This window comes from Tursiops truncatus, chromosome 6 (assembly GCF_011762595.2).
Source record: "Tursiops truncatus isolate mTurTru1 chromosome 6, mTurTru1.mat.Y, whole genome shotgun sequence".
Lineage (NCBI taxonomy): Eukaryota > Metazoa > Chordata > Mammalia > Artiodactyla > Delphinidae > Tursiops > Tursiops truncatus.
In genome coordinates this window covers 37,474,402-37,762,759 of record NC_047039.1, presented here as the reverse complement: position 1 = coordinate 37,762,759, position 288,358 = coordinate 37,474,402, and the positions used below count along the sequence as shown (strand labels likewise).

The window sequence follows — 288,358 nt, the reverse complement described above, 5'->3', positions numbered from 1 at the left end:
GTAGGGAGGATGAATGAGCAGGGGCTTCAGCAAAGTCAGGGGAGTGGAAAGTTATAAACAAGCGGGAAGGGGTTTGGTGAATATAATTAGGCCATCTGGGTTTGCTGACTGTAATGTGCAAGGCAGGTCCCTATGCTCCCATGGAGACTGGGAGAGAGGGGCCCTGTCTTTCTTGATGATGCTATTTCAAAGGAATGGCTGCCAGGTCCTTGAGAAAGATATTCCTGGGTTGTAGGAGATCCATATGCATCTCAAAGGGACAGAAGAAAAATTTATAACTGTAAAGTTTATTTTTTTAACTATTTATATTTCTAATGTAGCTTTTGATAAAATCCATCAGCAATAATTTAGTAAAGAAAGAATCTCTTTGGATTCAGGACATGTTCAAGTAGACATTCCATGATGCTCATCAAATTAAGTGCAAATTCTTGAATATTTTAATTACCAAAATAGTGCAAGAGTTATGGCATAAATCTGGTGAGAAATACTCTAACTTAATTTGTATTAAAGTCATCAAGTTATAAGAAAACATAATTTTTAAAGAAATACTTTTTCATAACAATCTTTTCAGAGACTTTTGATAGTCTATAGAAAAATTATAATTCTTTCTCTTTTGTTTATGTATCGATAGTTTAAATCAGTGGTTCTCGATGAGGAGTGATATTGTCTCCCTCTTCCCTCTCCCCACCCCAGGAGATGTTTGGTCCTGTCCTAGGAGACATTTTGTCATGACTGGAAAGTTGCTACTGACAACTTTAGTAGCCAGGCACGCTACTAAACATCTTACAAGGCACAAGACAGCCCCCACAACAAACAATTATCTGGTCCAAATATCAATACTGCAGTGGGACTATCATTCAATAAAGTCTTGAAACTTCATGTTAAAGTTTCACCACTAGCACTGAGTAAATAATTCCACACCTTTACACATAGAGCTGAATTTGAAGATCATTAAGTATAAAGAAAAAACTTGAGATGGATTAGCTAAAAGGGAACACTGAGATTAACAGCAGAATTCTCATCAGAAAACACAGATACCAGAGAAAATAATCAAAATTTACACAAAAACAAAAATTAGAAACTGGTTAACCTAAAATTCTATGTCTAGAAAAAATAAAACACTTCAGATATAAAATTGTTAAGAGAGGTCACCACTCACAATACCTCACTGAAAAAGTTAACAGAGAATAAGGTAAGAAGAGTAAACTCAGAGGGATTTTAGAAACAATGCCAAGGAAAGAAACTGATAAATAGGTAGATAAGATGAAACATAATTGATTATAAAATTAATAAACTATAACTGATGTTTGTGTTAAAATTGGAAAATGGAATCCTAAAATAAATTAATAGGACATGTTCACACCAAAATTAAAACATTTGATTTGTATTATTTTCAAAAGATTTAATACATTTAAATAGTTATAAAAGTATTGATTTAGATATGTTTGTTACATTTTTAAAATAGTACTTTTCAAATTAAACATGGCAGATTAAATGCATACATTTATTGCTGCTGTCTCACAAAATCACATGAAAAGTAGAAGTAAAAAGGTAAAAGGGGATGAATCCATAGGAACGAACTAAATGAAAAAAAGAAAAGACGATAGCCATATTTTGGAATCTATAAAATATATTAAAAAGCTGTAAACTTAAATAACAATTCTGAAAAAGCCTAGTAGGGAATAGTGGCACCAATTAGTAGGACTCTGCATGCTTTAGAACACTAGAAGTATTCAAGAACTGGAAGCACTGTATATTTTTAAAAATGAGGCTCCATTGTAGCTGAAACTAAGATTGACTGTACATTTTGATGAGAAATGTCTATTTTCCCATATTTTCTTGCAATCCTCAGAATAACAGAATAAAGTTTTGGTCTCCTGAGAAATTGCACAATTTCTAACTAGAGAAATTGCACAATTGTGGACACCATGTCTAGCCTGAGAGATCAGGGGTGAGGTTCTGCATTTAACATTAGGGCAACGGTCATTTTTCCCCAACTGCTTTTGAAAATACTGTCAGGAAACTTATTAGCACCTAAATCTCAACACAAGCCTACTGAAGATATAAGATTACTGAAGATATATTATTAGAAGATTCCTCTCAGTGGAAATTGATCTGCCTAAATGAAAACACCTGACACTAGGGTTTGATCAAATCAAATAAAATAAAAAAACCTAATTCACTAACAGTGAGGCTTACCATCCACCCCCAAACAAAGTATATATACATACAAATTTTATGTTTGTTCTTCAATCTTAAAATTAAGCCAGAGTTTAAAACTGCCAAATATTTATAAAAATCTATGAATGAAAGACCAGACTATAAGAATAAATGGATAAAAGTAATTCAAGATTTAAAAAACATGCAAAGGGTAGAATACATTTTAAAACAAAAATTAATATCTTCAGTGGAAGTATTTTCATACATAAATATATAATAAAATAAAAAACAGAGTAAAAAGAACTGTTGGAAATTAAGAATATGATGACAAAATGTAATTTCATAGACATTTTAAAAACTGTGTTTCCAGAAACTCCCAGAAAAAAAAAAAAAAACTATAAAATAGTAAAGAAAAGTATTAAAAAAAAAAAAAAACCAGTCCAGGAGGGTCAATATACAAATAATAGTAGTTTTGTGGTTTACAGGGAAAGAATGATAAAAGACTTAAATTATTAACATCATGCCCTATTCATTATATGATATTAACCTAAAGATGTGATATAAATATAATGAGAGGGTGGAAAGAAAGTAAATATTTACAAAGGGTGGTAGCAGGTTGAAAAAAAGCCAAATCCTCATCTTCTGAATTAAAACAAGATGTGACAGACTTTGTATTCACTTAAAACATCAAGAAGTATCACTGAAAAGAACTGGACGCTTCCTTCACTAAAGTATAATGAAACTTGAAAGTTAGCAAAAACTGAAAACTCTTATGATATTTAAAGTATCATAAAATAAAGTAAATGAAACAAGTTGTATATATTTTCCTATAAATACCATGGGAATATTCAATGAATAAAATAGTATAATCTCTTAAATAGTTTCATTTGTCCAATAATAGATATAAAAACACCCCAAATCAGTTTAATAATGAAACAATTTGTAATTAAACTTAAAGGCACTTCGGCAGGTTGATGATGAAAATTCCATGCAAAATGCCAGATTTCTCAAAACCTAGGAAATAAGAGAGACTGTCTGCATGTTTTTCTTAGTAGAGAAAAATATTTCCTGAACAATCACCGAGAAAACTCTCCTATCTTATTGGTTATAATTAAATTACATGCTGTAATGATATAAAAGGATTTGAGGCTGATCAAAAATTTAAAAAAATATGGCACCAGAGGGCAGATAGCAGAAGCAAGAAGAACTACAATCCTGCAGCCTGTGGGGAAAAAAAACACATTCACAGAAAGATAGACAAGATAAAAAGGCAGAGGGCTATGTACCAGATGAAGGAACAAGATAAAACCCAGAAAAACAAGGAAAAGAAATGGAGATAGGCAATCATCCAGAAAAACAATTCAGGATAATGACAGTGAAGACGATCCAGGACCTCAGAAAAACAATGGAGGCAAAGATCGAGAAGATGCAAAAAATGTTTAACAAATATCTAGAAGAATTAAAGAACAACAAACAGAGATGAACAATACAATAACCGAAATAAAAAATACACTAGAAGGAATCAACAGCAGAAACACTGAGGCAGAAGAATGGAAAAGTGACCTGGAAGACAGAGTGGTGGAATTCACTGCTGTGGAACAGAATAAAGAAAAAGAGAATGAAAAGAAATGAAGACAGCCTAAGAGACCTCTGGGACATTAAATGCAACAACATTCACATTATAGGGGAGGGGTCCCAGAAGGAGAAGAGACAGAGAAAGGACCAGAGAAAATATTTGAAGAGATTATAGTCAAAAACTTCCCTAATATGGGAAAGGAAATAGCCACCCAAGTCCAGGAAGTGCAGAGACTCCCATACAGGATAAACCCAAGGAGAAACACACCAAGACACATAGTAATCAAACTGGCAAAAAATTAAAGACAAAGAAAAATTCTTGAAAGCAGCAAGGGAAAAAACGACTAATAACATAAAAGGGAACTCCAATAAGCTTAACAGCTGATTTCTCAGCAGAAACTCTACAAGCCAGAAGGGAGTGGCATGATATACTTAAAGTGATGAAAGGGAAGAACCAACAACCAAGATTACTCCACCCAAGAAGTAACTCATTCAGATTCAATGGAGAAATCAAAAGCTTTATGGACACGCAAAAGCTAAGAGAATTCAGCACCATCAAACCAGCTCTACAACAAATGCTAAATGAACTTCTCTAAGTGGGAAGCACAAGAGAAGGGAAGGACGTACAAAAACAAACCCCCCAAAATTAAGAAAATGGTCATAGGAACACACATATAGATAATTACCTTATGTGAATGGATTATGTGCTCCAACCAAAAGACACAGGCTTGCTGAATGGATACAAAAACAAGACCCATATAGATGCTGTCTACAAGAGACCCACTTCAGACCAAGGTACACATACAGACTGAAAGTGAGGGAATGGAAAAAGATATTCCATGCAAATGGAAATCAAAAGAAGGCTGGACTAGAAATACTCATATCAGGTAAAATAGAATTTAAAATAAAGAATGTTATAAGAAACAAGGAAGGACACTACATAATGATCAAGGGATGAACCAAGAAGAAAATATAACAATTATAAATATATATGCACCCAACATAGGAGAACCTCAATACATAAGGCAACTGCTAACAGCTATAAAAGAGGAAATTGACAGTAACAAAATAATAGTAGGGGACTTAACATCTCACTTACACCATTGGACATATCATCCAAACAGAAAATTAATAAGGAAACACAAGCTTTAAATGACACAGTAGAACAGATAGATTTAATTGATATTTATAGGACATTCTATCCAAAAACAGCAGATTACACTTTCGTCTCAAGTGCACATGGAACATTCTCCAGGATAGATCACATCTTGGGTCACAAATCAAGCCTCAGTAAATTTAAGAAAATTGAAATCATATCAAGCATCTTTTCTGACCAAAACGCTATGAGATTAGAAATCAATTACAGGGGAAAAAACGTAAAAACCACAAACACATGGAGGCCAAACAATACATTACTAAATAACCAAGAGATCACTGAAGAAATCAAAGAGGAAATCAAAAAACACCTAGTGACAAATGACAATGAAAACACAACAATCCAAAACCTATGGGATGCAGCAAAAGCAGTTCTAAGAGGGAAGTTTATAGCTATACAAGCTTACCTCAAGAAACAAGAAAAATCTCAAATAAACAATCTAAACTTACACCTAAAGGAACTAGAGAAAAAAGAACAAACAAAATCCAAACTTAGCAGAAGGAAAGAAATAAAAAAAAGATCAAAGCAGAAATAAATGAAATAGAAACAAAGAAAACAATAGCAAAGATCAATAAAACTAAAAGCTGGTTCTTTGAGAAGATAAACAGAATTGATAAACCATTAGCCAGACTCATCAAGAAAGAGAGGAAGAGGACTCAAGTCAACAAAATTAGAAACGAAAAAGGAGAATTTACAACAGACACTGAAGAAATACAAAGCATCCTAAGAGATTACTACAAGTAACTCTATGCCAATAACATGGACAACCTGGAAGAAATGGACAAATTCTTAGAAAGGTATAATCTTCCAAGACTGAACCAGAAAGAAATAGAAAATATGAACAGACCAATCAAAAGTAATGAAATTGAAACTGTGATTAAAAACCTTCCAACAAACAAAAGTCCAGGATCAGATGGCTTCAAGGGGAATTCTATCAAGCATTTAGAGAAAAGCTAACACCTATCCTCAAACTCTTCCAAAAATTGCAGAGGAAGGAAAACTCCCAAACTTATTCTATGAGGCCACCATCACCCTGATACCAAAACCAGACAAAGATACTACAAAAAAAGAAAATTACAGACCAATATCACTGATGAATATAGTTGCAAAAATCTTCAACAAAATACTAGCAAACAGAATCCAACAACACATTAAAAGGATCATACTCCACGATCAAGTGGGATTTATCCCAGAGATGCAAGGATTCTTCAATATATGCAAATCAATCAGTGTGATACACCATATTAACAAATTGAAAAATAAAAACCATATGATCATCTCAATAGATGCAGAAAAAGCTTTTGACAAAATTCAACACCAATTTTTGATAAAAGCTCTGCAGAAAGTGGACACAGAGGGAACCTACTTCAACATAATAAAGGCCATATATGACAAACCCAGAGCAAACATCATTCTCAATGGTGAAAAATTGAAAGCATTTCCTCTAAGATCAGGAACAAGACAAGGATGTCCACTCTCACCACTATTATTCAACATAGTTTTGGAAGTTTTAGCCACAGCAATCAGAGAAGAAAAGGAAATAAAAGGAATCCAAATCAGAAAAGAAGAAGTAAAACTCTCACTGTTTGCAGATGACATGATACTATACATAGAGAATCCTAAAGATGCCACCAGAAAACTACTAGAGCTAATCAATGAATTTGCTACAGCAGCAGGATACAAAATTAATGCACAGGAATCTCTTGCATTCCTATACACTAATGATGAAAAAGCTGAAAGAGAAATTAAGGAAACACTCCCATTTACCATTGAAACAAAAAGAATAAAATACCTAGGAATAAACTTACCTAGGGAGACAAAAGACCTGTATGCAGAAAACTATAAGACACTGATGAAAGAAATTAAAGATGATACAAACAGATGGAGAGATAAACCATGTTCTTAGATTGGGAGAATCAATATTGTGAAAATGACTATACTACCCAAAGCAATCTACAGATTCAATGCAATACTTACCAAATTATGGCATTTTTTACAGAAGTAGAACAAAAAAATCTTAAAATTTGTATGGAGACACAAAAGACTGAATAGCCAAAGCAGTCTTGAGGGAAAAAAACAGAGCTCAACAAATCACACTCCCTGACTTCAGACTGTACTACAAAGCTATAGTAATCAAGAAAATATGGTACTGACACAAAAACAGAAATACAGATCAATGGAATAGGATAGAAAGCCCAGAGATAAATCCACGCACCTATGGTCAACTAATCTATGACAAAGGAGGCAAGGATATACAATGGAGAAAAGACAGTCTCTTCAATAAGTGGTGCTGGGAAAACGGGACAGCTACATGGAAAAGAATGAAATCAGAACACTCCCTAACACCATACACAAAAATAAACTCAAAATGGATTAGAGATCTAAATGTAAGACTGGGCACTATAAAACTCTTAGAGGAAAACATAGGAAGAACACTCTGACATAAATCACAGTGAGATCTTTTTTAATCCACCTCCTAGAGTAATGGAAATAAAAACAAAAATAAACAAATGGGACCTAATGAAACTTCAAAGCTTTTGCACAGCAAAGGAAACCATAAACAAGATGAAAATACAACCCTCAGAATAGGAGAAAATATTTGCAAAGGAATCATCAAAGGATTAATCTTCAAAATTTATAAACAGCTCATGCAGCTCAATAATTAATAAACAACCCAATCCAAAAATAGGCAGAAGACCTAAATAGACATTTCTCCAAAGAAGACATACAGATGGCCAAGAAGCACATGAAAAACTGCTCAACATCTCTAATTATTAGAGAAATGCAAATCAAAACTACAATGAGGTATCACCTCACACCGGTTAGAATGGGCATCATCAGAAAATCTACAAACAAATGCTGGAGAGGGTGTGGAGAAAAGGGAACCCTCTTGCACTGTTGGTGGGAATGTAAATTGATACAGCCACTATGGAGAACAGTATGGAGTTTCCTTAAAGAATTAAAAATAGAATTCCCATATGAGCCAGCAATCCCACTACTGGGTATGTTCCCAGTGAAAAACATAATTCAAAGAGACACATGCACCCTAACATTCATTGCAGCACTATTTACAATAGCCAGGTCATGGAAGCAACCTAAATACCCATCAACAGATGACTGGATAAAAAAGATGTGGTACATATATACAGTGGAATATTACTCCACCATAAAAGGGAAAGAAATTGGGTCATTTGTAGAGATATGGATGCATCTAGAGACTGTCATACAGAGTGAAGTAAGTCAGAAAGAGAAAAACAAATATTGTATATTAACGCAGATTATGTATAACCTAGAAAATGGTACAGATGAACCAGTTTGCAGGGCAGAAATTGAGACAGAGAAGTAGAGAGCAAATGTATGGACACCAAGGGGGGAAAGCAGCAGGAGATGGGGCTTGTGGTGTGATGAATTGGGAGACTGGGATTGACATGTATACACTGATGTGTATAAAATGGATGACTAATAAGAAAATAAATAAATATTAAAAAAAAATTTTTTTAATATGATCTTGAAGGGACAGTAGCACACAATGAGACTAAGTTCAGCAGTGCATTAACAGGTTTACTTATGGGGCAAGTCCTTCACAGCATGAGACACTCCAAAAGATAAAGCATTTAAAACCCACCAAAACAAAGGTGTATGAGTACATATATATGAGTAAAAATAGTCATATAGATACATACATATATATCTATATCATAAATATGTATGGAGTATGCAAACTTCAGGAAAGTGTTACCAAGAGACTGGAGGAGAGTAGGCTGTCAAGGAGGAGAAAAGGTGGACCTCAGTTGTATGTACTGCATTTATTTAAACAGATTTTCTAAATCTGAAAAAAAGACATAGAAAAATGTTAAGATATGTTAAATATCATCTGTACATAATGGAAGTTTGATCTTCTATGTATTTTTATCTATGGTTAAAATAAGTGATAGAAAGTGGAGAAATATGAACTACATGCCTGTAAATTAAAATGTTTAGAGGATTCAAAAAAGAACACAGGGAAAACATTATATAAAATAACACCACTACATAAAGACAGCCAGAATACTAGTCTTTTATACCCAAATTTTTGAAAATTCTGAAGTAATGATTATTTGTTGCTCCAGATGAGTACATGACTTATAATCATTAAGATGATTCCAACTGACTAATTAAAAGAATCTAAATGAAACAATCCCATTGGAATATAAATTGGTACAGCCAATGTGGAAAAGAGTATACAGTCCTCAAAAAGTTAAAAACAAAACTACCATATGATATAGCAATTTTGAACCAAAGGAAATGAAATCAGTACCTCAAAATGATATCTGCACTCCCATGTTCACTGCTGCAATATTCACAATAGCCAATAAAAGAAAACGATGTAAGTGTCTGGCAACAGATGAATGGATAGCAAATGTGTATGTGTATATATATATTACCTAGCCTTAAATGAACAGATCTTGCCATTGCAGCAAAATGGATGGACCTGCAAGACATTATGCTAAATAAAATAAACCAAACAGAAAGAAAAAGATGGAATGATCTCACTTATAATGTGGGATCTAAGAAGTTGAATACAGAGAAGCAGATAATAGAACAGTGCTCAGGGGTAGATAGGTGGGAGAAATGAGGAGATATTGGTCAAAGGACACAAAGTTGTTACATAGGATGAATAAAGCTAGAGTTCGAATGTACAGTATGACAACTATAAATTAGACCAAATGGACCTAACAAACATAAATAGATATGTCTACCCAACAGCAGAAGAATAAACATTCTTTTCAATTGCACACAGAATATTCTCTAGGATAGATCATACTATCAGCCACAAAACAAACTTTAACAAATTTAAAAAGGTTTAAAATCATACCAAGCAACTTTTACAACCACAATGAGTATGAAACTAAAAATCAACAACAAGAGGAAAGCTGGAAAAGTTACAAATGTGGAAACTAAACAACACAATTCTGAACAACCAACTGGTCAAAAAAGAAATCAAAGGGATTTTCAAAAAACAATCTCCAAACAAATGAAAACGGAAACACAACATAACAAAACGTACGGTATGCTTCAAAAGCAGTACTCAGAGGGAAGTTTATACTGATAAATGCATATATTAAGAAAAAAAAGATCTCAAATAAATAACTGAACTTTCCATCTGAGGGAATTACAAAGAGGAACAAAGTAAGCCCAAGGTTAGGAAGGAGGGAAGGAAATAACAAAGGTCAAGATGGAAAAAATGAAATAGACACCAGACAAACAACAGAAGAAAAATAGCAAAGAATTGCTTTTTTGGAAAGATACACACAATGCCAAACCTTTATCTAGACAAAGGAAAAAAAAGAGAGAAAGAAAATAAAATCAGAAATGAAAGAGGAGATATTACAACTGATATCACAGAAAAACACAGGATCATAAGTGGATACTATGAACAATAATATGAATGATTTGGATAACCTAGAAGAAATGGATAAATTCCCAGAAACATACAACTTATTGAGACTGAATCATAAAGAACGAATAAAGAATAAGGTGAATGAATCAGTAATGGAAAATCTCCAAAACAGAAAAATCCAGGACCAGATGGTTTCACTGGTGAATTCTACCAAATATTTAAAGAAGATTAACACCAATCCTTTTCAAATTCTTCCAAAAAAGAAGAGGTGGGAACACTTCCGAACCCAATCTACCAGGCCAGCATTACTCTAATACCAAAGGCACATAAGGACACTACAAGAAAATATCCCTGATATATACAGATGCAAAAATACTTGACAAAATATTAGCAAACCAACTTAAACAGAATGTTAGAAGGATCATACACCATGATCATATGTGATTTATCTCTTGGATGAAAGGATGATTCAACACAAGCATGCTACTAAACGTTATACTATATGAATAGAATAAAAGATAAAAATCATTTAGTCATCTCAGTAGAGAAAAAAATTATTTTAAAAATACAATAACTTTTCATGACAAGAATCCTCAGCAAATTGGGAACAGAAGTAACAAACTTCAACACAGTGAAGGTCATACACAACAAACCCACAGTAAACATCATACTCAATGGTGAAAGTCTGAAATCTTTTGCTCTAAGTAGAACAAGACCAGAGTGCCCATATTCAACATAGTGCTGGAAATTCTAGCTAAAGCAATTAGGCAAGATAAAGAAATAATAGGCATGCAAATCATAAAGAAAGAAGTAAAACTGCCTTTTTTTGTAGATGATATGATTTGCTATACAGAAAATCCTAAAGATTCAACCAAAAAACTGTTGAAATTAATCAGTAAATCCAGAAAAGTTGTGGCTATAAAAACCAACATAGAGAAATCAGTTGCACTCCTATACACTATCAATGAAATATCTGAAAAAGAAATAAAACAATCCCATTCACAATAGCATTACAAAATAAAAGTATTAAAATAGCAACATAACAGCATTAAAAACAATAAAGGAATAAATTTAACCAAGGAAATGAATAATCTGTACAGTGATAACTATAAAACTTTGATGAAAAAAGTTGAAGAAGACACAAACAAATTGAAAGACATCCTATGTTCATGGATCAGAAGAATTAATATTGTGAAATGTACATACTACATAAAGTCATCTATAGATTCAATGTAATCCCCATCAAAATTCCAATGGCATTTTTTTCACATAAATAGAAAAAAAAAAATCCTAAATTTGTATGGAAACACAAAGGACTCTAGATAACCAAAGCAATCCTGAGAAAAAAGAACAAAGCTGTAGGTATCATACGTTCTGATTTCAAAACATATTACAAATCTATAGTAATTAAAACAGTATGGTAGTGGCATAAAAATAGAAACATAGACCAACAGAACAAAAGAGAAAGCCCAGAAATAAACCCCTCTATATGCAGTCAATCAATATTTGACAAGGGAGCCAAGAATACTCCATGGAGAAAGGAGAATCTCTTCAATACATGGTACTGGGAAAAATTGATAACCACATACAGAAAAGTGAAATTGGACTCCTATTTCACACTACTCAGAAAAATCAAATTGAAATGGATTAAAGACTTAAACATAAGATGTGAAGCTCCTAGAAGAAAACATAAGGAAAAAGCTCCTTGTTATGGGTCTTGGCAATGATTTTCTGGATATGACACCAAAAGCACAACCAACAAAAACAAAAATAAATAAATGGAACTGCATCAAACTCAAAAGCTCTGCATAGCCAAAGAAACAATCAACAAAATGATAAGGCAAGATGCAGAATGGGAAAAAAATATTTGCAATCCATAAAGTGGATAAAGGGTTAATTTCCAAAATATGTAAAGAACTCATAAAACTCAATAATAATAAAAAAAAATCAAACAATCCGATTTAAAACAAAATGGGCAGGGGAACTGAATAGACATTTTTCCAAAGAAGACAAGAAAATGGCCAACAGGTAAATGAAAAGATTCTCAACACCACTAATCATCAGGGAAATGCAAATCAAACTACAATGACATATGGTAACACATATATATGGAATCTAAAAAAAAAAAAAAATGGTTCTGACGAACCTAGGGGCAGGACAGGAATAAAGACACAGACATAGAGAATAGACTTGAGGACATGGGGAGGCCGAAGGGTAAGCTGGGATGAAGTGATAGAGTGGAATGGACATATATACACTACCAAATGTAAAATAGATAGCCAGTGGGAAGCAGCCACACAGCACAGGGAGATCAGCTCGGTGCTTTGTGACCACCTAGAGGGGTGGGAGGGAGACACAAGAGAGAGGAGATATGGGGAGATATATATATATATACAGCTGATTAACTTTGTTATAGAGCAGAAACTAGCACACCATTGTAAAGTAATTATACTCCAATAAAGATGTTAAAAAAAAACACACACAATGAGATATCACCTCACACCTGTTAGAATGGCTATCAAAAAAAACCAAGAGATAATATTTGGCAAAGATGTGGAGAAAAGGGAACCCTTGTGCACTGCTTGAGGGAATGTAAAGCGGTTCAGTCACATGGAAGACAGTATGGAGGCTACTAAAAAAACTACAGATAGATCTACCATATGACCCAGAAATCCCATTTCTGGGTATATATCCAAAGGAAATGAAAACAGAATATTAAAGAGATATCTGCACTTCATGTTTACTGCAGCATTATTCAATATAACCAAGATACGGACACAACCTAACTGTCCATCAATGGATGAGTAAATAAAGAAGATGTGGTATATTCAACACAATAGAATATTATTCAGCCATGAGAAAGACGGAAATCCTGCCACTGACAACAACACTGATGGACCTTGAGGCTATTATGCTAAGTGAGATAAGTTACACAAAAAAAGACAAATATTGTATGTTATCACTTATACGTGGAATCTAAAAAATCTGAACTCGCAGAAACAGAGAGTAGTATGGTAGTTACCAGTGGCTGAGGAATGGCAGAATTGGAAAAATGTTGGCCAAAGGGTACACACTTGCAATTATAAGATGAATAAATTCTAGAGATCTACTGATTAGCATTATGGTTATACTTAACATTACAGCATTACATAGTTTAAAGTTGATAAGAGACTAGATCTTAAATATTCTCATCACCAAGAATAAATAATAAGTATGTGACATGCTGGAGGTGTTAGCCAATGCTATGGTGGTCATCATATTACAATATATGAATGTATGAAATCAACAGGTTGTACACCTTAAAATTATACAATGTTTTATGTCAATTATATCCCCAAAATAAACCATAAGAAATATAAACATAAACTTTAAAAAACAATTTAATGAATATTAACTGAGTGTTTAATATAAACCATTAAGCCAGACATTATATATATATTATCTCATTCAAGCCTTAACAATTTCTGTGAACTGGATACAGTCATTTCCAGAGTTATAGATACTTTAGCTGAAAAAGTTTAAAAGACATGGACTCTACCACAAGGCTAATTACTATCAAGGCTGTATATAAGGCAATTTAACTATAAGGCATATGTGTGTGGGGGTGTGTATTTTAATGTTACATCCTTCATATTGTATTATCTAGAAAATAACTATAGTATCTGGAACTTGGGAAATTTCTTATGAATATCTCAATTTCCTCAAAACAAAAGTTTCATTAAAAAAAAAAACCCAAAAACTGAAACTGTCCTTTTATTCAATAAGAACTGGTTATTTGAAAGACTCCTAGAATGGCTGTGTGAAGAATGTGACAAGTCTCTTCTCCCCAAAACAGCAGTGTATTTTGACAAAACTGTCATGAAAAACCATTTAAATCATCTTTGCTAAAGACACGAAGCAAATTGAGAAGTATTCATTCAAGAAAATCTACTCCATCCTGGTGAAAAGTGTTGCTGCCATTTTAGTCAGGTAAAATTCCCATCTCAGTTCACTCCACCCCAGCTCCATGGTCCTGCCTAAGGGGCTGACATTATTCAGAGATGACCATGGAAAATCAGTGCCCAAGAATGTCATGAAAAAAATAAAGATCTCAGGGGCAAATAAAACATTTGACGAAATCTAGTACTGATTTATGAAAAAATTCTCAATAAACTAGAAATTAAAATATGAAATATAAGGTACAAAATATGGAAAAGCTAGAGCTAATATCATATTTAGTGGTGAGAGACTAAATATCTTATGCTTAAGATGAGGAAAAAGGCAAGAATGTTCACCCCCGCCACTTTTTTAGCAGCCATGGCTCATGGGCCCAGCCTCTCCGCGGCATGTGGGATCCTCCCGGACCGGGGCACAAGCCCACATCCCCTGCATCGGCAGGCGGACCACCAATCACTGCACCACCAGGGAAGCCCCACCCTTGCCACTTTTATTCAACATTGTACTGGAGGACCTAGGCAGTGCAATAAGTTAAGGTAAATAAATAAATGGAAAATTAACTGGAAGAGAATAAAAACTACCTTTATTCCCAGATTACATGATTTTATTGAAGAGTAGAAGGACAGCTGTTTAATTCATTATAATCCATTCTATGGTGGTGGCGCAAGGCTTCTGATCATAAACATTTTTCCAGAGGAAATAACTCCTGAGCTTCATATTAAACTATGAATAATATTTACCCAGGTCAAGAGGCTTTTGAAAGAGAAATCATTCAAAAAAAGAGGAAACTGAGAATATGGTACGAGAAACCCCAAGCTCCTCAATTTTGCCAAAGTGAACAGTGTAAGGTAAGAGTGATTAAAAAAAAAAAAAAAACAATAGAAGCAAAAAAAGAAAAGAAAAAAAGAATAGTTTTTATATCTAAACTGTAGTTGATGGAAATGAAATCCATTTGGTGTCATTTGCATCTGAAAACCATTCACTCAGGCTTTGGAGGATAGATTTGACAGTGGTGTGACTGACAACAGAAAAACAATTCAGGTGGGTGACACAGAACTCGACAAGCAATGGTGGGGACTTGAATCATGACCTTAGTAAGAGATATGGAGAGGAGGTGATATTTCTTCAGACACATAGAGTGTAAAGGCAGCTGAGCTTTATTATTAATTGGTTTGGATGGGTGAAAAAATCAAAAGAACTTAATAGAGATTCTGATGTTTTAATCTTGGGTAACAAGGAGAAAACACTGGTTTAGAAAAGGATGGAGCAAGATGATACATTCCATTTCAGATACTTTCAGCTTAAAATGCCTGTCAATCAAAGTATAAATGTATAATAAGAGATTTGGACATACTGTTCCAAAGATCTTTATAAATTTATGAAGAATGATGTTGGAAATAAAATTATAAAGAGGTAAACAGCAAAACATGGTAACTGATGAAATGAAATGAGGTGTAAGAAGAACAGAACCTAACATAAAATACTAAGGAGTAATTATATATAAGGGCAAGCAATAGTGCATAAAGAGGGGCCAATGCATAAGAAGCACTAGGAAGAAGGAGGGTAGACTGAAGGGGAGAAAGCTGAAGGAGGAGCAAGAAAAGCCTAAGGAGAAGAAAAAATGTTTAGATACATGTAAGGGGAAACAGAATATAGAATTTTAAGAAGATGGGAATGGTAAACAATCCCACATGGTGAAGCACAAGTGAGACTCATTCCATATGACATTAACAAATTTACTGCCCAATTTAGTAAGGAGCATTTAAGTAGAATGATGAGAGAAGAACCTATGTGACAGTCAGTTTTAAAACAGTTTGAGAATAGAGAAAGAGGAAATACTGAGAATAAGCCACCAGCACAACTGGTTTAATTTAATAATCAGCAACCTATAGCTAATAATCAGCAATGGACAATCCAAGGAGCAGCCACTCAGCAGATAATCAAGAGATGTCACAGCCGGCTGTGATATGTTTGTTCCTTAAGAACCACTTACTCTTGTGATCACTGCCACTGTTATGTTGTTGCTATCAATGGTGGAAAAAGGAGCATTGTAGGAAGTGAAATAAGGGGTCCGCAAATAGAAAAATATTTCAAATGTCACATAGATATTATTTAATATTAAGAACTGTATAAATCAATTACAAGTGACAATCTAATATGTTTTTAAAATATTTCTGGTCTCTTTTAAATTATTTTACTATAAATGTTTGTTTTAGTCACAGATATTAAATCCTAAATAAATGAGGCGTGCTTCAATTTGTGCTCCATTTTTATATGAAAAATATGTGAATGAGAAAATTAGATTCTAAGAAAAATTTACTCAGAACTGCTAAACATGGTCTTAACTGAGAAGATAGACTGCTTACCTCTCATTGAATTTGATATGATTTTAAACCCACAAAGAAATTATTTGGGGGAGCTTTGAGGCATTTTGTTTCTCTTATATTTTGTTAGTTCTGTATGTTCTTTGAGTGTTTGAGCTTTGACAAATATAAACACAAAATCCACAAAAAGTATGATTTTTAGATAAAGATAAGGTATCTAACTTGAAATTTTCTTATGTAAAAATGAATATTTTTTCTAATTCAAATATGTACATAAATATGTATGTGTTAGCATGACAAAATATCCTCTTTGCAAAGAAAGCAACTGTTTGATAGCAATTATTTAAAGCAGTCTAAATTATGGAACAGAGTTTTCTTTAATCTGTTTATGAATAAAATAAATAAGTTAACTAATTTAAATTATAATTGTAGTGAAATTTGGGTTATTAAAATTCTGTTAATGATATGTTGGTTAACTTTGGATGAAATACTTACTGCATAAAATGTTGTTATTTCTTTTTGTGTATTGACATGTGAAGGAGTGGAATAAAAAACATAAAAATTGCTACCAAAATGAAGTTCCCTAGTCATGTTCCCATATGGTATAATTTTTTTATAAAACAAAAATAATAATAATTGCATCAGTCCCACCCAAAATGAACTAATCACAGTGATTCCCCAAAGAAAAAAGAAAATTCATCGAAAGCAGATTAGCTGCATGTCCTTCACATTGTTTTTTAGTGTACTAGAGAATATATTATGATATTTTGAATTTTCCAGAAAACTCTTTTCAGTCTAAAATCTACATTATTTTGTAAACTTTTATGCCAGGAAATAGTTAAGAATTATCATTAGATGGAAAGAGGACAAATATAAAAATATTATAAGGATTTCTGAGAGGTGACAAAAGAATACTGGTTTTTCTTTTATTTAATCAGTGATGGCTCCCCACTGAACATACCAAAGATCAAAAAGGAGTAAAACCACCCAACAACAGTGCAGTATGTGCTCTGCAGGTTATTTTCTTATTAGAAAATCTTAGAAAATGTCTCCTTTTTTTGTATGTCTGAACTATTATACCTGTATTTAATAGATTAGAATAATTATTTTTCCACAGATTTGCTAGGTCACAATGCAAGGATTCCTGAACTAGGAAGGGACCTGTAATTGTAGTAGGCCAGTTAAGGATTATTTAGTTTTTAAACTTGTGCAAACTTCACTGCATATCACAAAACTCTACTTTGCATAATGTGTATGGCATTTCCTCAGATCTCAATATGTTTAGCCATGCCCTTGGAATGGTCATGTTGTGACAGCTGGAAGGTAATTAGTTGGGGGACAGAATAAGTTGCTGCAACAAAGAAATCACAGAAAACACTGGCCAAAAATTAAGGAGATATTTATTTTTTCCATAAATAGTAATCCAAAGGTAGGAAGGGATTCCAAGGCTAGTAGCATAACTCTGCCATTCTCAACATGTGCTTCTATCCCTGCATCCAAGACACTGTTCCTTTTATTGCAATGTTCAGTCAAATGGAAGAAGAAAAGGGAAAAATGTAGGAGAAGGAGGAAGATTCATTTTCAAGTTATGTTTAAAGCAACTTATACCAAAATAATGTGTATAGTCCAGCACAATTTCAAAATTAATTTTCTTTTTTCCCTTCCAAAAACTATGATCCATTCCTCAGAGAAGCTGCAGTTTTTAAGCTGAAGTTGGAAGAGAAGAGGGGAAAGTATTTCTCTGCTTGCTGATTAGTCTGTCCTTGTTGCTTCAAACTCTTCCTCCCATCCTTGCTAGCATCATTCTTTAAAGTGCCTTAAAGGAATCTGAGCTTCAAGACCAAATTCAAGTTTAGAATTATTGAACTCCTCTGCAATTTTGCATAGGAATATGGTAGTATGTATAGAGCAGATTCCAGGTTCCCTACTTTTCCCAGATCAGGCTCATTACACAGAATTCAATGCCTCTCTTCCTATCTGTGAAAGTAACTATTCCTTACTCATTCCTCAGGTACAGATGCTGCACTCATTAGCCCCTCTCTGGTCTACTCTCTGATAAAAATGGCACAGCGGAAAGTGGGCTACACAAGCCTTAAAAACAGGCTGGGAGCCTTTACGGCAGGGTTTCTAATGGTTTGCCCAGAGACTGGTCTAGAAGGCAGGGCAAGTCCCTTTGACCCCAGACTCCCTTGTTTCAGAGGAAAACCAGAGAGGGGCCCTCACAACACATGGAGCCACCGCAGGACCCCTTCCATTTGTCTAGGGTTACGGCTGATACTATGGGAATATAAAGAAGATACACCTAACCAGATGGAAAAGGGGTGGACAGAACACTGCAGAGAGGCAGGCGCATGGGCTTGGTTTTCAAAGGTTAATAAACTGGGGGTCATACATCTCTTTACTGAAAAGCCGTAACTGCTCAGGATCCATATTCCTGTCTCAGTGGCAATTAGTCTTCCAGCCATAACCTACTTCTCTTCAAGAATATTGTTTTGAAATACCTAAATAACTGAGTGTTCAAAGTTTTTCTTTTTCAGTCATTCTTATTTCTGCAGCTGCTTTTTTTTTTTCTTAGTTTTAACTTTACCTTCTATTCAAATTTAACTTTAATTTGATTCCACTTTTCTTCTTAACATCAGTACCTCCTTTCTAACTTTTCTACCCATGTGCTTTCCCATGGGGTCAGTTTTCCTTTTAAAGATCTCCATTAACCTTCATTAACACGTGGTAATAAGTGTTAATTAACAACAATTTGAAATAAGGAACAAAAGAAATATGAAAAGAGGGAACAGAGGCAGTAGATTAGGTTTTCTCCAATTCCTATGATAATCTCTAACCACTGATAATCATCAGTGTGGATACTACATGCCAAGACAATAGTTTCTCAAATTAATGAGTACACTCTACTAAAACACTTTAATAATAATATTAAAAGCAAAATCGCAAATGTCTTTCTTACCACTTTATATTATTTATATGTTTTTGAGTGTCTCAATAGACAGTAAAGACCTTAGTGTCAGATACTGCATCTTATTTCCCTTTAAGCTTAACAAAGTGCCTGGTACATGGTACACAGACCAGGCTAATGAGTTGATTTTAAGCATGTGTTTTTTCAATTTATGTTTTCCCTCCCTTGTCAACAAAATAAAGCAGCAGCAAATATATAAGCACTAGCTTTAATAAAAGGATAATCAAAAAGCAAATGCATTTTCTTTTGAACCCTACAATAAGCATTCTGAAAACTGTTGCAAAACAAATCTTAAAAGCTACATAATATTTCAATTGTTAGAACCATTTGCTTAAGAAGTATAGGGAAAACTATGAAAATCCCAGCCTTCAAAAAGGAGTGCATAAGTAGCTGAAAGGAGTGGAAGAAAAAAAGGGCTTTCAAAATTCACAAGAAGATAAGTTAAGAGTATTCTGAACCACTCGATGTTACCTAGGAACAGAGATTATAAGTAGCTAACCCTAAAGGGACAGAGGAAGACCTGCCCAGGCATTGCAAGATGACTTAGATCTGAGCAGGGTCTAACAAAGAAAGAACAGAACCATGGACAGGCATGTAGATCACCCCTCACACCATGCTACGTTGTAGGCCTCCTGGCAACCCACATGTCACCTTGTAGAATGAAAATGAATTGTAGAGAGATGTGAATGCTGACTTATTTAATAGGGACACAGGAGACAGTGAGTATAAACTAGACATGCCTGAGTTTACCATGAACTAGCAAAATTATTGCATGAGCCAAGTTAGTTTCAGTCACAGGAAATCAGGATTATATATGTTCAGACATGAAATTTATGTTTCTTATAATTTCTCGGCTACTATAAAGACAATAATGTTTGAATGATTGGATAGTTTCTTACAAACTTAGGTTTGACTCAGGGTTGGATCTACTGTACCTAGTACAATCTCCCACACTTCTCATTTTGACTCACTCTTTTGTGAACCCATGCTTCCGCCTTCTTTGCCAACATCTAATTTACATTAGATCAATTAGATAAAATGGTTAAAGCTCTTTTATCTATTTGTCAACCTGTTGTTATGATTTCTTCCTAGTTTTCCTTGAACTTGTGCATCAGTAAGACACATTCAATTGCAAGCAATAGAAGCCTAATCAAGAGGCATAATTGATATAGATATTATTTATGAAGATATTACTTAGGAAGAGGTCTGAAGGTTGTCTCTGACTTCATCACTTAATAATACTACCAAGAAACTAGGCTTTCCAGATTTCGACTAGACCATAATAGCTGTTGATTTTTTTAGTCATTAAGATTTTCGACTCATGATCACAAGATAGCTGTTTTAACTCCAGGCAACTTATCATTTACTAGGCAGAAATGAAGGAAAAGGAATGGTGCCAGTGAAGAATTCTCTAGCATCTGTCTCTGTTAGAGTTTGGCAAAGGCTATCCCCAAACTTTCCTATTAAATTTCCCTTTAGGTTTCATTGGCCATAAGTAGGTCGAATAATGATCCCTATCCCTCAGGGGTGTGAAGAAAAAAATATCTTTCCTGAAGACTGCTACATAAGTATTGAACAAAATCAGGGTTCAATGAGCTTAGACAGCAAGGAAGTATGTTTTCCTCTTATTTGTGATGAACTCTAAAGATTATATCTCGTTTTCCCAGCAGAAAGTTATATCTATTTTTTTCATTCTAAAAGTCTGCAAATTGAAATAGTATTCCAAATGAACTTGTACAATATCTTTTGTGTTTATACATGCTGTGAAATGTTTCTTATCTTTTCGGAATTCAACATGTTAGCCTAAGGAAAAGGACCATATGAAGCAAATTGGAATACGATTATTTCCTTCCCAAACTGCCACCATTTGGTCAGAAGTAAATCCTACCAGATCATACCACTTATGAAGACAATACCTCTGGTTTCTAAAGGTACATTAAAGCTTTAACATTCAAATGCATATGAAATACATGATTCAGATGGTTGCCTACAATTTCAATGAATTCTGTCATCTGAAAAATTTTCATTGACAACACTAAAGAAACCCTAATTTTCTTTAGCAGTAAGAAAGCCTCTTAAATTCTGGAAAAAATAATTTTCCATTTTGGCTTCAAACATCAAGATAAGAATTATTTTTGTTTCACTGTCTTGAAAAAACAGTGCATTGAAATTATCTAATAAAACATATGCAGGATATGTTGTCAATTTTAATGTGTTAAAAACTTAGATTGCACATGTTCATTAAATGTCATATTGTAAAAATAATACAATAAAATGTTACCATTTATATGTGTATTGAGAATATAGATAACATACCACCTTTACTTTTATTAAAATTAATGACCTTTTACCAAGTTTTGCTGAAAAAGCAAGAAAGATAATCAGACACTGAGCGGTCCAAAGACAAGTACCTTACCACTTCGTAATTTTTTTCTAAAATTAGCCCATATCCAAATATTTGTGGGGAAAAGATGAAGAAACTTAGATTATAGCATGGAAAACTTACATAGTCAGTGACTCATTTATCGCTGTACGATTTTTAAAGAGAACGATCTTAAATGGATCATTGTATTCTTACAGAAGATTAATTCAGAGTCTGAATCATTATAATGATTGGTGTGTTGTAAAGCTCAAATGCTGAAGTCTAGAATTCAAAGTTAATTAATGTCTGGTCCCTCAAAGTTTTTCATTTATTTTCTTTATGTTTACAGTTTCCATGCTCTAGTGAAACTACATCAGTTACAGCACTTTATTCTTATGCTTATATGTTTCATATCTACATGTTTAGGTTTGGTCCCAGATCCTTAAACAATTTCCTTAGTTCACAAACACTATTTTGCAGGAGGCTTTATAAAGTTCACAAAATATTACTAGCTTCCACATACCACTTTCATCACAAATCATCTTAAACTTTTTCTACCTTCTTCAGTTCTTACTTGCCATCTTTCAGTCTCTCTATACTTTCTAGCAATCCCGGGAACTTTGGCTCATCCCCAAGATTAAGCAAGCACTAAGGTGCAGAACACCCACCCCCGCTTAACACCTCACTCCAAGAATGAACCAACCACTGGGAGAAACATTTCCTGTTAAAGCATACTGCTTTGGCCATCACCTGTCCCTCTCCCGCACAAAGTTCCTGTAAGCCCTATTTTCCTTTCTCTATAAAAGAAAAGCCTTCCCCTGTTTGCTTTTTGAGACACTTGTAGATCCTGAGATCAGTAATACCCTTTTTGAGTACAGTTTCTTTACCTATGTCTGGGTTTGTTTTTAAATGAAACCAGTGAGCTTGGAAGACGACCTGTACCTCAAATGTTGATTGCAGCCTTTTAAGACACTGATCAGAGGATTTAGCTAAGCTGTGCTTGGTGTCCTGACACACAGAAATATGAGATAATGTTTTAAGCCACTAAGTTTGTAGTAATTTGTCACTCAGCAATAGAAAACCAATAAATATAGAAATGTACAACATGAACTTGACTCCCAGTATAGATCACAACTTAAGGTTGCTTTTCTTTAAATAGAAAAACTTCCTTAAGCACTTAATATATTCCATGTAATTGTTTTCTTCTGTATTTCCCTTGATGTTAACGAGAAAAAAAACTTTACTCTCAATTTACTATAGTTAATATAATGGTCTATACTCATTTAAATAAAATTTTACATTAAAAACCTTAAAATATTAATTATAACATTTAAAATAAACTCTTCCAGGAGATGCCTAGAGAGTGGTGTTATTTCATGATCAAAGCATTTCCCACTTACATATATCAGAAAATATGACAATATGTATTTAACATCGGTATTACACACATTATTTGGAAATAGAGATTTTCCTGTAGTGCATTACATCTACAAATGAAAAAAAAAACTGTTCTGTTGGTTGACCAATAAATTCAGTTAAGGTCAATATTAACAGAATGATTTCCATTTCATTTTCATTAGAGCCGTTTCTGGCAGATTGTAAAATAGGGATAGAACTCAGTAGTAAGGATAATGATTATTCTAAGATGGGAGGACTTAGTGTAACGATGATTTTGACATTCAGTAAATATTTTTGTGAGAGAATAAAGCTAAATTTTGGAGATATAGTTTTGACCTGGTAATAAGCAGATACTTATTTTTACCAGTTGTACAATGGTTCTGTTAGATCATTCCTATAGTGATTTATGGAAGTTTGTTTAACCTTACCCAGATGTATCTACAGAGATTTTTTTGAATTATGAATTTAGAAAAAGATATGTCCAATAATTGACCATGCTGGGTAATATTTGGATCAGAAGCCATTTTTACAGATATTCTGTAACTTGCTGAACTAATACAGACTGCTGAGTTCCCTTGGTCCTTTGCAGGAGGTATTTAGGACATTTGAGGGAATAACCAGTCACCTACTGGGACATAGCCAAGTTCTTCACACTAGCAGAGTGTACCTCAGAGGAAGCACAATACACTCAAATTGTAATAATAATGATTATTTTCAACTGCATCTCAAGAAAGAGAAAACTGAGAATGTGAATGTTTCATCACGTTCTTCTATGTTTACTCCAAGAATTTAAGGATAATAAAGGGCATGTTATTTTGTTAAGGCAGCAAATACCCAATACTCTATCCCAGTGCTGTGGATTAAATTTGCAGATTAAGAATAAGGAAACTGTTACTGGTGCTACAAGACATAAAAATTAAAGCTGACACAAAAAGGGTTATAAACTTATATAACCACAAATAGAGTTAAAACATGCCCAGCATAAAAGTTTTAAAAAGAGATATATATTTTCAATTTTTTTTAGAAACAAATATGTTTAATAAATTGTAAATGGTGCATAAACTTCAACCAAATATCTGGCAACTTAGCCTCACAGGACACACAAAAAGGAGAGCTAAAATTTTGCAATTAATTCATATTTGGAAATTCTTTATATAAAAGAAGACTTTTTCCAGAAATATCATAAGAAAAAATTAAAAGGACAGCTGCTATCATAACAGTGTGTTCTTTCTCAAGTCATCAGAAATAAATAAATTTAGGCAAATTAATGATGTAGAATCTGTCACTGATGAAAGAAATAAGATTCACTACATAAAAACTTATTCTGAGAATTTTCTAATTCATCGTGGTATCAAGTGTTAATTTACATGTAGAAATACTAGTGTGTCCGTCCCATAGTATCAAAGCTGGCTCTCATTTTGAGACAATATACTCCTCCTCCTCCTCCTCCTACTACTACTACAAATAACAGATATTTTTAAATGTGTATCAGGTTATATTATAGGCACTTTAAATACACTTCCTTTTTAATCTTCAAAACAACCTTATGAGGTACGTACTGTTATTATTCCTGTTTCACAAATAGGGTAACTTAGGCGCAGAGAGATTAATATTAATTCACCTAAGATTCGCAACCAGGTATGAGTCTTCACCTATTCTTTCTATCTACTCTCACAAAAGTCAGCTAAGACTAGGCACAGTGTTACAAACTAAGGAAATTGTTCTCTGATGCTTCCTTTCCTTCCTGCTCCCTCACTAGGATCCATTACATACTATGTCAGGCTCCATGCAACATCAGAGGCCAACCATGCAACATTAAAACAGAATGGGATTTGAAAGACATTTTTATTTTTATTAAAACTCACTCATTGCGGGCTTCCCTGGTGGCGCAGTGGTTGAGAGTCCGCCTGCCAATGCAGGGGACATGGGTTCGTGCCCCGGTGCGGGAAGGTCCCATGTGCCGCGGAGTGGCTGGGCCCGTGAGCCATGGCTGCTGAGCCTGCGCGTCCGGAGCCTGTGCTCCACAACGGGAGAGACCACAACAGCGAGAGGCCTGTGTACCGTAAAAAACAAAACAAAACAAAACAAAAAAACTCACTCATTGCAGTACATTTCTCAGAGAATATGTAGTTTAAGCTTTCTTTCTATAATTATGAGAGCGGCCTGTTTTTAAAGTCATTTCTGACTACCAACAATATATTGGCAAGTTATTAGGAGAGAGGATATGAGAGCTAGGCTACTTCTAAAGCTGCACATGATGGCAGTGCTGATAAAACAGCTGCCCATTGCCTCTTCCTCTTGCTCTATGGCCACCTCTCTCCCTCCTCTAACCTCAAATGCCCAGATACCACAGATGACGGTCAGGCTGCTGTGGTATGATCAGGGTTCCTAGACATAGGTCCCAGAATTTCTGCTGCTTCAAGATCCAGGATAGAAAAAAATTGTTGCACAAAGCTATGGCCTCACTGGTATAGATCTGTGAAAGCCATTGTGAGAAAGGTTACTGAAATGATGAAATACCCGAGGATGGCCATGTTTTAAAGCGGCTTCTTTTTCAGGTGACACTTGCAGATGCCCTCAAAGCTACTTTATTTGGTCACCTAATTGCTAGATTTTAAACACACTCTGCCTTTATAATCCATATCAATTTATTTATGAATTTTGCATGTGCAGTAATTATATACACTAAAATCTTACAAACAAATGTAACTTAAGATGAAATAAAAATTATGATTTATTCCAGAACCCCTACACATTTATGCCAAAATGTGCCCACAATACACATAGAAGACTACCACTCCAGAAGTCTCAGGGGTCTCTCTTTTTCTCATAAACTCATGTTTAAGCTCTTTTGCTTTATTCTGGTACTGCTTATTTCCTTTCTGCTCTATCCTAAATGGATTCTCTCTCTTTACAGGCACTTTGGAACATCCATGTGATTTTACCTTCAGTTTCATGTTATTTATGGGATTATTTTAGATTCATATTTTGCTTCATATGGACCTACTAGAGAGGGCTCAGGACTCTGAAGTCATAAACATGATACTGTCAAAACATATATGTATGAAAATAATGTAGATGTAAAGTTGGTAATGGTTCATTCATTCTCTGACTGCTTCCATAAATATTTGAGGCCTACTATGAGCCAGACATTCTAGTTAATGAGGGTCAGCAGTGTAAAAAAGAAAAAGAAAAATCTGTATTGTTAAAGAGCCTGCATCCTTTTGGGGAGAGAGAGAAGATAAATAGATAAACATACACACACAAAAATATACAATATGCAAAGTGGCAGTAAGTTGTATGAAAGAAGAGACAGTTTTGTACAGTTGCTTAGGGCACAAACTCTGGACAAACTGCCAGGTTTTGAAACCTGGGGCCCCCTTCCTTCACTTACTAGCTGTATGACATGCATGACATTGGACTCATTTCTAAGCCTCTGTGTATTTCTGTTTCCTAGTTTGTAAATCACAGATAATAATAACCCAATTATAGAGCATATTAAATAAATTAATACATGCAAAACACTTAGAACAGAACTTTGAGTGTTAGTGATACTGCAATATGTGTCAGCTACAGTTATAAAGAAAGGGAGTATGAAGCATAAAGGAGAATAGTGGGAAGCTTTGGGAAACGCTATTTTATATAAAATGGTCATAGAAAATTCTTAGTATATATAATGAGGGCATACTGTACTTGATCACAAATATCTATACTGACATTTTCTATATGTAGGGTTATGCTAGCTTCCCAGATATCTAAAATAGTAGGAATTTCTCCTCCTTTTAGTCTTAAAATTTGATTCCCAGATTGAAAAATAAAATGTGGATTCATTCTATTTATATGTAATTGGAGAACTAACCACATGTAAAAAAGGCAAAGCTACATAATCATTTAGGATGTACAGAAGTTATAATTGTTGCCTTTTGTGTTAATGGATAAAATATATGCATTAAATTGCCACTCAGAATAACAATACATATTTATATTATTTAATACTTAAGATAAACGTGAAGATTATTTATTGCTTTTTAAAAACATGAAGCATCTTAATAAACTCTTACTATTGGAGAAAGGAGAAATTATATAGATCTTCCCTCAAAGAAATTTATCATCTGCAGATAGCATCTATCATCTATCAAATAACATGGAAACAGACATATATTAATAAAGCACAATGGACAGGGTTAGGGAAAATATAAGTAAAGAAAGCGAGCTGATTTTGAAAATGCACAAAATAAGAGCATTGGTGTTTGGCTGTGAATCAGACTTAAACCTATCCCAGCATCAAAGTGTATGCTATGAAATTCTTCCCAGATTTGTGTCACTGAGGTATGTCTCATTCCAATAGTAAGTTCAATACATATATGAAGAGCCTTTAGAATCTGACGCTCAAGCTGTACGTTTTTCCATCTACAACAATCACAAAATTGGAAGTGGCATTAGTCTGTACCTAGCACCCTTCTTCTTTTGTTCTCCTAATATCACTAAAACTCTTCCACAGACATTGAACAGGAACACTAAGTGAGGCTTAATTACTTCTGCCCAAAATAATACTCACTTTCTTCTTTTCCCGCATGAGAAAGACTAACCAAACTGTCACTCAGCATTACCTTACTTTTGGGTATGCGATGTCTTCAGAGTTTTTTACATTGAAACCAGGTCACTATCACAAGCCATGAAAAATGACCAATTTTAATTTAACAAAGGAACTGCACTGTGTTGGACTGAACAATATATAAATATTTTCAGAAACCCATGATTTTGCTCCAGTTACACAAATAATTTTTCAAAATTATATATATATATATATATATATATATATATATATATATATATATATATATATATATATAAACTTTTAAACATTTGATGTTAAAAAAAAAATCCAGTCAGGGCTTCCCTGGTGGCGCAGTGGTTGAGAGTCCGCCTGCAGATGTAGGGGACACGGGTTCGTGCCCCAGTCCGGGAGGATCCCACATGCCGCGGAGCGGCTGGGCCCGTGGGCCATGGCCGCTGAGCCTGCGCGTCCGGAGTCTGTGCTCCACAACGGGAGAGGCCACGGCAGAGAGAGGCCCGCGTACCGCAAAAAAAAAAAAAAAAAAAAAATATATATATATATATATATATATCCAGTCATATAATCAAAAAAAAAAAATTAGAAGGTTAGCAATCATCACTGTCATAATGTGTGAAACTTCTGTTTTATTACAAGCCGCCTTACCTAAATTAGTAAGCAGGAATCCGGATTTCAGGACTCTCAGTTCGAGTCCCCTTTCCGCCATTCCAATTCAGGCTGATAACGTTTCTTCCCAAACATGGCGAGGAAAAGCAAAACAAAACACCGCTTTTTGTTGGTTTCTCGGAGCCAAACAGCCTATTTGTGGTCTCTTTGAACCACAAACCAGCCAAATTGGGACGCTAGGCCCTGCAGCGATGTGAAGCGCGGGCAGGACGGAACCAACTGTCTCTGGGCCGCGCAGGGCGAGCTGGGTAATTCATCAGGCAAGTCTGCGGGACGGAGCACCGCCCAGGTGTGGCTCCAGCGAAAGCGGCGAGCTTATTGAAGGCAGCTGCTGAGATGGCTGTTCCAGAAATAACCTGCTAAGAGATGACAGAGACCCAGGTGGAAGAATTCGAGATGAAGGAAGACAAGCCTGTTGTATGTTGTATGACCTCCAGGACTCCAGCAACATCTCCAGCTTGCTACTGAGTGTAAGAATATCTCCTCAGCAGATGTACACAATCGATCAGGACCAGTTACTGTAATTTGAGTATTTGGCCAAGCATGTGGTGCTTCTGAGGAACAATAAATACCATGCAAATATTTTTGAGCAATTAGATGTCATAGCAAGGGAAATGGGGAGAAAAAATTCAGTTTGCTGTTAACAAGGCATCAAAAAGGAAAGATTCTGTGTCTGTCTGAAAAAACTGATGCCTAAAAAACCACACTGATAATCTCTTGAACTAGCTAGAGGAATTGAAAACTTTTGGCCAAGGGAGAAGGAAAGAGGAGAAATATGACCACCATAAATCAGTGCACAACTTCTCATGTCTGACAAAGTTATCATGACCTCTGGGGAAACAAAAAATGAAAACAACCACACACCACACAGCAAGTAAATCCTCCTCTTTACTCCTTATAGAAGATGAAAAAACATCTATGGGAATGTGGTATCTGCAAAGATCGTCATGAAGTGTTTGAATATTAAATAGAAAATTTGGACAAAAGTCACTACCATGAAAAGCAAAAAGAAAAAAAGATTTTCTGAGTCAAGAATATTTGGGTCAATAAGATGGCTGAGTTCCAGAAAAAAACTTGTTCACTTCCTGAGAGTGGATGAGAGTATAATAAAGACAGCAAAAGCAAGAAGGCCAAACACAACAGCAACGGCCTGAAAATTGGGTATATTTTAGATGTAATCAAATATGGAATCACCAAAACAGATTCTGATAAATCCTGCTAGTGATGTAACATGGCTCTATTTAGTATACTCAAGCTGACTTTTGTGTCTAACAGTACTTACTTGGCTTGCTAAATAAAGGTAAGTATACCATCAGAAGGACCTATTGATACCACAAGGTGAAATACATTAAACCAAATCATCATCATGGCAGTGTTTCCAAGAGGACAAATGCAGCAGGAAAGCTAATGCATATAAAGGAACACCATAGAAATCTGATAACTTCAACAGCATTATATCTTAAAATTATCTCAAAAATATCCAAAATTGGTTAATTCAGAACTTTCTGGATGATTAAATTAAAATTATCTAAGGAGAAAAGCAGGGTTATCCCAGCAATATGTGACTATCCTAAAATAACGCCAAATTTTTATTTGTCAAGTAATCAAACATGATCAATAAAAAGTTCACTTTGTTTTAAGAATAACAGTAGGCATATGTGCTGAAACATTAATTATAATAGCTAACACTACACAAATAGCCAATGCTTGCTCAATCACTCTGTGTTCAGGCCTTGTACAAGTTCTTTACATGCACAATCTCATTGAATACTTACAATAACCCTAAAAGAAACTATAAGGAACAAAATAATGATATTATAAATTTGTTATATGATCTGGGATTGCAAAAGTAGCAATTCAAATGCTTTCAGAGGCCATACAATGAACATATAAAGAACTGAAGATATGAAGATAGAGGGGATGAGGTGGATAACTAAATGAAGTTGACACATTCAAATTCATTTGTTTTAACAAATTCTGGAATAATTAAAATATCTCTCATATCCACTCAGTTTTGACTCTTTAGACAGAAAAATTGCAATTCCTCAAATAGGTCAGAATGTGGACCACTTCAGAGCATCTTAAAATAGTTGTTCTTAACGTTAAAGCAGTTCATCTTAAATTATTCAATTTATTAGTATAAAGTGTAATGTGGGCTATCATATGAAGGGAAGACTATTTTTACTGGAGAATGTTTCTCAAATATTTTAAAAATAATTATTTCATATTATGTATCATGGATATCTCTGTTTAACCACTATTTAAACTGTAAGATCCTTAAGAGCAAAGTAACATTTTTGTCTGTGTATCTCTTTCATTACTTACTAGTATGGTTTTCACTTAGGATAGCTGTGATTTCCAAGAAAAGTTTTGGAAAATGGGAGGGGCGTTTTTAGTTATCATGATCACTGGACATACTTAGTGACTGTAACTGGGTGAGGACAATGTTGCTAGATTGTAGCTATGTAATCAAGAGCTGTTCTATATCCTCTGTGAAGTTCCAGTGTCCAGCCAGAAAGTCATTTAGGTTAAAAAAACAAAACAAAACAACAACAACAAAAACAGCCTCTAATTTTTGGAGGCAAAACATAAATCTGCTACATTTTGACATAATGTAAACTGAACTTTCAAAAATGTATTTATTGTGTAATTTAAGGGGATGTTGAATTTGTTTTATTGTAAACTTACTAGAGATGGTTGTTCTAGCTTAAGGTCTACAACCTTAAGTAAATCTGCGAAGTCCCTTTTGACATGTAACATAACATATTCATAGCTTCCAGGGATTACTGCATGGACATCTTTGATGGGCCATTCTGCTACCGTAGTTGACTAGGCCCTCAGATTGTTAGCTGATCTTAAACTCAGGCTTTTTTTTCTAATTTACTCTCTGCTTTCTTAACTATTCTCTGCCACACAAAGTCCAGGGCTGAGTGTTTGCAGCTAAGAACTGGGCAAATGTGCTGGAATTCCCCTTAGCAAAATCTTAACATGTCTTGTTCTTCCTTAAATGTGTAACCTACTATTTCTGTTATGGTCAATGCCTTTAACATCTTTACAATTACTCTCTGTTTTTTCCAAGAAGTAAAAATGAGAAGATAACTTGTATGCTGATATTCCATGAATAACCCTCAAAATTATTTTTGCCTTTCAGAATCCTATGTCACATATAAACAAATTTTAGAGGCAAAATTTATTTTATTTATTAGAGATAATATTTTTTCAAAGAAAGCCTGATGTTCACATAAGGAAAAAAAAAAAAGGTCTTGGATCTGAAATACCACTAAAGCAAGATAGTTATATTTTCTGTCAATGAAGTAAATGTAAAAATAACACAGAGCTATAGATATAAATTTTACCCTAATAAGTAATTATTCCAGAGAAATGTTGAGTATTTTCAATAGGGATCTTCATTTAATATTCATTTGTGCAGTAAAATTATTATAATGAACAATGCAAAGCAATGAAACACTGTAAATGAAGTTAGATTTTTTAAAAGCTTAAAGAAATAAATTCTTTTTGAGTGTTTAAATATGATTTATATTCCATGCAAATTATGTTTTCACTATTTCAACATACTCTGTTAGCCATAGAACTTATTTCAAACTGGCAATATACCAATATCATTTTAGGTCCATTAGATGTCTTAATTTTTCAAAGATCAAGAAAGCCTACATTTTTTAAAACTTTTGTATTTTCATTTGTATTTCACCATAAATTTTAAGTTTTAAGAGGTATAGTTTTTATCTGAATGAAATACATAGCATAGGGAGATCAGCTTGGTACTCTGTGACGACCTAGAGGGGTGGGATAGGGATGGTGGGAGAGAGCTCAAGAGGGAAGGGATATGGGGATATATGTATGCATATGACTGATTCACTTTTTTGTACAACAGAAACTAACACAGTATTGTGAAGCAATTATACTCCAATAAAGATCTATTTAAAAAAGTAACATTTTTTGGTCCCCTGCTATGAGCCAAGCCATGAGCTAGATGCTTTCTAGGAACAATTACTATTAATCATCACAACCCTGTAAGGCAGATAATTTGTAACTATTATTTTATTAACTGGAAAATTTTGGCTGATAAAGATAATAGAAGTCCAAGGTTTTGAAGCTGATAAATAGAAGACGCAGGTCTGTTTGAAACCAACAACGGTGTTCTTCATCTGTAAGCAATACTATCTCAAAGTATAAATCTGCCTATCTGTAAGAATGTAGAGAAAACTGTGATGTACTGACTTAAAATGTAACCAACTAAAAATGTAATCAGAAGAGTCAGGTATGATTCCAAGAAAGCCCCGTGGCCCCACTGGTAAAGCTCAGTAGGAGTGGAGAGGGTTGCCCTGTGATGGTCATGAGTATGACTACCACCAGTTCATTGTCATCACTGGATTCTGCTGTTGATAATCCTTGGAATTCTTGGAGCCATCCGGAATCAACCATATCGATTAACATAATTTCAGGTCATTATGTGATAGAAGGGAACTGCGGTTACTTACTGAAAAACAACTCCTGCAACTTTTTTAAGTCTTTACTTTTGAACAGTTATGTTATTTTTGTGGGAAAGAAGTTTTATTTATTTTTTCCTTCTAAAAGTCTATCATGTGGCTATACATATCAAACAGCTGGCATATTTTAACCTATTCCTATGTATAGTTTGTGTGTAGAGGATACATGTGTCATGTGAACAAAATGAACTGTATAAATAGCACTGTTCCATCTACTATAACAGTGAACTCCAAAGCTGAAGTGAACTTTAACAAGGTAATCTTTCCAAAAAGGAAAGCAGAATATCCAGATTCTATCTTTTATTAGTATTAGAATGTAGATTTATGAGGAAGCCGAAAGGGAAAAGAAAGATGCAAGTTTTCCTTATTTATTTTGTGGACAGTATATTTTTCTTCTTTGAAAAGTTGGTTATGCTTTATATGTTGCCTTTCCAACATAATAATGGTTTTGATCCAGGTCAGATGAAGCATGGTTCTAGAAAATGCCAAAAGGTAATAGATGACAAAAACAACTTATTTTATTCTTTTGTTAGATTATAAAATATTTACACTCAAATTCATTCATACATTATAAGTGTTTGAAGTTAGTATAGATGTACTGCATGTGTATTTTCTATTATTATTTAAAATAAAAGAACCTGTAGTCATAACCCTGGCTCCAACCTGCTTTTTTTTCACTGCAATAACTGTCTTTGATTTGAAGCCAAAACAATCCCTTGTAAATTTTATGGTCAATTAAACTTCCCAAACATGCATTTTTTTTTATTTCTTTTTTTAATTTTTTTTTTTGCGGTACGCGGGCCTCTCACTGCTGTGGCCTCTCCCGTTGTGGAGCAGAGGCTCCGGACACGTAGGCTCAGCGGCCATGGCTCACAGGCCCAGCCGCTCCGCGGCATGTGGGATCCTCCCGGACCAGGACATGAACATGTGTCCCCTGAATCGGCAGGCGGACTCTCAACCACTGTGCCACCAGGGAAGCCCCCAAACATGCATTTTTAAACTTCTAACATTAATATATTAATAACATCAATGTTATTTCTCTTCTCATCTCCCCAGAACTCCTGTTGTGAATTTCCATTGAGAGGTCCTGAATTGACCTTAAAATCAGCCTTCTACAAGTAATTTTGTATTTGCCCTCTCACTAACTCCAAACCTTGATTCTTAAAGTTCTGTTAATTGAACCACCATTCTCCAATTCACCCATACTAAAAAGGTGTTATTGGCATTGATTAGTCCATAACTTTTTCTCCTGATAGCTAACTAGCCAATAGATCTTGCTGACTGAGTTTTCCTTCAACATACCACTTGAAGTCATCTCATTCTTTCTATTTCCTCTGCCACGACCAACATTCATATCATTCATCTCTCATTCTGCATACAACCCTAAACTCACTGTCCTTTTAGAAAACACACACACACATCTCTCTCTCTCTCTCTCTCTCTCTCTCTATTTATCTATAAAATAACTAGATTTGAACAATAATTCTATTAGGGCCTTAAGTATCATTTAATAGCTATAACTTTTGGAAAATTACTTAAATCCATGAAACTAATTTTTCTCAGCTAGTGACAATAATAATACCTAACTCAAAAATCTAATATGAAGATTAAATATTTTTATAAATGCATGTCTTATGGAAATATGACCATAATTGGAAATATTATTTCTTCACCCTTTTATTTTTTTTAGTCTTTCCTTTCTTTAATCAGCCAATCATTCATTTAGTAATTCACTTATTTATTTGTTCAACAAATAATCATTTGTTTGGGAGGCGTTGAGCTAGGTCCTAGAAGAATAGATTTATTTCTTGTGAATTTAGAGTTATACTATTAAGTCCTATTCCTCACAACAGATTAAAGACATTTCAATTCCAGAGCCTGCAAGCATATAATTACTTTTTCTCCCTCTCTGACTTGGTCTCTTGCCTTAAGGAACTTACACACACTAGAGTAACAGATGTATCTGTTAACACTATAATGTTTAAAATACTATTACAGAAGTATTTACAATATTTTTCAGTACCTACAAAATATCTAAGTCAGGCTAAAAGTTAGGTAAAGACTTCTAAAGAGGTGACACTGGAGCTGATATTTAACAGGTAAGTATAAATTAGCTAAACAAGTAAACGGTAGGTGGAAGAAGACAGATAAAAGTATATATAAGGATGCAGATATAGGAAACAGTATGGCACATTCAAGCCCTTAGTTATTGCATGAGGTTACAACTATTTACTGATATCACTAGAGTCTAATTATGAAGATGGTATACATCATTTTTAGTATATATGCAGGAGAGAGTGTTATTTTACTTCGAGATGAATATACACTAAGTATGAATATATACTGTAAGCATTTTTTAAGAAAGCAGTTTGCCATAGTTTGTATTCCTGGGAAACAGTCTCTGAGACAGTGATTTTCCTGAAAGAAGTTTACTTAGAATGCTCTGGACAATAAGACCTATGAGGATACGAGAGAAGTGACCAGTTGTTGAGTGTGAGCTCTCCTTGGGGAGAGGATTTACTTTGGGTGAGGCTGTGAAGGTCAACTCTAGGATAAGGAGTCAGTTGTGAAGCATATACACCTATCTTTTTAGCTGGGAGACATGCATGCCTCTGTCCTTAGGTGGGATCTGTGTGGAAAACTACAGCCTCTACAAGATTCTACCCATTTCCCATTTAGGATTCACTTGCTACATATAATAAAGTCACCCATCTGGGAACAACTCCTCCAGGATCCATATTGCTCTCTTTTTCTGGGTAAATTTAGAAAAGGAAGACTTTGAGGATTAATTAGGGTTCCTACCCCTGCATCTGGTCTTGACATCTCAATCGATACCAGTCGTCTCCCTTCATTATTCTAGATTGTCTTCATTATAAATTCCCTTCACCTACGTCAGTACCTATGCTAGACTACATAAGACTGGGTGACTTTATTTCTGCTGTGACTCAGATGCAGACACAGATCCTCAGGACTGTCATCTTGCCCTTCTAAGTTTATAACTCCTATACTTGTCCATCTAATGTCCATTTGGATAAGTAAGTAACAAAACCCACCCCCACGGATCATCTTGGTACCAAACATGTTATTCCTTGCTTACATTGTATAACAGCATCCATACCATTCCCATTCCTTTCTGTGACTGCTTTTCTCTCACCACAAGAAACCTGTCACGACCATGATTAAATTAAATGGAACACTTCAGGGTCCCCTGGTGAAAGTGTTCCTTGTCTCCTCCATTTCTCAGTCCTCAATCCCCCACTCATGTTTCCTAGGATCACTTCCTAACAAACTACCTGGATGCAACCACATATGTATGTCTCTGCTTTGGTAGTAGTGGTGGAGAGAGGCATCATGGCTAAGAAAATGTTTAAATATGAAATTCATAAATTACTTAGGATGCATCCTAGACCAATATTTGCAATACAGAAAGATTACCAAAATAATATATGGCCAATAAAGCATGAATGTACATCTAAGATTGTATAATGTCTTCTGTATCCACAGTTTAACTGTACATTATATAATGTATAATATATATAATATATATTGTACAGAAAATTTTCTCTTCCACATTAAAATTTCACATATTTAAATCTTTACAACAGAAATTTATTGAAATATTCAGAAATTACTGTGCTTAGAGGAATAAAATTAAAGCAGGCATTTTAATCCCATGGCACTGTTACTAAACTGTTTCATAGAAAAAGGAATGACACTGACTATAGAGTCTTGAAGGAAAAGTTTTGAAACCAGGATGGGGTAATATTTATAGAAGACAAAAAGCTGGTGACTGCAGAAGATAGCAAAGTTATAAACTACAGGGAGATGCTATGGTATATAACCTCTGTCAAATAGCATATTTGGTATACTTTTGTGACTTTTCTATTCTTGTTTTTTCATAATTTTTTCTCTAGTGTTCAAGGCATACTGTTAACTGTATCTCCAAACTTCAAACAACATAATCTTAAAAGAGCACATTTATGAAAAACCCCCAAAGGCAATTTAGATAACTAGATTTAGTGAAAAGTTGAAAATTGGTTGTGATTTCATGAGGGTGCATTTTCTTGTACTCTATAATCAGCAGTCAATTACTTTAGGACAAACTCTGGGGCTTCTGTCTCTGTTGCATATGAAAGGCTATTATTATACTTATTTTAAAGTCTGGTTTTCTTTAGGCCTGTAGGATGTTTTTTAAAGTCCTAAAGGAAATCATTGGCACATCTTAAAAACTGCATTATTATTGCTATTATTGTTTGTGTTTTAGAGCACTTTAAGGCTTGTAAAGCATATTTGTGTTAAATATTGGACCTCACAATGATTTCAAAACATATAAGTAAATAATATTAACTTCATTTAGAGGTAAAACAACTAGTGTTTCAGATAGGTTTGGAGAAAAGCCAAGTTTTGAATTTCTAAGTTTTCATATTTTTAAGTTTTTAGTTTTCTACGTTTTCAAAGATAAACAAATAGAAGAATGCTTGGAAAGAGGAGCGGTTCTCTGTAAGGCGAAATCAATACAAGTTACAATCCAGACAACTTATCAACAACTTTGAAATGTATGTAGTCTCTTACTTACCTCTCCCTCAGTTAGAGATAAAATTGGAAGTCAACACAGATGGCAAAGTTAGGCTCTTAGCAGTACATTGGTACTGCTTACCAGTGTAAGCACTAGATAATCATTCAGGTCCACGGGGAGATATAGTTATCCTATAATTACGACTCTCTCAGTCACCATTAAAGGGTGCTTTCCTCAAACAGATTTTAGAAATGTGAAAGCCTTGCCTATTATGACTCAATGGAGCAAAATTTTCAGCATGGACTTTTCATATACTTGTTTTTAATAAAAAGTTATATACTCTAATTTTTTTTTAGAAATAATATATTGCAAGCCTAGAAATTTTTCATTTGAGGCCCAAAAGAGACAAAAGATATCATGGCGTCATATTAGATTTAGTTTCAGCAATCAATAGCAAGAGAATTTTTCACCAATATGCATGAAACAAAAGATAGGGGAATCATTAGACTAGATTAATTCAGTGTTCATGTTTGGGATACAGCCTACTGAAACAAACTGCAACCTCTTTAACAAGGTATTGCTTTTTAAAGTGAGAACAATGTATAGTCATGTTAATCCCATAAAAAATTAGGATATAAGGAGGAAAGGGTATCTGCACTCAATTTATAGTTAAAAATAACATTTTTATTCTATCATATGCATATGCCATTTTTACTTTTTATATAATTCCTAAAACTATTACTCCAAAAGTGACTGTTATAAAGACTAGGAAACGTAAATCATTATCATTTGTTATTTAGTCCAGGGCCTGGTGATTGGAGTTACGTTAATAGTTAAATTACTTAGCTTTCCTAAACCTTATATCCCTCCCTGCCCCACCCCCAGGGGGTAATTATAGTAACATACTTTACTTACAGATTTTGTCTATATGAGAAAAATGATTTTAAAACATGTTTTCAAAATGATTCGCAATGTGAAAATAAGATATCTTTTCCATTTTTAATATGAAGAGCCCTAATGTGGTTGTTTAACTAGGTATGATCCTTTGATCCACAATTTATGTTATACCTTAGGAATAATGGATCTCTTCATTGAAAAAAAATACTTAAGTGTTTGAATGTGTTTACTTACATCTATCACTTAACCCTTGATTTCAATTAAAAAATACTAATTTTGATATTTTTCTTTCATGATAACAGTTACTTTGTCCCTCCCTCAAGTTGTGTTATGTCAGCTGCATTTATATTAAGTCATTATGCAGAATTGCTGAAGAACAGTAACACTGACTTTAATCCTATATTAGCTATCTTTCCCCTCATTTTTGAGTAGTCAGTTACAATGGGCTAAGAACTACCAAGCTAAAATAAACGTGTTCATAATATGACCACAGAATGTACTACCCATCTAATTCTCCTTGAATGTAAGGGGTATAAAGTTCAGAAAAAAAATAAATGTAGCTATGATGATGTGGCACTAGGGTTATATAGGTTTTTATTATAGGAGCTTTGTGATCTCCTAGCTAAGTGAGTTTTGACAAGTCACATTATCTCTCTAGATCCTTTTTTTCCCCATGTAATCAAATCTGTGCCTTTCTGTCTTGAAAGAACTTTTTCTGTGAAGATATTCTTGCCCATCTTGCTCTTACATTTGATAGCTTTTCTATCCAGATAAAAGATTTTGTCCCCCAAAATAACTACATCATATATTGCTACACTTTTGATGATGTAAGTTTTAGAAAAGAAAATCTAAATGGAAATATAATGTATCATTAGGAAATATTAAAGGAAAAATAACTTGTACTTCTTTATCACTTTAATTATTTGCCAAATATGAAGTCATGAAATACTAAAAAATTGGGTACTTAATTTATAATAAGAATAATCTTTTCTTTAACATAAATTTTATGTTAAATCTTTCCTGTGTGGTAAATAAAACTGAGTGGCAACTACCCCAAACTAAAAAATATAATGTGAAGAAATAGCTAAAAATACAAGCCCAGCAGTTCCATTTTTTAAAGTTTTAAAATATATTTCTTATTCCTGATAAGGTGCTGAGGTGAACATACACATATAAAATTTACTAAAAGTAGAATGATTATATGTCTACAAAAAAAGGCATAGGGGCTTCCCTGGTGGCACAGTGGTTGAGAGTCCGCCTGTCGATGTGGGGGACACAGGTTCGTGCCCTGGTCCGGGAGGATCCCACATGCCATGGAGCGGTTGAGCCCGTGAGCCATGGCCGCTGAGCCTGCACGTCCGGAGCCTGTGCTCCACAGTGGGAGAGGCCACAACAGTGAGAGGCCCGCGTACCGCAAAAAAAAAAAAAAAAAAAAAAAAAAAGGCATAAACATTTCTGAACTGGGAGCACTAGAAGAAAAGGAGAGGATAATACAAAAGTACTCTTTTGGAAACTGCATGGTGGAATGGATCTATAACTGAGTTAAAACACCCACTTAAGCAAAAAACTAAGCAGCACAGGAGGAATAGAGAATAAATCCTACTTACACAAATTACTTCCTTAAAACCTCAGTAGTTCCAAAAATAAAAGTTGGGGGGGTGGGACACAAACAGATTAGCAATGAAATAATTCAAGACAACTTTACAATATTAAAAGTAAAAAGTTACCAGACAGAAAGGACCTACCTTGTGCTCAAAGCATTGATTAAACAGAACCTCAGAGAGAAGTATGTTGGACTTTCTCGGGGAAAATAGAGAGAAAGAGTATATATAGAAGGAGTTGTGAATGATTTTAACTTTGGAATTCTCATTGATAACATTGGAAGCTAGGGGTCATTGGAACAATGCCTTCAAGTTCTGCAGAAGCATGTCTTCTAACCAGAATCTAGAGCTCTAAACTTAAATATCCCAGCAAGTCTCAGGGTTAAAGACATTATCAAATATTCAAGTTCTGGAAAATTGACTGCCCACATATGGCCTCTCTTACAAAGCAAATGGAAGTTAGTATCAATCGAAATAACAAAGAAAACAAGATTGATAAGTACAAAATGTAGAAACCCAAGTTCAACACAGGAGACAAGCAAAAGAATATCCCCAAGATGATGGTAAGTGCATATCACATATCCTGTAAATCAGACATACAGATTAAGAACACCAATTTGGAGCAGGTAGAGATGCATAACGTGGGAAGAAACCAAATATGTATGCTGTCATCATACACACCTCTGACTTGGTGGAATTAAAGAACTAACTTCAGTGTTCTAAACATTACTCTGTTATTTGTGATTCATGACTTTTTTTTCCATGACCAGCAATAAACATGAGTAAGTCCAGAAAAAAAAAAAAATAATGCCTAGAATTTCAAACCAAATCACTGTTATTCTATATGTAAATTTTATGTTTCTTCCTTAAAATTTATGTCAATTATAGCGTAAGCACTTTAGTTGTAACATCCAGAGAATAATAACAATGGGTTTTTTATTTATAGCAGACTAAAAACCCTTCAACTTATTTATTGAGATATTCAGGATCCATCTAATATTTTCATGAACAATAAAAATATACCTAGAAATACATTTTGTTTGGATATTTCAAGAGTAAACTAGTGAGATATGGTCACTGAAAGCTCCTTAATGCACAATGAAATAATAAAAATATTAAAGGAGCTTCAGTGTAATCAATAATACCATGAAGACACTGCATTTTAAACACTGGCAACCACAATGTGTGTAATAGTGTGCTGTATCATGTTGTTAAAACATGTATCAATAGTTTTTTTTTTTTTTGCGGTACGCAGGCCTCTCACTGCTGTGGCCTCTCCCGTTGCGGAGCACAGGTTCCGGACGCGCAGGCCCAGCGGCCATGGCTCACGGGCCCAGCTGCTCCGCGGCATGTGGGATCTTCCCAGACCGGGGCACGAATCCGTGTCTCCTGCATCAGCAGGCGGACTCTCAACCACTGCGCCACCAGCGAAGCCCCAGTTTTTGTTTTTTTTAAGCTCTATTTAAATTAACAAGAAATTAAATATTTTTAGCATCAAATTTTTTCTTTGATGTACGTACTTTCTTCCTTTCAGTCCTCACATATAGGTTGATTGACTAATTTCATGCAGACATGATGGGGAAAAAATCTGAATTATATACTAGTATCTAGAAGTAAAGCTGATTAATTCCATTAAACTGAGTTATTACAAAAGTTAGATCCAACTAGGTTTTTTTTTCTTTTTTGTTGTTTTGTTGTTTACATAGATCTTTAAATTTAGCTATAAATCTAAGCAGTTAGGGAAATACATATGATCCTAACTTCTTCATTGTCATTAGTGCTTGGAAAAATAAAGGAATGTTTATAGAGGTATTTTTAATAAACAGAACTCCAAATTGTTTTCTTCCAGTATAAAAAACTAGGTGTGTAGCAGAAATTAATATGATGTGACGAATCTAGTTTCATTTCTTGGAATCTGCCATTTTCAGTTAGAATGATATTTTTTACATTTGCCGGAATAGGACTGCATGAAAAAATTTAAGTCTGTGGGGCAATTCTGTGAGTTCAGCTTTGAACAACTCAATTGGAGGAGTCTGTGGATTGTAAATATATCCATTAAGCAACTGGATTCTAGGTTGGTGCTCATGAGAGAGATATGAATTAGGAAGTAGATAAGCCATAAACAGGTAAGTCCATTAAATAACCCAAAGGGAGTATATCGATTAATTCTGAACTTGGACTAAAATAGAATCCCAAGACACACCAATATTTAAGCTGTGGTTGACAAAAAAACACATTAGCATCCAGATAAGTAGAACACGACCCACAATAAAATAGCATTATAGAAGCCAGAAGAATGTGTTTTGAGGGTAGAAGAACAACAATATCAAGCACTTAAGAGAAAACTTTGATAGCCTTGGTGACACTAATATAGAAAAATAATGGGCATGGAAAATAAGTTTTAGTCCATGTTGATAAATAAATAGAGGCAGTAAATACAGATAACTATAAGCATGCCAGGAAACCACCTGTGACTGAGATTTAGTCTAAATCTGTAATTCCAGAATTGAAGGCTTCTCTAAAGACCTCAGCAAAGAGCCTGAGCTTCCCATAAATTTGTCATAGTCCTGGAGGTGATTTGGGGGAAAAGGCAGTAGAATCATAAAGAACCGAATCTGTGTTACAAATTCCAAAATGTTTCTGATAATAGATGGTATTTATATGGTAGTTACTTTGTTCCAGGCACTCTTTTACATGCTGAACACTAAGATGTATATCTGTGATAGTTACTATATGAGGTAATCAGTAGTTTAACCATTATCCCACATTTTACATTTGAAGAAACTGAGGGGTAGAAATGTTAATAACTTGCGCTAGGCCTCAAAAGAAATGAACACTGGAGCCAGCACTTGGTCCTAGCCTGTTTGATCCAGAAATTCGGACCCTATCCACTGTGTTCACAGCCACTTTTTTGCTTCCTTGTAACAAACCATACTTACCAGTTGACTGAAAGAATGAAATCATGGTGGATGGGGTTTAGAAAAGAAAAAACTATGGCTTGCTTTAGACATTAACATCAATAGTCCCGGATAGACCTTTCTTTTTTCTGCCTTTCCTTCTCTCAAGTATTTCTAACAGTCAAATGTAATCAAGCCAGTTACATAAATAATCATCTTCAGCTTTCCCAAATGACAAAAACTTGTGCTTAATTTGTAAATGCTATGATCATCAAATGACAGTTTACTACATACTCACCAGCTCAAATTATAGAAATTGATTTTTTAAATTGCTGTATAATAGAAAATGCATCTAAACATTAGGAGTTTTGATTTGTGAGAACAGAAAAAAAATTGAGCTTGTCTAAAAGTAGAGAATGAATATTAAAAATAACAGAATAATATGACTTCCCAAAGCTTATGTTCAGTTTAATTTATACAATAAATGATTTAAGAAAAACAATTAATAGGCTATAATTTAAAAATCTGCAAAGTTGAGAGTAGAACATAATGGTTCATTAGATTCACTTAGCATTATAAAATTAAAAATAGAGTAATCAGGAAATTATAATTTGACAGATAAATAGGATAGATGGATGGATGGGTGGATACATATATAAATAGACATTTCAATAAAGATAAATAGATAAAGACATTGAAACAAGAGCAACAGATATTTATTATTACTATATTTCAGTATTCATTTTCTAGGCTTCCATAGCAAAGTACTTCAAACTAAGTGGCTTAAACAATGGAAAGATTATGTCTAATATAACTTTGAGAGGCTGGAAGTCTGAGACCAAAGTGTGAATGTGCATCTGTTTGAAAAGAGTTTAATAAAAACAAAATTCTGCATAATGGTTATTTCTGGGAAGAGATAAGGAGATGAAATAAAAATAAAGTCATGTATAATATAACAAGTTTCTAGTAAGAGCTTAGTTATTAGGTGATACAGCCATTTAAAATATCATCCTTCAGGTGTAGCATAGTATTTTTAAAATTATACTCAGGAACCTCGATCCCTGAGTTAAAACCCTAGTGTTTATGCTAAGTAGTTATGTTGATACATTCTCATAAAATTTAGTAATCTCTCTAAATTGGGCTCTTTCCTAAAAATGTGAATATAGTAACATCTTCCTTCTGCATTATTTTAAGGATTTAATGAAAAAGTATTTGTGAAACACTTGGAATTGTGCATCATATATTGTAAGCACTGTAGGAATAGTTGTCAAATAAAAACATATTATTATTTAAATAAAATAAGATAAATGATATGAAAAGGTCATTTACCAAGAATTATAATTAATTCAATTATTTGTGACTGAGTTCCACAGTATGAGAAGGAATGTGGTGAGGGAAAATAGAAGGAAATATTTTAACATTTATACAGTCTATATACTTTTAGATAGAAATGCACAATTTAAGATTTGGTGGGGGGGGGGTCTGTAAAACTGTCAGTTGTTTCCTACAATTTATTTTAACTAGAAAGGTGTAAGCTGTTCACAGCAGGGAAGATGCCTCATTTTTCTGTTGACCCTCCCTCAGATAGTCCTCTGAAATCTCTTCTGCCTGAGGAAAATTTAATCACCACATGCTCTGATTACGTCTTAAATCCCAGTATTTGTTTGAATAAGTTATTCAATAGAAGACCAGGAATGGAGCCCTCGGCAGTGAAAGGTGAGGGACTAAATGGATCATTCTCTACCTATCACCAAGAGCACATAGAACGTATGGGGTAGGAAATACTGCTCATTTTATGCACCTGAGACATTCTATCATGTTCCTAACAGACACCATTTCCACACCTCACTCTCACCCTTCTACAGTTGAACTCTATACGGGTGTGTGTGGGGAGGGCTGGGGGATGGGGTTCCTGTCTTATAGACAAACTTGTCCCTTTGTTTATACCTCTTCCTGGGTCATGATTTGCCTACATATATGATTTGGTTTTTGGTTCATCAGCACTTAGCAATCTAATTTTAAACTCATTTATAGGCTTGGAATTTTCAGGCTTGGAACAGCAAACGGGCACTGATAGGAAGGAATTGAGGATACTGATGAGAAAATGGTCTAAATGATCAAGCAGATAGTTTTAAGGATAGCAAGGCATATTACAACCCTAGTGAAAAGTTGAAGTTCTTAGGGGTATGAAGTCTCTAAAGAATCAAAGAGCAATGAGAATAGAAAAAGGAAAGGGGTGACAAGACAGATTGCTATAATCAAAGATTGGGATTTTGACTTTTAATATAAAATATTCTTTCTTTAATTATTCATTAGTTATTTGATTATTATCTAATGATATATGTTAAGATGTTCTGGACAAAGTCTTGAACATAAAATACAAAAATCTTTGATTTCTGAAATTTAAAATCTATTAGAGGGAGATAGAAATAAACAAAATAACATTTTTAGACTATATTATTGGAGAAAAACAAAGCAGTGATGAATATAGGGTGTATCAGAAAAGGTTAGTAATTTTAAATAGGGTGGTTAGGAAAGGCTTCACTGAAGACAACTTGGAGTAAAATATCTGAAGGATTTTATGTGAGGGAATGAACTAAGCAGATATACTGGGAAAGAACATTCCAGAGAGAGTGAACAGCAAGTGCAAAACTGAGGTCAGAAGGTATGCCTGGCAAGTATGAGAAACAGCAAACTGGCCTCTCTATCAGCTGTAAATTTTTAAAAATATACTTTAAGAGCTCTATGTTGTTTCACTATTATTTTGGGAAAGAGAATGACAAACAGATCATAATTTTAAAATATATTAAAAGCTTTTTTTCTAAAAATAAAATAGTTTTAATTTGTCCCAAGATTATCTGTTTGACATGTTTTTTTTAATAAATGAGCCCTGGTTATGAGCCTTTGGTCAAATAACAGGCTGAGAGTGAAGCAGTCTCCCTCCCTCTTGTGACATCAGACAGAGTAGCAGAAGAAAGCCACACGGACACCTGAAGGAAATTGCAGACAAAAAATAACATAGAGTTTTTAAAATATCCTTTTTCCTATTTTAATTCTGACTTGGACCAATATGCAAATTTAAGTGCCTCTGGGGACCCTATAGCACCCCTCCCCTCTGCCCATTCCTGGTCACCAACTTTTACACAGACTGAGACTCTGACCTCCTTGGGATATCTTATTTCAGGTTCAATGTAAGTGCATGTGTAGGTATAATTGTTCTAGAGGTAAACACTATTTCTTTTCATAACTCCTAACCTATCATCTATGTGACCATTTAAATTCAAATATTCTTGGCACTCCAGACCTTTATACATAAGCTATTTTTCTGTATGTCTGGGGCCATGATGATAAAAACCAATTAGGAACATTAATTATGTCTGCCATTTCATTCTTCACTCATCACACACACTTCTTACATCCCAGGTTCCAAAGAATCCTTGTCCTTATGATCTAGCAAACAGAAGATGCAATGGAAGATATTCTCTGTTCATTTCCTAGATATCGGAATATAACCTATCTCTAATCGCCCCTACTAGGAAAGGTATTAAAAAGCCAGGTATAAAGGAGACAGGCAGAAGACACCCACTCAGGCAGGTCAGGCAGAAGATGACCCTAACCATCTTGCCTTGAATAGGGACTTAGTCTTTTATCATCTTTTTTCTTAAGGGTTTGTGATTCAGTAAAAATGGTACGCAGAGATAGGATAACTACAAGATTAATAGATACATCTTTACCTCTAATAGAAGTCCCCTTTATCTTTCAAATCAATGTAACAGCAGGAGATAAATAAAGCAGGTGTGCTTAACACACACACACACACACACACACACACACACACACACATCTTTGAAAAGGTAGTCCTGAACAAAAGTTTGTACAAGGACTATAGCACTACATTAAGAATTGCCTCTCAACAGTGTGCAGTCAAAACATAACTGTTGAGTATGTGTGAAATAGACAAAGCAATCTTGTGAAAGGGTTAAATAATTAAACTTTACATGATAATAAATGACTTGTGCATTTTTATAAACTAATTCAGTTTAGCTAATGCATCTTGAATTAATAACCAATATTAAAGAGTAGGTCATATTTGACTCCAGTTGTTTGATTTGCATACAGAATTGTGAAGAGTTGAGAATACATAATTGAAAATTTTGCCATAATAATTTAAAATGTTAAATTTTTAAACAAGTATGCAGAGTTAGATAATATTAGGCTTGGGCACTTGAAATCTAAAAATGAGCTTACCAAAATTATGTATATGTCACAAATTAACATTAAATTAATAAATGTTTTTAACAAAAATACAAAAATAAAATGAAATTTTAAACCCTTGAGTATGTGATAGTATTATATACAACCTACAAGACAAGACATGTTAACTAATAATCCTCAACATAATATAGAAAGTACTATTTTAAAACTATAAGCAAATGCACATGTGTATGGAAGAAGAACACAGCTCTTGTTCCTTAAGTTCTTACTGCTCTTTCCTTAAGTTATAAGTGCGATCCAATTATTTGTCTTTGTATGATCTCTTAAATATGACTACCAATATATATACTGGTATATATTTTATGTGATATATATACTATATATATATACCGTATATACTATATCATAGAATTACTTGGCACACAGTGTTTTCCCCAAGTACACATTTATCTATCTATCTAGCAATCAAATCTTTTGCCAAATAAGGATTGGTTACAGGAGCACAGAATTACATGTGATTTTTAAATTATGATAACATTATTGGATAGTATAAATAAAATATACATATATAAAAATATCTAAATTCAAATACTGCATATGAAATAAGCTTTGCCTGATTTACACAAAAATATAAAGGCAGAGTGTGTTCAGTTATACTACCAATCACATATATGAAGTAAGGATTAAGGAGAAAAAAAAGGTCCATGATTTAGAAAAACTGTGTTTTAAAGGAGAAAATATTTCTGAAGAAAAGGTCCACATTTAATACTTTTCATATAAAGTGATACTTTACAAACCAAAAAAAAGACCCTATACTTTCTTTGTTTTTGCCATAAAAGGGACCCAGCTTTTTGACAACTTCTGACTATCTGGTAAAGCCCACTACATTCCTGCCTTCAGCTCCCTAAGATTTCTATGTTAGATTCAGAATATTCTAGGCATGTTTTCAGAAAATAAAATGCATTTTTATTAGGAGTCTTCTTTTCAAATACAAAATACTCAACATTTTATGTATAAGCCAAGAAATGATAAGGTAATTTTTTGAGAATTTTCTCCTATAGATTGTTACCCTGACTATATTCTCTCAAATCAATTACTTTTCTTCCTGGACTCCCATTTCCTAATTTTCAGAAACAAAAATAGAACTTTAGAGAATTTTAACTGTTAATAAAGTTTTTCTTTTTAGTGCCTTGACACCACTGAGTTGAGTAAACTACAAAGCATAATGCATGTTTAAGCTCCTGGAACCTCCAGTGGTTTAAAAATAGCAGTGAATATAAACACAAACCTTAACCTAAAATAATTTTAACTCTTTTCTCTAGAATACAGAATTGTTTCTACTGGAAAAGTAGGTTCACAATTTTAACGCATCCTTTACTTGAATGTAAATCCCACTGTTTATTAATAGCAATATTTTTATTTACTATCTCCACAAAGACAATATTTCAGAAAAGAAGAGCAATTATACAGAATGACAACTATGGACACAAAAATCAATGTCACTTCTGAAAATGTACCATCCACATGACAGAAACTTTTAGAAATCTCTATAAGATATTGTGACACTAATGCCAAGTTAAAGATAGAATTAATCAAAGACATAACTAGAGAAACAGAGTTTTCAAATATTGGCATGCAAAAAACATGTAAATAAAATATTAGTACATAATCAGACCCAAAGCAGAACCAGTGTTTCCCTCAGATGCACTCATTCTTTTCGCCCCAGAGTTTTCTATTTGGATTATATCAAACGACATGACCTCTGGCTTCCTTATTATTTTGTAAGGTCTTTTTACTCACACAAAGACCTTATTTTCCAGGTAAAGTTACTAAATCTCAGCAATGTTAAATAACTTAAGGAATAGTCACAATGTTAATAGTTGATGAATGTTAAACTTTTATCTAATTTTTGTTATATTTTAGCATTATTTCTTAAGCTTCACTATATGTCAGAATAGCCTAGTGAGTATTTAAGCACAGGGATTCCCCATGTCTACCCTGTAGATTTGCCTGCAGGGCAATCAGATTGAATCAGAATATCAGAGTGTTTGATACTTCATAACACATCTTGAGAGACATAGTGTTTAGGACGTATACAGAAATACAGTGAAGTGAAAAAAGTCTGAAAATTAATAATCCAAGCATACAACTTATGATATTAGAAGACAGGCAACATTAGAAGAGAACAGTAGGAAGGAAATTACGATAAAAGAACAAAATAATGAGCTGGATGCCTAAGGAGCAGCAGAACAAAAATTTTTTTAAATGTTGTTCTTGGAACTTCCCTGGTTGGCACAGTGGATGAGAATCCGCCTGCCAATGCAGGGGACACGGATTCGATCCCTGGCCCGGGAAGATCCCACATGCCACAGAGCAACTAAGCCCATGCACCACAACTACTGAGCCTGTGCTCTAGAGCCCGAGAGCCACAACTACTGAGCCCACGCGCCTAGGGCCCGTGTTCCACAAGAGAAGCCACCACAATGAGAAGCCTGTGTACCGCAACAAAGTGTAGCCCCCGACTGCCGCAACTAAAGAAAGCCAACCCAACGCAGCCAAAAATAAATAAATTAATTTTTTAAAAATATTCTTTTCTGGAAAAATTACCAAATTACCAAGACTACCATAGCATTGATTTTATAGAATAATGAGCTTACTAAATATAAGGGAAAGTAATGGATATATTCTGGTAAAATTCTTGAAAATTTTCTGAATTTAAACTAGAAATCTATAATTATAATAATTCTATAATCGAGAAACATAATACTTCTATAATTAACTATATTTAGGTAAAGAATTACAAGAGACAGGTGAGAAGAGAATGATGATAAATGGTTGGATATATTTATACTTTAGAAACATGGTAGGGGACAATCTACTAGTGAAAGAGATTGTGATACAGAATTAGGGGAAGAATTAGAAAGGTGCAGTATTATGGAAGAAAAGTTGACCAAAATTTCAAGCAAGCTGGATTTTCAACATGGGCAAAGAGTGTAGAGTGAGCAAGAAAGAATAAAGGTAGAGTTTCAAGAATTTTTTTTTTTAATTAGAAATTAGTAAACATTCCTCAGGGAAAATGCAAATTATTTGGTTTTCCACATGGTGCTTTTAAAAATCCATTTTACTAGTTATTCATGTGTAATTTTCCATAAACAATGTTAATATTGTCCCAAATGTGCATTTATTTTATTGTCAGAGGAAAGAGGAAAGAAATATAGCTTTTGTTTAATTGGAATAACAGAGAGCTCAGACCAAAATAACTGATCTTAAGGATTAACTGAATTTGTATATTAATGTTCATTTTTCATAGTGAACACTACATAAAACTATTAAAGGTAAGAAAGAATTCTTTGCCTTGATTTTTCATAATGTAGTTTATTACTTTTTGTATTCTAATATCTTAGAAATGATGAAAAAGTAACCCTGAAGTGAAATATTTAGGTCATATGTGAATACTTTTTTTCCTAAAACCGCTCATCCTGCTTAGTATATTCACATGTTAATTTTCAATCAACACTTGTAATGATTCATCATGGAATCCCATAGTCATAGAAATGTATTGCTATGTCCCACAGCAATAGTGAAATTCTAAAACTAATTTTTCTCTCTTTTCTCTTGGGTAGAAATATTCTATTTGTAAAAATGCAGTTGTCAACAATCATATTCAACTTGAATTGATACGTTGCTAAACCTTAAAATGGAAAATCGGAAAGTTAAAGTATAAACTTGAAGGAGTATAATTCCTTATGAAATACACACATAAAAATTTTTTCTAAGAAACTTGAATTCCATTATTGAGTTTCCTGTGATACGCCTGCTATTTAATGTGGCTGATGCTTTTTTTTTGTTTGATTAATTTTGAAGGCAAGAGTAAAAGCAAAATTGGTTGTCATACCATTGTACTACATTTAAATTCTTCATATGACCGCACTGATGCTTTGGAGTCATTGTTAAAAATATTGTGCTCAGACTGCTAGTCTAAACATCTGAGTATGTTATGCTTATGAAACAAAAGTACACTATGGGGGTACTCTGTACATTATCTTAGTCTCAAGAACTTATGAAGTTTATTGTTATCCTAGTTTTATAAATGAACAAACTGAAAGTTAAAGTGTATTAGATTGTCAAAAACACACACTAGTAAATGGTCAAAACACACTTTGAAATCAGGTCTTGACATCAGAATTCAGTTCCTTCTGGTGCATGTTGCTGAACCACAAATTGTTTTCTGTATTTGTTGTACAAAGGCATGTACTAAACAGCAAGCTCACAGTTCTTAACTACTTTTCTCTGAAATCAATGAAGTCAGTACACAAGGAAGATAAGTCTCATTTTGAGTAACACCCTAATTTGCAAAGTTCTGGCACAATCATTGTTATTAATTAACTCTGCAAGTTTTGGTTTTCTAGCCCATTTTACAGGTGAGATTGCTTGGATAGAGATTTCAGCTGAATACTTCAAGTTTCACAGCTCGTAATTTCTATATAATGTGGACTTGGAGACATAGTGTCTCCCCACCCCCCAAAAAGAGACAAATAAAAGAAGCCCTCCTTCCGTAACTCAATCTCTGCCACCATCTCCCACCAAAAAAAAAAAAAGAAAGAAAGAAAAAAAAACCTCTGAAATGACCAAAAGAATATAAATGTACATAGAAAAAAAAAAAAAAAAAACTTGCATTCATTTAGGAAACTAAGAGTGTCACAAATTTTGAGGAAGGTCTTCATTTAACGGGATCAAATGAAAGGAAATCATTGTAAGCCAATTCTTACATTTGCTTCTGAGAAAGAAGTCTAGTGACTTGTCATGGGGAGTCATATAAAGACTATTATTTAACTGGCATTGCCATACACAATGGGAGCATTAACATTGAACTTTTCAAACGTAAATGTTTACTGGTGATTTTCTTTAACATATGATATCTTAGAACAAGATAGTATGATTAAGACCTCCAGTAATTCTCAGAATAGCTTTTATTAATGTATGCTTTAGTGTTATCTTTCCCTTATAATAGCTCCCTCTGTCCTCTTATAGACAGGGGTAGGGTAGATAGAGTGACTTGAGTCTAAGGTTATTGAGATGTTTCAGAGGAAAAGGAAGGAGAGGAAAGATAATGACCCACTATCTTCTTTCTCCTCTACTCCCACCCACCACCATATCCCACCCATCTAGCCTCGAGTATTTTCCTAAGTGCATAACTGAATGGAAACTACCTAGAGGGTTCCAGTGACTAACCGTGAACACTATTCTATAGTAGACCATCATTAATATGTAATTCACCATCCTCAAACTGCAGGTGAGAGCTGAGGATTACTAAATGGCTATGCTTTCATCTGCATATCGACCAGGATTAGATGTTACTTGGTATCCCCAATTCTCAGTACAGTATCTTACACCAAGTAGTTACACAATGTGCAATTATTGAATTAATGCTGAATGTTAGGTCTTTCTCTGTAAATTAGGTTAAAATGTTTGCAGACAAAATCTTTAAAGTGGTTGAGAAAATGCATTGTTAAATTTAAAACTAACACTTCTTTACCAAAAAAACACACAAAACTTTGTAATATTCTAAAATCACTACTGTCTGTTCTGTTAAACATCTTTACTCAAGTCCAGATGTAGGGGTTTAAACACTTGAACTTAATAAAAGTAAATGTTTCACATACTTATTTATATTCTGAATGGCCTTTGCCCTTTCCATATTAGTGAAGCAGGCAGATTCTATTGCCTTTGCCCTGATATATCTGTAAAAGGGAACATGCTTCTTTTACAACGTCCAGGGAAGGATCTGCTTAAACAAGAAACTTGAATTAAGCACTAAAGGAGTAACACAACTTTATTGTTATAATAGATATAGGGAAGCCTGCATACATAGTTCTATTATTTTTGTATTTTTACTAAGAATCAAGACAGTTCCTATTTAGTGGGCTTCTATATAGAGTGTGTTCTTTCCCAAATCTAAGGGATGTAGGGTAGAAACACATAGATCTGGAGCGTGATGACTGTATTTCATAACTACATTGACTACATTCCTCAAATAGGTAGAAACTTACCATTTGTGAACCTAAATGTTCTCTAAATTCTTCCAAGGCAAGGCAGTGAGATCCATTACTTTTTATTATGCCTAGTCATCTTTCAATGCATTAGAACATTACCTCACGCATTTCCGGCCTCCTTCTATCTCTAAGATTGATTATGGCTGACATCTCAGCAGTGAAAACATTTTGCAAATGACTTCTTAGCCTGGAGAGCCCAACCAGAATGTTGTTCACTTCACTGCCTGCCTACCTTGTCTCCCACCTAGCCATTGAAGCATTTACAAGAACACTTTTATTAAATTTGTTCCAACATGTGTTCAATTAGATGAAATCTTCTTAAATACTGCATTAGATGTGAATTGGGAAAATGTTAAATTGACTCTGTATTTGTTAAGTGTATTCTCAAAAGTAGATGAAGCTATATTATATCACTGAATTCAAGCAATAAAGTAAACAGAAGAAAAAGATGTTCTTCTAGTCTGGTTATGTCTATACATTAAGTTTTATTTTCTAGATATATTAGAATCCATTAAATAAATGTAATGTAAATCAGTAGCCCTGGATGAAATGTCATACTTCATTTTCAATGTATTAATTTTATGGGAGAGTAGAAAAATATGCTCTCCCATCTAATATAAAGAATGATATGGGGGAAAGAACTAAGAGTCAGCTTAGTGACATTATTTAGTCTCCTTATTTGATAAATGGGAAACTAAATAGTTACTACTTGTTTTGTTACATGAAGAATGTATTTAGTATCAATGCTTTATTCCTTGGAAAACAGAGTGGAAATTTCAAATAACATTATACAGATTATATTAATACTACATACTGCAGATCAAATACATTTCCTTTTCTTAATATTAGATATCATTTAATTACAAGTGTCCCTTAGAAGTTATTTAATATAAGTAGTAAAAATCTGGAATTTCTGACAGATTAAAATAAAAATGATCTAAAACAGGGTGCCTGGTAAATGCACAATGTTTATATTGGAGGGCGGCAAATTGCCCATGATTGACTGATTGATTGATTTTGTTTAGTAGACTAATACTTGCACTCTTTTAATCTCACTGTGTATATGGATGCATCTAAATAATATACGGTGCTAGATGGAGCCATCTCTGTACATTTTTGCGGGCGGGGGTGTTCAAGTAAAAGACTTTTAATTAAGGGTTTAGAATTGAAGAGCTCTGTACTTTTTAATAAGACACATTTCAACATTATTATCCCTTGCCACTCCAATATTAGATGTTTACTTGTATATTTGTTCATCTTTGAGGATCTTAATCGCTGATCTATAAGCCAAAATTGAAATTATAGCTGCATGTTTGTGGATTTTTTAAAATTATGTGCAAAGTTTGATTATGCATTTTGAAGGGAGAATGTTAGAGCTTCCATGAGACTCTTTAGAGGTCTGTGACTCTAACATAAAGGATCACTTTTCTAAGTATTTTGTGAGTGATATTGTCTTGAATCATTTGGAATGTATTATAAATACTTTAATGTCATATATTACTTTATTCCATATATTTAAAGCATTTTTTCCTTTGTGCTTTTGTTAATTTGGCTTATCTTTATTCCAACTTACTGTAAACTAATTTTGAAACAGTTTGTATAAGACAATACTGAATATGATGAATCCAGAGCAATGACAGAACAAGGGTTTAAAGAAGAGAAATAACAAGCATCTTATCATACATTAAAGTGGTCTTAAGTTCAGCTCTCAGGTTCCTACTAAACTAAAGTGAAAAAAGTATCATCAATTACAGAAATCAAGATAAAATCATTGTAACTTAGCTTAGGGAATTATTTTCTATGATTTTTCCTAAGCATAAAACAATTAAATTACAAGGATTCTCATCTTCAGCTCTCCCTTGCTCTATGTAACTTGTTCCACTCCAATCTGTATTGTAAGAAAGAATCCCGGTTAAGAACAGCAAGCCAAACTTTTTCAGGATGGTAAGGAGGGAGAGAGAGATTACTCTGCTCATGAAAGGGTGAGAGATTGTAAAAGTTAGGAAGGAGAATGTTGGCACTTGAGAGGAGTTTGAGGAGAGAGACGTGCATAAGGAGAAGAGCTGCAGTTATAATGAGAAAAATATAGAACAATGAGAAAGACCCTTTTAAAGCTTTTCCTCTGTACTTTGCAATGCCACCTTCAGAAGAAAACTAGCTTCTGGAGAACCCTTAGGGCTTTTGGAGTTAGACTTTGGGGTGAAGTGTGTTAAATTATTAAATAAAGCCTTTAGACTGAGGTGGCTCTAATGCCATGGCAGCCTTTGTAAGCAAACCAAAATCTAAGCATGTAAATGCCTCAAGAGAATAAAGTCAAAATCTAAAGTCAACCAATAACAGACAGACAAGCAGGCTTTAAGCTACAGCCAATCAATAATTTCCTTTGTCTTTTCTCTGTAGAAGCGTCTTCTGGAGCTCCTATAGGTAGAGCCTTCCTAACCACTTCCGATTTGGCACTACCTTCTTCCAATCGATTGTTTTCTCAAAGTCTTAAAATTTTTAGTATACCTCAGTTTATGTTTAACAAATAGTTGGCTACATCAAATTGCCTTAAACAAAGATTTGGGTTTACAGGAAAAGAATACTTGGGTTAAATGAAAATTGCTATTAATCTAAAATGTTATGTTAGCCTGTCCAACTTTTTTTCCACTAGCTCCTTGATCCTACTTTGAAGGGAAAAGTCAGTGTTTCCTCCATTTAAATATATGCCCTTGGGAAATTTTAATAAAATGGGCAATGAATGGGTAGCAGAAGATGTCAGAGGCCAGCAAATGACATGTCAGATAATAAAACATTGGATATTCTAAAACTGCTTGCATAAAGATCTTGCTTATTTCGCACCTGTATTAGCAGATGTATATTTCTTCTTTGTATGCGCTAGCACATATTCAAAGTAGATGGTTTTAATCTTTTTTAAGTCATTTTTTGTGTTAAATGAAATAATGAGTAAACTAAAAAAAGCATTTTGACCATTTTCTTATATTTCCTTTCAGTATTTTTTCTGTGTCTAGTTTGTAATATTTCTAGCTGCATGTTTGTATCCTTAAAATGTAACATATGCAGCTTAAGTAATTACAAATCTTAATTAGTATAAGACAAATTGTGTATTATTTTATTCCATTGTCAAATGCTGGCCTAAGCTGTTATTTTGTTGATTGGATCTTAGCTTGATATAAGAACAACTAATTGTACTACTTATTTTATTGAGTGTGCAATTGCTTAATTATCCTTTCATTCTTAGTTCAGCTAATATATGTTTTGGAGAAATTGAAAATATTAACATTAAGAGGAACGTATTTTTTAATAACGGCAGCAAGTCCCCTGAAATTAACAGTATGAATAGTTAGCGATTTATTCTATTGGCAAAGTAGAAATTTAAATATTGTTCTTCTCAGATAACCTTTTATATATCAACAGCATATGCTTTATAATCATCTTACAAAAATCTTGTCAGTAAATATGAATAAAGATTTTTTATATAACTATGACTCTGCAAAAATACCCAGCATTTATAAAGCCGTTCACATTTTAATTTAGAACATTTTCTTCCCTTTTTAAATTTTTAAACATAAAGGAACAGAAACACATGAAATGACAAAATCTTATGTGTTATGTCCTTTGCCCACCTTATATCAGCAATGTAACAATCTGAACATTTCTGTTCATTGTTTTTCCTTATTTATTGATAGAAGACACAGACTTCTTGCTATAAATGGATGAGTCACTATCCCCTGGTTTTTCCAACATTTATCCTTTTGTTCTAAAATTATATATAAACTTGAATTGAAAAAGTAATTCAGGCAATCATATAATTTTACATTTTAGAGCACAAAATTCAGCACTTTTATTTTCACTTAATGTCTACAGTAGTTCCAGTTTGGAAGTAATGAATATTTTGTAACTATCGATATAACATGGAGAATTAGATTGTGAAATAAGCCTTACAAGAACCAGATATAAAATTAAGATCAAGCTTTACTAATACAAAGACAAGTATTTTACAGTCACATACAAAACAGAAAGTAGTCTAGGACCACCAATACATATCCCTATATCTTCCCTTGCAGCTTAGGATGTGCTCTGGCTCAGATTCAAATATGAGATTTCTAAGGTTGTTATTGCTTATCAAAAAAGTATTATTTTGATCATGAAAATCTCCATTTTTATATGAAGTTATATACCTAACTTGAAGTTATATACCTTACTTGATATTTTGTCATGTGCCACAAAGCCATAGATTCACGTTTATTTACCCTAAGCAATCCAGACAAACTAGGTACACACTGCCAAGGCATTCCATAAATAAGGCGAGTTTGCCAGGGATCTGTCATTAGCATATTTATAGGTCATTTAACAGGATCTTTTTTTCCTTTACTTCCTAGAAAGTCTATCCCAAAGAAGATGATAGATTGAAGGTCTTCTGCTAAACTTTTCCTTTATAAAGACCTATTTACTTGTCTGGCACTTAATGGATCATAATTCTAGATTAATTCTCAAAATATTCTGATATAATTTGGGTTTGCTTTAATTATCTTAGTTATTTTTTAAATTAGCAAATCGAGGCTCAGGGATATTTAGAGATTCATTCAAGGACAGAACTGGGATTGAGATACTGAACTCAGGTACACAGGATTGAGTAAATTTTCAAACATTTAAAAATATCTTAGATGAAATTAAATTCAGGAAAAATGTGCATTCTAGAGGACTAAATAATGTTTAGGTCTTGGTTTTCTGGACATCTGACATATCTTCTCTAGGTGGCTCAAAAACAAGAAGAGAAAAATAATAGACATAGATATGGGAAATGAGGAAAATGGAGAAATCAAGGAATACGCAGAAATTCCTATTTTAATAATTCAGTAATTACATATATTGTAGAATTAGAAATAGTTTATAGCTTTTACTAATTAGCTTTAGCTTCCTGAACTTTTGAAAACATAATATTACTAAATTTATTGAAAGTTATGTTTTATTTTAACATAAAATTATATTTTTATTGAAATCTTTTGAAATACATAATTTCTAGTTAATAGTTTTATCTTTATTATGTTTATTTATATTATTATTATTCTCAAATAATTTTAATTTCAGTTAAATATATTAATCTCATATTCCTATAGTAGATAGTTTCAAATGAATTCATTATGCAAGTGTTATATAACCAGTGCTTAAATCTCAGTTTCTTTATAAAATAACATTAAACTTCATCCTTACTGATTTGGATAAATATTAACAGGAAATCAATGGGAAACATTTTTTTTATACCTTCTGAAAATAAACTCACAATACTTTCCCAAGGTCATGTGCATACATTATGCCTAATGCCAATCAGTAATTTCCCTAATACACCAAACATTAAGCAACAATCCTGGCATCATATGGAATGTTTGCACTCTGTGGGTCCAGAACAGGAAGAGAAGATTTCTTTCATTTTTTCTGAATTCCTTTAAAATCATAAATATATAACCAACAAAATTATGAAGAAATAATATTAAACCACATTCTGAACTTCATGAAAATAGTTGTATTTGGTTAGTTTGTTTCCTGAAAATTCTGTTTTATAATTTCATGGTAGATAGTATTATCATTTATACTTATTCTCTTCCTTCCCTTGGAGAGAATTTTAGATTCTATCTGAAAGGACAAAAGACTTGACAACATGAATTGCCTTAGCTATGGAATATGAAGGGAAATGACATGTCTCACCTCTCAGTACAACTCTCAAGAGCTGCTATTTTCTCTCTTCAGTTTAGGTCCCAGATTGAAGATGTGGAACAACACCATGGCCAAATCTTAATAGATATGTAGCTTGATGAAATCTTTATTATTTTAAGTCACTGAGGTTTTTTTGTTTCTTTTATTACAATACAACCTAAGCTACTATAAATTACAGTCATGTTTATATATTCTATCCTCTCAACTTTTCCTGCATGGGTCCAGGATTCTCCAATTCCCCACTTAAGTGATTTATCCATGAATACTAACTTTGATAGAGGACATAATAAGGAACCTCCCATGTTAAGGTTGATGGAACTCTACTAATGGTGATGGAACTCTACTAATGGTGATGGTGCCATGTCTACTGAACAGTAGAAATCTCTACCAAACAATTTCCAATTCCAATATCATAAGTGTTAGTCATTAACTGACAATTTCAGGTTTGCTACCTGAATCTGATTCTCACATCCCTGATAACTTATCTGTTCTATATTTGGAAAGCTCTGCTGTGCATTTGAAACTTGAAGTAGAAGCAGGAAGATGAGGCTAAAGAGATAGCATCAAAATGCTCCCTTTATGTGAATGTCAAGGGTAGGGTCTGAAGGCAAGAACCAGGCTGAGGAGTTATACTGGTGTAGTCAGCAATGAAAAAAGTCAAGAGGGAAATATAAAACAAAATAGAGAACAGTGCAAAACGCAAGAGAGATGTTGATAAACTCCAAATATTCAAAGGCAGAATCAGAATGAGATTGGGAGTCAAGGAAAGACTTCAGAGTAGAAACAAAGATAGTGTAGGGATAAGAATAGTCCCAGGAGAGACAGAAATGCTTAGTGCAAATGACAGAACCAGCATGGTAGATTTCATAATATGCCCCTAGTGGTTGTGAAGCTAGTAAAGGGCAGGCATCAGAGTTAGATCATGAACTATCTTGTGGCCAAGCAATGGAATCTGCACTTTATTTGGAAGGCAAGTGGGGGCTCTTGAAGGATTTTTAGCTAGGGAGTGACATGATCAACTCTGTGTTGTATAAAGGTCACTCTGGCAGCTGTGCGGAGCCTGTAACTGAGAATGGTAATAAACTTGGAGAACAGAATTTAGACTTTCCTGGAGTAATTAAATTAAACCTTCTTTAATGAACAAGAACACTATTACCCAACATCCAGATCAATATATAAAACTTAATCAATAAAAGCACAAGAATTTCCTCTCCAGAAATCAAATCAACAGGCCTGTTAATATAAGCTATTTTATTGTGTATTTAAAACCAGTGATGCATATAATAAACATGTTCTATCTTTGTCTTACCCTAACTCCAGCTCTGATTTATATGTTACTTCAGACTGGTTACAAAATTAATATTATGAGAGGTGATTTAAGTACTTGTAAGGAACTTGTTCCACAGATGTTCAAGCCCCTTAGAGTACATATATATCTTCATCCTAAGCTAAAATTATTAAGGACTTCAATATGGTAAGGACTCTAAAACCTTCATGGATAGACCATTCCTTCTTGAATCTTACCAAGCTCTTGAACTCTTTCTTATATTAACAGAAACATGGCCTTTTTTTCCCTTTTACCCATTTTTTCAGAACTTGTGCTAGGGTTCAAAATACACTACTTTAGAAAGGAATCTGCTGTTGATTCCTTGAAAGCAGATGAAATATTTATTTTCCTTTCAAATAATACCTGTTTTTCAATAGCCCTTATCTGTACATTTAAATATTTCAGCAATAATTATCAGTCATTATGCATAGTGCTAACAGAGGGAAGACTAAATTAGGTTGCAAAAAGTATTTATTTCTGGTCTGCATGGCTGACAAATAGTAAAATTTTCTTAAGGAACTTTGCAGTAGAGAAGCAAAGCTCCATGCAGAGCTGAATTGTAGGTCCATACAATTGTAGGTCCATCTCCTTGTAGATCCACACAAGGGATGTCACTGAGCTCACCATTTTAAATTTTCCATTCAAAAATGTGCTGTAAAATACATCTTACAACAAACAAATCTTAACTAGACATTTATTATATTCATCTCTCCTCTAAACATTTAAGGAAATGTGATATTGTGACATGTCCCACTTGGACAAGAAGCTGGTATAATCCAGTAGGATTAGGAATAGGAATATAGATCCTACAACCCAAGGTTAATATTTTACTTTTTTTTTCACTCTTTATTATTATTACTTTTTTTTCTAAACAAAACAACAATGAAAAAAGGTTTAGCTTCATTCAAAAGAATGACTCAGTTTTTCTTAGGCCTAACTAATCTGCATACAAAGTAAACCTAGGTTGAAAGAACATGAGAAGAACCTGGCATTACGAACTAAGATGAAATATTATATATGGATACAATAATTTTACTTCATTTTTATTTTATTCCATCATTAGCAACTGCCTTACATGCCTTGAAAAGAAGAATTGACCTCATGCTCAAAGCTAAGAATTAGAATTACAACCATACCTTTTTCATAGAATCAATATGAGGATTTGTTAGGGGCGTTGTTTAAGACGCTGTTGAGTCCTTGACTGAATGTGGTATTAAATAAGGCCACAGCTTGCTAATTCTAATTGCCTCTGGCAGGTTAAGCAGTAATTGTCCACTTTGAAAAACTCCTTAAAAGGTTCACATTTACCAAACTCAATTTACTTTTCGATGGAAATCTGAAGTAAATTGAAACTATCTCATTTTAAAATCCAATTTGAGTAGTTTTGCTTCGTTTTCCCAAAAAGAGCTTCCAATATATTATTCCATCTCGTGATAAAAGTGATGGGAGGGTAATAAAACAATTGAAACTTAATGAAAAACTATGAGAAACTTCTCTGAGCAATAGAATATTTTGTTTCTGAAAGTGTTCTTTTAATTTAATGATTAACATGAATGAATAAACACTTAAAAGTAAAGATTTACCATTTTAGGCATCAATTAAACTGAGTTTCATTAATAATAAAGTAACAAAATATTCATCCATTTTACTTTTGGATATGGAATTCCAAATAACTCTATGCTATTTTACAAAACAATTTTGAATGGAAAAAATTAAAATTGTGAACTTGGTGATATCCCTTGTATGGATCTAATTAGAAAAAATAAATAATAAATTTAATACTAAATTTCAGGATCTAAGATGGAATATGCTGAAAGTTTCTTCTTGATGTTGCCTCGTGGTATTTCAAGGGCCCTGGTTCAAACACTTTACTTTTGGTTGGTAGCTAATCACCTTCAGTTTTTTGTTGCCTATCTTTGATGTATTAAATCTACACAGTAAGTGCCACTAAATTCCACTGTATTTAAAATTACTGCTTTTTACTTTAGCTTTAAAAAGTCTGTCAGTGATGGGCTTCCCTGGTGGCGCAGTGGTTAAGAGTCCGCCTACCGATGCAGGCGACATGGGTTTGTGCCCTGATCCGGGAAGATCCCACATGCCGTGGAGTGGCTGGGCCCGTGAGCCATGGCCGTTGAGCCTGCGCGTCCGGAGCCTGTGCTCCACAACGGGAGAGGCCACAACAGTGAGAGGCCCAGTCTGTCAGTGCATTCTTTGCACGGGAATCCTTTCATAGTCTACTACCTTATTTATTTATTTATTTATTTTTAATGCATTGTTACAGCATAAAGGCTTTCAGGACTGCATGTTTCACCCATAACATGGTCCTCATTATCATTCATTTAGAAAGTGATCCAACACAAATCCACAAAATCCCATTTTAGAGTTTGCTTACCCAGACCATGTCTGATACCACTTGTATGTCTCAGCTCCCTGAGAAAAAGATGAAGATTCACAGGCAGGAGGTATACTGGGGAGTGCCTCAGGCCTATGAGGAAGGGACAGAAAGGATACAGGGCAAAGGTAGGTACTGGACTGTGATGCAGGTTTAACAAAGACCTCATCTGATCTTGTTCATAACTGTCCCTCCTCAGTGCGGGGAGCTTAGCCCTTTTACTCCACACTGTGGCCACTCAGTTGATATGGACTGCTCTCTAGGGGGTTTGTATACTGGAAAGTGGTCTCTCTATTGGACAGTTTCAAAATAATTTGGCTAAGCCTGTCAAAGCAACATTTCTAGCAGCTCAGTATCTCAGGACTGATGGTGGAATGCCAGTGATGTACTATATCACCTGCTATACACCATTTAAGCTTTCTTTAAAAGAATGGGGAAATTATACAAAACAGAGTAGTAAAAGAGGGCTAGGACGGCTCTAAACTTCCAGAAAGCATTCATAATTATCTCTTAATTGTTGTGAAAGTAATAGCATCACTTTTCCATAGTAGTCTCTTTCAAGCAAAAATGATAAAATAAAATCTGTTAAATACAGCCATATTTAGGGTGACCAATTAAGAGGACTAGGCTTTCCATATTGCCCACTATTTAGGGATAAAATTTCTGAACTCAATCTGTCCAGTCTGAAAATTGTGGAAGTCCTTGACTTTCTGTGGTGTGGGATAACCAGGGAAGGCCAAGAGAAAACAATTAAGAATACCTTACTTACAGAATTATACTTTTTTGTTGCACTGTAGCTTATTGTAACTAAATACCTATCTTCTAAAATTAAGAAAGCCCCATTGTTTCTTTTTCATTTTTTTTTTTTTTTTTTTTTTGCCTAGAACTAATATTTTATTGTATCAAGTCTAGTGCTTCTTCCATGTTTCACTGCTTTTGAAATTCCTAGGAAATCTTCCTGTATCCTCATAACTCTGAATCCAGGGAGACCTCAAAAGGAATCTGACTGTTTTTCATGGTACTGGTTACGGTTTCCAGCTGGATAACACTCCAGGGCTTTTCCCTGATAGAGAAGTCATCTTATCAGGACCCAGGAGGAGATTAGGATATCTCACCCCTTCTCCACTGTAACTTCATCTTTGTACCACCAGGTTGTGAGGTCTGCCACTCAAGGTGCTGAAGTGAATTGTGCTTTCTGGAGCTCTTCTCTAAATTATTTCCTTTCTGGATAAATTTGCTTAAATAAGTCCTGTCTGAAAAGTACCTCCTTCCCATTAGCCTTCTTTAGTCCCTTTCCTCACCTTACCTTTGTCTTCCAGACCTTATCTCTTTGTATTTTAAGCACAATGAACACTGTTGTTCATTGAATCTGCATGAGAAAACTGGGGACTGATGTATCACTTATGCAAACATATGCCACTGTTGCAGCCTGTAATATAGCAGGATATACACATTTTCATTTCTGTTACTCTGCATATTTCCCTTGAAGCCAGCCGGAAAGCTATGCTGCCTTTCAATATATGATAGACCTGGATTCTATTTCAGGTGCATAAAAATAAGAAATATTCTCCCAAGATCTGTTTCTATCATTAGTGGGCCACACTCTAAAAGGGAGATGACACTTGATATCCACCCCGTGCAAACATCAGCAGTATTTATTTTTCAGGAGCAAACACCCTAGCTAGGCAAAGTGGTTACATCTAGATACCAAGGCTGTGGAAAGAACATTTATCTAGTAGATTACATACTAAAACTCCTTTTTCTAGGCTTCTTACTTCCTCTCTAGAAATTTTTTTCATGTATATATATATATATATATATATATACACACACACACACATATATGCATATACACATACACATATACATATACACATATATATATACACATACACACTTTTTTAAGATTTTTCAATATAGGTTATTATAAAATATTGAATATATTTCCCTATGCGTATACCTATTTTCAAATTATTCCAAAAGATTTAAGAGGGAACACTTGCAAATACCTTCTATGAAGTCACCATCACCTCAATACCAAAACCAGATGAAGATACCACATAAAAAGCAAATTATAGGCCAATATCTCTGATGAATATAGATGCAAAAATCCTCAACAAAGTATTAGCAAATGGAATCCAACAATACATAAAAATGATCATACATCACGATCAAGTAAGCTTCATTCCAGTGTTGCAAGGATGGTTCAACATAGGCAAATAAATGTGATAGGCCACATTAACAAAAGACAAAAACCACATGATCATCTCAATAGACACAAAAAAAGCATTTGATAAAATTCAATATCCATTCATGATAAAAATTCTCACCAAAGAGGTATAGAAGGAATATATCTCAACATAATAAAAGTCATTTATGACAAACCCACAGCCAACAGAATACTCAATGGTGAAAAGCTGAAAGCCTTCCTGCTAAATTTAGGAACAAAAATGAGGATTACACTCTCACCACTTCTATTTAATATAATATTGTATGTCCTAGCCACAGCAATCAGAGAAGAAATAAAATTATCCAAATTGGAATGGAAGACGTAAAACTGTCACTGTTTGCAGATGACATGACACTCTGTATAGAGAACCCATTGTTTCTTTTTTCATTTATTTCTGCTCTGATCTTTATGATTTCCTTCCTTCTACTAACTTTGGGTTTTGTTTGTTCTTCTTTCTCCAGTTCCTTTAGGCGTAAGGTTAGATTGTTTATTTGAGATTCTTCTTGTTTCTTGAGGTAGGCTTTTACTGCTATAAACTTCCCTCTTAGAACTGCTTTTGCTGCATCCCATAGGTTTTGGATCATCGTGTTTTCATTGTAATTTGTCTCTAGGTATTCTTTTTTTTTTTTTTTTTTTTTTTTTTACGCGGGCCTCTCACTGTTGTGGAGCACAGGATCCGGACGCGCAGGCTCAGTGGCCATGGCTCATGGGTCCAGCCACTCCGCGGCATGTGGGATCTTCCCGTACGGGGGCACAAACCCGTGTCCCCTGCATCGGCAGGCGGACTCTCAATCACTGTGCCACCAGGGAAGCCCTGTCTCTAGGCATTTTTTGATTTCTTCTTTGATTTCCTCAGTGATCTCTTGGTTATTTAGTAATGTATCGTTTAGCCTCTATGTGTTTGTGTTTTTTATGTTTTCTTCCCTGCAATTGATTTCTAACCTCAAAGTGATGTGGTCAGAAAAGATGCTTGATATGATTTCAATTTTCTTAAATTTACTGAGGCTTGATTTGTGACCCAAGATGTGATCTATCCTGGAGAATATTCCGTGTGCACTTGAGAAGAAAGTGTAATCTGCTGTTTTTGGATGGAATGTCCTATAAATATGAATTAAATCTATCTGGTCTACTGTGTCATTTAAAGCTTGTGTTTCCTTATCAATTTTCTGTTTGGATGATCTGTCCATTGGTGTAAGTGAGGTGTTAAAGTCCCCCACTATTATGGTGTCAGTGTCGATTTCCTTTTATGGCTGTTAACAGTTGCCTTATGTATTGAGGTGCTCCTGTGTTGGGTGCATATATATTTACAATTATTATATCTTCTTCTTGGATTGATCCCTTGATCATTATGTAGTGTCCTCCCTTGTCTCTTGTAACATTCTTTATTTTAAACTCTATTTTATCTGATATGAGTATTGCTATTCTAGCTGTTTTTTGATTTCCATTTGCATGGAATATCTTTCTCCATCCCCTCACTCTCAGTCTGTATGTGTCCCTAGGTCTGAAGTGGGTCTCTTGTAGACAGCATATATACAGATCTTGTTTTTGTATCCATTCAGCGAGCCTGTGTCTTTTGGTTGGAGCATTTAATCCATTCATGTTTAAGGTAATTATCGATATGTATGTTCCTATGACAATTTTCTTAATTGTTATGGGTTTGTTTTTGTAGGTCCTTTTCTTCTCTTGTGTTTCCCACTTAGAGAAGTTCCTTTAGCATTTGTTGTAGAGCTGGTTTGGTGGTGCTCAATTCTCTTAGTTTTTTTTTTTTTCTTTCTCTTAGCTTTTGCTTGTCTGTAAAGCTTTCGATTTCTCCGTTGAATCTGAATGAGATCCTTGTCGGGCAGAATAATCTTGGTTGTAGGTTCTTCCCTTTCAGCACTTTAAATATATCATGCCACTCCCTTCTGGCTTGTAGAGTTTCTGCTGAGAAATAACCTTATGGGAGTTCCCTTGTATGTTATTTGTCATTTTTCCCTTGTTGCTTTCAATATTTTTTCTTTGTCTTTAATTTTTGTCAATTTGATTAATATGTGTCTCAGCATGTTTCTCTTTGGGTTTATCCTACCTCAGACTCCCTGCACTTCCTGGACTTGTGTGGCTATTTCCTTTCCCATGTTAGGGAAGTTTTTGACTATAATGTCTTCAAATATTTTCCCAGGTCCTTTCTCTCTCTCTTCTCCTTCTGGGACCCCTATAATGTGAATGTTGTTATGTTTAATGTTGTCCCAGAGGTCTCTTAGGCTGTCTTCATTTCTTTTCATTCTTTTTTCTTTATTCTGTTCCACAGCAGCGAATTCCACCTTTCTGTCTTATAGGTCACTTATCCGTTCTTCTGCCTCAGTTATTCTGCTATTGATTCCTTCTAGTGTATTTTTCATTTCAGTTATTGCATTGTTAATCTCTGTTTGTTTGTTCTTTAATTCTTCTAGGTGTTTGTTCTTTAATTCTTCTAGGTCTTTGTTAAACATTTCTTGCATCTCGTTGATCTTTGCCTCCATTCTTTTTCCGAAGTCCTGTATCATCTTCACTATCATTATTCTGAATTCTTTTTCTGGAAGGTTGCCTATCTCAACTCCATTTAGTTGTTTTCCTGGGGTTTTATCTTGTTCCTTAATCTGGTACATAGCCCTCTGCCTTTTCATCTTGTCTATCCTTCTGTGAATGTGTTTTTTTCCCCCACAGGCTGCAGGATTGTAGTTCTTGCTTCTGCTGTCTGCCCTCTGGTGGATGTGGCTATTTCCCCACTGTTTCTTTTATTCACAGTAACTATAAGGTCTAGGAAAGTGGAATTAGTCTTTGAAAAGTGTTTAGGGGACACCTTTGGCAAGATTCAAAGAGATAGCTATCTACTCAGATGCAGGACAGAAAAAGCTAAAGATTGGAATAGCAGATGTCCATAAAGCATTCAGTTCTAAATCCTGCCAAGTCTACTATTACTAAGTTAGAGCTCACATTAGTTCATTCACTCTGCCAATCTCTGTCTTTTTATTGATGCATTTAGACCATTTTCATTTAAGGTAATTATTAATATGTTTGTGCTTAAGTCTACCCTTTTATTATTTTTCTTCTGTTTGTTTCCTTTGGTAATTTTTCCCCCGGTTTCTCTTTTTGCTTTCTTCTTACTTTAACTCTCCCCTCTGCCTTGTATTTGGTCTTGATTTATTTATAGACTTTTCTGAGTATATCTCTGTGTATGGTTTTGTATACTTTCTCTGGGTATATTATATGTATATATATCTTATGCAGTCTCCTGCTGTCAACAGATTACCACTTCAAGTGAAGTGTAGAAATGACACTTCCATTTAGGTCCCTTTATCTTCCTCACTTTTAAATACCATTGTTTTGAGTATCCAATGATGCTTCTGCTTTTGTTTTAGTCATAAAATATAATCTGTAAAATTTATGAGGAAAAAGAACAGTCTATTGTTAGTACAAATATCCCTTGTTCTTTCCAATGTTTATTCTTCCTTTCTGATGCTACAAGATTCTTTCTCTCTTCATTTCATATTTGCTAGAAGAACTCTCTTCAGCCATTTTTTTTCTTTCTTCTTTTTTGCCGTATGCAGGCCTCTCACTGTTGTGGCCTCTCCCGTTGCGGAGCACAGGCTCTGGACGCGCAGGCTCAGCGGCCATGGCTCACAGGCCCAGCCGCTCTGTGGCATGTGGGATCTTCCCGGACCAGGGCATGAACCCGTGTCCCCTGCATCGGCAGGCGGACTCTCAACCACTGTGCCACCAGGGAAGCCTTCTTCAGACAATTTTTAAGGACAGTTCTACTAGTGATAGATTCTTTTTATTTTCCTTTGCCTGAGAATGTCTTTATTTCTTCTTTATTTTTCAAAGATGGTTTTAGTAGATATAGAATTCACAATTGACAGTTCTTTTCCTGTAGAGCTTCCTTCTGGCTTCCATGGTTTCAGATGAGAAATCAACAGTTATGTGAATTGCTATTGCCCTATAAGCAATACATTGTTTCTCCTTAACTGCTTTCAAGACTTTTTCCTTGTCTTTAGTTTTCAAAACTGTAATTATGATGTATCTTGGCATGGATTTCTTTGGGTTTATCCTCTTTAGAATTCACTTAGCTTCTTAAATCTATATACTTTTGTCTTTTGCCAAATGTGGGAAGCTTTTAGTCATTATTTCTTTCAATACTCTTTTAGCCTCACTCTCTTTCTCCTTTCCTCTGGGACTCTGATGATATAAATGTTGGATCTTTGTTGCTCCACAGGTCCCTGAAGTTCTGTTTTTTGTTCTTTAAATTTCTGTTAGTATATTTTTTAGTTTCCATAATTTCCATTTGCTTCTTTTTAAATCAGAATTTGAGAATGTGCATTTTATTTTTTTGAGATCTTTATTTAATCTTTAAAACAATTTTTTAATTGAAGTATAATTTACAATGTTGTGTGAGTTTTAGTTGTACAGCAAAGTGATTCAGTTCTCTCTCTCTCTATATATATATTCAGTTATCTCTCTCTCTCTCTCTCTCTCTCTCTCTCTCTCTCTCTCTCTCTATATATATATATATATATATATATATATTCTTTTTCAGCTTCTTTTCTATTACAGGTTATTACAAGATATTTAGTATGGTTCCCTGTCCTTGTTGTTTATCTGTTTTACATAGAGTAATGTGTATATGTTAATCCCAAACTCCTAATTTATCTACCATTTGCTTCTTTTATATTTGTTTGCTCAGATGGTCTATTTTTCTCATGTGTTTCAAGACAATTTGTAATTCATTGCTGAAAAATTTCTATGAGGTCTTCTTCAAAATTCTGTCAGATAATTCCATCATATGATTCATCTTAGTGTTTGCATGACTGTCTTATATGCAAGCTGTGATTTTCTTGGTTCTTGGCATAATGGATGATTTTTTATGTATACTGGACATTTTTTTCTCTTATGTTAGAGGAGACTCGGCTCCTGTTTAAATCTTTTATTTTAAGAGGAAGTCACCCCGTTTAAATTTAGCAGACAGGTCTTGGCCTACTTTTGTGTGCTGTGGTTCCAATGACCCATTTAATTTTCAGAGTTTTTGCAATGTTCCTTTCGTCTTCTTGGTATCTGATGATGCTGGGGATCCCACTTATATTATACTGAAAACAGTAACTATATGATAAGGTCGTTTCCTCATGGGGGCCTCTTATGTAAAATAAAAGATACCTCTCAGTTTTATGTAACAGAGTTTGCTGTACAAAAATGCTCTATAAAGACTTTCCACATGTCATCCTCATAGAAACCCAGAAAGGTGGAAGAATGAGTCCAAGTGCCTGCCACTTAAAGAAATGCAGCAAACTTTTGCTTCAAAGTTTAAGGCAATATTCAGAATTCTTTCAGATGCAATTTTCTTCAATCTCAGCCTTCCAATGTCCCCAGGTCTATCTCTGGAGCTTGTCCAAAGACATGATTAGTTATTGTCAATGCCTAATAATAGTAGGTCCAACTGTCTTTCCTCATCTCGGTGACAAGTGAAAACTAAACTGCAACTAAATTCACAGCAATATAAATTAAGCATCCCTGCTAACTGGGAGGAAAAAACAAAAAAACCCAAAAAACAGAAAGCCACCTTGTGGCCCTAGGGAAGTCTGTGCATCAAATGATAGAAGACAGAGGATTAGAGGACATCTGTGTCTGGGTCAAAAAGAGATATTGCTGTGCCCAAGCTATGGTTTGGCTTAAAATGTTTGCTATTTGCATATCATGCTTATTAATGCTGCAAATGAAAAAGCACACTTGCTAATCCTAAACTAAGATTAGACTACTGTGATGTTTGAGAATGGGTCAGAAAATTTAGAGTGTGAACAGGGCTTAGATCTTGAAATTTGGTATTTAACTTCTACATTCAGCTTCTCCTGCCACCAGCTGGCATGCAGTAGGTAGTCCTTTACATATCCCAACCAAGTGAGGGAATAAAATTCAACTAGACTTCATTGAATCATCACCTGCATATGACAAGGAAATACAGAGACAGGTTTCTTGAACACCATCTTTAGGTAACATTGGCAAATAAGAGGGTAAAGGGAGAGGATCATATTCCACTTGGAAGCCTAGGTAGTAACATAAATGTCCACCTGCCTGATGTAGTTTATAGACTGCCTCTGCCAATGGGATGGTCAAGGTAACCTTGGACTTTATTCCAGTTCAGTAGTTTCTGGCTCTTCAGCAAAACAGAAGATGAGTCAGGGCTCACACTTAAGAAGGCTGAGCCAACAATTCTGTGGCTTATCCTGAAATCTCTCCGGAGAAACACCACCTGTCTATGTCTGCCTGACACTGGAACCTTGTTATGTCTCTGCCTCCTTTCCATATCACATGCATTTGACGTTTTCCGCAAAGTCATGGCAGGATTCCGTCTGCGCTAAGCTGTGATACATGCACAACTACCTTATAACAATTGGTCTGGATTGCTTTTTAAAAATAGTTCCCAGTGCCTATGCCAACATTCAGGTCAAACTGGCAATATTTCTTGATATTCCTGTAATGTGAGGTGACTTCTCTGGAGCCAATATTTCTAAAACGTTCCCAAGTTCCTCTAGTCCTCTCATATCCTCAGGGATATGAGCCATAAGGCTTAGAAGCCAGGGCACTAAGGCTGTAGCCTGCTGGCCAGCAGCCTGAGATTGTGCACACTGCCAGCTAGCTTACTCAAGGCCAGCTGGCAGAGAAAGATGTGGGGACAGATGCATCTTATAAATGGACATCTGTAGAAAGGCTGCACTCCAGGCCTTCCAGGCTGGCATGGAATCAAAGGGACCATTCTTCTTCCTCGATGATGGGAAGTAAAACCTAACCAAAGATGCAATACCCAGTTGGCAGAGAAAAAGAAAGAACACACCAAAGGCTGAGATATTAAATGGATTGACGTTGCAATCTGTCAACCCTGTGAGTTTAAGAGGAAAAGAATCCTATTAGAATCATGTTTGTTTGTTTTTTTTGCCCCATCCTTCATCTAGGATCAAAACAATAGTGAACTGCAGAGAGAAAAATCAATTTTATTGTTTTGTGTAGTTCCCCAAAGAGCAGACATTATTTGGGTGTTTTTACATACATTGCATGTGTGGGTATATATGTGTTAGTGTATATAAATAAATATGTGCATAGCAATAAATACATATGAATACATATAGACACATATGTACACACATACATATATACATATGCATACATATATATGTGTGTGTATGCATAGAGAGAGAGTATATATGTATAAAATTTCATACAGAAAATCTCAGTTTGTTTAAATTCTTAAGTTTTAACCATGTCTGGGCAATAACTGGTGAATGGCTTTGTGGGTTGGAATTCTCAGAAGTCTTTCTCCAGAAGAGATTGCTTATATTCCTATGGGAGATTAGTGTTAGTAGAGAAAATTGTCCAGAAGACAATGAGGCTCCATAGAAAAGCCCTAGTGCCGTGTTTCCACAGACATTGACTCTATCAATATGCTTAGACACACACACACACATACAGAACATTCTGGGATAAAATAACTATGCAATGTAATGGATGAAACAAAGACATTCTGATTTCCTCTCACAGCATTTCACAAAGGTTTTTATAAGCACACGTGTGTGTGTTTGTATAAAGAATGCCCATGATTAGGCTATAGTATGCCATATCCCAGCTAACTGATCTGATGGATAGTATGTCACAGGACAACATTTAGGAAATGCTGTCCTGATCAATAGAAGATGGAGTGTGTCTTAACATGGCAGGGATTTTTAAGAATTAAATGTGTTTTTTGACTCAGTCCTGTAAGAACTCGTGTCTGAGTACAGGTTACAGGAGGAAGAAGCAATGAGGGGAAAGCAGGAGAACATACTGAGTTGTTCATAGAACTGTGTGACGATGGGGCATAAGCGATGCTATAAAACTCTGATTGCAGGGTTCCCTGGTGGCGCAGTGGTTAAGAATCTGCCTGCCAATGCAGGAGACACTGGTTCGAGCCCTGGTCTGGGAAGATCCCACATGCTGTGGAGCAACTAACCCCGCGCACCACAACTACTGGGCCTGTGCTCTAGAGCCCATGAGCTATAACTACTGAGCCGGTGTGCCGCAACTAATGAAGCCCTCTCGCCTAGAGCCCGTGCTCCACAAGAAGAGAAGCCACCAAAATGAGAAGCCCATGCACTGCAACGAACAGTAGCCCCCGCTCGCTGCAACTAGAGAAAGCCCGTATGCAGCAACAAAGACCCAACACAGCCAAAAATAGAAGTAAATATGAATAAATAAATAAAAACTCTGTTTGGACCAATGTTGCTAGGTTTTTAGTGCTTCCCTGCAGAGCTCCACTTCAGGACAGCAATGACTCCAGAGAACATTATCTCCTTAGCACCTAGGAAGGTCCTGCACAGCAGTGGAATGTCTAGTGAAAGCTGGCAGCAAACAACAGTACTGATGTCTGTGCCCACCAAAAACTGAGATACCCAGGACCATGCAGTTAGAACCAGGTGTACTGATTCTTGGTAGACCTCTTGGTCTTCAGAAAGAGTCTTGGTGCATTGAAGAAAGAAAGAGCAAGGGCAGCTAGCCATTGTGATGGTGCCTAAGAAGACATGGTCCCTAGTATGATGCACCAGTGCTCTGCAAAGCAGTTAGAAGTCTTCTCTTTGACCTCTGGAGTGGTGAACCTTCCTGGATGAGGTTAGTGATACCTGGGGATGTAACGCTATCTAGCTGCAGGGTCAACAACCATAGGAGGTGGTGCTGCCTGTCAAAACAGCCCATTCAGGAGCAGCAACAACAGTCCATAGCTGGATGTTCCCCTCTCTTTTTTTGGCGTCAGCTGGATGGCTTGCGGGATCTTAGTTCCCCGACCAGGGATTGAACACGGGCCATGGCAGTGAAAGTGCCCAGTTTTAACCACTGGATCATCAGAGAATTCCCACAGTGGATGTTTCAAGCACAATCAGGCATTAGTGCCCAGGAGAGTGTGTCTTGTCTAAATAGATCCACAGTTATATCTGTGGTAGGATAACAGTTGCCACCTGTGTGCCCTCTGAACTATTTTTTGCCTGGCAGTGGGATGGACTCTAACTTTGCAAATAGTTCTATAGTTTTATACATCAAACTCTAAGGAATTATTTTTTCTCCAGTGAAATTTTATTTCTTACAATGTAATTTTAATAACATGACTTGATATGGAAATTGTTAATATAACAAAAGGTTATAAAATATATCTGGGATGTTATTCTAGAAAATAGATTAAAATAAAAGTCTGAAAAACTTAAAAATCAATGTAGATAAAGTTGATATTGATAGAATTCTGTCTGAAAGATGATCATTTATTATGTATGTAAAGTGGGCTATTGCTTCAGAGAAGGAATATTTGACCATAACATAGCATAGGAAAGCCTTCTTATTTAAAAAAAAAATTGTGAAGATTTTCAAGAGCTTCACTGTTTGTCTACACTGGAATATATTAGGGAGAGGAAAGCAGGCATGTGTTCATGTACATTTCAGTCATTAATTTAGAGCTTACTCTGTCTGAAGCTCTCTGCTTATCCCTGGGGAGAAAAAGTTGAACAATATATAGTCCACACATGCCAGAACCTCAGAGAACAGCAGAGCTGTCAAACTGGGAGAGGGTGCATAAGCAAGCCACTATGATGTGTTTTGATAGTTTCCATGGTAGATATATGTACAGACTACTCTGAGAATACAGAGGAAGGAAACACTATTATTGCCAAGGGTACTAAGAAACATTTCAGAGAAAGGTGATGTTAATGCTGACTCCTGAAGGGTAATTAGAAATCTTGCCAGCAGAATGTGAATGTAAAGTAGGCCAAGCAGTGGGAACACTGCTTAATGGGCATAATTCGTCAAAGGGCACAAGACACTCAGAGAATCCTAAATAGATAAATATGACCAGAACACAGACTATGTCTAAAAGGGATAGAGGGAGGGGGAGTTACCATGAAACTATAGTAAATGAGAAGTAGGGCAAAATTAAATTTATACTTAAATGTAAGCAGAGAAACTGATTGGAGAATTACTGTAAAATACCGTGTCAGAAAAAATAAAGGGCTTAGGGACTTCCCTGGTGGTGCAGTGGTTAAGAATCTGCCTGCCAATGCAAGGGACACAGGTTCGATCCCTGGTCCAAGAAGACCTCACATGCCGTGGAGCAACTAAGCCCATGCGCCACTACTGAGCCTACACTCCAGAGCCCGCGAGCCACAACTACCAAGCCCATGTGCCACAACTACTGAAGCCCGCGAACCTAGAGCCCGTGATCCACAACAAGAGAAGCCCCCACTTGCCACAACTAGAGAAAGCCCATGTGCAGCAACGAAGACCCAATCAGCCAAAGATAAATAAAGAAAATAAATAAATTTATACATAAAAAAAGAAATGATAAAGGGCTGAAATAAGATAGTAGAGATCTGTGAAGGGCACAGAATCTAGATATACAGATGATGTAGAATATGTAGATGATATGACATTTGAAAGATAAATATAAGTTCTGTTTTGGACATGCTAAGTTTGATATTTGTTAATTCAATGCCTTTGTTTGTACTGTCAATTAAGCATGTGTTGGATGGTAACTAGATTTACTGTGATCATTTCACAATGTATACAAATGCTGAATCATTATGGTTTACAACGGAAAATCATTACAATAAAAGAATATAAAAAAGAAGATGAATAAAATAAAAAATCAGTTTCCAGGAAAACAATGAAGGTGTTCAAATCAGGAGTTGAAATCTGTAATCCAGGAGGGTTGTGATTATGAGACAAGTAGATTTTGAAATCAATCAAATGCGTACATATACACAGTCATTGAAGACACAGGGAGAGATGAGACTGTCCAGGAGAAAGTGGGAAGTGCGAATGAGTGTTATGGGCTCAAGTATGATCCTTCCTCCTGCTTTTTAAATTTACCTCCTTCCCAGTTGTGTTTGGACAATCCTGTCCTTCTTTGCATGGCCCTGGGTTTGCCTATGCAGTGATGGGTTTAGGATTCAGCATGTGATTAATTTCTAATCGGTGGCAATGGAGAAGAATCCATGCATGTTTGGGCAGGACAGGAAGGATTGGTGTTGCTTATTGGAAAGCTTCCTTTGCTACTAAAAGAGATAGAAAGGAAGAGATGAAAACTAAATAAGACATTTTCAATTCTTCCCAAGAAATGTTACATAAGTTTATTTCAGGAATATACATTTATAATAACTAGTAGTTTCAACATTTCCTTTTATTAAATGATTATATGTATATGTACCGGGACTATTTACATCAGTGGCAGAGATGAATGATCCATAACTCATGCATGTATTCAGAAAAGAATGCTCTCTGAGTAGAAGCAGGGTTGGATTTTTACAGGATGAGGAGAAGAGAGGGGTACTTATTGTGGTGATATAGCTCAGGTAGCAGTTTTCATCTTTAACTGCTAGGAACCTTGTGGTTGAAATGTTTGCAGATTTGTGTATTTTTCCAGTTTTTCATGCCTCTTACTTGGTATCTCTGACACAGTCCCATCCTGCTAATTGACAGAATAATCCTTTCAAGAGCTTTTAAAAAAATGTTTATCTATTTATTTCTGACAAGCCTTATGGTTCATCAAAGTTCAGAAGCAGTGAGGGGGGATTTCAAAAATAAAGGAGGTGGGGAAGATAAATTTTTTAAAAAAGGAAAAAGTAGCAAGGATTCAAGGCAAGGGGACCTAGAGACCCACTATCACGTCTGTTTTATACTCTTGCAGTTTGATACCAAATCTCTTTTCTCTGATGCTTCTCTGCCACACTGCTCTGATATTAGCCTTTGACTTCTAGAATCTGCAGTGTGAATTGAGAAGCAGTAACAAATAACTACCTGAGAGAGAAGGCTTAAGCTTTAGAGATGAGATGACATAGGGTTTAAAGCTATAGAGAAAAGTGGCAGTTCATCACTTAGATAAAGTGGAAGCAGAGGTACCTCAACCAGCATGGTATCTTGAAGAAAAAGTCCTGAAATTACAAGCATAAGGACATCAAGTTGAATGACAGAAAATGAGGTCAGAAATATTACTTGGAACCACTGAAATAGAATGTGACAGAAATGAAGGCTGGAAGCATGCTTGGGAATTAATAATTTTCTGATCACAGTCAGATTTAGTATGTGACTTAAACTCCATTGCCCTAGGCAGGCAGTGAAGGGTCAATAAAAACTTTGAAGTGATTCATTCCAGGGGTAATTTGAAACCAGGTGCAAAGTTGAGCTAGAGATATCAGAGGGAAGAGAAATAGCACATGGGAGTAACCTTCAGTGAGGGGTTTACTCAGATAAATTCTTCTGATGCATGAAAAGCAGCTCAAAGTCATGATAAAGCACATGGAGTCCTGTGCTCTGAAAAGATTCTGAAGCCAGATTGGCTGGGTTCCATTCTTAGCATTGGCATTTATTAGCGAGCTAAAGTTAGGTAAGTTATTTAAATGTAGGAAAATCACATACCTATTTCATAAAGTTGTTATAAAGGTTCACTGATCTAATTAAATTTAATTAATAATTTAATTTAATAATTAAAATCCTTAAAATAATAATTAAGAATTCTTAAAATACTGTCAGACAATTAATACTGTCTCTTATTAGTTTATCAAAGTGATCATACTGACCTGAAAGCAGTGATTCCCAAAGTGTAATTCCCTGACCAGGAGCATCAGCATCCACCTGGGAACTGTTGGAAATGGGAGTATTTGGATCCTATTCAGAGCTATGGAATCAAAAACTGCAGGGTGGAGAGGACAGCAATCTGAGGTTTAACACGCCCTCTTGGTGATTTAGTAAACCAAATGCTTGAGACCCACTGCCTTAGAGCACCTTAAAGTTCCAAGAGGACTTACACCTAGGGGAAGTAGAATCATTTTTAAGCAGGTTTCAAGCAAGAGTGTGACAATATGACTAATTATGTCATTTTATGGCCATAATATTGGCCATATGGAAATACATAAAAAGATGTATGTCCTTCACTGTCTAGTGATTTGTGGCTTTGAGTTAAGCAGTGCCCATGACAGATATCCTATTTTTGAAATGCAAATGGTTCTGGAGTAAATAACATTGTCAGGCAAACTGTAAGACAGATCCAACTTAACACTTAACAAGAATATTATAATTTACAAAGTGATTTCTCGTAATAACTTTAAGATTTACACAGGGGAAACGTTATTATTACTCTATTTTTATAATGAGAAAACTCACAGAAATTTAAAATGATTTGACAAGAATTATTTCCATGTCTGCAGACTCTAAATCTCATGTTTATTTTATTTTTATTTATTTAATAAAAATAATCTAGCACTTACAATGTACAGCTAACATTTGTTCTTAATAATTATTGATACATTTTTCTACTACTCCTCTAAATTCTTAGTATTACTTGGGTATTCAGCTTTCCCTCCTTGCAAGAGAACAACTGAGGTTCTGGGGATGGAAGATAAGAAACCTGGGTTCAATTAATTTAAACAGAGATTAATTATGTACTTCATACTAAACACTGAGTATACAACGACTACTGGACATAGTGTTTTCCCTCAGAGAGCCTATATATTGATACAAGATTTTACAGTGTAATGGTAAATGTTAGGGAATTGAGTAGAAAACATTACTGGAGGTAACAGCTATTACTAACTTTATTATGTTCCCTTGATGTTGCCATAGACAATGTTTGGATACCTTCCACCAATTAATGTTATGGTTCATTGCATTAAGCTGACCACTGGACCTAGGGTATTTGGTTAACATATCAAGAATGTGTGACTTTATAGATAAAACATCTCCTTTTAATCCCTTCTGAGTTCCCTACATCCAAAGTTTACTGGAACTCTAATTTTAGTTTGTTTCAGTAACTTTAGGTGCTATAATTGGGTAGATTTCATGTTTTGGGGGGGGCATTGAAGACCTTGATTCTTTAAAGGCCAGCTTTTCTTATAGCTACTGCCTTATTTCCTCTTACAAGTCTCACATGCATGCAGGTGACTGCGAGGGATAAAAGTTGTCAGGTTCTGGTTTTGATTTTGTATATTATTCTTCTATTGCTATTTAGATGGTTAATAGATGTTATTCTATTAGATGCCATGCTATTTAGACATTCAACTTTCATGTTGACTAGTTGTATTTATTTGTTATTTTTTGTCACATCTCACATTAGATGTTTCTGTACCATGACTGTCATCTGCCAGTGTTCAACCTAATCATCCAAACTGCTCAAGTGACTGAGTTAATCATTTGATCAAAAAAAAATATTAAGTATATCAGGTGCATAGAAAACTAAAGAACTGATAAGCAATTCCACTCATATGGCAGATTGAACTGACAAAAAGAATAAGAATCCCTCTCATTTCAAACACAGTAGACTTCTGCACCAAAACTCCATGTGCCTAGAAATTGGAATTATCTCCTCTAAAGCCTGAAGGGAGAAATAATTATAGACCTACAGTTCTATACCAGTTGTCATTCAAGGCTGAAGAAAAAAATAAAAACATTTTTAGACTAACAAAAACAGTTTTCTACTCAGAGATCCTTGCTAAAGGAGCTAATAACAAATATTCACAGAGGGAAAGAAACAAGTGAGGAAGAAGCCATTACAAGAACCAGTGGTGGATAACAAAACTGGCAAATATTGGGGACCCTAAATTAATATTGGCTGTAACAATGTATGACTAGTGTCTGAGATATGCTGCTAATAAAATGATGTGAAGGAATGTGATCAGATTTAAAGTATTCTAAGGTCCTTACATAAATTGAGTAAGATGAGAGCAATTTGATTAAAATATTCAGGTTAAAAATTATAAACATAACCACTTGTAAATGAGAAATAAGTCAAATGACTTCCAAACCAGTATAATAAAAGAGGAAAAGGGAACATTGTCAAATAGAACCCTGAAAAGATTAAAATAAATATTAAATGTTTATTTAATATCAAATGTTAAAATAAATAAATAAAGGTAGCAAGGAAAGTAGATGGTAACTATTATTATTTATGTATATATCTTTATGTATTAAATATACAAAGTTGGGCTTGCAAGACTCCTACAATGTCTGAGGGTTATGTTGGGGTTGATAGGAGGGGAGTAAATTTAGGGAGGGAAACGGTGTTATTTAGATTTCGTCTGCAATATTTAGAATATGTATTTAAATAATATTTGAAAAAATAAAATATCAATATTCATTAATTTGGGGCAATCAATACTCTGTAATTCATTAAATAATTCTCTATACTTTTCTAAATTTTTAATTTTTAATGCTATCAAACCTGTGGTACTCTTTTTTTTACCAAATAATATTGTTAAGTTTATATATGACAAAACAGTCATATGGTTAGGTCTAAATTTGAACCCTACATAAATTTGTTTTAAATAATTCTAGTTCAAATTATATTGAGGTTGGCCAAAAAGTTCATTCAGGTTTTTCTTAACATCTTACGAAAAAACAGAGGAACTTTTTGGCCAACCCAGTAATATTATTTTCTGATAATAACAACAAGACATTTCCCTGGATCTGGCAAAGGACCAGAGCTATCAATGGCTACATTCTAACCTCAGAATCCCTGAAGTGTAGGCATAGATCTACGCTCCTGGGAAAAAAGTCTACTTGCCTAATTATGTATGAATGTTCTTATTTTGTGCTTAAGAAAAAAAATAGTCTTGAAAGAAGATTTTCTCCCTGTTTTGCTAATTATTGTTTAGCATACTAGGTGTCACTATGCTGGAAGTTTGAACCAGGTGGACATTTTTATTTTAGGAGGATATACTTCCAAGATGGTGCATCTTGACTATTCAAGATTTATAGTGAATCAGCACTATAACCGCCTTTCCCCTCAAAATGAAAATTAAACAAATGCTGAGTGGAATAGCGAGAAAAAAATGAAAGGGGATAGATTGAGATAGAAAATAATTAGCACTTGTTATAAATAATGTGACCATATAATTTATCACACAGTGTAAACCACATTTGAAAATAAAAGAAAGTACTTACTGATAAGATTAGAAGAAAACAGGCATAAACTGAATCTCTGCAAACCCCAAAGATAAAGGGTTTTCTTACTTCTCACATTTTCTAGATGGTGCCACTTCAATAAAGTTAAAAGAGGAGAGGGTAGGTTATGTTTTAACCAAAGACAGGAACTCCAGGAAATTTTAAAATTAGAACAATATAAATTGTTGGTATGGAAGTACTTCCAGTTATTTTATTTTATGCATTATTGACCATAGGAGTTAAAGAGATTCACAGTAGAAGGGTTAATCTAACAGTCGAACAGCTTATATTTCATAATGTTTAACTTGGTAATTTCCAATATTACTGTAGGTAAAATGCAACTGGAATAAGAGAGCATTTATTTGTTGTGCTTGATTATTTAATCCTTTTATGCATGCCAGACTCAATTTCAAGAAATGATTTGAAGCCACTTTCAATAACTTCATATCTATAAATAGAAAAATATAAACTTAAGTGTCTAGGACATGTAAAGGTAGAATAGGAGCCAGAATTGGGGTAGGAGGAGGGGCATTCATACAGATTTAGAATATAAGGGTTGGTGGTATTTTTATATTTGAATCTCAAATTTAAAATGGTCTCACTGAAGAAAAATGTTTATATGTATATACACACATGTATGTATGTATGTATATATGTGTATGTGTGTGTTTGGTGTGCATAGATCATAGATATACATTATTTTCCTCAGGGCTATATAATGGGTATATACACATACACACATATATACATACATACACAGAAACATACATACACACTAGCATACACTTATTCACACACATGCACATTGTTTAAGAGAAATAAAACTTTATGTAGACTGATTTCTAAAATAGGTTTTTTAAATGAAAGATTCCATTTAGAGGAACTGAAAGGTTCTCTGTTTCTGTTTTTGTTTTTTCCTAAAGCCGTTTCATATACTATTGATCATACATGTGAACATTTATTCATTCATTCATTCATCCAGGTATCAGGTGTTCACCATCTACTCGCAGATTGGAAGCAATATGCTAAGTACTTAGATGCAGTAGTGAGCAAATTAGACATGCTTTTATATTTATGGAGTTAGTCTTATTTGGAAAACTAATTATATAATCACATAGATACAATATAATAAAATTAAAGCATATATTTATATCCACATAGATCTATGTCTACATATCTCTGTATATCTAGGTCTATCTCTCTCTCTCTCCTTTTCTATCTATCTGTCTGGCTCTCTCTTTCTCTGTTTCGCTATACTTATATATAGATATATTTTGATAGCTATAGATATAGATCTATATCTATCTATCTATTTATCTATCTACCTACCTACCTAAATATCAGCATGTTGCCACAGACCTGTGGGAGTGTGTGTATGTATAGAAATACAGATGTATACCTACATATACCTATATCTATATTTATGATCTTGTTAAATCCACATCACATTTTTCAAGAAGCAGGGACTCTTCACAAAAAATTAGCAAACAGATATTCAGGTATACGGTATGTCTTTTCATCATAGAATATGAAATCAAAATAACAGCAGATGTTGAAATCAGTGCTAAAATGGAAACCAATGATAAATTGTTCCTTATTTTACTGTAACCCACTTTATGTTTTCACTTTTGTTTGTCATTCACCCTTGACCAGATGTGTTACTCCCTGTAACATAATGCACACTCCGAAAGCAAAGACTCTATTCTCCTAGTAGTTCTAAATATTGTTCACAAGTAACTATTAGATACCTAAGCATATGCATCAGTTAAATTGAAACCAATGATTGTTAGTCAAGTTGACTGAATGAAAAACAACCCTTAACAATTCACTACAGGAAACATGGAGCTCATATACTGTTCACTGGGAAAAACAGAAAGTCCAAGCCATGGCCATTTCATTCAAGTGTAAGCCAATAATACATAGATCTCCTTTAAGTCAGCCAACTTTCAATGTAAGTATAAAAATCCAATAAGTAATTAGACAGGGAAATTAATACAAAGCAGGGAGACAATGAAAGAAAAGGGTATTAGAATTCAAAAAATGCTGTTTATAACTCAGTCATTTTTTCCCAGCTGTTTCTGTGTGTTAACCTCTATTTTTTAACATTTCTGAATAAGCAAAATGATGGTTTTCTCTTGCTTTGCAACTTGATATTTTGGTTGTTGCTGTCACCATTGCATAGCCAGACTATGACAACCAAGATATTTACTTATTCTGAAAGCTAATCACATTAATATTCTCTATCTCATTGCTCAGTGCCTCCTAAGGACAAACATGCCATAAAACATTAACTATAAATCAAATTTAAGCGTACTGCAGGGGTAATGGAGATTGTAAAAATGTCATGCTTTGGCAGTGGTTGAGTGGAGAATGACCCATTATCATATTAAAGTGATAAAAATCTATGTGGTAGGGCTTCCCTGGTGGCACAGTGGTTGAGAGTCCGCCTGCCGATTCAGGGGACACGGGTTCATGCCCCGGTCCGGGAAGATCTCACATGCCGCGCGGAGCGGCTGGGCCAGTGAGCCATGGCCACTGAGCCTGCACGTCCGGAGCCTGTGCTCCACAACGGGAGAGGCCACAACAGTGAGAGGCCCGCATACAGAAAAAAAAAACAAACAATGTGGTAAAACACATAAACATTGTAACATTTCTGCTTCTGAGTAACCCAGCAAATTTTAGATCAAAGTTTAGTGTCAGATTGAGTCCCAATAATTTAAAAGATAATTGAAACTTCAAAGAAATTGGGGAATTTAAAAGTATTTCTTTTCTTCTGCATGATATTTAAATTTATGAAAGCCAAATAACCTATATTAATGTGTAATACATTTAAGGGGACATGTTTGTGATAAAATTTTTCCACAATCTGTAAATTGCTGTACAAAAAACAAGGACCAGAGGAAATATTGTTGAGTTACCTTCAGAACAAAGTAGCATCCAGAATGAACCACTTTCACATTTAAAAAAACATACAGTTGTCCATGCAACATACTGACATATGGTTCAGTCAACACATGTTAGTTTCTAGTTGAATTGGAGGCTCATAAAGAAATGAGAACTATTAATTACAGTTAGAAATTTTTTTCAGAACTTAAAAAAATCACAAATGTTACTACAGACCAGCAGTGAATACTAACAAATTTCTCCCATCAATATAAAAGAGCTTTATAGGTGCTCCCAAAACAAATAGATAAAAAACAAACAGCTACAACTTTTTCAGCCTCAAGTAATTTCATCCAATAATGAGATATTGCATCATTCATCATTGTCCAATTAGTTGGCTCATTTGGTCAACCAAATTAAAGCAGTTACATTGCTGACCTCACAAGCTTTAAGTAGAAAACAATTCTGTTGAAAGCATCTAATTGCATGGCATACATACACCCCGTTATGAAATCAATATGAAATTAGAATATGGGTACAGAGAAACAGGGAAAATAATAGCTTTCTTTCCCAAATATCTAATTAATTAAAAATTACAGCTTATTGTTAAATAGACAAAATAAGGAATGCACTTCCTCAATAAATAGAGATTTGATTTTGTGCTCTAACTAAAGGTAAGAAGAAGACTATTAGAGCAAAAATGATTCACATATGACCTTACCCAAATATTACCTTTCAGATGAAGAGCCGAACTAAACGATGCATTAACTACACACATGAATTTTGAAATACAGAGAAACTCCTGTTTGCCTTTTATACAGGGGTGGGCATGAATAAAATAACCTCTTTATAGCAATTACTGAAGTTGTAATATATTACTTTTTTTTTGGTTGAATACTTCAGAAATGGCTTGGTTTTCAAATCATTCAAACCTGGCCAAAAGAAGCATTAAATGAAGAATAAGCTATTTACTTTTTTGAACCAAATTTAATCAGAGTGGGCAAATACTAGATGATGCATGACTGTTGATGAGCAGTTACATGATACCTTTTATTAATTTAAGCTTCTCCATATTGGGACACAATTCTCTATTGTTTTCTTGCATTTATGCATATCTTACAAGCAGAGGCACTGACAACTTCCATTTCACATTGTCTTTTCAAGAACTTTTGAATAGTGAAAACCTGGATGATAGAAATAGTGTTACTTTCCAGACCAAAGGGCTCATATTTCCCTCCAGGGTAAAGATCAGGCAGTGTTATCAAAGCCTATTATCAAATGTCTGTCAGCTGCATTAGGTTCTTTAGCTGTGACACAAATCTATTGTGTGCACAGTACCTACATACTTTCATCCGAGTCTCCACTATGGGACTGAGGAGACATGAAGAGCCACCATGAACATGAGGCTCATGCTGCTTGCTGTGCAGTGAGAAATAAAAATCTTTGTCTCTGACCCAGGAATTCACGTCTCTTGTCAGTATCTTATGAAACTGTCAAGGTAACATGTTATCTTGTAAGTAAAGTAAAATCTCAGACCCTCTGAGGTTCTTGAAAGTGCCCATATATAAATTCCTGAAATATGCAGTGGTTGTCAGATGATGGTAAACTAGAAAACTGGGCCGAAACCCACCCAATATAACAACAAATATGGAAAAAAAAAAAAAGTGCAAATAAGTGGTTATAATGTATACAAAGCCTGCTGCAGTTTACAATCTAAATATGAAGTTTTGAAATTTAGTAAAAAACAAATGGACATGTCATAGTAAAAATAAAAATTGCTTCAGTTGAATGACAAACTGATTGAGATCTACGTAATTACATGAATTACTACTTCAGAGCCAGAATTCAATGGAGCAAGTCATCTTAAGAATGGTCCTATTTTGGAATGCATATTAAAAACAAACAAACAAAATACAGTGCTTTTGTTTTAGCCTTTTTTGATGTGTAAAAGTATAAACTGCATATGTTAAGGCAGAAACTGTCATTAAATAATTGGCAGAAATATCCCCAGTACGTATGGGCTAGGAAATAATTGATAGTTTACTTTTCTCTTAATGAAGAGAAAACACCCTAACCTGTACTTTAGTGATTATCAAGAGGGACTGTTGCAAAGAATTGTGACTCAGTCTGGCTCTACCATTTTCTGTCTTTGACAGTTTGTTGAAGAAATTTGATCTCTTGTTATGGGCTGAATCGTCCTCCCCAACCTCCCCGGGCAATTTACATGCTGAAATCCTAACCTCCACCAGCTCAGAATGTGACTATATTTGGAAATAAAGTCTTTAAAAAGGTAAAATGAGGTCCTTAGGGTGGATCCTGATCCAACGTGAGTGGAGTCCTTATAAGAAGAGATTAGGACATGGATATGCACACAGGGAAAGACCATGTGAAGACACAAAGGTGGTGGTCACCTATAAACCAAAAGACTGAGTACTCAAGAAAGCAACCCTGTTTACACTTTGATCTCAGACTTCTAGCCTCTTGAACTGTGAGGAAAATAAATTCTCTTAAGTCCCCCAGTCTGTGGTACTTTGTTATGGCACAACTAACAAATGAATACACCTCCCTTATACCTTAATTCTGGCACTACAGATAAAGAAATAATACTATATATCTTTTAATATTTCTGGGAAATTTAAATAAGGCAATATAGTTCAAGCATCTACTATATCTCTAATTAATAGAAAAATGAATGCTCAATGACATCTCAGAACCCTCCTCTAAGAATTTAAACAGCATTGTATACTCAAGGAGAAAATCCTGAAGATGAGTAGCATGTGCCCTGCTGACAATATAGTCAAGGGAAACATAAATGTATGTGTGGAATGAATAAAGATATTGTATATATCTGACATTGTCATTTAGACCACAAAGGAGAAGAAACATAAATGTATGTGTGGAATGAATAAAGATATTGTATATATCTGACATTGTCATTTAGACCACAAAGGAGAAGAAGGACATTTTGGGTATAATACCAGCAGAGAAAGCATGGGTGTTGATGGGTATTCTGAAGTTTCAAGGGTAAAATATTTAGAACTATAAAAGAAAGTCAGGATTATAAGAGAATTTTTGAATACAGACTGATGAATGTGATGTCTACACAGTTCAAATATGATATGTAAGTAACTAAATGAATATTTATTAAGCCATTCAAAGTAATTGCCCAGAATTCTATAAAGAGGTATGGGCAACTTACAAAAATTGGGAATTTAATATTTACAGAGAGGGGTTTATTAAAGTTCTAAGAAGATCAGGTTGTCAGAGGAAGGGAGTTTAAAAAACAAAATCCTTGTCGTTTACAAATAGAATTGGGTGATGTGAGGACACAGCAGTAGTCGCACAAATAATAAGGCTTAATGAAATATGACACAGTATAAGACAATACAGTATTAAACTCTAAAGAAAGAAGAGAATTCTCAAGAATTTCTAAGCTGCTGAAGTAGAACTGTAGTTCTCAGAATGTAGAGCAAGGGTCTCCAACCCCCCATCTTCAGCAGCCTGTTAAGAACCAGCCCGCAAAGCAGGAGGTGAGCAGTGGGTGAGTACACAAAGCTTCACCTGCCGCTCGCTCCCCATTGCTCTCCAATGCTCGCATTACTGCCTGAACCATCCTCCCGCCCCCCCATCGCTCACATTACCGCCTCTACCATCACTCAGTCTCCCCCCCCACCATCCATGGAAAAATTGTCTTCCATGAAACCGGTCCCTGATGTCAAAAAGGTTGGGGAGTGCTGATGTAAAGTATTAGAGAAACATCTCAAGATTACAGTCTGCACCCCTGTGATAGAAAAAATTTTGTCATTGTTTTCTTGGTTTGCTTTTCCATCTCCCACTCAATTAATAGGAGGAAAGATACTGATGTCATGAAGAGCTCTGTTTTGCTGAGCACCTCATTGGGTTTATACACACAAACCTGAAAGTAGTGGATTTCCCAACGAAAATCCAATCCCAGTGAAATTCCTGGTGTCCCTTGATATCAAAGCTTCAAGGGAGTGGAAAGAGTTCTTACATAAAATACATAAAATGGGGGAAAATTCCAAACACCTGGAAAGCGAAAGGAGGTAAATGAAAAGAAGGCATAAGGAGCAAAGTGAAATCCAAAGAAGGCTGAACAGTTATCAGTACCTCTACTTAATCCCCCAAATTACAAATAAATTAGACTAAAACTCACACAGTGGTTTTCACACAAACATCTCTAAAGGGACTGACTGCACCGTGTGGTGAATTCTGAAAATAAAGAAGACCTCAGGATACAAGGATGCAGGCATCATCCCCATAGAAAAATGAACACCAGAAATCCCAAAAATGCAAAGAGAGGGTTACACATTTACAGGCTGTGGAATTAGATGGCATTTGGACCAATCTTTCTTTGATTTTACAAAGGGATGCCAAGGTACAACTTCCTGATAGCTAAAGTAGAATTGAAAGTGAGGTGGAAGGCAATAGGGTAAGATGGCTGAAGTGGTATCCCAGGGATGGATGTTTATGCTTTAAATACTAATATTTGAAAACATGTTTAAATTTCCATAGCTGATTTTTGTTGTTGATGGTGGGGGAAAGGTAGGAGAAGGATGGTTTTGCTATGTATATTGAAATTTATTGCTAGAATGCTAGCTATTCTGAAAAAAAAAAAATAAAAGTGCTGCTTAGCTCAAAATAATATTCTCTTTAAGCACCATGAGACTCCATTCTTCCAAATCCAAGAAACAGATTAGGTCATAATTCTATACAAAATTATTCTTTATCCATGCTACAATTTGCATGCATTTGAATTTTCAGCAAAAGTGTTTCTTTCCAAAAAGCACTAAATGCATAGCTATGAGAAAAAATAGAACAGATTTATTGGCAAGAACTACTAAGTAAAGGACTCTTAATTTTAAATGCACTTATATATTTGCAAAGGTAATTCACACATTCTATTATCATGAACAAAGAAAGCTGTGGAAGAACAAGAAAAGTAACTTTCTTGTAGAAGAGGATACTCTGATCCCTGGTATGATTAGGACAATATTAGCCATGTCTTCCTTTGGTGACCAATCTGGAATTTTTCAAAATTTAATGACATTAATTTTTGGACCACTGATAATTCACCTTCTTAGGTATCCCTCCTATCTTTGAATATTCTCCAGCACATTAATTTAATCTAGTCTTATTCATGTGCATTAACTAATATTTATACATACACAAATACAAAACACATGCCTAAATCTTAATGTACAACCAGTAACAGGATTTCATCTTTTCTTTGTTGGCTTTCAAATTTAGGATAAAGCTGCTTATTAGCTACATTTTTATACACTGCTTTTGCGTTATTCTTCCAGAAACCAGTATGAATGTAAAATAGCTTTCCCTTGTCATTGCTCAGGATCTGTACAGGAAGTGCATTTTGCATACAAGTCACTGTAGTATTTTTAAACTATGTCTGAAAATGGAGTTTGACTCACAGGATGGATGGAATAGTAGGACAGATTAACTGCCATATAAATTGATACTCTATAAAATAAAAATTATTTCTATTAAAATTTTCAAATATTGAATTGAACAAAAAACTAAGAAATAATGATTACTTTCCTTGTCAATATCCCTTCAATATATACAAGTTAAAAAGAAATGGCAGAAACTATAAGATTAATTAATTGATTAAACAAATTTATTTTTGTGCTCTAAGTTCTAATTTCTATGTTAGTTAAAACATGAAGTAATAGTTTTCATGTTTTTTATGTTTCTACTGCAGATAATGACAGAAAAGTAAAGGATTAATTATAGTTTAGTGGAATAAATAATACTGAAAATAATTTGCATGGGGCTGATTACTATATTGGGAAATGTTTATATGGAGCAAAACCATGAGTGTGAAATGATACTTATAGCCATAAATACATTTTAAAATTAATTATTTTGAGATACATATTGGAAAAATTTTCCCTCAAACTTTTACCATATTGAAATCATTACTGCCTGTCACGTCTGATATAATGCAAATATTAGAATTAAAAAGTAAGAATCTGGCCTCCATACCTAGTCCTGCCAGTCAGTATCCATTATGTTGCTCTCAGGAAGATGGTTTCTTCATTTAAAAAAAATGAGATGGAGAGGGCAGACAGCAGAAGCAAGAAGAACTACAATCCTATAGCCTGTGGAACAAAAACCACACTCACAGAAAGATAGACAAGATGAAAATGCAGAGGGCTACATACCAGATGAGAGGAACAAGATAAAACTCCAGAAAAACAACTAAATGAAGTGGAGATAGGCAATCTTCCAGAAAAAGAATTCAGAATAATGATAGTGAACATGATCCAGGACCTCAGGAAAAGGATGGAGGCAAAGATTGAAAAGATGCAAGAAATGTTTAACAAAGACCCAGAAGAATTAAGCAACAAACAAAGAGAGATTAACAATACAATAACTGAAATGAAAACTACACTAGAAGGAATCAATAGCAGAATAACTGAGGCAGAAGAATGGATAAGTGACCTTGAAGACAAAATGGTGGAATTCACTGCTGCAGAACAGAATAAAGAAAAAAGAATGAAAAGAAATGAAGACAGCCTAAGAGACCTCTGGGACAACATTAAACGCAATAACATTAGCATAATAGGGGTCCCAGAAGGAGAAGAGAGAGAGAAAGGACCAGAGAAAATATTTGAAGAGATTATAATTGAAAACTTCTTCAACATGGGAAAGGAAATAGCCACCCAAGTCCAGGAAGTGCAGAGAGTCCCATACAGGATAAACCCAAGGAGAACCATGCTGAGACACACAGTAATCAAATTGGCAAAAATTAAAGACAAAGAAAAATTCCTGAAAGCAGCAAGGGAAACATGACAAATAACATACAAGGGAACTCCCATAAGGTTAACAGCTGATTTCTCAGCAGAAACTTTACAAGCCAGAAGGGAGTGGCATGATATACTTAAAGTGATGAAAGGGAAGAACTTACAACCAAGATTACTCTACTCAGCAAGGATCTCATTCAGATTCGATGGAGAAATCAAAAGCTTTACAGACAAGCAAAAGCTAAGAGAATTCAGCAGCAACAAACCAGCTCTGCAACGAATGCTAAAGGAACTTCTCTAAGTGGGAAGCACAAGAGAAGAAAAGGTCCTACAAAAACAAACACAAAACAATTAAGAAAATGGTCATAGGAACATACATATCAATAATTACCTTAAATGTGAATGGATTAAATGCTCCAACCAAAAGACACAGGCTCGCTGAATGGATACAAAAACAAGATCTGTATATATGCTGTCTACACGAAACCCACTTCAGACCTAGGGACACATAGAGACTGAAAGTGAGGGGATGGAAAAAGATATTCCATGCAAATGGAAATCAAAAGAAGGCTGGACTAGCAATACTCATATCAGGTAAAATAGAATTTAAAATAAAGAACGTTACAACAGACAAGGAAGGACACTACATAATGATCAAGGGATCAATCCAAGAAGAAGATATAACAATTATAAATATACATGCACACAACATAGAACCACCTCAATACATAAGGCAACTGCTAACAGCTCTAAAAGAGGAAACTGACAGTAACACAATAATAGTGGGGGACTTTAACACCTCACTTACATCAATGGACATATCATCCAAAATGAAAATAAGTAAGGAAACAGAAGCTTTAAATGACACAATAGACCTGATAGATTTAATTCATATTTATAGGACAATCCATCCAAAAACAGCAGCATACACTTTCTTCTCAAGTGCTCACAGAACATTCTCCAGGATAGATCACATCTTGGGTCACAAATCAAGCCTCAGTAAATTTAAGAAAATTGAAATCATATCAAGTACCTTTTCTGACCACAACTCTGTGAGATTAGAAATTAATTACAGGGGAAAAAAAGTAAAAAACACAAACACATGGAAGCTAAACACTACATTACTAAATAACCAAGCGATCACTGAAGAAATCAAAGAGGAAATCAAAAAATACCTAGAGACAAATGGCAATGAAAACATGATGATCCAAAACCTATGGGATGCAGTAAAAGCAGTTTTAAGAGTGAAGTTTACAGCTATACAAGGCTACCTCAAGAAACTAGAAAATTCTCAAATAAACAATCTAACGTTACACCTAAAGGAACTAGAGAAAGAAGAACAAACAAAACCCAAAGTTAGCAGAAGGAAAGAAATCATAAAGATCAGAGCAGAAATAAGTGAAATAGAAACAAAGAAAGCAATAGCAAGATCAATAAAACTAAAAGCTGGTTCTTTGAGAAGATAAACAAAATTGATAAACCATTAACAAGACTCCTCAAGAAAAAGAGGGAGATGACTCAAATCAATAAAATTAGAAATGAAAAAGAAGTTACAACAGACACTGCAGATATACAAAGCATCCTAAGAGACTACTACAAGCAACTCTATGCCAATAAAATGGACAACCTGGAAGAAATGGACAAATTCTTAGGAAGGTATAATCTTCCAAGATGGAACCAGGAAGAAATAGAAAATATGAACAGACCAATCACAAATAATGAAATTGAAACTGTGATTAAAAATCTTCCAACGAGCAAAAGTCCAGGACCAGACGGCTTCACAGGTAAATTCTATCAAACATTTAGAGAAGAGCTAACACCCATCCTTCTTATACTCTTCAAAATATTATGGAAGAAGGAACATTCCCAAACTCATTCTCTGAGGCCACCATCACCCTGATACCAAAATCAGAAAAAGATATGACAAAAAAAAAATTACAGACCAATAACATTGATGAATATAGATGTAACAATCCTCAACAAAACCTCAACACCAGCAAACAGAATCCAACAACATATTAAAAGGATCATACACCATGATCAAGTAGGATTTATCCCAGGGATGCAAGGATTCTTTAATATATGCAAATCAATCAATGTGATACACCATATTTACAAATTGAAGAATAAAAACCATATGATCATCTCAATAGATGCAGAAAAAGTTTTTGACAAAACTCAACACCTATTTATGATAAAAAATCTCCAGAAAGTGTGCATAGAGGGAATATTCCTCAACATAATAATGGCCATATATGACAAACCCACAGGAAACATCATTCTCAATGGTGAAAAACTGAAAGCATTTCCTTTAAGATCAGGAACAAGACAAGGATGTCCACTCCCACCACTATTATTCAACATAGTTTTGGAAGTCTTAGCCATGGCCATCAGAGAAGAAAAAGAAATAAAATGAATACAGATTGGAAAAGAAGAAGTAAAACTCTCACTGTTTGCAGATGACATGATACTATACATAGAGAATCCTAGAAATGCCACCAGAATACTACTAGAGCTGATCAATGAATTTGTTAAAGTTGCAGGATACAAAATTAATGTATAGAAATCTCTTGCATTCCTATACACTAATGATGAAAAATCTGAAAGAGAAATTAAGGAAACACTCCCATTTACCATTGAAACAAAAAGAATAAAATACCTAGGAATAAACCTACCTAGGGAGACAAAAGACCTGTATGCAGAAAACTATAAGACACTGATGAAAGAAATTAAAGATGATACCAACAGATGGAGAGATATACCATGTTCTTGGATTGGAAGAATCAATATTGTGAAAATGACTATACTACCCAAAGCAATCTACATATTGAATGCAATCCTTATCAATTTACCAATGGCAGTTTTTACAGAACTAGAACAAAAAATCTTAAAATTTGTATGGAGACACAAAAGACCCTGAATAGCCAAAGCAGTCTTGAAGGAAAATAACGGAGCTGGAGGAATCAGACTCCCTGACTTCAGACTATACTACCAAGCTACAGTAATCAAGACAATATGGTACTGGCACAAAAACAGAAACATAGATCAATGGAACAAGATAGAAAGCCCAGAGATAAACCCACGCACCTATGGTCAACTAATTTATTACAAAGGAGGCAAGGATATACAATGGAGAAAAGACAGTCTCTTCAATAAGTGATGCTGGGACATATATACACTACCAAACGTAAGGTAGATAGCTATTGGGAAGCAGCCGCATAGCACAGGGAGATCAGCTCCGTGCTTTGTGACCGCCTGGAGGGGTGGGATAGGGAGGGTGGGAGGGAGGGAGACGCAAGCGGGAAGAGATATGGGAATATATGTATATATATAACTGATTCATTTTGTTGTGAAGCTGAAACTAACATACCATTGTAAAGCAATTACACTCCAATAAAGATGTTAAAAAAAAAAAAGTGATGCTGGGAAAACTGTACAGCTACATGTAAAAGAATGAAATTAGAACACTCCCTAACACCATACACAAAAATAAACTCAAAATGGATTAGAGAACTAAATGTAAGACCAAACACTATAAAACTCTTAGAGGAAAATATAGGAAGAACACTCTTTGACATAAATCACAGCAAGATCTTCTTTGATCCACCTCCTAGAGTAATGGAAATAAAAACAGAAGTAAACAAACGGGACCTAATGAAACTTAAAAGCTTTTGCACAGCAAAGGAAACCCTAAACAAGACGAAAAGACAACCCTCAGAATAGGAGAACATATTTGCAAATGAATCAATGGACAAAGGATTAATCTCCAAAATATATAAACAGCTCATGCACCTCAATATTAAAAAAAAAAAAAAAAAAATCCAAAAATGGGCAGAAGACCTAAATAGACATTTCTCCCAAGAAGACATAGAGATGGCCAAGAAGCACATGAAAAGCTGTGCAACATCACTAATTATTAGAGAAATGCAAATCAAAACTACAGTGAGGTATAAACTCACACCAGTTAGAATGGGCATCATCAGAAAATCTACAAACAACAAATGCCCGAGAGGGTGTGGAGAAAAGGGAACCCTCTTGCACTGTTTTGGGAATGTAAATTGATACAGCCACTATGGAGAACAGTATGGAGGTTCCTTAAAAAACTAAAAATAGAATTACCATATGATCCAGCAATCCCACTACTGGGCATATACCCAGAGAAAACCGTAATTCAAAAAGACACATGCACCGCAATGTTCATTGAAGCACTATTTACAATAGCCAGGTCATGGAAGCAACCTAAATGCCCATCGACAGATGACTGAATAAAGAAGATGTGGTACATATATACAGTGGAATATTACTCAGCCATAAAAAGAATGAAATTGGGTCGTTTGTAGAGACGTGAATGGATCTAGAGACGGTCATGCCGAGTGAAGTAAGTCAGAAAGAGAAAAACAAATATCATATGTTAACACATATATGTGGAATCTAGAAAAATGGTACAGGTGAAACTGTTTGCAAGGCAGAAATAGAGACACAGATGTACAGAACATACGTATGGACACTAAGGGGGAAAGTGGGGTGGTGGTGGTGGTGGGATGAATTGGGAGATTGGGATTGACATATATACATTAATATGTATACAATAGATAACTGATAGTGTGCTGTATAAATAATAAATAAATAAAATAAAATTCATTAAACAGGAGAACAGAATGCACAGAAGTGGAAATGCAATAAAGATTATAACTCTCATTGGAGGCCGTAAAATCTTAAATGAAAGTTGAAGAAACGAGTATAGAAATTTTAGAAGGTAAACTTAATTAATTACCTTAGAATCATTGCAATAAAAAAGAGACAAAAAAGGGACGGTTTGCAGGGCAGAAATTGATAAACAGATGTAGAGAACAAACGTATGGACACCAAAGAGGGAAAGCGGCGGGGTGATGGGGATGGTGGTGTGCTGAATTGGGCGATTGGGATTGACATGTATACACTGATGTGTATAAAATTGATGACTAATAAGAACCTGCTGTATAAAAAACATAAAATTAAATTAAAAATTGTTTTTTAAAAATGGGCTCACTGAAATTGATCAATGTCTCAGGAGCCTTAGGATTGCCCAGAGATTCCCAAGTCCCCAGAGAAAAATTAATTTCTACCCTTGCTTTAATAAGAGCAAATCTGCTTTGATCTAGCTTCTGTAATGCCTGGAAAATATTTCACTTGGAAATAACAGTTCCATTGGTTAAATTAATTTTAAAAGCGATAAATGATATCTATGTCCTTGCTGATCTAAACAGAATGAGATTCTAACAAATTGCACAATGAATTTCTATGACAATCAGGCTAAAAAAATTCCGATTAGGTAAATTTAATTTTTAATTAAAACTTAACCTAATATCAAAAAATAATATCCCTAATCAAATCAAGGACATTTGATATACTTTTATTGTTGTATCTATTTATTTGCATATCCAAATTGGGAAAGCTGAATGAGCAAGTAAATGAGTTAGTGGATCACACATATATTATTTGTTAGATAAGATTATGATTCACTCTGCCTTTGTTATAAGTGTAAGAACATGGATTTTTTTTTTTTTTTTGCGGTACGCGGGCCTCTCACCACTGTGGCCTCTCCCACTGCAGAGCACAGGCTCTGGACGCGCAGGCTCAGCGGCCACGGCTCACAGGCCCAGCCACTCCGCGGCATGCGGGATCCTCCCAGACTGGGGAACGAACCGTGTTGCCTGCATCGGCAGGCGGACTCTCAACCACTGCGCCACCAGGGGAGCCCGAACATGGATATTTTTATTCTAAGTGTTTACTGTAAAAAATATATGTATCAAATGCAATCCAACATTTAAAATCTTAGGGGGCAAGTCCCTGAAACTGCAGGGTTTATTACCCACTATGTGGCATTATGGCATCTAGAATACTAAGGCACCTCTGCTTAATTCCAGTCAATAAGCATGATGTTATTGCTGTATTACATTAATGGGATATTACGATGTTTCTCAGGATATTTAGGTGGTCTAGATCTTTTGTGACTATGTTAAGGCAGAGGGAAAGCGATCCCTAGTTCAAAACCATGAATAAATACTGTTGTCCTTTCAGCACAATGGAAACTGATTCTGACTCTCTCTCCTAACTAGAAAGCAATACATTTGTCATATCAATGGCCACTTAACATACACCTGAGGTCTTATTAATCTGTTTGAGCAACAATACTGTGTTCTGTAGGATAACTCTGATGTGGATTGTCATTGGCTGAATAGTTGCCCTCCTGGATCCTTCTGGTTTCTGCAGAAGTCAGGCTTGTTCACTAAATGTAAATATGATAAGGACAATCATCCTTACATCATTCAGATCTTTAAAGGTGGTACTTACGCCCATCATCTCCATTTTCTTCCACTCTGAGATGCAATATTACTTTTATTTACTATGCTGGCAGGTGAGAGGAATAGATTCAGAGGTTTCCATTTGGCCTCCTCACTATGAGAGATCTTCTACAGCATGCCAAAGACCCAATGTGAGGATTATTCATTTGGGGCCTAAGGAAATTACAAGTGGGTGGGTCATTGAACCAGTGAAGTTTATCTGGAACTCCATTTATTACTTGGCCCCTGTGTGCTCCTACTCTAACAGGGTGTGGGATTGATGTTTCATGTCTCTAATGGTCAATATCAACTCAGATCCATTGTGCAACAGTCTTGAAATGTCCTGGTGTTTCCCTGTCCAAACAATAAATTCAACAAAATAAACGGCTGTAGATTTCTCTGGGGCAGAGCTGGAATAATCGTTACGAGATATACTTGCTGAAGTGTTGTGGGGCCATTCCTCTTGGGAACTGGCTACCTTTTCAGTCAATGAATTCCATATCTGAATATTGGCTCAGGCTAAGGAATTGAAAAAGGGATTGTGACATTATTATGGCAATTGCCCTAAACTTTTTGCTCCTAAATGTATGCTTTCTACTACTTGCAGATGTTAAGCAGCATCTTCATTTGCTTCACATGTTTTGCCCTAGAAACAGACTACCATGTTCTATTAACCATCTCCAGAACTCTCTGCAGGTGCAGGCCCATGGCAGCACCTGCAACCTTGTCATTGCTGATAAATGTGTCACTGTGGCTTCTGGCAGTTAAGGGCTGCCATTTGGCCTCTGTTACTTTGGGGAGCTGTCAGCCCCGTTGCTATTAACAAGCCAAGCTTTGTGACTACCTCCCCTACCAGCAATCCTATTTTAAAAAGAACCAATACCAGATTTAGTGAGGCTGTCCTCCCTTACATCAGTGCATTCTCAGACTGGATCAGGTTATGGGAACTGCCTGAACCATCCTTGAAAATTTTCTGCAAATAAAAACTTTTCTAAAATAAAATGCTTATTAAATATTAAAAATCTATGGACAGTTGTTGAGCAGAATCAAAGTATTTATATTTAAAATGTATCTATTTATATATCACCTGAAAATATTTTACATGAGATGGAATATTTCTAAAGGGCAATTATGTATTTGGGTTATTTTATCGTAATTAAGCATTTGTGATATCTTGTAAGTAGAAAGATAGGGAATTTCCAGCTTGGAGAACTTGTGCAAAATGAGAAACATAAGCTCAAAATTCCCTCCTGTTAAATTGATCTTGATATTTCCTTTCCCTTTTATTCTTTTAAAAATATACTCTATTAGAAAACAAAGTTTGTAAATTCACTATTGAAATTATTGAAATTTTAAAGACACAGAAGTCAGGAAGTTCTAAATTAAATTGTCTTATCACCAAATTAAATGTTGCTGAATTTCCAATTACTTCATTTTAAGGACATTAGGGCTGGTTATAGCCTTGAAATTGCTTGGAATAATCAACCTTTTGCTGAATCACTTGTTAAGATACAAAAAAAATGAGCTTTCTTCAGTCCACATTATGTGCATAATTGGTGGCATGTTTACGGTTTCTGAAGATATGATGCTCTAAGGAGAATGTTCAATGTCGAGAATGTTGGTAGAGTGAAGAATTTAAGAATACTTAATAATATTTGGTGAAAACTTTGAAAATCTGTATTGCCTAAGAATATGATTTGCATGGATTTTCTATACTTGGTGACCTTGTAAATTGGTGAGACGATATGAAAAATTACTATAGCTTCAGTTCAATGTCTTGTAAAATAATTCACTAAAACATTGATGAAGTTCTATTTTTAGCTTTTTAAGGAACCTCCATACTGTTCTCCATAGTGGTTGTATCAATTTACATTCCCATCAAGAGTGCAGGAGGGTTGCCTTTTCACCACACCCTTTCCAGCATTTATTGTTTCTAGATATTTTGATAATGTCCATTCTGACTGGCACGAGGTGATACCCCATTGTAGTTTTGATTTGCATTTCTCTAATAATTAGTGATGTTGTGCATCTTTTCACGTGCCTCTTGGCCATCTGTATGTCTTCCTTGGTGAAATGTCTATTTAGGTCTCCTGCCCATTTTTTAACTGGATTGTTTGTTTTATTGATATTGAGCTCCATGAACTGTTTTTATATTTTGGAAATTAATACTTTGTCTGTTGCTTCCTTTGCAAATATTTTCTCCCATTCTGAGGGTTGTCTTTTTGTTTTGTTTATGGTTTCCTTTGCTGTGCAAAAACTTTTAGGTTTCATTAAGTCCCATTTGTTTATTTTTGTTTTTATTTCCATTACTCTAGGAGGTAAGTCAAAAAAGATCTTGCTGTGGTTTATGTCAAAGAGTGTTTTTCCTATGTTTTCCTCTAAGAGTTTTATATACCCTGAGAAAACCATAATTCAAAACGAGACATGTTTTGTTCATTGTTCATTGCAGCACTATTTACAAGAGCCAGGACATGGAACCGACCTAAATGTCCACTGACAGATGAATGGATAAAAAAGATGTGGCACATATATACAATGGAATATTACCCAGCCATAAAAAGAAATGAAATTGAGTTATTTGTAGTGAGTTGGATGGACCTAGAGTCTGTCATACAGATTGAAGTAAGTCAGAAAGAGAAAAACAAATACCATATGCTAATGCATATATATGGAATTAAAAAAAAAATGGTACTGATGAACCTAGTTGCAGGGCAGGAATAAAGAGGTAGACATAGAGAATGGACTTGAGGACATGGGGTGAGAGGGCAAAGTTGGGGCGAAGTGAGAGTAGCATCGACATTATACACACTATCGAATATAAAACTGTTGGCTGGTGGGAAACAGCAGCATAGCACAGGGAGATCCGCTCAGTGCTTTGCAATGACCTAGAGGGGTGCGATAGGGAGGATGGGAGGGAGGCTCAAGAGGGAGGGGATACGAGGACATGTATATACATATGGCTGATTCGCTTTGTTGTGCAACAGAAACTAACACAGTATTGTGAAGTAATTATACTCCAATAAAGATCTATTTTTAAAAATTGATGAAAACAAAAGGATTTACTTTGGTAATTCTATTCAGCTTAATGTTTGCTCTACATGCTTTTTTATTTTAAAAAGTATGTAAAAAGTTTAGATCATGTATGTTATGCACATATACTCAACTTTTCTAACATATATATTCTCATATTAATTATTTTATCAAAAAAAACTTTCACTGAGTGCTCACTGTAGACTGTTCATTAAGTGTATTTTGGGGCATAAATAAACAACATATCTTGTTAATCTTGAGTGACTCTCAGTGTACTGGAGAAAAGAGAAATACAGACAAGCACCTCAGGTCACTAGTTTTCATGCTTAGCTAAAAACTACACCTTGAGGGATAAAATAAACTATTCTAAGAAATCCAGGAAAACTGTAGAGGAAGGGTAGAGTAAGTGTAATAGATGGAGAATACAGTAGGACAAAACATTTGATGCACCTGATTTTCCTGACCCAGAAGTCTGGACTTCCTATCTATAGGAAATGGAAGACTTGAAAAATGTGTACAGTGCAACAACATAAATTTTAAGAAGTTAACTCTAGTAGTTGTGTAGATAATAAATTATTATATCAAACATTAAAGACAAAAAAGATAATGGTGCTTATTGCAATAAGCCAGGTGAACAATACAGCAATCTTAAATGTAGACAATAATTTTATAAAAGGAAAAAGAAAGAACAGAGGGAAAAGAATATCTTGAAGGATATTTGGGCAGTAAACTGGAGAAGATATCATTGTAGAAAGAGAACATGACTGACTAAAATGACCACTTTGGACACGGAGCACCCCACACTAGTCAGACATAGCTGTTATGTCAACTGTGTTCAATCTTTTCTCATAGTTTATTGGCATGTGTGTGTTTCTTAAAGTCATTTTGGTAGCAATATGTATGGTGGTTCTCAACATTGATTATATAATTTGTTTAAATTCAGCAAATCAAATTTTAGTTTGACTTTGTTTTACTTACAAATGGTATATAGATTTTTTAATATTTTAATTAATTTAGCTAGCAAAAATGAAAATTCCATTTATCAAGGTAGACCAGACTATAACATTTGATATAATGTGCTGAACAAAATTTACATATTTTTTTAATTTTTAAAATTAAGTATATCATATGTGTTTTCCTAATGAATAACAAGTAGAAAAAATTCAGCTGATGTCTTAATAGAGGAAATTGTCAACAATAACTTCCTTGTTATGTAAAAAAGCAAAAGTGCCTATCATGTAAAACGTAACCAAGTTTTGCTAACTCAGTAATGGAACACACACACAATTTATCCAGGCAAGTTGAGAAGAAAATCACATGTTTACTTCTATAGGATATGTGGAAAAATGCAAGAGTTTTAGACAATCATCATCACATGCAGTTGTATGCATAATTTTGAAGAGGCTTTTCATGGGTTCCTGAATTACCACATTGATACGCTGAAAAGTACCATTTTGATTTGGGTGTGTTTATTAGGTGAACCAATGGTTTGGATTGTGCTTATTGATAAATGTACGCATATTGTAATCCAGTATGGAAGTGTAATGTAGTAAAACATTTCTAGGTAAAGTTTCAGGAGACATGAATTTGAACGCTGGTTTTTAATTAATATCTGTGTGACCCAGGTAAGTCACTTAATTTTTGTGAGACGGTTATTTTAGAAAGTTGAAAATCCCTTAAGGAATTTGATAATGGAGACTAGGAAAGACAGTCTGTATTATTACTGGACAGAACTGAATACATATATTATATAAAATAACAGCACAGTTATTTGTGCTTCATGTAAGAAACAATTTCTCAGTGATTACTATGGACAGAGCAATATTGAAGTTATTGGTGACTCAGCAAAGAAATAAGACAAAGTTCATGTTTATATGGTCCACATATTCTAATGGGAAGCTTAACTGGACTTTGTTTTAAAATATCTTTTAAAATTTCTCCACACATTTCATTATCTGCAGTTCATTAAGCATGTGCAAAATTACCCTAGATAATAAATATTCTTGGATTTTGTAGTTCTTAGTTCTAGCATATTTTTACTGTTGACTAGTACTCAAAAGTTTTTCAGCCCTGGGGACAACTCCCAAACTGTTCAGTTTACAGGTTCCCAGTAGTACTTTGTGGAACTATACGATGTTTCTCCCTAGGCATTATACCTTAGAATTCAGTAAAATTCTCAAGGGGAACCTATAGATTTCTGGCCTTGTTGTCTGTATACCTCTTTCTTCTTTAGTACTCTTTCCTGAAAATCCAGCTAACTTAGCCTTTCCAAACTCCAAACTCTATATTTCTTCAATTCAATGAAATTGCCTTGTTCTGTTTGGTTTCTCTCTCCTGTGTTGAAATCTGGAAAATGTCTCTAGGGAGAAATTAGGAGACCCTTGGCCTTCTAGTGTCCAATATTTGAAAATATATTTTCTCTCCAATTTTCTAGCTGTTTAGACAAGGAGGTCAAACCTAATATCCCAGGATGAATAATCTAATAGTTTATTCATCCTGGTCAGACACAGTTCTTTACCTCTTTTTCAAGATTATCTATTTGATTATTTTTATACAATTAAATTTTCCTTTGAGCTGATCAGTATATTCATTTAGTTTGTCCATTTTTATATGGTTTGATTGAACATATTGAGTATAGTTATTTTAAAGTCTTTGTCTACTAAATATAACCTCTGAGTTACTACTTGTGAGTCTGCTTCCATTGTTTATGTTTCCTCTTACTTACCAGCAATAGTTTCTTGCCTCTAGACATGTTAGGTTGTATGGTGAAGTTTGTACATTGAAGACCCCTGATCAACTGCCAAGGAGGCCTGGAGATAGTAAGAAATTAATAATCTCAAAATAGTTAGGCATTGAGTTTTGTTGTGTTTGCTTGCTGTTTTAGGGAGACTAATGAACTTCTGACTCACACCTTTTTCTAGTTTGTAATTTTTCCCAGGTTTTAATTAAAAGTTTACAGGTTTATCTCTCTTCAGCCCTAAAAGCTGTGAGAAATGTAATTTTGCCTTTCAAAATTCTCCAGACACCTCACCCTGCAGTTTGAAAATCTCACAAATTTGTTGAGTGAAAAAACGGCTATGTGCTTGAAGCAGGGCTGGTGTTTTCTTATCTGAACCTCAGGAGACTGCAGGAGATTTTATTCTGCCTTTTCTCTACATTTGGCCTAGGTTTCCAGCTTCCCTTGCAGACCCTTATTCAGCAAATGGCTTGTGAGGAAATCAGTTAGTCTTAAATTGCCATATTTCTATAATTTATGTTTGAGTCCCTTGAAACCACTAGAATATTTGCTAGGTTCTCTTAACCCCATCAGTATTAAACAGTTCATTTGGGGAAAAACGTTACAAATATCCTGTTCTCAGTTCTCCAAGCAATCAGGAAAGCAGAAGCCCAAGATCTCCTCAAAAGATTGCAGGAGGGTTGCTTACCTCCAAGTGTTTCTGTGACTTTGTATTGGGGTCCTAGGGATGCTTTAATTTGATACCGGCTTCATAATGTTATTACAGATACACAAACATTATTATACATGCATATGTATATACATAATCACATATATGTATATACACTTATATAAAAATAGTACACACATATATACGTTACACACATATCTATACACATATATCTATAGTATATATAAAATATAAATATATATTTTATATTTATACAAAATCCAGTGTTTTGTTTGATACTTATTTTACTTGGGATAGTTTTCAAATTATCTAATTACCCCTATAACTAGAAAGAGCAATTCATTTTTATTTAATTTTCATTATTTATCTGGTCTATACCATTATTATAAACTATACAAATTTAAATACAGAATTGAATAAATTGTAGACATTTGTAGTTGTTATACATTTGACACATGTCTTATTTCAGAGCTTATACTCTTTTTTTTTTTGGACCCGCAGGCTCAGCGGCCATGGCCCACGGGCCCAGGCGCTCTGCGGCACGCGGGATCCTCCCGGACCGGGGCACGAACCCGTGCCCCCTGCATCGGCAGGCGGACTCCCAACCACTGCGCCACCAGGGAAGCCCTCAGAGCTTATACTCTTAACCACCATACTACACTGGCTTGAATGAATAAACTCCATACATTTAGCCATTTTTATTGCAGTGCTTTTAAATGATGTACTTATTTCTTTTTTTTTTTAATTGATGTACTTATTTCTAAAGTATAAGATACTATCTACTATGCCACATATTCGAATAACGTTCAAAGAAAACTTCCTCAGACATTTTACGCCAAAAGAGTACAGCATGGGACCTTAGCTCCAGCCCAGCTTTTAACACTTTTCAAAAGTCATGTTTTATTATTAATATAATTCTTTGTGCACTTACTATCTTTAATAAAATTTGAATTTAAATGTATATTAGAAGTCACCCTACAGTTGAAACATTAAAAATAAAATATTTATTTTATTATCGAATTTCAGGTATTATTTAATTATTTTATTTGTTAAAGCATCATTTCCCAAGAGGTAAAATTGTGACTCTGATAAAAATATAAAATAGGAACATAACAAAAATAGTATTACATGCACTAAATCAGTGGTTCCCAACCTTTCTGGCACCACGGACCAGTTCTGTGGAACTTTTCCACAGACCAGGAGTGGGGGGGGGGATGATTTCGGGATGATTCAGGCACATTAAATTTATTGTGCATTTTATTTCTATTATTATTACATTGTAACATATAATGAAATAATTATACAACTCACCATAATGCAGAATCAGTGCGATCCCTGAGCTTGTTTTCACTTGCCACTCACTGATAGGGTTTTGACAGGAGTCTGCAAGCAACTGATTTATTATGGTCTCTGTGCAGTCAGACCTCTGCTAATGATCATCTGTATTTGCAGCCGCTCCACAGTGCTAGCATCACCACCTCAGCTCCACCTCAAATCTTCAGGCATTAGATTCTCATAAGGAGCGCACAACCTAGATCCCTCGCACGCGCAGTTCACAGTAGGGTTTGAGCTCCTATGAGAATCTAATGCCGCCACTGATCTGACAGGAGGCGGAGAGCCGCTATAAATACAGATGAAGCTTCGTTCACTCACTTGCCGCTCACCTCCTGCTGTGCGGCCCAGTTCCTAACAGGCCACAGACCGGTATGGGGTGGCGGGGGGTGGGGGGCGGGGGCGTTGGGGACCCCTGCACTAAATGATGAGGCTCCCAGGAACATGTTAAAATCATTCCAAGGAACACTTAAGCATTAGCTGTTTATAGCCAATGTCGAAATAAGATTTGGGGGTTAGTTATAAATATGGCTGTGACCAACAGGACAAGAAGCCATGATCTTTGGAGGTTATCTGTCCCTTTGGATAGAAATACTTTTCTTCTATTCCAGACAAAAATCTTCATCTTTTTTACTGCTACTACACATACAAATGCCCCTCAATAGTAAGACAAGCCCAGCATGCACTGAAAAAAAATCCTAGTAACATCTCTTGCCTATATTTATACGTGTTTTTTAGTTTATAAATTATATATTTTGTTGTATCTTATATATGTTTTCACTTACGTATAGCAAAATGTATGTTAAATGTATTTCTTGAGGACATTTTATAGCTTTATTTATGTATAATTAACATATACCACTAACACTGCACGTATGTGAAGTGTACAAGATGAAAATTGCAATATGTATAAACTCATTAAATAGTCATTCGAACAAGATAATGAACACATCCATCACTTCAAAAGCTTCCTAGTTCCCCTTTGTAATCCTCTCTCATTCATCTGCATATGTATATCTAGTTGTTTCAGCATCATTTGTTCAAAATATTATCCTTATGCCATGGATTGCCTTTGAATCTTTGTTGAAAATCAGTGTCTGTGTATATATTTCTGATCTATTCTGCTCCTTCAGTCTGTTTTCTATCTTTACACTGTACTACACTATGATTGCTACAACTTTATAGAAAGTCTTAAAACCAGGTGGTGTGAGTTCACTAAATTTGATCTCTTTGAAAGTGATTTGGCATTCTAGATTCTAGGTCCTTTGCATTTCTATGTGAATTTTAGGATCAGCTTGTTAATATCTTTTAAAAAACAATTAGGATTTTGATTGATATCGCTATAGATTGATTTTGGAATATTAGGTATCTTGAGTCTCATGACCTGTGAACTCCATATATTTAAGTCATTTTAGTTTCTCTCAGCAATATTTTGTAGTTTTTAATGTACAGATATTTCCCATCTTTTTCAGATTTATCCCTTATACCACACATTTTGATACAATTGTAAATGTTATTTATTGTTGTTTTAATTATTTATCTTATTGTTCATTGCCAAGTAGTTTTAAATGACAATTTAATTGGATGATATAACTGAGCCGCAAAAATAACTATTTTTTTCTTCTAAGTTTAGTAGGCTGACTCTGCTATTATATGCTGTTATAATTGCCCTCAATAACAGTTTGCTCTCAAGGGTAATATATCTAAGTAAAAGTCATGTTTCAGTTTATTTGACAACATTATAAAATTTTCAAATTGCATATACTTTTAGAAAACTAGAATAATAAAGGAATAGAAATATCAGCTCACAGACAGATATACAACTACATATGAAAATTATCTATATACTGCTTTAAACACTTTTTAATTCTATGTTGCTATTCTTTCTGTCCTCCTCTTGAAATTCTCTTACAGTGATTATTGACTTTTGTTTCAATTCCTCTTTTTTTTTTTCTATAACCTACTTTCTAATATTTTACTAATGTGTTCTTTTTATTTTAATACACTCTTAAAATGTTGTGTAATTCACCTTGTATTAAAACTATAAACATATCAAAAAGAAATTAAAGTTGAGACTTGTACAGATGTTTGTGCACTCATGTTCACAGTCAAAGGGTTGAAGCAACTCAAGTGTCTATTGACAGATAAATAAAGAAAATGTGCCATGTGTTATAAGCATACAATGGAATATTATGCTCCCTTAAAAAGAAAAAATTTTGACATATGCTACAATGTGGGTGGAATTTGATGACATTATGCTAAGTGAAATAAACCAGTCACAAAAGGACAAATATTGTATCATTTCACTTACCTGAGTCACTTAGTGTAATCAAATTCAAAGAGAACGAAAGTAGAATGGTGGTTACCAGGAGCTGGGGGAAAGGGAAAATTAGGAGTTAGTGTTTAACGGAGACAGAGTTTTAGTTGGAGAATAAAAAAGTTTTGGAGCTGGATGGTGGTGATGGTTGCACAACAATGTGAATATACTTAATGCTACAGAACTGTACACTTAAAAATGGTTAAAGAAGTGCATTTTATATTATGTATATTTAACCAGATTAAAAATGCAAAGTCAGCATAGAAATAGAATGTATTTTATAGAGTTTAGTGATGCTATTTTACATCCTTGCATATACTTACAATTTCAAGAGCCCTAATTTCAGATAAGGTCATCCAAGACTTCCCAATGTAGAGTAAAAGAAAGCTAAAAACAATCCCCATCGTCAATCAGATTTGTTAGGAAAAAACTATAAAATTAGCTAATTTTGTTTATCATTATTACTGTATTCTTATTTCTACTAATAAAAGTACGCAAAAGCACCACTTAGTAAATCAACATTGCATTGTTATATAGCCCATATATGTAAAACGTTAAAGAAAATAAAACAAAAAAGAATAGGATTTAATTCAAATAATGCTGCCTAGACTTCCTTATCTTATAGCAGTTGTTTCTTCTAATAGTAATTCAGTACTTCGAATAAATCATCTAACCTCTGTTTATATTTGTATTTAATGAGATACTATAGAAACTTGATTTAATGACAGACTATCACGAGATCAAGAAGCTTCTTCTGGGGGCTATTTCTTTTTAAGTTTTTTCTAAACTACCCTAGAGGCAAATGGTACTCCATACATCATATAATTTACTTTTAGAAGATTAAAAAACATATGTTGGGCATGAAATGTTAGCTACAGTATTAGCTAAATAAATTAAACATGGAATAAAGGTTTGCTCTTAAAAAAATATTTACAAGAAAATCTTGATATTTGTTTTCCTCACGCGAAACATTCTAATAAAGAATTCCCTTTTGAGGGAAAATAGAGAAACGCTGAAGGGCCTTAAGCATCTTCTGCAAAGCTATAACCTTCACAGCTTCTCTTCAAATGGATCTGTGTGTGGTCAGGCTCCCAGGGTTCCCATGGATATAGGTGGCTGAGATTCCTGACTGCATATCAGAGGTTCTCAGTGGAACCCTTCCCCGTTCTAGTGCCTGTATACAAGCATACGCTGCAGTTAGCTATCTTAACCCCAAATTGGAATAACAAAAGATGTCATCCTAAGTGATGCAGTTCCTCTGGGTATCTGGTTTAATTAATTCTCAGATTGATGCATTTGCTGAGCTCTAAAAATATTCCATACTTATAGAATTCTAAAGAACCTAGAAATATAAAAAAGAAAGAGAGGCCAAGAGAGGAAAAGTGAGAGAGAGAGGAGAAAATGCATGGCACTTTTGTTATTGTAGCTAAGCATCAGAATTATTTTTTGTTAATCTAATTAAAATTAGAGATATTATTTAACATTAGTATATTCAACACAAATTTAGAATCATGAAAAAGAAATTTAATTTGATGAAATGTTTGAGTTGACGTGAATTCCCAATATTTCATTTTAAATAAAGCATTAGAAGGTGAAGCATATGATATAGAAAATTTTATCCCACGTTGAGCACAATTTCAGAGTTGTATTAAGTTAAGCTCAGCATCTGAGAGGCCTTCTAACACTTATGATGGCTTGTTAAGTACATTTGGCAAGAATCGATTTTCCTAGCATCATATGTCCAGCATGGTGAGAATTTCAGAATTCCAACATTTCCTGTACGATTTGGGCAAATAATTTATATCTCTAAGACTCGATATTCTTATCTGTAAAATAGGAATAATAATAGTACCTAGTTTTTCACTTCCTACAGTGTGATGTATATCACACCAATTACAGCGTTTGGCATATAGTAATTTCTCAATGAATATTTACCATTGTTTTTAGCACAAGCAGGAGAATTGGGTTATAATGATGATGATGCTGTTACTCTCCTCATGCTAGATTGTGGGTGAAAACAAGTTATGTAAAACATTTAAGTTCCTCTAGAAGAAGGTGTTTCTAAGTTAGGGTACTATTTTCAGATTAAAATATTTTATACTCAGGTCAAAAAATATTGTGCATGAGTATTCTAATATCAGAATTCATAAATGAGCTTGAGCAAAAAGGATGGGGAAATGATATAAGGCCTTGCTGCTACATAAGAGAGATTTGTTGGAAGTCTTACAGCTTTACTGGTATTTGCAAGGGTTAGAAATTCTAAGAAAGAACCTAAAGGCAGGATTGACCCTGATGAGTATGTGAGGAAAATGGAGTCCACCATTGTTCAAAACAGACCAATCAGTCAAAGTAATATTTAAGGAAATGTTTTTAAGAAAGAGAACATGAAATTAGGAAGATGGAGGATGTAATTATTATAATAATCTAGGCACAAGATGATAAGCCTTAAGAATGGTGTTTTGTTGAATGGGGACAATAGTTTGAAGAGCCATTTCTTATTAAGTCTAGACAGGATTTTACATTTTGAATCAGTGGCATATGGTGGTAAGAAGGTTAATATTCTAAATACACTGGCACTTTTATTCTCAATCAAAACACTTTATTCACATAACTCATAACTATCTGCACTTGATTTTGTGCTGACATGCCAAACTGGAACTTAAGAAAAATAACTTAATGTCAGAATTGCAAGAGGCTTAAATTGAAAACAATGATCCAATTCAACTCATCATTACTGAAATAAGAAAAATCAAGACACAAAATATACAATTACATGAACATTTGCTTCTCTCCTAGGAACTGAAAATTGTTAAGTTGCTGGGCGAGGGACAGAAAAGTATCTGGTACCATGAACCCAGGCAAAAGCCCACTGTTCAGAGGAACAGGTAGGAGCAGACACATCAGCCTTCAGAGAAACTCAAGAAAACATGTCACTCTCTCTTCCTCTGGCCTTGGTCCAGGCAAAGGAATGCTGCTTCTGGGAGGTGTGGAAGCAAAATACTTCTGTACCATCAGAGGGCTGGAATATTTGGGGGCCAAGGATCCTGAGCTAATGAATGCAGAGATGACTACTTCTGTGGAAGGTGGATAAACCTTAGCCAGTGGTCTCAGGCAAAGATACAGGACTCCTAATGAAAGAAAAGTAAAATCTTTTGCCCCTATGTGTGGGGTAGGGCACTTGCAATGCTACAAAGCAGAGGCTTGTTACCACTGAGGATAGAGGAGGGGCAAGAAATTATTTCTTACAAAGTCCTAATATAGATTAAAGGCATAGGTTAGCTCCCACAGGCATGAGAGTTAGGAAGTGCTGGGAATGCACTCCCGTCTGAATTTGACACTGAGTGCCACGAGTTATCCTTCTGCCTCCAATATGAATTTCGTGCCTGGTTATAAGCCATGGTGTTCTATGGCTAGAAGAGTAGCAAGAACGTGAAGAGATCCTCTCTGTGACACAGGTGTACAGAGATTGCTAAAAGCTAAGGGTGCAACAAGAGTAATGACATATACCCTCCAGAGCTTCAGGCCCCACAATGGGTACAAGACAACAGCAGCCTACTGCTGGGTGAATTTTAATGACAGCTCACTGAATACTACAATGACCACAGCAAAGACAAACCCAAGTCAAGGATTAAATACAGTAACTCAACCCTTGCCCTCACCCACACTGGCAGCATGACAACAATAACAACAACAATGAAACAAAAATAATAATGATGAAAATGAAGACTCTGGGCATAAATGATAATCTGTGACTTACTATTTTTTATACCTGATGCTTTGCATTCCTTTAGAAATTAGAAGACTCATTTAAAAGCAAGTCAAAACAAATACTGTCAACAGATAAATCAACAGAATTGGAGATAACCTAGCTGTTGGAACTCACATGCCAATACTTTAAAATAATAATTATTAAAATGTCACATGAGCTAATGAAAATAACAGACAATATGCATGGGAAAACAGGGAATTGCCGACAGAATTTGAAAAAAAAAAATAGGTCCAAAGGAAATGCTAGAAATCGATGAAAATATGATGGCAGAGATGAAGAATTACATCTGCAAATTCATTAAAAAACTAGTCAGAACAGAAGAAAAAAATCAGTAAATTTTATAATAAGCCAATCCAGTTTATTGAAGCTGAAACTTAAAGGAAAAAAGCAAGACAAAACAAAACAAACAAACAAAAAACCCCAGAAAAAGAAGTGAGTGCTAAAATAGACTAAAATACATTTTGTTGAAATCCCGAAGGAGAAAACACAGAATGGGGCAGAAAAAAATTTGAAGAGATGACTGAGAATTTTCAACATTATTGAAAGTAAACAAATTATATATACAATAAATTCAGAGAGGCCCCATGAAGGATTAATATGGAAATTAAACACACCAAGAATAATGATAGTTAAACTGCTAAAAACCAAAGATTAAAAAATATCTTGAATTTAGCCACAGCCAAAAGGGGATGTCATCTAGAAGTAAACAAAATCAAAATAACCTGTTTATCAGCAAATACACAAGTCAGAGCCAATGATGTAAAATCTTAAAAGAAGTGAAAGAAAAAAGTCAACCCAGAATTCTCTACCCATTGAGTATGTAGCTCAAAAATAACAATGAAATGAAGACATTTCAGACTTTAAATGCTGCAAGAGTTCATTGCCAACAGGTTTGCACTAAAATAAATATTAAAGGAATTCTTAAGGCAAATGGAATATGGAAACAAATGGAAATTGAATCTGAATAAAGAAATCAAGAGCACAAGAAAGGATAAAAAGCCCAATTCCTTTTCATTATTCTAAAGATAATTTATTGCCTAAGTAAAAATAGTAACTCTATATTGTAGAGTTTGAGAGAATATGCATGATAAAAATAGTAGAGCATATGAAAGAGAAGAAATAGAAATTATACTTGAAAGGCTTTTATAGTATATAGGAGTTGGAATAATATGAATTTTAGGTCACTGCAATAAGTTAAAATATATACTGAAATATCTAGAGAAACAACAAAAATTTTTTTAAAGTGGTATACATAGTATTATTTCTAGAGAATTTCTAGTTTTTATCTTTTAAAGTAGTTGTTTGCTTTTATATATGCAGTAAGATGATTTCTTAAATATCAATATTTTGAGAATTCATGATGATGACAAATTAATCTCTTTTCATCTAAATAATGTTTTAATAATAAATATAAAAATAATTATTTAAAAACCCTATCCCATCAGCAGGGACAATATGTTAGAAGTAATCATTTTAGTATGGATTGTATTAAAGTTTTCTGCTATTTCCTTAGGTCATTTCAGTTAACTTCAGTCTTGCACATAATGTAGATCTGGGGCCACATAACAATCATATAAAGGAGTGGCCAATATGGGCACTCTGAGGAGAGCTCTCAAACTAAAGAGTTCCTGAGAATGTGTGCCTTTAGTTAAATCCTGCTACAGTCTTCAAAAAGTGACACATTATTTTTTTCTCTGAAGATGAATTCCATAGGATTTGTAAAAAGACCTTGTATTTTGATCTCTTTTTCCTTTGTAACATTCATGAATGTTTGAAACAAAGGCAGATGATTCAGTAGGTTCAAAATCTAAAATATTTTTCTGAGTGTCTGCATGTGTGTTGTCCTGCTCAATTTTTTTGCCAGTATATTTTATTTTTAGTTCACATCACACCAAATTTCTTTACTTTTTAGCTTCCTGGTCAAAAACTTCCCTAGAATTTTTATCACACTGAATCTCTCAGCATCATGATCAGTTACTTCAACCCTTAAGGATTTTTCCTGAATTATTCATCCTTCAAAAGCACAGCATGATCTAGATGTTGTATTAGTCTAGGTTCTCCAGGGTAACAGAACCTATATATATATATAGTGTATATATATGTGTACATATATATGCACATATACACACATATATATATAGTGTATATATATGTGTATATATATACATATATACCTATATATATACACTATATATATAGTGTATATATGTGTATATACATATATACACATATACACACTATATGTGTATATATGTATATACACATATACACACTATATATATAGTGTGTATATATGTATATATATATACACATATACACACATATATATATAGTGTATATATGTGTATATATATACACATATACATATATATACCTATATATATACCTATATTTATAGTGTATATATATGTGTACATATATATACACATATACACACACATATATATATAGTGTATATATATGTGTATATATATATACACACACACATATATATACATACACATATATATATATATAAATTAATTATAGAAATGGCTCACATAATTATGGAGGCCAGGAAGTTCCATGATCTCCTGTCTGTAAGCTAGAAGAAGTTCCATGATCTCCTGTCTGTAAGCTAGAAGTTATACCACCAGGTAAGCTGGTGGTATAACTCAGTCTGAGTTGAAGGCTTGAGAATCTGGGGAGCTGATGGTGAAAGTCCCAATTTGAGTCCAGAAGACTTAAGAATGAGGAGTGCAGATGTCCGAGGGCAAGAGAAAAACTCAAGTAGAGAACAGCTTCTCATTTCTTCTGCCTTTTTGTTCTATTCAGACCCTCAAGGGATTTGATAATGCCCACCTTCATTAATGTGGTTAATTTGACCAGTAGACTCAGTCTACTGGTCAAATGCTCAACTCTTCCAGAAAAACCTGCACAGACATACCCAGAAAGAATGTTTACCAATTACTTGAGCATTTCTTAGCCCAGTCAAGTTGACATATAAAACTGATCATCATAGATGTGTATGTGAATGTAAAATTAAGTAAAGTTCTGGCTAGAATATTAGTTCACTCTGTAAATTACTTTTCTATTATAGGGGTCACTTTTAAAGATTATTGGAATTAATTGATTGTTTTAAAAGTGGGAAATTATTAGCCCTAAAAAAGGCATTACTTTGTTCACACCTAACAAATTTTAAAAACAAGACTTGAAAAGATCAAACTTTTTCTAAGTAACTTAAGTGCCTTATAGAACAGAGCTCAAGAATATTTATGGGTAAAAAAATATCTAACACTCAACAAGGTGAAATTCACCATGTCAGAAATCCAGTAAGACATTTACCAGATTTATAATGAACAAGAAGAATATGGCCCATAATGAGAAAAAATCTATCCATCAAAACCAACTCTGTAGTAGCACAGGTTTTAGAAATATCAAACTAGGTCTGTTATGTCATTAGAACAGATATTACAACTGTATTCCAGTTTTCAAACTGCTAGAATGAAGAAAGACAAAACGTATTAAGTAGAGAATATATATTATTAAATATATTAATTATTATTATATAAATATAGTAAATTATATATTTAAAAAGACAATCAAACTTCTACAGATGAAAAACACAATGTTTGGGATGACAAATAAAATGATGGGAAACAGCAGATTAGACATTGAAGAAGAAAATATTTGGGATCTTTAGTACCTAGCAAGAAAAACAATCAGAAATGAAACAATGACAGAAGAAAGACCCTCCCCTCAGGGAAATAGAAAAAAGAAAAATCCAATTAACTGTAGTAAAACTTTAAGTTGCAAAATATACAAGTAACTGAATTCTTTGAGAAAATATAGATGAGAGAGAGAAGAAAAACTCTAACCATAAGACATATGAATAATGCTACACGAAAAGACATCAAAATCAAATTGCTCAAAACCAGTAACAGAGAGACAATCTTAAAGGCAGCCAGAGAAAAATGGCACAGAATGTACAGAAGAACAAAGATAAAGATGAGAGTAGGTTTCCTGCTAGAAACAATAGAAATGTAAAGAAAATGCAGCAACATCTATAAAATAAAGAAAAATATACATGTCAATTTAGTATTCTATACACAATAAAAATTTAGTTTTTGAATGAAGGCAAAATGAAGACTATTTCAGGTATAAAAAAATCATTACCATTAAAAGAAATATTGAAAAAGTTCTCATGTAGTTGAAAATGACACCAGATGATTGTATGGATATGAGCAAGAAAACAAATAGCACAAGACATGGTAAATATATAATTGTTTTTATTATAATTTAAATGTCTTTAAAATATAATTATTTCAAAAAAATAAAAACTATATATGTAGAAATAAAGTGTATGGCCACAACAACACAAAGGTTATGAGGAGAGAAAGGGAAATATACTGTTATAATGTTTTTATATGTGGAATGGTTTACTATCACTTAAGGTTAAACTGAGGTAAGTTGTATTCTGTAAACCCTAAAGCAACAACAAATTTTTTTTTAAGTTATTAGCTAATAAGCCAACAAAGGTGGTAAAATTGAATCATAAGAGTACTCAACAAAAAAGAAATCAGAAGTAAAGTAAAATGGGAACAGAGAACTTACAGGACAGATAGAAAGCAAATAGTAAACTGGTAGAATTAATCCTAATCGTATCAAACACCACGTTAAAGGTAAATGATCTAAGTGTCCCAATTAAAAGGCAGAGATTGTCAGATTGGATAAAAAAGCAAGAACTGACTATATACTGCCTACAAGAAAGCCACATCAAGTCGAAAAACTAAATTAGGTCACATGTAAAAATATGGAAAATATGCCATGTTAACTGTAGTCACAAGAGAACTGAGTAGCTATATTAATATCAAGGTAAATTTCAGATCAAAGAACACTGCCAGGGATAAAAGTTATCTCATAATATTTAAGGGGTTAATTCAGCAAATAGACAAAGTGATCCTAAGCATTTATGCATTCAATAAAAATCTTCAAAATGTATGTAGAAAAATGAATAGTCCTTTCACAAATGCTGCTGGAACAACAGAATATTGCAAAACAAATAAATTTCAATCCAGACATCACATTATATACACAAAAAGACTCAAAGTGGGCAATACACCTCAATATAAAATTTTAAAGTTTAAAATGCCTGTGAGAAAACATAGGATACAATTTTGTGACCTTGGAGTTAGGCAAATATTTCTTAGATTTGATATCAAAAGCACAATCCATAAAACACAACTGATAAATTGAAGTTCATCAAAGTTAGTAGCTTCTGCTCTTTGAAAGAAAATGTAAGAAAATAAAAAGTCAAGCCACAGACTGGAGAAATATTTGCAAATCATATATATGATAAAGTACTTATGTATCAAGGATGTATAAAGAACTCTCAAAATATAGTAAGAAAATGAACAATCTAATAAAATAGGTAAAGATATATGGATGGCAAGTACATACAGGGCAAGATGCTTAATATCATTAGTCATTTAGAGAAATGCAAATTAAAACCACAATGAAGGGCTTCCCTGGTGGCGCAGTGGTTGACAGCCCGCCTGCTGATGCAGGGGACACGGGTTCGTGCCCCGGTCTGGGAGGATCCGACGTGCCGCAGAGCGGCTGGGCCCGTGGGCCATGGCCGCTGGGCCTGCGCGTCCGGAGCCTGTGCTCCACAGCGGGAGAGGCCGCAGCGGTGAGAGGCCGGCGAACACCAAAAAAAAAAAAAAAAAAAAAAAAAAAAGCCCACAATGAAATATCAGTATACCCACTCCAAAATCCAAATATATATATATATAAATATAAATATATATATATATATATATATATATATATATATATATATATGGACCAGATCAAATGTCAGTGAAGATGCAGAAGGATAGGGACTCTTATACACTGCTGGTGTGAATGTAAAATCTGCAAACACTTCAGAAAATGGTTTGTTAGTTTATTTTTTAATTAAACACATCCCTACCATTTATTAATCCACTCCATTAGTGGAATGGAGGCATGTAATCATATGTCCGTCCATTCAAAGGCTTATACATAAATGTGCACAGCAGTTTTATTTATAATAAGCAAGAACTGGAAACAATCTGTATGTCCACTGACAGATAAATATGCTCTTGATAGGCACACTGTGGTATATGTATATAATGGAATAGTACTCAGCATTAAGAATAGAAATAATGATACATGTACAGACATAGCTTAATCTCAAAATAATTATGCTGGATGATCAAAACCAGTAAAAAAAAATATATATATATATATATATTTTATGATTCTGTTTATATGGAAATGTAAACTCATATACGGTGACTAAATGTGGATCAGTAGTTGCCTGAGGATGGGGTGGGGATGGGCAGAAGAAAGGGAACAGAAAGGGAATGAGAAAACTAATAATATGTCAAAGACTTGTTCATGAATTTTTTATATCTGCTTTATGAATCAAATAATAATACATGGTACTGATAGTAATTATATAGAATATTGCCATATTTGCATGTAACTATAACTAACCCTGATTTTACACTAACTGGACATCTTAAGTCAACTATGACTTTGTGAATGAGGGCGGCATTGTGAAATTAAAAAATTGGACTAATAAGAAATAATGTAGAGGGCTTTTGATAAAAGAAATAATGGCACTTATTTTTTCCTTATTACCTGAACTATTGTAAAATCTCTTCTATTCTTTACAATTACCTCTGTTTGGAAATCAAATTTTAAAGATGCTGTTTAAAACGATATAAATGCACTAACAGAAACTGTTTTGCAAAAGAAATAATGGGCATTGTTGCTATTTCCTCTAACTATTGAGATATCATTTCTATACATTTAAAATGAGCTGTGATAGAGAATTGAACTGTTTTCAACTACATTTTTTTAAAATAAAATATATTATTTCTTAAGTAGGTCTTAAAATATGATGTACCTATTTTAAAGTCTATATGCCAAATTGAAATAAACTATTCTTTAAAAGCAGTTAATCATATGGTTCCTAATTTCCTCTTAAAGAATTTAATATTATCAAGTTGTAGTTAGTACAGTTAACTGCTGAGAAACATTATCAATCCTTTAGTGCATATATGTGGAATTTAGAAAAATGGTACAGGTGAACCTATTTGCAAAGCAGATATAGAGACACAGATGTAGACAACAAATGTATGGACACCAAGGTGGGAGGCGGGGTGGGATGGATTGGAGATTCGGACTGACGCATGTACACTACTATGTACGAAGTAGATGGCTGATGAGTGCCTGTTGTATAGCACAGGAAAAAAAAAAACAGAAGGTACAGTCTGCTTTCAGGACATATATTGTTAACCTTAAATATGCATTCCAATATACATTAGGTGCAGACAAATACTGTTTGATTCCATTTATACGAGTACCTAGAATAGTCAAATTCATAGAGTTTAAAAGTACATTGGTAGATGCCAGGGGCCGGGGGTGGGGGTGGGGAAGGGTAATGGGGATTTAGTGTTTAAAGGGGACAGCGTTTCAGTTTAGGAAGGTGAAAAATTTGGGAGATGGATGATGTCACCAGCTCACCATGAGTTGCACAACAATGTGAATGTACTTAGTGCCACTGAAGTGTACAGTTAAATATGGTTAAAACAGTATATTTTACATTATGTGACTTTTACCACAGAACAAAACATTAAAAAAAAAAACGACGACTTTACAAACCATATATACTGCAGTCCAATTTGTATCACTGGCTTTAAACCTCAGATAATTGATATTCCATGTTGTCAGCAAGCCTATTTCACAAAATTATATTGTTATGCTTTGGATCTAGTCTCAGTTTTCCAAAAACCTGCATAGTTCAGAAAATACCTCATATTCTCTTCCCGGGTCATCTCTTTCATGTCCCTCTCCACCCTTGTCACTATCTGCACTGAGCAAACTGCCTAGGAACTCCCATTACCTTTATTTTTTTTTAATTTTTATTTTGCGGTACGTGGGCCTCTCACTATTGTGGCCTCTCCCGTTGCGGAGCACAGGCTCCGGACACGCAGGCTCAGTGGCCATGGCTCACGAGCCCAGCAGCTCCGCGGCATGTGGGATCTTCCCGGACCGGGGCACAAACCCGTGTCCCCTGCATCGGCAGGTGGACTCTCAACCACTGCGCCACCAGGGAAGCCCTCCCATTACCTTTAAAATGTGAAAACAAAATTGACTGAGGGAGGCAAGCCAGGGAAAGTCTGCTTTGATTGACCTATGATTGTGGTCAACAGCAGTCACCATGGAGCATAGCTTTCTGTATTCTGATAAAATTCTGAAAAAAAAATTGCAAGAACTCCTTCTTCCTGGAAATAAAAAAACTTCCTAATAACTTAAGAAATTAGTTCATTTTAAAAAATTGCTATTAAATATGTTAAAATAATATGGATGTAAGTGAAAAATGTTATCAGATAATCAGAAAACAGAGCCGATATATATATATTCACAATTCTCTCTCAATTTAGGAGATTGGAATTGACATATATACACTAATATGTAGAAAATAGATAACTAATAAGAACCTGCTATATAAAAAATAACTAAATTAAATTTAAAAAATAAAAGTAATATTTAATATAAAATCTGTAAGTGAACTGCAATTATGCATATTAAGCTTGAATTTTATATTCTTATTTATGTATAAGTAGAAGAGATGCTAATTTAGAAAAAGCACTTCCACTCTGGTTAATTCTATAGATTAGGGAAAATGAGTGAAGTTAGTGTTAGTGAGGAAGAAATTTTTTTCTACCCTTTTATTCTGCCTAGAATTAAATTGACATGAGACACATTAAGAGGAGAAAATCAAACCAAATTTTAATAACATGCATACACGGGAGAGACCCAGGAAAACTGCATAACTTGCCCAAATGGTGGAAACCCTCACCTTAAAAACCATTGTCAGCTAAAGACAAAAGAAGGTATTGGGAGTGGTGGTTTGGGACTTCAAAGGGGAGGAAGGCAATTGGCATGGAGATAGAAAAACAAATTTAGATAAATAAATGTTTGCTGAGCCATGCAGAGTCAATGGGACACAGAATGGACTCTGATCTCTAGGCCCCTTCCCCCACTACATCTAACTCATATTCTTTGCGGATTATCTCTGGCGACAGCTCCATTCCAGGAATAGGCCCTCATTCTGAAATTTTCTTATGCGATTAGATGGAAGGTGTAAGCTTCTTCCTAAATCTTTAGGACCTTGATTGCTTTCAGCTCAAAATAATCCTCATGTCAAAGAGACATTTGGGGGTAAGGAGTTTCCCTCCCCTACAACCAGTCTATTTCTGCACCTCAGGTACATGAGAACGAAGGAATGTGTTTAATTATGCTTGGATGAAACTGAAATGTAGGAGTTCCATGAACGGCATACAATGGATTTGACAACTAAGAGATGAGATTCATCATTAAAACCAGACTTGGGAGGAACTATCTGACTACATTACATCCTTTAATCCCTGAACATCTGGGCATTCATGAGTTCAATCCCAAAGAACCAACTAGGGGTATGCACTTATTCTTTACAGGAAGCTAAGGTTTTTCTGTCCACTGTTTCAGCTGACAAGTTCCTTTCTCCTTAATGAATGTAAGAGTTTTGTTCTTGATGTGACAATGCTCTCCAGGGGTTAGCAATTCAGAAATAAAACATTTTGACTTTAAAAACAGTTCTACAAGAGTTCTGGGAGTAGAGAAAGCACTAGAGGCAAAGTGAAGCCACTGAGGGAAAAAGCTTAGCTGCTCTTCGAGGAGAAGCCCCAACTACTCCAATATTGGGGAGAATGCCGACTTATCACTTTACATCATCAGTTCAGTACCCCTGAGAGAGTACTAGTAAAACTTTGGGAATAAGTATTACTATTTTTGGCAGCTCTTCTAATATTTAGCATCCGCTGACTCTTAAAATGTATGTATGGCAATTACATTTCTTCAAGAAACTACTGACTTCTGTACTTAATACTCACCACTTATTTCAGAAAAAATGCAATTGAAAGTAGGAAAATAGGTTCCTGTCACCTTGGGAGATGACTTCTGAGGGCAGGAAAATGGGAGGACACCCAAGTCTTTGAACATTCTGGATGGTGTAATGGACCATGACAGTCTTTCTCAAACTTACAAACAAAGACCTTTGTTATTTTCACATTATCTGAAGGCTTTTTCCCTTAGAAATCCCAGGAGCCTCTCCATAGTAGCACTTCACTAATCATATAGAAAGCATGGGCATATAGGGAGAATAAATTCAGATATTAAATCTGAAGTAAATTCTCATTGAGGCACTTAGGAAAGACAAGCAGTTTGTGGAGAATTCCCAAAACACTACAACTGAGAGCAAATATGACTCTTACTCTGAATGCTTTGGAGACTAACAATGATCAGAATATTTTTTCTTCTATGCTCTCCCAGCTGCAAAAAGAAAATACAATTCTCAATATAGATCCCTTAAGTTTATATGTATTAAATAGCACAAACGAAAAGGAAGGAAATATATTACTGTTGTGATGTATTGTTGTGTGAACACAATAAAAAAAAGAGTCAAGCCCTAGATAAAAAGAAAAAATGTGTTATGTTTACTGGGGGTGGGTTTTGCAAATTTAATGTTGACAAATATTTCAATAAAATTCCCTCTAATTTCTAGACTCTTGTTAATATGAGTTCAAAGACTCATTTAATAAATGAGTAATACTAGTGAAAAAGAAAAAAAATGGATACCTTGAAAAAGAATTTGAATGAGATGGAATTTAATATTAAACCAACTATACATATTTATTCTCATTGTTTAAGGATATGGATTTTAGCTACAGTATGAGAGATTTACTCTGAATTAAGAATATAACCCTCTATACAAGTATCAAATCATTGTATTGTAACCTAAAATATGTCATATGTCAATTACATCTCAGTCTAAAAAATTTAAATGTATCCCTAAAATAAGGGTTGTCTAAAATAGCTTACTAGGATTTTATGTAGAGAAGTGTAGTAATAGGATGATGGCCTTTAAAACAACAATAAATTCTAAACTTATTAAGAAATAATTAACACAGAATGTTATTTGATGTGGCAAAGAGTGTAATGCGATGGCAATATGAAGTAATAAACAATATATGCATTTTTCTCTAGCTACATTCCTTTCATCTGGTGATTTTTTTTTTTTTTTTCCTTTTTGGGCCATTTGGCATGAAGGCTTCTTTGCCCCAAAGGTCAGTAGCCAAAAAAGAATCAGAAAAAAAAATAAGCATCAAATATTAGACTTAGTTTAAAAAATAATTTCTTAACTATAAATATATTAAAGAGAAAAATTACGTCCTTTGTCCTGATTTCCTTCCTTTCAGCTAAGAAATAGCATATTCTTCTGGGCTATTGGGGAAATAAAAATCAAAAGCAGAGAAACAACAGACTTCATGGTATCAGAATTTTAGAAGAATGAATTTTCTCTCCCCCTGAGAATTAGGTTCTCTGGGAATAGTGATAGGACTCTCAAAGAAGTGGTGTCCACAGTAGACCTACACTTCAATCTCATGTGGACACATGGGAGATGGAACCTTACTATAATTATTGTTTGAGCCAGTCCAGCTTTCATTCAGCAGAACAAGGAATGATACACTGATGGTGTCAGAGGCAAAGAGGGTCAAAGACAACACTATTATTTTTTCCTGCAGACCTAGATTAGCAAAGGAGTTAGAACTAACATTATATACTCCAAGGATGTAAATTCATAAGAGAAAATTAGAATATATCATCATATGAATGGATAAAGAAGATGATACACACACACGCGTGGACACACACACACATACACACACACACAGTGGAAGACTAGTCAGGCATAAAAAAGTATGAAATTTTGGCATATGCAGCAGCATGGATGGACTTGGAGGGCATTACGCTAAGTGAAATATCAGACAGAGAAAGACAAACACTGTGTGATATCACTTATATGCGGAATCTAAAAAATACAACAAACTAGTGAATATAACAACAAAGGAGCAGACCCAGAGATATAGAAAACAAATTAGTGGTTACTAGTGGGGAGAGGGAAGAGGCAATATAGGGGTAGGGGAGTAAGAGATACAAACTATTAGGTATAAAGTAAGCTACAAGGATATACTGTACAATATGGGAATATAGTAAATATCCTCTAATAACTATAAATGAAATATAACCTGTAAAATTGTAAATCACTATATTATATACCTGTAACTTATCTTATAACTCAACCATACTTGAATAAATAGAAAAATATTATCATAGTGAAAGCAGATACAATGGAGTATGGTAGACTATAAATTAAAGGACCAATTAGGAACGCAAATACCAGTGTGGAGGGATAGCCATACTTGAGCATGATCTTATCCAGCCATGTGCCCACAATGCCACAATGTCACCCAAGCACCTGGAATTTAGAGACCTCCTTAAGTCAAAAACTGGGTAATAGGAATTCGAAATAGACTGAGTTTACTAAGAAAATTTTAAATCGACTAAGAAATCCTGATGTTATTGAATTTATCATTATATAATGAGTTAAAGTACTCTATTTTTGGACAAAATACAGGTTTGAAACTTTTAAAAAGATAAAAGCTCTATTTCTACATAACTGAATTTATGACACAAGAAATCCATCAGCAAAGTATAATGATAACAACACATTAAATAATGTAACTAATATTTACAGAATGTGCCAACTTCTAAAGAATTCATTTATATGCTTTTTGAAATAAACCACAAGTATCATGATTACATCCATTTTATATAGATGAGAAAACATTCTCAGAGAGGTAAAATATGTAATTATCCCAGACTACTAAGTAGACAGAGAAACAAGGTTTTGAGCTCAGGTAGTTTGACTTGAGACTGGATTCCTAAGCACCATGTTTTGTACTATTATAGATGAAGTGATATATTATGAACTAAAAATTAAGATAAAATAACAAGTGTAATTTGTAATACAGATGTAAATTATGTGGTGTTACTCTATTACATATAGGCATTTATAATAAACCACAATATATTGAAACCTTGTTCAAGTTGTTTATATTTTTAATATACCTGGAGCCTTAGAAATAGAAGACAAGGTATCTTCTCCTGAACACTCAGGGCCCTTGTTTATTCTCAGTATTTTTTTTTTTCCTATAGTTTCATGAGATCAGGACCTTGAAATCACCTGGGTGTGGATGAGTGATTGGGATGAGAAAGCCATGGATGAATACTAGCTTGCTTGTTCATTTGTGTTTTCAGATCAAAAAACTGTTGAATAATAATTTTATTTCCTGAGATAAAAAACTGTGAAAAGTGTTAGCTTTGGGTAGAAGATATAGCTTCCCATTTTAGGAATTTAGCATTTGAGGTATCATTGATATATGTAAGCAGAATCATCCAGTCACAAATTAATGCAAAATTTCAAGTTCAGGAGAGCAAGGCACAGAGTTGAGAATAGATAAGGCAGTTCAGAGAAAAATACACAGAGTGTGTAAGGCTGAGGGGGTTAGGACAAAGTCCTCAGGAATAGGAATACTGGAGGAGTGGGCACATGAGGATAAGCTGTTAAAAGAGACTTAGAAGTGGAAAGCACAGAAGGGAAGCTAGGAGAGAATGAAGACCCTGAAGTCAAGAAGTGAGAGAGTTTCAAAGACAGAGTATGCTGTTTTGTACACAAATCCTGAGAATTTGATTACAATAAGTATAGTGTGTTGCAATTACTGACATGTAGATCAATGGTGATTTTGTGAGACTAACTTCAGCTGATTCAGGAGTACAAAAGAGAGAATTGAATATATGGGCTATTGAGTAGGAGATGGAGAAATAGATACAGAAATTTAGACAAAATCTATTATATTTTAAAAATACCAAATGAATGGTTTCGGTGTATTTTCCCAATTCTGAAATTTTGAGCACTGACCATCAGATCACAAATTCATTTCCCAATGCTCCGTGTGATCTCTGTTCTTCCTACTATTTGAAAAGAGGGTGAGGGTACCATATTTATAAAATTGTGTTCCAGATTTCCTTCAGGCTTAGTTAAGAAAATGACAAACATGGAATCTGACAGAGGATTGATTATTTGGTGAGTCGTAGAAGCAATCTTTTGCTAGAGGTGAAGATGGTAGTAAATTAATATCATTGGAGGCTTCCGGGAAGATGGTGGAAGAGTAAGATGCGGAGATCACCTTCCTCCCCACAGATACACCAGAAATACATCTACACATGGAACAACTCCTACAGAACACCTACTGAATGCTGGCAAAAGACCTCAGACCTCCCAAAATGCAAGAAACCCTCCATTGACCTGGGTACGGCAAAAGAAAAAAGAATAAACACAGACAAAAGGATAGGGACGGGACCTGCACCAGTGGGAGGGAGCTGTGAAGGAGGGAGGGTTTCCACACACTAGAAAGCCCCTTCGCGGGCGGAGACTGTGGGTGGTGAAGGGGGAAAGCTTCGGAGCCACGGAGGAGAGCACAGCCACAGGAGTGAGGAGGGCAAAGCAGAGAGATTCCCACACAGAGGATCAGGGCCAACCGGCACTCACCAGCCCGAGAGGCTTGTCTGCTCCCCCGCCAGGGCAGGCGGGACTGGGAGTTGAGGCTCGGGCTTCGGTCGGAGCACCAGGAGAGGACTGGGGTTTGCGGCGTGAACACAGCCTGCAGGGGGTTAGTGCGCCACGGCTAGCCGGGAGGGAGTCCAGGGAAAAGTCTGGACCTGCCGAAGAGGCAAGAGACTTCTTCTTACCTCTTTGTTTCCTAGTGCGTGAGGAGACGGGATTAAGAGCGCTACTTAAAGGCTTCAGAGACGGGCGCGAGACGCGGCTAAAAGCACGGACCCCAGAGACGGGCATGAGGCGCTAAGGCTGCTGCTGCCGCCACCAAGAAGCCTGTGTGCGAGCACAGGTCACTATCCACACCCCGCTTCCGGGGAGCCTGTGCAGCCCGCCAGTGCCAGGGTCCCGGGATCCAGGGACAACTCCTCCGGGAGAACGCACGGAGCGCCTCAGGCTGCTGCAACGTCACGACGGCCTCTGCCGCCGCAGGCTCGCCCTGCACTCCGTGCCCCTCCCCCCATCCAGCCTGAGTGAGCCAGAGCTCCCGAATCAGCGGCTCCTTTAACCCCGTCCTGTCTGAGAGAAGAACAGACACCCTCTGGTGACCTACACGCAGAGACGGGGCCAAATCCAAAGCTGAGCCGCTGTGAGCTGTGAGAAAAAAGAAGAAAAAGGGAAATCTGTACCAGCAGCCTCAAAAGCAGCGGATTAAAGCTCCACAATCAACTTGATATACCCTGCATCTGTGGACTACATGAATAGACAACCAATCATCCCAAATTAAGGAGGTGGACTTTGAGAGCAAGATTTATAATTTTTTCCTCTTTTTGTGAGTGTGTATGTGTATGCTTCTGTGTGAGATTTTGTCTGTATAGCTTTGCTTCCACCATTTGTCCTAGGGTTCTATCTGTCCGTTTTATTTTTTTTTTTCTCTTAGTAATTATTTTTTTATTTTAATAACTTTATTATATTTTATCTTACTTTATTTTATTTTACTTTATCTCCTTTCTTTTTTTCCTTCCTTGCCTCCTTCCTTCCTTCCTCCCTTCATTCTTTCATTCATTCTTTCTTTCTTTCTTTCTTTCATCCTTCCTTCCTTCCTTTCTATCTTTCTACTTCTACTAATTCTTTCTTTCTACTTTTTCTCCCTTTTATTCTGAGCCGTGTGGATGAAAGGCTCTTGGTGCTCCAGCCAGGAGTCAGGGCTCTGCCTCTGAGGTAGGAGAGCCAACTTCAGGACACTGGTCCACAAGAGACCTCCCAGCTCCACATAATATCAAATGGCAGAAATCTCCCAGAGATCTCCATCTCAACTCCAGCACCCAGCTTCACTCAACGACCAGCAAGCTACAGTGCTGGACATCCTATGCCAAACAACTAGCAAGACAGGAACACAACCCCCCCATTAGCAGAAAGGCTGCCTAAAATCATAATATGTCCAGAGACACCCCAAAACACACCACCAGACGTGGACCTGCCCACCAGAAAGACAAGATCCAGCCTCATCCACCAGAACACAGGCACTAGTCCCCTCCACCAGGAAGCCTACACAACACACTGAACCAGCCTTACCCCCTGGGGACAGACACCAAAAACAATGGGAACTACGAACCTGCAGCCTGCAAAAAGGAGACAACAAACACAGTAAGATAAGCAAAATGAGAAGACAGAAAAACACACAGAAGATGAAGGAGCAAGATAAAAACCCACCAGACCTAACAAATGAAGAGGAAATAGGCAGTCTACCTGAAAAAGAATTCAGAATAATGATTGTAAAGATGATCCAAAATCTTGGAAACAGAATAGACAAAATGCAAGAAACATTTAACAAGGAACTAGAAGAACTAAAGATGAAACAAACAACGATAAACACAATAAATGAAATTAAAAATACTCTAGATAGAATCAATAGCAGAATAACTGAAGCAGAAGAACGGATAAGTGATCTGGAAGATAAAATAGTGGAAATAACTACTGCAGGGCAGAATAAAGACAAAAGAATGAAAAGAACTGAGGACAGTCTCAGAGACCTCTGGGATAACATCAAACGCACCAACATTCGAATTATAGGGGTTCCAGAAGAAGAAGAGAAAAAGAAAGGGACTGAGAAAATATTTGAAGAGATTATAGTTGAAAACTTCCCTAATATAGGAAAGGAAATAGTTAATCAAGTCCAGGAAGCACAGGTAGTCCCATACAGGATAAATCCAAGGAGAAATATGCCAAGACACATATTAATCGAGTTGTCAAAAATTAAATACAAAGAAAACATATTAAAAGCAGGAAGGGAAAAACAACAAATAACACACAAGGGAATCCCCATAAGGTTAACAGCTGATCTTTCAGCAGAAACTCTGCAAGCCAGAAGGGACTGGCAGGACATATTTAAAGTGACGAAGAAGAAAAACCTGCAACCAAGATTACTCTACCCAGCAAGGATCTCATTCAGATTTGATGGAGAAATTAAAAACCTTACAGACAAGCAAAAGCTGAGAGAGTTCAGCACCACAAAACCAGCTTTACAACAAATGCTAAAGGAACTTCTCTAGGCAAGAAACACAAGAGAAGGAAAAGACCTACAATAATGAACCCAAAACAATTAAGAAAATGGGAATAGGAACATACATATTGATAATTACCTTAAATGTAAATGGACTAAATGCTCCCACCAAAAGACACAGGTTGGTTGAATGGATAAAAAAACAAGACCCATATATCTGCTGTCTACAAGAGACCCACTTCAGACCTAGAGACACATACAGACTGAAAGTAAGGGGATGGAAAAAGATATTTCATACAAATGGAAACCAAAAGAATGCTGGAATAGCAATTCTCATATCAGACAAAATAGACTTTAAATAAAGACTATTAGAAGAGACAAAGAAGGACACTACATAATGATAAAGGGATTGATCCAAGAAAAAGATATAACAATTTTAAATATTTATGCACGCAACATAGGAGCACCTCAATGCATAAGGCAAATACTATAAAAGGGGAAATCAAATACCATAAAAGGGGAAATCAAATACCATAAAAAATGCCATAAAGGGGAAATCAACAGTAACACATTCATAGTAGGGGACTTTAACACCCCACTTTCACCAATGGACAGATCATCCAAAATGAAAATAAATAAGGAAACACAAGCTTTAAATGATACATTAAACAAGATGGACTTAATTGATATTTATAGGACATTCTATCCAAAAACAACAGAATACACACTTTTCTCAAGTGCTCATGGAACATTCTCCAGGATAGATCATATCTTGGGTCACAAATCAAGCCTTGGTAAATTTAAGAAGATTGAAATAGTATCAAGTATCTTTTCCGACCACAACGCTATGAGACTAGATATCAATTACAGGAAAAGATCTGTAAAAAATACAAACACATGGAGGCTAAACAATACACAACTTAGTAACGAACTGATCACTGAAGAAATCAAAGAGGAAATAAAAAAAATACCTAGAAACAAATGACAATGGAGACACGACGACCCAAATCTACGGGATGCAGCAAAAGCAGTTCTAAGAGGGCAGTTTATAGCAATACAATCCTACCTTAAGAAACAGGAAACATCTCGAATAAACAACCTAACCTTACACCTAAAGCAATTAGAGAAAGAAGAACAAAAATACCCCAAAGTTAGCAGAAGGAAAGAAATAATAAAAATCAGATCAGAAATAAATGAAAAAGAAATGAAGGAAATGATAGCAAAGCTCAATAAAACTAAAAGCTGGTTCTTTGAGAAGATAAACAGAATTGATAAATCATTAGCCAGACTCATCAAGAAAAAAAGGGAGAAGACTCAAATCAATAGAATTAGAAATGAAAAAGGAGAAGTAACAACTGACACCGCAGAAATACAAAAGATCATGAGAGATTACTACAATCAACTCTATGCCAAAAAGATGGACAACCTGGAAGAAATGGACAAATTCTAAGAAATGCACAACCTGCGAAGACTGAATCAGGAAGAAATAGAAAATATGAACAGACCAATCACAAGCACTGAAATTCAAACTGTGATTAAAAATCTTCCAACAAACAAGAGCCCAGGAACAGATGACTTCACAGGCGAATTCTATCAAACATTTAGAGAAGAGTTAACACCTATCCTTCTCAAACTCTTCCAAAGTATAGCAGAGGGAGGAACACTCCCAAACTCATTCTATGAGGCCGCCATCACCCTGATACCAAAACCAGACAAGGATGTCACAAAGAAAGAAAACTAAAAGCCAATATCACTAATGAACATAGATGCAAAAATTCTCAACAAAATACTAGCAAACAGAATCCAACAGCACATTAAATAGATCATACACCATGATTAAGTGCGGTTTATTCCAGGAATGCAAGGATTCTTCAATATAAGCAAATGAATCAACGTGATACACCATATTAACAAATTGAAGGAGAAAAACCATATGATCATCCAAATAGATGCAGAGAAAGCTTTCGACAAAATTCAACACCCATTTATGATAAAAACCCTGCAGAAAGTAGGCATAGAGGGAACTTTCCTCGACATGATAAAGGCCATATATGACAAACCCACAGCCAACATCATCGTCAATGGTGAAAAACTGAAAGCATTTCACTAAGATCAGGAACAAGACAAGGTTGCCCACTCTCACCACTCTTATTCAACATAGTTTTGGAAGTTTTAGCCACTGCAATCAGAGAAGAAAGGGAAATAAAAGGAATCCAAATCAGAAAAGAAGAAGTAAAGCTGTCACTGTTTGCAGATGACATGCTACTATACATAGAGAATCCTAAAGATGCTACCAGAAAACTACTAGAGTTAATCAGTGAATTTGGTAAAGTAGCAGGACACAAAATTAATGCACAGAAATCTCTGGCATTCCTATATACTAATGATGAAAAATCTGAACGCGAAATCAAGAAAACACTCCCATTTACCATTGCAACAAAAAGAATAAAATATCTAGGAATAAACCTACCTAAGGAGACAAAAGACCTGTATGCAGAAAAGTATAAGACACTGATGAAAGAAATTAAAGATGATAAAAATAGATGGAGAGATATACCATGTTCTTGGTTTGGAAGAATCAGCATTGCCAAAATGACTCTACTACCCAAAGCAATCTACAGATTCACTGCAATCCCTGTGAAACCACCACTGGCATTTTTCACAGAACTAGGACAAAAACTTTCACAATTTGTATGGAAACACAAAAGACCCCGAATAGCCAAATCAATCTTGAGAACGAAAAACGGAGCTGGAGGAATCAGGCTCCCTGACTTCAGACTATACTACAAAGCTACAGTAATCAAGACAGTATGGTACTAGCAATAAAACAGAAATATAGATCAATGAAACAGCATAGAAAGCCCAGAGATAAACCCACGCACATATGGTCACCTTATCTTTGATAAAGGAGGCAGGAATATACAGTGGAGAAAGGACAGCCTCTTCAATAAGTGGTGCTGGGAAAACTGGACAGGTACATGTAAAAGTATGAGATTAGAACTCTCCCTAACACCATACACAAAAATAAACTCAAAATGGATTAAAGACCTAAATGTAAGGCCAGAAACTATCAAACTCTTAGAGGAAAACATAGGGAGAACAATCTATGACATAAATCACAGAAAGATCCTTTTTGACCCACCTCCTAGAGAAATGGAAATAAAAACAAAAATAAACAAATGGGACCTAATGAAACTTCAAAGCTTTTGCACAGCAAAGGAAACCATAAACAAGACCAAAAGACAACCCTCAGAATGGGAGAAAATATTTCCAAATGAAGCAACTGACAAAGGATTAATCTCCAAAATTTATAAGCAGCTCATGAAGCTCAATAACAAAAAAACAAAAAACCCAATCCAAAAATGGGCAGAAGACCTAAATAGACATTTCTCCAAAGAAGATATACAGACTGCCAACAAACACATGAAAGAATGCTCAACATCATTAATCATTAGAGAAATGCAAATGAAAACTACAATGAGATATCATCTCACGCCAGTCACAACGGCCATGATCTAAAAATCTAGAAACAATAAATGCTGGAGAGGGTGTGGAGAAAAGGGAACCCTCTTGCACTGCTGGTGGGAATGTAAATTGATACAACCACTGTGGAGAACAGTATGGAGGTTCCTTAAAAAACTACAAACAGAACTACCATATGACCCAGCAATCCCACTACTGGGCATATACCCTGAGAAAACCATAATTCAAAAAGAGTCATGTACCAAAATGTTCATTGCAGCTCTATTTACAATAGCCCGGAGATGGAAACAACCTAAGTGTCCATCATCAGATGAATGGATAAAGAAGATGTGGCACATATATACAATGGAATATTACTGAACCATGAAAAGAAACGAAATTGAGCTATTTGTAATGAGGTGGATAGACCTAGAGTCTGTCATACAGAGTGAAGTAAGTCAGAAAGAAATACCGTATGCTAACACATATATATGTAATTTAAGAAAAAAAAAATGTCATGAAGAACCTAGGGGTAAGACAGGAATAAAGACACAGACCTACTAGAGAATGGAGTTGAGGATATGGGGAGGGTGAAGGGTAAGCTGTGACAAAGTGAGAGAGAGGCATGGACATATATATATACACTAACAAACGTAAGGTAGATCGCTAGTGGGAAGCAGCCGCAGAGCACAGGGAGATCAGCTCCGTGCTTTGTGACCACCTGGAGGGGTTGATAGGGAGGGTGGGAGGGAGGGAGACGCAAGAGGGAAGAGATATGGGAACATATGTATATGCATAACTGATTCACTTTGTTATAAAGCAGAAACTAACACACCATTGTAAAGCAATTATACTCCAATAAAGATGTAAAAAAAAAATATATATATATATAAAAAGAAAGAAAAGAAAACAGAAATAAAACTATCTCTATTTGCAAATGAAAACAATAAATCAATAACATAAATTAATATCATTAATAAAGAAAAATATTTCTGACTTTTAAAAATTAAAACTGCCATATCTTTAAAAGTTTCGAAGTCTGCATAGCATACTATAGTTTGATTAGTATGCAGGAGTGATATTAAATAGATTTTTAACAATTACATTTCATCTTCTAAGCTTTATGCCCTTCAACCATAAGTATCTTGGATTGCCTTTGAAGACTTCTAGAAGTTCTTAAAATTTTGCGGGGGGAATTAAAATAGAAATAAATTCTGGCATACAACAGTTCTTGGTATATGATGACATTTACCATAGGAAAAAATACATATAATGCAAAATAAAACTCAATAGATATCTCTGATCTTAATTTCCATTTTTCAATTTTCTTACTTTTATAATTCCTTGAGAAACCAATCACATTCAATCTGCACATTATAGGGATCTTTCTTTCCACCTCCATCCTTCAAAAGCCACTAGATGTATAAGATGCCCATATTTATGAATTTTTTAAAAAAATACAGCTTCTTTAAGTGTTAATTTGCTTATAAATACTTAATTTTAACTCAAATTTCATCTGTTTCTCTAAGTAATATTACCGCTAGAAATAGCAATGAATTCAGTTAAAAATAGGAATGGTAACACATTTTATAAAAAATTTCCCTGTTTTCTTTTTAACCTTTCTAGGTATTTGTTTCTGGCATTTTAGGATTTGGTGAACTTGAAACACTTTTTGTTTTCTCCCCGAAAGAGTTTGAGAACAGATGTTGAGGAGGTTGAAAATTACACCAGCCCTGGAATGTTTGTTTCTTCCACAGAATATATTTTGGGTGTTTGCCGACTTCAAAGCATACTACAGTTAGGCTTCACAGTTTCACCTTGTTGAACTCTAAGATTCATTTTCACAAGTTCTCATTTCTTTGTTCTAAACCGATTCATACTGTAAGAGTATCTTGGCCAATTTGAGAAGTATAGCAAACTTTCTTTTTTCTGTATGCTCTACATTCTCCCCATCATACTATTTCTAGCACTTTGCTTTTTCATGGGAAATATGTCTTTCCCTTTTCCAATTGATTCTGTCTTTTCTATCAAGCATCAGTCCACCTCCCCCTAACCAACTCCACCCAGAATCTTGACTCCAGACTTGCTGTTTATATTACTTCCTATGTCTGGTATAATGACTGGTCCTGGGGACGGTGCCTGACTCAGGGAGGACCAAACACAGCCTTCTGATTTTTCACTGGGATTTGTCTATATTTCTTGAAAGAAAAATTCTTTTTTTCCTACTCTCCCAACTGTAAATGCTAGCTGGAATTGTATACAGTTGGGACATTTGGTAGAATGTCCCTTGAATTTGGGGGGAAAAAATTGCTCAGTTAGGAACAAGTGACAATAAACCAGTCCAGAGTAAAGCAGTCCAGAAATATCAGATAAAAGAGAAAGAGCCTCAGTGAAATCATTTGAGCTCCTTATTATTGAGTCATTGGTCATCAAAATCAGTTTGGTATACAAAAACTGATTTTATTCCTTCAGCAGACTTGAGATGTATTTAACTTGCAAATAGAAGATTCTACACTAAATTAGAACACAAAAGTCCCATATTTCTAAGCTGAACCATTCTACTTTGTGCATCTCACTATTAGAATAATATCTATTTGCTGTATTTTATATATACCCTCTTTTTACCTTATCTCTCCATTCTATTATTTTGAGGATATATTCAGGCATTTATATCTTTGTGTACAGGAGCAGTGACAGACATACTTTTGATTTCAGAAAAATGTTGTCTGAGTATTTTTTGGTTCTCATTATTTTGATTATAAATTATCCCAAGGACCATTATTTTTTCATTGTTAGAACTTTAATTTTTCTAATGAAAAACTTCTATAGGCAACATGTCTTTTGCTTGATTCTGCACTTCAATTTACATTTTAAATACATTTTTTTAAAACTATACATATTGAAAATCTGTATCATATACCCAGGCCCAAATCTCTCTTGATATAAATCTGTTGTCTTTATTTTTCATATATTTTAATTGTGAACTATATATAAAAGAAATTTTTGTCAATATATTGTATTTTAACATGCCAGAGCTTACTTATCTCTAGGCAAAGAATTACCTCATAATGATTCCTTATATTGGGCTTTCAATCTAATCACAATCCTTTTAAGTGATCATCATTCCTGTAGAAAACTAATAAAATACAAAGTAAATATTTCAATTTTATTTATTTCTGTAACTCAGAATATAAACTATAGTCCGTAACATCAATGTATAAAAATAAAAGTTATTTACTTATCTTTGAAAATTAATGGACACATAATCAGAAAAGCACTTATTTTTGTGAAGATCCTCTATAAAATGTAAACCCTAACTAAAAAAATGGACTTACACCGTATCTAGTTAAATTCAATATCCATGTTTTAGGGGAAAAATAGAATGCAAAATTTTAAGAAACCTTTACCAGTTAAAATCTTTCAATGCTTTAAAGTAAGTATAAACAATGTAATCTATTATATATGACCTTAAAAGAAAGAATATTTGTGTGCTAACATCAGGTTTGCCATGACTTATGGCCCAAATGATTTCATCAAAGCCCTGTGTTGTTGCTGTTTTGTTAGCAACTGTGCCAGTTAGGTTCAATTTTTTTGTGTTAAAATATCAACCGCTTCTCTGCCCCTCCATTTCTTCTTCTTGGTTGCCTATCTATGAAGAAATCACATGGCCTGGAGATATCAGGTTACTTGGGTTTGACTCAAGTGCTCTAATTTTACGAACTGTGGTAGAAATCTAATCTAACAGAAAAGGATGTTCTGAGAAGAGGACTTAGGATACTTTTCCAGATGAATATCAGGTCCTAATAACCCAAAGGAAAGTGAACATACAGAACAGGCCTAAACTATGGATATCTAATACAAAAGAGAATGAGAAGCTTCTGGTTAAATACAGGCATCTCTGCTGTCTTTACTTCTGTTAATGGATTGCTTACACAAAAAACCTTGTCTCAGGGCTGCCTTTAGGGAAGTCTAGAAAAAACCACATATTATGTTTTGCTGACATACAGTCCCTGGTGAAAAATACTACTGTTTTGTTAACTCACTCCCAGTCCCTAAAGCAGGGCATATTTAGGCAACCTTTCCCAAATTTACTTGTCAGTTACTAAGAGCACTTACATATGCGGCATCATTGCATACAGACATTCCTTTGCCTGAAAAATTCTTAACAGTGAAATCATAGTACTAGATCAGATAAAATAGGGAGGTGTGTAAATTTCAAGAGATGGTATATTTTAAGGACTTATTTTAAAAGAAACTGGCTTTATCTTAAAAGTTCCTCCATATATTTACATATGCCTTTATATATCCTTTATAAACAAATTTATGCTTACGGCCCTCAAATTATCCCAGTTTTTATCTATTTCAGAGTGTTGATATAATTGACTAGATTATTTAAACTAGACCTCTGAAATAAAAGATATTCATATGTCTCAATTTTAGAGGAAAAAAAAGACATTCTCCCAAACAGAAGCATGCAAAATCTTTATCCAGCCATACTAAAATCACTCCCACTTGCTGTTAATATCTCACAGGTTTTATAAGGTCAGCGAAAAGATATCATTCCACAGTAAACTTTGATGGCCAAAAGTATGTACATTACTTAATACCTATTAAGCATACATTTCTTATGAAAGACAACACATATTTTGCTCAGAAATTTCTTTAAACCAATATATAACACATAATGTTTTACACATTTATAATTAGATATCAAATCCATCAGTTGCAACACATCTATTGCTATTTTTCAACCTGAAAACCTGGACTTTTATCACTACTCTTCCTTCTTCTTGGTCCAGTTTCTCATCCAAAATAAAATAACCTAACAATGAAATATCTTAGTATCCTTTTCACGAAACTGTCTCAAGTGCATTTACCAGTTTTAAACAAACAACATTTAAACTTTCTATGTTTATCATTTTAAATTGTGTCTCAAAATAAAACCCATACTTTTACAAGAAAAAAAGTTAATTTTGCACTACCACTGGGGCTAGCTAGGAGTTGAACAAAGATGTTATTAATGGATGTGCTTCTACTCTTCTTTTCCTCAGTGCTAGTGTAAGAATTGGAAATCTAGTAAATTTGGCAATATTATAATTGCAAAACCTCTCCTTTTCATGAGCTAGGCAGTCAATCCAGAGTGTAACTTCTAAGCTAGTTAACATAAAACAGAGAAGTAAATATTATGAAGTAGTATTTACAAAAAAAAAAAAAAATCATGATTCAAGTTAAAAAGAATACATACTTTTTTGATCTATATAATATATATATACTCACATGTATATTATACAAATGAAACATGAATATTCATGAGTATATTATATTTAGTTACACAGAAGTAAAGTGATCAAAATACATATATGACTTAAATTCTTTGAAAATAACTTTATTTGGGTAATATTGTTATATAAATGCTATGTAATTGCTGACAAAAATGAAAATCTCATTTCCTGTATTCAAATTAATTATATATTGAATATATTCAATATATGTATTGAAAACTTGAATCACGAATGGATTAGGAAAGAAGGCAGAAACTATTCAAAGTATTTTATTATAAGGAAATTGAATAAAAATGATGTTTTATGTGATAGAAGGAATTAAAAGGGAACCCAGAGTTTTGCAACAGCAATAAGTGCCTATCATCTTTAGAGCTGGAGGAAGAGCAGAAGTTGCTAGAACACAAAAGCAAGGCCATATGATGAGGATTGGGGCCATGGTATGAGTGACTGGCTATGGCCTGATATGCCACAGTGAGTAGAGACAGGTAAGAGAGGACTTAGGTTTTTTCTCTCCCCTTGCCCTCTTATATTTGCAAATGCCTTCTATTAGCCTATCCAGCAATCTGAGCGCACTGGAGACTGGAAGGAAATGTTATGTGTGATAGAAAGCAGAGCAGGAGAAGGTTAGGTGTATAGCAAACAAGGATAATAAATGTCTATTCTAGGGGAAAAATAAAGAATGATAAGCCACTTCCAGATATCAGGAAAAGTTTGGGAATTGTCCAAAACAATGACTAAAGGCCACTCTGAAGTGTTTTAAGGCCCAAATAATTCACACTCCTTTCTGTAGTAATTTACTACCTAGCGGATTTTGTTAGGAGACGGCATTCTGTGGGTGTGGGGAGCACCAAACTGTATCACAAATCTTGACTGAAAGCTCAATTCTCAAAGTATTCCTATTTTGAAAACAGAATTCACTATGACCAGATTCTTTCCAATTAAAACAATATTTTTCTACTTTTTTCTTAAGGTAGAATAAAAAATTTCTCCTATCCATTTCTATATGTTACAGTGCAATACACACATTATTCTGTTGATTTAAAGGGTAGGTTGAGAAGGGAAGAATTATACAGTATCTGCTTCATCAATACATTTTGATAAATTTTAGAAAATAAATTAACCTTATGACAACACAATAAATCTAAGTAGAAAATTGGCAGGGCAAATGCTCAATAAATATTTCAGTGTAGATGAATTGATAAATTACAAGCTCCAGAGTGATTAAGTCAAACAAAACAGAAAAAGAATCCTTGACTGGGAAAGCAGGTATTACTGTTATAGGATTTTTTTTTCTTTCTCTCTTCCTCTTCTTTTTTAATCTCTTAGGTATAAAACAGCGATATTGAAAATCCTCAAGATAATTTATTTAAATTGAATCTTGGTAAGCTAAAAATGAATTTTTCACATACTATCAGTATGAAGCAACCTGGAGAGGGAAATATTAGAACTTATACACAATATTATTCTCTGGCTCATCACAAAAGATTTTCCAGAAGCTAAAATAAGGAGTAGCTGTGAAACATTTATCAAATCAAAAAGGAATACATTAAAATTTAAATATTTAATATTATTTTTCTAAATAAAATATGTAGATAAAGTTCAACTTACCAATTACATTTCTGTGGTGTAGTATATTATTTCATTGACCATATTATTAATTCATAAAGCTCTTTTCAAACTTTCTTTGTCAGATAGGTTTTTATTATAGCCTGAAGCTCTTTAATGTTCATTGTCCAGAATGATATTCATATATAATGGAAGGACTTACCAATCATGTTGTTTGAAAAACTAAACCCCTACGCAAAGGCAGTTTCTTCTGTAGATGATGGCACAGCACACAGTATTTAAGCTAATGAGGGTATTATCATCATTTTAACATGAAATACTGCTAGCAATTTCCTGTTCAGAAACATCTGATGAATTTGCACATATTTAGTCAATATATATGAAGGTAGAGGAGTCTATCAAAAATCCTGTCACTTGGTAGGGGAGAATAAAATAAAGAGGGAATCAGACATACATTATATACCCTCAAGAAATTTATGTTTCAACACTGTGTTTTAAACTAAGGAGCCAATTACATATCAATAAAACTTATGTATAAATGAATTCTTTATAGGCTTTACTAGGTGGTAAAACTTTTTGTCACAATAGAAATAGTGTATATATCTGTGTTGACCAATAAGGTAGCTACTAGTTATATGTGGCTATTGAGCACTTGAAATGTGGTTTGTGAAACTCAGCAACTGAATTTTTAATTTTATTTAATGTTAAATCATTTAAACTTAAACTTAAGTAGCCACATGTGGCTAGTGGTTACTATATTGAAAAGTTCAGTTCTAAGAAATAGCATGATATCAGGAGATGTATGAGTTGTCCAAAGGTATATATCCAAAAGGCATATACCACTTAATACAGGACTAGCAAATATAAAAGCACTCTTACAGGCACAGTTATGACAGATATTGCCAGAACATTATAGCACTCTGTCTCTTGGTTTCTACTGCCTCAGAAATCTTTTTTTAATAAGGTGCTCAACACAGTTATGAACAATTAATTGGTACTGGCACAACACATAAAACAAATTTTCCATTTCTAATATGATGCTTTCTAAAATGAAATGTGTGTCACAGTAGAAGTAAGGTAGTGATGTTGATTCTTAGAAACATTGAGAAACTACTTGAAATGGTATGTCTCTGACTCAAAAAAGGGAACTTATTCTTAGGCTAGAGAAAGCAAATACAGAGCTAAGATAATCAGAGAAAGTAATAACAACTGAGTATGTGAAAAAAATAGAAGTTATGATGGGTTAGTAATATTATATGTTGGTTTTCTTAGGAGGGAAAAAATGTAAAAATGATAACTAGATGACTCTATAAGGAAACAGAATTATTTGAAAACTATCCTTAACTACACATAATTTTCAGTATGTATATTTAAAGATACTGTAAAAATAGTTACTAAGAAGAGAGAGAGGGCATTCTTATTCCAGGAGCTATTAGAGAATTTGTAGCAGACTTATAAACAACTAGAAAATTGGACAAATTATATAAAAAAATAAAATTCATCCATTTTTAGATATTGGACAGCAGGCAATGCAGATTCTAAAATGGGAAACAAGTAAGGTGGGCTGTCTGCCTGGAGGTACTTTCTGGACCAAGGTGCAAGGTGGGCCCCTCACCCATGTAGAGCACAACATTCCCATTCTAAACAGACAAAAACCAGAGTTTGGCAAGGAGATTTTATGTATATTTTTATTATATGTGTATCACAAAACTGGGCAAAGAATGCCTAAGAGGTAATGAAATATTACTGAAATGTTTAAAATAGTACATAACAGTTTACCCAGAGCTGAGAGCAGACCAAGTTCTGACCATCCAGAGTGGATAGAACTTAAGAATACCTGGGAATTAAGTAGATACCACAGAAAAGTCACATCTTAAGTAATGGGCAAAACTAGCCTTAAAGTAAAGGATATTATATACTCAATCCATAAAAAAACTTTTAAGTGACCCAGAAAAATATGAAGGGGAGGCTGGAGCAAACTTGTGACTAGAAATTAAAAGTACCACATATGTTAACAAAAAGCTATGAAGCACAGACTATCAAAGTTAAAAATATATATTGTATTTGCAATAGCATTCTGAAATGAATATAATTTCTTTATACAAAACATTTCATTTTGTAAAATAAAAATATGCAGTATCTGTATGTTAAAACTACAAATATTAATAAAAAGTCAAAGAAGATATAAACAGTGTTCATGGATTAAATATTAAGATGTCAATTCTCTGTTCTTTGATTTATGGATTCAATAAAATCTCAATCAAAATAACAGCAAGTGTGTGTGTGTGTGTGTGTGTGTGTGTGTGTATGTGTGTGTGTGTGTGTGTGATATCAATCATTTGATTTTAAAACTTATATGAAAAAGGGCTTCCCTGGTGGCGCAGTGACTGGGAGTCTGCCTGCCAATGCAGGGGACATGGGTTCGTGCCCTGGTCCGGGAAGATCCCACATGCCGCAGAGCGGCTGAGCCCGTGAGCCATGGCCGCTGAGCCTGCACGTCTGGAGCCTGTGCTCCACAACCGGAGAGGCCACAACAGTGAGAGGCCTGTGTACCAAAAAAAAAAAAAAAAAAAAGTTATATGAAAAAGAAAAGCAACTAGAATAGCCAAGATAATTCTGAGAAAGAAAATATAATGTCTGAGAGCTTATACTACCTGATTTCAAGACTTCCTCTAAAGCTACAGTAATCAAGGAGGTATGGTATTCACAAAAGGGGAGACACTTCGATCAATGGAACAGAACAGAGAGGGAAGAAATAAACTCGCCCACAAACGTCAACTGATTTTTTATAAAGATGCAAAGGCAATGCACTGAAGAAATAATTGTCTTTTCAACAGATGGTACTGAAACAATTGGATTTCCACATGTCAAAATAATGACCCATGACACATACCTCACAGTTTACACAAAAATGAACTCAAAATGAATCACAGACCTAAATGTAAAATATAAAATTATAAAATATCTTGAAGAACCCATGAAAGAAAATATATGTGACCTGAGGTTTTGTGAAGATAAATTGGGCATTACTAAAATTTTAAAACTTTGCTTTGTGAAACTCACTGTTAATAGATAAAAGATAAGCCAGAAACTGGTGACAATATTTGTAAATCACATGTCTGACAATGGAATTGTATCTAGAATATTTAAATAACTCTTAAAGTGGAACAATAAATATAAACAAACAAAAGTTGGACAAAAGATCTGAAGAGACATTTCACCAAAGAATGTATACAGATGCAAGTAAACATACTAAATGTTGCTCAACATCTTTTGCCTTTAGAGAAATCCGATTAAAACAATGAGATACTACTACACATAGAATAGAATGCGTAATATTAAAATAACAAGCAACGCCATGTTTTAGCAAGAATGCAGAGCAACTGAACTGCCAATTATCACTGGTGTAAATAAAAAAAAATAATATAGCTATTTTGGGAAACAGTCTGGCAGTTTCTTATAAAGTTAACCATGCACTTGCTTTATGAATCAGCAATCCAGCACTTAAGTATTTACTCCAGAGAACAAAAAATATATAAATATATGTCCACACAAATCTGTATATGAATATTTGTAGAGCTTAATTTATAATTGGTCAAATGTATAAACAGCTGAAATCTGCATTAATTGGGGAATGGATAACCATAACATGGTATATCCATAAAGTGGAATAGCACACATTATTATATATAGGAATGCACTACTGACATATTCAGGATGAATCCCAGAAGCACAATGCTATGTGGATAAAACTCTACTCAAAAGGTTGTATAGTCTAAGATTTAATATATCTGACATTCTGGAAAAGTAGACAATAGGGATAGAAAGTATTGATAGATTAGTCATAAGTTGTTGGGAGAGGGAGATGGAATTAACTTCCAGGGGCTTGAAGGAATGTTTTGATGTGATGGATAGAATCTTTATCTTGATTATGGTGGTGATCATATGACTGTATACATTTGTCAAAACTCAGTGAATGTTACTGTTGGTGATTATACTTCCATAAACCTGACAAAAAATGGAGTGAAAATAAATAAAATGAAGTTACCATGTGTTGCCAAGGTGTTGAACTGAATTACTAATACACTGCTAGTGGGAATGTAAATTAGATTATCTGCTTGGTACTGTCATTTCTTAGTATCTATGAAAGTTGAACACAAGCATACCTATGGACCAGCAACTCTATGAGTAGGTATATAATCAACAGAAGGTCATACGTATGTGTAAAAAAAGTGCACAAGTGAACCCACAATAGTACTATTCCCAAGAGCCTTAAATTGGAAGATACTGAAATATTTATTAGAAATAGAAAGGAGCTTCTGGGTTTGGGGTAATGTTTCTTGATCTGGGTGCTGTCTGATGTACGCTTTTGCTTTAGAAAATTCAACAAAATGAATTACAGGCAGTTCATGAATTCAACTACCTTGTACGTTCTTTATAGATTCTTATATTTTCATCTGTGTTTTCCTAAGAGCTAACACAGTCCTTGGTACATAATGGATGCACAATCCATTTTTTTTTCATGAAAGTGCATTTAGTTTTTTTAATTTAATTTTATTTATTTTTAAAATACATAATGGATGTACAATCCTTTTTTTTTTTTTTTTTTTTTTTTTTTTTGCCGTACATGGGCCTCTCACTATTGTGGCCTCTCCCGTTGCGGAGCACAGGCTCCGGACGCGCAGGCTCAGCGGCCATGGCTCACGGGCCCAGCCGCTCCGCGGCATGTGGGATCTTCCCGGACCAGGGCACGAACCTGTGTCCCCTGCATCGGCAGGCGGACTCTCAACCACTGCGCTACCAGGGAAGCCCCAATCCATTTTTATTTTCATGAAAGTGCATTTTTTTAAAATTTAATTTTATTTATTTTTAACACAGTTCTTCTTAGTAATCTATTTTATACATATTAGTGTATATAGGTCAATCCCAATCTCTCATTTCATCCCACCACCACCACCCCCGGCTTTCCCCCCTTGGTGTCCATACGTTTGTTCTCTACATCTGTATCTCTATTTCTGCTTTGCAAACTGGTTCATCTGTACCATTTTTCACAATACATTTTTGAATAGTGAATTGACAACTGGATGAAAGGGAAAAAAGGGAGGAAGGAAGCAAGGAAGAAAAGAAGGGAGGAAGGGAGAGAGGAAGGGAAGGAGGAAGGAAGGAAGGGAGGGAAGAAGGAAGGGAGGGAGGGAGGAAGGAAGGAAGGAAAGAGGAAGGAAGGAAGGGAGGAAGGGAGGGAGGGAGGGAGGAAGGAAGCAAGGAAGGCAGGAAGGGAGGGAGAAAGGAAGAGAGGGAGGAAGGAAGGAAAGAGGAAGGAAGGGAGGAAGGGAGGGAGGGAGGGAGGAAGGAAGGAAGGAAGAAAGGAAGGGAGGGAGGGAGGAAGGAAGGAAGGAAGGAAGGAAGGAAGGGAGGGAGGAAGGCAGGGAGGGAGGGAAGAAGGGAGAGAGGAAGAGAGGGAGGAAGGAAAGGAAGCAGGAAGGAGGGAAAAAAGAGAGAAGGATGTCCAGATAAAATTATCCTGTCAGAGCATTTTAAAATTTTAGTTTAAAAGCATATTCAAAATAAAATATTGAATTAAATAAAAAGTTTTCTGGCCTAGAGTATGCTCAGAATCAATTCTAGAGCATAACATTACTTTTCTAAAATTGAAGTGAATTACATTATTATAAATATAAATATTTGTATATATTGCTGAAAATCTGAACTAGCTGGTAAAATGTTTTGTATGTATCTAAATTTCCTTGGACCTTTAGTTGTTTATGTTATTGCTTGCCTTTTGCAAGTACTTCATTCAAAAATTATATCCAGGTACGAAAATTTAATCTACTATACCATTTTCTCTATATAAAAAATGCTATTTTTGCATAGCTAATCATTTTGAATACCTACTGTGCTTCGTCCCCCTCAGATGAATGCAGTGAATTTTCTGTTCTGTGGGCAGTCCCAGTAAATAACACTGGTAATGCAAAATTAGCTTTTATGGAAATTAAGATAGCTGATTGAATTTGAAGCTGCCCAGCATTGATTCTGTTCCACTCACAAAGGCAGGAATGGAAGTGAAAGTTGTTGTGTAATATTTTTAAACACAAGTGAAAGCACTATATTTTTGTGAGCATCACTGTCCAAAAGTAAAAGGAGTACTACTAATTTCTGCCATATAATTTGAATGTTTCCATTAAATGATATTATACAGTATTTCTCCGTGGTTCTTTGGGTCCTCTTCTGTTAAAATAATTGTGACAGGTTAGAAAATCTATACAGCTTACAAACCAAGAATAACAGTCCTCAAATCAAAAAATCTTTCATTTGCCTTAATAATTCTTACTTTTTTTAGTCTTTTCAAGAATAAATCTCTATTTTCTATTTAGTCATTTTATATGACTGCAGAGATAACACGTCACTTTATTTCATCTATTTTGAAGAGATGGAAAAAATTAATTAAAAAGACAATATTTTAGTTAATTAACTAGCTAATAAATTTAATGAATAAACTTTTTTACTAACTAGTCTTCCCTTCTCAAATGGTTATTTTCCATGAAAATAAGTGATATAATATGAGAGGTAAAAGTAATGAGTTAGCCAAACTTGTATTTTTACTATGTGTTTTCCTATTAGCCTGCAATGTCATTTTATATGTAAGGAATTATTTGTCATGTTGATTTTATTAACTATGATGTAATGTCAGATTTCTGTAAAACTCACTTTCATTTCTTCCTTCAATTTTTAAGACTGGAGGTTCAGAAACCATTTATCTTTTCAGCTTTTCCACTTATTAAAAGTAATATTATACTTAATATTTAAATTTCAAATTCTGAAGTTTTTATATTTTAAATAATATAATTTTGTAACATGAATGATCATATAAAATGTATAAGCTATTTATTATAATGTTTTAACATGACCTCTATATTTAATCAAGAATTATTGCCTATAAGTACTGCAAATAACCTTTAACTACTCATGTTCTTGTCATAATTAACTTCTCTAATTTCCCTTTTGATGCTTCAAAAGAATTGATAAACTTCTCACATGACAATTCCGAGAGTAATGGAGGACTAATTTTATGTGCTTATGGAAAAATTGGAAATACTGTATATTCTACAGAAAGGGAAACTTGCATGAGAAATTTTTATATGGACAATACTATCCTGATGTATTAAGCTAATTCATAATTATTATATTATGATAATTATGTAATTAAATATTGTGCTAATTATATATTATTTAGTTATAATTAAATTTATTATTCTAATTACATAATTGCATTATACCTTTGAAATACTTAAAACCATGGCATTCATATTTGTTTATGTACTAGAATATCACTTGAGTCCTAAATCATACAAAAATATTTTCATTTATAACTAAGAAAACATGTTTGCTTTTTTAAGTTAATTTAAAATTTATTTTTTTATACAGCAGTTCTTATTAGCTAACTATTTTATACATATTAGTGTATATATGTCAGTCTCAATCTCCCAATTCATCCCACCACCACCACTGCCACCCACCACTTTCTCCCCTTGGTGTCCATACATTTGTTCTCTACATCTGTGTCTCTATTTCTGCCTTGCAAACTGGTTCATCTGTGTTATTTTTCTAGATTCCACATATATGCATTAATATACAATATCTGTTTTTCTCTTTCTGTGTTACTTCACTCTGTATGATAGTCACTAGGTCCATCCACGTCTCTACAAATGACCCAATTTCGTTCCTTTCTATGACTGAGTAATATTCCATTGTATATATATACCACATTTCTTTATCCATTTTTCTGTTGATGGGCATTTAGGTTACTTCCATGACCCAGCTATTGTAAATAGTGCTGCAATGAACATTGGGGTGCATGTGTCTTTTTGAAGTATGGTTTTCTCTGGGTATATGCCCAGAAAACATGTGTTTGGATTTTAGATACAGTTGTCCTTTGGTATCCACGGGGGTTGGTTCTAGGACCCCTGGGGACAGCAAACTCCAAGGATGCTCAAGTCTTTTACAGTACATGATATAGTATTTGTGTATAACCTACACACATCTCCCATATATTTTAAACTATCTCTAGATACTTATAACACCTAATATAAATGCTGTGTAAATAGTTACCATCTCACAAATTCAAGTCTTGCCTTTTGAAATTTTCTGGATTTTTTTTTTCATTCAAATATTTTTGATTTGCAATTGATTGAATCCGTAATAGGACAGGCTGACTATACATATGATGATGGTCCCTGAATATCCAAGTTTTCTCTCATATTTCCTAATGCCCTTGCAGTACAGCCATATGATTATTTCCAGTCAATGGTCAGTGAAAAGAAGTGTTATTTGTCACATCTGGGTCAATGCATTTAAGACCCTTTGTCTTTCTCTTGCTCTGCCCTGGTGACCTGAAACCACATGCTCCCTAAGATGTAGCTACGGGCAGTGTACATCAGTGACTGGTGGAGAAGCCCAGCCTTAGGACATGCTGACCTGCATAAGAAATAAGCAAAGAATGTAATGCTTTCAGGGGTAAAACTACAAAGAATTTATGTGTATTATTGTTGTAGTATAACCTAACCTGAATGATATAAACAAAAATTAAAAATCAGTGACCTCCTTTACACACACACACACACACACAGACATTTTTGCTTTAGTCCTTCTGATACTCTATCAATAAACTTCTGCAATATTCATGTGGAACTAGGAAAAATGGAATCCAATGGTTAATGTTATAAGCTCTTCCACTGGCTTTTTTTTAACCCCAGATTATGTTTCCTAAATTACTGGGATTTGGGATTGGGGATATAATATTATTATGTACATCATTGCTTTTTCTGTAATTTGAATAAATGAAAGACATTTTTATCAACCTAACTGAAATTAGTCATTATTTACTATTAGTAAATTAGTATTATTTATAGCCTACAGAAAGCAATTGAAATTCAGCACTAAAAAGGTTAAGAAGATGTATTATTGTTAAGAAGATGTTAATGTATTGCATTAACAATAAAGAAGAGAGTTAGATTTGGAGCTCATCAATGTTTTTCTACTTTAACTCTCAGCCTTGCATTTCTGGGCTAACTTATTTTTTCTCTAACTGCTAATAGACTCCCTCCCAATTGAGAGGAGTGAGGAGATTAGGGCCACAGTAGCTACAAGCATCTATTAAATTGTGGTTAAAGGTAGATCGAATTGTGTAACTGAAACTGCCATGAAACACAAATGTGTGACCGCTCTTAGAAAATGGTTGATTAAAAACATCACGTGTGGGGCGTGACCTTCAAGATGGCAGAAGAGTAAGACATGGAGATCACCTTCCTCACCACAAATACATCAAAAATACATCTACATGTGGAACAGCTCCTACATAAAACCTACTGAATGCTGGCAGAAGACCTCAGACTTCCCCAAAGGCAAGAAACTCCCCACATACCTGGGTAGGGCAAAAGAAAAAAGAAAAAACAGAGACGAAAGAATAGGGATGGGACCTGCACCAGTGTGAGGGAGCTATGAAGGAGGAAATGGTTCCACACACTAGGAAGCCCCTTCACTGGTGGAAAAGTGGGGTGGGTGGGGGGAAGCTACAGAGCCATGGAGGAGAACACAGCAACAGGGGTGCAGAGGGCAAAGTGGAGAGATTCCCACACAGAGGATTTGTGCCAACCAGCACTCACCAGCCTGAGAGGCTTGTCTGCTCACCCACCGGGGCAGGCGGGGCTGGGAACTGAGGCTTGGGCTTTGGAGGTCAGATCCCAGGGAGAGAACTGGGGTTGGCTGTGTGAACACAGCTGGAAGGGGGCTAGTGCGCCACAGCTAGCCGGGAGGGAGTCTGGGAAAATGTCTGGACAGGCCAAAGAGGCAAGAGACCATTGTTTTGGGGTGTGTGAGAAGAGGAGATTCAGAGCACTGCCTAAACGAGCTCCAGAGACAGGCAGGAGCTTCAGGTATCAGGGCAGACACGAGAGAGGGGCATGAAACACTAAGGCTGCTGCTACAGTCACCAAGAAGCCTGTGTGCAAGCACAGGTCACTATGCACACCTCCTGTCACGGGAGACTGTGCAGCCTGCCACTGCCAGGCCAGAGTCCTGTGATCCAGGGACAACTTCTCTGGGAGAACACACGGCATGCCTCAGGCTGTTGCAATGTCACACTGGCCTCTGCTGCCACAGGCTCACCCTGCATTCCGTACCCCTCCCTTCACACAACCTGAGTGAGCCAGAGCCTCTAAATCAGCTGCTCCTTTAACCCCCTCCTGTCTGGGCGAAGAACAGACACCAGAGAGTGACCTACATGCAGAGGCAGGGACAAATCCAAAGCTGAGCTATGCAAACAAAGGAGAGAAAGTGAAATTTCTCCATGAAGCCTCAGGAGCAGCAGTTTAAATCTCCACAATCAACTTGATGTACCCTGCATCTGTACAATACCTGAATAGACAACGAATTATCCCAAAATTGAGGTGGTGGACTGTGGGAGCAACTATAGACATGGGGTTTGCTATATGTGACTGACAAGTTTCTGATGTTTATGTTTATCTTAGTATAGTATTTTAGCGCTGTTATCATTGGTGGATTTGTTTATTGGTTTGGTTGCTTTTTTAAAATTACTTTATTTATATTAATATTTTTTTTATTTTAATAACTTTTAAAATTTTATTTATTTAATTTTTCTTTCTTTCTTTCTTTTTCTCATTTTTATTCTGAGCCATGTGGCTGACAGTGTCTTGGTGCTCCACCCAGGTGTCAGGCCTCAGTGTCTGATGTGGGAAGGTCGAGTATAGGACATTGGACAACCAGAGACTTCCTGACCCCACGTAATATTAATCGGCAAAAGCTCTCCCAGAGATCTCCATCTCAATGCTAAGACCCAGTTCCACTCAACAACCAGCAAGCTCCAGGGCTGGAAACCCCATGCAAAAAATTAGCAGGACAGGAGAACAACACTACCCATTGGCAGAGAGCCTGCCTAAAATCATAATAAGGTCACAGACACCTCAAAACACACAACCGGACACAGTCCTGCCCACCAGCAAGACAAGATCCAGCCTCTTCCACCAGAATACAGGCACCACTCACCTCCACCAGGGAGCCAACACAACCCACTGAACCAACCTTACCCACTGGGGGAAGACAACATAAACAACAGGAACAACGAACCTGCAGCCTGCGAAAAGGAGACCCCAAACACAGTAAGTTAAAATGAGAAGATAGAGAAATATGCAGAAGATTAAGGAGCAAAGTAAAAACCCACCAAACCAAACAAATGAAGAGGAAAGAGGCACTCTACCTGAAAAATAATTCAGAGTAATGATAGTAAAGATGATCCAAAATCTTGGTAACAGAATGGAGAAAATACAAGAAATGTTTAACAAGGACCTGGAAGAACTAAAGACAAAACAAACAATGATGAACAACACAATAAATGAAATTAAAAATTCTCTAGAAGGAATCAATAGCAGAATAACTGAGGCAGAAGAACGGATAGGTGATCTGGAAGATAAAATACTGGAAATAACTACCACAGAGCAGAATAAAGAAAAAATAATAAAAAGAATTGAGGACACTCTCAGAGACCTCTGGGACAACATTAAATGTACCAACATTCTAATTTTAGGACTCCCAGAAGAAGAAGAGAAAAAAAAGGGACTGAGAAAATATCTGAAGAGATTATAGATGAAAACTTCCATAATATGGGAAAAGAAATAGTCAATTAAGTCCAGGAAGCACAGAGTCCCATACAGGATAAATCAATGGAGAAACATGCCAAGACACATATTAATCAAACAATCAAAATTAAATACAAAGAAAAAACATTAGAAGCAGCAAGAGAAAAGGAACAAATAACATACAATGGGATCCCCATAAGGTTGTCCCCAAAGGTCAGTCACAGCTGACCTTTCAGCAGAAACTCTGCAAGCCAAAAGGGTGTGACAGGACATATTTAAAGTGATGAAAGGGAAAAACCTACAACCAAGATTATTCTACTCAGCAAGGATCTCATTCAGATTTGATGGAGAAACAAACATTTACAGAAAAGCAAAAGCTAAGAGAATTTAGCAGCACCAAACCAGCTTTACAACAAATGCTAAAGGAACTTCTCCTGGCAGAAAACACAAGAGAAGGAAAGCACCTACAAAAAAAGGCCTGCAAAATTAAGAAAATGGTAATAGGAACATACATATCAATAATTACCTTAAATGTAAATGGATTAAATGCTCCAACCAAAAGACATAGACTGGCTGATTGGAAACAAAAACAAAACCCATATATATGCTATCTACAAGAGATCCACTTCAGATCTAGGGACACAAACAGACTGAAAGTGAGGGAATGGAAAAAAATATTCCATGCAAATGGAAATCAAAAGAAAGCTGGAATAGCAATTCTCATATCAGACAAAATAGACTTTAAAATAAAGACGATTACAAGAGACAAAGAAGGACACTACATAAAGATCAGGGGGTCAATGCAAGAGAAGATATAAAAATTGTAAATATTTATGCATCCAACATAGGAGCACCTCAAATCATAAGGCAAATGCTAACAGCCATAAAAGGGGAAACCAACAGTAACACAATACTAGGGGATTTTAACACCCCACTTTCACCAATGGACAGATCATCCAAAATGAAAATAAATAAGGAAACACAAGCTTTAAATGACACATTAGAAAAGATGGACTTAATTGATATTTATAGGATATTCCATCCAAAAACAACAGAATACACTTTCTTCTCATGAGCTCATGGTACACTTTCCAGGACAGATCATATCTTGGGTCACAAATCAAGCCTTGGTAAATTTAAGAAAATTGAAACCATATCAAGTATCTTTTCCAACCACAATGCTATGAGACTAGATATGAATCACAGGAAAAAAAACTGTAAAATATACAAACACATGAAGACTAAACAATACACTACTAAATAACCAAGAGATCACTGGAGAAATCAAAGGGGAAATAAAAAACTACCTAGAAACAAAGGACAATGAATAAACAATGACTGAAAACCTATAGGAGTGGCTTCCCTGGTGGCGCAGTGGTTGAGGGTCCGCCTGCCGATGCAGGGGGCGCGGGTTCGTGCCCCGGTCTGGGAGGGTCCCACATGCCGCGGAGCGGCTGGGCCCGTGGGCCATGGCCACTGGGCCTGTGTGTCTGGAGCCTGTACTCCACGGCGGGAGAGGCCGCAGAGGTGAGAGGCCCATGTACTGCAAAAACAAAAACAAAAACAAAAACAAAACAAAACAAAAAAACCTATGGGATTGATCAAAAGCAGTTCTGAGAGGAAATTTCATAGCAATACAATCCTACCTCAAGAAACAAGAAAAATCTCAAATAAACAACCTAACATTACACCTAAAGCAACTAGATTAAGAAGAAGAACAACAACAACAACAAAAAACCAACGTTAGCAGAAGGAAAGAAATCATAAAGATCACATCAGAAATAAATGAAAAGAAGTGAAAGAAACGATTGCAAAGATAAACAAAACTAAAATCTGGTTCTTTGAGAAGATAAACAAAATTGATAAACCATTAGGCAGAGTCATCAAGAAAAGAAGGGAGAACACTCAAATCAAGAGGATTAGAAATGAAAAAGGAGAAGTAACAACTGACACTGCAGAAATACAAAGGATCATGAAAGATTACTAGAGGCAATATATGCCAATAAAATGTACAACTCTGAAGAAATGGACAAATTCTTAGAAAAGCATAACCTTCCAAGACTGAAGCAGGAAGAAACAGAAAATATCAACAAACCAATCACAAGCACTGAAATTGAAACTGTGATTAAAAATCTCCCAACAAACAAAAGCCCAGGACAATATGGCTTCACAGGTGTATTTCATCAAACATTTAGAGAAGAGCTAACACATATCCTTCTCAAACTCTTCCAAAATATAGCAGAGGGAGGAACACTCCCAAACTCATTCTACGAGGCCACCATCACACTGACACCAAAACCAGACAAGGATATCACAAAATAAGAAAACTACAGACCAATATCACTGATGAACATAGATGCAACAATCCTCAACAAAATACTAGCAAGCAGAATCCAACAGCACATTAAAAGGATTATACACCATAATCAAGTGGCGTTTATCCCAGGAATGCAAGGATTCTGCAATAGAAGCAAATCAATCAATGTGATACACCTCATTAACAAATTGAAGGAGAAAAAACATATGATCATCTCAATAGATGCAGAAAAAGTTTCAACAAAATTCAACACCCATTTATGATAAACACCCTCCAGAAAGTAGGCATAGAGGGAACTTACCCCAACATAATAAAGGTCATATATGACAAACCCACAGCCAACATCGTTCTCAATGGTGAAAAAACGAAACCATTTCCACTAATATCAGGAACAAGACAAGGCTGCCTACTCAACATAGATTTGGAAGTTTTAGCCATGGCAATCAGAGATAAAAAAGAAATAAAATGAATTCAAATCAGAAAAGAAGAAGTAAAACTGTCACTGTTTGCAGATGACATGATACTATACATAGAGAATCCTAAAGATGCTACCAGAAATCTACTAGAGCTAATCAATGGATTTGGTAACATAGCAGGATACAAAATTAATGCACAGAAATCTCTTGCATTCCTATACACTAATTATGAAAAATCTGAAAGAGAAATTAAGGAAACACTCCCATTCACCATTGCCTAAAAAATTAATAAAATAACTAGGGATAAACCTACCTAAGGAGACAAAAGGCCTGTATGCAGAAAAGTATAAGACACTGATGAAAGAAATTAAAGATGATACCAACAGAGGGAGAGATATACCATGTTCTTGGATTGGAATAATCAACATATGAAAATGACTGTACTATCCAGCGCAATCTACAGATTCAATGCAATCCCTAACAAAGTACCAATGGCATTTTTCACAGAACTAGAACAAAAAAATTCACAATTTGTATGGAAACACAAAAGACCCCGAATAGCCAAACAATCTTGAGAAAGAAAAATGGAGCTGGAGGAATCAGGCTCCCTGACTTCAGACTATACTACAAAGCTACAGTAATCAAGACAGTATGGTACTGGCACAAAAACAGAAATATACCTCAGTGGAACAGGATAGAAACCCAGAGATAAACCCACACACCTATGGTCACCTTATCTTTGATAAACAAGGCAAGAATATACAAGGGTGAAAAGACAGCCTCTTCAATAAGTGATGCTGGGTAAACTGGACAGTTACATGTAAAAGAATGAAATTAGAACACTCCCTAACGCCATACACAAAAATAAACTCAAAATGGATTAAAGACCTAAATGTAAGTCCAGACATTATAAAACTCTAAGAGGAAAACATAGGCAGAACACTTTATGACATACATCACAGCAAGATCCTTTTTGGCCCATCTCCTAGAGAAATGGAAATAAAAACAAAAATAAACAAATGGGACCTAATGAAACCTAAAACTTTTGCACAGCAAAGGAAACCATAAACAAGACAAAAAGAGAACCCTCAGAATAGGGGAATATATTTGCAAACAAAGCAACTGACAAAGGATTAATCTTCAATATATACAGGCAGCTCATGCCGCTCAATATCAAAAAAACAGACAACCCAATCCAAAAATGGGCAGAAGATCTAAATAGACATTTCTCCAGAGAAGATATACAGATTGCCAACAAACACATGAAAGGATGCTCAACATCATTAATCATTAGAGAAATGCAAATCAAAACTACAATGAGGTATCCCCTCATACCCGTCAGAATGGCCATTATCAAAAAATCTATAAACAATAAGTGTTGGAGTGAGTATGGAGAAAAGGGAATCCTCTTGTACTGTTGGTGGGAATGTAGACTGATACAGCCACTATGGAGAACAGTATGGAGGTTCCTTAAAAAACTAAAAATAGAAATACCATATGACCCAGCAATCCCACTACTCGGCATATACCCTGAGAAAACCATAATTCAAAGAGTCATGTACCCCAATGTTCATTGCAGCTCTATTTACAATAGCCAGGACAGGGAAGCAGCCTAAGTGTCCATCAACAGATGAATGGATAAAGAAGATGTGGCACATATATACAATGGAATATTACTCAGCCTTGAAAAGAAATGATACTGAGTTATTTGTAGTGAGGTGGATGGACCTTGAGTCTGTCATACAGACTGAAGTAAGTCAGATAATGAAAAACAATACCATATGCTAACACATGTAGATTGAGTCTAAAAAAAAAAAAAAAGTTCTGATGAACCCAGGGTCAGGACAGGAATAAAGATACAGGCATATAGAATGGACTTGAGGACACAGGGAGGGGGAAGGGTAAGCTGGGACAAAGTGAGAGAGTGGCATGGACATATGTACAGTGCCAAATGTAAAACAGATAGCTATTTGGAAGATGCTGCATAGCACAGGGAGATCAGCTCAGTGCTTTGTGAAGACTTAGAGGGGTGGGATAGGGAGGGTTGGAAGGAGATGCAAGATGAGGGAATATGGGGATATATGTATACATATAGCTGATTTACTTTGTTATACTGCAGAAACTATCAGAACATTGTAAAGCAATTTTACTCCAATAAAGATGTTAAAAAAAAAAACCCTACACGTTACCTTTACCTCTATGTAAACCTATATTTCAGATTGTAGTGAGGCTCACTGTACAATGTTAGAAGTCATTTATTCGTTTTTTTCATCCCATACAAGCTTTGCAAGCTGATGACACATAGTAGGTTCCCAGTTCACATCTACTGGCTGATTATAATTTGAGTTCATTGTTAACGAGTCATTGAACTCCAAAATATACATGGCATAGCCCTAGTTTGTGTATTGTTTTTAAGTGGAGAATAAACACATTAAATTTAAAAAATAAATCACGTGTTTTTTTATACAAATGTTTTCTAAATGAATCCTGTAATTAATATACCTAAAGTGTTTCTCCTTTTCAAACTTTTCTCTTACTAATATACTAAAGCCAAAATGTCAGAGATCTTATAGGGAAATATTTGGTACTAATGCAAATATAAAGTCCAAATTTCTTCATTGATATGCAAGCATGCTGCTTAAAAAAGGAACAAAAACAGCTTCTCTGTTACTTATGAATGTATTAACATTATTACCATACACTTATTGCTCTATTTTTTCAAAAGGGCAGCTTTAAAAGAGAGGTAATTTTGTTATTAGTGTATTCAATTTTTTATTTATATGTCCTTTTATCCTATGTCTTCTAGTTTCTACTTCAAAAACTTGTTTTAAAATCTCAAGGCCAGGTTGACCACACAATATACATTTGTAGAGAATGCTAAACCTTGGATTTATATCTCAAAAATAAATTTATACACAAATTTCATATAAATTATGAGGCATATGTTGAGGTTCATATCTTTTGCATATGGACATCCAGCTTTTCCCAAAAATTTATTGAAAAGACAATCCTTTCTTCATGGAACTGAACTTGAACCATTGTCAAAAATCAGTTGTCTATATTTGTGTAGATCTATTTTTGAGCTTTTAATTCTATTTTATTAATATTTTCATCCTTTGCCAATACCATAGTATTGATTACTGTAACATTAAGATAATCTTGAAATCAATATATATGCTTTATATTCAGAACCTCTTGCGTATTCTTGTTAGTACTTTGCTTTTTCATATAATTTTGAATTAGCTTGTCAATATCTATAAAAATAATTTCTAGCTTTTGATTGGGAATGCCTGAATCAATAGATCAAATTGGAGAGAATTAGTATCTTTGCAATATTGAGTTCTACAGTGAATATGTATACATGACACTTAGAATTACATAAGTACTTGCCTTACAGCTTCATTTTTTTACCACGGATCTAGAGCCTAAATATCTAGAGTTGGTCTTTGGCTAAAGGATAACCTTTGAGACTTCTTTATAAAAAGTAAAGCTTAATGCATAGTGTGTAAGTACTTTCTTTTAGCCTTTCTACATAACTAATTATGCTGACTATGTATGAATGGTTTTAAGGTTTTTCCTTTCCAATTAATATCTACTTCTAAAGAAAACTGATGATCTAGAAGCAACCTAAATGTCCATTGACAGATGAATGGATAAAGATGTGGTATATTTATACAATAGAATATTACTCAGCCATAAAAAGAATGAAATAATGCCATTTGTAGCAACATGGATGGACCTAGAGATTATCATATTAAGTTAAGCCAGACAAAGACAGATGTCCTATGATATCACTTATATGTGGAATATAAAAAAAAGAATGATACAAATGAACTCATTTACAAAATAGAAATAGACCCACAGACATAGAAAACAAACTTATGGTTACCAAAGGGGAAAGTTTAGAGGGGTGGAGAAATTAGGAGTTTCAGATTAACATATACACACTATTATATATAAAATAGATAACCAACAAGGACCTATTGTATAGTACAGGGAATTATAATCAATATTTTTAATAACTTGTAAGGGAAAAGAATATGAAAAAGAATATATATATATATATATATAATAAACTATACTTTGATTTAAAAAGAATTATATATACATTAAATATTTTTTTAAAATTAAAATAATCTATAATCTTAAAAAAAGGAAACTGATGATGAATACATAATTTTCACAAAATGTGTGTCAAAATTCATCATCAACCACTGGTGCAGTGTATCTTGTCATGATGAAAAGCATAAATCACAAATCTGTTCATGAACTATTAGCATTTATTTAAAAAGAGATTAATCAATTTTCATATTGACCAGGTATTCACAATTGACCAAAGTTAAGTCAGATTTCTCTCATGTCCCCAGGTCCCTGAACTTTAGGTCACCCCCAAGCCTGAGCAGGTGCTCAAGTAAGGAGAGCGCCCTCTTATGAGCTTATCCCCAGAACCCACTGACCATAGCAAGACACATTTCCTGTCAAATCATGCTGATTATGCATTCGGCTTACTCTCTCTTCTTTGCTCAATTTCCCTTATCCCTGATCTATGAAAAAAGCATTTTTCAGTTTGATTTTTAGACACTTGCAGTTCCTGAGACAGGACCGGTCATCCTATTCACTAGGCTTTCTGTATGAAGTCTCAGCTTATCTGGATTTCTTTTTATTTGACAAAGTAGCTGAACTGATGACAAACATATATACATCCAGTGGTGCATTACTATATCACTCTCTCAGATAGGACTTTTCAAAAAATGAGAGTTTTAAACTGATTATACTCATTTTTTATTTCATGGTTGATCATAATAAACATACTAAGAAGTTTTGCCCCTTTTTGTGTTCCAGTTCCATTGAAAGCAGAACTTCACAAAAAATCTAATGACTCTACTTTTATGTCATCATAATTAGAAACTTACAAAGAGTATCAGTTAATTTCATTATTTTTTAAAAATTCAAAACATGGATATAACTGGAGGGTTTGCAGGTTTATTTTTTCCTTTCAGTCAAAGATATGTCTATTTTAATGGCTAGTTCAAATTCAGTTAAATGTTTAATATGAAGAGAAAGTAATTTGCAGTACTAATATACATATAAGACTTAGTAGAAATCAATGTTGTGGTAAATAAAGATCATAATTAAGAAGCATGAATGAATCAAAACAAGAAGAAATATTCCACTACATGAAATAGAAACTGTAGTTGTCAAATTTCACATATACACACACTTAAAAAAGCAAGGTCAGCTGACTTTTCCTGTAGAGAGCTTTGAAGACCATTTGGTCTCAGTGACAACACTCAGCTCTGCTGTTGTAGAGTGAATACAGCCATAGATAATACATAAATAAATGAGTATGTTTATATATCAATAAAAATTGATTAAGGTATGCTGAAATTTGAACCTTACATAAAGGCATACCTCAGAGATTTTGTGGTTCAGTTCCAGAACACTGCAATAAATTAAAAATCTCAATAAAGCGAGTTACACAATGTTTTTCCCAGTGCCTAGAAAACCTTGCTTACACCATACTGTAGCCTATTAAATGTACAATAGAGTTATGTCTAAAAAAATGCAGAAACCTTAATTAAAATATACTTTATTCCTTAAAAATGCTAACCATCATCTGAGCCTTCAATACATCATCAGCTTTTTACTGGTAGAGGGTCATGTTGACGGCTGCTGTCTGATCAGGATGGTGGTGGTTGAAGGCTGGGTGGTCGTGGCCATTTCTTAACATAAGATGACAATGCAGTTTGTCACAGCAGCTAGCTCTTCCTTTCACAATTTCTCTGTAGCGTGCTGTGCTGTTTGATAGCGTTTTACCCAGGGTAGAATTACTTTCAAATTGGAGTCCGTCTTCTCAAACCCTGCTGATGCTTTATCAACTAAGTTTATGTAATATTATAAGTCCTTTGTTGTAATTTCAACAATCTTTACAGCATCTTCACCAGGAATAGATTGCATCGCAAGAAACCACTCTCTTTGCTCCTTCATAAGGAGCAACTTCTCCTTCCTTAAAGTTTTTTTTTCGTTAGATTGCAGCAATTCAGTCACGTGTTTAGGCTTCACTTCCGATTCTAGTTCTCTTGCTATTTCCACCACATCTACAGTTACTTCCTCCACTGAAGTCTTGGACCCCTCAAAGTCATCCATGAATCACAAATATTCTTAATGGCATCTAAAACGATAAATCCTTTCCAGAATGTTTTCAACTGACTTTACCCAGATCCATCAGCGAAATCACTATCCATGGCAGCCATAGCCTTATCTATTTCTTAAATAATGGGACTTGAAAGTCAGAATTACTCTTTGAACCATGGACTGCAGAATGGATGTTGTGTTAGGAGGCATGAAAAGAACGTTACTTTCTTTGTACATCTCCATCAGAGCTTTTTAGTGACCAGGTACACTGACAGTGAGCAGTCACCTTTTGAAAGGAATCTTTTCTTCTGAACAGTAGGTCTCAACAGTGGGCTTAAAATATTTAGTAAGCCACGTTGTAAACAGATGTGCTATCATCAGGGTTTGTTGTTCCACTTATAGAGCACAGGCAGAGTAGATTCAGCATCATTCTTAAGGGCCCTAGGATAGTAAGGGAGCACTGGCTTCAACTTAAAGTCACCAGCTACATTAGCCCCTAATGAGAGTCAGCCTGTCCTTTGAAGCTTTGAAGCCAGGCATTGTCTTCTTCTTTCTAGCTATGAAAGTCCTAGATGCCATCTTCTTCCAATAGAGGGCTGCTTTATCTACTTTGAAAATCTGTTGTTTAGTGTAGCCACCTTCATTAACTATCTTAGTTAGATGTTCTGGATAACTTGCTGTAGCTTCTACATCAGTACTTGCTGCTTCACCTTGCACTTTTATGTTCTGGAGACGGCTTCTTCCCTTAAACCTCATGAACCAGTCTCTGCTAGCTTCAAACATTTCTTCTGCAGCTTCCTCACCTCTCTCAGCCTTCACAGAATTGAAGGGAGTTAACTGCTCTGGACTAGGCTTTGGCTTAAGGGAATGTTGTGTTTGGTTTAATCTTCTATCCAGACCCCTGAAACGTTCTCCACATCAGCCATAAGGCTGTTTTGCTTTCTTATCATTCCTGTGTTCACTGAATTAGTACTTTAAATTTTCTTCAAGAACTTTTCATTTGCATTCACAACTTGGCTAACTGTGGGGCAAGAGGCATAGCTTGTGGCCTCTCTCAGCTTTGGACATGCCTTCCTTACTAAGCTTAATCATTTCTAGCTTTTGATTTAAAGTGAGAAATGTGCAACACTTCCTTTCACTTGTGCACTCAGAGATACCTGTGGGGTTATTAATTGGCCTAATTTCAATACTGTTGTGTCTCGGGGAATGAGAGGCCCTAGAGAGGGAGAGAGATTGGGGGACAGCCGATCGGTGGAGCAGTCAGAACACACACAACATTTATTAACTTCACTATTTTACATGGGCGTGGTTCATGACACCCCACATTAATTACAATAGTAACATCAAAGATCACTGATCACAGATCACCATAGTGAATATAATAATAATAAAAACTTTTGAAATCCTGTAAGAATTACCAAAACATGACAGAGAGAGAGGAAGTGAGCAAATGCTGTTGAAAATAAATAGCACTGATAAGACTTGCTCGAAACAGCATTGCCACAGCCTTCAATTTATAAAAGACACAGTATCTGGGAAGTGCAATAAAGTGAAGTGCAATAAAATGTGGGATGGCTGTACAAAATTTCTATGGTTAAGCTGATATTAAAAGTATTTTAAGAAACAAATCACACAGCAATATGTACTATCTCTTTTTTCTATTTGTCTTCAAATGGATTTGAAAAATGTCTGAGCCTCTAAAGGATTACTGTATAAATCAGTGTCCTGCGATTAGGGTGGATGAAAAATATACGGGATGCACAGTTAAGTTTCAATTTCATATAAAAAATCAAATAAATGTTAGTTTATTACAAATGAATCAAATATTGCATAGGTCATAATTAGAGTAAAATTTGAAATTAACTGTCTTTTTTCCCTCCTAAATCCAGCAACGTTACGTAAAAGAGTATTCAACTTTTGATGTAATTGTGTTCTCTATATTTTTGGTGAATCTTGTTCACAATCAATTGCAAATTTCTCAAAGTATTGAATGGATAGATGGTAAAAAATTTTTCAGACTTCGAAGCTTTTAGTAAATTACCATTATTGTAAACAAAGCTGGCAAATAGGAGATCATTAAAATGTATCCCTATAATAGCAAATTGGAAACTGAAAACAAGTAAAATATGAGAGTTCAGATACAGAAAACATTTAATTTTAACACATAAAATTGAACTTGGGAAGAGTGTTTTAATGAAGTTTCTATTTTTAGTTGAAAATATAAATTCTGTATTGAAATGGAATGAAATTGAGAGAACCTATGACTTTGTAACATCTAATTTTGGTATACAACTAAAATAATTATAAATACATATAACTTATGTGATGAGTTTTGACTTACAACAAATATGTATCATCAAGAGAAATGCTCACAGACATAGAAAACAAACTTATGGTTACCAAAGGGGAAAGGAGGAAAGGGATAAATTAGGAGTATGGGATTGACATAAACACACTGCTACATATAAAACAGATAACCAACAAGGACCTACTGTATAGCACAAGGATCTATACTCAATATCTTGTAATAACCTATAATAGAAAAGATTCTGAAAAAATAAGACATATATATACATATATTTGCACACCTGAATCACTTTGCTGTAACCTGAACCTAACACAACATTGCAAATCAATTACACTTCAATAAAAAAATTTAAAGATTTTAAAAACAGAGAAATGCTCAACATAGAGGCAAAACTCAGTAACTGTTTGATTATTTAGGCTAAAATATTTATACACTTCAATACAAAAATTGGAATTGAGAATTCCTCCATATAGTAGAATTTGTTCTGAATCTATCAGTACCTGAAAATTTGACAGAAAAAGAGAGAAAGTATTTTCTCAAAATGATAATGTTCCACAAAAAAAAGGTAATTGAAACTATCAATAATTTTAAATGTATTAACCAGACAAAGAAACTTTGAAAAACATTGTGGATAAGGCTATGGAAACACTAACATTAGAAGACTATATATATAGAGAAAGGAAAGTAAATTTTTTTTCTGATAATGTCAATGCACAATTCTGAGATGATTTTAGAAACAGATATGACTAAGAAGCTGAAAACAAATGCATGATTATATATGAAGAATATTCATTCTATTTATGTGATTTTTAATATTCAGAAAAGTAATATTACTAAGTTACTAATATTTGTTTTATTTTACAACCAATTTTTATGTTGGAAATAGTTTTTGAAAATGATTATTTTTCCTAATAGAATCAATTCATTGGTATGTAAATAAAGCTTTGAAAATTAAAATAATTGTAATTATTTTAGTGTTTCTTATATTTTTAAAAAAGCCTTACTTTGAACAGTAAATCAAATGGCCACTCCAACCTTTTCATACATTCAAACCCCATTTTATCTTCATCTCTTCTGTGATGACAGCTTTGATCAGAATGGACCAACTCCTTCTAGGTGCTACTCTGTCCAGAATGTGTACCATGTATTTTATTTATCTAAATGCCAGTCTCTTCCACTAGATTCTTGAGAACTGAGGACATATCTTATTCATATCTTTATTTCTAGCTTCTAAAATAACACATGCAGTATTTTTTAGTATATGTTTATTGAGTTGTACTTGAGCCAGAGTTCTAAAAATACAATTATTAGGCCTTGTATTTTCAGTGTAAATTTAACTTCTGTTTAAGTTGCAACTTTGGGGTTACACATCTTTGGTTTCAGTGCCATATCAAGTATACACTATTAAAGATATCTTACATATAATTTTTTTGCATTTTTCTACATAGAAAATTAAAACCTGGCATTGTCAGAAATGGTTAAATACCTTGAAATAGGTGGCACAGCTCTCCTCAGCCTCAGGCAATAGCAAATACCAGGTGATTTTTCTTTTCCCTTTTTTTTTTAAGGTTATCATTTCAAGGAATGGAGAAGCCCCTACTGTCAGCCTGTCAGCATAATATATTACATTTATTTATTTACTGAAATTTCACCTACTTGAAAAATATATTTGTCTACTTATTATTATAAAGATCCTATTTTAGGACTTCCCTAGTGGTGCTGTGGTTAAGAATCCACCTGCCAACGCAGGGGACATGGGTTCGAGCTCTGGTCCGGGAAGATCCCACATGTCGTGGAGCAGCTAAGCTCCTGTATTACAGCTACTGAGCCTGCGCTCTAGATCCCGTCAGCCACAACTACTGAGCCCGCGTGCCAAAACTACTGAAGCCCGAGCACCTAGAGCCCATGCTCCGCAACAAGAGAAGCCACCACAATGAGAAGCCACACCACAACGAAGAGTAGGCCCCGCTCACTGCAACTAGAGAAAGCCCACGTGCAGTAACACAGCCAAAAGATAAATAAATTAATTAATTTTTAAAAAATCCTATTTTAAAACTAAGCATGTGTTTGTATTGGCAATATGTGTGGTGAGGTGGATGCAAGTAAAAAGAAGTATTGATAATACCTTGCTTATTTTCTTTCTACTAGTGCCTTTCTTATGTGGTTTCACATTTTCTTCTGTCATTCAGAGGTACACACAGACTTTGAGGAGTTATGGTTGATATTGTGTGAAATTAATCTTTAGTTCCAACCTTAGTTTTTATGACTGACTTATACCTGATGGAGAAGTTCAGCTGTTAACCATCATTTGGTGACATGGAGTCATGATGTTATGTAGGCATATATACTGCTACAGGAGAAAGAAAATCTTAAAATAAATCAACAAATTAAATTAAACATCTAGTAAATCTAAATATGAAAACTTTAATTAGATCATAGGTTTAGGAGAACAAAAAATTTTACGCATTAATACATGCATTGTAAATCTATTATTTCCCTGTTTACATAGCTTTCTAAAAATTAATAATTCTAATATATGCCAATTTTAATGGAAGGATGTAAAAGAGAGTAATACCAATGGGGAGATCTATTTACACTCAATTAAAAAGCATTTATTTAGCAGCATTTGCAGAAATACATCAGAGCTTAATTACACAAAGGTAATAACTATACATAATAATAGCATTCATTGAACTTATGTGCAAGAAATTATATTACATTACAATACACTGCATTTGGTATTTTATTTAAATTCAAACAAAAATGTAAATAGATAATACTTTTATTCTCATTTTGTAGATGAGAAACTGAGGCATAAAAAGTAGTTCTTGTATTTTAATTTTGGATGCTGGGGCTTGATTCTAGTTTTTCTATCAAAATGTATGTAATACTTCATTGCTTCAAGATAAGAAGCTAAAATCTTAATTGGATATATTGAGATTAATTGGCTGTATACTGCAGGAATCCAAATTCTCTTGATTTATCCTACATGTTATAGGCTAAATTGTTTTTTTCTTTAAAGTAGTGGTTTTTTCCCCTGCTCACTTTTAATTATGTACCTGATTTCATGTCCTATTACAACTTCAGTTTTTTCCTACCTATATATAGCAAAACTTTTGCATCCCATCAGACTTCTGCTACCTTATCAGCTAAAGTGGACTTTAAAGTACACAAAATTTAGTCCCAAGTTTCTTCTCCTCCCTGTCTAAAACAGTCAGTCATTCCTTCAAATCTTATAACAAAAACAGGTCATACAGAATCTCTAGGGCTGGATACTTGTGGAAAGATATCAGATGCTTCATTATACTGTCAGGTCTAGAGGGAAAAGCCTTTGTCTGTCATAATTAGTTCTCTTCTGCCCTATGTATATATGACCCTAAGGATATAATAAATAATATTAACAATTTCATCTCTGGATTCTAAGGGGATTTTCTCCTCGAAATTATACTTGGAAATAAATATATGCCATTTCAGAGAGAAATATATTTACTCTATTACATGTAATTGAAAAAACTACATCAATTTAACTGTTATTAGTACAATGGGCAATAATGACAATTAAAATGTGTTTCAATTTTATTTCAAAGCTAATCCACAAAATATTTTTAGATGAGAAAGAAAAAGTCTTTGAAACACTGTATGTTTGGGGGCAATAAGCATAGCAAAACTTAATACACATGTAAATTATGGGTTTTATAAATAAATAACTATTTTAATTTTTATGGAACTGTAGTTCTGTCTAGGTAAATACTTGGGTAAATATACTTTGCTCCCATTAGGGATTAACTCAATGTATAAATGTGTGCATTGACTGTATATATATATAAAATCAGTAAGGACCTACTATATAGCACAGGGAACTCTACTCAATACTCTGTAATAACCTATATGGAAAAAGAATCTGAAAAAGAATAGAGATATATATATATATATATATTTATGTAAAACTGAATTATTTTTCTATACACCTGAAATTAACACAATATTGTAAATCGACTATACTCCAATATAAAATTAAAATTAAAATAAATACATAAAATAAAACAAAACAAAAAATTATTCTCCAATGAAAAATTGTTATTTCTTTTTTCTCTTTTACAAACCAAAAATAAAATAAAATAACACAAAACAGAAAAAAATGTTTTATTCCTGTCTATGTGTTTCATAGGGGTGTAAAGATTAATATAACTTTGGAAGAGATATACAGTATGGATACAGGATATGCAAAAATAATGATAGCACTGCATGCTCATAGAAAATTCAATAGTTTTCCTAAAATTGATCTAATCTTCTGGAAGAAAATATATATTTTTTGAATCAAATAAATCATGTTACATTAATCATCCCCATCACCACCAGCAACAAAAAAAAACCAGCAGATTTTATGCCTAGATACAATTTACATATATATTAGCAAATCTAATTGGCAGTCTTCAGGTGCTCAGAGATCTGATATGCAAAACTAATGAATTAAGTAAGATAGCCTCTTTTATTCCTTAACAGAACTTTGCTTGTGTTATTCAATATTACAAATTAGGCTTCCAACAATAGCAGTTATATTATTATTACCTTTCAGCTAGTTCCTTATAGGAAAAAATATGTTCCATTAGTAAGTCAATACAAATAACGACTAACTAAAGAATTGTTACTATTAATGATTTGAGGTGAAGGTCAAGACTCAAAAGGTCTTATGTGGAAATTTATAGAGTGACAGACATTATGATAAGAATTTTGTGTGCATTCCCTCAGTTATTCCATCTTATTTAACTATGAGGGACATATTATTGTTATGACTATTTTAAGGGTGGACATACCTAGATTTAGGGTGCTCTGTCTGCATGGTGTGTAAAAAGAATAGACAAGATTCAAGCTCTTTAATACAACAGCATCCACTCTTCACACCCATTAATTAACAGAGTGTAAAACCTAATATATTTCTGTGAGGGAAATTTGGAAAATATAGTTCTCCAAATAAGAATATATTACATGTTATGCTTTTTTCAACACATTCAGATAGTGAGGTGAAACTCTTAAATCCTCAGCTGACAAAACTAATCTATTTCTAGTAGAGAAACAGACTCAAATGTGGATTCAAAATCAGTGATTGTTGTACCACTATGCTTGGAGATTGAATAGTATTGACGACTATACCTCCCTCAAAACAAACAAACATACAGATGACAACAAAAAAAAACAAAACTGGGTTTACTTTTTACATTTATCTGTTATTCATTTCTCCCTGCATTCATTTTAGTTAATAAATCTTAAATTGACAACTGAGAGTTATATTCTATAATTCAATGAGCTCACTAATATTTAACTCTCAATAGTCTTTTGTCTTAGTGTTTCATGTTTCTGATTTAGATGAAATGGTACTATATAAGAAAGTAGCAATATGAAGGCAGGGACTTTGTCTTGTTCACAATGTATCTCTAGAGCCTCTTCAGGTAAGTTTCACCCTGTAATACTCAATAGTATTTGTTTAATGAAAGAATTATAATAACAGTCTACTTCTAATATAGTTACTCAGAATTTAACATATAGGTCAGGTATACATTATTTTAGTATTTCAGACATATTTGGATTTTTAAAAAGGAAAGATTTTATTTTAAATAATTAAAAGAAATTCAAAGGATTATCTTTAAATAATTAGATTTCCTAATTATTCTATTTAATTTTATTTACTTGATTTGGTACAATTTTAAAATAAAAAGAAAACATCTATTTTGAAATTGAATTTCACTTATACATGCACTGAAAGTTTATATATATACATTTTAGCAGTAAAATATTTTAATTTTATTAATAACCTTGATTATACATACTTTTGAAAAACATTATCTTTTTAGAATAGAAAGATTTACAAAAAAATTGCAAAGGTAGTATAGAGAGTTCTCATATATATCCCACTCAAGTTCCCTATTGTTAGTATCTTATATTAGTATGATACATTAGCTACAATTAATGATATAGTATTGATTCATTATTATTAATTGAAGTCCACACTTGATTTATTTTAGTGTGTGCCGAATGTCTCTTTTTCTGTTTCAGGAATTTTTAGGTGCTGCCCTTTAAATGCATTGTTAATACACTTTTATTTTGGAATGATTTTAGATTTATAGAAAACTTACAATGATAATGCAGAGAGATCCTTTGTATTCCTCAACTAGTTTCCCTAGTGTTAGCATTTTACATTATTATGGTAACTTTGTCAAAACCAAAAAATTATACATTATTATTAACTAAACTCAAGACTATTCGGATTTCACCAGGTTTTACACTAATGTCCTTTCCCACTTACCGGATTCCATACAAGACATTGTATTGTAATTAGTTGTCATGTCTCCTTAGTCTTCTCTAGTTTGTGGAAATTTTTCTTTTTCTTTTTTTCATGACCTTGACAGTTTTGATTCGTGCTGGTTAGGTATTTTATACAATGTCCCTAGACTTGAATTTTCTCATGCTGCTGAAAAAACTGGATAGTCACATGTAGAAAAATAAAACTAGACCCCCTATCTTACACCACTCACAAAATATTGGGTTGGCCAAAAAGTGCCTTCTGTTAAGTAAAAATAAAAGACACATTTTTCATTTTCATGAAGAATTTTATTGAACAACATATTCACCCTTTTGTTTCACTACCATCTGCCATTTTTCAGGCAACTTCATAATTCCATCTTCCTAAAATGTTTTATCTTTTTGAGCAAAGAACTGTTCCAGGTGCCTTTTACAGTCTTCCAGGGAATTGAAAAAATTTTCCATTAGGAAAATTTTGTAAAGACCGAAATCAATGGAAATCGGATGGTGCAATGTCTGGTGAATACGGCGGATGAATCAAAACTTCCCAGCAAGGCTGTAACAGTTTTTGCCTGGTCATCAAAAAACATGCAATCTTGCGTTATCCCGATGTCAGATTATGAGTTTTTTGTTGACTAATTCTGGACGCTTTTTGTCGAGGGCCGCTTTCAGTTGGTCTAATTGGGAGCAGTACTTGTTGGAATTAATCCTTTGGTTTTCCGGAAGGAGCTCATAATAGAGGACCTCCTTCCAATCCCACCATATACAAAACATCACCTTCTTTGGATGAAGACCGGCCTTTGGTGTGGTTGGCGGTGGTGCATTTCGCTTGCCCCATGATCTCTTCCACTCCACATTACTGTACAGTGTCCACTTCTCATTGCCCGTCACAATTTGCTTGAAAAATGGAACATTTTCATTACATTTAAGTAGAGAATCGCATATGGAAATACAGTCAAGAAGGTTTTTGTCACTTAACTTATGTGGAACCCAAACATCAAAGTGATTCACATAACCAAGCTGTTGCAAATGATTTTCAATGCTTAATTTGGATAGTTTGAGTATGTTGGCTATCTCCCATGCAGTATAACATTTATTGTTCTCAATTAATGTCTCAATTTGATTGCTATCAATTGGTCTACCCGACCGTGGAGCATCGTCCAGCGAGAAATCTCCATCACGAAACTTCGCAAAACACTTTTGACACATTCGATCGGTCACAGCACCTTCTCCATACACTGCACAAACCCTTTTTTTGCATTTCGGTTGTGTTTTTACCTTTCTTGAAGTAATAAAGCATAATATGGTGAAAATGTTGCTTTTTTTCTTCTATCTTCAATATGAAAATGGCTACACAAAATTTCACCAATTTTGATGTCTTTTTTTAAATGCACGCTGATATGACAGCTGTTACATACAATCCAACAGAATTGTTTTGAATGAAATTAAAGACAACTTAGGGCTACTAGAGCCGTCTTAAGGAAAAAAAACGAACAGACGTTTTGGCCAACCCAACATACGACACATCTATGTGCATATAAACATATATAGACATTTACATGTTATCCTATAGCACTATATAGATTCTGTTTTCATCCCTGAAAACCAACTATTGGAAAAATTAGAAGTCTGCCATGTTAACAAGTGGAGATTAACCTTTCATTGGAGGAAAAATATGTTTACAAACAACACAAACATATTTAAAAATTCTGATATCTATGGTTGATTTGAAACATATATTTGTTTCTCATTTCTTCTCAAATTTTACTGGCAAAGAAAATAAAGATAATTTTGTTTAGAATATTTACAGCAATGGTAAAAAGCTAGAAATAGGAATCTTTCAGAAAATGAGAAAAAAACAGTTTATGAAGTGAATTATACAAGTGGAAAGCCATTCAAAGATGAACATCAACAGAATAGAGGAACTGTAATACTATAGATGAAAAAATAGGATCTACTAAATATTTTCCTTTAGAATTTATCCAGAAGATTCAAGTTGCTGAGACTTGAAGAGCGTGAGGTATGGCCAGTCTGCCATTAAAGACATTACGTAGTTACAGTAGAGACCAGTTAGATCAGTAGCACACTCTCAGAGTTATTGCCTTCTTGAAGAGTTAAGTGTCTTTTTTTTTTTTTTTTTTGGCTGCATTGGGTCTTCGTTGCTGCTCATGGGCTCTCTCTAGTTGTGGCGAGCGGGGGTTACTCTTCATTGTGGTGTGCGGGTTTCTCATTGCGGTGGCCTCTCTTGTTGCGGAACACGGGCTCTAGGCACGTGGGCTTCAGTAGTTGTGGCACGCGGGCTCAGTAGTTGTGGCTTGCGGGCTCTAGAGAGCAGGCTCAGTAGTTGTGGTGCATGGGCTTAGGTGCTCCGCGGCATGTGGGATCTTCCCCATCAGGCATCGAACCCGTGTCATCTGCACTGGCAGGCGGATTCTTAACCACTGCTCCACCAGGGGAGCCCCTAAGTGTATCTTTCTTTGAGAAAGGTGCCCAATAATGTAAAATTCCATGAGAGCTGATGCCATATCTGACTTATCATCACAATAAAATTTTATAATAAAATGTCTATCTGGTGTATTCCATTGTGTCAACATAGCTAAGCTGCAACTAACTGCAAAGAATCCCCTTTCTTTTGGATTAACATAGTCTACAAGACTTATTTTGCTCAAGATTTGGAAGCATGAGTGAAGCTGCACTCATCTTTTTACACATGGAAGGTAAACACAGAGCAAAAGGCACTATTACAGGTCATTGTCACCTATCTGCACCTCTGCTTGTTTGCACAGGAAAGTAGCTGGGTCCACAGCTCCTGCAACTCCTACCACATCTTCAGCTTAAGTTTCTTTGACTTCTGGGCCAAGTGTTAGTAATCAGCCTCTCTTGTAGGACAGTCTGGTCACCAGTGTTGGAGGCTTGAAAGAGGGGACATTACATCAAAGTTTCCAATTTGTCCTTACACTTTCCAGAATAGCCTTGCAGTTTCCAGTTTGTGCTTGCTTCCCCTATTTGCATACGATTTCTGTTCCTGACAGCCTTCTCAGTAACAGACTTAGAAACACAGTCTAAGCCCTTATAACCAGATCCCACTGTTGAGTAAAGTTAAATCCCTATAATACATCTTTGATTATTTATAAATCTTTAGTGTTCTGGTTGAACCATCACTGATATAGTCTAATACAATTTTAAACTTCCAAAACATATTAATTAATTAATTAATTAATCCTTTAGAGGATCTTTGTATCTCTTGTGCCTACAAGGAGAACTGTCACAGAGTATGATCTCAGATATTATTTTTTGAATAAATTTAAAATAATAAATGATTGACCTAATTAATCAATGAGAGCCCTAACATTTTTATATGCATGTTTTACTCCAATATTATACTGAAAATACATGCAAATTGTAGAAATTAACAATCTTGGTCCCACAATCCACAATATGGTAAAAATTATTGTCAAGACATTTTATATATATATATATATATATATATATATATATATATATATATATATATATATATTTCAAATATTTTTTCCACTAAACAAATCAAATTTGCAATCAAGGGAGATTATCTTGCACCCATCTTGAAACTATAAATGTATTGAAATTATGAATACATTTGGTTCCCATCATATAGTTTTCCTTGATTTAATCACACTTAAATGATTAAGCAGCGGAATAATATATTCTCCAGGTGTATGAATTATAGACACAATTTCAACTAGTCATTGTTTGGTATCCAAATTGCTCCTTAATGAATTTGTGATGCAAACAATTGTTTAAACTATCAGTCAGACATAATTTCTAACAGAGAATTTAGATGAAGGATCTTCAGGTGAATCAATTATTTTAAAAATAATTTTTAACACAAGACTTATATATAAACTTCATAATTCTCCCTTCCTCTCTGCAGAGAGCCCATGATATCTCAAGAAGTTATCTTGCTTAATATCATGAGAAAACATCATAATATTGTTTGCCCACTTACAACCCATTAATCCAAGTAAAAGTTTTTATGTATTAGAGTGAGAGGTATGGCAGGCTATTTATAAGGGTGCCCACCCATACACCCAAGGATCTCCCATTGCTAGAGAGAAAATGAAATTCTGAACCTAAGTGCAGGGCTGGCTCCATAATTTGTGAGGCCAAGTAAAAAATGCAAATGTGGGCATTCTTGTCCAAATATCAAGGATTTCAAGATGGTAATAACAGAGCATTAAACCAACAGCAGAGCTCTCCTATGTACAGGGCTTCCTGTGACAGCCCAGGTTGCAAACTGATGATCCAGCCCTGCACAAGTATTTTATTCCCTACATCCTTTTCTCCCCACATTTTTTTCTTTTTCTTTTTTAACCAAAACTGTAATACTAGTATACAAAATAAGATGGGAAAAATGTGATTTGACATCATTTTAATTTTAGCCTATAATACAACCTGCAACTTTTTTTTTAAACTTAGAACAATTCCCCAATTCCTATCGTTGTACATTGTGTGTTACAGAAATCCTTTCTGCAGCTTGAGCTTGGGACAAGTTAAGAGCTTAAATGTGTGTCATCTACTATCATAAAAAGTCAGAATTGAATTATTGATCTTTCATTGTTAGCATCTAAATTGTAGACATAATTAGGTTTCATGTTCAATCAAAAAGCAATCAGAAAATTTTAAGTGCCAATTCTACATTATATGGGGCATGAAAACCCCAGAATTTTCATTTTTCACAACTCTAAATAACTGGGAAGAAAAAAACAATGAAAGAGCACATTAAATGTTTTTTCCCGTACCTCCATTACATTTATAATACTAGTTATATTAAGTAGGTTGAGTAAGGAATGGCAACTAGACCTATTGACTTTGCACAGAATACTTCGTGTAACATATGCATGTGGCAAATAAATCTATTTAAACTAGCTTTAACACCATATATATTTTAATTTTGACTAACATGTATAGTTTAATCCTTTTTTGAATTATAAAATTAATATATTCTTATTTAAATAGTTGAAAACAACAGTAGAGTGAGAAGTAAAAAGAAACCCATTGCTCTACTCAAACTTTATACTGATAAAGATTTTAAGGTGCCTCCTTCTTGCATCTGTTTTTTTTTCAATTTTGAAACTTTTAATTATTAAATTTATTGTTAAAATCTCTTTGATATCATATAGCAAATATCTGCAACATTTCCATGCTCTGAACTCATTAAAAGCATGGAATAGAGTAATGAGCTTGGTAGGTTGTAAATAATTCCATCTTTTTGGTACAATAATGGACCTCATTGCTTTAGGGTCTGGAATGTACTTATATGTAGTCATTCAAAGTGTTTTAAATGGTAGTACAATCTTCTTATTAAAGTAAAAGACAAATAACAAAATAACAAATAACAAAAGCAACACACCCTACCTAATAACTGCAAAGTAATAATAGGTTTACTAAAACTAACTGAGTCCTCTGAAATGTGACTCAGTGACAGAAAATCTATTATCAATTTATAATTAGATAAGGCATCTCTTTGCCCATACTAAATTAAAAAAAATAATACTAGGGTGGAACACTGAATTTAAAACAGCTGTTAAGATCTGCACTAACCTCATTAGAAAAGCTTCCGGAAGTTTCTCTGATACTTTACAGTTGTATTGCAAGTGACCATGAAATCTATGAGTCAGTGAAAATAAAGAAAATAAATGTCTATATTTCACAGAGCAAGAACAGCATGTCAAATTAGTTCTTCAAGGATTAGTATAACTATATGTACACGGAAGGAACAGAATTTTCACTTCTCAACTTTAAATAACCAGGAAAAAAAATCTAATCTAACAGACACTGAATGTTTCCCTCTGTACCTTCATTACCTTTATAACGCCAGTTATATTAAACAGGTTGCGTTAGTAATAGCAATTAGACTGCTTGACTTTATACTGAATATTGTATATTGTATATGTGGCAAGTTTATCCAATATATATGTCCTATTTAATAACAATATACCGGTGTTCCTAGGAGAAACAGGAGAATTGTGACTATATAAGAGCATTAAAAATACCATTTATTCATTTAATCTTTCATTCAAGGCTTATTGATCATTTATGAATGAGGATGATAGCTCCAAATTCATTCCCCTCTTCCAGCTTAAAATCCTCCAGGGATTTCTAATGTCTTCACAAAATTAAAATGATAATAAAAATAATAATAATAAAAACTAAATCTTTCCCTAAGTCACATGCCTTGCCATTTTCATATCTGTATATATCTGTATGCCATCATCACAGAATTCCCCAAAATCACCTCTTATGATCTGAGAGGTGTTTTTCTTTTATGCTTTTCTTCATACTGTTCCTTTACTTTTTCCTTTTTATAGGAACATAGGAAATCCTTTTAGACCTTCGACTATTTATAACTCAAGTAAAGCATTAACTTTTCAGAAAATTTTAAACTCCCCACCCTTGCACTCTATCCTCTTTCCACACAGTCTCAATGGGAAATAAACTTCCCTGATGAGTGAAATTTCTCACACCAAACTCTGAACTAGATCCCACCCTTCTCCATCTTCACAGACCCTGGGACTAGATGAACAATTATGAAACTTTATAAACTATAAACCTAGGGGCAAAAATGGGCTTTTACTTGAAACAGTAGAATAGAGATATTCTTAAAGTCCTTGCATGGTTCCCTCTTCAGCAATGCCCAGTTTGACTTTGTCCTTAGACTGTCACTGTTGCACCTAACAACGCTGTTTTTTCCTGTGGAACACTAATGATTTAAAACTGCAGAACAGTTTTCCAATTGATTTCCAACAGAAAATGTAGGTTGACTGCATCACTGAACTAATATATAATAGATGAAAAGATTTTAGAATAAATGAAATTACAGTGCATAGATCTAGAAAGAAAGAAGGAAGGAAAGAAAGCAAGAAGGAAGGAAGGAAGGAAGGAAGGAAAGAAGGAAGGAAGGAAGGAAGGAAGGAAGGAAGGAGAGAGAAAGAAAGAGAAAGAAAGAAAGAAGGAGAGATAGAGAGGGAGGGAGGTAGAGAGGGAGGGAAGAAGGAAGACAAAGAAAGAGGGAGAAAAAGAGCAAATACAATAATTTGAGAAGGAAACGATCCCATGGTACTATTTGGTACTATTTGTCTCATTTCCATACCCAGAACATATTTTGCTAAATAGAGTAACACAATTTAAAATGCCAATGATATATGAGGAAACTTGAGCTCTAATAAAACATAAATCCTAATCCTGAGAAAAACAAAACAGTTCAGACTTTGTTTTATGAGACTATTAATAGATACCTTGGCCAATTGAAGAAAATCTCCTTCCAACTCGTCTCTGGAAGGAATCATGGCCTGCTTTGTGATTTTCTGAACTGTAATACCTTGCCATTCATTACAGCTTAATTCAGATTTTTGTTTTCTGATGAAACAGAAATATGTGCACCTATATGGAAGTAGGCTGTGCTAAAAGGTTCAATGCAGATTTATGTTGAATACTATTGGAGCCTCGTATTTGAGGACCATTCTAAGCAGCCCTTCTAAAGTAAGCATTTTTAAACTTCTAAGGGAGCACCTGAAGGATTCTGTGAAGGTGATCCTCTGAAAAAAGATTTAAACATAAATTTTGAGTAAAACTATAAATGTTTAAAGTGTAATATTTTGTTAATAACATTTAGAATTTTAAAAATATTCTGTAGCAATACTGAATGACAGGAAATGCTGTATTGTATTTTTTTGCTTTGATGTAAGTAGCACTGCTGTCAAACTTAGCACTTAGAGTTATTGGGGAGGCTTTTATTGACTCTTTACTTCCAAAGTGAAGACATGAAATGTGCATGACATCATTACAATCAAGATCACATTTTAATTGACTTTCTGGGTCAAGGACATAATGCTATTTTAGGCACCGTAGATCAACAAAGTAAACATGCATCTGAAGAGGCTTCCAAAATGTAGTTATCTAATAAGATGTGTCCCAGACAATAACTTGCTTTCAGAGATAATTGTGTTTCTAAAATTTATTGGTATTTTTATCACCATTCTGTTTCTATAACACAGAGCTTATTTACTGACAATTTTATACTTGACTAAATGAAAGTATAGTTTATTATAATAGGATAAATATACTTTCACCATTAGTTAATTTCAGTCAATAAGGAGTTAAGTTTCATATTATTACCTCAGTAGATCAATAATATATAATGGCCTAGAATTTAAATACCATGTAAGAACTGAGGCATAATTATGCAACAGATTTCTAATATTATCTCAGGAATTACAAGCATGCTAAATGAGTCATTAATTTAGACACAGAGAAATAGAGATGTAAACATTGAAGCAATAATTTCCTCTGCAGACTTGTCAAATGAGCATCCCTACAGAACAGATTTCTATTGCTAATGCACAGAAATGCTCCATCATTTCTCCAGTGCTGTAGTTCCTGCCTAATACTTGCTTTCCTACTTAAGCCTAGTATTATCACCTATTACAATCAAAAGAGAAATACTGAATAGCAAAACTGTAGTCTATGTGAAGTTTTCCAAAGCCAATGAACAGACAATTTATATTTAAGCTGATGTCTGGCTTTCAGTGACTATACTTGTAGAAAACATGATAATGCAAATATATCATAAGATGTGTTGTGGTTAGAGTCTACTGGTAGACACAAAAGTACAATGTTTTGGATTTATGATAAATTGTCTGATGATTTCATATATTAATTCTCATTTAGAAGTCAATACTTTCTGTATTTACACCATTTGGCTAGGGTAGAGTGTGTATCTTACAAATATCCCCATAAGCTCCTCCCAAATTGAAAAAAAATAAATCATTTGTATTACAATTTGAAGATTGTTTAAAAAAAGAAATGCAATCTCTTAAAATCTGTTTTGCAAATAGCAGTTATGAATGTTATACTCTGCCACATATCTCTTTTTTTTAAAAAAAACTCTTTATTGGAGTATAACTGCTTTACAATGGTGTGTTACTTTCTGCTTTAAAACAAAGTGAATCAGCTATACATATACATATATCCCCATATCTCCTCCCTCTTATGTCTCCCTCCCAACCTCCCTATGCCACACCTCTAGGTGGTCATAAAGCACCGAGCTGATCTCCCTGTGCTATGCGGCTGCTTCCCACTAGCTGTCTATTTTACATTTGGTAGTGCATATATGTCCATGCCACTCTCTCACTTTGTCCCAGCTTACCCTTCCCCCTCTCAATGTCCTCAAGTCCATTCTCTATGTCTGCATCCTTATTCCTGTCCTGCCCCTAGGTTCTTCAGAACCATGTGTTTTTTTTTAGATTCCATATATATGTGCTAGCATATAGTATTTGTTTTGCTCTTTCTGACTTAACTCTGTATGACAGATTCTAGGTCCATCCACCTCACTACAAATAATTAAATTTCATTTCTTTTTATGGCTGAGTAATATTCCATTATATATACGTGCCACATCTGCTTTATCCATTCGTCTGTCAATGGACACTTAGGTTGCTTCCATGTTCTGGCTATTGTAAATAGAGCTGCAATGAACATTGTGGTACATGACTATTTTTGAATTATGGTTTTCTCAGGATATATGCCCAGTAGTGGGATTGCTTGGTCATATGGTAGTTCTATTTGTAGTTTTTTAAGGAACCTCCATACTGTTCGCGGTAGTGGCTGTATCAGTTTACATTCCCACCAACAATGCAAGAGAGTTCCCTTTTCTCCACACCCTCTCCAGAATTTATTGTTTGTAGATTTTTTGATTATGGTCATTCTAATTGGTGTAAGATGATACCTTATTGTAGTTTTGATTTTCATTTCTCTAATGATTGGTGATGTTGAGCATTCCTTCATGTGTTTGTTGGCAATCTGTATATCTTCTTTAGAGAAATGTCTATTTAGGTCTTCTGCCCATTTTTGGATTGGGTTGTTTGTTTTTTTGATATTGAGCTGAATGAGCTGCTTGTAAATTTTGGAGATTAATCCTTTGTCAGTTGCTTCATTTGAAAATGTTTTCCACCATTCTGAGGTCTGTCCTTTCATCTTGTTAATGCTTTCCTTTGCTGTGCAAAAGCTTTTAAGTTTCATTAGGTCCCATTTGTTTATTTTTGCTTTTATGTCCATTTCTCTAGGAGGTGGGTCACAAAGGAACTTGCTGTGATGTATGGCATAGAGTGTTCTGCCTATGTTTTCCTCTAAGAGTTTTATGGTGTCTGGCCTTGTATTTAGGTCTTCAATCCATTTTGAGTTTATTTTTGTGTATGGTTTTAGGGAGTGTTCTAATATCATTCTTTTATATTTAGCTGTCCAGTTTTCCCAGCACCACTTATTGAAGAGGCTGTCTTTTCTACATTGTATATTCCTGCCTCCTTTATCAAAAATAAGGTGACCATATGTGTGTGGGTTTATCTCTGGGCTTTCTATCCTGTTCCATTGATCTATATTTCTGTTTTTGTGCCAGTACCATACTATCTTGATTACTGTAGCTTTGTATTATAGTGTAAACACCGGGAGCCTGATTCCTTGAGCTCCGTTATTCTTTCCCAGTATTGCTTTGGCTATTCGAGGTCTTTTGTGTTTCCATACATATTGTGAAATTTTATGTTCTGGTTCTGTGAAAAATGCCATTGGTAGTTTGATAGGTATTTCATTGAATCTGTAGATTGCTTTGGGTAGTATAGTCATTTTCACAATGTTGATTCTTCCATTCCAAAACAATAGTATATCTCTCCATCTGTTTCTATCATCCTTAATTTCGTTCAACAGTGTCTTATAGTTTGCTGCATACAGGTCTTTGTTTCCTTAGATAGGTTTATTCTTAGGTATTTTACTCTTTTTGTTGCAATAGTAAATGGGAGTGTTTCCTTAATTTCTCTTTCAGATTATTCATCATTAGTGTATAGGAATGCAAGATATTTCTGTGTGTTAATTTTGTATCCTGCTACTTTACCAAATTCATTGATTAGCTGTAGTAGTTTTCTGGTAGCATCTTTAGGATTCTCTATGTACAGTATCATGTCATCTGCAAACAGTGAAGTTTTACTTCTTTTCCAATTTGGATTCCTTTTACTTCTTTTTCTTCTCTGATTGCTGTGGCTAAAACTTCCAAAACTATGTTGAATAAATTGGTGACAATGGACAACCCTGTCTTGTTTCTGATCTTAGTGGAAATGGTTTGAATTACTCACCATTGAGAATGATGTTCGCTGTAGGTTTGTTATATATGGCCTTTGTTATGTTGAGGTAAGTTCCATCTTTGCCTACTTTCTGGAGGGTTTTTATCATAAATGGATGTTGAATTTTGCCAAAAGCTTTTTCTGCATATATTGAGATGATCATATGGTTTTTCTCCTTCAGTTTGTTAATATGGTTTACCACATCGATTGATCTGCGCATATTGAAGAATCCTTGCATTCCTGGGATAAACCCCATTTGATCATGGTATATGACCCTTTTAATGTGCTGTTGGATTCTGTTTGTTAGTATTTTGTTGAGGATTTTTGCATCTATGTTCATCAGTGATATTGGCCTGTAGTTTTCTTTCTTTGTGACATCTTTGTCTGGTTTTGGTATCAGGGCGACAGTGGCCTCGTAGAATGAGTTTGGGAGTGTTCCTCCATCTGCTGTATTTTGGAAGAGTTTGAGAAGGATAGGTGTTAGGTCTTCTCTAAATGTTTGATAGAATTCGCCTGTGAAGCCATCTGGTCCTGGGATTTTGTCTGTTGTAAGATTTTTAATCACTGTCTCCATTTCAGTGGTTGTGACTGGTCTGCTTATATTTTCTATTTCTTCCTGGTTCAGTCTTGGGTGGTTGTGCTTTTCTAAGAATTTGTCCATTTCTTCCAGGTTGTCCATTTTATTGCTATTTAGTTGCCTGTAGTAATCACTCATGATCCTTTGTATTTCTGCAGTGTCAGTTGTTCCTTCTCCTTTTTCATTTCTAATTATATTGATTTGAGTCTTCTCACTTTTCTTCTTGATGAGTCTGGGTAATGGTTTATCAATTTTGTTTATCTTCTCAAAGAACCAGATTTTAGTTTTATTGATCTCTGTTATCATTTTCATCATTTTTTTCATTTATTTCTGATCTGACCTTTATGATTTCTTTCCTTCTGCTGACTTTTTTTTTTTTTTTTTCTTTCCCTAATTGCTTTAGGTGTAAGGTTAGGTTGTTTATTTGAGATGTTTTTGTTTCTTGAGGTAGGATTATATTGCTATAAACTTCCCTCGTAGAACTGCTTTTGCTGCATCCCATAGGTTTTGGGTCATCGTGTCTCCATTGTCATTTGTCTCTAGGTATTTTTTGATCTCCCCTTTGATTTCTTCAGTGATCTCTTGGTTATTTAGTAGTGTATTGTTTAGCCTCCATGTGTTTATATTTTTTACAGATTTTTTCCTGTAATTGATATCTAGTCTCATAGCGTTGTGGTTGGAAAACTTACTTGATACGATTTCAATTTTCTTAAATTTACCAAATCTTGATTTGTGACCCAAGATATGATCCATCCTGGAGAATGTTCCATGAGCACTTGAGAAGAAAGTGTATTCTGTTGCTTTTGGATGGAATGTACTATAAACATCGATTAAGTCCATCTTGTTTAATGTGTCATTTAAAGCTTGTGTTTCCTTATTTATTTTCATTTTGGATGATCTGTCCAATGATGAAACTGGGGTGTTCAAGTCCCCTACTATGATTGTGTTACTGTTGATTTCCCATTTTATGGCTGTTAGCATTTGCTTTATGTATTGTGGTGCTCCTATGTTGGGTGCATAAATATTTACAAGTGTTATATCTTCTTGGTTTGTTCTCTTGATCATTATGCAGTGCCCTTGTTTCTTGTGATAGTCTTTTTTTCAAGTCCATTTTGTCTGATATGAGAATTGCTATTCCAGCTTTGATTTCGATTTGCATGGAATATCTTTTTCCATCCCTTCACTTTCAGTCTGTATGTGTCCCTAGGTCTGAAGTGGGTGTCTTGTAGACAGCATATATATGGGTCTTGTTTTTGTATCCATTCAGCTAGTCTATGCCTTTTGGTTGGAATATTTGATCCAATTACATTTAGGTAGTTATCGATATGTATGTTCCTATTACCATTTTCTTAATTGTTTTGGGTTTGTTATTTTAGGTCTTTTCTTTGTCTTGTGTTTCCTGCCTAGAGAAGTTCCTTTAGCATTTGTTGTAAAGCTGCTTTGGTGGTGCTGAATTCTCTTAGCTTTTGCTTGTCTGTAAAGGTTTTAATTTTTCCATCAAATCTGAATGAGATCATTGCTGGGTAGAGTAATCTTGGTTGTTGGTTTTTCCCTTTCATCACTTTAAATATGTCCTGCCACTCCCTTCTGGCTTGCAGAGTTTCTGCTGAAAGAACGGCTGTTAATCTTATGGGGATTCCCTTCTATGGGAAGGGAATGCTATTTTTTATGTTATTTGTTATTTCCTATGTTATTTGTTATTTCCCATGCTGCTTTTAATATTTTCTGTGTGTATTTAATTTTTGATAGTTTGATTAATATGGGTCTTGGTATGTTTCTCCTTGGATTTATCCTGTATGGGACTCTCTGTTCTTCCTTGAATTGATTGACTACTTCCTTTCCCATATTAGGGAAATTTTCAACTATAATATTTTCAAATATTTTCTCAGTCCCTTTCTTTTTCTCTTCTTCTTCTGGGACCCCTATAATTCAAATGTTGTTGCATTTAATGTTGTCCCAGTGGTCTCTGATACTGTCCTCAGTTCTTTTCATTCTTTTTTTCTTTATTCTTCTCTGCAGTAGTTATTTCCACTATTTTTTCTTCCAGGTCACTTATACATTCTTCTGCCTCAGTTACTCTTCTATTGATTCATTCTAGAGAATTTTTATTTTTATTGTGTTGCTCATCATTGTTTATTTGCTCTTTAGTTCTTCTAGGTCCTTGTTAAACGTTCCTTGCATTTTCTCCAGTTTATTTCCAAGATTTTGGATCATCTTTACTATCACTACTCTGAATTCTTTTTCAGGTAGACTGCCTCTTTCCTCTTCATTTGTTTGGTCTGGTGGGTTTTTATCTTGCTACTTCATCTGCTGTGTGTTTCTCTCTGTCTTCCCATTTTGCTTAACTTACTGTGTTTGGGGTCTCCTTTTTGTAGGCTGCAGGTTCATACCTCCAGTTGTTTTTGGTGTCTGACCCCAGTGACTAAGGTTGGTTCAGTGGGTTGTGTAGGCTTCCTGGTGGAGGGGACTAGTGCCTGTGTTCTGGTGGATGAGGCTGGATCTTATCTTTCTGGTGGGCAGGTCAACGTCTGCTGGTGTGTTTTGGGGTGTCTATGACCTTATTATGATTTTAGGCAGCCTCTCTGCTAATGGTACGTGTTGTGTTCCTGTCTTGCTAGTTGTTTGGCATAGGGTTTCCAGCACTGTAGCTTGCTGGTCGTTAACTGGAGCTGGGTCTTAGCATTGAGATGGAGATCTCTGGGAGAGCTTTTGCCAAATAATATTACGTGGGGCCAGGAAGTCTCTGGTGGACCAATGCCCTGAACTCAGCTCTCCTACCTCAGAGACAGAGACCTGCCTGACAGCCGGCTGGACCAGAAAGACCCTGTCAGCCACACAGCTCAGAAGAAAAGGGAGAGAAAAAGAAAGAAAGAAAGAGAATAATACAATAAAATAAAATAATTAAAATAAAAAAATTATTAAAAATAAAACAAATGAAAAAGTAATAAAAAAACGAAAAAAATAGAAAGGAAGAAAGATGAGAGCAACCAAACCAAAGAAGTAATCCACCAACGATAACAGGCGCTAAAACCTATAATTAAAAAAATATATACATGGACAGACAGAACTCTATGACAAATGGCAAAAGCAAAGCTATACAAACAAAATCACACAAAGAAGCATACACCTACACACTCACATAAAGAGAAAAAGGATAGAAAAATTTATATCTATATATATAAAAAAAATAGGAAGAGAACAACCAAATCAATAAACTAATCTATCAATGATAATAAACTCTAAATACTAAACTAAGATAAACACAAACCTAGAAACAAATTAGATGCAGAGAGCAAACTCCAAGTCTACATTTGCTCCCAGAGTCCACCACCTCAATTTTGGGAGTATTCCTTGCGTATTCAGGCATTCCACAGATGCAGATGACTGTGGAGATTTAATCCGCTGCTCCTGTGGCTGCTGGGAGAGATTTCCCTTTCTCTTCTTTGTAGAGCTCCTTGTGGTTCAGCTTTGGATTTGGCCCTGACTCTGCATGTAGGTCGCCTGAGGGCGTCTGTTCCCACCCAGACAGGACGGGATATAAGGAGAAGTTGATTATGGGGCTCTGGCTCACTCAGGCTGGGGGGGAGTGGGTATGGAATAGAGGGCGAGCCTGTGCCGCCAGAGGCCAGCATGATGTTGCAACAGCCTGAGGCACGTCATGTGTTCTCTGGGGAAGTTGTCCCTGGATCATGGGACCCTGGCAATTTTGGGCTGCACAGCCTCATGTGAGGGGACGTGTGGATAGAGACCTGTGCTTGCACATAGGCTTCTTGGTGGCTGTAGCGGCAGCCTTAGGGTTTCATGCCCGTCTCGTGTCTGTGCTGATAGCCGCAGCTCGCACCTGTCTCTGCAGCTTGTTTAGGTGGTGCTCTGAATCTCCTCTCCTCACATACCCCGAAACAATAGTCTCTTGCCTCTTAGGCAATTCCAGACTTTTTCCCAGACTCACTCCCGGCTAGTTGTGGCGCAGTAGCCCCCTTCAGGCTGTGTTCACGCAGTCCTCTCCCTGGGATCTGACCTCCAAAGCCGGAGCCTCAGCTCCCAGCTCCCACCCACCCTGGCAGGTGAGCAGGCAAGCCTCTCAGGCTGGTGAATTCTGGTTGGCACCAATTCTCTGTGCGGGAATCTCTCCTCTTTGCCTCTGCACCCCTTTTGCTGTGCTCTCCTCCAATGCTCCGAAGCTTCCCCTCCACCACCCCCCGTCTCCGCCAGTGAAGGGGCTTCCTAGTGCATGGAAGCTTTTCCTCCTTCAAAGCTCCCTCCCAGAGGTTCAGATCCTGTCCCTATTTTTTGTCTCTGTTTTTTCTTTTTTTCTTTTGCCCTACCGAGGTATGTGGGGGAGTTTCTTGCCTTTTGGGAAGTCTGAGGTCTTCTGCCAGTGTAGGTGTTCTTTAGGAGTTGTTCCACATGTATATGTATTTCTGATGTATATGTGGGGAGGAAGGTGATCTCCACGTCTTACTCCTCCACCATCTTGAAGGTCTCTCCCTTGTATCTCTCTTATTTTTTATGATTACAATAAAAAGATAGTCTGTTTAGAATGTGTAATGCAGTACAATATGCAAAAAGACAGAGTTCTATAACTTGTGATTCAAGGTGACTTCATAAATAAGATAGTACTCATTATGAGTTTAGTTTCACTCCTTAGGTGGTTCTCAGCATGGACTTCAGGTCATATTATAATGATAACATGTTAACAAATATTAACGTTCTTTAAAGTACTTTACAAAGCACTTTCCTATACATCATATTCTATAATTCCATGACATTTAACAAAAATTATCTGAATTTCACAGCTCAGACATTGAGGCTCAGAGAGATTGAGACTCACCCAATGTCACACAGCTAATAATTGGCAGAGTCAACATTTTAACCCAGTTCTTACAACACTAAAACCACACTCTATACACTACAGTAAGTTACCTCCAATTTAAATATAATAGAACATATAATATATAATTCAAATTATACCTAATATTTATGTGGAACACATATGAATTAAAAAGGCCCTTTGGGTGTAGTCGTTGGGGAAATAGAAACATGATAAGTCTAAATGATATTCTCAGGTTTGTCGTAACGTTGTACTGGAGTGTTTGCAATAGGATCCTCATCCTATTTTCCTATTTATTGTGTTTTTCTCCCGATTACAACATGTAGAGAATGAAGGACATTACCATAAATAGTTACTAGATAAAGAATAGGGTTGTTAAATCACTTTTCAAATAGATTCATTAGTGATACTACCTAATTTCATAGCTATGTCTGCCTTTTCCCAGTTAAGACTGAAATGAATAAGAATATTTCAATGCCAACCAAGTAGACATTAATTGAAAGCCTGAGGGATTCAAATATAAATTAAAAAAAAAAAAAGGAGAAGGGAGAGAAAGAGGAGGAGGAGAAAAAAACTACTGTATGACCCTTGGAGGAGTTAGCATTTTTCTTGAGAGGCAAAGATGTGAGTGGTTAAGAGTAGCCTCTGGTGTGAGACTATATGGATCAGGTCTTAGCTGCATGAACTTTGGCCTTTTCTTTAACTGTTTTTGACTTAATATCCTCCTCTGTAAAATAGGCATGGTAATATACATAGTGCACTGAGTTGTAGCAAAAAGTCCATTCTAGGTAAAGAATTTAGAGCAGGACCTGGTACATAGTAACCATTCTGTATCAGCCATTGATTGTATGTATATTTTGCTTTGTGGGTTAGGAGGAGATAAAAGTATGAAATGTCTAAGCTTTATTGTTTTATCTCACTACTGCTATCATCATACTGATATAAACAAATTTTATGTTACAAAAGCATTGCCACAAATCTCAAACGTACACATACATTTTCTCGGATAGCTATTAAACCCGAGCAGAACTCACCACATTCTATCAACACATAGCCACTGGCCTAGGTAAGGTTTAGTGCTTGTTTTTAAACAGCACTAAAGTAATATTTTGGATTGATTAATTACCTTATTGACTGATGACCCACTGGAAAACTTATTTAGTAGCATGATTCAACTCTTTTTCATTTTGCTTAATAACAAGATAGCTTCTAACAGGCAAAGAGTACCTTTCATTAGTTCAGAATTCTGAACAAAAATAATTGCAAACTGTTACATTTGATCTCTGAAATAAAATGTGATATACACGTAAGTAAACATAACATATCAAAAAGCAACTTTAAAATTAACAATAGGCACAGTTGAGTGCTTGTCATGCAACAAGTGACTTACATATATTACTGTTGTAAAGCTCTACAAAGGATATATTATTATCTACATTTTTTTCATCAGCTGAGAAAAAAATGAGTTTCAGAAATATGAAGGGATTTCCCTAAAGCAAGAGCTAGAAAACTGAGGATTTGGGATTTGATGCCACCCTCACTGCTTATTTGAAAGGTAACATTGAATAGTCTTGTCTGTTGGGATAAAAATGGGTGAGAATCTGGGGCAACTGTATAAAATTACAAGCAAAATCGGAGGGAAATACAGCTGCTTAGCATGAATTTGGGGTGGAGGTGATAAAAATCTATAATATGCAAGTCTTTAGAATGTATTGTTTGTCCCTATGATATTTTTAGAATTCTGTTTTAAAATATTTTAATATGTACTTTATCACATATTTTTGGCATAGCACTTTTTGTTTTTGACATATATTCATTAAATTTAATAATCTTGTATAAATATGACTGTTTTTGAACTAGATTTAGGCTCTTGATTTCAATAGACTAATAACAATATTAAAAATTTTATATATCTTACCCACTCTAAAAAATGTAGTATAGTTTTAAATCTACATTATATAAATATGCATAGACATATAACATATTGACAGAACCTTTATCTAAAATATGAATTAATATATTATATACAATATAAATAAAGGTGTATCATACATATATTTCTTTTTTCTGAATACTTTTTGTTTCAAGGATTAGATATCATGCTGACAATCACCTTGAAAATACACAAACTTGTTTATTTTGGGAGGGCTTATTTTCATGGTTGATAACTTCAATAATATCTTTATTCATAAATGCATAGATTCACAGTTTATAAAATGGATTTGGCACTTAAAATTGGATACTTGTTTATTATAAATGGTTATTTTGCAAATAGCTTTACAAGAAACACTTTTCTTTTCTAACCATATAAATAAAATGAATCATACAGCCTTACTAGTCTGAATCTATTACTACACTTAGATGCCGTATTTTGTGACCTTGTTTCCTTCTGTGTTTTATGCATTTGTACATAGTATTTCCCTTGGTAGGAACTGAATGTAAAAATTAACATGTAAATATTTGCTAAATTGTTATTCTGATGTTATATTACCAGTTTTTTAAATTCTATTTTTAAAGTATCAATATTATAAAAGTAGACTTCTATATAAAAATATTTCTATACTTATATACATCTTCTATATACACTTATTTATAATGTATATGCACGTGTATATGAAAATGCATATATATATATATTTATATTCCATGCAATCATACATATATATTTATTATTTATTTATTTATTTATTTATTTATTTGCGGTACGCGGGCCTCTCACTGTTGTGGACTCTCCCATTGCGGAGCACAGGCTCCGGATGCACAGGCTCAGCGGCCATGGCTCACGGGCCCAGCCGCTCCGAGGCATGTGGGATCTTCCCGGACCAGGGCACGAACCCGTGTCCCCTGCATCGTCAGGTGGACTCTCAACCACTGTGCCACCAGGGAAGCCCCATATATATTTATTTTTATCGATTTACTGCTTTTTTTCTTCTGCTTAGATTTTTACCAGTTACATGATTTGCTTGTTGATTTTTTCCTCCAGGAATAAACAAACTATCACAAACTCATGAAAACCAATAGAAACAACAGGCAAGATTTAGATTTAGTCTTCAAAACAATACACTGATAATTTATATTTTTAATCAAATGAGTTAATTCATAAAATAAGTTACTGAAAGTAATGGTCAATTCAATTAACAGAGTTAAACAAAGAACCTCAGGTTGACACCATCAAACAGTGCTGAACAGTTGCTTCAACACTAGCTGGTCATTATGAGACAGGAAATATCACAACAGAGGTCTGCCCACTTAATCACTGTCTTCAAGGGAAATTTTGAGGAATTTCAGTTTATAATGGCATTTCATCCTTCCCTCACCTACATTTCAACCTCAACAATTCTCCACTATCCAGTGAACCATAGCCATGTCCTGTCCAGCAAGGTCTGTATTTCAGGGGTGTTAATCTTCATTGCATGGTTTATCTCAGACCTAGGCATAGTGGCTGCTTTTTATATCTTTATTACTCTTTATGACATTAAATGTTCTTTGTATTAAATTATTCTCTTTAAACTACTATGTGGTTTCTGTCTCCTAATTGGACTCTGAATTATAAAATTGACATTTTCTTTAATCATTACATTTAAGTGATGAAAATTTATCATATCCCTCTGATTGCATTTTAAAGTCTGGATTAATAGAGAAGTCAAATAGAAGCAGGTAGGTCCAGTAAATAATCTATGACAAACAATCAATAGTTGGTAATGGCTTGGTTCAGCCTGGTAGTAGTCTGCCACATTCTGTATATAATTTGAAGGTAGGAAAAACAAGATTCACTGAGGCATCAAATATCAGATATGTTAAAAAGGAGATTTCAAGGTTGACTCCAGGTCTTCAGCCTTAACAACTGAAAAATTATGTTACTTTATACCATAATGGTGGAGCATGTGAAAGGAGTAGATTTGGAGGAAAATATCTGGTGTTTATTTTTTAACTAGTTAAGTTTACATTTATATTAATTATGCAAGGAAAATGTTGATGACAATTGGATTTATGAGTCTAGACAGATATAAGTGGATAAATTTGAGATTCAAAAATCAAAGCAATAAAACAAAGAACAGTTCAGAAGACTGACTTCTGGGACATTCCATCATTCAAAAGTAAGAGAGACATAGGAAATCAGAGAGTTAGTTGAAAATTGAACAAAATCTTGATCTAGAAGCACAGATTTAGCATGCAGGTCAAGGGAGAAAAGAGTGGTTGGCCCTAACAAATGCTATTTATAGTTCAAATTATATGAGGGCTAATAAAAAGTCATTGGATTTTGCAATTTGAAGTGATTGGTAAGTTGACAGGAGCAATTTTAGTAGAACAATAAAAGCAAAAGTCTAATTAAAATGAGTGTAAGAGAGAATAAGAGGAGAAATATTTGACACTGGTTAACAAATATAACTTTTAAGGAGTATTGCTGAGAAAAATGGTGGTGGCTCTAGAGAGATAAGGGATCAAGATAGAGTTTTCTTTTTTCTTTTTTTAATGGGTTAGAATGATATATTAATACTTTGGGGAATATTTTAATGGAGAAGGAAAAAGTAATACATGAAAGAGACAGAGGAGAATTGCTATAGCAATATCCTTGAGTTGTCAGGGGACATAGATTCTGTTGAATAAGATAAGGGATTGTCCCTAGCCAAAGGCACTGAGTATCCATAGTGACAAAAGAGAAGGTAGTAGGTAGGCATAGGTGAAGGTAGTAAGTGGATGCAGTAGGGGAAACCTGGACATGTTCCCTTCTGATTATGTTTTCTTTACTGGTAGAAGAGAAAATAAGGCCATCATCTGAGAAGGAGGAGAATGTAGGTGGATTTGGGAGGCTTAAAGAGATAGGAGAAAGAATATAATATTTTAGCAGAAGAGTGGGAAAGTACATAGACAAGGGAAATATAGAATGGGCCCACTTGTGGTTTGTAAATTGTGAATTTAAAGTGAAACCAGTCAGCAATGTTGTGAGTCTGTGGTGTAAGGGTTACATTCCAGACACTTTCAGTGGCACTCATGCAGACAGAATATAAATAGAGAGCTGCATTAACTACGAGTTGTATTTTTTAAGACCCTAAAATTAAATGATTGAGGGACAAGGGGCTTGCATTGGTGTGAATGCCAGTGTTGATAATGATGATGAAATTTCAGCTGAGGAAGGAGAGAAGTGAAGACATGATTGGTTGAAAGACAGTGAAAAATGGTTGGATCCATGGTTCAACGTTCGTAAATGTTTGAGGTACTGATGGAGTTGGGAAATTAGAGAAAGTGATCTGGAAACGTATGCAGTGATATTTGGAAAACACAATGTTGGAAATTTAATATAGAAAGGTCACAGTTGAATGTTAGTAATGGGAAAGCCTATGACAATATTGGTAAAAATGAGATGACAAATGGTGGGAAAAAATAACCTCAGAGGCGTGGAGTTCTAGATTATTAAAATTATTATCTCTGTGGATCATTTACATGGTGATCCCTGAATTCACAGAGACTGACTTCCTGAGAAAATTCAATAAAAATAATGTATGTTAAATTTCATTTTTTCATTTGCTGAGCTAGTTAAGGGTTTCAGTTGCATACTGACTTACTATATTGCAATTTATTGACACATTTATAGCCTATGAAAAAACAGCTCGGAAATAGTCTTTTTAGTATGCACATTGAAAAGGCGATTCTTTTCTGCTCACTGAAAATAACCAAATATTACTCATGAGAGTCAGGTAACGTCTCTTCAGTGCAGATATAAATATATAACGCCATTTGACCAATGTTATTATTTCATCATATAAGAGCAGTCAGTTTCAATATACGGTTTTTATCAATCTCATAAATTTATATTTAAATAAAAATAGAATGTATAGGAAACCAGGGATGTGCTCTAAAGGGAAATATACAAAAATAAGACAGGTTTGCCAATGTTAGGATGTATAGCCCACTATTAACCCAGTAATTAAACTTTTGGAAATGTGTTCTGTTTGTTAGTTCTACGTTCATAATATGTAGGTATTGCCATTTTTAACTAAGAGAATGAAGTGATTTTTCCACTGTGTTACTATATATGTTTTAAGTAATATTTCATAAATATTTGTTCATCCATAAGTAAAAAGATTCTAGTTGAATGTCCTTAGTAATTTGTTAATTTGCAATGAATTATATAATTTTCTAACATTAAGTCATTCTACTTTTTTCTCTTTATGTTGCTTGGGGGGATGTTCTACTTTATAACTTTTATTAGAAAATGTAAGAAATTATAAGATTCTATATACAAGTATGCTTACCACTAAAGCTTTTAATAAATTGGAAAGTACCTTTAATATTCTGTTTTATTTAATTTTTAGTGTTATATTTAACCTATATGCTGAAAGAGTACCAGCATAAGCCAAATTTAATATAAGAGCAATTTGTATATACTATTGATAAAGACAATTGCATGTTATTCTTCATTTCCAGTTACCTTTAATAGCAAGCTGATTTAATTCAATACCAAAGAATTTTATTAAGCATACTGTATTTAAAGTACTTTGCTTGATGTAGGGAAATCCTTAAATGAGGTAAAAAGAGGCACATAAGTCATGGTGAGAGGTATTGTTGCAGATATTTAGTAAAAAGTAGAAAAAAATTAATCTTTGTTTGGGGAAGGCTTTTAAGCCTTAAAATTCATGAAAAAAGATAAAGAAACAGATGTTATGACCTAAACATTTTAAATGATATGCTAATAGTTTTAAAACAAGCAAAATTATGCAGAAAAATTCAACAAAATTTGAAAATTTTTGCAAATGAGGGATGAAAAATGTGTTAATATCTTTAATATACAGTTCACAAAATTCAATAAAATGACTGTAAACATTTCCCAGTAGAAATACTGTGAAGGTTTATGGAGGGAGATTAGTGAGAATCCTAGGGTTAACCGGAGGCTTCTCTTGAACTCATAAGATAGACAAGTGATAAATATCGTTCTTCAGTTTCTAACAGAGCTGAGAGAGGTAGTACTCGTTTTGAAAGGTAGCTTTAAATTTTAGTGAAGCAAATGTGAGGCCAAAAATATTGAAGACATGAGTGCTTTGTGGTTAATAAAATGTAATTACAAACAAGTAAAAGATTTCAGTATGTTTGCTCAATGATGGCAAATCCCAAGGTCATCTAACAGGTTCGGTTTATGTTTTGGTGGGGGCTACTGATAATGTTAAGTTTTCGTTCATGAGGTTATGATTAAAAGAGAAGACAGGGGTTGAAGAAATTGTCACTTAGAGTGATGACTGTGCATTGTAGTATGCACAAATTATAAATGATTATATTAGGGTTCTCCAGAGAACAGAACCAATAGGCTGTGTATATATATATATATGTAGAGAGAGATTTATCACAAGGGATTGGCTCACACAATTATGGAGGATAAGTTCAATGATCTGCTGTCTGCAAAGTGGAGCCCAAGTAGCTGTTTGTGTAGTTCCAGGCTAATTCTGAAGACCTGAGAACCAGACAAGTCAATAGTGTAAGCCCCGATCCAAATCCAAAGGAGAGCTGAAACCTATTGGCAGGAGAAGATGGATTTCCCTGCTCAAAGAGAAAGTGAATTCACCCTTCCTCTACCTTTTGTATTCAGGCTCTCAATGAAGTGGATAATATCCACCCACATAGATGAGGGTGATCTTCTTTACTCCATCTATAGATTCAGATCCTCACCTCTTCTGGAAACATCCTCACACACCCACCCAGAAATAATGTTTTACATGCTATTGGGGCATCCCTTAGCCCAATCATGTTGACATTTAAAATTACCTATCACAGTAATATAACACATATGATGTTAGGGAGATCTTGAGATTATTGAAGAGGCTTAGTTTGAAAATTAGTCTCAGGGTCTCAAATTTAACTTCAACAAAGCGAGAGAGTGGCATGGACATATATACGCTACCAAACGTAAAATAGATAGCCAGTGGGAAGCAGCCACATAGCACAGGGAGATCAGCTCCGTGCTTTGTGACCACCTGGAGGGGTGGGATAGGGAGGGTGGGAGGGAGGGAGACACAAGAGGGAAGAGATATGGGAACATATGTATATGTATAACTGATTCACTTTGTTATAAAGAAGAAACTAACACACCATTGTAAAGCAATTATACCCCAATAAAGATGTAAAAAAAAAAAAAAATTATACTGGCTGTGGCATCTTGCTGGTCCAAGGTGCTTGAGATTAATCACTTGCCCTGTCTTCCATTGTATATGTAGGGTGCTGGTACTGTTGAGGGTGACAGCTCACTTTCTGTGTGTTCACACTTGAAACACATTTATGAATCACTTTATTTTTCTACTCTCTAACTTATTATTTGAATATTCCACTATTCATTCCATTTTAATAATTTTATTGTTGGCTAATTCACAAACATTTTCAACTGAATATGATCAAGTACAGTTTATTAGTCTTTTACCACTCTGCAATATTTTGTAAGATTATAATGTAAATTATTTGTTTTTTCCATGGCCCTTAACCACCTAGAATTATGGTTTCCAGCTGTTTCTTAGGTAAGGGATTAAGCTTGGGATATATTCTTCATTTTCTTTTTCTGAAAGCTATGTTTAAATTTTAACAGAGCAGAGAGAAACTCGCCTCCAATAACTTTAGAAAAGTAATTTCACAGTATGACGCGCTGGTATTTTCAGAATTGATTTAGATTCAATAATTCAGTTACTAAGACCTTCAGTTTTGAATCAGTCCCTAGTAGTGCTGCCTTTGACCATCATAGATTCCAGGTAGTCTATTTGCTTGCCAAGTTTAATGTTTCATCGTAAATCTCTACCTTAATTCACATGGCTGACCCTGTCCTTTCTCAAAATGTTATGGGCTATCCTTACCCCTTATGTTTTGCCTCAAACTTCAGCACATTAATTTTCATCCTTTAAAATGTCCTTACTCATTTAGAAAAACAAAGATTTTAGGCTAGTGTTATAGTTTAAATTCTCGCTTCAATTTATTACAGTTCCAAGCAGTTCCTTGAATCATTCATGCTAAGGAGGATTACTGTCAGATTGAAAGCAGGATTTGTAATGCCAATAGAGGGAAACTATCAGAAATATGCCATTAGCTTTCCCTTCAATCCCTTTTAAATGAAAGTACAGAAGGAAAGAAAAATTGTAACACACAAAAATAAACAAAGTACCTCTTAAATTGTTTGTAATAGTTTTGTTAACTACTGATTACTAAAATCCAATTGCCATCTTCTCGGTGATTATAAGGACCCAAATGCTCAAGAGCTCTGTTTGTTGTAAATGCCACAGGGAAATGACTACATGAATGAGCAGACCCATAAAACAGCTGACAGATATTTTGTGATTGAATTGACTATAATTTCTATCAAAATATTCTGCATCCAAATAGGAAAAATAGTCTTAAGTGCCAGTAGGTATTTGAGGGTTGATTTATCTTGTATCTGCTTCCCTTAGCCAGGAAACTCCATAAATAAACATTAACTCTTTTAGTTCAAGTAATATATCCAGGAGTCCCTATTGGATTGTTAATACTATAATCAGTCACCACAACTTTAGATTAACTCTAATCAGCTGGATGCTCACCAAGATAGAAATGAAAAACATCCTAGTTGAATTTTATTGAAATTTCATAGGGAGAAAGGAGAACCCTAGCATATGGGTAGGTGTTTCCTTGGTGAGTATACACATGCTTGATACATGATTCTGATCAATAAAGAGATAGAAAAGGGCACTATGTATATGAATGGAATCTTTAGTAAGATGTTCTTCATTTTAACCCCAACCGTACTCCCTTTGTGTTCTAATGCTCAGACTTGGGTCTTTGAAATTCTTTGGACTCAAAGACCTTTCTTGATTCTATTACACTGACCCTGAATGCTTTCCACTTATTTCAGCTTTGAGTCAATCCTGGTTGCTTTGAGTAAACCCACTGAATTATCTCATGTCCCTGATGTTCAACAATGACAATGACCAATCTGGTCAGGTCCACAAGAAGCGAGGTACTTCTGACCTACAAAATCATGACAAATAATAGCCTACTATAGAGGCATATTTTTGTTCATATTTACGTAAATATTTACATAAATTGTAAATATTTACATAAATTGAATATAATATACAAATTGATATTATATAAATTGATATATACACAAATATTATATATAATACAAATTAATTAAAATATAAATAAATGATCTACAAAGAAATATTTGGTTAATTAAAGCATACATACATAAAAGATGCAAACTTGAAAATAATACATGCATAAATGTTTTTAAATGTTTAAAAATGAAAACTGTTTATGAAATCATGGTAAACAAAATCCTCTGTTATAAAACTATACATATATACAGTCTCATTTGAATTGAGTATCTAAAACAATATCTAATACATGGTAGCTACTAATACAAATTTCTTGAATTAATAAACATTTTAAACAGAGATTAGTAAAAGAAAACCTTCCATTTATTTATCTAGCTTCCTCTGTTCATTAAGAAAGGAAATATAAAACAACAGAATGATGGTAAGTTTTCTGCGAGTGGTGAGACTATGGGTGAATCTAAGGTTTATTGTCCCTAGAATTTTTTTATGTTATCCTAATTTTCTATAAGCTTCATTAATTACATTTATTCTCTCTCCTTCTCTCTCTCTCTCTCTCACACACACACACACACACACACACACACACACAATCAAATGCGGTCAAATTGAGGACCATGAATAGAGGGGTATGCCACAGAAGTGAGATGTAAATGAAACGTTCTAGGGAAACCCTTAAAAGCAGAGGAGTTCTAAAAAGCACTACAATACCCACACTTCTCAATGTCTCACCCGTTAGATTAGGTGTAGACAGCCTGCACACACAGTGGTCAACATTGTGATTGAGAGGTAACCCACACAGATTATACTCTGTATGTAACGTTGCCTAAGAAATCAGCTTAAAATGATATGGTTTTGTTTTTCTCATAAAGCTATAGATAGACAGTTGATCTAGGTTTGGCTGGATAACTTTTCTAGCCATTTTTAATGTTACTCACATGTCTGGTACTTGGTTGGTTGTCATCTGGGAAAAAAGAGGTAATTGGGCCATGTGTCTCTCTTCTTCTAGTGGCCTAGTTTATACATAACATCATCTTCTGTTAGAGATGGAAAAGATCAAGAACAGGAAACGGACATGTGAAAAAGCTTCCAAGCTTCTTAGGGTATCACATGTACAACTATTCCTTTGAGCAAAGAGAGTTATATGGTTGCCTATAATGTTAGAGGATCAGGACTCTGTAAAGTTATCTGGCAAAGGGTATCTATACAGGGAGGAGTGAAAAATTGGGGTCATTAACATCACTCTGCCACAGAATATCTGTACAGCAATGGAAGCTTCTTAATCTGGAAACTGGCCTAGCTAAAGTGAGCCAGACTTCAGAGCCCATTGATAGTTAACGTTTACTCTCATGGGCTAGCTCAGATTTGCTGGGTCGGGTCTGCTAAGTTATCAATCCTAAAAGAGTATATACAATAAATGAGCCTCCAGCTTTATACATCTGTGTCTTCTCTGTCTACTTTTGGTCCATGAACTCTCATTAAATGTCTCTATTGACTCTGATTACTGACAGGTCATTGATTTCTCCAGTGATGTCTGGGGATGAAACATGCAAAAGATCCCATGAAGCTGGGTCGTGTGAGAAGTAAAGTTTGTAACACCATGCCAAGGCACTTTTCAACATGGATTAGGAGCTTTTGTCAATGCTTGTGATAGAATAGTAAAAAGTTATTCAAACGCTTTGGCTGTATACAAGTCTTCTGGGGTTATATGCATGTGTTAACTTGCAACCAATCAAGGTCTTCCACTTTACACCCTGAGTTGGGATGAATCATAGTACTGTCTGTTTTTCCAGAACAATCAGTTCCACAGGGTTACTAGGATTTCCATTTTGTCATCATAAGCAACCTCTAAGGGCAGAGAAGTATGGCCGAGTAACTACTCAAGGCAAGGTCAATGTCCACTTTCATGTGTTCTATCTTTGATCTAAGTAATATGAACTGCCCATCCATTCACTGAAGTTACATAAGTTATCCACAAATCTACTGAAGTCAAAGCAGGCAAAAATGAACTGCCCATCTATCAGCTGAGATTTAAAAAAGAGGAGTTTCTTCTTCCCCTTGGGGAAAAAATAAGCATGGAATGTTCTTCAAATTTCCTTCATATCCCTCCTAATACCTATGTTTGCAATCTCACCCAACATAGAGGAAGGTACATCTGTTCTGACAAGATTGCAATGCATCAATCCCTTGAATTTTTGTAACTGGTATTTTCCCTACCTTCCTTTTGGTTGAATATACCTAGCACTTTCGCATCTCATGAAAATATTTTTTTTTCAGAATATACCATAATTTTCTTCATGGTGCTCTTCTGAACCTACTTCTTCAGACATTCATGTTTGTCCATCATTATGCTCTGATGCTAGAAGAAACTCTAAATATACCTTTGTTTAAAATTGTCTTTCTTTTAAAATCAGTTCCACCAAGACTGTTATGTAAAACTGTGTAAAAGGGTCATTGTATGTGCTTTTCCGTAAGTGGATGGGGTGGACACATGTTCCACTGTATCAGGAACCTGGGATCAGGGAACTCAGAGATGCCTGCTTTAGATTCTAAGATGATGTCAGCAAAGGTGTATATCTACCACCAAAGATCTAAAACAAACAGGTAATTTGAAAGAGAGGTAAATTTACTGCACAGGAAATTTCCAAATTGATAGGCTCCTGGTAAGCAGAGAAAAGGAGGCTAGAGTTCAAACCGTGAAGTATAAAAAAAAGCAAGCGAACAAACATACAAATAAAGAAGCAAACACAACCAGAATTCCTATACTCTAGGTCAAAAGGTGAAGGAATGAAAGAATTGAAGGGACAAGGGAAGCTAGTCAATATGTGACATGCTGTGGATGCTTGAAACAAATAGCAGAGCAGATGGACTGATCACACATACACATACACAAATTAGATTTGGCTGCTCTACTAGAACACAGATGTAGACAAGCCAAAATGCACTAATTTAAATATATAAGTGATATGCCAATTTAGGTTGGGAAAAAGAATCATTTATAAAATGCTCAATTAAAACAAGGCAGAAAAAGAGAGAAAGACAAAAAAGAAACAAAGAACAACAGCAACAGATTAATCTTACAAATCAACTGCAATGAAAACAATTGCATGCAGGGCAAGGTATTTAGGATATCTTAGGCAAGGGTACATTAGTCTGAAGCATAGTTCTCTAGCTTCTCCTATCCAACATGGTCAAGGCAAGTTAACATAGACTATCCAATGCAGACTGAAATGTTTTCAGGAGATGTAGTCAGAGTTTAAATCTTTAACCCAGCAGTTCTGAATATATGCCCATGAACCTGACATGTAGGATGTTAACATCGATTACGTGCTTCTCAAATGATCATCTTTAGTCCCTTTCATATTGGAAGTTAGAACTTTTGGGGGGGATGGAGAACATAAATTGAACAACTAGTATGGTTTGAGGTGAATTATTGTGGGAAGGATAAGAATGAAGCAAAAGATTTATTAGTCTTCATTATTTAACACTTTGTATGAAAACAGGGAGTCTGACCACAAGGAAAATTGAAATTATACTGTATTGTTTTATTGATATATTACTGTGATCTTAAAATTGTGCGTTTTTTGCAAGCTAATTTGAGTTTAATGAGATTAAGAGAATATTATCTCAGTAATAATTTTCTATTTTGAAAAGGTTACATTTAATTAGAAACATGAAAATAACTAATTGAAATAATACCGATCACTTAAAGATGTTAAATGATAACATCTTATGCACCAAGCATGATTTTGATTAAAAATACGACCTTGTAGATTTGGAGCCATTTGAAGTAAAAGGGGTATGAAAATATACCTACCAAATGGTTATAAAGACACACAACTCAACTGAAAATGGGCAAAATATTTTGAACATACATTTACAAAAGAATGAATAGCCAATAAACACATGCAAAGATGTTTAGCATAATTAGTCATTGGAGAAATTCAAATTAAAGTCAGAATAAGATAATTTTGCTTTAACAGCCAAAATGACTTAAACTTAAAAGTTTTATCAAGGAGGTGAAAAATGCAGCTCTTATTTTCACATTTATGTAGGAAATATAAAATGATACAATCACTTTGGGAAACATTTGCACAGGTACTGTCTAATGAAGTAAGACGTAGTCCTACTCAATATCCTGGCAATTCCACTACCAGGTATTTACCCAAGAGAAAAGAAAACATATGTTTACAAAAAAGGCATGTCCAAGAATGTACATGAAGCTTGTGTTACTTTTCTATCACTGTGCAACAAATTACCAAAAACTGAGTAGTTTTAAACATCTTCCAATTATTATAGTTCTATAGATCAGAAGTATGGGTAAGCATGACTGGGTTCTCTCAATGTTTCTCAAGGCTGAGATCAAGGTCTTGGCCAGGTTACTTTACTTTATGGAGTATCTGGAAAAGACTACACTATCAATTTCACTCAGGTTGTAGATAGATTTCAGTTCTGTGCAGCTATAGGACAGAGACAGACCACCCCCCCCTCCAAATTTCCTTGCTGGATATTATCCAGGCACTTCACTCAGCTCCTAGAGTCTACTCTTTGGTCTTTGCACGTGGTTCTTTCCATTTCAAGTGTGTCAGATTCTTCTTTAAATGTCTCTGACTTTATCTTCTGTTACTAGATGGAAAAATATCTCTGCTTTAAAAGGATCATGTGATTATATTTGGTCCAAGCAGATAATCTCTGATTTAGTTAACTCAAGGTCAACCGATTAGTAACCTTAATTACATCTGCAAATTTCCTCTTATCATGTAATCTTACATAATCCTGGCCATGAAATATCATCATATGCATAATCCTCAGGATTAGAGTGGAAAAACTGGGGTGGGGAAAGGCATTTTAGAATCCTGCCTACTACACAGCTTTATTCTTAATCGCCCAAAACTAGGAACAAAACAAATGGCCTGAAGCGAATGTTATAGAATTTTGTTATGGTAGCATACTTATTTTAAGTACCAAACTCTGTTTCAGTTATCAATTGTTTCCTAACAAACCCAACGTATGGTGGCTTAAAAGAACAGCACTTATTTTAGCCATAAATCTGTTATCAGGAATATGGATAGGTCACCATGGGGGTCAGTGTTTAAGGTTGTGGCTAATAGCTCCAAGCGTTAATAGACCTAGATACCAGAAATGGAAGATACTCAGAAATTGAAACAGTATCAATTCTGCAATATTCTATTGGTTATGCAGTCACAGAGGCCCAGAATCAAGAGAGGCAAACATATATTTCAACTGTCAATGAGAAGACTGTCAAAGAATTTTCAAAAATTTTTCTTTTAGATTGAAATATTTAATATATCAGACACTTTCAGAAAAAAAAGAACAGAATCTTAAATTTGCACAGGTGGTTAGAGTCAAATACAAGGGAGTCAAGTTAGTCAATGCCATAACCTATAGGGAAATACTTGGAATGAAGGTCACAAAGCTACAAAAACAGTCATAGAAATTATCAACTCCAAACCTTTTAGTATTGTTACAAAAAAAAAACAACAACAACATAAACTTCTGAGAAAGTCACCTTAGTCATTAAGATCCTTGGTATGTTTGATAATATTGATACAACTTCCTAGTCAACTTATATGAACTTCAAACTTGATTATTTTTCTGATTGAATTGGCTAATTATTCAATGTCATGCTGCTATGCCTTTGTGCCATTTGCAACTATAGTTGCCTATAGTTTAATGCATATTATGATTAAATTAAAATTGGGACTATGAATGTGATGACATATTGCACTTGTGATTATTACTATCTTACGTGGCAAAAGAGATTTTGCAGCTGTAATTAAGGCTGTTAGTTATTGGTAAGGTTGTTATTTTCATGCATATATTAGAATGATATTGAACTGTTTCCAGTATGTAGCTGTGTGAACCATTTTTAAAGAGTAGGGGATTAAATGGAATCTGACTCCTTTTTTAATGTTTGACTGAGATATCTCTCAAGCCCTACTATGCTCCTTTTCTTCTTTTATGATACCTGGGTGAGCTATAGAAAGCCTGGATTATCCCCTACCTTGAAGAAAAGCCAGCCTGCATGCAGTAACCCTATGCTAGTCCCAGCCTCTAAAAACAATAAAAAATAAAGTCACTCCTCCTTTCTAAAACATTTTTTCACAATACTTGTGTTTCTGCCCTCCTCTACTCACAAAGTCTCAATATATGAGCAATGAATCTCTTCATACACTCTTGGTGCATGTGTAATATTATCCATCTTAGCATCTGAACCAATTTTGGGTGGGAAAGGGTTGATCCTACCCTCAATAGGCAACCGCAAAGCTGTATGCACAGCGAGCAGAGTGTCTTAGAAGATGACCACCACTAGTGGTCTTTCTTCTCTTGCTTTGGCTGGCCATATGGCTCCTGTTGGTTGGCATGCTTGTACTTTGAGCTGCTGCCTATTGACTATCTTGTGTTTTTGCTCTGTTGCTGCCTGTTTGCAAGCATGTACTTGGAGTTGTGCTGCTTTGTGCCCTATTTGCTCACCCTACCAACCTACTTTTATAGATTTAATCCAATGACCCAAGAGTCAGCAAAATTGGCTGGATATCAGGCAGTCACCTTAGCACTAGAGGATTCACTGAGCATCAATGGACCCCATCAGCATATTTTTGCAGACTCTTGGGCCATTGACAATGGTGTACAATCTGGTCCACCTATAAAACGTCTTTAAGTTGCTCCTTTGAGGTAAAGAACTCTGTTAATTTCTTGTTAACAAGTTAGCCTTAATTTAGGGCTAACTGTATCTGCCCTAAATACATACACACAGGGCTTCCCTGGTGGTGCAGTGGTTGAGAGTCTGCCTGCCGATGCAGGGGACGCGGGACTGTGCCCCGGTCCGGGAAGATCCCACATGCCGCGGAGCAGCTGGGCCCGTGAGCCATGACCACTGAGCCTGCGCGTCCGGAGCCTGTGCTCCGCAACGGGAGAGGCCACAACAGTGAGAGGCCCGCGTACCACAAAACACACACACACATACACACACACACACACACACACACAGACATATATATCAAGGTCAAACCCAACTCTGCACATTCTAAAGCAATAATAATACAAGGCATCAACAAGACGCTCTATATCCTCTTCATTGTTCAAGTCATCAATGATAGTGACCAAGGCACATATTTCACATCACAAAGTATAGAATACTCAACACTTGCACAAGGCATGCAATAGAACTTTAACCTCCCTTACTAGTCTCAGCTGCAAGTCTCCTGTACTCAAACAAGGTCAAATTTAACCATCAAGTTTGAAAGAGAGTCTCACTTAATTTTTGATATTTAACTATTGACAACTTTCAAGTCCCACAATCCTCCTTTGCCACATATCTGGGCAAGCTGAAAAGAAATTCCAGATGTGCACTCCCTTGACACCAACAGGGAAGGTCAGACCAGGCAAACCTGACCAGTGCACCAGGCAAACCTGACCTTGGCCCCACCCTCTATCTCACACTCACACACACATACAAACACAGGCACACACATGCCACTTGCTCCTTTTTGCACTAGCTTGGATGCCTTCCCTATTCTATCAGAAAACCTCAATATATGCATAAGAAATCATGATATCACTTAGATGTGGAATCGAAAGAAAAAAAAATGATACAAATGAACTTATTTACAAAATAAACAGACTCACAGACATAGAAAATAAATTTATGCTTACCAAAACTGAAAGGTAGGGGGGAGGAATAAATTAGGAGTTTGGGATGAACAGATACATATTACTATATATAAAATAGATACCCAACAAGAAGCTACTGCATATCTCAGGGAACTATATCCAATATCATGTGATAACTATAATGGAAAAGTATCTAGAAAAAAAATATATATATATAATATGGATAACTAAATCATTTTTCTGTACACTTGAAACACTGTAAATCAAAAAAAAAAATCTCTTCATAAGCTCTTGGTACATGTGCTACAACATTCATCTCAACCTCCAAGTTAATTTTGGGTAAAGGATGGGGTCGATACCATCCTCTGTATGGCAACCATGAAGCAGAAGTCCTAAAGATAATAAATAGGTACACATCACTGAGCTGGTTACTATAGAGCTGCCAAAAAATACTTCACTGTAACTCTTCCATTGTGGTTAATCCATGTATTGTTGTAAGACTATGGGGCTGTTAATGGGGCACGTTTATTTTCTATGTTTCGCTGAAGTCAATTCCATAAAGCCATAGTTTTTGGTATAGGTATAAAATTAGTAACTGATTAAATGGATATTTATTTAATATGTACAGTATTATATAATGCACATTTTAAATGCATTAACTGTAAAAGTTATCACTGAATTTTTTAAAAGCTGGAAATAGATTGCTAAGTATTGAAGAAGACTCAAATGCAGAATGAGTACATTACAGAACAGACATGAACATTGCCAAATTTAAAATAACATTAATGATAAGTAGATGAGTGCATAATTTATAGGTTGGAGGACACTTAGGTTGCCTAATATCTTGGCTATTGTAAATAATGCTGCTATACACATGGGGTTCATGAACCTTTTTGAATTACTGTTTTTGTTTTCTTTATATATATACCCAGGAGTGGAACTACTGGATCATATGGTAGTTCTATTTTTAGTTTTTTGAGGAATCTCCATACTACTTTAAATAATGGCTGCACCAATTTACATTCCCACCAAGAATGTGCAAGGGTTCCCTTTTCTCCACATCCCTGACAACATTTGTTATTTGTAGACTTTTTGATAATAGCCATTCTGACAGGTGTGAGGTAATATCTCATTGTGGTTTTGTCAATCCACACCATTTCGATTAAACCCATACCAGTTATCAGATACTGCCAGCTGGAGATAGGAAAGATAAATAGGACATCATTCCAACAACCATGGTCACACTGCTCATTCATTTAAGGGCTGCTTACTAATGTGTTTGTGTTATAATATTAGCAGGGATGAGGATTTGCAACAGAGATCATAGGTCCCTCGCAGATTAGAATATTTACTATGTGACCTTTGATAGAAAATTTGTCAGTCCTTACTGTAGACCATGACAATAAGCTCTCACACCTTAATTCATCCTCATTATAGATCCATGTACCCGGAAATTCAGAATTAGCATGCGTGGGGCTCTGGAAAAAGATTTTAAAGAGCACAAATTGATTCTGGTATTTCTTTTCTCTGTCCCTCTCCACCATATCAGCTGAGGACCTCTGAGTTAAATGTACAGTGTTTAGAGGATCAGTGCTAGCATGCTCTGTAAAATGTAGGAGCAGCAGTAGAATTTCACTCTGAGGGGGCTATTTTGACATCCTCATAAATCTCTAAGGGGTTCAGCTCTGTCTGGCCCACATTTAAAAAATGAAGGAAAACACATAAAGCTCTCTCCTAATTCCAGCAAAATTTTCTGAATATAAGAAAACAAAACAAAACTTACTTTCAAAAGCATTAGCTATACCTTTAAATATTTGTCAACAGAATTCCTCTTATCAATAATTTTCTGCAAAAATATTGAAACACAAAATTAGCCTCTAAAGTGGATAAAATTCCTTTCTAAAAGACCTTAGAAGCACACGACTTAGAGAATTCCAGGATCCATATAACCATTAAACATAAATAATCTTACAAGCACACATAACTGTGTATCATAAATTATATAAATAAGAATAGATAATCTTATTTTACTCTTCATCTTCTGACCTTTGGAAATGTTTCTTAGGTACATTTAGCTACAACGTGGTAAAGCATGGAAATAGCCAGAATCTGAATTACCTATATTAGTCCAAACATTCTAAATTTTGCCTTGGTAGCTCATCTTTCCGTGAAAGGGATGTAAAAATTCTTACTACCTCTTATTAATTATGAATTGACAGTATGATATGTTTTACTGCCCAACTCCCACATCAATGCAAATTTTTGTAATGTCCTCACATTTGAAAAGTAACATATTATGTCCAAAATAATTTGTTTGTATCTGTGTGTGTGTGAGATAGAGACAGAGAGAGAGAGAGAGATGGTGTTTGCTTCATTTTAGGCTTCTATTATATTTCTAATCATCCTTTTCTCTAATTAAATTGAAATGTTTTTAATAGGATCATTAAATAGAAAGAAATTGAGTGCTAAATAAGAAATAGTATTTCTAGGAAAGCTGACCTTTTCCCAAAAGCAGAAAGTAAGCAAAATGGATGTTATTTTGTTAACATTTCTCAAAATGATAGAGTTAACCTTTTATGGAAGATGGCAAAAGTCTGAGCAGTTTGCATCTTCTCACAGTGTAGCTGCAAAGTTTCTAATGTCACAGAACTAAGAGAGAGCAGTGCTATTCTCAAATACTACTATGATGTGCTTCCTTTCTTCTAGGGATTAGGTGGGGATAGGGATGAATCAAATTTTTAGAAGCTCTTTTCTATTCTTTTTTTTTTTTTTCCTGCATTCAGACTTTAGTCTCACTATTCTTCATCTGAATTTTCTTTAGTAACTGTTAAGGCTTTGAACCAAAGATGTAGGTTTATTTAAAAATGTATAAAGTAAGGAGAAAACATATAAATTGCTTTGTAAAAGTAGGAAATGGATCATATATTTTTAACTAAATATAAGCAATTATATACATATGTACATTTACATCTATAAATGCATGTTATTATTTATATTTATTTCTATGACCCTTACTAAAATATGAATTTCTGGAAGATTCTAATAAAACCATGATAAGAGAAGACCAAAAAATAATTTTTTGAGAACAAAGTAAGGACAAAAGTAATGTAGTAAAGGGAGAGGAAAAAACTTTATTTTTTGATCACAGGCTGACATTTTCGAGTATCATACACTGAGAGAAATGTAATGAATTATATAACTCTCAATTTTCAGTGGAAAGAAAAAAAAACTTTGTTCACCAGAAGATATTAGCTTCTTTTTTTTCCTGACACTTATCTTGCAGAAAAATTTATATCCAGTCTCTCTACTCTCTCTGTAAAAATCGCTGAGCAAAATAATGAAAGCTATCCTAATAAACTCTTGGATAACACTTAGAGACATGCTCCTTAGAGAACTGTTTCTTATATATGCACTTGGTTAGAGCTGAAGGGGTAGAACTCAATCAGAATTCTCTACTATGTTAGGAGAAGATAGAAAGATGATCTAGATTTTAATATTCAGGTATCTTGCCTTGACACATGAATTATATTTTAAAGTTCCCTTTATGTGTTAACTGTTGGCTCTAAATCTCATGGGTATTTCAGACATGCAGAATATTTTGGAAGCTTCAGATGAGACAATTTGGGGGTAAAACAGCTATTTATTTAACTTATCTGTAGACACAGATGTCACGTGCTCCCAGGAATCTTTCCTAAAATCTCTCTCAAATGTGTAGAGTTTGTAAACTCCCTTACTGTAGAGTACAAAGTACTGCTGTATATGTCTCAGTAGTTTTGAACAGGCCTGTACCATGATGGATACGACGAAATGTTTGTTAACCAAATCTCATTCCACATTGTTGAATAAACAATTGTAATTTGAATGTTTAAATATATGAATTTGAATGTTAAAATGCATGACCTTTATGAAAATAGAATTTAGATATTCTAAATGATGGTAAATGAACAAAAACTTTAGGAGTGTCTCAGGACCTTCCTTGAAAAATAATATTGAAGATATTATTAAAGATGTGATCTTCCTAGTATTAGGAGAGAATGTATTATTTTCAACTATAAATTATACCAAAATTTTCAGGTAAAATAGTAATAAATTAAATTCAGAGAAAAAGTAAATATTTACCTAAAGAAAAACATTATTTAGCCCCATTTGGTATGCGATTTTTCTGTTGGTAACTATCTATGTTCATTTAATTTTTATGGTTTTATTATAATAAAGGTCCTCACTATGCACTAAAAGCCTTATTCAGTCACAGGGAAATTCGGGGGGTGGGGTGTAGGAGAGAAGATTCAGCAAGCAGACTGATAATGGTGGCTCTGCAGTTAATTAATGAATGACGTGTGATGGAGATGGAACAATTGTTATTTCTAAATCATGAGGACTATATCTGAGAACAATTATATTCAGGATTTTTTTTTTAAGTGTAAAGCATTGCAGGCCAATATGTGAAGTAAGAAGTTAAAGAGACCTAAAGAATTTTTTTTAACTCAATACAACAAATCATCTTTGCCATAATCAGAGATGTTAGGGAAATGTCCATTTATATAAAAATTAAAAAAAAAAAACAGAAATTGGGCAGAAAAGTGCCCTAGTGACATCAATGGCTGTGTTTGTTGGCAATCTGTATATCTTCTTTGGAGAAATGTCTATTTAGGTCTTCTGCCCATTTTTGGATTAGGTTGTTTATTTTTTTGATATTGAGCTGTATGAGTGGCTTGTAAATTTTGGAGATTAATCCTTTGTCAGTTGCTTCACTGGCAAATATTTCCTCCCATTCTGAGGGTTGTCTTTTTGTCTTGTTTATGGTTTCCTTTGCTGTGCAAAAGCTTTTACGTTTCATTAGGTCCCATTTCTTTATTTTTGTTTTTATTTCCATTTCTCTAGGAGGTGGGTCAAAAAGGATCTTGCTGTGATTTATGTCATAGAGTGTTCTGCCTATGTTTTCCTCTAAGAGTTTGATAGTGTCTGGCCTTACATTTAGGTCTTTAATCCATTTTGAGTTTATTTTTGTTTATGGTGTTAGGGAGTGTTCTAATTTCATTCTTTTACATGTAGCTGTCCAGTTTTCCCAGCACTACTTATTGAGGAGGCTCTCTTCTCCATTGTATATTCTTGACTTCTTTATCAAATATAAGGTGACCATATTTGCATGGGTTTATCTCTGGGCTTTCTATCCTGTTCCATTGACCTATGTTTCTGTTTTTGTGCCAGTACCATATTATCTTGACTACTGCAGCTTTGTAGTATAGTCTGAAGTCTGGGAGCCTGATTCCTCCGGCTCCGTTTTTCTTTCTCAAGATTGCTTTGGCTATTCAGTGTCTTTTGTGTTTCCATACAAATTGTGAAATATTTTGTTCTGTGAAAAATGCCATTGGTAGCTTAATAGGGATTGCATTGAATCTGTAGATTGCTTTGGGTAGTATCTTACTTTTGTATCTTTATCCTTAGCACAGTGCCTCATCCAGTGTATGGGTGCAATATATATATACATATATATATATATATATATATATATATATATATATACACACACACACATATATATATACATATATATACATATATATACATATATATATACACATATATATACATATATATACATATATACACACACACATATATATATATACATATATATACATATATATACACACACATATATATATACATATATATACACATATATATACATATATACACACACACATATATACACACACACACATATATATATATATATACACACACACACACACATATATATATATATATATATATATATACACAAATATATCCTTAAAATAAAGGCCAGTCATTAAATATTATCTTTAAGAAATTCCACTTGTAGAAAGTTACAAGACATTGTTGCTTCTAACCTACTGGTAAGAGCAAAGTAGATAATGTACAAAATGGTATATTTGAATCCATCAGAGTGCTGAAATCTAAAGGATGACATTAGTCTCCTGAGAGACTATACACTGTTTAAAGTACAAATAATAATATACCATTTGTATAGCTTTTCTAAAACAAAAATACGTAAAAATAAAAACATAAAGGGCAGGAGGGTGGTACATACACTGTCATGAAGTCTATAAATTGGAAGTACATTATCATGAAGTTCTTAAATATTTTGTGAATTAAGAGAGTAGGTTTGGATATAGACTGTGATAACTTAAGACTTCATTTTGTACTACCCAAAGAAACCAATAAAAGATAAGACAAGAAAGCATAGTTTAAAATTTAGTAGAGAAGATGAAAAGGAATGCTATAACGTAAGTGATTTACCAACAAATAAGACAGGAAATTAGAAACAGAAGAAACAAGAGAATATGGAAAGTATAGAAATCAAATACCAAGACTTAAAATCCAAACATATCAACAGTTAAATGAATCAAAGACCCAAATTAAAAGATAAAGAGTTCACAATACATAAAAATCAAGATGAACTATATGTTTAACAGATGGAAATCTAAACATAAAGACATAAATAAGCTGAAAGTAAAGGATGGGAAAAAAATTGCCATACAAACTCTAAGCAACATAAAGCTAATATGACTCACTAATACACAAAATAAAGACCAAGATAAAGTGTGTTACCAGAGATTGTAAAAAAAGGTCACTTTCCAATAAAGAAATGGTGAGTTAATCAAGAAAACGTAATTCAAAATGTGTATGAACCAAGTTCTCAAATACAGGAGAAAACTTGCTAAAACTAAAGGGAACTAGACATAAATCTCCCAATCATAATTGAAGACATTAGCAGACACTTTTCAATAATAAATAAAACAGTAGAAAAAATCCATAAGGATGTGTAAGATTTAAACTCAACCTCAGTAGTCCAAAATCAACCTCATGGTCGTCATAAAAAGGCAAATTAATTCAGGATGAGATCCGCTAGATACACACCAAAATAGATAAATTAGAACAATTGACAACACCATATATAACAGATGTGGAGCATCAAGAACTCTCCCATAATGGTGGTGGGAACACAAAATGCTACCTATATACTGGAACTATTCTCTAGTTTCTTAAAAAGCTAAACAATTCTACTCTTAGATGTTTATCCAAGAGAATGAAACCTATGCATACAAAAGCTTTTTAAAGAATGTTCATTATAGGTTTATTCATAAAAGCCAGAAGACTGGAAACAATCTAGGTTTCTACCATAAGGAAAATGGGTATACAGATTATGCTATATTAATACAGGAGAATGCTACTCAGAACTAGAAAGACTGAGCTACTGATACTATAACAATATCAGTAATCTCACAAATATTATTGAAAGCAAATGAGGCTGGGAGTAAAAGAGAATACACACTGTATGATTCCATTTACATGGAATTATGGAAGAGACAAAGCTAAACTATGGTGATAGGAATTAATTCAAGGATTTCTTCCTGGTAGTGCTCTTGTCTGGTTTGACTGGAAAGGGACACATGGGAACTTTGTAGGGTTGGGAAAGTGTTCTGTGTCTTGATATTTAGTCATCAAATTTAATTAAATGATATTCTTAATACTTGAGCATTTCACAGTATATAAAGTATGCCACAATAAAAAACATAATAGTTCTGAAATATATGTGCAATGTATTACTTTTAAAAAATATTAATTAAAATGGTTTAAGGAAAGCAGGCAGGAATGATGGAAGCCTGACTTTACATATAAGGTCCAAATAGTGCTAACAAGTGTGATCAAGAATGTGAAGTTTAAATATACAACAGTGGAAAAGAAAGACAAAGTCACTTCCTTCAACAGCTAACAACTTGTACAATTCATTCTGCTGTGTTTCCTATAAATAAATTGTAATTTACCTGAGTACAATGCTATTTAAGTGCTGAAGATAAAAGCATGTGTTAATATGTGCTAATAAGACATATGTGACCTTCTGACTTAGGACTTTTCAGATCAGAGATCTTGATATTCATTTAGTTTATTCTCTCAGTATCCCTCAGCTTTAACCTATTAACAAGTAGGAAAATAACCTAAGGTGAGCCACAAAAAAAGAAGAGAGATGAAAGTCTTAAAAGTTACCACAGACCAAATGTAAAGACAAAAAACAAAAGTAATCATAATCACTTTTGTATTATTTGACTACATCTTTTATATTTTTCTGTAGAAAATATTCAGTTGATCTCATCAGATATATATCTTGCTATAACACTGAAAGGTGAACAATCAATATTTCAATGTATTATTTTCTGCTAAGGTAACCAAACTGTTACAATACTAGTAACATATATCTCACATCTAATACTAAGCCCCAATTCCAAAATAACTATTACAGATGAATTACATATACTACAAAATTGAGACACTAATGGTCATGGTGATGATGACAGTGGTAATGAAGAAGAAAAATGTATTTAAAGTTCGTGCTCTTACTGATCACTTATATGCCAAGCATTCTACACTTTCTTGAACTTTTCTACATTACATTATCAAACTGCCAATGTAATCTTTAATAGAAGTATTATTACCTCCTTTTAAAATAGAAAAAACTGATGCTCCAATACGTAAGTGCTTAACACTTTAAGCATTAGATAGGTAATAAGTTAATAAATCCAAGATAAACTTGAGACTCAAATCTGCTTCTGTTTTATCACAAGACTATGTGTTTAAACATGACTACATATAATTTCTCAAACAGTAATCCCCATACCCTTGAAGAGTAAAATTAACAATCATGCTTATGTACTATTGTATCCCTAGTGTAAAGCATGTCTCTGGCAAAACGAAAGCCATACATAAACAGTTCTTAAATCAGTTTGTACAAACATAATAACAACAAAAAAGATCGAAAAAAAGAAGATGCATTTTGGCCTCAAACAGGAAATACCATTTCCACAAAATCTAGGGGAAAAGGGGGCTTCTTTGCTTTTAAATTTTTTCCCTTTAATCTTTTGGTCTGAAGGCCAGGTCCTTGGAAGGGTGCCTGTAAAGACTTCAAAGGACTGTACATGAAGTCAACACTAGAAATAGCAACTATTTCTCCTTTGAGATTAGAATGAAGCGTTGCTCATTGTCTTACCTGGTCTTGAGACTCAGAGGGAAGAGCAAATCTCAAAGGTTTAAATCTGAAATATAGTGGAAGCCTGTCTTCATCAACTTCTTTTAGCCCACAGATCTACCAAAAAAACAGAATAAAAGTATACTTTATTGAAAGCTTAGAGTACCTTCATCACTGTGATAAGAATATTTAAAATATTTTTAATTTGTACAATTTTTGTAATCTAATTAATTCACACACATTTTACTGTTCATATAATAGTTTTCTGGTATAAAAGTACCCCAGACCAGTTTTGGAATTGATATACTTTACAAGACAGGAGGTTAGTTTATAATAAAATTTAAGAGACAATGATTAAATTTATTCATAGAATTCCTTACTCTTGAAAAAAATGTTTAGAATCAGATCTTAGCATATTTAAATCCTGTAGATTATCTTGAGATAAGAAATCTATTGGTAAATACAAATTTCAAAAATACTGCTAGGATGGTCAAACCCAGATTTCTTTAAAGCATGGGGTGTATGCAAGACATTATAAAGATCTCTTCTCAATAAAAGTGAAGAGAACCAAAATTTACAAAATAAAAATTACAAGGAGGGGGAGGATCTGTATCTCTACTGATCATGTGAGATACAGCAACATGCTGTGCCCTTAAAATCTTATTATTCATTATCATATGTTAAGCGCATTTTATCTCAAGATGAAACTGCCAAAATTTGTTCTGATGAATATTGATTTGGGAAGAGCTCAATGTAGACTTTCTCAGAGAGAAGATGAGAAATATATGTTTTTTTAATGTCTCTCTGGTCATGTAGTCAAGCCAGGTTGACAAACCAGTTAGACAGAGGGAAAGTCCTCATCAAACAAACTGACCAGGGATGTCAACAGAAAAGTTGTGGACTTTACTCAGCACATTATAATTTATTAGTTGGTTAGTTAATCCACAGAACTTTTCTTGACCAAGCCAAAGACAGATATCCAGGTGCTACTGGAAGTAAGCATAGAGTTTTTCCACTCCAGATGTAATATAATTCTAACCTAAGTTAAATCTAAGTTTTGATCTTAAGATACTGGAAAATGAAACAGAAATTAAACCCAAAATAAGCAGGAGAAAGGACATATTAAGTGGGAAAAAAAAGGAGAGAAATCAATGAAAGAAAAAGCAAAAAAATAATAAAACTAACAAATTCAAAATTGATTGTTAAATATTAACAAAATTAATCCCTAGCAAGAATGAACAGAAGAAATCAAAAAGAAAACAGGTAGAAAATATATTACTCAGAAAAAAAATAAGATTGGAGATGCACACTACCTGATTTCAAGGCTGTAAAAGAGCTGCAGAGGTCAAGAGAGTGTGGTATTCATGTTAGAATAAATAAATATATTGATAGGACATCATGGACTCCAGAATTCGACATATATATATATATGATCATGTATATATATGATCAATTATTTAATTATGATTAATTATTAATTATATTATTTTACTATTTATTTTATTATTATTTATTAATCAATTAATATATGATCAAATAATTTTTGACAAAAAAAGCAATTCATCAAGAATGGGAAAGTATTTTCAAGAATTGGTCCTTGCACATCAAGTAAATTGCCAAGTCATAGTTGGTCCAATCCAGAAAGTGTCTGATTTCATTGTCTAATTTTATTCATTCTACCAGTATACATTTGGAATCCAAGGTTGTGTGTGTGTGTGTGTATACTACATATTTTTTTGTATTTTTCTCACTTCTTATATTTTCTCATATCTCTAATATTTTATATATACATGTGTATGAATGCATTTACTTATGTATGGATGTATGTCACATCAGGGAATGTGAGGTTTTTGCCTCTTTTAGAGATTATTTTTTAAAATCAGGATTCTGAGAGAACAGTCCATGCATCTTGAGAGCAAAACTCTTTTCAGATCCTTTGACATCAGTCAAATTAGATATTACTTTCTCTTATTATATTCCATTTTTGAATTACTTCTTCCACAGGCAGGATTTATAACTGAGATATATTTTTACTTCCCCTGGTATGCCACTTTAAGTAAGAACATATGTACTGAGACTATTAGAAGTTCAGTAAGTTTTAATTCAAATCTATGTGGATTAATGTACAGGGATTAAATGCTCCCAACAAAAGACACAGACTGGCTGAATGGATACAAAAACAAGACCCATATATATGCTGTCTACAAGAGACCCACTTCAGACCTAGAGACAAATATAGAATGAAAGTGAGGGGATGGAAATAGATACTCCATGCAAAAGGAAATCAAAAGAAAGCTGGAGTAGCAATTCTCATATCAGACAAAATATACTTTAAAATAAAGACTATTAGAAGAGACAGAAAAGGACACTACATAATGATCAAGGGATCGATCCAAGAAGAAGATATAACAATTGTACATATTCATGCACCTAACATAGGATCACCTCAATACATAAGGCAAATATTAACAGCCATAAAAGTGGAAATCAACAGTAACACATTCATAGTAGGGGACTTAAAGATTCCACTTCCACCAATGGTCAGATCATCCAAAATGAAAATAAATAAGAAAACACAAGCTTTAAATGATACGTTAAACAAGATGGACTTAATTGATATTTATAGGACATTCTATCCAAAAACAACAGAATACACATTTTTCTCAAGTGCTCATGGAACATTCTCCAGGATAGATCATATCTTGGGTCACAAATCAAGCCTTGGGAAATTTAAGAAGATTGAAATTGTATCAAGTATCTTTTCCGACCACAACGCTATGAGACTAGATATCAATTACAGGAAAAGCTCTGTAAAAAATACAAACACACGGAGGCTAAACAATACACTACTTAATAACAAAGTTATTCTCTGTTAATCACTGAAGAAATCAAAGAGGAAATCAAAAAATACCTAGAAACAAATGACAATGGAGACATGATGACCCAAAATCTATGGGATGCAGCAAAAGCAGTTCTAAGAGGGAAGTTTATAGCAATACAATCCTACCTTAAGAAACAGGAAACATCTCGAATAAACAACCTAACCTTGCACCTAAAGCAATTACAGGAAAAATAACAAAAAAAAAAACCCCAAAGTTAGCAGAAGGAAAGAGATCATAAAGATCATATCAGAAATAAATGAAAAAGAAATGAAGGAAACAATAGCAAAGATCAATAAAACTAAAAGTTGGTTCTTTCAGAAGATAAACAGAATTGATAAACCATTAGCCAGACTCATCAAGAAAAAAAGGGAGAAGACTCAAATCAATAGAATTAGAAATGAAAAAGGAGAAGTAACAACTGACACTGCAGAAATACAAAAGATCATGAGAGATTACTACAAGCAATTCTATGCCAATAAAATGGACAACCTGGAAGAAACAACCTGGAAGAAACAAGACAAGGTTGCCCACTCTCACCACTGTTATTCAACATAGTTTTGGAAGTTTTAGCCACTGCAATCAGAGAAGAAAAGGATGTAAAAGGAATCCAAATGAGAAAAGAAGAAGTAAAGCTGTCACTGTCTGCAGATGACATGATACTATACATAGAGAATCCTAAAGATGATACCAGAAAACTACTAGAGTTAATCAATGAATTTGGTAAAGTAGCAGGATAAAAAAAAATTAATGCACAGAAATCTCTGTCATTCCTATACACTAATGATGAAAAGTCTGAAAGTGAAATCAAGAAAACACTCCCATTTACCACTGCAACAAAGAGAATAAAATATCTAGGTATAAACCTACCTAAGGAGAAAAAAGACCTGTATGCAGAAAATTATAAGACACTGATGAAAGAAATTAAGAATGATACAAATAGATGGAGAGATATACCATGTTCTTGGATTGGAAGAATCAACATGGTGAAAATGACTCTACTACCCTAAACAATCTACAGATTCAATGCAATCCCTATCAAACTATCGCTGGCATTTTTCACAGAACTAGGACAAAAAATTTCACAATTTGTATGGAAACACTAAAGACCCCGAATAGACAAAGCAATCTTGAGAACAACAAACAGAGCTGGAGGAATCAAGTTCCCTGACTTCAGACTATACTACAAATCTTCAGTAATCAAGACAGTATGGTATTGGCACAAAAACAGAAATATACATCAATGGAACAGGATAGAAAGCCCTGAGATAAACCCACGCACATATGGTCACCTTATCTTTGATAAAGAAGGCAGGAATGTACAGTGGAGAAAGGACAGCCTCTTTCCTCTGCTGGGAAAACTCGACAGGTACATGTAAAAGCATGAGATTAGATCACTCCCTAACACCATAGACAAAAATAAGCTCAAAATGGATTAAAGACCTAAATGTAAGGCCAGAAACTATCAAACTCTTAGGGGAAAACATAGGCAGAACACTCTATGACATAAATCACAGCAAGATCCTTTTTGACCCACCTCCTAGAGAAATGGAAATAAAAACAAAACTAAACAAATGGGACCTAATGAAACTGCAAAGTTTCTGCACAGCAAAGGAAACCATAAACAAGACCAGAAGACAACCCTCAGAATGGGAGAAAATATTTGCAAATGAAGCAACTGACAAAGGATTAATCTCCAAAATTTACAAGCAGCTCATGCAGCTCCATATCAAATAAACAAACAACCCAATCCAAAACTGGGCAGAAGACCAAAATAGACATTTCTCCAAAGAAGATATACAGACTGCCAACAAACACATGAAAGAATGCTCAACATCATTAATCATTAGAGAAATGCAAATCAAAACTACAATGAGACATCATCTCACACCAGTCAGAATGGCCATCATCAAAAAATCTAGAAACAATAAATGCTGGAGAAGGTGTGGAGAAAAGGGAACCCTTTTGCACTGTCGGTGGGAATGTAAATTGATACAGCCACTATGGAGAACAGTATGGAGGTTCCTTAAAAATCTAAAAGTAGAACTACCATATGACCCAGCAATCCCACTACTGGGCATATACCCTGAGAAAACCATAATTCAAAAAGAGTCATGTACCACAATGTTCATTGCAGCTCTATTTACAATAGCCAGGAGATGGAAGCAACCTAAGCCTCCAGCATCGGATGAATGGATGGAGAAGATGTGGCACATATATACAACGGAATATTACTCAGCCATAAAAAGAAACGAAATTGAGTTATTTTGTAGTAAGGTGGAGGGACCTAGAGTGTGTCATACAGAGTGAAGTAAGTCAGAAAGAGAAAGACAAATACCATATGCTAACACATATATATGGAATCTAAGAAAAAAAAAATGTCATGAAGAACCTAGGGGTAATACAGGAATAAAGACACAGACCTACTAGAGAAAGGACTTCAGGAGGGAGGGGAAGGGTAAGCTGTGACAAAGTGAGAGAGTGGCATGGACATATATACACTACCAAACGTAAAATAGATAGCTAGTGGGAAGCAGACTCATAGCACAGGGAGGTCAGCTAGGTGCTTTGTGACCACTTAGAGGGGTGGGATAGGGAGGGTGAGAGGGAGGGAGACACTAGAGGGAAGAGATATGGAAACATATGTATATGTATAACTGATTCACTTTGTTATAAAGCAGAAACTAACACACCATTGAAAAGCAATTATACTCCAATAAAGATGTAAAAAAAAACCGAAATTTATGTGGATTATAGCTCTAAATTTTTATACCATTTTTAACCTTAGTGATGTTTCATTGCTAAGTAAAGAGTCAGTTACTGCTTTGTTAAGACCCCATATCTTTGCTTTACAGGTAGATTGCCCAAAAGGTCAAATAAACTTTTCACGATCTCTTATCAAGAACAGACCAATAATCCAAAACCACCTTGTGTTTTTAACAGAGAGAAAACCAAATTCTAATTTTACATCAAAGTACTTTTGATATTAACACTTATTTAAAAAAATGAAATCTTAGCCAGCTTGAGCACACATAAAATTCCTTTCCACAAAATTTCTACAACTTTTCATATGCATTCAGGTTTTTCCTATGCTTTTTTTTCTTTCTCATTCTGGAACAAGTGGTCATTCTACTTTTCATGCAGTTGTTTCCTTTAACTATTATTATTTTTAAATACTTTTAATTTCATATTTTGATTAGAATTCTTAACCCACAGAATGTTTAATAACTAATGAAATCTAGGAAGTAAGCAATTATGGACTGTCTGTTATACTAGTATTCTCTGAATTGGCAAATTTATAAATATATTTTATAATTTTTACAAGTATATTCTTTCTCGTAGTAAGTTGTTTAATGTCGAAAAAAGGATGTTTAATAAACCCAAATGTATTTAGTTCCTCTATAAAAGGAAGCCAAAAGTAGATAAACCTATGTTTAGTAATTAATGTTTCCGTATTTTATCTTATTTGGAAATGATCTAGATAGTCAATGAATATCCATTATGTAACTTAGTATAAGTTTAAGCTTTCAAGTTACCAAAAAGATTTTTTAAACTATGCTTAAAGTAAACAGAGTTTACTTAAAGCATAATTGTTGGAAGGTTTATTTATAAATTTTTATCTTACATTTATTTAATTTACTTTTTCTTAACAATTATGTTTAGATTACTCCTGAAAATTTCATGAGCCATTAAACAGTAATCATTTTAAGTTATCTTTCTTGCTGACAAATTCAGTAATAGAGGTAACATGACTTTATTTAACTTTTAGTTAACCTAGGTAGAATAAAATTGCATACCTACATTATATTTAATATTGATAGCTCTAAAGACATGCCTATTTTAGTTAAATCAACAAACTAGATTTTTTTCTTGAAAATTATCACAAATCATATGAACTTGAGAAACATTTGAAACATTAGTTTCTATATTCCTGAGAGTAACAAAGAGTAAACATCCCTGGCAATACTGAACAACCCCCAAAGATACTATGCACCCAAGATCCACAGCTGCTTTGAAAGACAGTCATAATAAAGAAGGACTTAAGTCTATTTCCCTGAGAGCTGGCAGCAGTGGGTAGAGCTTTAGCTGTAAATGGAGTGCAACCCACATTTCTATCTGGCCATATATTGGGGCCCTCAACCTGATGACTGAGCTACCTGTATACACAAGAAGCTGCACACCCCAGGCAGGGAGAAAGCCAAGCCCAATTCTCAGGACACAAAGCAAGACAAACAGAAGGTAATATAGGGAAACACTGCTTTCAAGTGTACTTTTAAATAAACAACCTTGTATAACTAGAACGTTCCCCATAATGGTTATTGTAATTCTAGGTTGTCTTAGTGAGCTTTTGACATTTTGTAGCTATCTACAGCTTCTAGGACCATGATTCATAGACATAAAATAAGCAGGAGTGATGCACTTAATTCTTTGAAACGTGAAGATCCCATTTCTTTAGCTAAGCCTTGGGTCTCATGAAAACAGATTAACACCTAAGATATGGGGATTTTGTGGTGTTTTACAGTGTACCTCATTGCACAGAAGTTTTCTTGAGGTTGTTTGGTGATCTGGTGTCAATCTAACTAACTTATCCTAGCTCAGAAGTTTTAGTTAGGTGGCAGGTGCTCTAACAGCTTTTAAATGCTCAAGGCATGCACACCAGTTTTGTGGCTTTGGCTTCTGAGATTCCCATTAGCAATAGATCTATTATTCCTTTCACAAGATTTCTTTATAGTGACAGACCTAATGGCTTTTAAAAGTCCATCTTATGCTTACCTAGCTTTTGGTATGTCAATATCCCCCAAAGTCTGAATTTCTTGTCTTAATTTATTCCCCCAAATCCTCCAGCGGTTTATGCAATGAATTTACCTCAAGGCTTTGTGAGTTCCCTAACTGCTGCCATCTTACTTTCTTTAGATTGAGGGACACCCATTATTTCATTTTTGAAATAATCTTCCCTAATTCAACCAGACTTACTCTTTCTGGCTGCCTGTGCACAGTTCCTGAGACCTGTCAGAATCTCCCAAAGGAGCTTACGTTGTAGATAAGTCAGCCGCAAACCCAACTGCTGTGGCCCACTAAGTCTCACTCTAAAAAATCTGGAGTATTTCACACCTCAATTTTCTACCTGGAAGTATTATGATAAATAAACTTGAAGAGCTCAGATGACAAAACAAGCGCAGTGTAATCTGAGAAAAGTTTACCCAAAGTCCCAGAGTGTGGCTCAAGAAACAGTGAACCAAAAGGAATCTGCAGGTACCTACCCCTGTGTCTAGGAGCGGTCCCTGGAAGCTTCAGCAACTTTCTGTGGGTCCCATCTTGTTACCAAAAATATAGTTATGAGTTTGATGCTCTTCATTCAAGGGAAAACAATGCATGGGTTGGGATCACAAGCAGTGCAGCACTCTTTCCAAGGGATTTGGGGCAAGATCCAGTTTTATAGAGCATTAGAAGAGGCAACACAGAAGCAGGGCAGAATTGGCAAGAAGGTGAGGCTTTCCTTATAATGCTAGCACGTCCTATTTTCTAAAGTAAGATAAGCTAAAGCTGAGTTGGAGGATTGTGATCGGTGTATGTTAGGTTTCCTTGGGAGGTGTTTCGGATAAGGCAGGCTGACTTAAGTTGAAATGTGTGGTGTAGGCTGGGCCACTGGCACAGCCTCCATTTTGTGGGTCCTAATCTACAAATTAACTTTATCCCTGAGCAATTCCACTCATGGGAATATACCCAACAAAAATGCATGCATATGTGTCCCCAAATTCATTAACAATGAATTAACAATGCTCATAGCAGCTTTATTTGACTCAAACTAGAAACAATCCAGTGTCCATAAACAGTAAAACAAATCAATTAATTGTGGTATATCTACATATTTGAATATTTTTTTTTAAATTGGAGTATAGTTGCTTTACAATGTTGTGTTACTTTCTGCTGTACAGCAAAGTGAATCAGTTATACATATACATGTATCCACTCTTTTTAAGATTTCCTTCCCATTTAGATCACCACAGAGCACTGAGTAGGGTTCCCTGTGCTATACAGTAGGTTCTCATTAGTTAACTATTTCATATATAGTAGTGTATATATGTCAACCCCAAACTCCCAATTCATCTCACACACCCCCACTTCCCCCCTTGGTATTCATAAGTTTGTTTTCTACATCTGGACTATTTCTGCTTTGCAAATAAGTTCATCTGTACCATTTTTCTAGATTCCACATATAAGAGATATGGAACAATGAAAATAAAGAAACTAATGCTCTACACAACAACATATGAATCTCACAAACCTTATGTTGAGCAACCAGTGAGATTTAAATGAGAAAATAATGTATATTTAAATTTTATAAATTCTATAAGCAAGTGAAATTAATCTATTGTGATAGACTGAGTAATTGTTAATTTTGAGTGATTAGTGACTGGGAGAGGGCAAGGGGGGAACTTTGGATGCAGGTAATGAAATATTTGTGATCTGATTAGTTGTTTCAGGTGAAAACATATGAACTCAACATCTGTGCAGGGTTTTTGTAGGTATATTAGATTTCAGTGATGTGAAATTCAGTGATTAAGCACATTTATTAAGATGTGCTTAATAAATAAGTTAAAAAAATCAGAGGCAAGCAAATGGTAGTTTGGAGTAGTAATATAGTGAGAAGTGGTTAGATCTATTTTGAAGGTAGAACCAATAGTATATTCTGAAAATAGAATGTGTACTATGAGAGAAATAAATTATAGTTGTCTTCTGAGAAACTAGAAAGTTAAACTTATCATTAAAAAGAAGCAGCAGTAAGGTTCTGGAGGTAAGATCAGGTACTTGGTTTATGACATGCTAAGTTACATGTGCTTTTAGACAGTCAAGTGTAGATCAAGTAGGAAACTTCATATACCCATCCACAGCTCCGAAGAGAAATCTTGGAAAAATTAGGGACACAGCAGAGTTGAAAGAAAAAAAAAACTAAAAAGAATATACATAGAAAATATTAAACCGCCCCAAATTAGAGCATTTATAGTAGTATTATATAATTATACTTCACTGTTAAGAAAAGTTTTAGATATAGAAAAAACACACGCTTATAAAATGTTAAGTTTAAGTTGACAGAATTATATACCTAACTCCTCAGAGAACACAGTTTAAGCAGACAAAAAGCCAAAAGAACAATAGTTTGGGTGTAAGAATATTTGCAAAGCATAAATAACACATCTGGTCTAATTGGCATATATAGAACACTGACTATAATATAATATATATGCTCTTTTCAAGCATGTGTGAATCATTTTTTAATTTAACACGTAAAACAAGTATCAAAATTTGAAATAATTGTACTTAGAAGGTTCTTTAAAGACAACACATCTTTATTAAACATACAGTGAGCTTAGATACTGGTGTGAACTGGAAGAATCTCTTTTTATGTCCAACATCCCATATCCATGGAGAAATATACAATAGGATACATTAAAGTGTCTTTAGATGATAAATTTAATAACCATAGTATTAAATTAAAAAAATATTTAATTAAAATATATTTGGAATAAAACCTAAATAACTCATGGATCAAAAGAATATCATAAAGGATATTATAATGTACTTAGAACTGATCAATAATAAATTTCTATAAATTATAAACTATAAAGCACATGTTTTTATGATCTAAATTTATGGTATAAATTCTATCAATTATAAATTTTAAATTTCTCTCATCTAAATTGGTTCTTTAAAGCATCATTTCTCAAAATTTTTGTTCTCAGAACTGCTTTACAATCTTAGTCATTACCGAAAAGCTTAAGATATTTTGTGCATAGAGTTATCTTTCAATCTTTTCAATATTCAAAATTAAAGCTGAGACATTTTTAAAACACGGGATTATATAAGCACAAATTCATGAACATAATAAATAGCAGTAAATGAATCTGAGTTTATAATAGCAAAGCTTATTCTTGAGAAGAGTCATGATCTCAATTTGTCTCCCAAACTGATTATGTCCCTTTATAGTGTGTATTCAAAGTCTTCCTCCTTATATCATGTTGCTAAGAATACAGCTTAAGGGCTGCAAGATATTGCTGATTCCAGCCACTCAGTGTTAAAGTGTGCCTGGGCCATGAGCCACAGCTTGATTTGCCTTAGACAAGCTTGTCTCCCAGCCCAGGGAAAGATTGTTTCCAAGTTTTTTCTTTTACAGTTCCTTACATGGGGTTTTACCTGCTAGACTCCAGTCTTTGTAAAATAAGCAAGTCAAAAGTAGAAGATATTTTCTCAGATCTTTCATCCACTTGGTTCCCATAGGCAATGAAGTGATTTTTTTTTTTAAATGTCAGAACATGGGGAAGAGAAAAATCTCTAATAAACTGTGGCTCTCTTCCTATTACAAGTGTTTTACATTCTGGCTACATATTGTACATGGCACAGGGACCTGGTCCTTTAGAATGGATATTCTTAGAGGGAAACAAATTAGAAGTCATCAGTTTTGGTGCCCCTTCAGTATCTGTGGATTTCATGATGGACTATAACTGTGACACCCCTCCAGTACCTACCTCCTTCCTAAGAAAAACTGAAGCAAAACTGCTTGATTTGCTCCCTTAGAGTTGCTTAGAGTGACTGTCTTTCATCTGGGCAGATTATCCTCTCACTTTTCTTCCAGGTAGTTTTCTGTTTACGGACTCATTAACCGTAGTAATTCCTAGAAGTGTTATTTAAGACTGGCTCTTTTGGCCCTTGTTGCAGGTTTATTCTCTCACTCAGGAGAGCACCTACCTAAAGTTTCTCAGGTATATTGAGCAAATTAATGGAGAAATCTCATAACACTGAGCCAGGCTATTTCAGGGATCAAAAACCTTTAAGTTTTGAACGATTACCAGGACTCTTACAAAATTATCTGACTATTGGGGACATCACTGATGAAATCAGAGTTTTTTCTCACGATTGTTTAACCACAAATGTAGTAATTACAGTGTGGCAGATAGATCTTAGGGTGGCTCCTGTATTCCCCATTTCCTGGTGTTCACACATTTGTGTAATCCAGTTCTTCTGAGTGTAGACAGGGCTTGTGATTTGTTTCCAACAAGTGGAATACAGCAAAGGTGATGGGATACACTTAATTATGTGTATGTGATTACATAAGAGTAGAGCACTCATCTTGCTAGAATCTCTTTTGCCATTGTTAGTTTTGAAGAAGCAAGCTGTCACGAGTCCTACAACTGCAAGGAAATTAATTCTCCAACAACCTAAGAAAGTTTAGAAGCAGATCCTCCTCCAGCCAAGCCCCTGATGGGAACCCAGTCCTGGGTGACAGATTGCTTATAGCTTTGTGAGATCCTACGCAGAGGACCCAGCTAAGTCATGGCCAGATTCCTGGCCCACATTAACTGTAAGATATTATATGTATGTTACTTTAATCCACTAAACTTTTTGTCATTTGTTCTTCAGCAAAGAAACAAAACAAAACAAAAACTAATATATGTAGCATCTTGACTTTCAGTCAAAAAGGGGATCTTTTTCTCTGTTTTATTTTCCCCAAAGTGAACACTATCACTGACCCAGTCCTAAGAGTGTCTATTCTATGACTGCACTGGAGACTATGGATTCTTTGATTACAGTGGTGGAGCTTTTTCTTTTATTCGTAAAGGAGTGTAGAAGTTACTAAAAAGGGAGATGTTACACTTAAATCATTCTTTAATCTAATCCAAAGTGGTTGGTTGAAGAACTACCAAAATTCCCTCCCATTCTCCTGTAGCAAATAACCTACATCATTTTAAAATGTATCTATTCAATCTCTATTTTAATTAAACACACACACACACACACACATATATATATATCATATACATATATTTACATTCCAAATAAAAGTATTCTGACACTTAGTGACCTGATACAGAATATTTAGAAATATTACTGACAATATTAAATCATATAGAACAAGTAATACTGACCTCAGTATTACCTCTAAAATAGGGAAATTATTGGAACAGACTTGTCATGCAATTGCATAAATAAAATCCAAAAAAATCAATTTTAATTTGAAATGTGATACTCTATGAAATAGATAAAAGAAGACTCAAATCAACATCATTAGAAATGAAACACGAGAACTAACAACTGGCACTGCAGAAATACAAAGAACCATGAGAGATTACTACAAGCAACTCTATGCCAATAAAATGGACAACCTGGAAGTAATGGACAAGTTCTTAGAAAGGCACAAAGCACAACCTTCAGAGACTGAAGCAGGAAGAAATAGAAAATATCAAAAGACAAATCACAAGCACTGAAATTGAAACTGTGATTAAAAATCTTCCAACAAACAAAAGCCCAGGACTAGAAGGCTTAACAAGTGAATTCTATCAAACATTTAGAGAATAGCTAAAACCTATCCTTCTCAAACTCTTCTAAAATATAGCAGAGGGAGGAACATTCCCATGCTCATTTTACGAGGCCACCATCACCGTGATGGTGATACCAAAACCAGACAAAGATACTACAAAACAAGAAAACTACAGACCAATATCACTGCTGAACATAGATGAAAAATCCTCAACAAAATACTAGCAAACAGAATCCAACAGCACATTAAAAGGATCATACACCATGATCAAGTGGGGTTTATCCCAATAATGCAAGGAGTCTTTAATATACGCAAATCAATCAATGTGATACACCATATTAACAAACTGAAGGAGAAAAACGACATGATCATGTCAATAGATGCAGTAAAAGCTTTTGACAAAATTCAACACCGATTTATGATAAAAACCCTCCAGAAAGTAGGCATAGAGGGAACTTACCTCAACATAATAAATACCATATATGACAAACCCATAGCCAATATCGTTCTCAATGATGAAAAACTGAAACTTTTCCCTCTAAAATCAGGAACAAGACAAGGATGCACAATCTCACCACTATTATTCAACACAGTATTTGAAGTTCTAGCCACAGCAATCAGAGAGGGAAAAACTAAATAAAAGGAATCCAACCTGGAAATGAAGAAGTAAAGTTGTCACTGTTTGCAGATGACATGATACTATATATACAGAATTGTAAAAAATGCTACAAAAACACTACTAGAGCTATCAATGAATTTGGTTAAGCAGCAGGATACAAATTTAATGCACAGAAATCTCTTGCATTCCTATACACTAATGATGAAAAATCTGAAAGAGAAATTAAGGAAACACTCCCATTTACCACTGCAACAAAAACAATAAAATATCTAGGAATAAACCTACCAAAGGATATGTATAAAATGGATAATTAATAAGAAACTACTGTATAAAAAAATAAATCAAATTAAATTAAAAAAAATACCTAAGGGGACAAAACACCAGTATGCAGAATACAATAAAACATTGATAAAAGAAATTAAAGATGATACAAACAGATAGAGAGATATACCATGTTTTTGGATTGGAAGAATCAACATCGTGAAAATGAGTATACTACCCAAAACAAACTACAGATTAAATGCAATCCCTATCAAACTGCCAATGGCATTTTTCACAGAACTAGAACAAAAAACTTCACAATTTGTATGGAAACACAAAAGACCCCGAATAGCCAAAGCAATCTTGAGAAAGAAAAACTGAGCACGAGGAATCAGGCTCCCTGACTTCAGATTATACTACAAAGCTACAGTAATCAAGACAGTATGGTACTGGCACAAAAACAGAAATATAGATCAATGGAACAGGACAGAAAGCCCAGAGATAAACCCATGCACATATGGTCACCTTATCTTTGATAAAGAAGGCAAGAATATACAGTGGAGAATAGACAGCCTCTTCAATAAGTGGTGCTGAGAAAACGGGACAGCTACATGTAAAAGAATGAAATTAGAACACATCTTAACACCATACACAAAAATAAACTCAAAACGGATTAAAGACCTAAATGTAAGGCCAGACACTATAAAACTCTTAGAGGACAACATAGGAAGAACACTCTATGACATAAAACACAGCAAGAGCCTTTGTGACCCACCTCCTAGAGAAATGGAAAAAAAAAAAAAAAACAAAAAAGTCAAATGGGACTTAATGAAACTTAAAAGGTTTTGCACAGCAAAGGAAACCATACACAAGACAGAGACAACCCTCAGAATGGGAGAAAATATTTGCAAACAAAGCAACTGACAAAGGATTAATCTCCAAAATTTATAAGCAGCTCATGCAGCTCAATATCCAAAAAACAAACAACCCATTCCAAAAATGGGCAGAAGACCTAAATAGACATTTCTCCACAGATATACAGATTGTCAACAAACACATGAAAGGATGCTCAACATCGCTAATCATTAGAGAAATGCAAGTCAAAACTACAATGAGGTATCACCTCACACCAGTCAGAATGGCCATCAACAAAAAATCTACAAACAATAAATGCTGGAGAGGGTGTGGAGAAAAGGGAACCCTCTTGTACTGTTGGTCAAATGTAAATTGATACAGCCACTTGGAGAACAGTATGGAGGTTCGTTAAAACACTAAAATAGAACTACCATACGACCCAGCAATCCCAGTACTGGGCATATACCCAGAGAAAACCATAATTCAAAAAGAGTCATGTACCACAATGTACATTGCAGCTCTATTTACAATAGCCAGGACATGGAAGCAACCTAAGTGTCCATCGACAGCTGAGTGGATAAAGCAGATGTGGCACATATATACAATGGAATATTACTCAGCCATAAAAAGAAACAAAATTGAGTTATTTGTAGCTAGGTGGATGGACCTAGTGTCTGTCATACAGAGTGTAGTAAGTCAGAAAGAGAAAAACAAATACCATATGCTAACACATATATATGGAATCTTAAAAAAAAAAATGGTCATGAAGAACCTATGGGCAGGATGGGAATAAAGACTCAGACCTGCTAGAGAACAGACTTGAGGACATGGGGAGGGAGAAGGGTAAGCTTGTACAAAGTGAGAGCGTGGCACGGACATATATACACTACCAAATGTAAAATAGCTAGTGGGAAGCAGCCACATAGCACAGGGAGATCAGCTTGGTGCTTTATGACCACCTAGAGAGGCGGGATGGGGAGGGTGGGAGGGAGGGAGATGCAAGAGGGAAGAGATATGGGGATATATGTATATGTATAGCTGATTCACTTTGTTATAAAGCAGAAACTAACACATCATTGTAAAGCAATTATATTCCAATAAGGATGTTAAAAAATAAATAAATAAACAAAGATTTAGCTGTTCCTAATTTTCTTTTATGAGTTGTATGAAATAAGTGCTTATTTTGTTATTTTAATACAGTTTGGCAGAATTAGAGCTCTAATATTTGCATCTGTGAGTTTCTTAATGCCTGATTCTGGTATATTTCTTTTTGTCTCATTCTCAAGCCTAGTGCCTGACAAGCGTAAGAATTCAATACATATACTGAATGAATGAATACCTACTAAATAATATACTTTCATGCTTCTTTCTTATACGTTATTTCTGTGTGCTTGTTAGATATTACTAAGGACCTTATAATGAAAGTGTCATCGGCCAGACAAGTTGGTTTTCGATTAGTAATTAACAGATCTATACTCCTATGTGTCTGTAGTGTTATTTACATTTATGTTATTGAAAAGGCTTTCTTCCATTTATATGAATGTACAAATATCTGGGGGTGGGTCTCTAAAATCATAACAATGATGAAAGCTGTATCACTTCATTGAGAAAGAGATAGATGAGAATTGCAATTAAACAAAGACTAAATGCTAACAAAAGCAGAATAAAGCAGGCACTTCTCTGGCAGTCCAGTTGTTAAGACCTTGTGCTGCCAATGCAGGGGGTGTGGGTTAGATCCCTGGTCGGGGAACTAAGATCCCACATGCCACGTGGCGTGGCCAAAAGATAAAAAAAAAAAAAAAAGGCAGAATGAAGCAAAACGTATAAAAATCCTTTTTATTGTTTTTGTTTTTATTAAGAATTAGAATAAAATAACTGAGAAACTATGTTTTCCTTTAGCTTAAGAGCCTAATGTGTATTTAACCATGTCATATTACCAAGATAAAGTTAAAATCTATAGTAATATTAAATTTTCTATATTTATTTGATTATATAGGTTATTGGAATGAAAATGGTACTAGACTATCAGACTGGGCTGGCATTTAGAATAATGAACTACAATTCTGGCTTTGTGCATTATTAGATATGTAAACTTAGGGAATACTAAAACTCAGAAAGATTCATTTTCCTCTCTTGTAAACAAACAATAACAGCAGGAAAAACACAAATGATAATAATATTATTTGATTTGCCAAACCTTAATACAGAGACATAATGCTCTAATTGTCATAGCTACATTGTAAGGTATTCTATTGGATATTATTTATACCTTATGTCATTTAATAGGAATGAATACCCTGTGAGATCAAAAATTACTCTTTATACAAATGAGTTTAAGTTTTACAACACACGTCACCTACTGTAAGTTCATTACAAAGAATTATTAATTTAAGTTCAGAGTCATCAGATACTCTGTTGAATCATATGGAGAGCAGGAATTACATCTACAATGTGTTTCATGTCATCAATTGTGACTTTTGTCCCTCATGCTGATTTATTCATTAAGCATATTTAGTTATATCTACCAGTCTCGCAAGAGACATGGTGAGGTCCATGAAAACTATACCGTATTTAAGTTGCTAACTGAATCCTAAATTACATAATAGTAACCAAGAGATAGAACGTGTTTAATATTTGATATAAATGTCCAATTGGATTGTTTGGTTCTATTTTATTTTTATTTTCCTGGTTGCCTAATGTAATCAGCTGAAGAGTTTGCTTATGAGAGTGAGTTTTTCCTTCACATCACCATAAAGCCACATACTATATTTTTTTCTTTTTTCTTTTTAATTAAAAAATTTAATTTTTAATTTCTAGTTTGAACACTTTCATAAATTGCTTGCTTATAACCTCTGCTCATGTATCAGTATGGTTGTCTTAATTGATATTTTTAATGATTTAATATATTAATTTTTGTCTACTATGCCTATTGTAAATTAATTTTACATTTGTAATCTATATTTCTTCTTTTACTTCTAATTCTGTTGTAGTAGTAGCTGCTGCTGCTGCTGCTATGCTTTGTCTTTGTGAGTTGTATGTGCTTATATATTCAGAGGGCTTGAAACATGACTTTACTTTTCATGATATCAAAATTAGCATATTTCCTTTGTTTCCAAATGCAATGTTTATCAGATGAAAAATTCTTATATGTAATTGACTGGTTACTTGAACTATTCCTGAATAAGAAGGATTATTAAGTTAAAATGATATTACATTTTACATTTTCATGAGGCAATTTTTTTTCCTATTACTTTATTGTTTATAGCTACTTTCACTTTCTAAAATTATTCCAAATAATATTTTTAATAAGTTATAAACTTCAAATGGGGTTTGGATTTTTGCAATTTTGTAGATACACTTGAATTAAATTTACATTTAGTAATTTTTCCATATAAGAACATAGTATAGGGCTTCCCTGGTGGCACAGTGGTTGAGAGTCCGCCTGCCGATGCAGGGGATGCAGGTTCGTGCCCCGGTCTGGGAAGATCCCACATGCCGTGGAGCGGCTGGGCCTGTGGGCCATGGCCACTGAGCCTGCGCATCCGGAGCCTGAGCTCCACAATGGGAGAAGTCACAACAGTGAGAGGCCCGCGTACCACAAAAAAAAGAAGAAGAAAAAAAAGAACATAGTATATTTCCATTTACCAGGAACTTCTTTTGAGTCTATATTTAAACTTTTATTATAATCATCATATGTCTTCAACATACTACCTTTTTTGGTGTTCTAATTTTGTATTCTTCTATTGAATAAGAATTTTACTATAATATTCTCTAAAGGCTTATGAATTATAAAGCTTTGGGTAGCTACCTAAAATTCTCATTTTATTGTATTATTTCTAGGTTTTTCAAAAACCTACAAATAGTCTTATCAATTTTAAATTGATAAGTATTGATAATTTGATTTTTTTTTTGTATTTTCTAAATTTATTTTATCTGATAAGTCTTTTTAAAAAGCATTAATGGTTTACTCAAATAGCAGATCTGAGGCATATTTTTGGACAATTTATTTAAAATATTTGTTTCTCTTTCTAAAGGACCAACTATTTCAAAGGAGAAGGTGTCTCTCCTCATGTCTGAGACCATTTCAAGATGTCATTTTGAACATTTCTCATAAAGAAAAAAAAACACACACAAAAAACCTGTCCCTTTAACAAAAAAGTAAGACTAAAATGGAAGGTCTGAATAAAGCCCTGACTCACTTTAGGCATTGAATACAGAGTCAGGTGTTCAGAGAACCAGATCCTATGGTCAGTAAGAGAATCTTTGAGCAGCTATTTGACGTTGCCTTCTCGTAAACATAACATAAAAGTTCAAACAGAATGGGAAATTGTGAAGGAACTCAGAGGCCTGAGACAGAGGGAGAGGCACTCTGTGAACCAAAACCTGTGCTTTGTAACAAGTTATTATGATCTCCATCTCTTTTGTTTTGTGTTGTTTTCCTTCTGTGATAATGTTTTTCAGGAAAATTCAGTCTATAAAATGTTCTAAGATGAAACAACAGAATGGTTGTTGTCTCTATGTTACTTATAACTTTATTTGGAGTTAAAGAAGAGTTCTACACTTGGGTGAGGGAACGTTGGGATCCAGTTGGGTCAGAGGGCATCAGAATTTAGAAATCTACAGCACAAGGATTTTCAACATTTGTTGATCATCAAAGTAACTTGTAGCTTTACATGAATATAGATTCCTCAAAGTCCTATCAAGTGTCTAATTTCTGTTTTTTTTCTCTCTGAATGTATATTATTAATAAGTTCTCCAGAGATTGTTTGTATTCAGAATGTTCGAGAAATTAATGTAATGGGGAAAGAGAAGCACAAGTAAAACAGGGAGCCCCTGTCGTTTGATGAGGGGATGGCTTCTGGAGCAAGATCTTTGAGGGCATGAGTCTTATTATCTTAAATGTTTGTTCTTTCCTTAGTTTAACCCTTCAAGACTGCACTTTTGACCAAACAAACAGACTTATTGGACCCCCATGGGGACCATGGTACCTGCTACTCTTGAAGAAATAGCATTTTTACAACAGCAAATGTCTTACCAATTACCACTCTGAACTAATGGCACTGAAAAGCCAAAGGTAGGCAGAATATAGGCTTAAATTTACTCAAGGAATTTTAGGCTCCTTTGGAAATTCTATAGACTGTGAAGGACCTTGTTTCTAAACATATTCTGTTAGGACACATGTAGCAGCCAGAAATCCAGGCTGACTTCCTAGGAAGTTTCCCCACCTCTCTGTAGGGAGTGTTGGAGAGAACGCAGTGATTCTGTCTCATTGCTTGAGTCTTGTCTGAACTTTGTATAAATTAGTAGATTCCCTACTTCATAATTGATTGTTGTGGCCTTTTAGAAGTCAACTTCTACTTGACATGGCTTAAACATAGAAGAGTGCATCTTTTGTAATTACACATTATGATTTCATTCTTTTCTTGTTCCTGTGTCAAGAAATTCAGATTTTTACTCAGGAATAGTGGCAGAGAACTGAATCTACAACTATCTGGATATTATATTGTGGAATTAAAGTAACCTCAGCTAAAACTGGAGTTGGGAAGTTCTGTAGAAGGAGCTCTTGTGCCCTGTCATGCATCCTCAATTATTTCAAACAGGAAGAGACATACACCTATATCCCTAACAGAAAGGTGTCTCTACTCTACTATACAGGAGGAAGAAGGAAAACCTCTCTCTGCCCAATGACAGCTTAGTCAATCAGACACCCCAGCCAACCAGAGACTGTAGCAGCCCAACCAATGAGAAGCCTCCATACTTTGAATTCTCCCAGTTTCCTCCAATGGATTCTTTGGTTATCACAGCCTCTCCCAAGTCGTCCCTTTTATCTCTAAAAGCACGTTCCCCTTCATTGTTCTCTGGATTTGCCTTTGGTCCTCAGTAGCATGCATTTCCCAAATTTCAATTCCTCTACTATTACCAAATAAACTTACATTTGTTGGTAAAATAACTGGCTATTATTATAGTTTCCAAGATAAAAAAAAAATTAGAAACTGATTTATATAGCTGAAGAGACTAGGGACATAATGCTGTGGTAGGAGAGCAAAGAAGCCTTGATATTAGGATGAAATGAAATCAAATCTTATACCTTACCAGTCTTTTGAACATCTGGCAACACCAACATCACCACCACCACCACCATCATCATTATATTATTATTATTATTATTATTACTCTCAACTATCTAATTAGCGTGGAGACATAATGTAACAATCATCTGTCCTTTAGGGTGAAATCTGTCACAAGTTTTCTAGCATCTTTGGAAAATCTTCTGACAACTTTTGAATAATCTGTTGTTAGACTAGTGAGATGGAACAGCCTGATATATCCATCTTCCTCTGGTTAACCTCACAAAACCCAAGACATCCAAGGCAGAGAGTAATAGGAAGGAGAAAAAATATTCTTATGGGGAAGGATATTGTCTAAGAGAACTATATGGGGATCCGATTGCCTTTTAACATTACTGAGTTTATAAATTTTAGTCTATCAAATCATAGCAAGAAGAGAATACTAGTAAACCTATGGGGTTTTACTGGTCCACTGTGCATTGGCCATCTTATCTGCTCCCTAATTTTGTGTGAGTTCAGAGTTCATATTACTAATGGGTTATCTAGGGGCAAAGAAAATTGGGGGCTTTAGCTGTGGCATTGCACTTTATCTCAATGACTATCATTAGCCCCAGAAAGCTAAGAATTTGGTAGGGCTCTAAATCGATTCTCTAAAAAATAAGCCCCCTGAAAACCAAAGTTTAAAAAGTCAATTTGCCAAAAATCAATTTGCTGAAGCAGCAACTTGCTTAAAACAGAAAATTCCTAAAACTTTATTTACCTTAGCCATTTTGTCCTAGAGGGCAGGGGCAATGGCACTGATAACCCCAAAAGCAGAGTTTAGGACAATGGCTAGGGTAAGGGCAATGCAAAGAAAGATGGTTGAAGAGTTCCAAACAGAGCCCCAAAAGGCCTTTTGAGTAAGGGAAGTCTAGCAGACTAACATGGTAGCACCTTCAGAGCATCAATCAGTTGGGCTGCTGACTCACTCAACCTTTGAAGAGGATATCATGAGGAAAGGAAAGTATGAAAAGGTGGCTGCTGGAAGGCAATACCACAAGGATAACAAAAAAAGTTCCATTTTCCTCCAGGCTAAACACTTCAGGAGGTAGGGATCAGGCAGATCTACTCATATCTGTCTTTCTTACACATGGGCAGATGTATAATCTTTATTAGGCACTCAATCAACATTAGAAAAGTGAAGAATGAATGGATAAATCAATATACAAATAATGAATAAATTATTTTAAATGATAGTGACTGGATAGATAGTTTATCTGCAGGCAGCAAGAAAACACCTTTTATGATATGACAGTTTGGGGAATATTGAGTGGAATAAGGAGGGCTTTGATTTGTCTTCAGTTGAACTGTTTCCAAAATTAAGGCGTGCTTGATGTTGACCTAGGTCTAGTAAGTACTTTCTGTTTGATCATTCTTATGCAGAAATTTTCCTTGCTATACTATTGGTAAGTGACAATTGGGTCCAAGGCTCAGGATCCTTATCTAGTTCTTAGACTCAGAAAACTTAAGAAGGAATATGGTTAAATATGGATGTATGTTTCTCATGGGGGACAGTTTAAAGAATCTGATTTTTTTGTGTTATACAAAGAGTAATCTGAAACAAAGGGAAAAACCAGTTTTTCTTCACATCTGCCTTGGCAGACTGTGGGAAAGTTACTAACTTTTTTAAAATCAAAATTTTGGGTTTCTTTTTTGAAACATACAAAGAACAAATATTTGTTTCTGAGACAACTGATGTTGATGGGTTGGCATGTTTCCTTTGTAAATTTTCTGTATTTGTAAAGCAAGTGCTGGTTCTAGTAGGACAAATGAATAAATGGATATCCTCTTTCTGTCAGCTCCAGCAACAGATCACAGGCTCAGGATTTATCTCAAAGTAGATGAGAATAAACAAGACACCCATTTACTCACTAAAAGGTGTCTGCTCATATATTGTACAGAATAATATGTTATCATTTTTTTTCTCACTGCATTCATAAGTGCACCACTGTCTGTTAAAAATCATCAAGGTTGTATATAGTAAGGTTAGGCTCTTTCTTGCAATATTATACAGTGTAGGATGCTATTTCATGAATATTATTTTTTAAGTAGAAGATTGAAAGAGAGGACTCCAGACCAAGATGGCAACTGCAAATACACAGCTACACATGGAACAATATCCTCTGAAAGAAATCCAGAAACTAGTTAAGTGATTCCTGCACATTGGGTGACTTCGAAAAGACCCACATTGAACTGGGTAGTAAAGGCTGAGACATACTCTTGCCATAAACCCCACCCTTGTCACAGTAGCATGCAATTGGGAGAGAACACTCAACTTCCAGCTTCTTTCTGAGGAGTAAAGGGTTTGGACCACACACTGAACACACTGAGTTTAAGGCTACCTACCATCTGAGGGATGGAGTCCAAGTCACCTAGCTCTGAAAGCCACTGGAGCTTGCATTCACAAGTACCACAGGACTATAACAAAAAAAGCAGAAATTTTTTAATGGGAACAAGTGCACTGCCAATGGCTAGACACCTGGGTACAGTGCAGAGGGAGAAAAGATGCCCATCCCTCAGATTCTACCTGAAAGGGGACTGAATGCATACTTTCCTAGCTGCTGCCTGAGGTCTGGCTTCTAATCAGCCTACATCTAGGGGCTGAATATGATCCTCCCAGCTGGGACACTGATGAGTCTTGGCACATCCTCAAGTATTCAGAGCCACTAAGAACAAAGACAGTGGCTTTTACCATCTCAAAGATATGAGAGGCAGCCAGGACCTCAGGCCAGGCTGATTGACTACAGGAGAGCAGTTTGTCAAGACTGGAAGATGGGAGCTGATTTATCTAATGAGAGGAAACCAACACAGAGAAGAAAGGAAAATGAAGAAACAGGGGAATATGTTCCAAACAAAAGTAGAAACTTGTTGCTTTCAAACTATACTTTAAAGTGATGGTAATCAAAACAGTAAGGTAGTGGCATAAAAACAGACCCATATGCCAATGGAACAGAATAGAGAGCTAAGAAATAAATCCATGCATACATGGTCAAATAATTTACAACAAATAAGCCAAGATAATTCAATGGGGAAAGGATAGTTTTTTCAATAAATGGTGTTGGGAAAACTGGATATCCACATGCAGAAAACTGAAACTGTATCCCTAAAACTGTATCTTACACCATACAAAAAAACACCTCAAAATGGACTAAAGAATTGAATGTAAGACCTGAAACCATAAAACTCCTAGAAGAAAACACAGGGGGTAAACTCCTTGACATTTGTCTTGACAATAATTTTGAGGGGGTTTGACTTAAAAGAAAAGGCAACAAAAGCAAAAAGAAACAAATGAGACTATGTAACACTACAAAGTTTCTACACAGCAAAGGAAACCATGAATAAAATGAAAAGTAGCCTGTGGAATGGGAGAAAATATTTGCAAATCATATATCTGATAAAGACTTAATATACAAAACATACAAGGAATTCATATGACTCAATAGCAAAAAAACAAACAAACAAACAAAAAACAAAAAACAAAGTTAAATCTATATAAAGGACCCAAAGAGACATTTTTCCAAAAAAGACACACAAATGATCAACAACTACTTGAAAAGATGTTCAGCATCACTAATCATCAAGGAAATGTAATTCAAAACCATGAGAAGATATTACCTCACACCTGTTAGGATGTTTATTATCAAAAAGACAAAAGGGGAGACTGGTTCAAGATGGCAGAGTAGAAGAACATGCTCTCACTTCCTCCCTCTTGCAAGAGCACCAGAATCACAACTAACTGCTGAACAATCATCGACAGGAAGACACTGGAACTCACCAAATAAGATACACCACATCCAAAGACAAAGGAGAAGCTACAATGAGATGGTAGGAGGGGCGCAATCACAATAAAATCAAATTCCATAACTGCTGGGTTATGGAATTTTTTCTCACAGTTTTTTCTCACAAACTGGAGAACACTTATACCACAGAAGTCCACCCACTTGAGTGAAGGTTCTGAGCCTCACGTCAGACTTTCCAACCTGGGGGTCCAGCAATGGGAGGTGGAATTCCTAGAGAATCAGATCTTGAAGTCTAGCAGGACTTGATTGCAGGACTTTGACAGGACTGGGGAAAACAGAGACTCCACTCTTGGAGGGCACACACAAAGCAGTGTGCTCATCAGGACCCAGAGGAAGGAGCACTGACCCCATAGGAGACTGAACCAGACCTACCTGCTAGTGTTGGAAGGTCTCCTGCAGAGGCAGGGGTTGGCTGTTTCTCACTGTGAGGACAAGGATACTGGCAGCAGAATTCTGGGAAGTAGCCTTGGCGTGAGCCATCCCAGAGACTGCCATTAGCCCCACCAAAGAGCCTGGGTAGGCTACAGTGTTGGGACACCTCACACTAAACAACCAACAGGGATGAAACCCAGCCACACCCATCAGCAGACAAGCAGATTAAATTTTTACTGAGCTCTGCCCACAAGAAAAACAGCCAGCTCTACCCACCACCAGCCCCTCCCATCAGGAAACTTGCACAAGCCTCTTAGATAGCCTCATCCACCAGAGGGCAGACAGCAGAAGCTAGAAGAACTACAATCCTGCAGCCTGTGGAACAAAACCCACTTTCACAGAAAGACAGACAAGATGAAAAGGCAGAGGGCTATGTACCAGATGAAGGAATAAGATAAAACCCCAGAAAAACAACTAAATGAAGTGCAGGTAGGCAACCTTCCAGAAAAAGAACTCAGAATAATGATAGTGAAGATGATCCAGAGCCTCAGAAAAAGAATGGAGGCAAAGATTGAGAAGATGCAAGAAATGTTTAACAAAGAGGTAGAGGAATTAAAGAACAAACAAACAGAGATGAACAATACAGTAACTGAAATGAAAAATACATTAGAAGGAATCAATAGCAGAATAACTGAGGCAGAAAAACGGATAAGTGACCTGGAAAACAAAATGGTGGAATTCACTGTTGCGGAAAAGAATACAGAAAAAAGAATGAAAAGAAATGAAGACAGCCTAAGAGACCTCTGGGACAACATTATACACAAAAACATTCACATTATAGGGGTCCCAGAAGGAGAAGAGAGAGAGAAAGGAACCAAGAAAATATATGAAGAGATTATAGTCGAAAACTTCCCTAACATGGGAAAGGAAATAGCTACCCAAGTCCAGAAGTGTAGAGAGTCCAATACAGGATAAACCCAAGGAGAAACATGCCAAGACACATAGTAATCAAATTGGCAAAAATTAAAGACAAAGAAAAATTATTGAAAACAGCAAGGGCAAAACAACAAATAACATACAAGGGAAGTCCCATAAGGTTAACAGCTGATTTCTCAGCAGAAACTCTACAAGCCAGAAGGGAGTGGCATGACCTACTTAAAGTGATGAAAGGGAAGAAGCTACAACCAAGATTACTCTACTCGGCAAGGATCTCATTCAGATTCAATGGAGAAATCAAAAGAATATAGATTTTAAAATCCTCAACAAAATACTAGCAAACAGAATCCAACAATACATTAAAAGGTTCATACACCATGATCAAGTGGGATTTATCCCACGCATGCAAGGATTCTTCAATATACACAAATCAAACAGTGTGACAAACCATATTCACAAATAGAAGAAGACAAACCAAATGATCATCTCAATAGATGCAGTAAAAGCTTTTGACAAAATTCAACACCCATTTATGATAAAAACCCTCCAGAATGTGGGCATAGCGTGAACCTACCTCAACATAATAAAGGTCATATGTGACAAACCCACAGCAAACATCATTCTCAATGGTGAAAAACTGAAAGCATTTCCTCTAAGATCAGGAACAAGACAAGGATGTCCACTCACACCACTATTATTGAACATAGTTTTGGAAGTTCTAGCCACGGCAATCAGAGGAGAAAAAGAAATAAAAGGCATGCAAGTTGGAAAAGAAGAAGTAAAACTGTGACTGCAGATGACATGATACTATACATAGAGAATCCTAAAGATGCCACCAGAAAACTGCTAGAGCTAATCAATGAATTTGGTAAAGTTGCAGGATACAAAATTAATGCACAGAAATCTCTTGCATTCCTATACACTAATGATGAAAAATCTGAAAGAGAAATTAAAGAAACACTCCCATTTACCACTGCAACAAAAATAATAAAATACTTAGGAAAAAACCTACGTAAGGAGACAAAAGACCTGTATGCAGAAAAGTATAAGACAGTGATAAAAGAAATTAAAGATGATACAAACAGATGGAGAGATTACCATGTTCTTGGATTGGAAGAATCAACATTGTGAAAATGACTATACTACCCAACACAATGTACAGATTCAATGCAATCCCTATCAAACTACCGATGGCATTTTTCACAAACTACCAATGGCATTTTTCACAGAACTAGAACAAAAAATTTCACAATCTGCATGGAAACACAAAAGACCTCGAATAGCCAAAGCAATCTTGGGAAATAATAACAGAGCTGGAGGAATCAGACTCCCTTACTTCAGACTATACTACAAAGCTACAGTAATCCAGACAATATGGTACTGGCCAAAAACAGAAACATAGATTAATGGAACAATATAGAAAGCCCAGAGATAAACCCATGCACGTATGGTCAACTAATCTATGACAAAGGAGGCCTGGATATACAATGGAGAAAAGACAGTGTCTTCAATAAATGGTGCTGGGAAAACTGGACAGCTACATGTAAAGAATGAAATTAGAACACTCCCTAACACCATACACAAAAAGAAAGTCAAAAGGGATTAGAGACCTAAGTGTAAAACTGGACAGTATAAAACTCTTAGAGAAAAACATAGGAAGAACACTCCCTGACACAAATCACAGCAAGATCTTTTTTGATCCACCTCTTAGAGTAATGAAAATAAAAACAAAAATAAACAAATGGGACCTAATAAAACTTCAAACCTTTTGTACAGCAAAGGAAGCCATAAACAAGATGAAAAGACAACCCTCAGAATGGGAGAAAATATTTGCAAACGAATCAACGGACAAAGGATTAATCTGCAAAATATATAAACAGCTCATGCAGCTCAATATTAAAAAAACAAACAACCCAATCCCAAAATGGGCAGAAGACATAAATAGACATTTCTCCAAAGAAGAAATATAGATGTCCAAGAAGCACATGAAAAGCTCTTCAACATCATTAATTATTTGAGAAATGCAAATCAAAACTACAATGAGGTATCACCTCACACCAGTTAGAATGGGCATCATCAGAAAATCTACAAACAACAAATGCTGGAGAGGGTGTGGAGAAAAGGGTACCCTCTTGCACTGTTAATGGGAATGTAAATTGATACAGCCACTATGGAGAATAGTATGGAGGTTCCTTAAGAAACTAAAAATAGAATTACCATATGACCCAGCAATCCCACTACTGAGCGTATACCCAGAAGAAAAACATAATTCAAAGAGACACATGCACCCTAACATTCATTGCAGCACTATTTTCAATAGCCAGGTCATGGAAGCAAGCTCAATGCCCAGGGAGGGATGAATGGATAAAGAAGAAGTGGTACATATATACAATGGAATATTACTCAGCCATAAAACGGAACGAAATTGGGTCATTTTTAGAGGCGTGGATGGATCTAGAGACTGTCATACAGAGTGAAGTAAGTCAGAAAGAGAAAAACAAATATCGTATATTAATGTATATATGAGGAACCTAGAAAAGTGGTACAGATGAAGTGGTTTGCAGGGCAGAAATTGAGACACAGATGTAGAAAACAAACATATGGACACCAAGGCGGGAAAGTGGTGAGGGGGGTGGTGGTGGTGTGATGAACTGGGAGATTGGGATTGACATATATACACTAATATGTATAGAAAACAAAAAAGACAAAATATAACAACCTCTAGAAAGGATTTGGGGAACAGGATTTGGGGAACAGGAATTTGTCCTGTTGGTGGCAATATAATATGATACAATCATTATGGAAAACTGTATCGAGGTTCCTGAAAAAAGTAAAAATAGAATTACCATATGATCTAGCAATCCTGCTTCTGGATATATATCCCAAGAAGACAAAATTATTGCCTTAAAGAGATACTGTACTCGTATGCACATTGTTGCATTATTCACAATAGCCAAGGTATGGAGGCAACATACATATCAATTTATAGAAATGTGTAAAGAAAATGTGGTATATAAACACATTGGAATATTATTCAACCTTAAGAAAAGGAATGTATGACATGTACAAGAACATGGATGAATCTGGAGGGTATTATGTTAAATGAAAAAAAAGCCAGACACAGAGAGACAAATTCTGTATGGTAAATTTATATATGGAATAGTTTTTAAAAATTACAGAAAAAGAGAGTTGAGTAGCGGTTGTGAAGGTTTGCTGAGTTGTAGGGCGATATTGGTAAAAATGTATAAACTTTTGATTATAAGATAAATAAGGTCTGAGGATCTTATGTATAACTATAGGAAAAAACCTACCTAAGGAGACAAAAATTAGAGTTTGCACAAATTATAGAAGGACAGGAAGAGAAAGGGACAGAAGACTGCTTTCAGGAAATATCAAAGTGTAAATATCTCAAGTTTCTACAGTCAATGTATCCAGCTGTAATATATACGACATCATGAAAACTTTCAGAATTCTATAGAAGTTGCTGCTTATGTTCCAAGCTCTCTACTCACAGTTAAATGTGGTTTCAATGCCTGACTACAATGGGTGCTTCTCAGGAAGTGTCCAAAGTCAAGGGAAGCTGCTTCTGATGTTCTAAACTATCTCTCTGAATTTGCCATCACAGAATTTTGATTTATTTCTCTTCCACTTTCCAGTATTTGATGAAATACCTCTTACTGGCTGAATCTAAGGGCCAAATTTCTGGAAAGTGCAGTTTCAGATTTCTCCCTGAAATACAAAGGAGAAAGCTGAAGGGGGCAGTCGTGCTGAGTTGACAGAGGCAGTTCAGTACAATGATTTTGAGAAAGTGCTGAAATTAGAAGCCAGATTACAGGGAACAAATAAATCAATTTAAAAGAAGGAATGCTTGTAAAAATACAAGTCTACTCTTTAGGGAGGTCAGGCAAGCATACAAACTGAAGATGGAAGGGAAGATCATCCTTGCAGCTTCTAGTTGATTTTAGAGGGGGAGAAACTTGTACACAGAATTTTTAAATCTGGGTGATGAGAAAAATTAAAAGGGTAAAATATAATGAGGACAGTTGATAGATTAATGCTTGATGTAAAAGGTAAATGAAAAAGATATAAAAGCACAATTAGAAATCAATATTTCAACTGATAAATTCTAACAAGGAACCCATTTTTTTCCTGTTAATAGAAAATGAGTTCATTTGGGATAATCTCTTGATAGTGCTAAATTAGAATGACACTTACATTGGGTGATAATTTTCTTCAATCTCTTTTGTACCTCTAAAATATTAAATTATGTAAATATAAAGTGTGACAACAAAGGTACTTACATATATGTATATATACTTATATATACATATATACTTATATATACATATATATATATACATATATACATATATATGTATATATATACATATATATACATATATATATGTATATATGTGTGTATATATATATACATATATATACACATATATTTATATATATGTATATATGTATATATATGTATATATGTATATATATGTATATGTATATATATGTATATATATGTATATATATGTATATGTATATATATATACATATATATATGCACTTATATATATATATGTATATATATATATATATACACCTCTAAAAATAAAAACAATATAATCTTAAGCCATAAAAATTTTGTATTTTTGAAATAAAAATACAAAAATGAAGTTTTGTATTGTTTGCATAAATACCATTTTGGTGCACTGAACTTTCAGACTGTCAAATTACTAAGTAACATGCACAAAAGACACCTATCGCTACTGGGGCCCTGTTACTCAGAGGAAAATTAAAACAATGGAGTTGTGACATAGAAAGGAAGTGTAGCAAACATTATTTAGAAATCTGAAGTGTTTCTGCATTTTAATGTGTTTTTGGACAAGGCACTATGGGATTTATAGAGAAGGAAAAAGGAGCTTATAGGATATGAGTTTCTGAGGACAGTTGCGTGTTTTGAAATTTCTCAAGATCTTTAATGTAGTGGAGTGTTTTAATTCATTAAAAAGAGACAGTTGATTATCATCTGGGACATTGTAACTATCTAAGATTATGTGTCCCTTAGGCTGGTGTAAAGTCCTAGCTATAGACATTAAACAGGCTGTTATAAAAAAGACATTGATTATGCAAATTTAAATAAAAAGTGAAAGTGTCCAGAAGTTGTCAAATGGATAATTCCAGTTCAAAGTAAATACAATTTTCTAAAACTAGTTTTCTAAAAACTAGTGTCTTTACTGTTTGAGGAAAATACTAATACATAGGATGGATAATCATCAAAACAGTGTTTCTTAAAATATGTTTGGTGAAAACTTAGTTTAACCCATGCTCTATTAAATATAGTTTCATGAAAGAGTTATATAGCCATATATTAAATATGCTACATACATATGTAACAAATGCATTGTACATATATACATGTGTATTATATATGCATGACTATATTATATATGGTATGAATGTATATAGTACATATATACATGTGTAAATACACACATAAAACACGTTTGATATAGCATGGTCACTAGCAGTTAAAATAGATGTCACCATAAATACCTTATGGTGATAGTAGAAGGTCTTAGTTGAACATTGGTCCCAATTTAATGAACAAATGTATTTGTGAAATCTTGCATTGTATATACTTGTCTTCCCAATTTATAAGTAACATTAGAATATTAAAGGATCTGGAAGACCTGCATTTATGGAATATACGTAATTACATTTACCTCTGTGTTTCCTAAAAATATTTGACTTGACAACTCATCTATCCTGAAAAATGTTTTAAAACTCTATGCTCTATGAAATTCTCTTTGGAAATTACTGAACTAGAATGGTGTTTCCATTAGATGGTAAGGTTTTTCTCAGCCTCAATGGACCTGTATTTTGTAGTCACTCAAAGAATCAGGATGGACATCATTTGAAATCTGGTTCAGATATAAAGATTGATGACACTCCACACATCAAGATAATTTGAGATGAAGTTTATTTCTCACATGAGGGACTTGTGGACAGACCTAGGGAGGGACTATCAGATTTGGGATGGCTTAGGCAAAACAGAGGTTATAGATTGGGTCTTAATACTGGTGAGGAGGTGAGATTGTAGAAAATTCCCAAGTGGGGGAGGTTTAAATTTCCAGTCTGCACCAAATAAGGAGGTGTTTGTGCTTGGCCTTTATTATTTGTCTGTCCAGATATGGGGCCAAAGGAGAAACTGAGAGTGAGGCATGAAAAGAAGTCAGCAGTCAAACATCAATAATGGAGTCATAGTCTTCACCTCTGATGTTTGATTGATAACCGAAATGTGCCATCAAAAGAGATCTCTTAATTGAAGCTGAATTTAAGTATAAATTTTGGAACCATATACAACCATCTATAATGGAAATGAGAAGCTCTGGAAGAGCATATGCATTCACTCATCCATGATAGTTGAGGAGAGTCAGGAGAAGTTGTCTGCGAGTGCTCAGGGCGTTTGTTCAAACATCCAAGTGACATTATTGACTTTAACCTGTCGCCTCATTTGTTAGGACATCTGAGTAGCTTTTCCTGTATTGTTTATTCACAAGCAGCAAGAAGGTTAGTGAGTCAAGATCCTATGTATCCAATCAATAGCAAACTTAATTTTAGTATTTTAATTCCAAGGTTTAGTTGGCTAATAGACCAATGCTAGGCTACTATCAGCAACCAAAGCTGCCAGAAAGTATTGCCCCTTATTCAGGACTTTGAGGGTGGTAGTGATGTAAATCATATATTTGCATATATTTTTGGACAGTTCTTGAGTGGCATCCATTTTCAGAAAAATTGTGTTGCATAACATTGTGGATTCCAAGGGCAGCACCAGTGTCCCACATGGCAGCAGCAGAACAGTGTAATTGGCAAGAATACAGTATATGAGGGAACAAGATCAGTGTGGTTTGTTTAGGGGCAGGAGCTCAAGAGAATTTATTTAGTTGCAAATGCAAAAAGTGCAGGTCAAAATAAGGGGAGAAATCTGAGGCAAAGTAATAAATGAGTTCAAAAAGGCAATAAAACCAATTATCCATGGAGGATAAAACCTTGAACCAAGAATTTACATAATGCTGTATCAGTCTTAGCATTAAATTGAGCCTTGGTGTGGGCAAAGACAAGTATGATCTTAACTTGAACCTCCTCAACCTGAGAGTCAAGGAATTCCCCAAATTAAGAAATTCCCTTAACCTTGAAAGGGAAGCCTTAAATTCAGAATTATTTTTATTGCCGTGCTGCTGGCCAGACAAAATGACCAGACCATTGACAATGGCCCAGGAGTCTTAAAGATGGGTAGTTTGGGTCAGTTGTTAGCTAGTGCAGCCTCCAGTGCCAGTACGACTGTCTGGAGTTTGGTCTATTGTGCTTAATCTTGGGTTCCCTCCTTATCAAGGATGTTCTAGTTCAGGGATGAAAAGCAGCAGTTCTCTAGTGAGCTCTGTCATGTGTGATTGTTACTTCTGCCCTTACAGTATATGAACCTATGTACTGTTCACTCAGTTGACCCCAAGAGGCTCCCCAGGTGGCCAAGTCGTCTAGGAGAGAGATGACCTCCTCGAACACTGTGATACTTGTTAAGGGATGGAGCACAGGAGAGATCATTTCATCCTGTTGGTAGAATACGCCAGAGAGCCCGGGTTTGGCTTTATCCTGTAAGTGCAATCTCCATTTCAGCAAGGAGGGCTCTGTGGCTGTGCTGAGTTTGTGGGGTGCTGTAACCATAACCCACGACATAGAGAACAGCAGACTGAAGAGTGCCACGGGTTCAAGTCCTATGAGAACCTCAGTTTCTAAGAGGGTCCAATGTGTTAACTAGCAGTTGTTGCTCTAATATCATGAGTCCAGGACCTAAGCGAGCAGACTTTCCTATGAGAAGCAATGTGCAGCCACCAAGAGTTGTCCAGAGAATCTAAGAAGCATAGGAGCATAGTTAGTTGCAACACCTTTCTCCATAGAGGAATCTCCAGAAGGTACTAAAAGATGGGCCTGCAGTATGGCCATCAGTATTGACTCTCGGGCCTTCTGTTATAAGGGCCCTGTTCAAAGCGGGACGATTTCTGCGCGACCTCATAAATAGGCCTCAGCAGTATACGTAAATGTAAAGATGTAAATATGTTGTCTCCAGAAGTCAAAGTGACCTAGCAGGTGTGGGGCCTACTTGACAGAGGTTGTGCTGACAATGTTAGGAGATGACTTTTAGCTACATTAGGAAGGAAGCAACCTTCAGTGGATCACATGATGCCTAACAATTTTACCAAGATGGCAGGTGCCTGAACCATGTGTAGGGCACTAGCCCACCCCTTCTCTGTAAGTGCAACAGTGAGCATTTGTTCCCGTGAGAGTGTCCAGTGAATCTCCTGGCAGGAGCATGTCATTAATTTAGTGTCATACCTGGGTGCCTGGAAAGAGCTGGTTCACTCTCCTTCTTTTTTTTTTTTTTTGACTCTCTTTTTCTTGACTAACCTGATGGGCTCATATATTGCACAGGGTATAACAGTCTTTTTCCTGAGCACTCTGTAGAATGGAGGCCAATACCTGGCTGAGACGCACAGGCAAACAATTACAGAGTAAGAGTCTTTTCCCTGAGCCTAGCATCAGTCACAGACACGCGATCCACTCAGCGTCACACAGATAGGTCTGGGCTGAGATGCATGACCCAGGGATACCTGAAGGACAGCCCAATCCTGTGCTCATCCTTAAGTGCCAAATACCAAAACTTCTGATTTAAGTCAGAACAATTTTAAAAGAAGCTCAAGAGGACTCGACAAAAGGAGCACAACTCAAAATGCAAGATCACCAACAAGCAGCTGAGCCATCCCATGCACTATGTGCAGAGTAAGCTGAGATCCAGAGGAGAAAGATCTCAAAGGAGTGGTGGTGACAGCTTAGAGCATCCTCCTGAGTTGCCAGTCATCGTTTTGGTCACTTCGTCAAAGCAGAATGGACCAACACTTGAAATTTCTCAGTTGTCAAGGTTGGTGATACTCCACACACCAAAAGAATTTGAAAGTTTATAACTCATACAAGGAATGCATGGGGAGAGCTGGTCACGTACAAGCAGGTTTGGGCCCATATGGGCAAAATAGAGGGAATGAGTTGGGCCTTTACAGTGTCAAGGAGGTTGGACTGGGAACATGTTCATGTGCACGGGAGATAGAAATGTCCTATCAGTGCTAAAGGAGGAGACGAGCACATGCAAGGACTTTCTTATCAGCATCCCTACCTATGGTGCCAAAGGGAAGAGAAAGGAGAGACTTAAAAGAAGTCAGTGGTCAAACATCAAAATGGGAGTCGGACTAATATAACATTGCAAATCTAAGAAAATGTAACTACGAGTATACTACTGCTACCACTACTTATAGTAATGATTAGTATTATATTGACAAAAGTAATAATATTTACTATACAATGTCCAGTGTCTTCTATTTGCCAGATATATGCTAAACACTTCAATGCATATTATCCTTCAAATGTCACAATCTTAACAAAAAGATAATATTATTATTCCCATACGTGAGGGAGTGGAGGATAAGAGTCTCAAGGCTAAACAATTACCAACAATCATATATTTTACTTTGTAAAATTCCATTCTTTCTCAACTGAGATGCATAGAGGTTTCAGAACACTATATTTCAACCCCTTAATATCTTTCTAGTTTGACATTTTATAGAGGGGAAATTTCATGGATTCTTATTCATTAAAATTTTCTCATAATTTACAACTGTGTTCATGTAGGACTTTTTAGTGCACGTGTGGGAAAATCTGCTGAGAAAATATATATGTGCTATATATAAAACATATATATACATACACATATATAGCATTTAATGTTAATTAAATTTATTTTATTTATTCAGATACCATCAATAAAAGATGAGTATCAGGATCACACTAATGTACTTAAAATTCATATTATAATTTTTTTTCATCACTATTGATTAGGATTCCCTTCAGGAGGTGTGAGTTAGCGAGGTTTTGCTAGACTAAACAAGAATGATTATACATTCACATTTTCTTTCTTAGGACATTTTGTTCCCTACTTATGGTTAGAAGCTATACCTTATTTGCACAAACTAACTAACTTATTTCTCAGGATAAAATCCAGGCTGTTTATCTGCATCACATCTGGCTGTGAATGGTTAGAACCTGGGATATTTCTCATCATCATTTTTTTGCAGTAGTGAATGTGAATATGCCAATAAGGCCATAATGGCATTTACTTGCAACTGACTTTTGCATTCACTTTTTCTGGGTGCCAGACTTTTTCTGGGATTCAGAAGCTACTGAATATTAATTTAAAATAAATATGCTGTAAGAAAGCTATGAACTGCATTTTATTATGTAACACGCTATGGTCTTTGCCATTGATCAGAGAGACTTGGTCCATGATTCTATCGATACATAGATCACAGTAATGGCACAGGAAATCACAGAAAAATAAAAATTTGCAGAGCTTGCTTTATATTAGTCTTAACCCTACTTCTAAAAAATAGTAAACTAGAGGTATAGCGAACAAATTAATGCAGGCCCTTGAATTAGCATTAGAGAGTGCCCATGGATAGTGCATTGTCTTAAATATTGAAAACTGTAAATGGGCCAACCTGGATACAGTGACACAATGATGCTTATATAACTGATAAGAATTGTTCTTATATCTCTTGCATTTCAAATTGCAAGATATAGTTTAAGGCAGCAAGCTTCAACGGTCCTTGGCATTAAGACAAGTTTTAGGTTGATTATGTGATTTAACTGATTTAGTGATAAGCTAGTTTTTATTAAATCTCTATCTAAATATTTATTAAATATTACATTGAGTTTTAGTATATATAAAGACTAAATCATAACAGCTGACCTTAAAGACAAGCAATGTAAGATTATCAGAAACCTGCAGGTGTAAAGGAAGGAGATAAAAATTACTCTGGGTTAATGGTAAATTCAAGAATAAAATCTATGATCACTCATCTATAGAAGCAAACTCTTTTTCTCCTTTCCAATTCCTTTTATACAGTCAATCATGTGCATTGTTCATACATGACTATATGTACTGAAAAAATTCAGATTACTTGAAACTAATAACACTAACTCAGATTCAGCATTATTTGGAATGAATATAATTTGTGATATATTATTTTTGCTTCTTTAAATATTTCCTAAAAATAATGTTTGCTTACTTATCAATAAGAAATCTATTATTTAGAATACACAATTTATCTTACCTGTGAATAATGTTGCTTTTAAAAATACCTAATGGTATATATGTTGTCACTAAAATAGAGTTTGGGTTAAGCAAAAATTTTACAAGTTGGTATGTATCATAAAATCAGGAAGAAAATGTGGTAAATTTATATAATATTTTTAAACAGTGGAGATAAGTTTAAATCAGTAAATAATATCCATCTATAAAACAATTGCAACTCTCAGCAAAAGAGAATTTCTCTTAATGCTGCTGTCTATTTATCTTGCACAATTTTCTTAGCAGTGTTTCTATTAACTGACATTTTTTCTTTAACATTTATTCTTCCCCAGAGGACAGGCAAACAGATGTTGGCACAGCTAGATTGGACGCTAATATTTGTCTCTCTAGAATGGGTTTTCTGGTACATTGAGGACAGAGCCCTTTCAATTCTTTTGAGACTTAAGAAGTCATTCTGCCATGTAATCCTTAACTCACTAGAGCAAAGACTAACTGATGTTAAGATCACTCAATAATTGTTATTTTCAAACTGGAGGTTATTCATTATTCACATTTAACCAGAGAATGGGATATTTTAATGGTTTGAAGCCTTGATAAAGTGCATTATTCAAATAATATTTTCAGATTATTGAGGCTTTGGGCCTAGCCCCTCCACGGCATGTGGGACCTTCCCAGACCGGGGCACGAACCCGTGGCCCCTGCATCGGCAGGCAGACTCTCAACCACTGCGCCACCAGGGAAGCCCAATGTTCTTGTTTTGAAGCCAACAAGATGTCCTAATGGAATCAAGAGACCGAGAGAAACAGCCCTTATCTTCTTGGAAATCATCTTCTGTGTAAACTTTGACTTAAAGTTTTGTTTTAAATGTTAAAATGGTATAATATGCTCCCTCTCTTTCAAAGACTCTTAACCCCTCCTCCACGGGGGACAAATGCTTTTCTTGTTTTTGGTTTTTGTCTTTTCAGTATTGCCACACAGCTCTAAGTTACAGTTACTTTAATGTTATTCTGGGTAGATGGGAAAACAAACACATGTTCTAAGTTCTGGCTTGATAAAATGTAATTCCATCAATAATTTTTAAGACAGTATTTTTTAGAACAGTTTTATGTTTATAACAAAATTGAGAGACATACAGAGTTTTCCCATGTACTCCTTGCTCCCACACATGTAAGGCCTTCCCCAGTATCCACACTGCTCACTAGAATGGTGCATTTCTTACCAAGAATAAATCCACATTGACACATCATAATCGCCCAAAGTCCATATTTAACCTTAGGTTTCACCGTTGGTGTTGTACATTCTATGGGCTTGGACAAACGTATAGTGACACATATCCATCATTATAATATCATAAAAAGTAGTTTCACTGTCCTAAAATTACTCTGTGTCCTACCTATTCATTTCAACCCCTCACTAAGGAGAATCTTTAACTCTTTTGTTATATACTGCCACATTTTCTAAAGCGCTAACAATTTATCCTCCCTCCAAAAGAGAGGTTGACTTTGTATTTCATTGTCTACACTTTACTCTAGTTTTAAATGTTCTCTAGTAATTTTTTTTAATTATTAGGAGAGCATAGATATTATTAAATTGACCTTAATGGTCTTTAGCTATGTGGCACTGAGGGACATATGAAACAGAGATATAAGAAATGGTGCTCATTTCACTGCTGTTACTGTAAAAGGCCCGCGGAGAACAGATGCTAATGCCAGCCAAGAATTTATTCAAAATCGACACAACTGGTTCTCTTTAAAAGGATGAAATTCATAAAGTTAACCAGTTTCAGATAAGAACAATGATTTAACTATTATTTGATAGTTTTATATTTTAAAGCATTAAACAATATAAGCTGAAATATGTGGCATAAGATGTATCTACTTGTTTGCAAAATGTAATTTCTTCCTAATTTTAATTCAATAATAAAAGAATGAATTATCTTCTTAATTTTTCATTTGTTCTCTGTTATACTTTAATTGAAATCTTTAGCAGTATTTCAGTATTTCTCTTATAGCACAGCTACATTGTATAGAGTAATTTTTAGACAGCTTTTATGAGGGAAAATTTAATTAAATTTTCATAGCTGAATCTATATCTGGTTTTTGATGATGTAGCACTTAAAGCACAGTATGTGTTTTATTAAATAAAAATTAACAATCTATTTTGCACACTTAGTCATTAAGGAAAGCATTATCTCAAATTATTGAGGCAAGTGTAGAAAGGCAGTCAAAGCTAGAAAGATTTAAAAGAAGGCAATAAGGGCTTCCCTGGTGGCGCAGTGGTTGAGAGTCCGCCTGCCGATGCAGGGGACGCGGGTTCATGCTCCGGTCCGGGAAGATCCCACATGCCGCGGAGCGGCTGGGCCAATGAGCCATGGCCGCGGAGTCTGTGCTCCGCAACGGGAGAGACCACAACGGTGAGAGGCCCGCTGCAGCCTACCATGCTTGATTAAAAAGATATACAAGACAACACACAGGCACTTTCCTCAAGATACTTATCCTCACAGCCTAGTTAGTATAAAACAAAAGATTAACAGAGACATCCTGTGAGTGCATCTGCTTCTAGAGTGTGGGAGAAGGGCTAGGAGAACATGAGGACTAAGGGTCTCTTATATGGACTGAGGGTCAGAGGCATGGGTTTTATCAAAGAGCTCTTCCTCCCAAAGTATGTTAGAGAATACATAAGAAGGGAGCATTTTGGGTGAACAGTGAGCCTTCTAGCCAAAGGGTTCTGCTTTGGAAAGAAGGCATAATTCACAAACTGCAAGTTCTGCATATCCACCATCTGTGGCTCTCCCATCTCTCATGCCTCAACTCAATACCTCATCTTTGGACCTTATATATTTTCAGCAACCTTCTCAAGTTGCTTCTCCAGCCAAGTTGGTCTCTATGTAGCTGAAAGAACTATATTTTTTCCTAAGTAACAGATATAACATAAATCATGTTATAACAAAATCACTTTAAAAATGTCCCTGACATCCCACACCAGTAAGATGAAATCTCGAAACTTTACGATGACATCTGGAATCTGTATATCACTTTGAACTCAGTCTACGGTCCTAGAACCCAGCTAGTTCCCACCTCTCCTCATCCCATGAGATTCACTGTTAGTGGTTGACAGCCTTCCATTCCCAGCCCAGGCCACAACCTGTGCGAGTCTGCAAATGCTCGTCTCCTGAGTACAGAATCCCTTCTCTCACTCTCCCTCTCATCCTTCACAACTTCATCTCCTATCTGGAAATTCCTATTTGCTCTTCAAGATTCATTTGAAAACTCATTCCTTCAATGAAGCATTTATCATCCTCCTTGGTGTTATGACATATAACCATACTTTGCTTTTCAGTCCATGAAGCATTTTATTTGTAGTCTTACTTTTTGATGCTTCAAATGTCAATTCATTTCTCATATATGCAGCACCTCAGCCTTGAGAATTATACAAGATAAATGGTATACTCCCTACCTTCATGGAGATCACATTTTAGGAAGAAAGATAGACATGTCAAATGATAACTAAAATATATGGTGATAAAGACCATCATGAGAATATAGATGGAGTGTCCTGGACACAGATAAGAAAGCATTTAATTTGAACTTGGGTGGGAGATGGAGGAAGGGTTGGTCAGAAATAACTATGAAAGGAAAGTGATATTAGAGCTGGCCTTTCATATTTAATAATGGGAGTTAGTGGTGGTAATAAAGGCAGAGACTGGACACACACCATCAGATGGGAATGCTTGCCCAAATCTGAGGAGCTGCTGTCCAGATGAAACTGGACACACACTCCACAAGGTTGATTTTGTTAACTGACATCTCCTTCTTGGTTCCTGCATGCATAAGAGATTTCTGACCCCTACAGAAGAGGAGAGCTGTTGCCAGGTCATGAAAGAAAAGATATTCTATGACTGGAGGTTAGGCTTCATCACAAGAGCAACAGGGTCATTCAAAGTTCTGAAAAACAAGACTGGTGTACTCATGTGTCTCTTTAAAAATAATGCTTGAAGGTGATGGGGAGAACTAATTGCAAAGACTTGAAGAAATACTGCTTTCTCAAACAGGGGTCAGGAGTTTGTTGCAGGAGTTCAGAAGTTCAGCAAAGAGAAATAAGAGTTTGACCTAGAGCTGTGACAGCTGGAATGAGGTAGAAGGGATTGAGCTGGAGTGTTATTTTGTAGATAATATGTACAACCGACCAATAACAGACAAGGGAAACAGTGGTGCAAAGGAGACTAAGTTTCTGTCTCAGGCACCTGGCCCATAGCAATGCAATGAAGCTAAACAGAGGACGACAAGCAGATAATCACATTGAAGAGAGGGGGACTGAGCAGAAAAATCTACTCCCATTTGTGCATCTTGCTCTTTTCATTCATAATATGTGCTATAGATATAACTTTATAAAAAGTCAATTCGTTATTTTTTTGTTTGTTTGTTTTTTGTTTTTGGCGGTATGCGGCCTCTCACTGTTGTGGCCTCTCCCGTTGCAGAGCACAGGCTCCGGACGCACAGGCTCAGCGGCCATGGCTCACGCTCTGCAGCATGTGGGATCCTCCCGGACCGGGGCACGAACCCATGTCCCCTGCATCGGCAGGCGGACTCTCAACCACTGCGCCACCAGGGAAGCCCCATTATTTTTAATAACTGGACATACCAAGATATATTTATCTTTTCTATTGGTATTTAGGTAATTGGCAGATTTTTCCCCATTACGAAATAAAATATATTTGTATAAAGTACAAGAATAACTTACTGTATAAATGCCTTGAAGTAAATTTCTAAATCAAAAGGAATATGCATTTTTGATACATGAAGATCAGTTTTTTGGGGGAATAAAGCTAGAGTAGTGGAAAAACATAAGCTCAGAGAGAAATCTATAATTTTGTCATTTTACAAGTGAGCATGCATGATGACAGTAGGTTGTCTGGCTCCTGATAATAACTGTGGTCAAGATAGAGAGGATGGTAGTCAAGAAACTTGGACAGTAGGTTATTGAATGAGATGTCCTTCTGGCTGCCTCTTTCAGCTAAAAACACGATGAGGATTATCATGTAGCCAAATTGATCCAGTCCCTAAAATATGCTTCATTATATGAAATAATACAATAGCCTACATACAAATGAAAATCTCAATTTTATGAAGTGGCTAATGAATATTTTTTAATAAGTGCCCTATTTTTAAATGATGCCTCGTTTTCACAGCTTAACTAGCAGGTCTCATAGTCTTGTGGTAGAGGAAACACACTGAATTCAGAGCAATGCAATATCAGTTGAGTATAAGAATTGCCTCTAGTTAACTACACGATGTTAAGCAACCACTTAAGTTCTCTAAAAATCCAATTTTCTCATTTTACACATTAAACTGTGCACAATTCCACTATACAGTAAGCATGCATATTAAACCGTATTGAATAGAGCAGGATTCAGTACACATGTTCTGCAAAGGGCCAGACAGGAAATCTTTGAGACCTTTCAAGGCACTCAGTCTCTTTTGCAACTACTCACCTCAGCCACTGTAGCGTGAGAGCAGCCAGAGATCATTCACAAATCAACAGAAATTGTGTTCCCATCAAGTTTACCACAAAAGGTGACAGCCTAGATTTGGTCTTCAGGATGTGTAGTTTGCTAATCACTGGAATAGAGGAATAAAGGAAAGGTTTATAATATAAACCGTGTGTGTTCTCCAGCCCTTAGACACTATGATCCTAAATACTGTATCTTTCAGCAATAACATTTTTTATTTGGGACACTTATAAATATTTTCTGAAGGAGTGAATGTGGATAATAATAGAAGGCACAGAAATTAACATATTCCTAGATATCTACTGGAAATATTCTGAAACTCCCCAATAATCATAAACATATGATTGTGTATCTTTCAAACTGAATGAAAACCAAATAGCAGCAAACTATATACTCAGCTTCCTTCATAGAGAGTTTCAAAAGCTTGGCTGTCATTCTCTCATAATCACATTTCAAAGGCCTTCGGTTGTCTTATTGTGAAATGCAGGAATGAACCTACAGAGACCAACTTGAGCAGAATTGTTTGGTTTGAAATGGGTGTAACTATCTTAAGCATTGCTATGGCTCCACTTTTGAATTATGGTTACCTTTTAGTTTTAATAAAGAAGTGTACCTGCGAAGAAAGATGCAAGGTTTATAAACGTGAGCCTCAAGTGACCAAAACAATGAAATAATCTAATAATGTGAATTTATAGACTAGTGACTTTTCATTTACTAATAATTGTTCTGTTATGTTATTTTCCTGCCAAGGAAAGCTACATTTTTTTACCTTGTATGAGATGAAATATTGTGCTGCAAAATTAAACATTATGATTTATGGGACTTATTAAGTGTAAAAAGAGAGTGTAATTAGTTTTCCAGTGCCAGAGGCATGTCTCAATTATTTGAGTAGAATATAGCCGGTTATGTGATAAACCTATAACTGTGAGGTGGTGGAAAATAATTGATACCTCTCTCTTCTAATATATTGAGATTTTTTAATATTGTTGTAGTTGTTGATTTTAATTATAAGATGGAATCATTAAAACTAACCATTCATCTTTTTGGAGTTTGTATGTGAAAATACAACCTGGGTGGCACTTAGTTGAACCCACAGATAATTTAGTTAACCAAGCAAAGTTGGTAAAAAGAATAAAATTATGAAAAGTGACATTAGCAATGAACTTATTATTTTATGATGTCTTGTTTTTAGGGTCACATTTTTTGCATGACAGAACCTACTATTAGAATTTCTATTGGCAGAAAAGTATGACATTCTGCTCTCAGCTGAGATTTCCCTTCCCCAGAATACATTTCTAGATGGCTTTGGTCTTCTCCATTTGTGTCATTCTGGGGTTGATGTTGAAGGGATAGCCATTACCCAAGGGAAGCTGTTGCATGGAAATGTTAGAGGCATACACACAAACAAAACAAAATCATGCCAGTCCCCTTATGGTCTTAATGTGTAATTGTTTTACTGTCATTTCCATAGACATATCTTTGTCCAAAGCACGTAACATAGCTAAACCTACAATCTAGGGATGAGAGAGAATGCTCTCTACATCATGAAGCAAAAACAACAGTGTAAATATTGGTAAAGATGAATAATTATAATTTTTCAATCTACCATACTTACCTGCTATGCAGACAATATGATTTACATTTTAGCACTTTTTCAAAATTAAGTGACAAAATTAGATTAAAAACTTTAATTACAATGTATTTTTAAGTCTATTTAGTAAGTTAAATCTAGCTTATAAAATACTTTTAAAGTCTTTATAATAGTCATTTAATCTTATTACGTATTATGGGTTTATGAAACAGATGCTGATATAATGTATAAAAAAACTGTACAACACAGTAGCACCAAGCTCATGCTATCAAGGAATTTACAATTGACCAAGAAGCACAGATGTGTCACTAAGGATGATAGTATATTGAGCAAAACACTGTGATAAGTCCTATATTGGCAAAGTGTTCTGAATATTTTGAGGAGCTAGTAATTCAACTTCAGTGTGTCAAGGGAAAGTTTTAGGGAAAGGTAAAGTTTTGAGTAGAATCTTGAAGGAGGAGCCAGACTTCAAAGGCAGTGATAAAGGGCATTTCAGGCAAGAGGTAGTAACATCAGGAAGGAAACAGGCATGTGGGTTACAGCCAGCCATGTGCACTGAGATGCGTGTTGTATAGGAAGTCTACAGAAACCATAAGTGAGATTAGGCAAAGCACAGAGTCATAAATTGGCATCACCTGTTTCAGAATATCAGTGGACTCTGTGGCTGCTGTTTATGTGCCTGAGATGAAAGAATGGCTAGAAGTGAAAAGGAAATACGTATATACAGAGCAGTTTAGATCACGTGTCTTAAGTCTGAGGTACCCCAAAGGCAGACCATCAGACAAAGGTCTTGGGGTAAGTATTTTGTTTGTAAGGTAAGCACAAGAAGAGAAAGTGGAGAAATGAGAAAGGAAGAAAGGGAAGAAAACCAATGCAAGGTGTGTTAAATGAATATGTTACTACTGTAGCCAGCTTTTGCTCATTTCCTTTAGGACCTCCCAGATATGCTATGGAGTATAACTCAGAATGAACACATGCTTGTGGAATGGATGCATCAATAAGAAAATGAGAGACAGTGGTTAAAGATGGAACTCAGAGTAATTCAGACCCTTGATCCTTGAGACAGGTTTCCCCTCCATACCTCACACTCCTTAGACTCATAGATTTTGCACACAAACCACCTTTGTGAGTTTTGCCATAAGTGTGATCTTCCAGTAAATTATCTACTTAACATTTTTCTTTAAATCAATTCACTAATTACTCTCCTTTGAAACAATGACCATGAAATCACAGCTGGATGCATTAACCTCCTGTTTTCCATCAATCTCTCATTTGTTTAGGGTTGTCCAGGGATATTAACTCTTCAGCATTTCTGGCCTGCTATGGATGAACTGAGTGCTTTTCCACAGACAGAAACTGGCTTCAGACTAAAAAGCAGGAAGATCAATGTATGTATCTGCTAGGTAAAAAATTTAAATGTATCTGGCAAAACCGTATATCATTTGTGGAAGCACTGGAATATGGATAGCATAAAAAATATAGACCACAAAGAAGTTTACTAGTTTTAACATACTAGGTACTTATGGGGAGAAATGATGGAGAAAAAGATTGTTTTAACTGGATCCCTATTGTTTTAAAAAATAGAGCGGAAGTAAATATATAAAAACATAAAAATTTGCAAAATTGTATCCGTGAGTGCATAGGTTTTAGAAAAAAAATATTTTCTGTCATTTTTTGTATGCCTGAAATACTCTAGAATTTTCAAAATGTATAAAAGAAACATTGAGTGAGATGAGGAAAATTTCCTTAAATTCTGACAACCAAGAACATTTGAATTGCATTATCAAGCTGCATCATTTACAGAGAAACAATATACTTAAAGTTTAACCCTAACCCATTATTCCACAATTTAAATGACTATAGCCTGAATTTACAATATTTGAATATGAATATGGTTATAAACAATAAAGTGCAACACAAACTTCCTTAAGCCACAGCAATCTGGAGATACAAAGAGCTCATATAACTGTCAATGTTCAAAGTTACTAACTCCCATCTGTACTTATGCAAGATTTGGGGTTCTAACCAGATACATCTGACCTCTACCCCATTAGCTATTTCTTCTGGGAGGCTCTATGTTGATACCACACAAGCCTCCAGGCAAAGTTTGCTCTTGTCCTCTTACTGTCTTTGATCTTTTTTTGTTGTTAGATACCTCCAAGGCAACTGGGGGAAAATATTTGCCTAGGTGAGCCAAGAATTGAAAACCCTTCAAGATGCTGGGTTGTTACTGAATTCTCTTCATCCTTCTCTTGGTCTCTCTAACAGCTCTGTTGGTATCTGAAGTCTTATAGTGCTTTTTATAAAAATAGCTCTCTCAGCCTTTATTTAAACTCTTCCCCACAAACAGTCAGACCTATTTTTTTTAACATCTTTATTGGAGTATAATTGTTTTACACTGTTGTGTTAATTTCTGCTGTATAACAAAGTGAATCAGCTATATGCATACAAATATCCCCATGTCCCCTCCCTCTTGTGTCTCCCTCCCACCCTCCCTCCCTATCCTGCACCTCTAGGTGGTCACAGAGCACCGAGCTGATCTCCCTGTGCTATGCTGCTACTTCCCACTATCTATTTTACATTTGGTAGTGTATATATGTCAATGCCACTCTCTCACTTCATCCCTGCTTACACTTAACCCTCCCTGTGTCCTCAGGTCCATTCTCTACATAGGTGTCTTTATTCATGTCCTGCCCCTAGGTTCTTCAGCACCATTTGTTTATTTATTTAGATTCCTTATATATCTGTTAGCATACGGTATTTGTTTTTCTCTTTCTGACTTACTTCAGTTTGTATGACAGACTCTAGCCCCATCCACCTCACTACAAATAACTCAATTTTGTTTCTTTTTATGGCTGAGTAATATTCCATTGTATATATGTGCCACATCTGCTTTATCCACTCAGCTGTCGATGGACACTTAGGTTGCTTCCATGTCCTGACTATTGTAAACAGAGCTGCAATGAACACTGTGGTACATGTCTCTTTTTGAATTATGGTTTTCTCAGGGTATATGCCCAGTAGTGGGACTGCTGGGTCATATGGTAGTTCTACTTTTAACTTTTAAGGAACCTCCATACTGTTCTCCATAGTGGCTGTACCAATTCACATTCCCACCAGCAGTGCAAGAGTGTTCCCTTTTCTCCACACCCTCTCCAGCATTTACTGTTTGTAGATTTTTTTCATGATGGCCATTCTGACTGGTGTGAGGAGATACCTCATTGTAGTTTTGACTTGCATTTCTTTAATGATTAGTGATGTTAAGCATCCTTTCATATGTTTGTTGGCAATCTGTATATCTTCTTTGGAGAAATGTCTATTTGTGTTTTCTGCCCATTTTTGGATTGGGTTATTTGTTTTTTTGATACTGAGCTTCATGAACTGCTTGTAAATTTTGGAGATTAATCCTTTGTCAGTTGCTTCATTGGCAAATATTTTCTCCCATTATGAGGGTTGTCTTTTCGTCTTGCTTATGGTTTCCTTTGCTATGCAAAAGCTTTGAAGTTTCATTAGGTCCCATTTGTTTATTCTTGTTTTTATGTCCATTTCCCTAGGAGATGGGTCAAAAAGGATCTTGCTGTGATTTATGTCATAGAGTATTCTATGTTTTCCTCTAAGAGTTTGATAGTGTCTAGTCTTACATTTAGGTCTTTAATTCATTTTAAGTTTATTTTTGTGTATGGTGTTAGGGAGTGTTCTAATTTCATTTTTTAACATGTAGCTGTCCAGTTTTCCCAGCACCACTTATTGAAGAGGCTGTCTTTTCTCCATTGTATATTTTTGCCTCCTTTATCAAAAACAATGTGATCATATGTGCATGGGTTTATCTCTGGGCTTTCTATCCTATTCCATTGATCTATATTTCTGTTTTTGTGCCAGTACCATACTGTATTGATTACTGTAGCTTTGTAGTATAATCTGATGTCTGGGAGACTGATTCCTCCAGCTCTGTTTTTCTTTCTCAAGATTGCTTTGGCTATTCGGGGTTTTTTGTATTTCCATACAAATTGTGAAATTTTTTGTTCTAGTTCTGTGAAAAATGCCATTGGTAGTTTGATAGGGATTGCATTGAATCTGTTGATGGCTTTGGGTAGTATAGTCATTTTCACAATGTTGATTCTTCCAATCCAAGAACATGGTATATCTCTCCAACTATTTGTATCATCTGTAATATCTTTCATCACTGTCTTATAGTTTGCTGCATACAGGTCTTTTGTCTCCTTAGGTAGGTTTACTCCTAGGTATTTTATTCTTTTTGTTGCAATGGTAAATGGGAGTGTTTCCTTAATTTCTCTTTCAGATTTTTCATCATTAGTGTATAGGAATGCTAGAGATTTCTGTGCATGAATTTTGTATCCTGCTACTTTACCAAATTCATTGATTAGTTCTAGTAGTTTTCTGTTAGCATCTATGTACAGTATCATGTTACCTGCAAACAGTGACAGCCTTACTTCCTCTTTTCCAATTTGGATTCCTTTTATTTCTTTCACTTCTTTGACTGCTGTGGCTAAAACTTCCAAAACTATGATGAATAGTAGTGGTGAGAGTGGACAACCTTGTCTTGTTCCTCAGTTAGTGGAAATCATTTCAGTTTTTCACCACTGAGGACGATGTTGGCTGTGGGTTTGTCATAATGGCCTTTATTATGTTGAGGTAAGTTCCCTGTATGCCTATATTCTGGAGGGCTTTTTATCATAAATGGGTGTTGAATTTTGTCAAAAGCTTGTTCTGCATCTATTGAGATGACCATATGGTTTTTATACTTCAGTTTGTTAATATGGTGTATCACACTGATTGATTTGCATATATTGAGGAATCCTTGCATTCCTGGGATAAACCCCACTTGATCATGGTGTATGATCTTTTAATGTGCTGTAGGATTCTGTTTGCTAGTATTTTGTTGAGGATTTTTACATCTATGTTCATCAGTGATATAGGCCTGTAGTTTTCTTTCTCTGTGACACCTTTGTCTGGTTTTGGTATCAGGGTGATGGTGGCCTCGTAGAAAGAGTTTGGGAGTGTTCCTCCCTCTGCTATATTTTGGAAGAGTTTGAAAAGGATAGGTGTTAGCTTCTCTCTAAATATTTTATAGAATTTGCCTGTGAAGCTATCTGGTCCTACAGTTTTGTTTATTGGAAGATTTTCATCACAGTCTCAATTTCATTGCTTGTGATTGGTCTGTTCAAATTTTCTATTTCTTCTTGGTTCAGTCTCAGAAGATTGTGCTTTTCTAACAATTCGTCCATTTCTTCCAGTTTGTCCATTTTACCCATATAGTTGGTTGTAGTAATCTCTCATGATCCTGTGGATTTCTGCAGTGTCAGTTGTTACTTCTCCTTTTTCATTTCTTTTTTTTGCGGTACGCAGGCCTCTCACCGATGTGGCCTCTCCCGTTGTGGAGCACAGGCTTGGGATGCGCAGGCTCAGCAGCCATGGCTCATGGGCCCAGCTGCTCTGTGGCATGTAGGATCCTCCCAGACCGGGGCACAAACCCATGTCCCCTGCATCAGCAGGCAGACTCTCAACCACTGCGCCACCAGGGAAGCCCCTCCTTTTTCATTTCTAATTCTATTGATTTGAGTCTTCTTCCTTTTTTTCTTGATGAGTCTGACTAAAGGTTTATCAATTTTGTTTATCTTCTCAAAGAACAAGCTTTTAGTTTTACTGATCTTTGCTATTGTTTCCTTCATTTCTTTTTCATTTATTTCTGATCTGACCTTTATGATTTCTTTCCTTCTGCTAACTTTGGGGGTATTTTTATTCTTATTTCTCTAATTGCTTTAGGTGTAAGTTTAGGTTGTTTATTTGAGAGTTTTCTTGTTTCTTGTAGTAGGATTATATTGCTATAAACTTCCCTTTAGAGCTGCTTTTGCTATATGCCATAGGTTTGGGTCATTATGTTTTCATTGTCATTTGTTTTTAGGTATTTTTTGATATCCTCTTTGATTTCTTCAGTGATCTCTTGGTTATTCAGTAGTGTATTGTTTAGCCTCCATGTGTTTGTATTTTTTTACAGATTTTTCCTTTAACTGATATCTAGTATCATAGCGTTCTTGTCAGAAAAGATACTTGATACGATTTCAATTTTCTTAAATTTGCCAAGGCTTTTGGGTTCCTTGGTGGCGCAATGGTTGAGAGTCTGCCTGCCAATGGAGCGGACATGGGTCGAGCCCTGGTTTTGGAGGATCCCACATTCCAGGGAGCTACTGAGCCCATGTGCCACAACTACTGAAGCCCGTGCGCCTGGAGCCTGTGCTCCACAACAGGGGAGGCCACCACAATGAAAGGACCGCACACCGCAATGATAAGTAGCCCCTGCTTGCTGCAACTTGTGAAAGCCCATGCACAGCAGCGAAGACCCAATGCAGCCAAAAATAAATAAATATGTTAATTAATTAATTAAAAAAGAAGCACAGTAAAGATCATGTCCTTTGATCTAGTTATGTCACTCATGGGAATTTATTAAAAAAAAAAAAAAATTAACAAGGCTTCATTTGTGACCCAAGGTATGATCTATCCTGGAGAATGTTCCATAAACACTTGAGAAGAAAGTGTATTTTGTTGTTTATGGATGGAATGTCCTATAAATATCAATTAAGTCCATCTCGTTTAATGTATCATTTAAAGCTTGTGTTTCCCTATTTATTTTCATTTTGGATGATCTGTCCATGGTGAACATGGGGTGTTAAAGAGCCCTAGTATGATTGTGTTGCTATTTCCCCTTTTATGGCTGTTCACATTTACCTTATATATTGAGGTGCTCCTATGTTGGGTGCATAAATATTTAATTGTTATATCTTCTTCTTGGATTGATCCCTTGTCATTATGTAGTGTCCTTCTTTGTCTCTTGTAATAATCTTTATTCTAAAGTCTATTTTATCTGATATGAGTATAGCTACTCCAGCTTTCTTTGGATTTCCATTTGCATGGAATATCTTTTTCCATCTCCTCACTTTCCCTCTGTGTGTGTCCCTAGGTCTGAAGTGGGTCTCTTGTAGACAGCATATATATGGGTCTGGTTTTTGTATCCACTCAACCAGTCTATGTCTTTTGGTTGGAGCATTTAATCCATTTACATTTAAGGCGATCATCGATATGTATGTTCCTATTACCATTTTCTTAATTGTTTTGGGTTTGTTATTGTAGGTCTTTTCCTTCTCTTGTGTTTCCTTCCTAGAGAAGTTCCTTTAGCATTTCCTGTAAAGCTGGTTTGGTGGTACTGAATTCTCTTAGCTTTTGCTTGTCTGTAAACATTTTAATTTCTCCATTGAATCTGAATGAGATCCTTGCTGGGTAATCTTGGTTGTAGGTTTTTCACTTTCATCACTTTAAATATGTCCTGCCACTCCCTTGTGACTTGCACAGTTTCTGCTGAAAGATCAGCTGTTAACCTTATGGGGATTCCGTTGTATGTTATTTGTTGTTTTTCCCATGCTGCTTTTAATATTTTGTCTTTGTATTTAATTTTTGATAGTTTGATTAGTATGTGTCTTGGCGTGTTTCTCCTTGGATTTACCCTGTATGGGACTCTCTGCGTTTCCTGGACGTGACTGACTATTTCCTTTCCCATATAGGGGCAGTTTTCAACTATAATCTCTTCAAATATTTTCTCAGTCCCTTTTTTTTTTTCTCTTCTTCTTCTGGGACCTCTATAATTCGAATATTGGTGTGTTTAATGTTGTCCCAGAAGTCTCTAAGACTGTCCTCAGTTCTTTTCATTCTTTTTTCTTTATTCTGCTCTGCAGTAATTATTTCCACTATTTTATCTTCCATGTCAGTTGTCATTCTTCTGCCTCAGTTATTCTGCTATTGATTCCTTCTAGAGAATATTTAATTTCATTAATTGTATTGTTTATCATTGTTTCTTTGCTTTTTAGTTCTTCTAGTTCCTTGTTAAACGTTTCTTGCATTTTCTCCATTCTATTGCCAAGATTTTAGATCATTATTACTATCATTACTCTGAATTATTTTTCAGGTAAACTGCCTGTTTCCTCTTCACTTGTTTGGCCTGGTGGGTTTTTATCTTGCTACTTCATCTGCTGTGTGTTTCTCTGTCTTCTCATTTTGCTTAACTTACTGTGTTTGGGGTCTCCTTTGCACAGACTGCAGGTTCATAGTTCCTGTTGTTTTTGGTGTCTTCCCCCAGTGGCCAAGATTGGTTCAGTGGGTTGTGTAGGCTTCTTGGTGGAGGGGACTAGCGCCTATGTTCTGGTGGATGAGGCTGTATCTTTTCTTTCTGGCCTGCAGGACTGTGTCCAGTCGTGTTTTTGGGGGTGTGTGTGACCTTATTATTATTTTAGGCAGCCTCTCTGCTAATGGGTGGGGTTGTGTTTCTGTCTTGCTAGTTGTTTGCCATAGGGTGTCCAGCAATGTAGCTTGCTGGTTGTTGAGTGTAGCTGGGTCTTAGCATTGAGATGGAGATCTCTGGGATAGCTTTCACCATTTGATATTATGTGGAGCCAGGAGATCTCTGGTGGACCAATGTCCTGAACTCAGCTCTTCTGCCTCAGAGGCACAGGCCTGAGCACCAAGACCCTCTCAGACACATGGCTTAGAAAAAAAGGGAGAAAGAAAGAAAGAAGAAAGAGAAAATAAATAGTCTTTAAAATAAAAAAAATAATAATAAAAGAAAGAAAGCAGAGAATAACCAAACCAAAAAACAGATCCACCAATGATAATAAGCGCTAACATCTATACTTAAAAAAAGAAAGAAAAAAAAAAAAACCAGACAGAACCCTAGGACAAATGGTAAAAGCAAAGCTATACCAAAATCACACAAAGAAGCATATACATACACTCTCACAAAAAGAGTAAAAGGAAGAAAGTATATATATTTATATATAAAAAATAAGTAAATAAATAAAAACGAGGACGAGAGCAACCAAATCAATAAACAAATCTACCAATGATAATAAAATTTAAATACTAAACTAAGATAAACATAAAACCAGAAACAAATTAGATGCAGAAAGCAAACCCCAGTCTACAGTTGCTTCCATAGTTCACTGCCTCAATTTTGGGATCATTTTTGTCTGTTCAGTTATTCTACAGATGCAGGGTACATCAGGTTGATTGTGGAGATTTAATCCACTGCTCCTGAGGTTGCTGGGAGAAATTTCCCTTTCTCTTCTTTGTTTGCACAGCTCCTGGGGTTCAGCTTTGGATTTGGGCCCGCCTCTGCATGTAGGTCACCTGAGGATGTCTGTTCTTTGCTCAGACAGAACGGGGTTAAAGCAGCAGGTGATTAGGGTGCTCTGGCTCACTCTGGCCAGGGGGAGGATGGGGTACAGAATGTGGGGCAAGCCTGCGGCAACAGAGGCCAAAATTACATTGCAACAGCCTGAGGCACGCCATATGTTCTCCTGGGGAAGCTGTCCCTGGATCACGGGACCCTGGCAGTGGTGGGCTGCACAGGCTCCCTGGAGGGGAGGCGTGGATAGTGACTTGTGCTTTCACACAGGCTTCTTGGTGGCTGCAGTAGCAGCCTTAGCATTTCATGCCCGTCTCTCTTGTCTGCGCTGAAAGCCACAGCTTGCGCCTGTCTCTGGAGCTCGTTTAGGTGATGCTTTGAATCCCCTCTGCTCACGCACCCCCAAACAATGTTCTGTTGCCTCTTAGGTAGGTCCATACTTTTTCCCAGACGCCCCCCCGGCTAGCTGTCATGCACTAACCCCCTTCAGGCTCTGTTCACGCAGCCAACCCCGGTCCTCTCCCTGGGATCTAACCTCCGAAGCCAAAGCCTCAGCTTCCCGCCCCCACCCGCCCCAGTGGGTTAGCAGACAAGCCTCTCAGGCTGGTGAGTGCTGGTTGGCACCAATCCTCTGTGTGGAAATCTCTCCACTTTGTCCTCTGCACCCCTATTGCTGCACTCTCCTACATGGATCCGAAGCTTGCCCCCGCCACTACCATCTCTACCAGTGAAGGGGCTTCCTAGTGTGTGGAAACTTTTCCTCTTTCACAGCTCCCTCCTAGAGGTGCAGGTCCCATCCCTACTCCTCAGTCTCTGCCCTTTCTTTTCTCCCCCACCCCACCCAGGCACATGGGGAGCCTCCTGCCCCCTGGGAAGTCCAAGGTCCTCTGCCAGCACTCAGCAGGCATTCCACAGGAGCCGCTCCACATGCAGATGTATTTCCTAAGTATCTGTGGGGACAAAGGTGATCTCCATGTCTTACTCCTTCACCATCTTGAAGATCTCCTAATGTCTCCTTTAAATTAGGCTATAACTCAAGGAGAACTATGAAACACAGCTGCAAAAAGTCAACAAAATAAGCTATACCTCCTAGTTTATCCCTATAATATTTTTGTTCTTGTTGTTCATTTTGTGGCTACAGGATGCAGTAGCCACAAATCTTACAATTTATATATATCATAAACATCCTTAGAGAGAGGAAAATTAAGCACCCCTAAATAATGCACTGTAAGGCTCACTATAAGGAGAGCAAGTTGATATCTGGTAACTTCTCCAGATATCATTTGCTTTTCACTATTTTTTATGCATTAGCCCATTCACTGAGTTACAAATATAAAGTGAGCAAATACTGTTTGCCAGGCAATGTACAATAGGCATAGTATACTCGATTAAACAACAGATGGGATCTTGCCATCAAAGAGCCTAAAATCAGTGGGGAAGACCAGCAAAAGCAAGTTAAAAACTAACATATACTGAAAATCTGTAATAGAATGTCAAAGAAAAAGAGTGAATTATTTCAGAGAAGATATGTCTCCCCCCACCTTTTCTAATGGAAGTAAAATTTCACTATGGTTTAGTCAGCTATATATTTATATATTTATTATTTTAAAGTATTTTATTATGATATTTATCATTAGTTTATAAAAGTATTTATATAATGTATAGGAACAGTTCAAAGATTTATAATAGAATTAACGCTTATATACCCAGCTTAAGAAATAGCATATTACCAGTACATGTGATGACTCCTCTGTGTCCTGCCTCCAAAGCATTCACTACCCTACCTCCCAAGGTATGGCACAAATATTTTCCTAATTCTATTGACTCTCTTCATAATTTGACTACCTAGTTAACTTCACTACTGTTAAAAATTATAAAAATGGAACCATAGTATATGTATTCTTCAGTGATTTGCTTGTTTTGCTTAATGTTTTTGCAATTTCTCCATTTCTACATATATAGCTGAAGTTCATACATTTTAGTGCTTCATTGTACAATAAAATTGTGTTTTTCCATTGTGCTTTTGACAGATGATAAACTATTTCCCAATTTGGGGGGGGAGCAATTATGAACAATACTGCAGTAAACATTTCTGTTCATGTCTCCAGGAACAGGTATACAATCATTTTTCCAAGATACATTTCAAGTGTTATTACTAAATTATATGTTCAACTTTACTATGTAGTGAAAAACAGTTTTAAAATAAAAAAGACAAATAATGAACAATGTTAACAGTATAAAGATGAAAATCATACAAGCTTTTAAATAGGTGCAGGAAAAATCATTTGCTGCAAGTCAATATCCACTCATTGTAAACTAAAAAAATAAACTACTGTACTTAAAAAAAAATAGAAAGAAACCATATTATTTGATAAAAGAGATCTTAAGTACAAACACTGTACTTAAGGACAGAATGTTGAAAGCTTTCCTTATGAGATTAATGAGACAGCAATAGCCACTACTGGTATTTCTAGTCAACATTTTACTGGAAGTCCTGGCAAGAAAAACAACAGAATATATGAAAATTGGAAAAGAGAAAATAAACTGATAATTTGTTTTGGACTTTCTACATACATAATCCTATTATTTGAAAACCATGGGCAAGTTTGTTTTTCCTTTTCATACTTTATACCTTTTTATGTCTCTTCTATTGAAAACCCTGTATCGAAATGTTGAATCATGGACACCTTTGAAATAGTATTGACTATAGGGAAAGGAAAAGGCTTTATTATTTCAACATTAAGTGTTACATATGTGTAGATTTATTATAAATGCTCTCTTTTTTTTAAGTTGTTGCCTTTTCTTTTTTTACTAGTTAAATTTTGTGTAAAATGTATCTGTGCCACAAACGTTTGATTAAATTTGTCTCTGAAACTGTTGAAACTACTATTTTAGTTATAGGAAGACTTTTAACTCAAAATTGTTCTTAATGGCTATATAGCATCTCATGTTTTTATTATCTCTTTGAGTCATTTTCAGGAGGTTTTATTTTTCAAAGTACTTATTTTTTTTTTGAAAAGTTCAAATTTATTGGCCTAAAGTTCTTCATAATATTTTTTATTAGCTGTGTGGCTATGTCTCCTTTTTCATTTATATTATTGTTTATCTTTGCTTTCTCTTTTGATTTCAGTGAGTCTTAAGAAATACATGGTCATGTTATCAGTCATGTTATCATGACTATCATGTTATCATGGTCATGTTATCATCAGAGTCATGTTATCATGGTCATGCAGGTCATGCATTTCAGAGAACCAACTTTTGGCTTTGTTGACTACTTCTGCTCTCAGTTTCATTAACTAGAGATCCCATCTTTGATATTTCCTTCTTTTGACTGTCTTTATTCTGTTTTTCCTTTAATTAATATCTTATTTTGGCCTCAGCTGAATATTTTATAGTTTCTTGTATCACAAAGGAAAGCTACATATTTCCTTCTAAATACAACTTTACTTCTTAGATATTTAGATAGATAATGCTTTAATTACTATTCATTCTTAATACTTAATTTCCATTATGTTTTTTCATTTGAGGTTAGAGTTGCATTTTTGTTTCAAATATGCATTTTTCAGTTATTTTTAAAATTGATCTATTTTAATTGCCTTCATTCAGAAAATGTGGTCTGCATGAACACAAATGTTTAAATTTGTTAAAGCTAACATATTTCAGTAGAACCTCAAGGTCTCCAGAGTTTGACCTTGCTTTGAAGACTGTTTAACCCCTAGTTTTCCTACTCTCACTTCATTTCAATGCGTTTTAGATTCCTTATCACAATGCTAGCACAGTGGTTTATTTGAAATTTTTAAATTACTTTTATTCACAGTTTTACTTATTTTTATCAGGAGGGGTTTTAGTAGTTTATATTCTGCATGCTGGCATAACTTCAAATCATCTATTTACTTTTTATGTAAACAGAAAACTTCTGAGTCAATCTGTGTTTAAATTCATTTGCTTGATTCTCCCATCTATATATTTCTTGTTCATTTATTTATTTATCCAAGATTTTTTGAGCCCTACTATTTCCCAAGAATTGTTTTATGTGCTGGTGATATAACCATGAACAAAGTCTGTGTCTGTGAAAGACAGAAATAAATGCTATATTAAATAGAAATAGTTAACCATAAGTCCTAAGAAGAAAAATAAACCAGAGTTAATGAATGTTGAGTGAGTGGCAATATTCTTTAGATTGGATATTCATGAAAAAGTTCTCCAAAAAGTGACATTTAAGCTGAGATCTGAAAGGTTGGCCCAAACAAGCCATATGCCTATTTGCAGAAAGAGTAATTCAGCTTAGGTTAAAAAAAAAAAAGCAAAAAAACCTCAAAGATAATGAAACACAAAGATGCCTGACATGATCAACTGCACAGAAGCCAGTATTGCTACACTTCAGGGAGCACTAGGAGAACAGAGATAAGGTAGAAACCATAGCTATATACCTGTGTTTGAGTGTCCATATCTTGTTTACAAACATTAAAAGAAACTTTTGTGAATATTAATGGCTGGCATTTGATATTTAATAGGAAAAGGTAAATTCTGTTCTACTTCTGTTACTTTGGTAAATCTAAACCTGCTTGAGTGATTATTTGAGACTATTTCTTATATCTTCAAAATCCAAACATTTTTCCAGAATCCATTAATTTTACCTAGAATAAAATGAGTAGTTTAGACCTACAGCTTCAGATTAAATTAGAACAGAGATTATTTTATTTTTAGCTTTTATTTATTTTATCTATTTCTTTTATGTACTTGTCAGGCTATTTGATGTGTCATTAGGATCTTTTCTTACTAATCCTTGATTTTGATTAGCTTTTCCGTTTTTATTTGTCTCTTTTTTACTGCAGTGATCCTAAAGGAATTAAGTTTACCTTCTAAAATTTCTATTCCCATTTCTTCAACTTTCATTTAAGATTTTATGGCCTCCAATGGGAGTTATAATTGTTATTGCATTTTCACTTCTCTGCATTCTGTTCTGTTTGATGAATTTTATTTATTTATTATTTATACAGCAGGCTATTAGTTATCTATTATATCTATATATATCTATTATATGTCAATCCTAATCTTCCAGCTCATCTCACCACCACCACCACCACCCCATTTTCCCCGTTGGTGTCCATACGTTTGTTCTCTACATCTGTGTCTCTATTTCTGCCTGGCAAACTGGTTTACCTGTACCATTTTTCTAGATTCTACATATATGCATTAATATACGATATTTGTTTTTCTCTTTCTGACTTACTTCACTCTGTATGACAGTCTTTAGGTCTATCTATGTCTCTACAAATGACCCAATTTTGTTCCTTTTTATGGCTGAGCAATATTCCATTGTATATATGTACCACAACTTCTTTATCCAGTCATCTGTCGATGGTCATTTAAGTTGCTTCCATGACCTGGCTATTGTAAATAGTGCTGCAATGAACACTGGGGTGCAGGTGTCTTTTTGAATTATGGTTTTCTGTGGGCATATGCCCAGTAGTGGGATTGCTGGATCATACGGTAATTATATTTTTAGTTTTTTAAGGAACCTCCATACTGTTCTACATAGTGGCTGTATCAATTTACATTCCCACCAACAGCACAAAAGGGTTCCCTTTTCTCCACACCCTCTCCAGCATCTGTTGTTTGTAGATTTTCTGATGATTCCCATTCTAACTGGTGCGAGGTGATACCTCATTATAGATTTGACTTGCATTCTCTAATAATTAGTGATGTTGAGCAGCTTTTCATGTGCCTCTTTGTCATCTGTATGTCTTCTTTGGAGAGATGTCTATTTACGTCTTCTGCCCATTTTTGGATTGGGTTGTTTTTTTAACATTGAGCTGCATGAGCTGTTTATATATTTTGGAGATTAATCCTTTGTCAGTTGATTTGTTTACAAGTATTTTTCTCCCATTCTGAGGGTTGTCTTTTCATCTTGTTTGTAGTTTCCTTTGCTGTGCAAAAGCTTTTAAGTTTCATTAGGTCCCATTTGTTTATTTTTGGTTTTATTTCCATTACTTTAGGAGGTGGATCAAAAAAGATCTTGCTGTGATTTGTGTCAGGGAGTGTTCTTCCTCTGTTTTACTCTAAGAATTTTATAGTGTCTGGTCTTACATTTAGGTCTTGAATCCAGTTTGCGTTTATTTTTGCGTATGGTGTTAGGGAGTGTTCTAATTTCATTCTTTTATATGTAGCTGTCCAGTTTTCCCAGCACCACTTATTGAAGAGACTGTCTTTTCTCCACTGTATATCTTTGCCCTCTATGTCATAGATTTGTTGACCATAGGTGTATGGCTTTATCTCTGGGATTTCTTTACTGTTCCATTGATCTATATTTCTGTTTTTGTGCCAGTACCATATTGTCTTGATTACTGTAGCTTTGTAGTATAGTCTGAAGTCAGGGAGCTTGATTCCTCCAGCTGTTTTTTTCCCTCAAGATTGCTTTCACTATTCACTATTCAAGATTGCTTTCACTATTTTCACTGTTTTTTTTTCCCTCAAGATTGCTTTCACTATTCCCTCAAGATTGCTTTCACTATTCAAGATTGCTTTCACTATTTCACAAGATTGCTTTCACTATACCATATTGTCTTGATTACTGTAGCTTTGTAGTATAGTCTGAAGTCAGGGAGCTTGATTCCTCCAGCTCTGTTTTTTTCCCTCAAGATTGCTTTCACTATTCGGGGTCTTTTGTGTCTCCATACAAATTTTAAGATTTTTTTTCTAGTTCTGTAAAAAGTGCCATTGGTCATTTGATAGGGATTCCATTCAATCTGTAGACTGCTTTGTGTAATATAGTCATTTTCACAATATTGATTTTTCCAATCCAAGAACATGGTATATTTCTCCACCTGTGTGTGTTATCTTTGATTTCTTTCATCAGTGTCTTATAGTTTTCTGACTACAGGTCTTTTACCTCCATAGGCAGGTTTATTCCTAGGTATATTATTCTTTTTGTTGCAGTGGTGAAGGGGATGTTTCCTTAATTTCTCTGCATTGTGTTCTTAATTAAACAAGTTCCTTTTCTTTTTGTACCCTGCTTCTTAGATTTATATCTCTGCATTTCTGCTTACTCTCTTCCTATGTTACACAGTTTTATTTTTATAGAAACAATATCACCTTGCACACACTGGTAATTCAAAGCAGATCTTCTCCAAAACTTTTTATTTTCCATCTCAGTTCTTATCCAGAGGTATTATTTTCTTTAATTTTTCCTGGATCCAGTGGTTTTCCCCAGTACACCATGAACTATGCTGCAGTATACTTTTTATTTACTTTATATTGTCTTATTGTTGCTCATTCATTTTTAAATGAAGAAACAAATATTCAAATACTTATTTTCCAAATATCAAAGTTGTGGTTTTGGTTTGTTTTTGAATGATCCTTTCCCCTTTTTTTTATTTCCCACAGGTTTCTAGACCTAAGATTTGGTGATGAACCATGTAGGTAAAGGGTTAACACCCTAAGGGTGAGAGAAATAAAAAATAGAAGAAGCTTCAGAAACTAAAGAGCCATTGGACTGCTTATACACAGAACTGTATAATAGCAAATACTGTACTTTCAAAGGATATTAAAGTAAAAGTTGAATTTATATCTTTTTAATTATAAAAATTAATCATCAAATTAAAGTGTGATAAGAAAAGAGACACTACTGAAAACATAGTACAAAAATATCAGGTTAATTAATTGAGCTACTTTTGAAATTATCATTTATAAATACAGTCAATTTTACTTAATTTGGAAGGGTTATGTTCTTCAGTGTTAATTTTGTATGCTGTATCTAATGAAAAGTGAAGACAGAAGGTAAATATAAAATAGCCACCACACCCCCATACCTTTCATTTCATGTGGAATAAATTAATTACATCTGGATTGTTCATCCTTATTGATATACATCCTATTAATTTATCTTCAGAAAATATCAGCCTCCAGTAGTGTGAAAATAAACTTTCTGATTCATCCATTCTGGATATGTGTTTCTGAAAGTAATTTTTTCTCTAATCCCCCTATTTCCATGGCTATAGTACGGCTGTGACATTCAGCAGCGGTTTTTGAGAACAAGCATTTCATTTTAGCAATGGACTAAAGAACTGAATTTCTCTTTTGAATGACTGAATTTTAAATCTAATTTTATGGCCAAGTTATAAAATGTACAGATGGAATTGTGAAGGGTGATCTTAAAATAAATATATAAAACTAAGCTACTGATGATTTCTGGTTATTAAATTGCTCTTTTTCTTAGTACTACTAATAAAAATCTCACTGTACTATTTTTCTCTCTCCTTTAAAAGAGATAAGTTTTTAACCTTGGGATTCTGGCCTAATTCCAATTATTTAACTAGATTCTTTTCCATTCTACTCACTACTTTTTCAAACTACTGTGATTTCTTTACAAAACATAAAACTCCAAAAATTACTATGACAATCTCAGATCATCCTTCCCCAGATACAGAGCTCACAAACAGCTTAGTGATATCCTTTGTAACTGAGTAGATATTTAAATAGTGAAACACTAGATTGAATATTTTAAATCCAGCTACCATAACATACTGACACATAATTCATAGTGATATAAACTCAGTAGAGTTTATTCCTCATATTTAGCACTCCAGAGTAGGTGTTCTTGTCAGAGGGGAGGCTCTGCTCCATGCGGTCATTTAGGAACCAGGCCGGCATGGGTGCTACTCATCACATGACTTCCAAGGTTACTATGGCCTTGCTCACCCCAGTCAGCCAAAAGGGAAACATGGCTTAAAGAGCATGTGTGAGAGGTTTTGATGGGCCAGGACTGAATGCAGGGCATGGCACTTCCACTTGAATTGCATTTAACTGCATGAGGAGCTAGAAAATATTGCCTAGTTCTGTGATCAGCAAGAAGAGGAAACAGGAAGTTGTAGAACAGGAAACAGCATCTGCCACAAAACACTGAGAAGAATAAAGCATTCACATTAGAATAAGTTAATCCACAGCTCCATTTTACCTGAGGCTGTCCTGATTTTAACACTCAAAGCCCCATGTCCTCAGTCTCAGGCAAATCAGGACAATTTGTCACTAAATATGGAAAATTAATATATTTTAAAATATTAAGAAGAAAGTGGCTTAAACTAATGTTTTAATTTGCATCAATTTTGTCATAGGCAGGTAATCTAAAAATGGGTTATTGAAGAGAAATAATCCTTTATATTTTCATTGTTAAATAAATGGTACACAAACTGGGAATTCATATGATGAGAAAAATATCTATGAAAATTTGGCAATATACTTTAAGATTCTTTATACATTGATTATCATTTTAATGTATATAAAAATTCATAATTAATAAAATGTAAGCATAGTTTCCCACAAAGCTTGCCATTTTATATCGTTTCAATGTCTTTGTGCATGTATTCTTTCTTAAAAATTAAAATATTTTGAAATTTTAAAAAAAGAGAAATAATTCCCCTAAACAAACAAAAATATCATTCAAATTTATTACTATACAAGTAACATCTGGAAAATATTTCATAAGTAAATATATTTTAATTAAATGATAGGGAAATGTTCATGGTATTTTAAAATGTTATATAAAAAGTAACATTTGCCAATATTATCTCTACTGTTTAAAGGTATGTACTCACAATATATATGAAAATAAATACATGAGAATGATAACAATGTTTATTTCCAGATGGCATATCCATGGGTTACTGAATTTTTCTTTTGCTTTTTAAAATCTTTCTATATATTTTCAAAATTTTGACACTAAGTAAACATTCCATTTATAATGAGAAAATGCAAACATTATTTTAAGTTAAAATCAAATAGATAAAGAAATCTGAGTATACAATTAGTAAATGGATCTGCACTTATACACCGGGGATAGGGCTGAAGAAATCTAATTCTGTTTATTTCTCAGAAGCACAAGTAGGCTATGGTTTAATGTTTTTCTTGTATGTTAGAAAGTGTTTTAGAAAAAGATTGGTTTACTATTTTGATTTCCCTGTGGAAATCTTGACTTTTACAACAAAGAATTAGTGATAAAGAATTTATTTACTTGTTAATGATCCTCTCAGTATTTTCAGAAAATGTAATGTTCCTTTCAATTTTCAGAGAACACATAAGAATGCAAATATTCTTAATAGGTAGAAAGCCATTTTAAAAAAATTACATGTGACCATTAGACTTTCAAAAATCAATTTTTAAAGTACAAATTTGAATATATACTGAAGTACGTAGGGATGTGTGTGTACGTGTATGTGTGTATGCAAAAGTATTAAATCTTTTTTTTTCCAAGAATACCTAATATGATGTGGTCATCTGATTTAGTATGAACTCTTGCTTCTTGCACTGCAGGTTTCCAATCAACAGTAGCAATAATTTTTAAACAAATATCTATTGACTATCTACTGAGTGCCAGGTACCATGCTAAAAGCAGAGATTTAAACACATGAAGCTTCCTATTCCCTACACTGAAGGGAGACTGAAAGTTATAATTTTCTTTCAAATACTGGAATGAGCTTAGGTATAAAGTTCTGTGGACACACAGGACAACACATACTATGTCTGAATAAAACAGTAAAAAGGGGCTTCCCTGGTGGCACAGTGGTTGAGAGTCCGCTTGCCTATGCAGGGGACACGGGTTCCTGCCCCGGTCTGGGAGGATCCCATGGCCACTGAGCCTGTGCGTCCGGAGCCTGTGCTCTGCAAAGGGAGAGGCCGCAGCAGTGAGAGGCCCGCGTACCGCAAAAAAAAAAAAAAAAAAAAAAAAAAGTAAAAAAAACAGGAAAAAGATTTAATTGTTATAGATGTCTGTTAGATGGAATACTGAGCAGAAACAATTCCAGGAAGCAGAAAGGGCATGTTTAAAAGAACAGAGGTGTGTGCAAACATTGTATCATACTTCATATATCCTTATGCTCTTCACGCAGCCCACCTCTTTCCTAGTACTTTATAAATGGCATTTGTCCTGTGTCTGCCCTCCATGTCCTAAAATCTTATGCTGCCTTCTGTACTGCAGGGATTAGCACAGACTTGCTCCCTGCCTTGACTATGTAATGATACTAATCCAATGCTTATCATCCATTTTAGGTGTCAGTGATCAGATAAAGGACTCCATTTCAGTGTGATTAAAAGAGGGACTAAATGCCGAACCCAAGAAGCATGGGTAGCATCCTGATTATCTAAGTTTTCAGCAACTTAAATGAAAAAACATATAAATCAAGGAAAGAAAGAAGATATATTTGAACACAGGCATACTAACAAGCTACAATTAACATGGTGAATGATTTCCTATTGCTTTTATATTCTAGATTTACCTTTCTTCTCAGTACAGGCTGAAATGTTACCAGAAAAAGTATTCTCATCTGCCTCTGCTTACATGTTTGTTTTTCTTTAAACAATTATAATAAAAGATAAATGGCAACATTTTATGTAGAACTACTGTTTGTCCTAAGTGCATCTAAGTGATTTGTTAACCATCTTTAAACAAAGAAATCCCTGCTGCCCCTCATTTAGGATAATGCTAAATAAAAACAGTTGTCTGTGCCAGGATCATCTTAATCACAAACAAACCTGCAATTTGGAGTGCTCACCACTGCAACAGAAAATGTGAGGAGCATGCCTGAGATTACTTTCCCTGGTGACACTAAGTTAGCAAGTGTGACACGTTCTGCAGACTGGCAGCCCAATGTTGTACCCTGTTGTAAGTTGCAAGGTAGACTCACTGGGATGGAGGATAAATGTCCATCATTTTATAATTGTTCTTGAGCATACTCACAAACCATCTCTATTAGTTTCTATTGCTGTGCAAAAACATTGTCCCAAACTTGACTACTTAAGGCAACACATATTTACTTTCTCATAGTTTCTGTGGGTCAAGAGTCTGAGTACAGCCTAGCTGAGTCCTGTGCAAAGCTGTAATCAAGGTGTTGGTAGAATGTAGTCTCATCTGAGACTCAGTTGAGGAAAGATCTGCTTCCAAGTTCGCTCAGGTTGTTGGCAAAAATCCATTTCCTTGTGGGTACTGAAGACTTCCTTTGTTTTGTTGGTTTGTTTTGTTTTGTTTTGTTTTTGGCTGGGTACTTTCAGCTACTAGAGACCACCCACATTTCCTTTCCACTTTGGGTTTCCCAACATGACCACTTGCTTTCTCAAAGCAACCAAAGGAGAGTAAGAGACTCCAGCAAGATGAGTGAGTGCTAGAATCTTATGCAACTTAACCCCATAATCATGTAGACATAATCAGGGACATCTTGTCACCTCTGATGTATTCTATTGGTTAGAAGTAAATCACAGGACTCCCACACCCTTAAGGGGAGGAGCTGACACAAGAGTATGAACATCAGGAGTCAGGATAATGGCAGCCATCTATAGAGTCAGCCAGCCACACCAACTGGGCAACGTTGTAATTATATACACTGTCTAGCAAGAATACATCTGGCTATGCCATGTGGTACAACAACAAATTGAAGCCTAACTTATAATATGCATATGTCTTCGATATTATATTTACTCTATGTCATAATCTAAGAAAAACTCAGGAAATAAAACTACCCAACATTCTATATATTGAACTTCAATTAAATTGATTCACACAGTGGTAGAAGACAAGTCTTAAATGACAATCACATTGGAAACACTCATCAATCTATTTTTTGAAGAAGAAAAGTTAAGTGAATACCAATGCCTCTGTTACATAGCAGAAATCATCTAGATTAAATAAGCAACCTCACATAACAATGGATAGAAATAAGGAATTAAAACATGCTACTTATTACTGTAATATTATAAAGCTTTGAATTTACTAGATTATTAAATCTATAACCCTAAGCCTATCATTTATTAGTAAATTTTTTAACAACTTTATTGGAGTATAACTGCTTTACAATGGTGTGTTAGATTCTGCATTATAACTAAGTGAATCAGTTATACACATACATATGTTCCCATATCTCTTACCTCTTGTGTCTCCCTCCCTCCCACCCTCCCTATCCCACCCCTCTAGGTGGTCACAAACCACCTAGCTGATCTCCCTGTGCTATGCGGCTACTTCCCACTAGCTATCTATTTTATGATTGGTAGTGTATATATGTCCATGCCACTCTCTCACTTTGTCACAGCTTACCCTTCCCCCTCCACATATTCTCAAGTCCATGCTCGTGGAGGTCTGTGTCTTTATTCCCATCTTACCCCTAGGTTCTTCATGACCTTTTTTTTTTTTTCTTAGATTCCATATATATGTGTTAGCATACGGTATTTGTTTTTCTCTTTCTGACTTACTTCACTCTGTATGACAGACTCTAGGTCCATCCACCTCACTATAAATAACTCAATTCCGTTTCTTTTTATGGCTGAGTAATATTCCATTGTATATATGTGCCACATCTTCTTTATCCATTCATCTTCTGATGGACACTTAGGTTGCTTCTATGTCCTGGCTACTGTAAATAGAACTGAAATGAACATTTTGGTACATGACTCTTTTTGAATTATGGTTTTCTCTGGGTATATGCCCAGTAGTGGGATTGCTGGGTCGTATGGTAGTTCTATTTGTAGTTTTCTAAGGAAACTCCATACTGTTTTCCATAGTGGCTATATCAATTTACATTTCCACCAACAGTGCAAGAGCGTTCCTTTTCTCCACACCCTCTCCAGCATTTATTGTTTCTAGATTTTTTGATGATGGCCATTCTGACTGGTGTGAGATGATATCTCATTGTAGTTTTGTTTTTTGTTTTTGTTTTTTTTTCAGTACGCGGGCCTCTCACTGTTGTGGCCTCTCCCGTTGCGGAGCACAGGCTCCGGACACGCAGGCCCAGTGGCCATGGCTCACAGGCCCAGCCGCTCCGCGGTATGTGGGATCCTCCCAGACCGGGGCACGAACCTGTGTCCCCTGCAACGGCAGGCGGACTCTCAACCACTGCACCACCAGGGAAGCCCTCATTATAGTTTTGATTTGCCTTTCTCTAATGATTAATGATTAACAAATGAATTATAAAGTAAACTCTGTCTCCACTCCTAACTCAAAATTGTGAATTCAAGGATCCTAACACAGTTTTTTGGCATTTATTTGAACTAAGCTTTTGATTGAATATATGATTTTGATGAGTTGAACTTTTGAATATTATTAAAATATTATAATAAAAATAGCTATAATTTTACTGTTCTCTCCCTCTTTCTCTCTCTGTGTGTGTGTGTGTGTGTTTGTGTGTTTGTGTGTGTGTGTGTGTGTGTGTGTGTGTGTGTGTAAAATCTAGTCATGTATCCAAATAACTCCTACTACCAATTTCTCTGCTTCAGCATCATCTCCTGTTTGTACCACAGGAAATATCTCCTACTGTGTATAATGTCTTGACTTCCCAATTCATTCTTTACAGAGAAGGGAACAAAAATATATTCAATTAATGCATCTTGCTTTTGGCCTCCTTTTTTAAAAACCCTTTAGAGGTTTTAGGCTCCCTTTGGAGTAAATCATAATTCATTAACTTCATCTCTGTGGTTCTGTACAATCTGCCACTTTGTAAGGACTCCCCCACAACTTATTTTATATGTTACAGTTGTATAATTTTCTTCCCACTACTGAAAGAGCCATGCTCCTTACCACCTGATTGGCCTGACACATAATATCCCCTTGTTCACAATACCCCTATTGTCCTTTACTTGAACAATTACATCTCACTCCTTAAGTCTCAGAATATGTGTTACTTCATATAACTAGTACTGCAGTGATAAACGGCTGTCAATGGTGGTAGATTTAGCGAGTCAACATTGGTAAGATATGCACTGTGACAGGCACATTGCAAAATTGGAAAGTAGGCCATCTCAGGAGGATAAACGAAGTATAGTAAATGTGTTTTAGTTAAAAGCAGTTGTGGGGCTGATTCCACTGTAAACAAATAATAAATATGAATTACACAAACGTTAGATAACTAAAAGGAAATATGTCATCTAGAAATGATCACCCATTACATTATTTATCATTCCTGACCATTTTCTGTACAAATTCATATTTTATATAGAACCAGTCTACAATATATATATACTGTTTCCAAAATTACTTTTGAAAACTCGCTATCAAATATTATCAAAATATATTTCAGATATCCAAATTCATAACAAAATGTAATTACATTCTTTTTTATTGTTAAAAATATTCCCTTGAACGATAATTTACTTAGCCCACCTTTTTGGCTGAACATTAATTTTTTCTCTCTAAAATTTTGTTATTTTAAACATTAATGTATTGAACATTCTTATAGATAGGTCATTTTGTATGTATTTTTCCCCTTAAGGATCACTATCTAAAGATTAATTGGGTCAAAAAGTACATGTATTCTTAAGCTGTTCATTATGATGATACTAATTTATACCCTAGTAAATGGACTGTAGTATAATTTTGAATCATCTAAATTCTCAAAAGCTCATGACTCTGAGTTACTTGTAGAAGGTTAATTATATGTGAAGAAAGACTAATTCCATTATATACAATATGATTTTCAGGAAAATTAATATTTAAATAGCTTGGTATTTTATGTCCCTTCTTAGTACAAAATAAAATGCATAACAGCATGATTAATTTATATAGTATTTCAAAGAGTTATATAGACTCTGCAGTTCAACAGGTATGTAACACATTAGAGAGAGGTGCTAACTAGGGAAGGATAACCAGCTCACCACCTACCGTCAGTGCTGAATTAACTTGATAATTTTGCCAAACTCTCAGGCCCATTAGTCTCAAACATTTGACTGTGACAGGACACAGAAGCCAATCTATATCTGAGGGGTAGATTCCAATTATTTATGTGCAGGTGGCCAATGGGTGAAGGGAGCATTCCATTTCATCAACATGGTAGAAATACAATCAGGGGCACTCACATGTACCATCACTTCTATATTCATCCCTATTTGCAGACCTGTCGAGAATGTCAGGTTTTTTTTTGTGTGTGTGTGTGAGTCTGTTTCTGTTTTGATATATACATTCATTTGTATTATTTTTTTATTGACATCTTTATTGGAGCATAATTGCTTTACAATGGTATGTTAGTTTCTGCTTTATAACAAAGTGAATCAGTTATACATATACTTATGTTCCCATAGCTCTTCCCTCTTGCATCTCCCTCCCCACTACCCTCCCTAACCCACCCCTCTAGCTGGTCACAAAGCACTGAGCTGATCTCCCTGTGCTATGCGGCTGCTTCCCACTAGCTAGCTATTTTACGTTTGGTAGTGTATACATGTACATGCCACTCTCTCACTTTGTTCCAGCTTACCCTTCCCCCTCCCTGTGTCCTCAAGTCCATTCTCTAGTAGGTCTGTGTCTTTACTCCCATCTTGCCCCTAGGTTCTTCATGACAATTTTTTCTTTTTTTTTTAGATTCGATATATATGTGTTAGCATACGGTATTTGTTTTCCTCTTTCTAACTTACTTCACTCTGTATGACAGATTCTAGGTCCATCCACCTTACTACAAATAACTCAATTTCATTTCTTGAGAATGTCAGTTTTAATAAAATAAAAATAGTACTCTTGTAGCAGGGAATTATGTGTCTTACATTGGTATTTAATGAAATCTGGATTGCTAGGGGAAGACAGTTCACATGAGTAAATGCTTAGAATATGGCTTTTTTTGAGCCCTAGATGATCCCACAGATAACAGACCTATATAAAAAGTCAATTCTAAAATGTTTGGGCTATATATATATATATATATATATATATATTTTTTTTTTTTTTTTTTTTTTTTTTTTTTTTTGCGTTACGCGGGCCTCTCACTGTTGTGGCCTCTCCCGTTGCAGAGCACAGGCTCCGGATGTGCAGGCTCAGTGGCCATGGCTCACGGGCCCAGCTGCTCCGTGGCATGTGGGATCTTCCCGGACCAGGGCACAAACCCGTGTTCCCTGCATTGGCAGGCGGACTCTCAACCACTGCGCCACCAGGGAAGCCCCCTGGACCATATTTTTAATATCACATTAAAAAATCCTGTTTAGGATTTGAGAAGATGGTGGAAGAGTAAGATGCGGAGATCACCTTCCTCCCTACAAATACATCAGAAATACATCTGCACGTGGAACAACTACAGAACACCTACTGAATACTGGCAGAAGACCTCAGACCTCCCAAAAGGCAAGAAACTCCTCACATACCTGGGTAGGGCAAAAGAAAAAAGAATAAACAGAGACAAAAGGATAGGGACGGGACCTGCACCAGTGGGAGGAAGCTGTGAAGGAGGAAAGGTTTCCACACACTAGGAAGCCCCTTCGCGGACAGAGACTGCGGGTGGCGGACGGGGAAGCTTCGGGGCCGTGAAGGAGAGCACAGCAACAGAGGTGCAGAGGGCAAAGAGAAGAGATTCCCGCACAGAGGGTCGGTGCCTACCAGCACTCACCAGCCTGAGAGGCTGGTCTGCTCACCCGCCGGGACGGGCGGGGGTTGGGAGCTGAGGTTCGGGCTTTGGTCGGATACCGGGAGAGGACTGGGGCTGGCGGTGTGAACACAGCCTGAAGGGGTTAGTGCACCACGGCTAGCCAGGAAGGATTCCGGGAAAAAGTCTGGAACTGTCGAAGAGACAAGAGACTTTTTCTTGCCTCTTTATTTCCCAGTGCGCGAGGAGAGGGGATTAAGAGTACCGCACAAAGGAGCTCCAGAGACGGGCGCGAGGCGGGCAGACCCGAGAGACGGGCATGAGATGCTAAGGCTGCTGCTGCCGCCAACAAGAAGCCTCTGTGCGAGCACAGGTCACTATCCACACCAACCTCCCAGGAGCCTGTGCAGCCCGCCACTGCCATGGTCCCGTGATACAGGAAAAATTTCCCCTGGAGAATGAACAGCACGCCTCAGGCTGCTGCAACGTCACACCGGCCTCTGCTGCCGCAGGCTCTCCCTGCATCCGTACCCCTCCCTCGCCCCGGCCTGAGTGAGCCAGAGCCCCTGAATCAGCTGCTCTTTTAACCCTGTCCTGTCCGAGCAAACAACAGACGTCCTCAGGTGACGTACACGCAGAGGTGGGACCAAATACAAAGATGAACCCCGGGAGCTGAACAAACGAAGAAGAGAAAGGAAAATTTCTACCAGCAGCCTCAGAAGCAGCGCATTAAAGCTCCACAATCAACTTGATGAACCCTTCATCTGTGGAATAACTGAATAGACAACGAATCATCCCAAATCGAGGAGGTGGACTTTGGGAGTAACGATATATTATTTTTTCCCCTTTTCCGCTTTTTGTGAGTGTGTATCTGTATGCTTCTGTGTGAGATTTTGTCTGTATAGCTTTGCTTTCACCATTTGTCCTAGGGTTCTGTCCGTCTGTTTCTTTGTTCTTTTTTTTACTTAAAAATTTTTCTTTTCTTAATAATTATTTTTTTTATTTTAATAACTTTATTTTATTTTATCTTGGCTTATTTTATTTTTTCTTTCTTTCCTTCTTTCTATTTTATCTCCCTTTCATACTGAGCAGTGTGGAGGACAGTCTCTTGGTGCTCCAGCCAGGCATCAGGGCTGTGCCACTGAGGTGGGAGAGCCAACTTCAGGACACTGGTACACAAGAGACCTCCCAGCTCCACGTAATATCAGATGGTGAAGATCTCCCAGACAACTCCATCTCAACACCAAGACCCAGCTGCACTCAACGACCAGCAAGCTACAGTGCTGGACACCATATGCCAAACAACTAGCAAGACACAAACACAGCCCCATCCATTAGCAGAGAATCTGCCTAAAATCATAATAAGGCCACAGACACCCCAAAACACACCACCAGACATGGACCTGCCCAACAGAAAGACAAGATCCAGCCTCATCCACCACAGCACAGGTACTACTCCCCTCCACCAGGAAACCTACACAACCCACTGAGCCAACCTTAGCCACTGGGGACAGACACCAAAAACAACAGGAACTACGAACCTGCAGCCTGCAAAAAGGAGACCCCAAACACAGTAAGAAAATCAAAATGAAAGACAGAAAAACACACAGCAGATGAAGTAGCAAGGTTAAAAACCCACCAGACCTAACAAATGAGGAGGAAATAGGCAGTCTAGCTGAAAAGAATTCAGAATAATGATAGTAAAGATGATCCAAAATCTTGAAAATAGAATAGACAAAATGCAAGAAACATTGAACAAGGACCTAGAAAAACTAAAGAAGAAACAAGCAATGATGAAAAACACAATAAATGAAATTAAAAATACTCTAGAAGGGATCAGTAGCAGAATAACTGAGGCAGAAGAATGGATAAGTGACCTGGAACATAAAATGGTGGAAATAACTACTACAGAGCAGAATAAAGAAAAAAGAATGAAAAGAACTGAGGACAGTATCAGAGACCTCTGGGACAACATTAAACGGACCAACATTCGAATTATAGGGGTTCCAGAAGAAGAAGAGAAAAAGAAAGGGACTGAGAAAATATTTGAAGAGATTATAGTTGAAAACTTCCCTAATATGGGAAAGGAAATAGTTAATCAAGTCCAGGAAGCACAGACAGTCCCATACAGGATAAATCCAAGGAGACACACACCAAGACACATATTAATCAAACTATCAAAAATTAAGTACGAAGAAAACATATTAAAAGCAGCAATGGAAAAACAACAAATAACACACAAGGGAATCCCCATAAGGTTAATGGCTGATCTTTCAGGAGAAACTCTGCAAGCCAGAAGGGACTGGCAGGACTTATTTAAAGTGATAAAGAAGAAAAAGTTACAACCAAATTACTCTATGCAACAAGGATCTCATTCAGATTTCATGGAGAAATTAAAACCTTTACAGACAAGCAAAAGCTGAGAGAGTTCAGCACCACCAAACCAGCTTTTAAAAAAATGCTAAAGGAACTTCTCTGGGCAAGAAACACAAGAGAAGGAAAAGACCTACAATAACAAACCCAAAACAATTTAAAAAATGGGAATAGGAACATACATATCGATAATTACCTTAAATGTAAATGGATTAAATGCTCCCAACAAAAGACACAGACTGGCTGAATGGATACAAAAACAAGACCCATATATATGCTGTCTACAAGAGACCCACTTCAGACTTAGGGACACATACAGACTGAAAGTGAGGGGATGCAAAAAAAATATTCCATGCAAATGGAAATCAGAAGAAAGCTGGAGTAGCAATTCTCTTATCAGATAAAATAGACTTTAAAATAAAGACTATTACAAGAGACAAAGAAGGACACTACATAATGATCAAGGGATCAATCCAAGAAGAAGATATAACAATTGTAAATATATATGCACCCAACATAGGAGCACCTCAATACATAAGGCAAATACTAACAGCCATTAAAGGGGAAATCGACCGTAACACAATCATAGTAGGGGATTCCACACCCCACTTTCACCAATGGACAGATCATCCAAAATGAAAATCAATAAGGAAACACAAGCTTTAAATGATACATTAAACAGGATGAACTTCGGTGATATTTATAGCACATTCCATCCCAAAACAACAGAATACACATTTTTCTCAAGTGCTCATGGAACATTCTCCAGGATACATAATATCCTGGGTCACAAGTCTAGCCTTGGTAAATTTAAGAAAATTAAAATCATAACAAGTAACTTTTCTGACCACAATGCTATGAGACTAGATATCAATAACAGGAAAAGATCTGTAAAAAATAAAAACACATGGAGGCTAAACAATACACTACTTAATAACTATGTGATCACTGAAGAAATCAAAGAGGAAATCAAAAACTACTTAGAAACAAATGACAATGGAGAAAAGAGCACCCAAAACCTATGGGATCCACAAAAGCACTTCTAAGAGGGAAGTTTATAGCAATACAATCCTACCATAAGAATCAGGAAATATCTCATATAAACAACCAAACTTACCCCTAAACAATTAGAGAAAGAAGAACAAAAAAACCCCAAAGTTAGCAGAAGGAAAGAAATCATAAAGATCAGATCAAAAATAACTGAAAAAGAAATGAAGGAAACAATAGCAAAGATCAATAAAACTAAAAGCTGGTTCTTTGTGAAGATAAACAAAATTGATAAACCATTAGCCAGACTCATCAAGAAAAAAAGGGAGAAGACTCAAATCAATAGGATTCAAAATGAAAAACGAGAAGTAACAACTGACCCTGCAGAAATACAAAGGATCACGAGAGATTACTACAAGCAACCTATGCCAATAAAATGAACAACCTGGAAGAAATGGACAAATTCTTAGAAATGCACAACTTTATGAGACTGACCCAGGAAGAAATACACAATATGAACAGACCAATAACAAGCCCTGTAATTGAAACTGTGATTAAAAATCTTCCAACAAACAAAAGCCCAGAACCAGATGGCTTCACCAGCAAATTATATAAAACATTCAGAGAAGAGCTAACAGCTATCCTCAAAGTCTTCCAAAATATAGTAGATGGAGGAACACTCCCAAACTCATTCTATGAGGCCACCATCACCATGATACCAAAACCAGACAAAGTTGTCACAAAGAAAGAAAACTACAGGCCAATATCACTGATGAACATAGGTGCAAAAATCCTCAACAAAATACTAGCAAACAGAATCCAAGAGCACATTAAAAGAATCATACACCATGATCAAGTGCAGTTTATTCCAGGAATGCAAGGATTCTTCAATATACGCAAAGCAATCAATGTGATAAACCATATTAAAAAATTGAAGGAGAAAAACCATATGATCATCTCAATAGATGCACAGAAAGCTTTTGACAAAATTCAACACCCATTTATGATAAAAACCCTCCAGAAAGTAGGCATAGAGGGAACTTCCCTCAACATAAAAAGGCCCTATATGACAAACCCACAGCCAACATCATCCTCAATGGTGAAAAACTGAAAGCATTTCCACTAAGATCAGGAGCAAGACAAGGTTGCCCACTATTACCACTTATATTCAACATAGTTTTGGAAGTTTTAGCCACAGCAATCAGAGAAGAAAAAGAAATAAAAGGAATCCAAATCAGAAAAGAAGAAGTAAAGCTGTCACTGTTTGCAGATGACATGATACTATACATAGAGAATCCTAGAGATGCTACCAGAAAACTACTAGAGCTAATCAATGAGTTTGGAAAAGTTGCAGGATACAAAATTACTGCACAGACATCTCTGGCATTTTTATACACTAATGATGAAAAATCTGAAGGTAAAATTAAGGAAACACTCCCATTTACCACTGCACCAAAGAGAATGAAATATCTAGGAATAAACCTACCTAAGGAGACAAAAGACCTGTATGCAGAAAATTATAAGACACTGATGAAAGAAATTAAAGATGATACAAGTAGATGGAGAGATATATCATGTTCTTTGATTGGAAGAATCAACATTGTGAAAATGATTCTACTACCCAAAGCAATCTACAGATTCAATGCAATCCCTATCAAACTACCAGTGGCATTTTTCACAGAACTAGAACAAAAAATTTCACAATTTGTATGGAAACACAAAAGGCCCCGAATAGCCAAAGCAATCTTGAGAATGAAAAATGGAGCTGGAGGAATCAGGCTCCTTGACTTCAGACTATACTACAAAGCTACAGTAATCAACACAGTATGGTACTGGCACAAAGACAGAAATATAGATTAATGGAACAGGATAGAAAGCCCAGAGATAAACCCACACACATATGGTCACCTTATTTTTGATAAAGGAGGCAGGAATATACAATGTAGAAAAGACAGCCTCTTCAATAAGTGGTGCTGGGAAAACTGGAAAGCTAAATATAAAAGAATGATATTAGAACACTCCCTAAAACCATACACAAAAATAAACTCAAAATGGGTTAAAGACCTAAATACAAGGCCAGACACTATCAAACTCTTAGAGGAAAACATAGGGAGAACACTCTATGACATAAATCGCAGCAAGATCCTTTTTGACCCACATCCTAGAGAAATGGAAATAAAAACAAAAATAAACAAATGGGACCTAATGAAACTTCAAGGCTTTTGCACAGCAAAGGAAACCATAAACATGACCAAATGACAACCCTCAGAATGGGAGAAAATATTTGCAAGTGAAGCAACTGACAAAGGATTAATCTCCAAAATTTACAAGCAGCTCATGCAGCTCAATAACAAAAAAACAAACAACCCCATCCAAAAATGGGCAGAAGACCTAAATAGACATTTCTCCAAAGAAGATATACAGATTGCCAACAAACACATGAAAGAATGCTCAACATCATTAATCATTAGAGGAATGCAAATCAAAACTACAATGAGATATCATCTCACACCGGTCAGAATGTTCATCATCAAAAAATCTAGAAACAATAAATGCTGGAGAGGGTGTGGAGAAAAGGGAACACTCTTGCACTGTTGGTGGGAATGTAAATTGATACAGCCACTATGGAAAACAGTATGGAGTTTCCTTAGAAAACTACAAATAGAACTACCATACGACCCAGCAATCCCACTACTGGGCATATACCCAGAGAAAACCATAATTCAAAAAGAGTTGTACCAAAATATTCATTGCAGTTCTATTTACAATAGCCAGGAGAGGGAAGCAACCTAAGTGTCCATTAACAGATGAATGGATAAAGAAGATGTGGCACATATATACAATGGAATATTACTCAGCCATAAAAAGAAACAAAAATTGAGTTATTTGTAGTGAGGTGGATGGACCTAGAGTCTGTCATACAGAGTGAAGTAAGTCAGAAAGAGAAAAACAAATACTGTATGCTGACACATATATATGGAATCTAAGGAAAAAAAAAAAGTTTATGAAGAACCTAGGGGTAAGACGGGAATAAAGACACAGACCTCCTCAAGCATGGACTTGAGGATACGGGGAGGGGGAAGGGTAAGCTGTGACAAAGTGAGAGAGTGGCATGGACATATATACACTACCAAGCGTAAAATAGCTAGTGGGAAGCAGCCACATAGCACAGGGAGATCAGCTAGGTGGTTTGTGACCACCTAGAGGAGTGGGATAGGGAGGGTGGGAGGGAGGGAGATACAAGAGTGAAGAGATATGGGAACATATGTATATGTATAACTGATTCACTTTGTTATAAAGCAGAAACTAACATACCATTGAAAAGCAATTATACTCCAATAAAGATGTTAAAAAAAATCATGGAAAAAAAGAAAAAAAGTCCTGTTTAGTGCTTCTGGAAAAAACAAAAAATGTCAAGTAGTTCAGGTCTAAATAATTTCTTTTTTCTTTTATGGCACATGTTTCAAAAATGTTTATCTTTTATGCTAAGGTTTATCATATAGAAATTGCACAATTTAATGCTTTATTTTTTAAAGTATATGTGCAAATACTTTAATTTCATGGTGGATGTTATTTATACAGAATATTTCTAGTCTAATATTACACATTATTGATCTATGTCAAAGGAATGTATTGGGTTGGCCAAAAAGCTCGTTCGGGTTTCTCCATAAGATGTTACAGAACCAACTTTTTTGGCCAACC

General features: G+C 35.0%; 1 long non-coding RNA gene across 1 annotated transcript; it reads right to left on the bottom strand.

The window, feature by feature from the left end:
• Nucleotides 1–106,867: 106,867 nt before the first annotated feature.
• On the bottom strand, nt 106,868–253,312 carry LOC141278871 (uncharacterized). The gene is made up of 3 exons (XR_012332266.1): nt 253,183–253,312; nt 210,372–210,467; nt 106,868–106,929 (listed from the first exon to the last, which is right to left on the bottom strand). It is a non-coding gene; the product is annotated as an uncharacterized lncRNA (long non-coding RNA).
• Nucleotides 253,313–288,358: the final 35,046 nt, after the last annotated feature.